Here is a 288358-nt window from a genome sequence, read left to right on the forward strand (position 1 = left end):
AACCAAGTTTCTTCTCCTCCCTTCAATCTTTATCTTGGTAGAGTAGTTTAGTTTTTGTAGAAATCCAGCTTCACTGGTTGCTTTCCTTCAACTCTCAGTGTTTGTCCACACTCACACTTGCTACAAAGTTGCGGTCAACACAAATGGAAGCTCATGGACTACTTCACCCGATTTCAATCCGTCCACACTGAGTACACTGAGCCAATTACCTTTGTTTGGTAGAAATCTGACAATAGATATTTATCAAATCAACTTGTGAAAAGAAGAAAACCACTGTAATGTTGTACAATGTAATTTTATTTTTTCAATGAAATGCCCTAGCGTCATAAAACAGAACACGTTTTCTAATCTTGAAGCCAGCAAGATTGGGAAAAAAAGAAAAATCGAACTTGGTTTTCCTATACATAATTTCCATACTGAGACTACATTCAGAGAAAAAAAAACTAAAATTAAAATGTAAGCAGACATTACTTACGCAGCTCTCGCCTTAAAAATAAACTGGACATCATACAACTCACATATGGTGTTTTGCTAGTATAATATGCTACAAATAGAATTATTCAAATGCAACTATGCAGCTTTTCTATTGTGTTACATTGCAACACCTTTGTTATTTTCTTCACACTTCATTACCATACTACAGAACAATCTTTTCTCCTTTTCCAGTGGCTCATTTCTTGGAAAGGGGCATTCACTGAGGCTTTCTTTGGAAACACCAAGCACTCAGTTTCAGATGTTAAAAATATTCAAAGCATTTCAATATGCATCCATAACAAGATTAAGCCTCCATTTTTCAAGTAAGGCTCTTGAGACTTGCTAGTAAGCTAATGGAAAGAGCTGGTCAGTATTTACTCCTGTTCTCATTTATGAGAATGAGATCTAGACAGCTGTAATGCCTCAGAAATGCCCTCACCTGCTGGAGAGCTGAGGCTGCACCATCCCATCCTGCACAAGATTTACAGCACCTTGAAGCCTGGGTTGTCTCACAGTATTCATGGACAGACCAAAATAACTGTAGAACTTCTTAAACAAATGACACGTTCAAAAAATATTTGCCTTTGTAGAACTGCATAATCTCATTTTCAATGAGGTTCTTAGGTCAAAGGTACTATTGCACTTATTAAACATGGCTTTAAAAATACAGTATATATAACACTTATGTTACAAATGTTTGAAAAAACATTGGATCAATCAACACTTCATTGCATTAATATGGAAAGTAAAAGCAGTACTTTTGGAAAAGTATTCAAGTATTTCCCTGAAATATTATATAACCAAAAACAGATCCTAAACTTTTTATGACTGTACTTTAAGCAAATATAATTTTCAAGTGCTTTTTGTCATATAGAGCAGTATGAATAACACTTTGTAGCAAAGATACCGCACACCACTTCGATATTACACAAAACTGGAATGTAAATAATTTAAATTAAACAAAAAAAATTGGCCATATATAACAATTTTCAAGTGCTTCAGTAATAAACTGGCCAATCACCACAGCTTACATAGAGTAAATATGAGAGACACGAAATTAATACAAGTTGAATGACAGAAATGTCCCTACATATGCATGAACATATGCATGAATATGCATATATATATGCATATACATATGCATGAATCATTAGCTGTTCAGACACAAAAACCCCTCTGATGCAATGAGTTTTAAACTGAACTGCACACTTAAGAAAAGACAGAAGAGAGCAGGGGCTAACTTCTCATCCTTAAACAAGCATAAATACGTATGAGAAAAGTGAAACTTAGCCCCAAGCCTACACAGAGAACGTCTGTGTCACAACACACAAATCCATACACAAATAATCATTCCACAGCTACACATGATAGTCTGAAATTTTTTTTGCTATAAAAACAAATCAGCACAGTGAATTTGTGATTTATCAGATGCCAGTTTCTTCCCTTGACTTCACAAAATAAATCGTTTCATATTTAGTCAAACATTATTCAAAAAAACTGTCAATCATCAAATCATATTTTTAAACTTAATATTCTGACAACTTATTTTGCAAAGACATTTCAACATATGTAGTGTAATCTGTAGTGTACTGAAGAGGGAAGCTTTTCATATGTTAATTTTAGATATTTTGAAAAATTTAAAAGTTGCTGGTGTTTGAGAAAATATTTATGTTTTCCTTTGCCTGAGCCTTCCTGGTATTATGAGCATCCCTGCAAGTTGCTTGCAAGACATTTCTGTTTCTGTGTGTGGTATTTGGTATCATCCCAACAGTCATAAAACCCTTTATAATCCCAAAAAGCATCATGCAAGGAAGCCTTTATAAAGAGAATATACAGGATAAAGTATGATCTGTATACAGATGTGCTTTTATTTTTCAAAGTATTTCTAAACTCTTATTGTTATTACTTAAAGCCAGGAATGTGTGTTTGAATTGCATTGATAAGTTGCAAGGAATAGTTAGAATTACAAAATGAAGGTATTTTACTTAAAAAAAAAAAGATGCAAATGACAACGCTGTTGTGATCCAGCATTTAAGCCACATGCAACTATGTAACTCTCCCAGGAGATAGTATCTTCTCAGACACTGAAAATACTTTGTCTTAATATGTTGGTTTGATGACAATGCGAAGTCCGATGTTCTATAACATTTAGATATTATTGTAACACCAGCTAAATTAGCTCTCTAGAAAAGCACAGATAATTTGTGAATACATATATACATACAGCAATACTCTCTTCTAATATAACTTAGATTACACTGCTCCAAGATATATTTTAATGACTACAATGTTTTTTTTAAAAAAAAGACACAATGCAATAAGATGTCTAAAATTATACTGAAGCCATTAAAAAAAAAATCTAAAATTTTAAAATACTTGTCAATTTGACTAAAATGCATATTTACTCAATTTCCTTGAGCTTCTTTTTTTTCTTCTCCCCATTGGAGGAACAATGTCTATAGTAATTGTTCAACACTACTCTGGCTGCAGGCAGCTTCATCTTTACAGTTTTCCTCGATTCCCCTTGCAAATAGTTTCATTAGCTGGCAGTGAACCCTGAAAAATATGGGAATCAATTAATAAGAAATAAATTACTTCCACATGTTTAATTCTAATAATCCATGAATTTCAATCAGTTGAACAAAGTTCCTTGCTCCAGACTGCAGAAACTGTGTTCTCAATCTTGATACAAACTTCCCCTGCAAAGAATGCCGGATACTTTCACACATCCATCACTCCTGCTCTTTTCCACACAGCAGTTCTATGGGGCACTGAGATGTTATACAGCTGATGATACACAATATACGATATTTATAAAAATCGCTTTGGACTGCTAAGTGATTATGTCTTAACAGAATGCACTTGCATGTAAATATTTTGTATTGTGTTTCTGCTTCCCTTTGTTTTAAAAACAAGAAATAAAAACGATCAACCAAAAAAAAAAAAACACAAAGGGGCAAAAAGCCCTTCAAATTTCACAAACTTCTATTTAGTTCTAATTTGATTATTCGCACAACTGCAAACCTCTTTCTCCATATGCCAAGACTGGAGATAAGACTCTGTTCTGTGTGTCAAAAACACAAACTATGGGACATACTCAGTATTTCTTTAAGACAAAGATGCTTAGTTAAGCTTAAATTTAAGAGGAAAAGCTATTGCTCAGAGTACTGAGGTACTCCACTCACTTAAAAAAGAATCCTCTCAACACCACCTTCACTTTCAATACTTCAAGCACATAATATCAGTACCTAAGAAGTAAGTAGGACCATCCATCCAGTAAGGGGGGCCATCCATCTGTCTCAGTCAGAGTGATCATTTACAATATAAATGGTAGCAGTATTCTCAAAATTAACAACAGCAACAACAAAAAATATTATCAGAAGACTTAAATTTGCTATGTGGAGTCATCTTTTGGGGAGGTCTTTACGAGCATCTTCAAAAATCAGTGAAAAAGCTTAATATATTTTCTGGTACATGGAGAGAAATGTCGATGCTTACCTCACTTCGATGGCTGAACTGTCCAGAGTTTCTCCATCACAATTCCAGGTGCTATTAGCAATATTACAGCAACAGGCTGGATGATCTCTGCAGAACTGGCCAAAACGTTTCTTTCCTATATCTGTGACACTGCTCTCATTGTCATCTGAAAGCTTAGATGTAAATTGAAAACTCTTCACCCGATGAACATCTACAAATGAGAAGTCAAACTACAAAGCAAAAATAAATCAAAACATGTAATTACAACTAGTTCAATACATTTAATGTGTAAAGCAACTCAGCATGCAGCATTTTGTATTCAAGAAAATCTCTCTATTCCAATTTTCTAGAGAAGCTTACCTGCGATATAGAGTTTTGTTTTAAAAAACTGCAGAAGTCAGAAACAATAAAGAAAAAACGGAACTTAACTTTTCAATGGTCTTCCTCAACTAGCTGCAATACTGCCACTTCACAGATAATCACGTAACACGTTCTGAGATTATGAGTAAATGGGTACAAAAACGATTACAAATACCCTAGAAAAACTATTATAACATGGAATCAAAGTCAAAAAGGTTTGGATTGGATCTTGGTACCATCCTCAGGACCTGTTCAACTACAGTCCTTAAGACACATGGGCTTTTATGAAAGCTTTCTGCTTCTGCATTCGGAACAATGCCCTGAAGGTGCAAATTCCATGGCAGTGTGATCACATTACAGAGCTGGGTATACACAAAAATAAGAGTAGAGGGCAATATCATTATATTCCAACAAAATTAAAAACATAGGTGTCAAACTCCACACTGGGAAGCAGTGGTTCACAGGTACGAGGAGGCTCACTAGGCAGCATGTCAGTCCAAACAGCTTCATTGCCAAGTGGTATCCACAGCTGCACAGAGCCACCTATGAATGCTCTCATGTCTCAAATCTCAGCAGAATGTAGTCTCTTGATAAATGTTGAAGCCAATTTGAAAGGTAGCTAGGGAAGGCTTCAAATAATCAAAAATATCAAGAGAACAGTGAGCGTGAGTGAGAAAGGGTGAAGGGAAGGAGACTGAGAATAGCAGGAAGGAGGAATACAGACACACACACAGTGTCCCAGGGAATGGTCATGAGGAAATACAGGAAAGAGAATCTATACTAATTCTTCTACAGAGGAGGAAGGATAGCATCATAAACAAGTGAGATTTATTATTGCTTCTATAACTAGATATGACATTAACCCATTGTTCAGATAATTTCCAGAACATTTTAATAATATCAGGTTGTGACAAATATTAAATGTGTATATTCACAGCCATAGCTCTGGTTTCAACAGATACTCCAATCCAAAGCAGACAGCAATCTCCCCTCGTAGTTTATCCTGACAGCTACAACACATGCAAGGAATAATTTTGAAGCTGAATGTATAAAGCTCATATATCCTGGTCACATATATGTATTACCATTCTGATAAAAGCCTTCAGTCTACAATCAACCTGCAGTTCTGGTAACTTTCTTATAAGCCGCATTTTTATAGAGTTGACAAAAAGTGATTTATTATTCTTCACTACATCTTCTACCTTAGCTGCATTATACTGCCATAAGCAGTTTTTCCTGACAAATACATGGGAACACAGCTGTGTTTGAATCACTTTGAATACTATCCAAACAGTAAATATATAGAAAATGTTCTGAAACAGAATTCAATTAGCAAAAGCGGAATTTTGTTAGAATGTCATGGCCAAAGACATGACTTAGCTGTCTTTTTTTTTTTTTTTAATGGCACACATGCTAAGATTTTATTACCCAGAATGTATAAACTTAAAAACCAAAACCAAACAAACCCAGAACGAAACCAAAACACAAACAAAAAACCCACACACAAATAAAAAAAACCCAAAACTGCTTTGTAGATGTTCTTTTTGTCATATAAGAATACCAACATGTACAACAGATTGACTCTGGAGAATTCAGTGTCAAAGGGAATACACACCTGATCATCTTGGTTTGTATGTCTGACAAGATACCGTAGAAAATCAAATCTAGAGCATTTACGAACTAGAATGAGGTCAGCTGAACCATCTGCCAAATGAGCTGCCGGTGAAAGACCTTTTGGACTTCGTGGACAGGCACAGCTCATATTCACTGCATTGATGGCCAGAAATTTCCCTTTAATAACCTTCCACCCTTCTTCATCTTCTGAAACAGATCAATAAAAGTGTGGAGATACATTATTATTTGATCCACTCACAAGAACACTAAAAAGCAATAATTCTTGGCAACTTAAAAGTTTTTCTTGGGGATATTTAGGCATTTTCAATAAATATCTAAAGTAAGCTGCATTTAAAAAAAAATTTTTAAAATCTATTTTTCATATCCTAACAGAGAAAGTTGTTTTCTCTCTTCACAGACTGTGATTATCTACTAAAGGTGCTCACCATTTCTGACATACATATGTAAAATTCAGGATTGATGCTATTTGGGTAAAGCCACAAAGCCTTAGGTAGGGAAAAGTCAGAGGCAAGTTACAACTCTTGAAGTGTCAAAGTTCAGGGGGATTTTAAACTTCGAATTTCATTCTTGCTCTTCAACATGTTAATCTCAAACAATGATGCAAAGACATTAGTATTTGTTTTTCAAACCAATATTCCTCTTCTGCCTTAATGCCGCAATTTATATTTGAAAACAAAAAGACAAAAAGGGAAGAGATAACTCAGGGTTCAGCAAAGACCAGCAGGCAGCAGATCAGGAGTCTGTTTCCACTGCAACCCCAAATGTCTGAAGATTAATAATATTAACAGAGTTGAACTTTCCTGTGTGTAAATTTTCAGAGATTTCTGGAAAATAGTACAAAAGTCTGCTTTCAACAATGTGAAACCTGTCTGTTAGAGATTAGACATTGAATGAGCTTAAATGTGTGATGGTATAAATACAACCAACAGACAGAGGAGTTTTCTGGAACAGAAACACTGGCAGGCACTGCAGAGTTTTCATTTAAACTGTATTTCCTTGAACATGGACAAAAACAGATAAATGCCTTTGCATTTTTAGATTACACATAATCACCTTCCTGACTACAATAAGAAAAAGCCATAAAGTAGCCATAATGCTCCTTTTCTCCTCCCAATATAAGTGGACTCAGACATTTCAAATTAACAACTTCACAGAAGTAGGATTGCAGAACAGTCTACGGAGATACACATGATTGTAAGACTGGAGTTCAGGAGTGGAATGCCAACATTGATAAAAGGGGTAAAATTAAGGAATGAACAAAAATTTATAAAGTTTGTTTATACAAGCTTGTTAAAGTTTGATCATCGAACCACAGCAACATAGAGACTGAGGCATATTAACTGGTATAGACTTAGAAATCTAATATTATTCAGTTCCCCACATTTGTCTTAAATTTAGTTATTTTCAAGGTGCTTCTTTGATGGGACTATAGGTGACATATATGCCTGAAATTCTGATATCCTTTACTATCTTAGTTCTAGGAACTTCACATTTACTTTAGAGAATCATTATTACAACTGAGAATCATTATTACAATTTTTTCCATCCAGACTATCCTCTCTATCTCCTGATAAATAAAACAGTAATAATAAGAAAAAATGCAGTTCTTAATTCAACATTTTCACATCATTTGCCAGAGTGGTTTTAGTATTGCTTGCTTTACAGCTGATCTTTTTATGTTGCTTTCAAACGTGGCATTACAGAAAGAAATAATTTAAATCACATTCAAAATGTGTATCTTAAGAGATATGAGAAAGACTTAAATGTCAAACTGCAGAATGACTTTGTTCAGGCTGGAGAGAAATTATGAGGCCCTGCTCTGAGATGAAGGTACCTGAACAGAATATAAGAAACTACTGGAACTGGAAACATCTGTGTCCAGAACTATACAAGTGCTTATTTACAAGAAAACCAGGCATCTTCCAGTACATAAACAACAAAATAAAACCAACAGCCTTTACCACTAAATCTTTTCATTGTTTATCTGAGAAGCATTAATAATTTTGTCTATAGTGTGTGTAGATGTGTGTTAACTTTTGACATACGCTCACTGTAATAAGACTCGAATTACTTAAGGTAGAATGCTTATATATGTTACTATTATAGACTGTTTTCACCTGGTGGAAAAGTACTATCCAGTATAAACTTCAGCACGTTACTCAAAAAAAGCTTCATTGTTCAAGCAAGAACAGAGTCAGGGTCCTCATCACATTTTAAATGACCAACTGTTTTCATAACCATTCTGCAGGGTGTACCACTGTAATAGCACAAATTATTTGCCCAAAATGTCTTTCATACAGAGCGATTAGAAGGATGGAGAGCATAAACAGCATTCATTTCAACTGTCTGTTGTATATATACACACTGCAAGTTGCTGAAATCAGCATAAAGTACCAACACCTGAAGTTTACTGAGCACATGCACACAGACTACTGCACAATACAAATAAACATGTTCAGCCACAGTCAGTGCAAGCATCCTTCTAAACTCATCTGAACTGTATACAAACCAAGTAGGCACAGAGAAAGTCAGCCAACACACCCTGCTGAGTAAAAAGCTTATCTGAGATAGTGATTTAAAATCCTTTTTCTTGCAAAGCAGGAGTAGCTGATTGTCATCATTTGCTTACCAGTAGCGCATGGAGAAGAGACTGGACTGTAAAGAAAGCCAGCTACCAGAAGTAAAATGGACTGAAGTAAACAATATCCTATATAATCAGCTGCTTAATGTCTTGTGCAATGCTGGCTAAAGCAGTCTTGATTGCTCACTAACCTGTGGCTTTCTTCTGCTTTTGCTCCTTTGCTGGATTAAAGCTAACAAAATGGCAGATTAAAAACAAACAAATAACAAAAACCTCACCCAAACACACACACAAAACTAAAAAAACCCCATCAAACAAACAAAAAACAAACAACACAAAAGAAAAGAGTTGGCAATTTCTAACTACAGTGTTTTCTTACTAAAAAGCCCCACTTACTATCAGATTTAGCTCCTAAGAAAATACTATGTAAAGCAATTTCTTTAGTTGAATCTAGGCATAAATTAAAACAACTCAAGAAATACTCCAATCTGGCCATCCGTTGATAGTATTAAAGATCAGAGAGCAGTATCTGGGATGAAAGCACTAGGTATAAGCATGTGTAACAGGAACTGAAGTTGGCACAAATCTATACACAGTCTTCATACTACCAATGAACCTCTATAGTATGATGCTACTCCTTTTGCTAACAAATGTCTAGAAACTGGCAGAGATACTGTGCAAAATAATTGTAATTATAAAATAATCTGGGGCATAAGGAACAGTGCTTGTGTCAAGAAAATTATGGTTTTATGCACTGGGATCTACAAGAATCAAAAAAAACCAAGAGAGCAGAAGCAGAAGCACCCAGAAGCAGGCAGCCCAGGAAGGCTGAAGGCTGCCTGGTGTTTAAGAGGGTTTTCTCCAAGACCATGAATGGAGACCAGAGGCAAAACTCGGCCAACTGAATCTGCGTCTCTTACTCCAGCAAGGCCACCAGCCAATCAAGAGCAGTGCTTCCCATTGGCATGTGGCCATTTGACATGAAGAGATACAACCAGGAGGTAGACCGCACAGAATCCGCACAGGATATTAACAGTTGTTTTAACTAAAGGAAGGAAAAGTTATGCCTATTAAAATTAAAAAATCCATGGAAGTGTGCTCAGGGATTGAAATGGGGAGGAAAAATAGTATAAGGAGAGCTTAACTTGAGAAAGAGGAGAAAAATCTCATATCATTTATAGGGAGTATTAGTGGGGTATTGTAAAGAAATACTGAAGTCCACTAGACAGGTTATTAGTTGTCCAAGTTCGCTGCTTCATAAGTATTTAACAGCTTTACCTACGGTGACTTTTGTCCTAACACACACAGATTTTAATCCTGATCTATTCTGAAAGTTATCTTAATAAACTATTCCCTTCTCTACTACCTCACAGCTTATCAGTTAAGTCCTTCTCACAAAAGAACCCACAGAGTCCTAGCTCACAGAATACATATTTCTCAAAGAAACCCAACACACTGAAATATACAAGTAATTAGCATAATTTTATCAGAATTTTCTGAGGTTTGGGTGGAGACATCTTACATATTTTTCACATATTTACATGCATTTGCCTTAAAGAAACAATAAATTATCTAGTAACTTTTAAAAAACCCCACACATTTAAACTAATATATTCTGAAAACTAATATTTTGTATAATACTACACCATCTTTTTATGACAAATTACCTTCATATTTTAATCCACATTCCTTCTGCTGTTCTGCCAGCTGTTGCTCACTTTTCTTGCAAATGTAACACCTGAAAACAAAAATACCACTCAGTTCCTGAAAACCAAACCATTATTCACTTTAACATTTTTGTTTTACCCAATCATTATAGGACCTTCTGCCACCACAAGATGCAGCACGACACTGACAGCCCTGATGAGGGAGGAATCATGAGAGCCCTGCAGGCAGCACAGGTACTTCTGTACAGTGCCGACGATGACTGGATGTCAGAAATAATAGCATCACAGAGCCGTAAGTTCGCATGGGTTGGAAGGGACCTCTAATGTGGTCCAAGTATCTGCTCAAAGCAGGTATTGTAGGATCAGGATGTCTGGAGTCTTGTTGAGTCAAGTTTTGAATATCTGCAAGGGTAGAGCCCACAAGACCTCTGGGCAACCTGTTCCTATATTTGACTGCTGAAACAGCAAAAGACATTGACATACTGGTGCCAGTCCTTCATCTCAAAAGTGCTGAGTACAGGGGGAAAAACGCTTCTCTTGACCTGTTGGCTTCTCTTTTGCATAGAAAGCCCAATATACAGTTGGGCTTCTTTCCTCAAGAACACACTGCTGACTCAGGTACAGCTGTTGTCCATCAGGATCCCAAAGTTCTTTTTGGCAGAGCTGCCTTCTAGCCAGTCAGTACTGCTGCATGGGTCTACTCCACCCCATGTACATGACGTTTGCCTCTCCTAAACTTCAGGAGGTTCCTATCAGCCATTTCTTCAGCCAGCCAAGGTCCCTCTGAATAGCAGCCCTGACTTTCAACATGTAATCCACTCCTCAAAATCTGGTACCATCTATAAAACTGCTGTGGGCACTCTCTGCCACCATCCCAGCCACTAATAAACATGTAGCACAGTATTAGCCCCAGTATTGATCCCTTAGGGACACCACTAGTAATTGGTTGCCAGTGGGACTCAGTACAACCTTTCTAGGGCGTCTAGCCAGTTTTCCACTATCCACTTATCTTGTTTATACCTAATCAATTTGATTTTAAGAATACTACAAGAAACAGTACCAGAGGCCTTGCTAAAGTATGAAGCAATCCACTGCTTCCCCCTTATACATGGGCATGGGTACCTGTAAGGCCTGGGAGCAGACTGCATCAGTGAAAACTGGGGAAAAGGAGGCATGTCCCAGCCTTTTCCATATCTTTTATCATGGGGTTCCCCACACCACTAAGCAGCAGGACCACAGTTACTCTGGCATGTTTGGCATACCTATTTAACCCCTTCATAATAAGTAACACCTTTCACATCCCTCACTGATTTCAGCTTCATCTGAGCTTTGGTTTTCTCAGTTCCATCCCTGAACAGTTAGGCAATATCTCCGTATTCCTCCAAAGTAACCTGTTCCACTTCCACCTTTGCTACTTATCCTTGCTCATCCACGTTGGCTTTCTAGCATGCTTACTCAAAGCTTCTGTATATCAGAATGGACTGTTCCTGTGCTCTGAGGAGGTACCAACCAAGTCTCCTGTGCCTCTGTCCTCCAGGGAAGTCTCCCAGGGGATCTTGCCAAGATTCCAGAATAAACCAAAATCTGCTCTCTTAAAGTTCATTGCAATTCTAATTTTTGCCTTGCTCACTTCTCTCAGGATTTTAAACTCTGTAAGCTCACAGTCACTGCTGCCAAGACTGCCCTCAACCGTCACATCCTTCATTTTCCTTTTCTGTAACAAGACCAGCAGAGCATTTCTGCTCATCAACTTGTCAATCAACTGCATGATCACTGTCATCACCACACTCCAGGATTCTCCTGAACTGCTTGTGCCCAGCCTTATTGCCCTTCAAGCAATTATCAGGATGTATAAAATCCCCTGTGAGGCTCCAGGTACTCCTTCCTCCCTGAGTGAGACCTGGATGACAGCCTTCTCCCTCTGGAGCTTTGCCTGCATCAAGGCACCTGATGGATCAGGATAGTTGCTCCAGCTAGTGCTGGAGACTGATCTGTAGCACGTCACAGCAGCATTACAGCAGAGCCTTAATAAATTCCATGTAGTTCCTGGCCAAAGTTTCTGGCTCCTCTGTATCCTGCTGTGACACTACTATATCTCTGACAGCTTCATATATAAAGAAGAAGAATAAATAACGGTGCATAACTTCAAGCAGATGAAAGCAAAGAGAAAAAAAGGAACACTGGGTGATTAAGGTAGGTCCTCTGATTGAAGAAATAAGTGAAGAATTTATATAGCATAGTTATAGTCTAAAGAAAAGGACTAAATAGGTTGATTCCTGGAAAGACCTATCCTCAGGACAAGACATGCCAGCTGTTGTCATGGCACTAAAATAATTGCTAACATTGCTAAGTCCAATTACAATGTGGACATTTGAGATTTTTTTAATAATTATTCCCATTTGTAGAAGTTATGAGGTATCCAGACTTTTCATGTATCAGCAGTAACACAGCATAGTACCCTCAGCAACTTGTAACTGGCTACTGTGCTGTTATACTTTGTTTCATTTAAAATTGGGGGAGAGGAGACATAAGCTCACAAAATTTTATTACGTTTCTGTTTACTAACCTGACAAAATGAGGTGGTTTTTTTTATGAGTAAATAAACTTTTTAAAAAGCTCACCTCCTTCAGAGTAAGTGTCTTGATGTTTAACATTTCTGTGACTTCAGTTTATGTACAGGCCTTTTCAAATAGTTCACATCAAATATCTGGAGATAACCATTAGCCTACCCTGTTCTGCAGCTATCTTTATCTCGTGGAGATCCCAGTGTGTGTTTTGCTGGTTGAAAAGAAATTGTTCCTTCATAGTAATGATGAGAAAGAAAAGTCTTGAAGCCTACATAAAAAAAGGAATAAGTAGCATTAAGTCGTTATAAATCCACATTGCTTAACAGCTCTGCATACACCCCTTGATTGTTCCACTCCTTCCTTCTCTAAGGATTGCAAAACCATAGTTGCTCTCCTCAAGTTCACAGCTCTTTCTGTTATGATGTCTTAGTCAGTAAAAGACAAGGAAATAACCCCCCCAACTGTAACATTTGCAATAGTGCCATTAGTTTGCTTGACATCTTTAAGAGACAACTAAAAATTTTAGCTGTATGTCAATGCTGAATCTTAATATTAGTCTACAGCACCCTGCGTCTTTATCTTCTTTCCCTAACACAAAACAAATCAAAGGTGGCAAAAAATACCTTCCAGTAACATAGCATTTGTCCAAATATTAGCTCACTACAATAAACCACTCAGTGTTTTCTACAATCAGTGCTGGAAAAAGGACAAAATTAACAATTCATTCCATCAGTTGAACGTCCAGGAGATGCCTATCTCTAACTGACTGAAAATAAAGTAAAAATTACTATCACAGAAAAAGTATTACTTTCTAGGCAGCTAAAACTAGTTGACATCACACGACACATTTTTATTAACAGAACAGCACTAGCAATTTTAGTAATAAAAAAAACTTGTTAAACAAATTTGAATTAGGATTGCTTTCAAGATAATTTATAACAGGTAAATATAAGCTTCTTAGCTCTTTATATAGCCCATAAAATAATTAAAATATTAACTATCATTTAATTTGTTAACTGTGCTATATAGCCAAATTCAACATAACTTTAATAAGCTTGTTATGTTATCCCCCAAGTCATGGAGCTTTACATAATGTGATCCACTGTACTTGGTACCACAAGGAGTTTAAAATCAGGTTCAGTTTGCCTCTTATGTTCAGAAGTGTCAGAGCAGCTTGGTTTGGAAAAAGTATATCAACTGCTCCAATATATCTACATGCTGACAAGAGAATTTAATAATTACATAATTACCTGAGTAGTCATATCTCATGGGCCCCATCCACCGTTTCTTTTCACTGTCTTTTAATATATCGCCATAAAAACCATAACCCAGCAATGATACAGAGTACTTCAAAAATGTGTTGTTATGATGTACTGAAGAGACATCCAGAGGTTGACAGTCACCTATGAAGATTAGAAGAGTAAGGTTCTTTTAAGGTGTATTTTATTTGCAGCTGCAAACTTGATAGTGCCTTTACCATTACAGAATCTTTAAAAATAAAATCTAAAAAAATGTATGTTGCATTTATGTCATAATATATGTCATATCTATATATATTTCATATACATGCAGAAAGGGGATTTTTTGTTTAATACTGATTTCACTTAACATTTAAAAAGCATTAAGCACTACCTGAGAAGAAAAGTCGGTATGCTAAAAATACATAATGAAGAATTTACACTCATTTACTGTGTAGCAATAGGAGGGGATGTTATAGAACAGATCAATGTAGTATCTGTACATCTGCTGGATATTACTTAATCCTATATGAGTGTATGTCATACTACCAGAGGATAATTCAAGGTGAAAGGAGTCTTAGGATGTTTCTCATCAAATTTCCCACTCAAAGTAAGTTCAGCTATGAGATCAGATCAAGTTACTCAGAGCTTATTCAGTCAAGCCCTGAAAAATACAGAAGAACAGAGAGTACACGACCTCTCTGATACCCTCAGTGTAAGCTTTGGAGCAGCTGTAGGTTTGGGGATGTTTGGGGTGGTGGTGGTCTTTTTCGCTTGTTTGGTTTTTTTTGTTTGGTTTGCCCTTTTTTTTCCCTTTCACCTTTTGCCCATTGTCTCTCATCCTCCTCCCACAGACTACTGTGAAGAACCCTTTATGTGAGAAACACTCAAAAATCTAAACACGTGTATATATGCACATTTAATAATCCAGCTAAAATACTGTGATGTATTAATCTCTCTCTCTAATCCTAGTCCAATGACCTAAACTCTACATATGATGAGCAGATCTAACCAAACGTTAGCAGCAAGAAGCACATGTGTAAACCTCTGCAACACCAGCTCCTAAAACTGAAAATGTTAAGCTCTCAGTAACAAGTCATAGTGCAGTAATTGTCCCTTGGAAATTCTATCCTTTATGCTTACACAACATCATTATAATTGAGGAGTATCTTGCAAAATTTTCAAAATTCAGTATTAAGAACTGGGTCACAGATTCTTCAGTGTGTGGCAAGATAGGATGGACATCACAAATCACAATGTACTGAACATGCCAAGCTCTCTCCTTCAGCCCCCATGGAGTTCAGGGACTCCATTACCAGAAGACTTCAGAGAAGCAGCAATGCCATCATCCTTACTGATGAGAACATATCAAAAAGCATCTGTTGAAGCGTAGTTATTTTCTTCCCTAGTTTCTCCTCAAATATATGACTTATAGATAGTAAAAATGGGGAATTATAAGGTAATTCCAGTCAAGCAGAAGCCTTACCTCTAATTGGGCATGCAAGCATTGAATTGCACAGAACAATTGGGCAAGTACTACAAAATACTGCTATTCAGGTGTACATGTGCTTGTCATAGCTGTCTCTGAGGGAGAGATATATGGTCCAACAACTTACACTGCTTATTGTATTTTACTGCTATCTTCAAAAGCATGCCAGAATGCATGAAAACTTAAGCACCAGATATAAAATTTCAAAACATTATGATCCCTTGAAAACAATGAATTACAATAAACAATTTTAACCTCCTGGATTTCAACCAGAGACTTAAATCCCAGACAAAAAACTCCATATTTCAACTCAATCATTATGTTTAAATTATATTTCACAAACACGTAGAAAGAACTAAATGGAATTACTATATTGGGCTATTTAAATCATTTTCATAACAAAAGAGTAAACTATGACCACCCACCCACAATAATATGAAGAGCTGATGTCACTGGATCAGAAATGCCAACTGTTGAATAGCATATGCAATCTGTTGATCCTGAAATAAAAGAAATTTAGACATTAATTTATATATTTTCTAAACAAGTATTATTGTCATGGTCCTGCAAATAAAAGCCTTATGTTCCTTTGGCCCGCCCCTTTCTATTTTATGGACTAAAGTAAATATAAGGATACAAATATTGTTATTTAAATTGTAACATTCCTCCTCCCCTGCAACAAGCAGAATTTATGTCTCTCCATACAAAGTACAAAAATTTTCACTATATAAGTGATAAATATATATTAGTTAGTGAAGGGAAATAAGTTAATTCACATGAAAAATTTCAGGATTACATTACAGCTTTTATACCAATTAACAATGAAAGTGAAGGAAGGCATACGTGAAGGAAGGCATACGTGAAGGAAGGCATACGTGAAGGAAGGCATACGTGAAGGAAGGCATACGTGAAGGAAGGCATACGTGAAGGAAGGCATACGTGAAGGAAGGCATACGTGAAGGAAGGCATACGTGAAGGAAGGCATACGTGAAGGAAGGCATACGTGAAGGAAGGCATACGTGAAGGAAGGCATACGTGAAGGAAGGCATACGTGAAGGAAGGCATACGTGAAGGAAGGCATACGTGAAGGAAGGCATACGTGAAGGAAGGCATACGTGAAGGAAGGCATACGTGAAGGAAGGCATACGTGAAGGAAGGCATACGTGAAGGAAGGCATACGTGAAGGAAGGCATACGTGAAGGAAGGCATACGTGAAGGAAGGCATACGTGAAGGAAGGCATACGTGAAGGAAGGCATACGTGAAGGAAGGCATACGTGAAGGAAGGCATACGTGAAGGAAGGCATACGTGAAGGAAGGCATACGTGAAGGAAGGCATACGTGAAGGAAGGCATACGTGAAGGAAGGCATACGTGAAGGAAGGCATACGTGAAGGAAGGCATACGTGAAGGAAGGCATACGTGAAGGAAGGCATACGTGAAGGAAGGCATACGTGAAGGAAGGCATACGTGAAGGAAGGCATACGTGAAGGAAGGCATACGTGAAGGAAGGCATACGTGAAGGAAGGCATACGTGAAGGAAGGCATACGTGAAGGAAGGCATACGTGAAGGAAGGCATACGTGAAGGAAGGCATACGTGAAGGAAGGCATACGTGAAGGAAGGCATACGTGAAGGAAGGCATACGTGAAGGAAGGCATACGTTGATTCTCCTTTGCTCAAGATTTCTTACTCATTAACATCTCACAAAAGGAAGTTGACTGGTTTCTTGCTTTTTGGGGGACTGATCTAAATTCCAGACTACCAATATCGCCCGCTCGTCCAGCTGCATCATAAACCAGAAACTCCTGCCTAGTTCTATTATTTGAAAATCAGTAAACACTTGCTTTCAGGAATTAGTTTATAGACAGGGATCAAAGCAAACAGAAACATGCCCTTACAGTTTTGAGCAAAATATCTACAAGAAAGAGGAGAAGCTTTAGGTTTCACCTATATTCTGTCTTTGTTACTAACTGCCTTCAGCCCATTCCTTACTCAGTATGTCCACTCAGAATTTTAGGTGCTGTTTATAGACAGGCAATTCTCCCTGACACCTATTGTGTGTGTGTGTGTATGTGTGTGCGTGTATGTGTGTGCGCGCGTGTGCGCGCGCGTGTGCGTGAATGAATGAATAAATAAATAAATAAATAAATAATCTAAGAGCCTAATGCATAGTTCTAAATCCCACTCTGCAGCAGGGACTTGAAAGTTAGAGCGAGACATACCAAAGCATTTTGTTGCAGCACCTAACTCCACATTTATCTTGTAGTTTCTTCCATCCTTTCCCTGAAATTGAATTCCTTTAAAGTCAAGGCTGGATATCTGAAAACAAAAACTTAACTTTGTCCACATATGTTCTCAGTTTTCCTACTGATACACTAGATGTAGTGTATCAGATACAGAGTACTTCATTTCTCAGGCCTAATCAAATCGAAATAAGACAACTAAAAATGGAGGAATGAGCAATCACTATTTAAAATCCCATTTTGGTTCTTTCTCACTTTGAAAGCATTGATGGTATGTCAACAGGATCCAAGAAAATCCTTTCCCTCTCCAACTCACTTCTCAGGAAATGGACACCACCTCCCTTACCAGTGAAGGGCATGAGAGAAGCTTCTACCAAGTAAACGCTACACGGAAGCCTGTCACAGTGAACAAGCAGCAGCTCTGGAAGCCAATTAAAGAGAATATAAACATAACAGAACTGCAGAACAAAAGAATGTGACTAGAGAGATCTATCTCTACAAGGCCAAGGTTCAAGATGGTATAAGCGTACCATTGCAAGCACATGCCATTGCACAGGCAACGAGTCTCCAGTTTCTCTCAGTATCATAACAAAGATACACAGATGATGTTATCAAGCCACATTTGGAATTTTATAGCAGAAAATACTAAGTTGAGTTCAGATATTAAGCTATGCTCTACTGCCAGTTTTTTCAGTTTAATTTTGCCCCCTACACTCATGAATTTCAGTTAGGCAGAAAATTCCCACTACTTTTGAAAAGAAAAACAAACAAACAAAAAATAGCCACTAAAAGACCTGACCTTAACTTTTACTGCTGAATGTATGAGCTCAACATTCCATCCAACCTTTCTCATTTCTTCAAGACCTGTTTACATTCTGCTGCTAGAATTACCTGAGTCCCATTTGCCCTGATGTAAACAGAGCTTCCAAGAAGTCTTAGACTATAGGTGGGAGAAGAAGCGGGAAATTCACAAGCTACATTTTAACACCAGACGCTTATCTCCCGGTACTCTTCTGTAGTCAATTAAAAGCTGATTTATCTGTTGGGCAATTTTATAGAACTCATTTTCATTTCCATTCATTACTAGCAAGGGAGGGCTAAAATTAGATCTGAAGTCTGAAATTAATTCTGAGATTCTAAAACGGGAGACTGGGGAAGACACCAACAGTGTTTACCAAATGTCAAATCATCCCTTTCTCATACATGCCAGTGGAGTACTAACTAAAACAGTATAATAGCGTTGTTTTGTTTTCTCTCTCAGAGATGGTAGTATGGAGCAACAAAACCGGTATCATTCCTTCATACACTGCAAGGGAATGTAACTGGTCATAACACCACACCAAGCATGAACCTAATGGTACTAGTTTAAAGGTCACAAAAACGTTCACGATGCCTAAGGATTTGAACCACTTTGAATACTTCATAACCAAACAAGAATTCTAGGCTATTAAGTGGCTCTTGAATAGACCTGACATCTACTACTGATGAAACAGCACTCCAAGTAGATACACATCCAAACCCCACCAAAAATCTGGCTTATTTCCTCAGTATAAATCTGATATGGAAAGCAGGATTAGAATTTAAATATAGCTTGACTGATATCCCTTGATTAACAGCTTAGAACTGCCAGAGCACTCTATTTGGGCAAGAAGCTTCCACAGAATATGACTCTTAACTAATGTTAGGTGGCAGATGCTGTTTGTTCTGGTTAAACCAACAGAAAAGTTATACACATACTCTGCCAGATTTTCTTTGGGGATTTTTAAGGGCAATGGTCTGAGTGAAAGAAAACAAAAGAGGCTTTTATGGGTTACACAGAACTACATGTAAACAAGATGAAAGTAGTAGACTGCTTCTTAACTGAGCCCAAATTCATTAAAAAAGAAAGATTTTCAGTGTAGAAACTAATCTTTGCATCGGTGTGCTGGAAGAGAAGATCAGCATGTAAGGGAATAATTAAGTTTCAGGTTAAGACACTTAGAAGTAGCTACATATGTACATGTAACACTGCAGACTATGTCAAAGCTTCCACTCAAGGAGATCTTGCCAGGAATGCTGACAGCAGCCCAAGCTGGACTCAAGGTACTCACACACAGGCCCCATTTGAAGGGCCTTAGGAAAGAAGACAGGCAGCAGATGCAACACAAATCTACAGGCTCTACTGACCGTATTGACCAGATGCATCCTGGCTATAACTTGAGTTTACATGCCCATCTCACCTGCAGACACCACAATAGACGCATGAACATTTAAATATAAAATTGAAACTTACCTGAAGGAGACTAACTTCATTACCTAAACTGGCAACAAACACCAGTGTTCAAGTGCTGCAGATCACTCTGCTTGGTTTCCACCTGCTGCTCTAGCACTACAGCTGCCTTGCACAGGGGTCGCACGTCTCCGCACTGGTGGCACCACACCACCACTCGCAGACAGCTGAATCCCAAACTAAATGTCTGAAATCTCCCAGCTAAAGAAAGCTCTCACACCAGGTATTTTGATACTGAGAGCCCACTGAAAATATGACGTGTGTAGAGGGCACCTCAACCAGTCTTTGTTAAAATAATTACTTTGAATCTTTACCATACATTATGCACACTAGAGCTCTGTTTCATTACTCATTTTCCCCAAAGTCTGTTTGCTATTAGGAGGTACCTCACAGCCACATAGTTGTTATATAGGCAAGTTCTTCTATGGTCTTTCCCTACCCAAATTTACACACTCTAATTTTGTAAATATATAAATTTAATGATTTAAAATTTATCAAGGAAATCCTTCCTTTTAATTAATCACAAGGAGAAATGATCAAGATATGTATTTAAATATTAAAGAGTATGTGCTCCCCATAAAACATATTTGCTAAAGCAAGATCAAATAAACCAAAGTGATGGACTGCACTAGATAGAACACAATGCAGCTAAATCACCAGATTTCCCCTTCGCAGGCAAGTATTGCTGGATATTTGTGAGTACACAAGTCATGTGGAGAAGTGCTCAGACACCACCTCACAAGTTTTAAATTGGTCACAGAATCACCAAAGCAATAAGCAAAACCAGCTGTTTCTCTGGTTGTATGGAAGAGTTCATGCCATTGATTCCAAGGACCAAAAAAAAGTGCTAAAAAATGTTTAGACTACTAACTTACAACTAAGTTTTCTTAAACCAAAACACATATGCCTTGGGCAATAAGTATTCATTTTTGTGCTTTTACTGCTGGAAAACTAAATTCCTAAGAACTGGAAGTACTAAACAAGCAGATGACAGAAGCAACAGTCAGCCAGATGTTGATCCAATAGAAAAGAATGAATTTAACAAAGATAAACTTTTAGTGCTCAAGAGCACTGTTCCATGTGAGATAACCTTGATGGGCAGGTGCTGCCACAGCACATATAAAATCCTCAGGAAGAATTAGTATGACAACAAGATTCTGTACTGCAAACAGGCAGAATAACAACTTCAGTGGGGATCCCATAAGTTTGTAGTATTTTTGTGAAGTCACAATCCATGCAGTCACCAAGAATCATACAAAAGTTTGGGTTGGAAAGGACCTTCAAATGTCACCAAGTCCAACCCCTCTGCAATGAGCAGGGGCATCTTCAACTAGATCAGGTTGCTCAGAGCCTCATCCAGCCTGGCCTTGAATGTCTCTAGGGATGGGGCATCTACCACCAATCTGGGCAACCTGGGCCAGTGTTTCACCACCCCCATTGTAAAAAATTTCTTCCTCATGTCTAGCCTGAATCTCCTCTCTTTTAGTTTAAGACCATTACCCCTTGTCCTGTCACAAGAGACTCTGCTAAAACGTCTGTCCCCATCTCTCTTATAGGCCCCTTTGAAGTATTGAAAGGCCACAATAAGGCCTCCCTGGAGCTTTCTCCAGGCTGAACAACCCGAGCTCTCTCAGCTTGTCTTCATAGAAGAGCCGTTCCAGTCCTCTGATCATCTTTGGAGGCCCTACTCTGGACCCTCTCCAACAGCTCCATGTCTTTCCTGTACTGAGAGCTCCAGACTTGGACACAACACTCCAGGTGGGGCTTCACGAGAGCAGAGTACAGGGGCAGAATCACCTCCCTTGACCTGCTGGTCATGCTCCTTTTGATGCAGCCCAAGATACAACTGGCCTTCTGTGCCAGTACCTCCAAGTCCTTCTCCACAGGGCTGCTCTCAATCCATTCATCCCCCAGCCTGCATTGGATACTAGGGGTTGCTGCAACACGGGTGGAGGACCTTGCACTTGGCCTTGTTGAACCTTATGAACTACACATGGGTGCACTTCAAGCTTGTCCAGGTCCCTCTGGATGGCATCCCCTCCCTCAGGTGTGTAAACTGCACCATTCAGCTTGGTGTCACCTGCAACCTTGCTGAGGGTGCACTTGATCCCGCTGTCTGTGTCACTGGAATCAAGTTTAACATCTGCAGAATGAGAGACTGGCTTAAAAAGGAATAGTTCAGAAATAATTTGGTCTGGGTTTTCTTGGTAGATAAACACTTCAGCTTAAGTTCAGTACTACAGTACAACACAAATGGATTAATACAATAATGGGAAATCTAAGAGATGAGATTAACATCACAGGAAAAAGTAATCTTGACTTAGTTGTCTTCATAGCAGACCCACCAAATTAAATGCAATATTTAGCTCCTAGACTGTCATTTCCAGAAGTATAACAGATTTAAAATGCTGAAGGAGGAACACAAAATGTTGCACTTCAGATTTCAAACCAGACATACTGAACCTTGAAATAAGATACTAACTAAACCACAAAGATCATTATATAGTACAAACATTTTAACAGAGAAGGCTGTGGACATATCACTTGGAATCATTAAAAAAGAATTAGATAGCTTTTTATGTGATGCTTTAACACATTTTCTAAGAGAAATTTTAAAGCCTAGATGACAGTAGCATAAAAGTCCAGTCATGCTTCATGATTTTACTTACATCTGTTTTTTAAGTTTGTGAATGAATCCTCCACCGTTTTTCTATATTACCTTCACATAAGCAGCCTGTGCAGTCTTTAGGACTCTCACCTTCTACAGCTACACACTAACATGCTGGTTATAACTATACTGCATCCTTCATGACTAGACATTACAGAGTTCATACCTTGATCACAACAATGAGAGGAATCCGGACACATTAGAAGCTTAAATCACTATAGCAATTAACACTTCGTATCTACACTTCATCTTCCTTAGTGCTTGGAAGAATTTCCCCCTATCCCCAGGGTAAGCCAGTGGCCTTGGTTTTTAGAAGAATAAATACATTAATTTTATGCCACAGTGCAGAGTGAAGTAGGATTTTTTTTTTCTACCTGCTGAGATCATAAGAGTATTTAATCTAATCCATTCCCTTTCACTAAAGACTCCTCCGACAGCAGTTGACAGCTTTGAACTCCTGTTCTATGCCAAGTTTCGTATGAAGAAAAAATTACTTTGGCTTACTCCAGAGGGTATAATTTTAATTCTAAAACATCTGGATGAAACCTCAGTGCCACACGTCATGAGAAAAATCATTCTCTTTTTCACTTCTGTGGAGGCACACTACCACTCTGAATACAGCGAGAAACCGCAGCTGAACGCACTTTTAAGGCTACATGGCACTAGGAGGAAGTAATATAATAACTAATCATAAGTTTTTGTAGGTACACTGACTTGTAGTCACCACATTGCAGTGCAAAACTTTGTCAGGTTGCCACAACCTCTAAGTATTCTTAACAGCAAATGTGTTTAAAACAGCAATCAGTCAGTTTTCACTGGCAAATATGAAGAATGGCTGCAACTAAGAGAAATTCAGAAGTTAAAACTGCCTTTTGAGTAGAATCACCTGTATTCATGTCAATAAAACCACAAGTTTTTTCATAAAAATCTACCATAAAGCATAAAATATATTTTTAATCAGAAGACACTAAGGAAAGTGACTGGAAATATACTGGAAACAGACAGGTCTACTCAAAAACAAAAACCAAAACAGGGGGTAAAGCAAAGGCTTGCTCCAGAAAGTTACAATCATGATTTACAAGAAGCATCCAACATTAAAAAAAGAAAAAAGGAGCCTGTACGATGGGATTCTTCTGCCTATGAAACAAAACTAATTACTCAAAAATGATCATATAGATGAGTGTTTTAACATTAAATCTTTCATTTGCAATTTCAAAGGTTTGTACAATTAAATTGAGAGTTTCTAAGCTAAGTCTGCTGAATTGAGTATTAGTTTGAATACAGACACTGTTTTATCACAACCACAAACCACAATCTGCCACGTTTCTGTTAACACAGCTTGACAATAGGAAATAAATGATAAAAAAGGCAAAAACCCACTGATTCAGTGTCACCTATCCCCATGCTCCTGTCCTCACTGAGACAACTGTCTCCATGTATCAGAGGACAGACTGAGCTTTAAAACTTAATCTCTAAACTATGGGTAGTGTATGTTTTCAGTATCTATTAATGAGTTCCTAGGATTTTAAGAAAAAGGTTAGTGATAAATAACTAAAAAGAGCATAACGGATGAAACTTTCTAGATGCGTGATTTATATTTCATTATTCCTTTTGACTTGCTGTATTTTAAGACTGTCAGTTTAATTTAAAAAAGTATCTTTAAGGATCTCACTTATTTTAGAACAAAGTTCTTGCACTAGTCTGGGAACCAGGAAATCTGTTGGGGTCAATATACGGTCAGAGCTCCACTACATCAAGCAAAAATGAACAGAGAACAGCTTCACCCGAGGCTGGAAAAAACCCCTCTTGCTGCCTTCCTGACCACCCTGAGATGCATGGGTTTGGCTGTTTCATACACAACTTAAGGTCCCTGTGATGGCTACCTGTGTTAAGAAAGTGTTAAGATTTGTTCAGTGATTTGACTCTCTTCACAGTATCACAGTATCACAGTATGTTTGGGATTGGAAGGGACCTCAAAAGATCATCTAGTCCAATCCCCCTGCTGGAGCAGGAACACCTAGGTGAGGTCGCTCAGGAACATGTCCAGGCGGGTTTTGAACGTCTCCAGAGAAGGAGACTCCACAACCTCCCTGGGCAGCCTGTTCCAGTGCTCTGTCACCCTCACTGAGAAGAAGTTTCTTCTCAAATTTAAGTGGAACCTCTTGTGTTCCAGCTTGATCCCATTACCCCTTGTCTTATCATTGTTTGCCACTGAGAAGAGTCTGGCTCCATCCTCATGGCACTCACCCTTTATATATTTATAAACATTAATAAGGTCCCCCCTTAGTCTCCTCTTCTCCAAACTAAAGAGACCCAGCTCCCTCAGCCTTTCTTCATAAGGGAGGTGCTCCACTCCCTTAATCATCTTCGTTGCCCTACGCTGGACCCTCTCCAGCAGTTCCCTGTCCTTCTTGAACTGAGGGGCCCAGAACTGGACACAATATTCCAGATGTGGTCTCACCAGGGCAGAGTAGAGGGGAAGGAGGACCTCTCTCGATCTACTAACCACCCCCCTTCTAATACACCCCAGGATGCCATTGGCCTTCCTGGCCACAAGGGCACAGTGCTGGCTCATGGTCATCCTGTTGTCCACCAGGACCCCCAGGTCCCTTTCCCCTACACTGCTCTCTAATATGTAATCTCCCAACCTATACTGGAACCTGGGGTTGTTCCTGCCCAGATGCAGGACTCTACACTTGTCCTTGTTAAATTTCATTAGATTATTCCCTGCCCAGCTCTCCAGCCTGTCCAGGTCCCGCTGGATGGCAGCACAGCCCTCCGGCGTGTCAGCCACTCCTCCTAGCTTGGTGTCATCAGCAAACTTGCTGATAGTACACTCAATTCCCTCGTCCAAGTCGTTAATGAATATATTGAATAATATTGGCCCCAGCACTGACCCTTGGGGCACTCCACTAGATACTGGCCTCCAACTAGACTCCGCACCATTGACTACCACTCTCTGGCTTCTCTCCCTAAGCCAGTTTGCAACCCACCTCACTACTCTATTGTCTAGACCACACCTCCTCAACTTAGCTGTGAGGATGCTGTGGGAGACTGTGTCAAAGACTCTCTTCTTCAGGAAGTAATCACTTCCCCATATTTTCAGTAATGAATCATTTTAAATATTGTACAAAACACAAACAGATCAAGATATTTATTATCCTCTGTACTTCCCAAAACCTTATTAATAGAACATCAAGACCAGCTTCCTTATATACCATTGCAAATAACTTGGGGGATCTGAATAATGACTTGGAGAAAATATTTGAATCAAAGCACTGATTACAAGGGTGTACCTCGCATTAGTTCAAGGAATGGAGCATGCAGTATACATTCAAACAGTAAACAACTACAGCAGACAAAACAACAACCAAAACATTAAAGGATGTAAGAGAAGAAAGTGACTTGACATGTTAGCAATACTAAAATATCAGTGAAGATCATACTTTTTGGTAGCAATTGGAAAAAATGCATTAAGAAATTGTCCAAAAAACCAAGGTTAATCTTCCAGTTTTAACATGCTTATAGTTAATTGCCTAAGGACAAAGAAACAGCTCTTAATACTGAGATCCACTCTTTTTAAATTGTATCTTCTTATGGTCACTAACATCACCAGAAGGGAAAAACCTCTGAAACCAACCAGGTAAGCAAAAACCTTCAGTCTGAGAAATTTGCCCAAATAAGAAAAACAAATGGTAAAGCACTTCAAATTTCTTGTGAAGTTCATTATACAAACTGATTTTAATGCAAAACTTTAACAAATAAAGGCACAGTTTACTTAAATATAGCAAGTCTGTTACACAGAACCCTTAATGTGATAGCTGAAGAGTATGCAAAACCATAAGGGGATATTCACACTGCAACTTCTAGATATCTGACCCTTATTGTACTGCAAGAAGAAAGGGTTAAGCTTCTTCCAAGCAACAAGGTTGTTTGGGTTTGGATGCACTCTTCCAAAAGATATCATGAGTATAAAAAGCCTGAGAGTAAAAATATATGATTTCACTTCATGTATTTTTATAACCTGTGCTAAATTTTCTCAGAGTCTGTGTTTTAGTTCTAGTCAGCAGCTCATAATGTTTACTTCATATTCCTGTTCTTTAATTCAAATTTCAAGCATCTGACAAGAAAAAAGAAGAGCACAGAAAAGACAATGAACTGTTCATTTGTCTTTTCATACAGTCCTCAACATTGCAGATGCTATTAAAGAGTCATAACACTGAATCTAGCCCTGGAAGATTCATCTTGTAAGTCCACTTTTGAAGGAATCTTGGGGATCAACTGGGTCAGGTAACACCTGGGACACTAGATTTAACAGCAAGATTGATCCAAAGAGTGACTATGGTCAATAAAAAAAGTAAGTTTATGACCAAAGACCTGAATTCCAAGAAAAACTTCTCTCAAGTGTCTCTCAATGACAATACTCAGGATTGCCTGAAAAAGTGGCTGACTTTGAGAACCATGAAGATAAAGCAGCTCTAAAAAGTGGCAGAAAGTGCAACTTGGTCTGGAACCTGAGGACTGTTCCTCAGTTGTAGGTACCTATGATGACAACTGGAGACAGAAGGAAAAAAAAATTTAAAAGGAGAAATTCTAGCATTTATTTGGAGTTTGCCAGACCAGTGGAAGGTTACATTACAATTCTAACTATATTGTGGAGCATTTGGAACTGGAAAAATATATATCAGGTGTCTGTTTAGTAAATTTCACTCATTAATGTATTCAGATGGGCAAGATTATTACTGTCACCATCTTATCTGGTAGTAACACACAATAAGCCACAAAAGAAAAGTAAATTCTGAAGTTGCACATTAAGATTTGATTTCCCTTACAATGTACCCTTCCCAAATAAAATCACATGTGATCAATAACTATACCGGGATATAAACAGCTTTATCCAGGTATCTTTATGGAATATTTTTGCTCGTATCTTACACTTAAGCCTAAATTCAAGAAATTATGAGTCAGAAGAAATTGCAAGAATAAATGAATAAAGTAAACTAAAAGTTAACCCTTTCTTACCAGCAGGAATTATGCCAATCCTTATATTGCATTGGACTAACGGTGCTTTGGGATTATTTTGGTCTATGCCAGAGTCCTTCTGCATTCTTCCAATGAGACCATGCATCACTTCACTGAACATGCCGTCCCCACCAACACAAACAACACTGCCAGGAAACACAAATTAGAATGCACACTAACGGTCAATAAACAACACGGCAAGTATTCTACTTAGGGCATGCACTGGGCACATCAAAAATAGTTGTTCTATTTTCCCCCTCCATTTTTACAGAATATAGTAGTCTACAGTCAACTTCACAATAAACAGAAGGAAATAAGGAAAAAAAAAATCAAGTTACACAACCACAATTGCATCTAGACATACATGTCTGTAACATTAGAAAAGAAAAAAGTTGGAATGCAACCAAAAAAACCCTCTTTATCCTCTATTGCTCTATGCAGACAGGACAAATAGCAGCAGAAATCCACTATACAAGGAAAACACTAAACAGGACTTTACATACATCTTTCTCAGTAAACAAAATGGAAGTAAAGTACCTTTACTGAAAAGGGAAAAGTTAATATTGGTGGCTTCAGGCAGAAGTATACTTTACATTATTAATTTAATAGGGATATACATTATATGAAAGTCAAAAACCAGAAGAGTACATGCTAGCATGCTCTTCTGAACATGCTGAGACCCCATTTAACAGACGGAAGTCATGTATATCTACATAATCATTCATAATGAAAGAGAGTTCTAAATGTTGCCAGATGCAAAACTTCATTTTGCAAACTTCATTCAGGTCAGAGCTGGTGCAGCAGCTACACAGGTCCTCAGCATGTTAAAGCTCAGCAGAGAGTCCACAGCCAAGCAAATACTAGGAAGACACTGTTTTACAGCAGCGTACATTCCATGCACAATAATCAAATGCACACCTTGAACTCTAAAAATATAAATATTCTTTAACTGGAAAGCTTCAAATACACTTTAAAGGAACATACGACAAATCCAAAGTTATGCATGTGGTCCCCAGCATACATGTTCAGGACTGTTTACTGTTAATCTACATAAATCATTTCCAATACATAAACTAATACTTACTCTTCCATATAGTCAGCAACAGATATTGCAGAATAAGAACGTATTTCATAGGACAAGTTAGTTTATTTAATTTTTAAGTATTGATGATTTAATTTTACTTATTATATTTTCATCAGAAGGAAGCTTGAAAAATAACATTAATTTCTCTATGAATGGAGAAGAGAGTCTAAAAAACATACATTGTCTAACTGTAAGTCAAGACCTAAGAGACTGGGAGAGAAGGGAGAAAGGGATGTTTGGTTTTCATTTTCTTAATGAATTTCTCATAGCTTAACGACATTATTCAACTTCAGCCCATCTCATCTTTCTCTACAGACTCTAAGAAAGAAGTGGACCAAAATTTCCACATCAGTTCAAGATCAATGTTGTCTCAGTAGTGTTCTATTTATAACAACTACTCAGAAATGACAACTAAGGTCTATACCTATCATAGGTAAATATGGACAGATGAAGAAGTTCACATACACAATATCAGCATGATAAATTCATTGCAAACATCAGATGACCAATATTTGAGTCACAGTGAAGAATTACTGTAAGAGAGATCTTCTTAGAGCAATTCTTCTATTTTGGGTTTATTTTTTCTAATGGACCAGCACTTAACTTTTTTGACAGATGATAACAGTAAACTATATATGCTAAAGGACTTCAGGAGAAGCAAGTCCATAAGACAAATGAATTTTAAAAGAACTATGGTCCCTTCTAATCTCAACCATTCTGTAAACTAATTCAAGAACCTGGGGAAAAAAACAACTTGAAACAGTTTTACAAAGGCTTGTACAACCAGTATATGGAAAAGGAACCACAGCGATCCATACAAGTCAGACTTATTCTAAACGTGGTCATTACCTGTACAATATTAAAGCATGCTCTAGTTGTTCTGCACAACAATGTACAAAAATCTGCAATATGGTAAGTGAATGAATATTTTAAGTAAATGTATTGAAAGAGCAGCTGTTCTGTCACTAAGCTAGTACATTGGTACTCTTGCCATAAGAAATTCTTACAAGGGGAAAAGGGAAGAACAAGCAGGAAACACGCACAAGATAAGTTTAAATAAGCTGTCTCAAGTAAATACACTTGGAAAGCAGTGAAGCACTTATTATAAAGCCTGTATCTAGTTCCAAAATTACAGGCATGGCTTTGCTGAATAGGGAATCTGAAGATTAAATGAAGAAACTCATCAATGAATGGAGGGAAAGCCACTTATTAGAATCAAAAGAAGCTTCTCCTGTATATAAGGACAGTCAATCAAACTGGAAGAAACACATGAATTTTATGCAGTTCAACCATTTAAAAAAATCTTCCATCTAGCCATTGGATCTGTTATTTAGAAAGCATTATTAATACAAGAACTCCCTTTTAGCATCACTGTTCACCAAAGAAACAGACTTGTATGCTTGCTTCGCTTTTCTGCTGTGTATCAGAATTTAACCAACTGTCAGTATTATCTCTTTCAATCACCTAAATTAAAAGTAAAAAGAATCTTCACTAACCAGGTTTTTCTAGGACCCCAGTTTCCCTTCCTCACACTTCTGCAAAATTAAGAAAAATCCCAACACAGACAAAACTGCTGATTTAAAGGCACCACATTTTAAAGCAGATGAGGTCTTGGAATTCAACCTGCCCTCACTCAATGTATATAATGCATATAGATCTGCTACCCAGCAAAAGTACTGTGAAAATATAAAAACATTTATTTTTGTAACTCAGTTTAAATGTACCTGTCAACAAGCACAACAAGATACTATTTTTAAATCCTATAGTTATGATTATTTACCTCAAGAGGTTCTGCATACATTTTCGTCATTTTCCAGCTGTGTAACTTGTTTCATGTCATGAACTGGAAACTGGAATGACTAGCTTATTTATTAAAATATTCCGCTTCTACAGCAGAATTAATAATGGAATGCAATTTTACCATTCAGTTCGGTCATCCTTTAAAACAGTAATTCCACAACAGAAGAAACACCAACGAAGCCAAATGATGTAGCCATTATTTTTACATTCCTACATAGCGAAAGGAACTATCTGAAACATTTCTAAACACTTCATGGTTTCTGTACACAGTCTGACTGCTACCAATGCAGTGTTCTGGACTCATGTATATATCAAGATCACCTATTTCACAAAACATTTCAGGGTTGCTTTCAAGCTATCACAGAATGCTCAGCTACTGGAGGAGCAGAAGTAATCCTACAGTCATCTTACGAACACAAATCTCATGTAGACATTGTTATTCTACACTTGAATATATTGTGTATTGAATAGGTTTACTGAAAAGGTTTAGTTTTCCTTTGATAGTCCTAAATGTGGATCCCCTAGGAGAAGTAACATGCTCCAGAACTTACAGCTGGTACAACAAATGTATCAGCAACGAATGCTACTATTTTAAATTAGAGACAGGAACAGACAGATTATAGAATATATCAGCTAGAAAGGGGAAAAAAAACCCATATGTGAAGCTACTTACCCATCATATTTATTAATATTAACTTCCAATAAATTGTCCTTGGCATGATTAGCATGTTCAGTTACTATGAAGAAATAAACACATTAAAAATTACTACTATAACACTACTATAAAATGGTATATAATACACAATTTAGAAAGTAGGTTACTAATGAATTAATAACCTTGATTCTATTACCAATATGACCATAAAACAGTCTGCCCACAAAACCCATTTCAAAAGACTTTATGCCAAGGAAAGAATTGAGAGAGCCATGCACTACAGTATATATAGAAAAATATTCCACTAAAAAAAATTGTACAAATGAACAATTGGTTTTAACAGTAAAACTGAAAAAGAAGAGAAGACAGTATCTAACAAAGGAAGAGCTCAAATAGCTCATAAGTAGCTGAAATTTTAATTTAGTAAGCAGAAAAATGATATAGGTAGCCAGATAACTGACCTTATGCCATTCCCTTTTTATCACTTAGTTTAATTTCCTTAGTTAGAAAAGGTAAGTAACAGAAAGAACTTAAGCTCCTCAGATATGTTTTAAAGAGTTCATACTGAGTTTATTAAGAAATTAAAATACTCATTACTCACTAACAACATCAGTGGAGATAGAAGCCAGACTGAACAGTGGAGCAACTTTCTGTTCATAAATCCGTTTCCCTTGTCTTTTTCCTCCATATGGATTAATATACACAAGCAACTGCTTTGGTCTAGACTCTGCAGTAAGGAAAAATATTAGAGTACACTGCTTTTGTACACAACACAGAAATTCAAGAAGCTATACAAAAACAAACCTATAAACAAAGTGCATACAGCATACAAGCCTTTTATAACTCCATAACTGTTTATCAAAGAGCTATAAAAGCCTGCTTGATCCATCCTCTTTATTATATTGAGTACACTGACAGCATTGAACAAACTGGTAGTAGGACAGCAGGTGAAATTCAGAATAATTTTATCTGACTCCATGTCTCACATTCTTATGTATATTATTCTCACAGTACCTTCCCACTAAATTACATTAGTATCACAGACATACAAGACAAAAGACACTAAAGCCAGGAACAGTTGGAAAGGAACTTGTGAGTGAAGCATACATAGAAATACTATTACATTCATGTATTTAAACAATGTACCTGCTTTAGTAACATGATTAAAATACATTTCCTTCCTGTGTTAAATACACAATAAGAATACCTCACAAAACTACATGCTGCACAGCAAGTGCTTGCCTTTTAGTGTAACCCCTCCCCACCTAGAAAACACTTTTGATATCACCATCTCAATTTTGTTCAAATAGTCATGGATTTACACTGGTGATGGCAATGAAAACAATTGTTACATCTCTGTACTAACATATACACAAACAGTAATGCTTACTGCACCTAGAGCCTTCCTTTTCCACATAGAACACAAAGATCTGTTATAACATTTGCACTTCCTCGGATGGCATTCTTTTAAAAGGAAAGAATTTAAAGAGTTACTAGATTAGCACAACTGCATTATAAATGCATCCAAGCTAGGCTGTTACTTTTTCTGAAATAGTTCGTTACCAACAGAATGAACACCTGCACTCAAACCCAGATGACTGCCCAGGCCACATCTCTCACAGGTGTAGTGAATGGGTCTAAAAACACCAGTTTTTGAAATATGTTATTGGAAGCTACATACCTTGTGTAACATACACAAAACAAAAACATTAGTAAGATGCCTGTTTCCAATGCCTGTTCAGAACATTTTTTGTTAAATATCACCTGTGCTGTAAATAGGACCTGCTGCTATCCCCAACCCTGCTCAGACACAGTGGGACTGCACCCTGCAGGGTGAGGGCACCGCAGTGCTATGGTCATCCCTGACCTCCCTTCTGTCATGGAGCTGCTCTGCTCCTGCTGCTCCCTGACATCCATCAAGGCATCTCTTTCAGGAATAATTCCTGCAAAACTACTGCTAGCCTTCCAAGAGGAAAAGGTCTAGAGTCACAGAAATTAATAGTGGGAACTATTACTATGTAAGGAACGCTGTTGATAAGAGAGACTAGAAAGGTTAAACAGACACACAAAAAGCCACCCATAAATTTCACAATTGCTACAATCCTTGTCCTCAGACCTCTCGAGTACCTCAGATCTCTGAGCTTACATCTGCCCTTTACTTTCCCCAAAGCTACAGTCATTTAAAGCCTCTGCTAAGCTTCTAAAGTGTCACTAATTTGTGAAAAAAAAATTTGCCCAGATGTAAATTCAAGACACTTGTAGTCCTGAGTGATTAAACACTCAGTACAACTCAGTGAATACACAAGATACAAAAAGTACTGATAAGAAGAACGAGACACTTCATCTCTCAGTTCCCTCAACTTTTCAACATAAGCCGCTATTAACAGTTCAGAAAAACAGATACATTAAAATAACAGATATATCAAAATACCATTAATTGACATACATGCCTGTAAAATGATGCTGCAAATGTTAGTAGTTTAGTCAAACTTACTCTGCATTTCAAGTAATTCTTTCAGCGCCTGTATCCACTGATTACACAAGTGCTCATCAACACACCAAAATGTCACATCACTGCACCGCCAGCGGTGATTTCGGGCCTTCTTCACATAGTAGACTATTCAAATTCAAAAAAAAAAAAAAAGGAAACATGAGACAGCTCTAGGAAATGACAAATGCATTTCAGAGAGAGCTCCAAAATATCTACCTTTGGAAAAAACTGGTAGTTAACCCTCACTACACATTTCTGCAAATGACAGCAGCATTTGGAGCATGAACAGGACATTTGTAAAAAGTCAAAATGAAAACAAATGAAATCACTTGCTTTAGGTCATTACCTTACAGTAGATACCCAAACTTCTTTTTAAACTACATACAATCCATTTTCCACAAGCTGATTGTAGACATATAAAAGTTCACTAAGCTTATATATTATTTTATCCATATTGAAGTCTGCAGCGTCTACATGATATAAAAAGCCATAAGCTTAGGAGAATAAGACAAACACATCATCTCCCCTGTAATCAGTGGGGTGAATTTAATTTCACAGAGCTGAAATTTTAGAGTCTTCTTGTGCATTAAGAACGGTGACGGTAAGACAAGAAGCATCGTTACCTTTCCATCTACAGTATCACCAATCATTGTTACTGAAGGACTAAGTGAGAAAAGTACTGCACGACATAAATGCACACATACTGATGGTTAAGGATAATTTTAATACAAACAAACAAAAATGCCACAAACATTTAGAAGTAATTTTTCCAGTCTCTCTCAATTTTCTAGTCGAGTAGTAGAAAGCAAGTGTCCTCCTGCAGAGTCATTCAGCAGCAGAAATGTAAGACATCAGTTAGACCTTCATTAAATAACTAAAACTAGCATATGTTCTTAAAGGAAGAGGTTTATTTTTCAAAATAAGTCTATTTAAATGTAAACTGGCAGATCTCTGGAGGTTTTTTGGTTGGTTTTGTGGGTTTTTTGGTTGGTTCTTGGTTTTGTTTGTTTGTTGTGGTGGTGGTGGGTTTTTGTTTGTTTTTTTAATGCATCATTTCTGTTAAAAAAATTCTGAAGATTGAGTCTGCCCTAAAGTACCTCTGAAAAACTAATTAGCACAAGCATGCTTACCTGTGAAAGCATGTGGCTTTGCCATTTTTTGCCATTTGCCAGTATTATGTTGCTTCTTGTTTGGTTCAGTTTCTTCTACAGCAATGATCTCAGAGGTTGGCACAAAACAGTTTTCTGTATGAATACAAGATCTTACACATTAACATCTTAAAACAGCACCAGAATAATTATTTCTATGTATAATAAGATGTAGACATACAATCAGAGTAGCGGCTCAATCAGCACAACCAAGAGCATATGTAGAAATAGTTTTCCATTTCCTTTTCCCTTAAGTCAAAGCACATAATCCATAACCACCTATGAACTACCCCAAATACATTTTAAATGTCTTTGATTTCTCAGAAAATTAGGCATTACAAGTATGAAAACATTTTTGTATGAGCCAAAATTCAGCAACACTGATTTCAGAGTAATGAAATTGCCCCTTCAATGACGCCTAGTCCAGATATTTGACAGTGAATAGCACAAGCTATTTCAAAGAATGTGCAACTAAATCTAGTGCAGAGAGACTACAGAGGCTATTTGTTACTCTCAAGTAAGTAGCTGGCTTATGAATGAGGAGCATTCACATGAATCCTTAAGCTTTCAAATCCCACATGTAGATGAGGTTCTTGGGGACATGGTTTAGTGCTAGAGTTACATTAATGGTTGGACTCAATGATCTTGAGGGTCTCTTCCAAATAAAATGATTCTATGATTGCCAAGTCAACCCCTAAACCATGTCCCTAAGAACCTCACCTCCAGGGACAGTGATTCCACCACTACCCTGGGCAGCCTGTTCCAATGCCTGACAAGCCTTTCTGTGATGAATTTTTTCATAATATACAACCTAAACCTCCCCTGGCACAACTTGAGGCCATTTCCTCTCATCCTATCACCTGTCACTTGGGAGAAGAGACCAACACCCTCCATGCTACACCCTCCTTTCAGGTAGTTGTAGACAGTGATAAGGTCTCCCCTCAGCCTCCTGTTCTCCAGGCTGAACAGCCCCAGTTCCCTCAGCTGCTCCTCATCACACTTATGCTCCAGGCCCCTCACCAGCTTCGTTGACCTTCTCTGGACACACTCCAGCACATCAATGTCTTTCTTGTAGTGGGAGTCCCACATACTAAATAGTTTATATTAACAACCTTAGACCTTGAGACCAACTCTATTAACCTCTCCTAATTCTTCAGATGTATTCTCCCTCTGACAGTCACAAGACTGGAAGTTCTGCTTTTCCAGCAAATCTCTTCACAGATGCAGCAAAAAAGCAAAGAGTATTTTAGTTAAATATATGCATTTTCTAATCTTAAGTCACAAAAGTTAAATACCTGAAAAAAAACCATATTCCTGTAAAAAAAAAAAAAAGAAAGAAAAAATAAAAGCAAAAAACAGGGTGATCCCACCTTCCCTCTGTAAATCTTTGGGTTTGGTAAAAGTCTGAGAAGTTTCTGAACTATGAATACCAGCTATGCTGATTGCAGCCTTCAGTACTACTTGGCACTGTACAAGTATCAAGTAACCCCACCCCCTGATAATATACTACAATCTTAAAGCAGCCAAAGAACTACACTACCTAATACCAGAATTGCTTAGGGACAGAAAGATGCTAATCTGTCTCAAATACAAACATGTAATTCAGAACATTCCCTACAGCTTATAAAAACAAACCTAAATGCAGCGGCATTTGTGTTTGAATAGAACTCCAGAATTTGTCCATCTAAATATGACTAATTATAGTCCTTTCACACACCTACTTTTGTACCATTGACCCTATTATCAAGTAGCATGAGCCATTTCTTCCACTGATTTAGCATAAAGGTGTTTCCTCATAAAGACCTTTCTGAGTTCTCCCAAATTACTGAAAATCTTACTGCCACATAAAAAAAAATAAGGGTACTCACACGACCACTACTAGATCAACATCAATAAAAAAAAAACAACTATGGGCTCAGACCATACCAAACAAATAATTTTATTTGCTCAGTGCAATATGCTCAACCAAGTAGCACAAAACAGCTCGTAGACAAAATTCCAGGCAAAATTTTTGAATGTACACATCTAGATTCACGAAACTGAATTTTGAGTTCAGAAATACTTAAATACTTTTCAATTTTCTTAAGCTTAATCTCAAAGATCTCATTTACGTTTTCATGTCTCACCTTGTTCAATGTCTAGCATACATGACACACTAAAGACAATGAGGCCAGAGCAGCTGCACGAAAGGCCATGGCAAAAAAACAAAAAAGGAAAAAACCAAAACCAAAACAAACAACAAAAACAAAACAAACACCCAACCAAACAACAAAAAAGGCAAGCCAAACACACAATGGACAGGAGACAGTCTCCCCAGCCCACTGGTTGTGCCAGTCATCACTCCTGGGTCACAGCACTCTTACAGCCTTAACAGATGCTCTTCTTGAAGTGCAAACTGACAAATCAGCAAAATACCGTGTTAGACACATACTACTTTTCCCTACATTAAGCAAGTGGGAGGAAGAAAAAAAACCCCAAACCCACAAAATACAAAAATCCACACAGCAACAAGGTAAGCATGCTAACAGCAGGCTTGCTTTGTGAAAAACATAGCCAGCAGCTGTGCAGTATGTTTTTCTGCGTTAAGAAAGGCTTTTTGGTGCGTCATCACTGTCTGCCACTCCCACAGAACACTTCCTGACTTTACAAGCAAACTCACTCAGAATTCAAGTCAAGATTCGTTCATTTATCACTGCCAGCTACGTATCCTACAGGTCAAATTCCCCTCTCAGTAATGTGTTAGCTCAAACCAACAGAGACACGTGCAAAAGCACAAAAATATTGTTGATCACATAATCTGGTTTATACTTAAAATTAAGCTCAGGCCCATGGATGCAGTGTCATTCAGGATTAATTTAAATTGTTAGCATACTCTTGTGACTGAAAAATATTAACAACTAAAAAGCTGCGGTTCAGATTTAAAGTATTTTTTCCAGCACTTTGAAAACTAAACTACTGCTACAGGCCACATGAACAGTAAGTTATCTTGTCCTAAGTTTAAACTTTGCCTTCACCTAAAATCAAGAAAACAAGCATGTTTTCTATCAGAAAGTACACTGCATTATACTGATCACGGACTACAGAAAGCTCTGTCCAATAAAGACCAGAATAAGAGAAGATGGTGGATAGGGATATAGAGTAGAATTGCAGAGAATTCATATCCTGAGGGAAGGGGATGAAAAAAGGCATGATGAATAAATTACTTAATTCAAAACTAGTGGAAGAGTCACAGAAACATCTGAAAGCCATGATCTCACAATATAGACCCATGTATAGGAAAACTGGCTTTTTATTAAAAAAAGGAAATCTTCAAGTACTTTGTAAATCAACAGAAAATAGATCAGTTCCTCATATGATCAGACACACAGCTGTTACTTCACATTACATATCACCTTGGATCAATTTGCATATTTAAGTCATACTATTGTTTTCCTTTTTTTTTAATTTCTAAGTTAAAGCTTTTCAACTCAACTATGAATATTTCAATGCTAAAGTAAGAAATAAGATGCACTTCTTCATTTTAAGGGAAAAAAAAAAACAAACAAAACACCACAACACCAAAGAGGTGTATTCTGAAAAACATGCATCATTTAATGTAGTATGCATCTGTATTTGAATTTACGCATCTTCCAGAAGACACATTCCAATGACACAATGCTTTCTACAGCTGGTATCCCCCACATCCTATTGACTCAATGCAGTCAGTGGAAATGTCTAGAGAAAAACATGGTACAGTTTTCCATACATGCCCACTGCCAATTGGGAATGACTGATGAAAAATGACCTTGACTAAGGATGCACCAACACACTGCAGGTGCTGGACAGGCCTTGTTTCCAAACTGAGCATTCTTTAGAATCCACAACATCAGAATGCCGTCAGTCTTTTGAACACTAGTACTGAGGCTTCCTCAGGTGGTTGTTTTGGGGAGAAAGCTGGAAAAGACACACTGAGGGAGGAGAATTCTGAAGGGAGAAAAAGAAGGGGTAAAAAAGTGCACACAATATGTGAAGGCACACAGTTTGCTGTCTAGTTCGATCATGCTCCTTATACTTCTACTTTAAAAACTCACAAAAAAACCCCAAACAAACAAAAAATAAACAAAAAACCCCACCACCACCAACAAAAAAAGCCCCAAGCACAACACCAAGAGAATCTCATTCTGTGTTTGTAATGCCTCAGTACCAGGCACAATACAATCTTAGTCTATACTGCTAAAATACCTGTAAATACATATGTACAATATATAATCTGGTAAGAAATTTGGTACACAAAGTTTTATCCTCTGTTACTAGAGAAAAAACTGATTACACCATCAATATGAGGAAATGATTAAAAAAAATTGACCTGCCCAGCTCTGCATATGCTATTTATGACTAACAACTAAATCTCATGAAGAAATATTACGATGCTGAAAAACAATGTTCTTGAGAACATTTGAAGATGAAGACATGCCTAGGAAAAAAAGGACATAGCTAAAAGTAACCAAGAAACACATGAAAAATTTCAGATAAAACTTTTCCCTCTAAATTCAAACAAGTCTAATGAACCAAAGAATGTGAAATGGGAACCTCATTACAATAAAGACAGAGCTTGAAAATACGGTGCTGTTAAACAAGGTCTAACAGTAGGAAGGAAAGTCAACAGTATTTAGGATTTACCGTTTTAAAAACATGCCACAACTTGAACAAACATGTTGTTGTTGTTGGCATCTTTTTAATGATAGCATTAAAAACAATTATCCTGAATCAATACTACTTTATTCACAAAATGTATTTTGGCAGAATGGGGTTTAAAAATGTGTATGTATTTTAATATCATTGTACAAAGATGATAAAACACAAAAATCTCACCATACTCTGGACAACTATATTTGCCTGGACAATAGGACAATCTCTACTGTTTCCTATCTCTTCCTGAATTTGGATACAACAGGGAGAGGGAGATATTTCAACACTTCTACAACACACCTAGTTCCTTACCTGTCAAAATCTGAAAACCTTGACAAAGTATACACCAAACAATTTTTACTTACACAACTAAATCCAAGACAGTAACAAATACTCAGAAAATAAGCAGCCCTCACTGAGTTTTTTCAGTTTAAAGACAATCATTCACTGGAATAACTATCCACAAAACAAAAAATATAGCACTTTTATACTGCATAATTAAGTCTGTATTTAGGCATAATGCAGAGTAGTCACGTAGTCAAAGGCTAAATGGTAAAAAGATACCAATCTTGGTCAAGCAACTCCTCTGAAATTATATGCTTCTAACTAACCATCTTCCATACTATAAAGTTTATTCATATCCTGTCATGTATGCTGTCATATTTCCAAAATAATTGTAGAGAACACCATGAGCCATCCAAGGTCTTAAAAGAACTTAAATACAACAGGACAGCAATAATACAAAACTGTCATGGTACTGAAGCACAAGTGCAGGAAACACACGAAATAACCAGTGTGTTAAGGCGAGGTAAATCTTCTACTGAATTGCTCTCTACATCAATTATACCTGTGCCTCCAGAATGCTTAGGCATGTTTTTTTTTTTTTTTCCTCCCACCCTCCCTTTTCTGTTCTGATTCCATATAATATTCTCCAAAATCTTGTAAATAGCCATGCTACAGGATGGCAGCCACACTCGGTAACCAGACCTGCCTCCTCAGGAATCTCCAACTGGGTACTGCTTCAGAAACTGCCTCAAGAAGAGTCTGGTTTACTGTGCCCCGCTCTCCGTCCACGATTCCCAGCATTCTGACATCCACTTCGGAACATGCTTCAGGACATGTTCCTACTTGGTTTGGCTCACCAGGAGTAAGTCAAGAAAACTTACAACTTAGAAGTTGTAAAAACAACTGTAAGAAGTTGTAAACTTTAGAGCGCTAGTAAAAGAGCTAGTGTAATTTTGTGGCACTCTTGCATGGTCTAAAAGAAGTCATCATACAGTCAACTGAGCTCCCATTGAACTTCCTCCGGCCTACAGAGCAGCCAACTAGTAACCACGCAAAGGCATTTTTAGAAGGATTTTACACAATTCAAAAAAAACAACCTCTCCAAAGCAGGGGCTACTTTACCTAGTGGGAGCAATTGTCTCAAAAGGCTTTGAAACTTTATATTTTAAATTTAAGATCCAGATACCTTTATCTAGATTAATTTTATTTCATTTTGAAAAGTACGCAGCTTATTTGTCACACCGATATCTTAATCTTGGCAGAATTAAAGAACTAATTTGTCTTCAATTTCTTAAGTACATTTATCTGCACACCTGAAGTAAGGGCAGGAATTTTCCAATACTTTTTTTTTCAGCAGTAGTGCTGATAAAAACTATATTATGTCAAATTGTATTCACACAATAACAGGGGAAGGATAACAAACTCTGGGTTTATGCTATCATGAGTAAGAAGAGATGTACTTTAAACATGACCAATTCTCAGTTATGCAAACTACATCAAATTCTTACCATTCTTTTTGAGTTCTCCTCCCTCACCTTTTTTTTTTCAGAAAGCCTCAGGCCAATAAAATACTACGATAAAAATCAGGAAAATATTTAAAGAAAGGTAGATGGTAAGAAGAAAAGAACTATTTATGTTTGGGAACTTGCCTGGGACTGGAGACATCTATATTCAAACCTTTCTCAGATAAACTTCTAGTCAACCTTTCTATTATCAGTTTTATTCTGTCTCAGTTCCTCCAAGCTCTAAAGTGAGGATGACAGCAGTTTTCCACTCTAACAGCAGCTGCTGTGAAAAGAAGGACATTACACATTTTCAGATGTTCACATACCATGCTAATAAGGCTATATTAAAAACGGGAATAATTACTATATAAAAACCCCAAGGGCAAAGATGCTGATAAAATACCACCTGAAGTGTAGTAGAAAGCTTGATATACTTCATGTACAGACATTTTTAGAAGTTATTCTGAAATTCTGTCAGGTATTTTCAGCAGTAACCTCTCCCACTTGCAGTTTTGTAACTGATCACTATTCTAATTGCACAAAAGGTGAACTATAAACAGCTTTGTTACCCCATTACAAGCTAACTCGCAAAAGTTAAACTTTCTTTGGAAATATCCATGAAGCCCTTTAGAAAGCAAAGGGATTTAAAAAAAACCTTACTTGAAAATAAATAAATAAATAAATAAATAAAATGCCTGGAACACTGCCTCAGTACGACAGTGGTTTTTAACCACAAGTCATGTAACCAAAAAAAAAAGAAGTTGCTTTTAATGTTCTGCAAGTCTATTATGTCTTGCTACGATTAATTTAAATACAACGCTTCAAATTACATGCTGATACCTACTCACAGTGCCAAGAAACAATGGGGTTCAGCTAAACAAATCAAGCTGCAGGGACGCTTTTCCTCCCTTTGTTATCAGGGGTACTCTCAAAACAGATGTTCGAGTTGCCTTCTCCGTGGAACAGACAACTTGCTGCCCTCACACGCAGTGTGTGCGGCTCTCTGTGAGCAGCTTTCAGCTTTGTTTCCAAACGCACAAGCCGATTAACGGGCTGATGGCTCAGCACAGCCGCTGTCTGCCCGTGCCCGTCCCGGCACAGCTTCGGCCCCGGCTCCATCTGCCCCGCTCCCGGGGACCCGGCGCTCCCGCACCGCTCCCGCACCGCCCGTACCTGCGTGTGACTGAACCGCCCTCACCTTCCACCCTCGGACTCTGAACCCCAGAGGCTGCTGCGCTCCCTTCGTAAGGTGAAAAGGCGCCCGAGTACGGGAAATACTCAGCGCCGACAGCCGGCTCTGACCGCTCAGCGCGCTCTGAGCCGAGAGCCGCCCGCCGCCGTGAGACCCGGCTCCGGCAGCGCCCGGCGGGCGCAGGGCCGGCTGCAGGCCGCCCCCGCCAGCATCCCCGCCCGAGGCCGCCCTGCCCCACGCCGCAGGGGACGCTGCGAGCGCCCTTCCTCCGCCGCCGAGGAGAGACGGCCCCTCGGGCGGCCCCGGCCCACCGCGAGGCCGCGGCAGGTGCGCTACCGCCCGCCCGCTCCGCCCAGCCCGGCCGCCGCTCCACTCACCGCTGCCGCGGCGCGGCGGGCGGGGGTCGCGCCAGGCGATTCCCCCCCGCTCCTCGTCTAAGGTGACCTCGCAGGAGCGCTGCCCCAGCCCCAGCGAGGAAACCAGCCGGGGCCGCCGGCCGCCTGGGAGCTGCTCCATGGCCGCCGAGAGCCCGGGCCCGCCGCAGCCCGCTACCGCATGGCCCAGCTGAGCGGGCGGCCGCCGCGGGACGAGCCCGGCAGCGAACGGCGCCCGCCGCTACCCGGCCTGTGCCCCGCGCGGGGCGCAGCGTCACCGCCTACGCCAGCGCCGCCGGGGCGGGGCCTGCGGGGGCCGCGGCTCCCGGCGCGGCGCCGGGGGCGGGGACGGGACGGGGCAGCCCGGGACAGCGAGGCCGGGCAGCGGGCGCCCTTGGCGGCCCCCGCGGGCGGGCACCCCGGGGCGCAGAGGGGGCGGAGGGTGCGCCCGCCCGGGCCGCTTTGTCCCCTCACTCCGCTGCGGGAGACACGTGCTCGGCCAGCGCGGGGAGACCCGGCAACACGGACATGGTCCAGTGCGGGGAAACTGCGGTTCACACCGCGGCGGGCGCGGGTTGTTGTCGGGGGTTGTTGGTTTGTTTGTTTTTCCGGGAGGATCAAGCACCCATCACAGTGGTGATGAACTCGTCCCTTATCAAGACAGTGAATATGTAATAAATACATCTACCACAAGCGTCGTGTACTATAAACCTCTCGCTCTAACCTTGCCTTATTTTCTGTAAAAACATTTTGGGTTTGCTTTGAAGATACTGGCAATAATTCACTACAGTTAAACGCTTAATTCTTTACTGTCTTTATTCCATGGTGTCCCTGAACCTCATGACTATATAACCATCAGAATCCTACCCAAAATACAGGCCAGAGTGAGCGTCAGTCGCTCTGCTGCTGACCTTAGTCCAAACTTATCGGTTTTGAATATTTCCAATGGAGTTTAGAGAAAATTGTCAGTGGTCTGTTCTTACCTGGGTTCAGCCTGGAGCCAGTTCCGTGCTTCACAAAGGTGATACAGAGACACTCCAGCTGGCTTTGCTCAGAGCCCGTGCAGGTCTAAAAACCTTCTGCACTTGAGCCCTGTTCTGAACCTTGTCGTGTTCTCACGTTTCATTTTCTGAAAACAAATGAGCTGGACACTGTCCAGGCTATGTGTTCAAAACAGTCTTCTTGCACTGTAAATACTTGTCATCATCTCGCTTATGAAACATCCTTTCCTCTGGCCTTGGAAAACACAATGTGGCCACCTTTATTGTTGAAAGTATCTAGGTATGCCGCACTTCCACAATTCAAAGAACACTTTGCTTCTGTCACTTGTGTCGCCCTTTACATTTCTGAATCCTTCTCTACACAAACACCTGTAAAGCTCTTTATATTGAGACTTAAAGTTTGTTGCAAAAGTCTGATTGTGAGCCTTAGTCTGCCAAATCCACTGCTGAGCAGTGATTAGTGTTCGCAGTTCTTTGCATTTTGCCAGCTACATCATCTGTTATCATCCCTCTTACACTTGGATGGTAAGATCCCTGGGCCATGAACATCTCTTTGTTTGGGGTTGTACCATATCTAGCACTTATCATTTCCACTATTTGTAACCACTTCTGCAAGCCAAAAGAGCTGCATGGAAGCCGCAGCCCAGTGCTGGTACTGACAGTGCAACAGAGACTTTTGGTGTTGACCCCCTCAAACATGCTCCACGAGCTAATGGATCACTGATATAAAGCTGTATTCTCAAAAATATTACACAAGGGTAGTTATTTATCATTCCTCCACTGGGAAAATTAGGTCTGATCTTTTACAGCCTACAGTCACCTGAATCAATAATCTTATGCTGTCATTCCTGCTAGCTGAAGAAATAAAATGTTCATTCTTTTTACCGATCTTGCCTACCATTATTTCCTTTTAGTCTTATTAATTTGACAAGTCTTTGGCTTAGCTAAGGCTAAGGCTTTCAACTGTAAAACACAGAACTGATAAAATATTCTCTGGTCTGTTAGAAGCCTACAAAGGTGTACTGGCACCACTAGCAGCAATGGCATTTCCCCATCCACATTTCCTATTTGTTTAAATAGGAGAAGCCACTTATTTCTTCCTTGCACAACATTTTAGCGTAACAGTGTTTTGGTCCATGGTTTGGGATCCTCCATGCTACTACAGGAATGTCTTGCAGGATTCTTACCAGTGCTGTGTTTGATCTGCTCTAGCAATTACTGGTAATGCCCTGAATATCAACATGTAATTCTGTCCCTAGAAAGTTGAGATCAAATTTGAGCCAACACAGTGGCTTTTTCCAGTCAGTATCAGTACTATATTATTTTCTTCCCTGACTCTAACAGAGAAAGAATTTCTAAAAGATGACTGACTTGGCAGGCTAAAGCACACACATGTCAATTACTGTTTTACTGTATATTACATAAACCTTTAATTACCACTGACGGGACAAAACTGTAGATGCAGCAATGCCAGTAAACTGCAGGATTTATAGCCTAAAATCCTGGTGCTAAAGATGGCTGATGACAGGGCTCCGCCCTCAGAAATGGCATGGTTGTAAAAGCACTTCACTTTGTTCACAGGTCTGCAGAGGCCACAGGAAGGGTTGTAATTGTAGTTAACTTGGGAACAATAATTCATTGTGTAACAAGTACAATCCACAATGTCAAATGGGAAGACTGCAGAAAGGTAACACAACTTACAATGTTTATCTCTATGACTCATTTACTACCTACCTAGCAAACAATATAACTTTTAAAGGCAACTTTCTCTCTTCACTGTCTGATTTCATAATAGGTCATTCATCTCAAATGCCTTCAAGCCAAGTGGTGCAGCTTATACTCTTGAGGGATGGGATGCCATCCAGAGGGATTTGGACAAGCTCAAGAAGTGGGCTTATGTGAAACTCATGAGGTTCAACAAGGCCAAGTGCAAGGTCCTGCACCTGGGTCGGGGCCACCGCCAGTATCAATACAGGCTGGGGGATGAAGGGATTGATAGCAGCCCTAATGAAAAGGACTTGGGGGTGCTGGTGGACAAAAGATTTGACATTACCCAGCAATGGGCACTTTGCAGCCCAGAAGGCCAATTGTGTCTTCGACTGCATCAAAAGGAGCATAGCCAGAAGGTTAAGGAAAGTGATTCTGCCCCTCTGCTCCGTTCTGGTGAGACCCCACTTGGAATGCTGTGTCCAGCTCTGGAGCCCTCAGCACAGCAAAGACACGGGCCTGTTGGAGAGGATCCAGAGGAGGCCACAAAAATGACCAGAGGGCTGGAACAGCTCTGCTGTGAGGACAGGGCTGAGAGTTGGGGTTGTTCAGCCTGAAGACGAGAAGGCTCCAGGGAGACCTTATTGTGGCCTTTCAAAACTTCAAAGGGGCCTGTAAGAAGGATGGGAACAGAAGTTTTAGATGGATGTGTTATGACAGGACAAGGGGTAATGCTTTTAAACTGGAAGAGAGGAGATTCAGGCTAGACATGAGGAAGAAATTTTTTACAATGAGGGTGGTGAAACACTGGCCCACGGTGCCCAGAGAGGGCAACCATCCCTAGAGACATTCAAGGCCAGGCTGGATGAGGCTCTGAGCAACCTGATCTAGTTGAAGATGTCCCTGCTCATTGCAGAGGGTTTGGACTAGATGACATTTGAAGATCCCTTCCAACCCAAACTATTCTATGATTCTATGAAAAAGTACTTCCAGCAACTTTATGTTGTAGTGAACAGGATCATTACATGATAATGTAGGCAATCAATTAAGGAAGACATCTAAACAGGTACATCTTTTTAACCAACAGCATCACCTGCATTACCAAAATATTGTTTTAAATCATTACAAACTTGAGCCATCTCTCTTCCAAATCTTTTGCAGGTGTACTTCTTCATCAGGACCCTACAACTAACTTTTTCCACAGTAAAAATCAAGCATGCACTTGTAGTACCTTAGCAGAAGTAGAAAGTACTGTGTATCCCAACTTGTCTAAGAGAGTGAAAAAATTAAAATATCTTAGCCAAAGTGAAAGCAGGATATATCCACATAAGTGCTCTGAAGAGCAAAGAAGAATGATATTCCACCATATTTTTGCCACCCTACTCAGTGCTGCGTTGGAAGTTTAGAGTGAATCACAGATTTTTACCAAGAACTCTGGAAAACACAGGTAGTCATGGAGATGTGATGGAGTCCTTCAGCTGCTATGCCCTGTGCTCCCAGGGAGATGGCTCCAGGCTGAAGGACTCCTCCATGTCCTAAGGAACATCTGCAATAGTGCTCAGTCCCACCAAAGGAAGAGAAGGAAGTTCAAGATCAGTGAAGATGTTCCTAGTATTGTCCCTTGAACATGTATGTGAGAACCAGCTGTGGTCTTGTCCACATGACAGCTAGTGCAGAACTGAAACTTTAATCTCATTGCTTAGGAATTTAAAACTGGAACTAAAGTCAAGAAAAGAGTTTTACTTCCCTGCCTCTCCCCATCTTTTTTTACTACCCTTTGATAACTACAAACTATTTATGTTCTTCTACAGAAAAAATGCCCCAAGAAAATTTATAGACAGCTGCTCAGGAATTATAAAAAAAGAATATCTCAGTGCATCTCAGGCAAATTGAAGTACTTACACATGAATCAAATTCTTTTCTCAAGTACACACACACAAGTCCCATTAGAACAGTGTAAATACGCTCTGAGGCCAAATTTGGCAACAGAAATACTTTTGGAAAATGGAAACTAACTGACAATAGAACAGAGGAAAATAATTCATTTTAAATATCAAAATACTGACTAATGTTTTAATTCCTTTTCTACTTATCAGCAAACAAAGACTAAAGTATGAGTGGAATATTCTTGCTGCTGATGGAAAGAATTACATCACCTTCTCTAGAAAAATACCTGAGCTATTTTAAAACATTTCTTTTATCATAAAAGTTTATATTACAGTTATTGTTGGAAATGATCTGGAAAAAACCCAAAACAAAACAGTTTAAAGACCTGTCAGAAAGGATGATTGCAGACCTTTCTTTATTCATTTGAGCCAAATGGTAATTGAGAGAAAGTTGTTGATATACTGGAGGGTGAAGGAATGGATGCAGAAGATACTTCGTTTTCTTGTGAGGAGAAATGTTTTGTACTGTTCCTGAACCACTGAAGTTTACAGAATCCTTCCTTTCTTCCAAAGTTCCAACCTACCTCCATATTCTCTGTATAAACTCCTTATCACTTGGAAAAATACTAAATATGATTTGTTTGAAGCTGTCATAGCTGTGGCTCCCACCTACAGATATACACAGAAGTATTGATTTGTATTTCTTTGTTTAGATTCTTATTCCTATTTTAATTTTTAGCCTCAACTGGAGTCCCTGAGGAGCTGTGAGACTCCCCTCTCATGCAACTTCATCCTTTTGAGAAACAACAAAATTAAAAGTTTCCTGTCCAACAGAATGATAATGTTCTCTGGCAGTGTGCAACTTTGGTCTTAAATTGACAAGTTGTTGTAATTAGTTGAAAAGGCCAGGAACCACTGATCTTTCTTCTACTTTAAGAGATCAATTCAGGAATCTGAGATTTGTTGTCTTCTTGATGGCCTTGAGTGGAACAGGGTGTGTAGGGGGGTGTATAAGAAATGTTGACTCAACTCTGGTAAGAATTCTTGAATAGGTCTTTCCCTGCAGTACTTACAGGCAGAACTGCTGGAAACACCCAGAAGTCTCTCTCTTCTGTCCACCGCTCAACTACATCATTTGTTCTAATAAAATAGCATATTTTTATCTGCAAGCTATGCTTTCCTGATATTTTCAGCTCAAAGCTGCTGAAAAATTGTGCTTTATCAGGCCCATGCAGACCTTGTCTGGAGCATGCCCACGTGTTTGGGGGTTTTTTGTTTGTTTTTGTTTGTTTGGGCTTTTTGTTTGTTTGGTTGGTTGGTTTTTTGTTTGTTTGGGGGTGTTTGTTTGTTTGTTTGTTTTTGTGGGGGTTGTTTTTGTTTTGTTTTTCTTCTTTTTTTTGCAAAAGGATGCATATGGACCAGTTCTGAAGAAGAGTTCTAAGAGACAGTAACACTGGGTACGCAGACAGGTTTTTTTCAGTTGAAACTATGTATAATGTTCAATAGTGACCTCCATCATCTATACTAACTCTTATACTTGCTGAGTGTAAGAACAGTTAGATTTTTTCTGAAGGTTTATAACTCTGCCTGGAGGGTTTTTTACACAATTTCATGGCTGGTGCTAGCCACCAGCATGACCCTATTGACAAATTCCAAGCTATGCAATAAAAGAGCTTCAGGATGAAAGAATTGTTAACATAGAAATTCTTACCATCAACAAAGCAACATTTTTTTCCTACCTCATTTTTATATCCCTAAGTTGAGCCATTTTAATTGGACTGTTTATTCCCAGAGTGGTTCACTGATGCTCTGCTTCACCAGGCAGAGCTCCAATCTATACCAGGGCTCTTCTAACTTATTCCAGACAGTGTGGCCTTCATCACCCAAAGAATAAACTAAGATTATTCTTCTATTTAAGATGGAGAGACATATTTTAATGCTACTTTTAGCAGAGTGCACTGTAAAACTACTAATAAATGCTCAAGGTTAAAGAATAGGAAGGCATAGAAAAAAAATCACATAGACTATGGAGGCTGTAGAAACAGTCCCTTTCCAAAGAGAATGTAAACCAAATCAGAAGTGAGATTCTCTGAAACAGAAGAGGGAAATCTGGAGAGTATATTTATCAGACTTAATCAACTAATGAAATAATTTGAAAATAAAACAATCTCACAGAATCTTAGAATGTCCTGAGTTGGAAGGGACCCACAAAGATCATCGAGTCCAATTCCTGTCCCTGCATATGACAACCCCACAGTTCACACCATGTGTCTGAGGGTGTTGTCCAGTCTCTTCTTGAACACTGTCAGGCTTGGGGCCGTGACACCTCCCTGGGGAGCCCGTTCCAGTGCTCCAGCACCCTCTGGGGGAAGAACCTTTTCCTAATGTCCAACCGAAACCTCCCCTGGCACATCTTCCTGCCATTCCCTCGGGTCCTATCTGTGGTCACCAGAGAGAAGAGATCAGTGCTTACCCTACCTCCTCCCCTTGTGAGGAAGCTGTAGACCATGATCAGGTCTCCTCTTAGTCTTCTCTTCTCTAGGCTGAACAAACCAAGTGACTTAAACCACTCCCCTCCAAACCTTTCACCAACTTCATAGCCCTGTTATGGACACTTTCCAACAGCTTTATATCTTTTTTATCCTGTGGTGCCCAGAACCGCACCCAGTGCTGCAGGTGAGGCTGCACCAGTGCAGAGCAGAGCGGGACAATCCCCTCCCTGCCCGGCTGGCAATGCTGTGCTGGATGCACCCAGGACACGGGTGGCCCTCTTGGCTGCCAGGGCCACTGTTGTCTCATGTTCAACTTGCTGTCGACCAGAACTCCCAGATCCCTCTCCACAGAGCTGCTTTCCAGCATCTCATCCCCAGTCTGTACGTACAGCCAGGGTTGCCGTGTCCCAGGTGCAAAATCTGGCACTTGCCTTGTTGAACTTCATGTGGTTGGTGATTGCCCAGTTCTCCAATTTGTCCAGATCCCTCTGCAGGGCCTCTCTGCCCTCGAGAGTGTCAACAGCCCCCCCCCCCCCCAGTTTCGTGTCATCAGTGAACTTCCTAAGCAATCCCTCACGTCCTGAGTCTAAGTCATTTATAAAGACATTGAAGAGTGCTGGTCCTAAGATAGATCCCTGTGTAACCCACTAATGACTGGTTGCCAGCCTGACATAACCTCATTTACTAGGACCCTTTGAGCCCAGCCTGCAAGCCAATTGCTCACCCACAGTATCTCAACACAGAAACCATTACACTGGAAAATACAATTTACTTCCTTCAGTTCTAGTTATCCTTATTAATGACAGAGGAACTAAATAAAAATACAGATAACCAGATTATCAACATAAACAAATAAGGACATATGAGATGCACAGCCCAATTATTTATCCTGACACTTAAGATATGCTTAGTTAGACTAATTAGACTAGTTAGACTAATTAAGCTAGCACATAAAAACAGATAAAGCACCTGCTTAGACAATCATAGAATAAAATAAAAATAAAATAGAATAAAAAATAGAATAAAAAAATAAAATAAAATAAAATAAAATAAAATAAAATAAAATAAAATAAAATAAAATAAGATAAAATAAATAGAAATTATCTGAGCAGCAATATCATCCAAGAAACTAAAATCACTTCTTTGTTTCCCAGAATCAGTGAACATATCTGTAGTCTCCCAATGTTAATAACTGGAAAAAAAATCAACAACATAAAAATCAGAATGTATCTGTGAAGAATTTATGTTCTTTAAAAAAGTTTTTGACTCTGTATAGCTGCCACGATTAAATCTCTAGCTGATATACATTGAATCAGATGAAACAGAAACATAATTTATATTATTATTTTAAATAGATTTTGTTTATCTTTTTTCTTATCACTGAGGAAATGACACTGATGTGTGACTTCTGACTAAAAAGATAATCATGCCTGTAATCACAGGTAGATTGAGCTCACATAGAAGCTAGTGAAATATCTAATTGACACTTACCAAAAAGTCCTCCTGCTCCTTTCATTACATTTGAAAGGTTCTTCAATTTTTTAATCAATTTTTGTCTTTGGGAAATTTTCACCTATCAAATGTACCCTCAAACAGAAACATTCACACCAGTCTTCTTGGAAGACATCTACTTTTGACCTGATATTCATAAGCTCATGGGTTTTTTTAGTACCTCTACAAAACTATGAATTATTGCAGTTAAAGATGGATCTTGAGGTTCATCCTTTTAGAATAGCAAGAGATGTTCTAAGACACAGCCACTTTTTACAAGATAGCAGAGTTATTATATGAGGAAGAAGGATGCTCAGAAGGGCAAAGACATTTGACTAAACTAAAATAAATTGAAGCATTAAACTCTCTCTTTCTTGTGAATACTGTCTTTTTGAAGTCAAGTAGCATTAGATCACAGATCTGACTTACCTGAAAGTCCATGTTGAAAAATTCATGATTTATACTTGAGAGTTATGGTTTCTTATTTTCATTCAAACTATTCCACCAATTCAGTTTCAGTAGGAAAAAAAAAACCAACATCCTACACAACAACTTTATCAGTACAAAAATAACTCAGAAAAGATAAAAGTATATGAAATAAAAAAAAAGTATAGATTTTCTCAGTCTTATCAATCTTTGGACACAGTCTCATCAGTCTTGTTATTCATTCACTATATAATTGGAAAGTTCACAGGAGCGTAAATTTATATTTTAATAATTTCTGCCTTTACAAAGACAAAGATCCTGGTTGTAGATTATTTTAAAGTTGGATTTGTCAATTTAAGGTAGCAGAAGGAAGGTTTTTTTGGTGTTTAAATGTCAGTTAATTGTTTCCTTGAAACTGTTTTAATTAGCTCATGTGATTTAATTAACAATGCTGCTTTCCGTGGTTAGTACAATATTTTGAAAGTACAATATAAAACTAAAGTAAATGCTTACAAATGCAGGTGAAGTTCTCTTTCAAAAACCGAGACTCTGAATGATCAGATCAAAGATGGATTGAAGCAGTTTGTCTGAATAGAGTAATTTTCGCTTTGATTGTTTTGCAGCTGACTACTGTAGTAGAGATGATGACAGCTGGTATGAAGCTGTCTGAATCAGTGATACTAGAATGCAAATACATGCCAATACTTTGCATAAAATCCACAACGCAGAGCTATTTCTGCACTATGCCTTTTGACATCTCAGCACACATGTTGACTTGAATTGGTGTCTTTCCTTTTTGATTTTCTGGTATCAAAACTAAATGGAACACTAAGAACAGAATGTAAAGTCAGACAGATCTACCCCAAAAAAGAGCACAATGGTGAACAAAGCGGATCTTTTCATAACTGAATTTAAATGTTTAAGTCTAGCAAACAAATATATTTAAGGAACTTTGCTGTGAATGGCTTCATAGCTGTTCAAAGGGATGCCAGTCATCCTGGGGATAGTTCTGAATATGCTGAAAAGAAAATTCAAAGACTGAGGAGTAGCCTGATAAACACTTGTAAACTATTTGTCTTGCCAGGTGGCAATGACTGACTAATTTGGAGCACACCATTTTATGGGATGCACACTCAGAGCTGACTAGTCGACATGTCATTCTAAATACAACTTGTAGAATTTGTAGATTTTGATGAAAGTGATACATTTTCAAAAGATTGCATAGGGTTTCAGTCAAACAGCTCATTTAGTCAGAACTATGAATCAAACTTCACTGCAGTGCTTTGAAAAATCAATCACCTCCAAGCTATCTCCAGACAGTTTAATGCAGATAGTTTTGTGAAAATCATGACTCTGAAAGACATAATTCTACATCACTGTGGCTACAAAATGACAATAAGGAGTAATCAATGTTTTGTAAAAGTACCTGAGTGCAAAGGAACCATTCAAACCCATTGCTTTTATGGTTGTGTCTATAAGAGCAAGTCAACAGGAAAAAGGATTACATCGTTAGTGGCAGATTCTTTGCCTTGATTAGAAAAGAAAATGCAATAATAAGACTTGAACTAATAACACATCCCTACTAGATTTAGCTGTGAGAAACTTCCTCCTCTGTCACTGTGAGATGGGTGTACAATAAACCTATGAAGGGCTGGAACAGCTAGTGTAAAGGAAACCAGAGAAGTAGTATTGAGTTGAAATAAATAGTCAGTCTAAAATGGACATGTACGACATTTCATTCCTCTTGCTTTTTTAAGCAAATTTGGAGATTGTGACTAAAATTCTTAGGACTGAAGCTAATGTAATGGTTTGTGTATCTTTCACAGTCAGCAACCACTGGCTACTGAGAAAACATGTGTGACTTACTCACTGTACCATATGGCTGGTAATCTCAACATCACAAATCGTTCTGGTTTTGGAAGGAAGCAGTTTGAAACACTGTGGGATAGAACATGAAGTGGGGAGAGAGAAATAGAGAAGTGTGCTATGGATTGTCTCAGTAAAAAACAGAAGCACAACTAAGGCTTAACAGAAGCTACCAGCACCCAAGTACAAACAGGACAAGCACGGGAGGAGATAAAAACCTACATTTTCCCTTTTATACCTGCACAAAACCCCCTACTCACAATGCCCTCTTTCATAAGACAAGCAACGTTGGGTGCAGTGGTTTAGAGAAACACACATAGCAGGCTCAACAGCAACACAGCTTGAAGTTGGGTTAAAACACAGAAACTGTTCCTACCTAACTGAATCAATGCTAATGTGGTGCTCTGAAAACTATCAGATAAAAAGCAACAGGAGTGATGGCAAAATAAAACTGAAGAAGAACATTAGTTCCTTTCACTCTCTGAAGACACCATGACTACAAAGTGTACAGGTATGCGTGCAGCTATGCATATACAGCCAGGTGAGATACATTTACCTGAATCTCCAAATCACTGGGTAATAATGATGCTAATACCTTTTCCACTGCTACACACCTCAGAGTAATTAAAGTATAGTGCATCTAGTCTTCTTCATCTTTGAAACTTAACTGACTGCTCCTAAAACTCTTAAAAATTTTTCTTTCCTATCTTCTTCTCTCTGGTAACCCATTTAGCTGTGTAGAGGGTATGATACATGAGTATAAATAACACTTGCTCCACAGAAAGTGAGATACAGCCTAAAGAGACTTGTAGAGTATTGCCTTCTAACATTAGTTTCAGACATATGATTAAGTAGCTTCTGCTTTGGGAAGGCACAGACGTCTGTGGGTAAAACAGACTTAAAGTCATCACCATCACTCCCTATCCCTGTCCCACGTTCTGGACAAAAAAAATGGCATGTTAGCACCCAAGCCATGGAAGTCATTAGATTTCTGTCCTGGTCTGATCCGTGGAGTTTGTCGTTCAAAGCTCTATTTTTTAATATTTTTTTTGTTTAGCAGACAGCTGGGTGCTGAAGCTCATTGTTATCCAGTTGCTGAAAATGAAGTGCCAAGAGCCAATCAAGAGGCCTTTGGGTAGCCAAAATGTTTGTCTGGGACAGACAGATATGACACAGGGCTTCAGAAAAGAACCACATCCTCTGAAGCAGCAGCTGGTAGCGAGGGTGGATACCCTACAGCTAATCTACATCTAAAATATCACTAAATGCCTAGGTTTAGGCAATTGAATGTCACTCCCCATGTCTAATAACACTCTCTGGCATGGAGACCTCAGCATTTTGTCACCTAAATCCAGGGATTAATGTCTTAGCCAAGGGAACTTCTAATAATTTAGACACATTTTCTCCCCTACTAGAAGTGCAATCAGTAGACCGAAGTGAGTGGTGCTAAGGGTCTTTATCTCTCCATTATATGAGGCTCAGGAGGTTCACCCTGATTTAGATGTCAACTAGTTTGTCTATCTTTAAGAAGTCATGGAGATTGGGGGATATCCCAGAAGGCTGGAAAAAGGCTAATGCCACCTCCATCTACAAGAAGGGCTTAAAGGAGGATCCAAGAAATTATAGGCCCATCAATTTTACTTCAGTTTCTGGGAAAGTTATGGAACAAATCTTCCTGGGGTCTATCACATGTCAAATGAAGCATACCACTGGGAAAAGCCAACACAGATTCACCAGGGACAAACCATGCTTGGCAAACCTGATCATCTTCTGCAACAAAGTTACCTTCTTGGTTGATGTGGGGTGAGTGGTGGACATTGTCTACCTGGACTTCTCCAAGGCTTTTGGTATGGTTTTCCATGACCTTCTCCTAGAGAAACTGTTGTGTTATGATCTAAACATGTGGTCTGTGCCGTGTGTGGGGAACTGGCTGGCGGGCTGTACCCATAGAGTGGTGGTAAATGTCTCCTTTTCGAACCGGCAACCTGTCATGAATGGGGTCTCCCAGGGATCAATATTGGGCCCAACACTGTTTAATGTCTACATAAATGATCTGGATGATGGGATCAAATGTACCCTGATTAAGTTTGTAGATGACACCACACTGAGTGAGGAAGCAGACACTTCAGAAGGGAGAGCCACCTTGCAGGAAAACCTGGATAGGCTGGAAGAGTGGGATAGCAAGAACCTTATGAACTTCAACAAGGACAAGTGTAAGGCGTTGAACCTGGGAAAACATAATCCAGAAGTGCAATACAGGCTGGCATCTACCTGGCTGGGGAGCAGATCTCTGGAAAACTACCTGGGCGTTTTGGTGGTCAGCAAGCTTGACATGAGTGAACAGTGTGCTGCTGCAGCAAGGAAAACCAACAGGATGCTGGGCTGGTATCACCAGCAGAGACAAAGTCATTATCCCACTCTACTCAGCACTTGTCAGGCCACACCTGAAACACTGTGTTCAGTTTTGGTCCCCACTATGCGAAAAAGATGTGGACAGATTGGAGAGGGTCTAGAGAAGAGCCACAAATATGATCAAACCTCTTGATAACCACCAAATTAAAATATCCTGTGTTTCAATAGTTTTGCAAGGATGCAGATATTACCATGCCTCAGTAAATCTTGTATTAACCTATCTGGGATTGAATCTACAGAGACAGTCCCTACAGCTTCAGTATTTGGCTGGGTAACTTATTATTTGTTCTCCTCCAATCCACCAGTAATATAACACATACTACTTATTTGTTCACTTCTACAAATGCTCTCTAACAGCACTGTATTTAGATAGCATAGAATCACTGATTCCCTTAATAACTATTTTTTATTGAAAAACATAATGGACAGCTAGTGGAATGGCAGTTCTGTGAAATCAGAATCATGTTCATCACTGTCATGATTCGGAGTGAAAGATGCTGTTGCCATAAGGAGGGAGGTGTTAACACACCAACACCTGTAACTACTTTTAACCCTGTGTGGAAGACTCTTTTTGGTTTAGGAATCCAGGAGCATTAGCTGGCTGGGTGTGTTCAGTCAAGTGTGCTTCTAAAACATCTCTGAAGTATGATCTTACCATTCATCCTCCCTTTTATGTGTTCCAGCTCACTGTATGGGAATTGCTTGGTCACTTAGGCATAGCCTATCCAAACCACATCTATCACCCAGTGCTGCCAGGACATTGTTATTAATGTCTCAATAAGCACTCAATCCATTTGACTAAAACCAAGAAGGTAGAGTATTATTTCATTACGAGCAGGCAGTTTTCCACAAGCAGAAATCCATGGGTGGATGCATCTTCTGTCGAAAATGTCTGACTCATTCAGGAGCATGGTAAGCAGAGAAGTACTGTGTCACTTTAATTTGGTGAAAGAGCTACTTTCATGCTGATGCAATAGCCAAACTGCGTCAGCACATCAAATTTCAAGTTTATTTCTACCCATGAATTTGGAAGGCATAATGTATTTTCCTCTTCAGCACATAATCTTTTGTTTTTCTTGCAGTCATCAATATTTGAAAGCTGACAGCAGAAAATCAGCCTGCAAACTAAATATCTTGTTTAGAGCAGGCTACTAGTGAATGATCAAATCCTACATGAGTTTTAGTAGCCTGGAATAGTTCAGAAGTAAATGCTGTTGATTGTTTTAGGGCACCGCCTAGCACAAATGCACAAAACAGCACGAACAATGCAGTCCCTAAGATATAATCTTATTTGCTACTATTTGTTGTGGGGAAATGGTTGGCTCAGAATTCCATTGACCTTTACAGCACCTGAGGGAAGCTCTCTCCGACAGCCAGGTCCTTCCATCATGCTTCAAAATCCAGCTCACTTCTGAGTGTTCAACAGCTTTCATCAAATCAATGGATGTTCAACAGATTATAAGATTTTTCTCTTGGGTGCAAAATGATGCAACTTTAAGAACAGTTTCATGGCTTGTTGGAACATGTTTCGATTACAGAAGCTTTTTTACTACAATATTCCAGGACATTGAATGTGAATGTTTTTTGATCATTATACTTCTTCATTCCTCAGGCTGCAGTGCAGTTGACCTCTCTATATGGTTGGGCACTAGTTTGAATGACAGCACTGCAGTTGCCATGAGAAGTTGGGGGGAATGCTACCTTTGGCAGCCATAATTATTTTGAACAAATGTAGAAATTGCTGGGCCTAACAACTTCGCAGTTTACAATCAACTTTTCCACCATTTACTGGCTTTGTCATGCGTTAACGCCTATAATGCCCTGAGCTCTGCTTACAAGAAACATATTAGAAGCACCAAACTCGTGAAAAATGAATAATCAGGAAAGAAAGTTGGTTTTACTCAATTAACACTTTTTTATTAATATGTATTAATTATGTATTAATCTACATGTAGTATGTGCTGTTTAAAGAGATTAAAAGCTGCCTCTTACATTAAAATACAATTTTCAGCTACAGATTTTTCAGCCTGCTTCTGTAGGGCCACTGGAATAAAAACAGGAATGTAAGAGATGATATTTCTGAAAATTCTACTGTGAAAAACCAATCATTCACTGCCTTGATATTAAAAATGTAGCAAAGAGGAACAGAAGCACTGCATGTCACTCAGTGCAGATGACTTTTATATTAAAGCCTTGGGAAGAAATTAATCATTGCTGTAAGTGGGCAGAACACAGCTGGGAGTGGCTGAATTGTGTTTGCAACCAAGGCAAGCTGAACAGCACTCTGTGAAGCAGCTCAGCTGGATTCCCGAGCAGCGAGAGGCTGCTAACCATCAGCCTTTAAAAACACCGCAGTCGTGAAATCCCACCAAATGGCTGCAAGAAAGTGTTTGGTCTCAGGCCCAGTGGGAATTTCCTCAGATTTCAAATAGTGGGGCCATATGCCAAGATCCCTGCAGCACTGCTTAGCTCAAAAGTAAACAGCTGAATATATTTGGCACAGTTTTTACAACTGCTGCTCAAGTAGCTTTCATAGGGGTTTGTATGGGAGCAGTATCATAGCACTGGAATTAGGAAGAATCCTTTTTTAAGACAATATTCTTTTGCTAAAACTCCGGAAGGTGTGTACAGGGAAGATATGAATTGACAAAAAAAGGCAGAATTTTTTGCTTAAGCAGAAATCAGCCCTCCAATTGTCCACCTATTCATAAGGGCAATATGGAGATGGGTTAGAGTAGGATGTGCTCTTCAAACTTTGAGGACTATTTTTCTCCTTTTCCAGATTATCATTTTTAAACAATAATCTTAATGTTGTCAGTGTTGCAGTTACTGTAATACACAGACTTTGCCTCCTAATACACTGTCAGGGTAAGTAGGTTCCAAAAACACAGATTCACATCAACATCCCAGTGGTCGTGCTGACATGAAAATCATCAGGTTCAAACATCATGCCAGAACTCTTTGGTTTTCAGCTGACTGACACCTGGACATGCTGCAAATGATAATTGACTTGATCGTCAAGAATGAGATTGCCAGAACATTACAGCACTGAGTAGTACCAACTCACCTGCTCCAACAGCTGTTTGGCTGGCAGAATCCAGGGAGACCTCTTATCATAATCTCATAATGAGGTATTAATAGCAACCTCAGAGGAAACTGCTTGTTCTTTCTTGAAGAGAAATTATCAATAACTGCAAAACCGCATTTATTGTAGTGTACAGGATGGAAATGCTGGTGACAAGGAGAACATTCCCTGGATCCTCCTCTGCAGGTGGGAAGACACTCCTGAGCTATGTGCTTCCTTTGACAGGAAAAGTCGTATGTTGAAAGTCCAATACTTTGCCAACAGAAAAGTGAAACCAAGACAGTGGGCTTTGATGATACTTTCATATGAGGGATAGTAAGAAGAAATTGTACTTTTGCCTGCTTAGGTAAGAAAAAGCATTGATCCTGTACAAAATGATAGTGAGAGCCACTTATATGGTGATGCTACAATCATTTATTTTAATTGAATAATAGAGGACTGTTGGAACGATAAAGGACTCAGCATTCCTATTCAATGTGAATCACGCAAAGCCATTTATTACAGAAACAAGCCTCCTTATATATGCAACTATATTCTAATCACACATCCACGCTCCAAGCATGGATTCGCTAAATGAGTATCATGGGCTGTCCATGCGCTGGAGTCTCACTGATGATACGTCCAATGATTCACGCCATGTTGAGGCCCTGTACGCCCCTCTTTCACACAGCAGATTCTGTTCTCAGCTTCTCGAAGTGGCCTTGAGGTTCCTTTGAGCCTGACTAATTCAGCAACAAATCTTTATCTATCAAAACCCCTCCACAGAGGACAAATGAAATAGACTAATTGTACCAGAAAAGGACCAAGTCAGAGTCCACTCCTCTCTCAAAAGCACACAAGGCTGTTCTCTCTTGTAGCTGCTATAAAATTTCTTAAGAGTATTTCAAAGAAAAAAAAGAGTCTTTGTTCAAGACTTAGAAACCATAATATCTGCATCTGGACTGTTTATAAAAATAAGTATTTCTCAGAGCAGTGTGAAACCTTACCACCTAGGTTCAGTGCCTCTCAGACGTTTTATATGTATATACTGAGGCCTACCTGCCAGGGAAAAATCTATAGCAATGCAGTTTAGATGAGCAGGTGGCAACAGAAAAAAAAGCTGCATTGAAGAATAAACATTCAGAGAACCACAAATGCCTCTTGCTGGCTGATTTCTCCAGGACTTCTAGGCCTACAAAAGATCTCTCAGATATTGATCCTTTTTGCTTGGTATGAAAGAGCTGAACAATCCCACTGAAGTTCACGGGAGCTGATGGATGCTATGAAAGGGTTTTCACAACAGCACTGACAAAGTTGTTTGCCTGTTTCTTCCACGAGAGGAAAAGATCATATGGCTTCACTGTTGAAAGAAACAGCAAACAAACACTGAGCAATTCTTTTAAGGTGAAATAAGTATTCAGCTGCTCTTGCCTTACAGACACAGAGAACTCCATCGTTTCCATATGAAAAACAAGTTCTGCATTGTTTAGGTTTGAAGAAAATAAGATGAAGCAACATTTTTGCTAATAAATCCGAAGCTTTACAATCCAAATGTTATAATCAATGTTTCAGTAGTGGTATACAATAGTTAAATTAAACAAGAATGGACATGATTTTCAGATTTCAAGATTTTCAGCACCCCAGAACACAAGGAAGAATCAGGGAGCATTTTTGACAAATTAGAATGAAACAAGTATGATAGAAATGATTTGACATTGCTAAGATTGCCCTCTGTTACAGTAAATGTCTGTTTATATGCTAACACCAATGAGCAACTTCTCTCTATTAAAACAATTTGAAGTCATTAAAAAATACACTAGGTACTGTGTTTTTACCAACCAGCATACATACAGAAAACTAATATCAAAAGTGATATGCACATCCATATACTATGAAAAGATGCTGAGCCCTCCCTTTTTCCTCTTTCTTATTTCTTAAGATCATTGGATTAATTATTTTCCCTTTCAATGTAAAAAGAAAAAATCTTCACAAAAATAATTGTTTGTCTTTGGGCATCTAAATCCTTTGGGCAGAAAAAGTGATTTACTTAGGACCTGAGCATCAGGAAGGTTAAATGAAACTGCAGTTTCTGCTAAGGTGGTGTTTTCCCCTTCAATGCCAGGCTGTTCATATGGAGCTACAGGACTTCCATACAGCCTTTCTGCTAAAGCCATCTCTGGCTGCATGAAGAGGATAGAAAGAGTGCGGTTTGGCCAGCCCTTTTAAAAAAACCCATTTTATTCACCGTTTGCATAATCCTTGACTGTTTTATGCTGGTTGTGATATTATCCAAAGCAATGTTGGTTTAGCACCCTGAACAACCCTAATCTCTCCTGAGACTTGTTTCTCAGTGGAGAGCTGAACTTGTTTCAGCAGAGACCCCTTTAGCTCTGACTGTCCCCCCTGTCACACGAGTTGACCCCGAGGCATGGGCCTGTCCTGGTTTGTCTCTCTGGAGATGCTGGGGCAGCCGGGCTGGTGGCGCTGGTGCTGCCGCCTGGCAGGGATGCTGGCTGGGTGCGGATGGAAGGACAGCAGCACCACGTCCATCGGCACTCAAGCCCCCGTGGGGCTGCCAGCCCTCACACCCCAACACAACGCAGTGCTCCCAAGGCTGTTCTGTCATACGGACTACACGCTAGAGATCTCTGGTGTCAGCAGCTGGAAAAAAGCGAAAATCCTTTCCTTCCCTACTGAATCAATTGTTGGTACGTGGGGAAGCTCTTTCTCAACGAGAGTATACTATTGAAATGGCTGAAAGGCTGAAGCCTAATGTGGGCAGAAGGTGCAATTTTTCTTGTTATCTGAGGTTGGCAGACACGTATTTGCAGATGAATCAACTCAGTTTCCTAGGCAGAGAGACAAATCAAGTCCCTAGAGCTTCATACCATGGGAAATGCTTTATAAAGTGTTCCAAGTAGTCCTTTATCAAATAACACCGTGGTTTTGAGCCAGCAGCTCCTCATCAAAGTATTGATCCTTTCCTGGCATCGCAACAACTTGTTGAGCTGATGACACAAGGTTTCCAGTGGAGCCAAGGGCATCTCAGCCCCTCTCCAGACACGCTGGAGCACATTAAAAAGAGCAACGAGATGCTGAGTGCTGATGAATAGTCCTTTGCTGTCAAGAAAGGAGAACCTGAATACAAACAAGGATTTATTAACATAAATTCTTTCTTCTTTCACATTTTGAGAGAGTGAAAACAAAAGCACATAAGCTTCAAGCTTCAACCCAGCTTATAAAACACAACAGAAGATTTCCTAAATTAAGTTAGATACTGAAAGGTTACTGAACAATAAGGGCGCTGTGGAAACATCATGGCCAAACTCAGAGCCTACTGAAAGCAGTTTTATCCTAGATCCATAATTTCTAAGCTCTAGATGAAAACTGACTGCTGTTTCTCTACCATAACAATTTTCTCATTAATTTTACTGGTTTTGAACATACTGCCAACTATTAGCACTGAAATAAAGTGCACTTTTTCTTCTATCGTATAGTGCATAAAGACAGAAAACTGGAATACTATAAAGAACTCATATAGGTGCTGCCGTGGTGATTTATTCCTTCACTGCTCCCAGATGTTCATACTTCAACTGGCTAATTATTCAAGAGCTATGAAGAAATTGCCTGAGTTACTTTTTCCTAAGGAAAAGACCCTAATTGAGAACCCCTCTTGCAAGGCATGTTACAGGAGCCAGCCCTCCTGACTTCTTAATGAATAGAGACACATTTCCAGTTTAGATCTCAGCCAGACTGAAAACTATGCGGAGTTTGCTCTTTTTGTTCACATACACAAACATAGGAAAGTTCATTTTTAGGCAGAGCAATTTAATAAATTTGTTCCATTAAATTCCCTATCACTATTCTTCATGATACTCCAACAAACCCACATTTTAATTGGATTTTTATATAAGACTAAGCATTTGTATCTAATGTGCATCCATATATATACATATATATAGACACATGGTATGTCTAAAATAATGTAATGTAACTGTATCTCTATTGTAGAGAGTTTAAGTAATACAAGCCAAAAAAAGATATGAATAATAAGAATCCATTTGGAAGGGAGTAGCTTGAGAACAATTCATGTGTTGCACAGCCCAAAGTACTGCTATGATCATCTCCTCTGATTTTGTGCACAAAGAACACAGATTTTTCACACAGTAAAAACCTCAATCAACCCAAAGGAATTGCAGCTGAAGTACAGCATATTTTTCAGCAAGACATTCTGTCTTGATTTAAAGAAATACATTTATGGGGAAACTCCTACATCCTCTACCCAATGATGGAATTGCTTATCTTCACTCTGCAGATAGTATTTCCCCCCTAACTTCTTCTAGCATTAATTTCCAATCATTAAATCATTAACTGGGAACTGGTACAAACAGAAGAGCACCACATATAAATTGATTTAAATCACAGACAATAAACATGGTATGGTATCAGCTTGATATTAATAATATTAATAATTCTAGTATTATTATAAATGTTAGAACAAGAATACAGTATGACATGAACCACAAATTTAAAGTAGTTGTCATGCAGTACTAAAAAAACTAGTGTTTTTTTTTTTTCCAGTATAATTTGCTTTGTTTTGTTGTTGTTTTTTCTTTTTTAAAAAAAGACAGGTTTGTCTGGTAGAAACTGGTCCATTCTTCTCTCGGCTATATTAGCTGGTCTAATATAAAACGCTATCTCCTTGTACAAACGTTTCCTCTCACAAAACACAGCCATAAAGGAGAAAACACAGAAGTTTTTGAGCTTCTTCAGTATTTCAATATTGTTCCTGTTCTGCAGCCCATGGTTGATTTTGAGTTAGAGGCATTTTTGAAAAATGATGCATAACGTATTTATTTCCTCTGGCTACTTGTGAAATCTTATTTTAATGACCATGCATACTAGAATTATTACCACTAGACTTCAGATTTCAGTAGAAGAGATTAATCCTTTGAGCTCTTTCTATTTAAAATGGCTTCCACTTCCAAGGACCTGCCTGTGATTGCCTTATCATTTTCTCTTCAAAACTCAGGGACTCTAGTGGTTTGACATCAGTATTCTTAGTTCATTTCTGGCACTAAGATTGCCAGTTCTGAAACAACTGTCAGGACCATTCAAGTGAAATTGCAAATTTTCATTTCAAGGTTTAGAAGCTAAGCTGTTCTTTTTTTTTTATTATTACTTTACAACACGATGCTCCATGCTGTGTTATAAAAGAAAGTGATCTGAATAGCGAAATACTTCAGTCTCACTTTTTAGTCTGAGTTTTCTTTTTTTTCCCCTTAGCTGAAAAACTTGTACTATTTCTACCGCTTTCCCAAAAGTAACAAGGTCTAAAAAGAACAAAACTATGCAGGTTTTGATTTTTTTTCCAATTGCACCAAAATTCTTAAATTTGGGAAAACATTTATTGTCTTCACCAAATGAGTACTTCATAAATCCAAATCACCAACAGACTATGACTCTCGGACAAGGAGCAGAAGCAGTTTAAATCAAATGTATATTAAAATACTTTGTTATATTTATAGTATCTTTTCACCCAAATATTTGGAGTGGCTCTCATTTCCTTTGCAATATAATTTTGCTTATGTCTCTTTGACCAAGATCCCAGCCCCTCTGTTGTTAAATCCTAAGCCTTCCCTACACTCTCACCAGCAAAATGGGTAGCTCAGCCAACAGCATTGCCACAGGAACATTCACTCTTTTTGGCTGAAAGTCGTGCTAAACCAATCCCATTACTAGAACTCCAACTGCAATATCTTCATTATACTCTTCACTCGTTTACATTTGCTCTTATTCAAATGAGAGCACACGCAAACCACAGAAAGCGCAATATGAAAATTCAAGTACTAAAGAACAGTTAATGACATCTGATACAGACATACCTCTAAAGCAGCCAAATTACTTTCCTCTTAAAGAAAAAGAAAACATGATTTTGATACAACTCACTTGAATAATAATTATAATGTATTATACTGAAGATATTTTTGGAAATGATATCTATGCAAGAGTCTGCAAGGCCAAACATGAATTTATATTCTATCCTGTATCTGTCATTCACCTTACACTACCTGAACTCAGTCTGCCACTAATCCCTTTCTACAGAAACTGTATTAATAAGATTTCAAAATCGAAAATATGTGGAACACTAAAAGGGAAGGGAAGAAGGCTGTTTTCATTTTAAGGATACATTTCAACTGCCAGGCAGAGAAACTCAGAAACAGATTAAAAATCAAATAGTGAAACTTAATTACCTTCTAATATACATTTGGATCAAAGAGAAATTAATTGGGAGAGAAATGGGGTGGAATAGCATGGTAAAGGCTTTGCTATCCTCAAGAAACACCAACAAAAACTAATCCCTCACACAGACACAAATGACATGAAAAAGACACTAATGGTGCTGTTAAGGCATGAAAAGGGAAGTCAGTGATAGACTTAAACTAGATACAGAGATACAAGGAGAAACCACTAATGGAATTTCAAAAAGCACTGGTGATGGAGCTGGATGGTCAAAGACATGACTAGAGCAAAACCCAACCAAACCAAAAAACAAACAAACAAATCAACCAAACCTGCAGGAGTCAGTCATGAAGATTGTCAGAAAACAAATATAAACTGTAGATGCCAATTAACGCACCTCTTGATGTGTTGTAACACCTGAAAATATTTGCTGAAGATAATCTATCAAAATTTCTGTGTAGTGTCATGTCCCCAATCTTCTTACACAGGTGGGAAGAATTAAAGACTGACTTCTAAATAGCTTTTTTTGACCAAAAAATGGAAGGTGCCAAGAACATGATTGATACTAGTGGCACGCCAAATGGAGTGCCTTTGTGCTGAATGTATCTTCTGAGAAACTTTATTTAGAACAATGGATCAAACTGGAGGAGAAACACAGAGTGGCCAGGGAATGAAGTAAAGGGAATGTAGCTTTTATAGACTTTTCTAGGTCTGGAGTTTCTAACACTGAAGAAGGCTCAAAGATCTACATACAAATTCACCAGAGGTTGTTACAAACCAAAGGTCAGAGTAGGTCAGAATCACAGTCACAGCAGAAGCAGGATAACCCAAAAGTAGATAATGCTGAGAAATACAACTCACCATGTCTGGTGCATTTCCTGAAATCTGAGATCAACTTGTCCATTAGAAACAAAATGGCCAGAACAGAGAGGTTGGACCAAACCACTTAAATCTGCTGTTCAGTTCTGTTTCAGAGTTACAAGGTGCTTTTTTTCAGGTATTTTCTCTGAAAAATTCTGAGAAAATTTCCTTCTTTGAAAAGAAGGAAAAAAGTGAGGTCACTTAGCAAGATGAGTATGCCTGTTCTAAAAAGAAACCTGGGGGATCTGAGAGCCCTACTCACTCTCGTATTACGTGCCCAAATCTGGTTTTGCACTCCAGTTAATTACAGATGACTTTTTTAATGCCAAGTTGTAGATTCAGAAGGTCCAGACACCCACCTTTTCAATTCTGTCGAATTTCATGACCAGTTTTGAGATAAAAGCAATAGCAGACACTTTTACTATTTGTTATGATGGAAAAACAAGTGGTTCTGCATCTGTTCCAAGAAACTGCCTACCCTTGCTGACTTCAGAGAAATGGTATTACTTACTTCCTCATCATGCCACAGTTTGATGTAGGTTTTCTGGCACCTCTAAAGCTTTCCCACTAACTCAAGAAGAACTTTTAGCCTCAGGAAAAATCAACAAATGCTACAATGACTTTTGTCTGCACCTTGTTCTGATGGCAAGTGAAGTTTAGAAACTTATATGAATTGTATAAAGAAAATATCTATCAGCAATGAACAGAAGACAATTACCATTGCTCAGAGCCAAATATGCATGGATTTATTTCTCCATGTTTGAAGTGCTGTCATGCTGCAATGCTACGTTTAAACCTTCCCTGTGTGTGCTGAAGGCCTAAATAATGTGGAATTTCAAGAAACTAGAAGTGTGTTGAAAAGAGGACCTGTTGCTTTTGCCAACTTCCCTGTCTTCTACCCGAGACTTCCACTTGGAAAACGTCCTTCCTCCTCTGAGTCATTGCAGTCTCAACTGCATATTGTATCAGACTTCAGGAAAGAGCAGTTCCCTCCACTGGATGGCTGGTGAGCCGTGCTCCTCAGACACAGAGTGCTTGCTGCAGGCTACACCCAACAGACAGCGTCAGATTGTCAGTTGAGGCTGTGACACAGATAAAAATAAAACTAAAATCTTTCACCTAAAAATGCATGAAATACAAACATTAGCGCTGTTACTAAGATTTTAGTGAATGACAGCTTTTGAAAACTACCCACATTGATCGCTCTTCTAAAAAGAGAAACAAGAGACAAATACATTTACCCAGAGACAATGTATATTTATTTATGCTCTTTTCTGTTTCACAGTTTTCTTTCATGTTACTGAATACAGAGCATGAGTGTGCACAATTCCACACATATGCACTAACAGTATAGGTGCATTTTGGCAAGTCTGCTGTTATTTTCAAAATCTTGTTCGATTCATGTGCAATAGAGAAGGCCACTTACAGAGAAAAAGTTACAAAATGCTATGATGACTGTTCATCTGCAATGATGGCTCCTCCTGGCCATTACTCTCTCATGTTGATTCCTTCCCCACTTTTTTCTCTCCAATTTTCTGGAAAAAAATGCCCTGCACTGCAAGAGCTGTTGTGACTATGTGATTTGCTGAACCATGTCTAACCTCTTTCAATCCAGCTATTGGCTGTCTCTCTTCTTTAACATCCCTTTGTTCTTTTTTCCATTTTTCTACATGACTGCTTCTCCCATTTATCTTACCTTGCCTTGTATCTTTTTGTCACCAAGTACAGTACCTTCCAGGATTCTTGTCTTCCCTAGTAGAAGTGGCTCTCTGTTTCTACTACCCTTTTCTTTTTGTATAGAAAGCTGGTTTTGGACTAGCTTGCTTTGCAACTTTGCTCGCTTTGCTCAATTTTATTTTATTGTTTCTTCTATGATATTTACAATAAAGTAGATGGATGGAATGGCTCAGTAGAAAAGCATGTGCGTGGTCCAAACAGAAACAGTGATCAGCCACCAGAGAAAGCCCTGTATGCTACATTGAGAAGCATTTCTACCAGTTTGTTAAAGCAGTAAAAATGTGCAGAAACTAATACTTTAACATGGAAGTGGCTCATTGGAATTCAGTTTAAAGTTTTTTCCCTATTAATTAAAGCAAATTAAAAAAATGCATATAGAGAAATGTAGTCTTGTCAGCTTGTAGAATAAGTCAGTTTAAACCACACCTCACAGTTGCATCTACATTACAGCGTGTTGCTGACACTGCGATGTAAGGATAAGCATGAAAAAACACACTCCCTCCCCAGCTTACACAACTATATCAGCACATCCTCCTGGTGTGAGTGTAGCTGTTAGCAGGGGAGTGATGTTGTCAGCTTAGTTAATTATGTTTAATATCAGTCTATACTTCCCTATGCATCAGGAAACCTTTTCCCATAATACACTGCACCTCCACAGAAAAGTCTACCTGTGTAACCATACCAGCACAGCTCTATTAGAAGAAGCTCTGTAGAGCAGACGAGCTAAAAAACAACTTGGTATAACTGAATGTCCAGTGAAATATATGGCATATAGAGCTCGCCAGCTATCATGCTATATAAACATCTCAGTGTTTACTGTGTTCAAAACATTGCCCGTGCAAGCTATAACACTCCTAATTTTGATCAGCCAAGAACATGGCTACATTTCTACAGAAACTTCCTGGACATGCTCGGTAGCTTTTACCAACTGTACACACTGTCTCTATTCTGAAAAATGCCCAAGAAAAATAAAAGCAAATAGAAAAGAAAAAAGAAAATCTCACAGCTCACAAACTTCTTATCAGCTCAATACATTATTTGTCCATGCTGGCAACAGACCTCTTCCTAACTATAAATTCTTGCATACAACTTTGCATGGAACAAAACAAATACTACAGCAGGCCTTTCAATATTTCTTGTTGCTCCAAACTAACAAAAATTCACATGCAATTTGTAACTGAAATATTATTGCAAGTTTATACTGCAATCCCAGTAGGGCAGAGCTTTGTTAATACAGCTGCGTGGGCTCTGAAATAGCTAGTTTGGATATTTGAAGCAGTGAAACCACAGTCAAGCACAACTCAAGACCATTAACCAATTTCCCAAGCCCTTATTTAGATTACTGGGAGTGTCTGAAGCCTGTACTAATCAGCTGCAGGAGGCGAGTCCCAGTGGTGACTGCAGGTCCTTATGTTCGCACCTGAACACTCACAGGGCTCCTCAAGCACAACAGAGAGGCTGACAGTGCGATCTGTGCGTGTCCTCAGCTGCCCATGTTACATGTCTGTAACCAGAAAAGTTCATCAGGAACACTGCAAAAACACATATTCAGATCACCTTTGTGTTCCAAGTACTGTACAACTGTGAACATACCTTCTTACGAAATGCTATTAATATAATTTTATAAGTCCTTTTCAAGGACACACTCTTTGTGTTTGGATCCTCTTAAGCAATAGGCATAAAGAATTGTATGCAAATTACCTGATGAGGTCGAGAAAGGTTCCTCCTACCAAATCCTTCCACCTCCAGAACCTTGTCAGCACAGGTTTGTGTCAGGGATAAAATAAAATACAGAAGAAGTAAAAAATATAAAATAGAATGGAAAGGGAATTAAGATAGTGTCCTTGCCTTCTTGAATGCTGACAATAGAGTGGGCCCAGTCCAGCTCCCAGTGACTTCACCAAGAGTCTCCACTGGCAGCAGCACTGACAGAGATTGGGTGACTGTGCACTTCCAGTTCTTCTTCATACAAACGCAGCCCCATTTGCAGGTCAGCCTTATTGACGTGAACAAATCAATGCAAGAGTTATTTGCTTCTGGAAGAAAATTCTGCACCACACTAAGGCTTAAGCACAATAGAACATATGCTGAATATAATGAAAACGAAATAAAACAGTTAAGTTTGTACTGACTTTATTACATAATTCAATGAACCCTCCACTTCTAAAATAAACCAGAAGTTCCACACAGCTGCACGAGGCTGTCACAAAAGTTAAATGGTGTTAGTTCAGGATCGAGCCAACTTTTACAAGGATGACAGATGGCTTAGGCTATCCAGGCTGAAGCTAATTGTTTCCTTTTGACAATTATCAACAATGAACAAATAAAAAGAACATAAATATAGTTTCAACATCCACATTAATGCTAATAATAGAATGTATATTTACATTTCCATTTAATCACTTTTTTGACTCTCACAAAAGCAAGTACCTCCTTTTTGTATTCTAACAGCATCAGGTGTAATTTAAATTTACCTAGCTAAGACCAATCAAAGTTCCACTCATGACCTTGCAGGTTTCATTTTCACTTTAGCTAATAGTTATAGCTCATATTACTTTACGTTTCTTGTGTATTCTATTAAAGTCGCTGATATTAAAGGTCACAATGCTTTACAACAAGCTCACAGGCCTAGAATCTGTAAGAGGGATCCTATTTAAAAGGACAGAGAAGATTATACTGTCCATAGCATATTTATCTAAAGGTAGCAAGGAAACACAAGAGGTTCCACTTAAATCTGAGAAAAAACTTCTTCTCAGTGAGGGTGACAGAGCAGTGGAACAGGCTGCCCAGGGGGGTTGTGGAGTCTCCTTCTCTGGAGACATTCAAAACCCGCCTGGACCTGTTCCTGTGCGACCTCACCTAAGCGTTCCTGCTCCAGCAGGGGGATTGGACTAGATGATCTTTTGAGGTCCCTTCCAATCCCAAACATACTGTGATAGCATTGAAACTACTGGGACATGCAGCTTGCACTTGTGGAGCACGATCTGTGAAATATTTTATTTTTGTCACTTCTCAGAAGGTAACTGCTAAAGGAAATCACAAAGCAGGCAGAAAACTTCATTCTTTTTTATTGTTAATAAATAACTTACACATGAAATACATACTAAAGAACAAACATTGAATTGCAGGTCAGGTATTGTACCACATGCTATTTTTTGGGTTAATTGTAGCAGAATACACACTGAACAATCTTTTTACATATTTAGTCGTGCATTAGGATGCAGCAAAAACACTGTAAGCCAGCATTGTTTTCTCAGGAGCCATACTCCAAAGAGTAAGGCAAAACCATAACTATTTTGTTTGTAGAAGTGATGTATCCTTGGAGCAGAATTGCTGAGAACGCTACAGACACATACGAAGACTCTCAATCTTGTTTAATTTCAAAGCAAATAAACAAAGTGGATACAATGATAAGATGACCCCAATCTTCAGGAGAAACTTAAAGCTGAGAGAGATTAAAGCTTCCCCTCCTCCCCAGTAACCGGGTAAATAATTGTAAAACAATAAAGTGAAAAAATCCAATGTATTTTGTTATAAAACGATTTTAGTTCTAATTTGAGTGAAATCCGTCCTCTTCAGTTGTCACCTTCCACTGACATGGCAAGTTCTGCATTTCTTCCTGAACAGTACTCTGCATTACCCTTTATGGTCAACCGAAAACGGATTAAAGCCTGAAAACACCACACCCAGAGCACCATAAAGTAAAAACTGGCTTTACAGGAATACTTTAGTTAAGCACAGACAGGAACCAAGAGTGGGTCACGGCACCACTCCAGGCTGGCACCTCACACGTCACAGCCCGGCCGGGGAAGGCCGAGGCCCCGGCAGCCTCAGCCGGGGTTCACACGGCGCCCACAGGTCCCGACTGAGGCTCCGGGCACCGCCGCTGCCTTCTCGCCGCCCCCTACACACCCCACGTTTCCCTCTCCACAGCGGGACGGGCGCAAGGAGCCGCCACCACAGCCCGCCCCGTCCAACACTCCCGCGCCGCGATTGGCCCAGCCTGACCCAGCCGGCAGGACTCTCACTTCTGGTTGGCTGAAATCTCCGGGCCAGCTGAGGGGCGAATAAGGAGCGGCGTTGTTTCCTGGTGCCAAGATGGCGGCGCTCAGTTCTGTTCCTGGGGAAGGGAATGGGGGGAGTGAAGCCTGAGGGAGCGGGCTGGGGCTGCGGGCCGTGCCGCGGGTAGGGGGATGAGGTGACGGCCGCCATGGCGAGCGACGGGGCCAGGAAGCAGTTCTGGAAGCGGAGCGGCGCGAAAGTGCCGGGCAGGTGAGAGGAGCCGAGGCCCGGGGGAGGAGGACGCTCCGCGGGCCCGTCCCGCCGCCGGCGGGGCGCAGGGCGGTGGGGTGAGCGCCCGGTTGCTGGTGCCGCTCCGCAGGGAGCGGCTCTGCCCGGGTCTGCCGGCGCCGTGGGGCCCGTCTCGCTTCGGTGTCTCCCCAACACCGTGTTCCTGCCGCTGAGTTCAGCGAATCCTCGTCGGTCCGGCCCGTGTCCCGGTCAGGGAGCGGATCCGGTCGGTCAGTGCTTGCAGCCAGCAGGTCGGTGCGGGGCCTCCCAGTCCCGCCCTCGGTTGTGCCTCGTTAACTCGGTGCCCGGAGCACTTCGGTGCCTCCAGCCGAAGGTGTCTGGTGGTCTCAGTAAGCGTTAGTTATAACTTGTATCAGAAAAGTTGTTAAATAATGATCTGAACTTGCATTAGCAGTGTAATGTCATTGTCAAAAGAGTTAATGTGATTTTGGAGTTGTGTTCCCTGGAAAATTTGGGATGGGAGAATGTGTTTGTAGCTCTTAGCAATGATACTGGTTATGAAGTTCTGTGACTTGATGGAACTTATGATATTTTTCACTTGCACTTTCACTTGCACTTTATAGGTATGTAACATTTTAATTTCTGCTTGATATTTCAAAGTATTATTAATTTCTCAACTGTCTTCCTGAAGTGTGAACAGCAAACCCAGTCATTGGGTCATTGCTTAGAGCTACAAACATGTTCTCCAATCAAAATATTCTATAGAATATATCCTCCAGGTTACATTAATGTTCTTGATCATTCAGATGATTATTTAACAACAAAATTATCTGCTTCCATCCCTATACTGTTCTCACAATACAGTAGTTCCATTCCTTATGTGCTTTTTTTTTTTGTAAGAATAATGCATATCCTAGTTCTTGGAGAACAGTAACTCTGTACTTAATCCATTTACTGTAATCTGGCAAAATAATTTTGCTCATCATTTAAGTTCTTCCATTCTCAGTTAAGCATAAGCACTAACTAGTGGTGGTTTTGTGGCTCTAGTTATAAACTCTGTCAGTCCACCTGTTCTTGTCTTTCTGAACTTCTCTTTTTGTAACTTTACTGAGTCCTTTGGGGGTAAAATGCTTTTGAACTTCCTTGATTACACTGGGTCTATGAATAGTTGTGGTTAATTAACTTGGAGGCAACTGCGGGCCTGTGGAAAAACAAGGACACTTTGGAGAATGTGCTTTGGATTTTTTTTTTCTTTTAATGTCATGGAGAGGATTGTTGTTGCTTTATGTTTGCGTGGATTCCCATCATGATAATTTGTAGAGTGTTGGAAGGAAAAGGCAGATTCTGCCTGTATGCCAAAATAGAAAGTGACACCTGACCCTCACGTGAGTGTGGAGCAGGACAGTGGAGAGACTTGACCGTGGAGCGTATGGCGTACAGGCATGTAGAAAGACTGGTGGTGGACTGACTTCTTGATTTGCTTGGAATTGTATAAATATTGATAGAGTTTATAAATCATCACTCTCATCTCTAGGGCTAATTTAACTGCTGTTAGTACCGTCCTAGTAGTATAACTCTAAGCCTCATAAAATCTGTTGTGATTGCATTTGTTTTGCTGTGATTCTGTCTCAGGTTTACTAAGGTGAGAATTGTTTGTATTTATGTTCTGGAGGTTGGTTTTGATTTGTCATGAGGCCCTGTTTGTCTCCTTTTATGTGGTTTTTAGTACGTGTTTAGGTAGATGTTAGTGTTCCTTATGATTTGCTACTCTTGCAATCAGAGAGTTTGTAGTAATAATTTCCATTATGACACCACATGTAAATCTTGATTTGTTTTCTGTGGAGTGTGTTTTTACTTATAAAATAACTTTATAGCTGAAAACTGTAAGGAAATGAACTTTTAGTTTGTAGAGAATTTTATTATTCACACAATAATATGCTGGTTTGTACTGTTAGGTTGTAGTGAATAAATCTGTGTTTGGAAGCTTATTTATTTCTAAGCATTTGTTTAGTGCTCCTGTGGTTTTTATTCTCTAACCTGCTATCTTTTGCATTTTTCTTCAAATTTTTTGCCCTTGTACTTTAGAAATGGTTAAGAATTGACTGGTTGGATTTTGGGTGACAAGGTTACATTAAATCTTTGCAGACGTTTCTTTGAGAATTTTTATTTTTGCAAGAGATAAATGAAAAAATGATAAATCATAAAAGAGAATTTAAAAGCAGTATAGATTCTTCTTGTGGAGTCAGCTTTTTTTCTTGTTTTAATTCCTCGTCAGAAAAGTAAGTCAGCCTAAGTTAGCCTGGTCCTCAAAATAAGCTCCTGTTCAGCAAATCTGTAATTTTTATTGTTACATTTTAGTATACACTTCAGCTTCATTATTTTTAGTGGTATGTAGAATTCTTTGAAATGAAAAACTGCTGGAACATTTCAGCTCTGTTTATTACCGACTATGTATTTAAAACACAGAAAAAACCAGTATGTATTATTTTTGTAATAACTCTTTCTTTTCCTTTAGTATTCAACACGTGTATGGAGCTCAGCATCCGCCTTTTGATCCATTATTACATGGAACGTAAGTTAACCTAATATTTGAATATTCCAGAGAATTTGGATCTCTTCTGCCTTCTCTTACTTCTTTCTTTCCTGTTGGCTATACAGCTTATTGTTAGTCTTTCTTTTACAGTTTTTTGTCGTAATCTTGACTTCTCTATTCTAATGTCTCTTTTGTGACTTCCTGGTGCTTACCGTATTGGGAGAAATGGATCCGCTGTTCAGTTCCTAACTAATGTAGATTGCCAACCTTTTTAGTCCATTTGCAGTGCCTTATAAATTGGAAATTGTGTGATAAATACTAATCTTAATTTAGCAGATGAAGCTTACCACTCAGGTGTAAGTGGCTTTCCTGCATGCATCATTCTATTGATGGGCTGCCTTTATTTGTCTGTCTAAAAGAGAAGTGGGTTAGGCTGTAGTATAGATCATTTTGAGGGAAGGGTGGGCACTTTGCTTATGAGTGAGAAGACAATAAATAGGGTAGATTTTACAGTGATTTAAGAGTTAGATCATGGTTACTGGCTATCAGAAAACAATGTACATGAAACTGGCAACATTGTTAAGCATCATTAGTAAACAAATAAATTTCATGCTGAGAACCCACAACTAATGCAAATGAATGATTTTAATCTCCTTCCAGCTGGGGTGTTTAGAAAAATGCTGCATTCTTATGAATAGTGCTTTTTGTATTTTACTTTTTTTTTTTTTTTGACAGTTTGTTTTAAGCATTGTCAAGGAAAAGTTGTTTCTGGTTTGCTGGTAGATTTCAAAGCTGCTTTGAAACCAGCTTTGCTGTTAGAATGTTGGGGTATGTGAGAATTTTGGGAATATTGTATGACCAGTGAAATCAATGGCCCAAAGTGATAGGGACAGAAAATAATGTTGGGAGGAAAAGTATTGGCTTGAAAGGAGGTCATACTTCGGGTGGATTTTTTTTCCAAGGGCCGTTTTGAAATGGCACCAGAAGTAAACATGTGCTAGTTAATTTTCAGGTGATAGTGAGTTGAGGGCAGTTGAAATGTGTGACCTGGAGGACTGAAGAAAAAGGGATGGGATTAATTGGTTCAAAATGAGGAGTTAAAAAGAGAGACCCAGTGACAAAAGCTAGAAGCTTATTGCTTGAAATGATGACAAAAGAGGAGAAAGACCTTCATGTTTTAGGCAATGATAAGTTGGACAAATGTGTTAATGTTGTAGCATCTGTTAGGAAAGATGCTCCCTGTAATGCATGACAGAAACATTAATGACATTGCATGAAGACTGTATGGGAACGTTTTCTGATTTCTAATTCTGACTGCCTTAAAAGAACAAAGTTAAACTAGTACAGGTGGAAAGACAGGGATGGTCAGAAAGGGCAATTAACTTAATGGCATTAACTTTTTTTTTGTTTTGGGAGCAGACTGGGAAACTCAATTTAACTGAAATCTGAAGGGTGATGTGATTGCTCTGCAGATACTTGCTTCATCTCTCATACTGCATGTTGGCAGGGGACAAAAGGTTAGGAGCTGATCAGGGTACAAGTAGACCAGTAACTACAGAAAATATCTTGCCTATGAGAAAGAAGGGTAAAGTTCTGAAGCTGATATGTGCTGGAGTGCCTGAATGGGGAGAGATTATAGATCTAATGACTTTTAAGGTGAGACTTGATTTGTTTATGACGGTGATTGTATTATGTGATTGCTTATGATGACTTTGGAGTAGGCCTGATGACTTGATTACTGTTTGTGTGTTGTTATGCAGCAATTACATTGAAAGGCCTGAAATCTCTACAGAAGTACATGCAGCAAGAGAAGTGCAATGTGTCCTGTCTATCTTATAAAGTATTCCAGTAGTATTAATTTTATTTGAATTTGGATTTTTTTTTTTTTTAATGTGAAGACAAGGGGAGGAAGGATTTGTTCAGCTTCTATTCAAAGCCAAGAAGAGTCAGTTTTTGCCTGCCCTTTTTCTCAGACATTCAGCTGTATGTTGCCACAGTGAATGTAGCAGTAACATGAGTGGAGGGAGAAAAATATTTGCTACCTATATAATGTCAAGCATGGACTGTTGTGTTTTTGGCACTATCCATAGCATTTTACTTACTCTATTATTAGTTCTTTTAATATCATTTGTGTGTGTGTTTTTTTTTTTTTTTTAACAGCTTGATAAAACCAGGTTCAAAGCCACCTACAACTCCAGTGAAACTAAAGAAAGTCAGCACCTTCCAAGAATTTGAAAGTAACACAAGTGATGCTTGGGATCTTGGGGATGATGATGATGAACTCTTAGCAATAGCTGCTGAAAACTTAAATACAGAAGTGGTCATGGAAACGGCTCATAAAGTAATTCAAAATCACAGCAAGTTACAGGAACAGCATAAATTTCAGGAAGAGCATCTACAGGAAGAAAAACAAGTAGAATCTGCAGAGCTGACTTCGATTATGTATGTTGATAATAGGCTTGTTAAATCAGTCAGTGAAGGTCATACATCGAGTTCATCAGGTATGTTAAAAACTGAAAAAGATGTTGAAAGTCAAATGAGGAGAGCCATAATATTTGCCCTTTAAGACACTAACCCCTTCCCAACCTTTTCTTAATACCACAGGAAAATACTATTGATACTGATTTATTTGAGACAGAGACTGCATGCTAGGTTAAACCGTCACAGGTGTGTGAGGGAAGAATAATTAAACATTTTGTTTTCAACCTGAGTATATCTGTAGTTTTGGAAGAACATTGTATTATTGAATGTGTTTTAATGGTTAAGTGCACCAAGATGTATGCAATTGATAGTATTCCTACTATTGTGAAAAATTGTTATTAAAAAGCTACTATATAAAGTATATTGAAAAACTAAATAAAACCATGAGTGTTGACAGGGAAATTCATCCTCATGTCATCTGGTTTGTGGCTGATCCGTAAACTTTAACCAAGAAACCAATTGCAGTGATTTTTCCAGTCCATTTTTTTTCTATGAATGGTGAGAGGGAGTGAAACAGCCTGCAGTAGCACAGAGATTTTAGAAATCAATTTGCTTTGTTAATATGATCTGTAATTGATGTGTTTTAATTGTGTGTTGTGGTTTAACCTGGGCTAGCAATACAAGGACGACAGCTGCTCGCTTGTCCCTGCCGCCCCCCCAAAAGGGAAGAGAATCAAAAGGGAAGGGAGAAACTAGGACTGAGATAAACAGAGTTTAATAAAGTAGCAAAATACTAATACACTACTAGTAAATATATATAAAAAATAGAAATAAAAGATACTCAAGGCAATTCCTCACAAACTCTGTCCGCAACTGAGCAGCCAGTCCTAGCAAGCCACACCTGGTCCTAAAGCCGATCCCAGATAGAGAAAAAGTGAAGAAAAAAGGCAGAAAAGCCCAGAGTCCTCTGCAGGATGGCAAAAGGCCAGGCTAAACATCCTGACCGAACTCCTCCGGCTTGATAGCAAGAGCAAACCAGAAGACCTTACTCTTATATCTGAAATATGATGTTAATGGGATGGAATACTCTCATTGATCAGTCTGGATGTTAGTCAAGCTCTGCCCTGTCCATGCTCCCCTTCCTCGATGCCTCACACCTGTAGGCAGGGTGCTCAGAATGTCCTTGGCTCTTGGACCAGAGCAATTAAAAACATTAACTCTGTGCTGGGGTGCTATCTGGTTGTTCTCAAACTAAGTCCAAATAATGAGCATGCTAGCTATGAAAAAGAAAGGTTTCAAACTGCATGAAGAAAATTAACCCATTTTCAGTCAAACCAGCACATTGTGGAATGGTGCTTGGAAGAGAGATGTTCCTCCTGCTAAATCCAAGTCATTTGAAGTCCAAACTTGTGCTATGCTTGGGCTTAGGTTTCTCCAAAACATGATTCTATTTTAAATTTACAAATGAAATTCAAGGTATTAGCAGCCTTCTTGCTAGTTGAGGCTAACTGTTCTGTGGCTTTTTCTTTTCAGATAATGCCAGTGAAAGCTCTTCCATGCAGAGATCACAGTCCCTTCCACAAACTTGCACGCCTCCCTTGGTGAGTGGAATAGCAGACTGCAATGCTTCAGTTACTCCTGCATTAACTGAAAGAGAAGCATCTCGATTAGACAAATTTAAGCAGCTACTTGCTGGCCCCAATACAGATCTTGGTGAGTATTTCTTATAGGAGCTATGAATTACATCTAAATTATTCTTTAACTGGAAAATTGCCCTGTTTGGTGTATTCTTCTGCCTGATAGTTTGGCTAGGGTTCAACATTTAGAATTGATCTTGCAAAAGAAAGACAAAATATAGTTGAATACTTGTAGTATTCATGCTTGTAATTGCAATCTGCATACATCCTACTAATAAATAGTGTTAGATGCCTTCTTGTTCTTTTCTCACATTAATTCTTCCTACTGGACTAGTCTCTAGAGAAAAAAACAAAGTATAATTATCTGTGTTTAGTGTTAATGCCTCATAAATGTAACAGCATGCAGTATAAGAATTACTCTCATGCTTAAAAATGTGAATGTGAAAAAAGATGAGGCGTGGAAATATTACTGCTTCTCAGTGAATGTTCTTCATGTTCACAGGCTAATACAGTAGTTCTGTGTCTCATCTGTGAAAGCTGACAACATGTTAATATGAAAACAAATGTATTGTCAGATAACTTGACTGTTCCCTTTGTGCACTGGATTGTAGCTGCTGAATAGTAAATACAAGTGCTGAGAGGGTATCGCAGAATCAAATGGCTTTGTATCTCAAGTGAAAATCTGGAGCAAGTAGAAATAGTACACTGCGCTTGGAGAACTTGGCTGGTCACTTACAAGAAGGAGTTTATGTCAAAATAATTATTAAACAAAATCAACTTTGAGTTAGACTGTTCTGGAAGATATCTACAGGAAAAGCATGGAAGGAAGTAGAAACTGCATGTTTTCAGTTCTTGAATTGATGCTTTCCTGCCCTACAGTGGTCATGAGACTTCTTCAGTATAATATGGTCCAAGCTGTGGCTTTTTTTTTCCTTCTGTGCTGTGTCTTGCTGTGAGATTGATGTTAACGAAGTAGAACCATGGAAACAATACTAACTGGATAATACTTAACACTTTGGTGTCTTATAGGACTTTCTTATAAAATACACCTGTGAATAATCTCTGAGGTGCTAGAACAAATTAGATGTTTTATAGAAGCTTGAAAATGGCAATCAAATATCACTTGTTTCCCTTTGATCCAACAGATGTTATGAGCTTTGTGATTATGACTGACTTGAAAGCTAACATTACACTTAAGAATGTTGTAATGGCAGAATCTCTGTTACATAAGATTGCAAAGTCAGAGGGAAGATAAAGTTTAGTTTAAACCTGTCATTTTCATTTTTGCTGTCTAATTAGATGGGAATAATTTTCCAGTAAATCAAATGTAGGAATTCACATAAAATATTTTGTAAGGGAGTGAAAGAAAATTTCCACTCTTACTAGAAGTGCAGTCACCCTGACTGTTCTGAGAGTTTACTCAATATTATTTAAACAACCTGTGTTTTTTTTCCCAGTTGAATTTTCTAAATCTCACATTGAAGTATACATAGGAATACAAAATTTGAGTATGCTGCTCATATCTAACAAGCTTTCAATATTATTTCTTGTAGATGTCACTAAATAATACCTCTCTACAGGAAGCTTGTTTTTGTCTTGCATTATAAACTGTAATGAGTACAGAATTGGGAGTTGTGTGAATTAGAATTTAAAGTTCCTTTTTTTTTTAATACGAATATTTTGGCTTTTGTATCTGGGATATATCCAGTAGCATTTCCTAATAAATATTTAAGTAATTCATGATTTTTTTCTTAGTGAAAGAAACAAATTGGTCACATGTGAATTCTTGCTGAGCATGAAGCTATTAGTAGTAGATCATATGTGATGGTAGGGCTCAGACTACATTATATATATGTTTAAGGAATGTGTGTGTATATGCATATATATGTAGACAAACTTATTTATGCAGATGACCATATTTACAGATCATCAGAATCTGGTGTGTGCATGTGTGTATACATTTTTGTGAGTGCTTTGGTATAGCTCCATGTTACAGTGGAGACTGTTTAAAAAGGAATATTGATTTAATGACAGCAGTATCTTGGGAAACCAGTGTGTTTTCTGTGTGGTGTTTGTTGTTGGTGTGTGTGTGTGGTGGTGTTGTTATCATTTAGAGTAATACTGAAAATTGACTAATGTGGAAGTAGGTAAAGAGTCCAAGTAGTAGTGATTGGTAGTGAGTAAAGGAGGGATAGGTAGCTGTTCTGTTGCAGCTGGCTTGTTGTGTGTGATGTGGAGTGTGTGCATCTTTGTTCTGTGTTAGATCCACAGATAGTTGGATCTTGTTTGTCATGATGAATTGACGTAGTGGGTAGTTGCTAGTGTGCGGCTGAGGAAAACATGCGACCAACCCAATGTGAGTGATAAAGCATGATTCACCTTTATTACCCGAGATAGCACGTATTTATACCAAATACCATAATTATGCATACTTGTCTCTATCTAATAGGCTAAGCACTAAAAGGTTACATTCACTTACTCCACCTACTTGCAGTTAGCTAACTATACACATTCTGCACTTTTCTGGCCCCTACTTTCTAAAGTTGTTTATCACCTCTTCAAGGGCATGCTGACCCTGTTTTAATTAGTACTTTCCCATTTTCCCACGGCCTACTAGTAAAGCAATCTAAGGCCTACTTATGTCAACTAGGACGGGCTCTGCTCGTACGGTTGCTCGGTGGACTCATGTCCACGCTCCTTGAGCCAGCCCCTAACAGGTAGTAGTCTTGGAGACATTTTAGCAACCATTTCTGTTCATTTCTGCATGTAGTAGTTTTGGTTTTGCTCAGAAGTAATAGTAGCAGGAATATTGCTGTTGACTTTGTTTTCTTGATATAGTTTTGCGTATTGTTGAAAGGGATTATGTAACAAGTCCTTTCAAGCAATATAAAAATAAGTTAATCTGTGGAACTGAAACAATGTCATGCACATTTTCAACTCGAGGCTTTTCTATTATCATAACATGAGAAATCAACATAGACTGAAACCACAAAGTAATACAAATAACCTTGAAATCCTTTCGGTCACACTTGAATAATGATTATCCTATTAAGACAGTGTAAAACGCAGTGTTAGTTTTGTCTTTCAACTAGAGTTCAAAGAGTGTGTTCTTTCAAAAGAGAACTCCTCGAAAGTTTATGTATATAAATTTGGAAGGGAAGGTTATTTTAGCCATTGAAATCCACTAATAGATTTTGGAATTGGGTTTGGGCGATAGGTTGGATGTTGTGGAAATCGGTAGCTTCTGTCAACCCCATCAAATTATACACTGAGCAAAATAATATACTCGCTATTGTCTGCAACTGGTATATGAATCCACTGGTGAATATTACATAAATATATAATGACAGAACCATTCTCGATGTTTCTGTGAGCAGTTTTATCCAGCAGATGTTTATATACACAAATAGTTGTTAGAGCAAGGCACAATCTAGGAAAGATAAAAAAGCCCGAAACCCCACAATTCTCAGAATATGAAAGAATTAATTATTTTAGGTTACTTAACTCTTATTTATGAATAAAGAGCCTATTTCCTTTGCTCAAAAGTGCCCTTAACTGATTTTTTTTTTAATGCTTTGTAGAGGTGAACTAATAAACCCACTCTTGTAATTTATAATTGCCCTTGTAGTTGTTCTGAGTCTTCCCTTAAGCACTCCTAACACACTGTACTTCTCCATCCTGCAGGCATTTTTGTTGTTTGCATGATAAACAGATGCAAATAATATGCCTTATTTCCATTTGGCACTTTTTATTTGACTATTGCTATGCTGTTATTACCTCTAATATAAATGCAGAAAGTATAATGTGAATTGGATGTCAAGAGTAGTTAGCTATATGAAAAAAACCCCAGTTGCTATAGAAATGTTACTTCTAGGTACATGATTTGTGCTGCAGGAGACAGGTATTCAAGAGTAGTCATATTTTCAATATATGTTCAAGTAGTAATATAATGCAAAGAATGGGGAGATAATCTCATAGAGTTAAAATTGCATAATGAAGGCTGCTAAAAAAGCTAAACCATGTCATGGCAAGAAATGTGGGAAGGTAGAAGGAACCTATAATAAGAAGCAGTTTTGGTTGGAGAGGGGTTGAGGACTGACCCCTGTCAATTAGTTGATATTGTGGAATACTGGGTGCCCATTCAGGAGGTGGGACAGGACTGGAGCTGCCTTTGGTGGATAACTCCGGAGTAGACTGTGTGACCCTTGTGTCTGCGTAGCCTCCCGCTCCTGGTACTGCATGCCAGGTTTTTTGGAGAGAACAATTTATACCAGTAGTTTTGTGCAATCAACATGTGCTTACGCTTGCCTTGCAGTCAATTTGGCATAGATTTACTTTTTTTCAGACCTTGTCTTTCCTTGTAATGGACCTTGTGTTATGGGATGAAGATGGGGTCTGTGCTTGCAGAGTGTTTTGCAAACAAGTGGTTGATTGAAGAGGAGGGGACGGGACTTAAAGCAGTGTAGGGAGAGTGTCTCTCGACAGATTGCTATTTACTTATTTAAGAGGACCAGTAATCTGATGGCAAAAAATATTTCTGTAATTTTATAGGAATTACAAACAGTGTAATTGATTATTTTATAACAGTAGCTGGTTGACTCTGTGTGCTATATAAAATAATTCTAGGGTGGTTTTCTTGAAATGAAACTTAGAAAAAAAACTTATTAGATGTGTCCCTTTTTTCCACCACAGTGGTGACCCCTATTGTTGCAGCAACTTGAAAAGCAGGATTTTCCTGTTTGTGATAAGTTTATACATTCTAGATGTGTATTAAACCTAATTAAACATAGTAATTATATTTTATTTATGGTTCATAAAAACACTAGTCTGTAACAGCAATCTGTTACATCTTTTAAAACTGTTAGTCAAAATGATGTTATTGACAAGTTTCAGTAACTTTACAAAATGTACTAATGAAATCAACTTGATTAATTTTGTTCCAAGCCTCATTAATTTGTCAGCACTGAACGGCATAGTGATTTATCTCTATGGTCCTAGTCCATCCGTGTCATTTAGAATTTTACTGTCCCCTACAGTTTTGAATTGTCTGTAGTTGATCATGTTGATGCTTATTCTTCCAGTTTGCTGATATATAGTACACAGCGAACGTGTCCTACTGCTGCTTCATGTGACATGCCATTAGTCATATCTATCTTTTCAACTATTATCACTGAAAGGTGTCCTCTCTGATTCCTGTTCTGCTCTGGTTAGCTTGTTATCTGCAAAACATGCTTGCCTTTTCAGCTAATAAAGAAGACTAACAAAAAACGGTCAATACTCTACTAGTAGGCTTTGGAACATTTGTTAAAATTAAAAATCTTCTGGAAGAAGTCAGTGCTAAATATCCATAAATTGTTCCTTACATTAATTGCTTTTTGCTGCATTAGTATTTTGTCTTCCTCTTTTCTATGGCTTGGTCTTCTCATAACATGTGGTTTCAGGTAACAATCGGTATTTTTCTGACTTTAGTAGGATTTTTCAATTTAAAGATATTAATGTATTATTTATCATTGTAACTTGGTGCTAATAGGTTCTTGAAACAATTTTGAGAGGGAGGATTTTGCGTAGTCTCTGGAGCATGTATTTCTTTTATTTTGTAAAGATACTTGATTGACATAGCAGTTGTTGCATTACATAATAAGTGTTGAGAGTTTTAACTAGTTTGCTCTGTAGCGGACCCGTCTTTAAATTTTCTTTTTAGTAAACTTTTTGTGTTCTACTGATTTTTTTTTTTTTTTTTTCCCTGTTTTCTGTACCTTCTTTGATTTCAAGCTTTTTTCAGTTCCCCTTCTATGCCCTTATTTCCTAGTATTTAAAATACCAGTTGAAATAATTGATTTAGTAATTTGGGACTGTAGCTCCTGAAAGACACTTGCTGTTAGCATAGGTATTAGTGGAAAATATTTTTTTTGCTAAATTTACATTTTCAAAGAAAAAAAAGTAGGAAGCATTATCACAGAAATTATAGAAATTACAGAGCATGTAATATCATATTATCTCATAACTGTAGCTGGTTGCCTCTGTGCATTACGATAGAATTCTAGGTGTTTTTTTAGAAATGAAATTAGTTTTATTTTCTGAATTAAGATTAGAAAGAAAACTTAAGTTGCAAAAGTTATAAAAAAAGTTGTAGTTATTTGCTATACTGTTGATGCTGGGTATATAGATGGCAAACTGTTATTAAAATGTGTCTGTCAAAAATGAATCACGGGAAGTTAGAAGAATTCCATGATTGGAGACTGGTTACGGTACAGAGTCATATTAAAGGTACTAAATATGACAGTAATTGTAACTTTTTTCTTTACTTCAACTGTATCTTCAAGATTATCCATGCAAACAAACTAGAGTAAAACCCCTTTTGTATTATGATACTTGTAGCTTAATTTGAGTCATTTACATCTTATGCTTTTTCAGTGACTTTAATTTTTACATCCATGGCTAGAGAAAAATATAGATTAATATAAATTGCAGCAGCATAGCATAGGGAGTAAAACTGTTTCTTTTTGTGCTGAAGTCCACAGAGAGCATTCTAGGTTAAAACTATTGATCTGAACATCACTCAAAAAGAAATGTGCTGTTATTACAGTCTTTAAAACTCCCATGCTATAGTCAGGACTGTAGGTTCCTTTCAGCAAGATGTGAAGTTCTAAACTAATTCTGTTTCCAGCCAGGTCTGGATGTAGAGCATTACACTGGGACTGTAACTTCAGATGATTGAGGGATCACTGTTTAAAAACAAAACAAAAACAAAACAAAACAAAAAACCCAAAAACCCAAAAAACCCCAAACCTAAAATTATCATAAATTACCGTGTACACACGAAATTACCTTGGTAGCTACCACTAACCGATCATTGAAAAAACTGAGAATTAGGCAACATTCTATTACAAACTGTAAAATTAATGGATTTATTTTTAATGTTGGATAAAGTTTTAGCAGAGTTTTTTGGTGATCACATACCGCTTATTATATTGATTGGTGATCAGCTGTTCAAAAATAGTCTTTAAGCCTTAGCCACATGATGAACAATACACTTCAGAGGAGGGATATTTACTCTGGGTGAGCTGGGAGAAAGGAAGGTACTATATGATGAAGTATTCTTGCAGTTTTTCATTTTGTGGTTGTAGTGGGGGAAGGTGTCTGTGGTGTGTGGTTTTTTTTTTTTTTTTTTTTTTTTCTTCAGTTTGCTGTCTCCTGTTCTTTCCTCATAGCGTCATGGAAGCTGAATTTACACAGAGACTATATGCAAGCTGCAGTATTATAGTAAAAGAGATTTGGATGAGAAGTTTTGTGTTCACTGTGGTTGCCACAGACTCCGAGGGCGCAGCCTCACCTGCTTCCCTGCACCGTTGTGCAGGTGATGCAGCAGGGAGGAACTTGCTGGTAATGTCACCAACAAGGCTGTTGAGAACTTTGAACTTTGTAGGGACCCTGAAGCTTTGGAACATCAAGATTAGCAGAGTACATGTTGTAATGAGTGGCACGTCCTGCTTGGAAGGCAGTTTATCAAGACTCTAGGAAGTATAAGTCATCCTGGATGTCTTACTGCCACCATTTCTTCCACTGTTAAACTGGAAACTGTCTTGCCATGAAGTGTGTCAACTTCAAACATAGCTCTAAAGAAGCATCCTTTGAAATTGTAACTTGAAAGTTCAGATTTAGAAAATGCCTAGAAGACAGAATTGTTATTAATTTTCCTGATTGCAAGATATAACTGAAGAATTCCTTTAAAAATTACTTTTATTGCAATCAAGTCTTACATATAATTTTTTTTTTATTATGTGCACTGCTTTTTCAATATGAAAGCCTAATGCCTGTTAAAATAGTTATGTTATGCTACTGTAGAACCACTGTAGTTGTTTAAGTTTGAGAAGTACATGGAAGAGAGCTTATATATGAGAAGTGTTTTCTGTGAAAATGTACTTCCAAAGTCTTGCTTTTATATTTAGAAGGAAGTCCAGAACTGGAAGGTGTATGTAAAAATATACATAAAGTAGTTATTGCCTGGGAAGATAATAATAGTGGAGCACTTTTAGCAAGTGATAGCATGAGATGAAATGGCCTCAAGTTACACCGGGGAGATTTAGATTGAATATTAGGAAAAAATTCTTCACAGAAAGGGTTGTCATGCTGCCCAGGGAAGTGGTGGAGTCGCCATCCCTGGAGGTGTTTAAAAGGCATTTAGATGAGGTTCTTAGGGATATGTTTTAGTGCTGGAGTTTGGTTATGGTTGGACTTCATGATACTGAGGGTCTCTTCCAACCGAAATGATTCTATGATTCTATATTTTGCTGTGTCTGTTTGTGCTGTGCTGCCTTCCTGATACTGATTATTGGTTAGATAGGCACTTGTGTGTATTTTAGCAACAGTGGACATTTGGAGGTGTAATGCATGTTCACAGTTAACCAAGAAAACCTTGGGTTAGAAGTTATGGGCTAGCCTTTCATGGGATTTTGGGGAAATTAGGGAAAAATTTTTAAATCTTATTTTGAATGTTTAAAAACATGTAGCCCTTACTGTTATAATTGTGAGTCTTTACTCCGATGATTGTGGTGGAAATATTCTGGTCAGACATAGATGAGGTTCTTTCACAAACAAGTGTTTGTTCCTGCTTAATTCTGACAACTAAAATGAAAGCAAAAGGGATTTGCATTGTACAACCTGCAGTTTTTCATTTTTTGTGAACTGTGAGTTATGTTCAGCTTCTCCACCTCCCGAAGTGCTTGATGACAAACTGAAATTCAGCTTTGTTCTGTCTCTTTCAAATCCTTGAAACATTTAGGAGGAATGCACTCCAGTCTCAGTAGCCTTTTCACTGAGTTGCTTGGCAGACATTAACTCTCCTTGGAGGCAGGAAACACTGAAGTGTAGATGCTTAAAAGTGGCAAAGAATTATCTGTGTTAATATGAACAGAAAGATCCAAATTCAGTAATTGAATGGCAATCTGTAAACTATTTTGGATGACCAATTCAATTCACTCACTTTGCAAGATTGCCTGATTTTTGACTTTTTTTAAATGTTATTTTTCCCAAGCTCAACTTTGCATATGGAGGAAATGATCCAAGAGCAGAACTGTAGCTGTTTACATGCATTCCATGTGAAATTCTTTGCCAGATCAGGATCCTCTTTATTCTGTATCTTATCATGGAGTTTATCAGCAGCTTTCCTCCTAAGCCAAAGTTATTGAGGAAAACTATAAAAAGAAAGGAAATATTTGCTTTACTTATGTGCTAAATCAACATGCATTGTAGGTAGATTTACTGTGTGGTAGTGCTGTGTGTTTGGTTTGGTAGTGTTGTTTGTGTGTGTGTGTTTTTTTTTATTATTATTTTTTTTTTTTTTAATAGGGCAAGCTCTCTAGTGGTAGCTCTTGTGAATAACTGCATGAATTTTGTTTCTGGGTAATCTAGGCGTGTATTTATTAATCCTCATGATTTTAGTTGTGCGTTTCTTGTACTACAGTTACACATTGAAGGACCAATGTCATATTGCATTTTTGAATGTAGATATTGCAATAGTGTTTTTTGAAGTCTGTTTATTTAGTATGTTTTGTAGGAGTCTTTTCTTAATAATATTGAGCTTTAAGTAAATTTTTGCTGTGCTTATTTGTTTCAAATGCATGTGTTTTTTTTTTTTCCTTTAAAAAGGTATGACAAGATGCAGCACAGCTGATATTGTCCAAAAGTAAATAATTATTTGACTGTTGGCTTAAAAATTGGTCAACAGACTGCAAAATTCCATCCTCTCCCTAAACAGGAGAAATAAATACCGTCTGTTATTTCTAAATAGATGGGGAAAATTGTGTCCTTTAATTGGTACTATGTTACTTCCTATTTACTCTATTTCTGTATAGAGATACCTTGGTTCTTCTTGGAAAGTTTGTTAGAGGCTGTTTCAATAGCTTTAAGGTAAAAATAAAAACAGTTGATGGTGCACAGGAGTGACTGTTGCTGGAGAACTGTGAAAAACTATAATACCATTTAAAATCTTCTGCTGGCATACGTGTTCTCCATTACTTACTTTCCTAATTTACATTGGTAACTTCACTTATTGCAATTCTTTCTTAGTGGTTTTATTAATCTTCCTTTTTGCCTTAGTTTTCCTAATCTTCTGTTGACTTGCTTTCTTACACCTTCCAACACCCACCTCATCTACTTGTGCTTCTCCAGCTTTCTGTGTGAGTAGTGGACAAGGTGAACTTCCTGCTCTTTTCTAGCAAAGGTCCTCAAAAGGGTCTTACCCTGTGTTTACAACATTGGATTGGACTTTTTCTGTTTTCTGCATGCATTCCAAATAACTCTTTGTTCCATTGAGAAGATTAAGGGCAGTGTTTGCTTGAAAAAAAAAAAAATTGATGAAGTGCCTAACAGAGCTATTATTCATTTTGGAAACCAGTTGCTGTGGTTGCCATAGTAATATCAAGCTCTGTATTAAAGTGATTTTCTATATGTACTGCCTGCATTGTAATGTGCTGTTGGGGGAGCTGCAGTTCTATGAATCTATGCTCTTGAAAGAGTTTTCCAGCTTTATATAGTTAAATTATCCAAGGAATTTGTTATAGGAACATAAACCGCGTAAATCTAGTTTATCATATCTATCGTGGAGTTGTTCATGCGGCCCATCACTTCGTGTAGCCGTTTATAGTAATCTCAATGAAATAACAGCTGTATTAAAAATGAATAATGCATATAGAGAAGTTTTGAACTCCTTTAATATTTCTTGACTTATTTTTTATTTATTTGTAACTGATAGAATGATGAGCTTGTAGTTGCAAGAAAAATACTTGTAGACTCAGTTGTTTCCCCTCATGTGTTTTAGGTGTAATGGGTAATAGCTCATGGGGTTAGAAAGCTGGTAAGTTAATGGCATGTTTTCTTTGTAGAAAGCCCCATGAAATATTTATGGAATATGAAGAATCTTTAAATCTACTGCAGTAAAAGGATACTATACTAAGATTTCTTTTAGAAATAGCTTTAAACTTCTTCAGAGAGAAGAAACGTATAACCATGTATTGTAGTAAACCAGATAAAACAGATTTTTCCAAAATTAAATATATTATTTTGAAGCATTTGCATACCACATTATCCCTTCATAATATTATCCTAACCCAACAGTAAATGCAAAAATAAACACTGTCTGCCAAGCAGAAGTGACAGGTGGCTAGTGCTATCAAATGGAGAAATTTGTGATCTAAAATCTATGAGAATTGATAAATATTTTGATACTTTTTGATTACAGAATTATGTAAAATAGTGAGACAACTGAATGACAGAGTAGCAATTGGGGTTCAAAGTGTTACTTTAGAAAGTGTCCTTTCAATCTGGGACAGGGTTTATAGGCAAGTTTTTACAGATACTGTTCTTGGATCTGGCTAATTTGAGTTCTGAATCAGTAGGTTAAATTTAATTCTGTGTTTGCATTTCAGCAAGTGATCATGTCTGTGATAAGAATGTTTTACAACTGCTCATATTCAAAATAATTGTTCTGGAATCTTAAGAAAAAGTTAATTATGTTGAAGCAAGGATATTTTTGAAGTACTGTCTGGATTGAAAATGTGCATCTGATTTGTAGGTGGCATTAAAACTCCTTTGTAGAAATCCTGTGCTGGGGAGCATGTTTTTCCAGATTAACTAGGACATTAATTCCTTGGGAAATCCACAAGGGGAAAGAGTTAGTATAATGACAATAAATTGAAATTATGCTTTGACTAGGGAAAATGTAACATTTCAACCAATGACAAATGGTTTGATGGTTAATTAGGTATTAAATAGAGGACAAGTTTCAAATATAAGTGCAAATACATTTCCTTGGTATTCTCAAAGTCTTTGAGGATGGGTTTCTTCTGATGTCTTGATTTAAAGTGTTGCAAACTATGGGGTAGACACATGTAGTCAAACAGGTTTCTAAGTTTGAAGTCTTCATACCTGTACTTATGTACTATTACATTCTATGCAGTAAAAATTAATAAACTTACTGTGTGGTTGGAGCCTATTTGTACCCTGCACAGCAGAAATGTGCTAGCCTTAGCTCTTTAGTTACCCTTAATTTCATTCTTTCCTCTTTGGCTTTATTAAAAACAAAATCAAGAACACTGTGGTAGCCAAGGACTAATTGGGGGGAAACAAGATGTCCACAGCATTACAGGTGAATATTAAAAGAAACAAAAACAAAACAAACACCCCTTCCCAAGCCCCCCTCCCAAAACAAACAAAACCAAACACCAACAAAAAACAAAACGCGAAGCAAACAAGTTTCAAAATAAAAACAAAAATCCCACACCTTCCCCCCAAGAAAGTCCCCAGCACTTCAATAATAAAAGTCTTTTCTTCAGAATTGTTATCAAGGGGTATTGGCCAAGACAGTGTTGTGAATGACAACAAGGGAGAGCAAAGCTGTGAACTTCAGGTGAGCATTTATTTGGAATAAAAACTAACATTCAGCCTTTTTTGAATATAAAATATTAGCCATTCCTATTGCTGTGTAAGCATTTGTAATAATCAATGTAGAGGAAATCAGTAGTTAACAAAAATTCTTCTATTTTCCCAATGATAGTTGCATTTGGTAGGTGCTCTAGGAATGTTCCCCTCAAAGAAGTAATATCAAGTAAATTGGATTTTGTATTCATCCTTTGCCTTAATTATTAATAAAAATAGATGAGTCAAAAAACTATAACCTGCACCTAGACCATTGGATAACTTTTCTTCAGTTGATGTTGACCTGGTGGACAACAGGATGACCATGAGCAAGCACTGTGCCCTTGTGGCCAGGAAAGCCAATGGCATCCTTGGGTGTATTAGAAGGGGAGTGGTTAGTAGATTGAGAGAGGATCTCCTTTCCCTCTACTCTGCCCTGGTGAGACCACACCTGAAATATTGTGTCCAGTTCTGGGCCCCTCAGTTCCAGAAGGACAGGGAACTGCTGGAGAGGGTCCAGCACAGAGCAACAAAGATGATTAAGGGAGTGGAGCATCTCCCTTATGAAGAAAGGCTGAGGGAGCTGGGTCTCTTTAGCTTGGAGAAGAGGAGACTGGGGGGTGACCTTATTAATATTTATAAATATATAAAGGGTGAGTGCCATGAGGATGGAGCCAGGCTCTTCTCGGTGGCAAACAATGATAGGACAAGGCGTAATGGGATCAAACTGGAACACAAGAGGTTCCACTTAAATTTGAGGAAAAAACTTCTTCTCAGTGAGGGTGACAGACACTGGAACAGGCTGCCCAGGGGGGTTGTGGAGTCTCCTTCTCTGGAGACATTCAAAACCCGCCTGGACATGTTCCTGTGCAACCTCACCTAGGTGTTCCTGCTCCAGCAGGGGGATTGGACTAGATGATCTTTTGAGGTCCCTTCCAATCCCAAACATACTGTGATACTGTGATGTTGTATATACAAATCTTTAATGGTTCTTTTTTATTCTATTGATATTCTTTACTAAAGATGACCTAGAGTAAGAGTAAAGTGCTCTGGTGTTACTGATGAGAGAAAGGTGCTTGTAATACTTTCACTTGTTGGAAATGCGTCAGAGAGGCTTGTACATTGTGTGTTAACAGCAAGTAATAGACGTTAGGTTTATACTAAATACTATAATATGCAGTATATGGTTTCCCTTCTTTTGGATATTACATGAAACTTTATACCAAAATAGAATAAAGAACTCAAACTGCAAGGGCAAGCAATAAGAGTCAAACAGCTGGGGTATTTTGGCATGCACACAGCTTCAGCTGCATCAGCTGCCTTTCAGTCTACCTGCTTCTTCTTAGCAAGTTGCTTTTGGCATCTCTTGCCATTAGTTGGCATTCACCTTTTGTTTTGTGAATGTGTTGAAATAGTTGTACATGTTGGGGGGAAGACAAAAAACTTTCAGGAAAGGAAGGAAACGAAAACTTCTGCTGGTGGACAGGTTGAAGACATGACAGGTTACGCATATATAAGCTGACAGAAGTTGGAAAAGTAGCATTGCTTTTTCCAGCCCCTCTCTGCTGCCTCTTTTTGAAGATGCAGCATCTGTGGATGTAGATGAGAACTATCCAGTCTCTTTGAAGCTGTGAGATGGGTTCCAGCTTTGGAGCTTATGTGGGTTTCAGGAAGCATGTGAGGCTGGTGACGACTTTTAAGGCCAGATACTCGGATATGTACAGATAAACATGAGGAATTCTTTCTTGGATGCCAGAAAGGGTTCTGTATCAGATGTGTGAGCTGACATTCTCCTGATTTTTTTTTATTTATTTATTTATTTTTTTTTTTAAATCATGGCAAGGCTGTTTATAAGAGCAGCATGCCATACCTATTTTCTAACAATGTTTTGTCAAGTGTCTCATTTGCTTCTGTTTCTTGGAAAGATGCTGTTTTTAGAGGTGTAATCTTAACAGGTTTTTTCTTTACGTGACATCTTTGTGGATTTATTTGCTCTTAAGTCAAGTTTCTGACCTCTGGCAGGCATTTCATATGTTTTTGCAGCTCTTCTGTGTTCTCAACGAATTCATGTCTACCCGCTTGCTCCCTTGAGCATGCTGTGTGTTTCATATTGGCCCAATATGAACCTTTTTTTAAAAAAAGTCTTTTTTTCATGTGTTACGTGGACAAAATTCAGCTTTAAATGGGTTTTCTCTTACAAGGTACTGTACAATATGAACATATGTAGCACTTCTGAAAGCAAAAACAGAAACAAAAGCCTTGAGAAAGTTCAGAAGGATCCTTTATGACATGACAGAGGAGGTTATTAAATACAATAGGAGGTTATTAAATACAATCTAAAAGGTCAAGTTCTGTGTCAAATAAGGAGAGTAGAACAGAATATAAATCCTTTTGGGCTAAATGCATAGAAGCACTTCTAAAAGACAGTTTGAGAAACAACTTGCAGAAGTATAAAAACTAGTGTTAAGTTTTTATTATCAAATGTCCTGGGAGAAGGAGCATTGCCAAAGGTTCTGTAGGCCAATCCAGCAGACAATCCACGTGTAAAAAGAACACACAGAGATAAGACTCTGGCAGAGGAACATAATTCATTATTTAGTTTGTGTTCACTATTCAATAATGTAGGGAGGTATTCATGCCCAAATCCTGCATTACGGAGAATTAGTCAATGGATCTGTTTCAAATAAGTATTATGTTGTAAAACAAAGATGTTTTGTCCTTGGTGTACATTTCCATTTCCATGTCCAGTGCTGAGATTTTTTTTTTTCCCAAAAAGAGCAGTTCTTTGAAACCCAGTCTTGTAAGGTATTATGTTATTGTTTGGAATTACAGGACAGCTGAAGCTATCCCTAATTAAAGGAAATTTCTGTTAGTTGGAGAATAGTGTCAGAAATGAAAACTGATTTCTCTTGAAACTTCCTGAAGTAAAACATTATTCCTTCAATTTCTTTAATTTTCAAATAATGATTCCTTAGTTCAGTAAGTCCTCCAAGTAGAGTTTTCATTTGAAATAGTGTCATAATTGAAGTTTTATTAGTCAAAACTGCCTGGTCCTGAATGTAGAAGGAAAGCTCAGCTTATCACAGGATAGGAAGCTTTACTAGAATAAGGTATATTCCAATTTGATGGTTCCTGTCTTTGGCCTTAAATGAGTTACTTCAGAGTAAGTGGAAATCTTGTCCTGTATGATTTGTCACTGATTTAATTGTATGCTTCTCATTTCAGATTCTGACAACAAATTTGCATCTTTTCCTGTTTTTTGCATGGGTGTGTGTTTTTGTGTCTTTTTTGTTTACATGAGTTGTTTTGTAGGGTTTGCTGGGTTCCAGAGTTGAGAATGAGCCGTTGATGTTACTTGAAAGTAAAAAAAGTAGTTTGAGTTGTAACTTATTTTCTGTTTTCTGCATATACTATGCTTATTACATAGATTTAAATGGTGTGTTTTTGTGTAACAGTAGCCAAAATGTGAAGCTTTAGCAAAATGATTGTGTAGGGAAGTAATAAACTAATGCACAAGATGTTTCCTTTCAACTGGATGACCAGTGACACAAGTAGATCACACCTAGTAAACCAGACTTGTTCGTAAATGCTACAGAAGGACTAGTGGTATGGTGCACACTGCCTTTGAAGACTTGAGGCCTTTGGTGTTATTAATCCAACACTGGAGCTGGGGTGGTGGAGAAATACATATATAATTTGTAGATGAGTTTAGTTAAGCCAGATGTTCTCTCTTATTTAAAAAAAATGAATAAACTATACAAAATACCATTTTTTTCTGGTGGTGTTCATATTATATGCTTACTTTGCCTTTACTTGTTCTGACAGATTACTGCCTTTTTGGCTTTTAGAAGAATATAACCAGTGATATCCTTCTGATAGAGTGCTTGCTAGCTTGGGGATTTACTTGACATCGAATCATGGGTGGAATTGGAGCTTGTTGCAGATGTGTCAGGGCTGCAGGCAAAAATCTAAGCTGCTGACTGCCCTGCTGGGAAGCTGAGCGAACTCCCTGGGGTGTGGAGGGCTACTAGAGGCGACGTGAGAAATCGCTGAACGTACCGAACAACAGCGTGAGGAGCTGCCAGACATTATAGCCAGCGCCCGATGCGATGCTTGGATTTCATGAGTAGTGAGGGGAGAGTTGTGTGAGAAATTCCGGGCAGTGCCCTTGCATGGGGTAGAGCACGGGGGCTGCCTAGGTAGGTGCTGCGTTACAAGAACAACAGTGCCTGGGTAAACATTTTGGAAATACCAAATTTGCATATAGTTGTAATATTAGAATCTAGTTCTAATATTAGAATTGTATCTTGTCTACTTTTGTATACTAGAAAATGGTAATTGCTTGTAAATCAGATTAATGGATCCATCTTCTGCTTGCTTTGGGAAAATTGCTGACATATGAATTTATAAATTTACCTTTTAGTTGCAACAGTGTTCTTGATCTCAGACATGTATTATGAAGCTGTCTGTTTCTGTTCTTTGGAATGCAATGATTTTGTTTTAACTCAAGGTCCTTCGATAAATGTCTAAGGCCAAATATCCAGATCTTTTATAGATGATCATTTAGTGCCAGTATAACATAATTTCTATGTCCTTCATTCTGTTGCCCACCATCTCTCTCTCTCCATCACGAAAAACTAGATCCTCAAAGCTATTACTCTAGAGAACCAATTTTCAAGAGGCAAAATCCCATTATAAATAGTAATGTACTCAGACTTTTGTTCTGTTTTGAAGTAGGAGACTTATTAATCTTTTCTTGATGTAAATATATATATATATATATATATATATATATATATATATCTTATTTCTTGGTTTTCACTTCACCATCTGCTCTTCTTTGAAACTCCTTAGTGAAGCCTGTTTCTGTCCAGCTGTGTTCTGTACCTCAGCCTTGCACTGTGTCATGGCACAGCTGTTTGCATGTGGTGTTTGTCACAGATATTCTTGTTGCTTTTTTAGAATCCATTAGTGTCTTTTTTCCAGTGTTCATGACATCCCGTAGCTCTTTGGCTTTACAACTACTTTTTGTTTTCTGTCTTTGGTGTATCAGTAGCTGGTCTCTCTGCTGTTGCACTTAATGCATCTCTGTGTCCAAGCCTGGGTTTTAATTATGAGTGGACAGTCCTGGGTGCCATTTTCTATTTAGTGTCAATGAAATTCAGGAGTCATTTAATATTGGATAATTTCAATTGCTTATTACATCTCTTTCCTGTTGAATCCTTCATGTTTGCTGTGACAATGTACTCATGATGAAGCGTATCTGTTGTGCCAGCCTGATATGTAGTTCAATTGAAACTTCATCCCCTTTCTTATTCAGTGTTTTTAGTCTGCACAAGTTCTGTTTTCGTTGCTTCTTTGAGACTTCACACTGGTCTCTAGTAGTATTGTATTTTTTGAACATTACCGATCTTTTGGTCATCCTGTATTCTTCCAGTAGTTATCAACTCCTCAAGATGATGAATAAGGGAGGAATTTATTGGGATATCACCAAATTCTTTGGAGTTGTGTATAAGCATGCTTTTGTGCTTCTCCCACCCATGCTCCTTTAGTGTGCACAAGTACTGTGAGCTTCTGAATGTTTTTTTGAAAGCATGTGCTTATGCTGCTGATATTTTGCTTAAACTCTAGTATATTACAACTGCTTTTCCAGACTTTGTATATTGTGTACCATTCATATGTATCTCAAAGAGCCCTGGAAGAATAATATATTTCAGTAGTGAATTGCCAAGTAAGAGAAAAATTCTGTAGCAATGAAGAGAAAAAGGGGATTAAACTGGATTTAAACATAAAATATCCTTCTGTTTTTGTAACTCATTTTTAATTAAGAGCTGTGTAAGCGTATTTTACATTGTCTGAGCATCTCTTGCATGTTAATACAAGGCATGTATACTAAAAAGTAGTTACCTTGTTGCACTCAGTAGGTATTATCATATGTATACGAATGAATAGTGATTATCCAGTATTTTATTAATTTGGTAGGATTGCCATGCAATTCTGATTCCATTGGAGTTTACAAGAAGACATCATTATTGTAAACATCTGTGTGCTAATTTGAATATATCTGTGTATACTGGTTGATAGTAGTTTCCTTAGTTCTCACAAAATACTTCTCTTTTAACAGAAGAATTACGGAAATTGAGTTGGTCTGGCATTCCCAAACGGGTTCGTCCAATTGCATGGAAGCTTCTTTCAGTAAGTTGTACTTTTTTTCTTCTTCCTTTGTATTTAGTAGTAAGTTTTTTCAGGCATTGCAAATAATTTTGTTTGAGTTCTAATCCATCAGTTATACTTGAAAACATTGTGTCTTGTTGCTGAATTGTAATGAAAGTTTGGTGGTGTGTTTTTTTTTTTTCCTTCAATTTCAAGATTAATTTGTCAAACTGAAAGGAGGAGAATAAGAAGTAGTAGTAAATCATGTCAGCTGTATATCTTTATTCTTCAGCCTGGCTTTCTATGAAAGAAAGGCTTATGTGATAACAGTGCCCTCTTTCAACCAATTTTGATGGAATGGTGGAGAGTTCAAAGACAAGTACGTTCTTACAGTTTTCTGGAAAATAGGCACACAGTAGAGGAAGTGCAGCCTCTTGGTGTCCTATGAAAGGCTTCATTCTGACTTCACATTACAGCAACTACAAGAAGGGATTAAGACTGTACTGAGGAAAAGCTGTGATAGTATCTCAGGGGTTTTTTGACCATTTTTTTTCTGTAATGGTTAAAGACGAACAAATGTGAACCATTGTGGTGAGTTACCTTGTGGCATTGGCTCTCCTGATGTCAGACCAGTGAGTCACTTCAAGGATACAAGCTCGTTACAAAGCTAATCACTTTTTCTTTTTGTAGTGTGAGTTTTTGGCTGCCTGAGCTTTCTGAACTTTGCCTGGTGGTCAGAGGATTTTGCAGCAGCAGTAGCATGGGAGTAGGTTGACTGAGATATCATGGAACAGCACATGGACATGTTTCAGTCAGGCAGCAGAGACAGGCTTGCAGGAATATGGGTTTCACTGGGTTTGATATTACAGAACTGGATTTTTAAAATCTTGGTGTTTACACTAAATTTAAAAAGGTATGTCTGCAAAAATAAAATGTATTCCTCATAGGAATATTTTTTTTAATGTCAATCTTTTCAACTATAATACTTGTGATGCAAATGGTTGTGCATTTTAGCTGTTGTTTGTCTGCCTGTGGTTCGGAGAAAAACTTGTGAAGATGTTTGTATTAAAAAGAAGCAAAAATCTCATGCTATCTACTCTCCAGAGGCTGTGAAAGACACTTTATCAGCAAATCTTCATGCATTTAAGAACTGTTTAAAATTCTGAGTTATACACACAACAGTTTAACACTATTGAATTTTTCAGAGAGTAGACTTAAATAGCTTTGCTTTTTATAGAATAATTCAGCAGGGAATGTGAAGTATTTACTTCAGATTGAGACTGATTTCCAGTGACTGAAAGAGTCTCTCTTGCTGATGAGTTCTACTAAATTTGCAGCTTAGTTACTTCTAATGCTAAATGCAGATGCAGCTTCTAAATATCTTACTGTAACTGAAATTACACATGCAGTGTACAATTTATTTTAGTTTTTTTTCCAAAGTTGTCTCAGATTTTGGTAATGAAAAGAACATTTCTTTTTTTTTTTTTTTTTTTTCCTCTTGAAGTTTAGGATGCCTGTTTTAAAACACTTAAAGTAAAAAAAGTATGGCAAACTCAAAATTGACTTTGAAACACAGTAAGCAATAGCATAAGGATGGGTTAAGTTCTGAATCAGAGGACTAAAACTAAGGTTAAGAGAATTGGAATGATGCAAAAGTTAACTGCAGTTCACTTCCCTACTTTCAAGTAAGAGGGTGCACTTTACATGAGCTTCAACTTCATTCCCTAAGTTGACATTAGTTTAGTTTTTCGGAGGTTCCCAGTCTAGAGACGTTCTTAAGTGTAGAGTTCCCTTACTCTGTTATTTTAACCGCTCCAGATCAGGATCCATTCCAGTTTAATTCTTATCTTTCCCTGTCTTGCCGTTCCTCTGCAAAGAAACCATCTTCAGGTTATTTTGCTTTTACTTTAAGAATTAAGTGGATTTTTTTTCTTGTGTTTTGATGAGAGACTTTCGAAAGTGTGTGGCTTTCTTTTTTTTCTTCTGTTACCAAATAGCAATATTTTGAAAGTTTCTAGCTTTTCTTATGTAATTCTGATTTTTTTTATCCACAAGTGGTCCTCAGCATGTTTTGGAAACCCAAAGATGGGTCATTTAGCAATCAATACTTTTATATACTGTAAGGCAGCAGCTTGTTTCATCTTCTTTCTGAAGTGGGGAAGAAAAAGTGCTTTGAGTATTTGTGGCCATAAACTGAGGCTTTTTTCTAATGGTAATTGTTAAGGCACATCAGTTGTTTAAACATGTTACCTACTGCTAATGTATGTCCCAGGCAAGAGGGAGTAATGTGATAATCTTTTGTGCTTTAGGGTCCGCTGGGAGCTATTGGGGAAATAAGTGTCTAAAAGCAAAACTGTTTTTGTTAAAGACCAGTTGGAAAACCAAAAAGACGAGAAACCCAAAGAAACCAAAGCACAGTTCGAAGCTAAGCTGGCACTGGGTATTTTGGAATTGTTCAGCAGTCTTACTTAAAAAGCCCAAACTGACTTATTTGGAGAACTGAGTACAATTAGTAGTATCTGAGGTGGAAGGTGATTGTCTTGTTTGTAAAATCAGCAGTGAAGCTGGAATTTCTAAAATATTATTTAAAAAATTGAGTAGTTGAGACTTATTACGTGGTCAGAAGGTTAATTTTAACATGTGTTTGATGCATACAGCTGGCAACTGAGCCCCATGCAGCTGCTCGCTCATCCCCACGGTGAGATGGGGAAGAGAATCAGAAGGGTAAAAATGAGAAAACTTGTGGGTTGAGGTAAAGACAGTTTAATAAGTAAAGCAAACACTGTGTGCGTAAGCAAAGCAAATAAGGAATTCATTCACTCCCTCCCACAGGCAGGCAGGTGCTCAGCATCCCCATGACAGCAGGGCTCTATCACATGTAATAGTTACTTGGGAAGACAAACGCTACCACTCAGAATGTCCCCCCACTTCCTCCGTCTCCTCCCAGCTTTACATGCTGATCATTACATCATATGGTGTGGAATATCTCTTTGGTCACTGAGGTCACCTGTCCCAGCTGTGTCTCCTTCCAGCTTGTCGTGCACCCCCAGCCCATTCACTGGTGGGTGGTGTGAGGAGCAGAAAAGGCCTTGACCCTGTGTTAGCGCTGCTCAGCTGTGACTAAAACATCCCTGTTATCAACATGGGTCTCATACCAAATCCGAACCACAGGACTATACCAGCTACAGTGAAGAAAATTAACTTTATCACAGCCAAAGCCACAACAGTATGTCTGCTGGTAACAGTACATTAAAAAATTAATGATTTATTTTTAAAATATAGCAAAAACCATAGGTATACTTTACCTAAACAGCAAGCAGAACTCTTCTGGTTCACTTCTCTTGAATAACAGAACTAAAGATATGATTGCAAAAGCCTTTGGAGGAAATTAATGAGTAAATGGATTAAAGTCTCCACCAATTTATTTCCTGATGATATGTTCAAACCTTTCCAACTTTTAAAAAGAACCTGATTTATAAAGTGAACAGGAAACAAGACATGTCCAACTGAAAGATTACTTCAGTTGTTGAAACTGAATAATGGCAAAAAGACTTGCTGAGAAAATATTGGTATCCTTTAAACAATCACATTTGATCTCACAAATGAATTCTTTTCTAATGGAACTAAGATATCCTACAGGAAAAAAAAAGACAAAAACCTTGCAACTGTTGAGAATAAACGTGAGGCAGAATTCAATATTTAACTGAATGCAAAACTGTAGGACAGGATATTAAATGTCACACTGAGTCTTGAGGCAAAAGTTAAGCTGATGCAATTCAAAGTAGCTGGAACCAGATGCAAGTCAGTACATCTTAAAAGAGATGGTTTTGCCAAAGCAAGTATGTGTATTTGGAATGTAATATGGTTTGTACTTATTCTGTTGTCATCTTACACTAAGAAATTAAAATATATGGGAACAACATTTTAAATTGTTCTTATATAGAGATATTTTCAAAAAACTCTTGATGTTTTAGTATGGTGAGTATTTCTTATTTTTCCATAAAAATTAATTAAAACAAGTTATAGAGATGGGATATGATGTTGGATTGTTGCGGGAGAGTAGTGAAACCTGTATACTTAGTGTTTACTTTCATTGTGTAATTAGCAATTTTAACATATTAGGTTTACCCCTTACATTTTTGCTTGTAGTGTTTAGGAGTGAATAAGGAAGCTGTTTTTGTAGTTGAATGCACAGAATTTGGGTTAGTTACTTGGGGTGGCTGTGATGCATTGCGTAAGTGCAAAAATATGCTGCACTTCTAGTACAGGATTTTTTGATGTTATAAGGATTTTTTTTAAGGAAACTTAAATCTGACATAAATTTCATTTCTCTGTTTTACTAATTACAATTAGTAATTTACTAATTACAATTGTGATAGCTGTCATTGCGGAAGGAGAGCTTTTGTAATATTGCCAAGAAATATTTTAATTTGACTTGACTAGTGAGTGATACAATAAGTAGATTTTTCTTGTACTGTCTTGGATGTCCTTTAGAATAATTCTTATACAAAGTATTTTTTCAGGACTGCTGTGTATGTAAAATATGAACTAGTTTTCTTTTTTGTGGTGTTATGGGATATTGGTGTAAATTATTTGAAATCAAGCTGCTTACAAAAATGCACTATTTCTGAATGTTCAGGAACCTTTTCAGTAGCCAGATAATTGAATAATGCTGTTTCTAGTAAATGTACCTTATATATAAACTGAACATTTCATAAAAATCTTTATTTCTTTCCATAAAATGCTGAAATAGTATAACCTGAGCTGCTTTTTTTTTAAAATGGAAAGTAGACTGAGATGCCAGGGGGGATGGGGATTTTCAGATATATGAATGAGTTCAATGAAGAATCATTCAGATACCCTTTGTACTTAATACAGCAGTGTACAGTCCTGCATATCTGACACAGGACTTCCTTAGTGTGTCCATACCATATGGAAAATAAGATAATATTCATAAATAGCTTTTGGGAAACAAATAAAGAAATGTATAGTTAGTGTTCTTATATCTAAGATCGCAGTCACTGCTGTTGTTGAGTCTTTTTCTGTAATGAAACTTTTAATAACCTGTTGAGATGAAATGAAAGCTCGAAATTATTTGTTCTCATTGGAAACAGTGAAATAAAGTAGCTAGAATATTTTTAAAGCTTTTGAATTAACACACCATTGTATTACAAGTTTAACCATAATTTATACGTATTTGCTAATGTATATGATTCCTACTTGAAGGCAACTGAGATAATATGCATTTTGTTTAAAAACCTAATAAAATGGCTTCAATAATGGCCACATGGGAATGCAGTAATTAATGAACTTGTGTATAATTACATTTATCTGAACTTATTTGAGGTTTTCTCTCAGAAGGAATACATCATCTTAGAATTCCTTGTGAGAAATTGCTTTTTAAAGGTGGAAAAACCTCAAACTTTCTTAACAAAAAAAAAAAAGCTGATTTTAGTAAGGTGTTTGTATCTGAACTTTTGTATCAGTTGCAATGATTAGAAAACTGATTTACTAAAAAATTATTCAGATCCATGTAGGACTGCATGGCACCACGTAGTGCATGGCACTACGTCAGTTTAGTAGGTTTTCTGTCACATATAATCAAATGCCAGTGGTGCTTTTTGTAAAGCAGAGAGTAATATCCTTTTTATTTCATTGTGTTTTTTTTTTTCAGGGCTATCTTCCTGCAAATGTGGACCGAAGAGAAAGCACTTTAAAAAGAAAACGCAAAGAGTATTTTGCATTTGTTGAACAATACTATGACTCCAGAAATGATGAAAATCACCAAGACACCTATAGACAGGTAGAACACCTTTTGAAGTGACTTCTGCCTATGGGTGCGGCTATTAGAAATGACGCACACTGTCACTCAGACAGAGATGCACAGGGTTCTTATTAGCAGTGAGAGCAGAGCCAGGCAGAGCTGAGCCCTCTTTTATTAACAGTTCTCAATTTATATGTTTACAGGTACAGGGCTGGATCAAGAGATTAGACAGTTTTTTCAAAAAATGTTATTCGAAACTCGCCATGCTCATGTTGTGACTGTTTTCAGTCACGTTCCCATACGTATCTTGTGGGCGGCGTTCCGACCCACTCATTCACATGCCCAGGCCCAACATTCACACATCGTACATATGGTGGTGGTTTTCTGACCTGAGATACCATTCTTACTGGCCTGGGCTATCACTCCTTACACTCATAAAAAACATACTTCTGTATAATCTGTCCAAGGCCCGTTAGCTGGAACTGCTGTTCCCACAACAGGACATCTGCTAAAGAACTTGTATATATTGTTTTTGAAGTTTGCTACAGTTTTTCTCTATTTCCTTAATCTTCTTTGGTAGATAGCTCTCCAGTCAGTTGTTTTCCCACATTCCAGAAGTGAAAATATGAAATATTTTGGTCTGAAATCCAAAATTAGTGGATTTCTTTTAATATTGGCTTTAGTCATGCCATGTGGCGCTGCCATTTGGTGTTGCCATGGTTTTCTGTTTAGGAATAGTAGGGTTTTCAAGCCTTTCATCTCCTGCTCAGACCCTCCTTCAAAGGAGTGAGAACGGTACAGGGAAAGTATAGCAGTTACTGTTTCTTACAGGCTCCATACTTCTGCTGAAGAAGTCAAAACTGTGTCTGATGTGCAATAAACATAGGCACGTCAAACTTTCTTGCCCACCCAGATAAGCACATAACTTTTCTTTAAGTTTTGTATTAAAATGAATAGTTCGTATCACCATGTATAGACTAAGCAATCCTACTTTAGCCTTCCTTAGGGTAGAAGCAGCTGAGATCTTTCTTTCAGCTTCAAGCATGGTCTTTAGTAGCAGGAAGTCTACATGATAGTGTCAACTGAATATGACTTTACAGAAGCAGTATTATATATTTACTCATAATTACTCTGAGGTAATGAGTATTGCCAATATGACTATAATTTGCAATCAATCAAAATGTTATATAAGGATCCTAAAATGTGAAAACAAAGTGTATGTTTTTTATTTTGCCTTACTGATAAATTAACAGTGTCTTAAAGATTTGGCTGTATGTTTTGAAATACAGTGAATTCATGTTATTCTAAAAATAGCGATACAATGGGATTGTAACTAATACTGTAAAACCATAGTGTAGTTTTAACTGTTGTGTTGTTTAAAAAGTGTACTGTTGGTTCCTCTTACAGTATTTTTTGTCTAATTAGATCCACATAGATATCCCACGCATGAGTCCTGAAGTTTTAAGGCTGCAGCCCAAAGTAACAGAGGTAAGAACATCTAAAGAATTTTGTTTTTAGAAGTAATTTTTTTAATGAATCTGATATAATGGCATTGGTTATTAATTAATTTGACAACGCTTGCTATTTTGACTTCAGAACTAGCTTTTAAAAGTCAAAAGCCAAGGATATTTAAGTATAGACTAAGAATGTGTTACCGTTCAGCTCAGGGCATGCAGCTAAACAGGAAACCACCACTTTCTTTCGCCTTTCCTGCCCTGGGGAGAAGGAAGGAAAAAGGAGGAAAGACTCATGGGTTGAAATGGAAACAGTTTTAATAGAACAATAGTAGAGGAGTGAATAATAATGCAACTGTAATAAAATACGCAAAGGTATATAAATGTTCGGAGCAATACTTGGTTGCTGGAACGTGCGCTCCCAGCACTAGAAGGTGGCTGCCGTGAGCACAGCGAGTCCAGTAAAACACTAAGATCCCAGCGGGCGTAGGAAAGTCACGGGAGCTGGACCCCTCACAGACAGTGGCCGTTGAACAAGGGCCATCCACAGCAATGTCCCACTTATATATGGAGCATAACATTCATGGTATGGAATACGTTGTCAATTAACCTGGATGTCAGTCTAGGTGCTGTCCTGTTACCTCACACCTGTAGCAGGACAGTTGAGGAAGCCCTTTGTCCTCTTGGCAACAGCCAAGACATCAATGAGTTCTTGCATTCTTTTAATGCTAAATCCCAAACACTGGAAAGCTACTGGAAGAAAACATTAATTATCTCCCCGGGTGCTCTGTCATTCTTCTTACAATAAATCCAAACCGAAAGAATTTAGTCCCAAGGGGACTTTTCTTTGTAAAGTATATAGGTTGTAAATAGGACAGATGGTGTAAACCATCTTCTTTCAATCATGTCTCTTAATCCTTCAACTTATTCTCCTTTCTAACGGTTCTAGTTAGATGTTCAAATATACTTCCATGTAGGTTCCATTGGTATTGTGTTAAAGCCACACAAAACATCTTCTGATAGTTGGTTAGATGGTATGAGAAGTTAAATTCAGTTGAAAATCTTCCATTTGTTTTTCTACTTTTGCAATTATTTGTTTAATGTAAATGTTTCTCCACATGTGCTGGAGAAGTCAGTTTGGAGAAATAGCTTAGTACATTTTTTTTGAAAGAAAATGGTATAAGAATACTGCTTTCCGTCTGCGTTCTGCAGATGAAAAAGAAATGAATAACATTGGTGTCAGCATTGTAGCTAGAAATGAGCCAGTAAATGAAATTAGAGATGAGTATTATTTAATGAAAAAATGGCTACAGAAAGAACACTCAAATACCTGTAAGAGGCAAGAAATACTTGAACTGTATCAGCAATAGTCTCTTAAATAATTTGAAGATGTATTTGCATTCAACATGAAGTGGTGGCTTTTTGGGATGGTTTGGTTTTTTTTTTTTTTTTTTACTTGCATTGCTTGATTAAACTGTTCTTAAGGTTTCAATGATGATCATCTGTTCTCAAATGAATATGACTGTGGTTCAGGTGTTGTCCTGGTTTCAGCTGGTATATTGTTAGTTTTCTTCCTACTAGTTGGTATAGTGCTGTACAGTGATTGTGTTTTTTGTGGTTCTTCGTTTGGGTGAATATACCCCCAAATAATGTTTTTTCCTTCCGTGTTTTAATGAAGGAGAAATTAGAAGCTGTTTAACTTCTAATGGTGTAAGAGTTTATGTATAATCTTGTTTTTAAAGGGAGATTGAAAAGTACAAAGCACTTAAAATTGACTGCTAGGTGGTGTATTTATTTTGAAATTAGCTGAACAATTGTAAAAACAACTTTAAAATAGAAGTTCCAGGTAAACATCTTCTGCAGAACATGCTGAGTATGCTTTCTTTTAACCACATCATTTGGATGAGATGTCAAGTAGCTTAATACAAGCGATATCAAGACAGACAATGTTTGGAGAATATTTTGAAGTGTTATTTAGTAAAATAATAGGATTGTCAGATAGAAATAGTAGGATCTTGGACTGGTTTTGTCTGTTATTGGGTTATGCATGAGACAAGATACATTTATATGACTGCTTTTAACAGATGGTTAATATGTTTCTTTAGGCTAGATGCAAACTTGATAATAGTTTGTAGGAACACACTTTGTATTTACCACAGATAATACAGTTAGAAATGCTATAGTAAAATTGTAGTGGTCAAGAAGATATGGTCAAGGTTTTCCAACATTTGAAATGTGTTGTTTTTGTTAAATACTTATTGTATTGGGGAAACAGTCCTATAATAAGACATTGAAAAGAATTCAAGTTACAGGCCCTTTTTGGTTGAATGATTAACTTAGAGCTAAAGAGTTTATTTGGGAATTTGGAGAGTATATTAATATGAAAAAGATATTAATGCAGTATTTTTAACAAGCATTCACAGTTGAAAGGAGATTTTTTTTTTTTAATAGCTGAATTATAATTAATCTGAAAATTGGCTGGTTTACTGAGAATGCTGACAATCAGTGCTCCCAGAATAAAACACTTCCCTTATTATTGCTTGGGAATAATTAAAATAAAAAGGAAATACTGCGTCTAGGTAACTTGTTGCTTGGTAAAATCTGGTATGCCAGTAGAACTCCAGTAGCAACTATTATTCAATGAAGTTTGATTCTGGCAGGCAGTTTCAGTGAGTTTTGTGGGATCATTAAACATGTGAAATTATTTACGTCTTTTGCCCTTTTAGTTATCTTTTGGCAGATAACGACATTGCTCAGGTACCATACTCATTTAATGTGACTTACTGAGATCTCATTTGGAAATATTTTTTTTATTATGTCAGGATTGTTTTCTTTTCTAGTTATTTGTTAAACTTGTCCAAAGGTATGTTTTTGTAATGCTTCATTAGAAAAGTGCATTTAAACATTGCCTTAAAATATACTTTAAATCCCCTGTTTTTAGAACCTTGCTCTTGCAAGTAACAGAGAATTACTCCTGAAATTAGTTTAGCCTGTTGCATACAGTCCAATATTCCTGCTTACCAGTCATACTTATGTCTCTTTGGTTTGAATGTTTAGTAAATTGGGGCACGTAACAATCGCAATTGAACCACAGGAAGCAGATGGACACGTTTCGCATCAGGGTGATCAAGGCATTGTACAGCTAGATTGCTGCTGCTTCTTGTTTAAAAAACAACAAAAAAAAAAACAAAACAGCAACAAAAAACCCACAAAACCCAAAAACAACCAAAAAAACCCCCAAAGCCCCAACATGACAAAACCCAGCCTCCTCCACCCCTTCCCCCAAGTATCCACACTCTATCCTACCCATCTTTCCTACTTCAACCCCTTTTTTCTTCCCTAGTGAGTAGTAAGGAAATGGATGGAAAAATGATATAAAGGTTGGAGGGATGACACGTGACAGCTGATTTAGCACACACACACACACAGAAGAGTAAAACAAATGCATATTTTGATGATATTCTGTTGAGAGTGGGTGGTCTTGAGGTACAGAAGAATAAGAATGTAAGTGGGTAGCAGCAGTAAGTGGGATAAGGGGAAATCTGGGAAGATCCATCAGTACCCTGAACTTTACAGAGTTGCAGGATCTTCATGTGTTAGGTGCTTGTAGAGCCCCACTGCTCTCCTGATGAGCTGGGTGGGCTCCTGGGAGGGTGGGCTGCCATGTCTTTGCTCTCTGTTGATCTAAGAGAGCCAAACCCAACTTGCTCGATGTCATCTTAGAAAGATGAGTGCGAATGTCATGGGAGGGTCATAACATCCAACTTGTTTCTTCCTCTTACTTTCTGAGTGTTTGAAGCTCTACCCTAGCATGGCCTCATCCCTCATTCTCACAGGGGAGGGATCCCTTCCCCTCTCAGGGCTCAATGGAGATGGGCTCTTGCTTTGTTCCTAGAGCTGACCCGTTTTAGGCAGTGGGAAGATGTCACTGGGTCCAGATGAACAAAGGTCACCTTCCCTTTCTTGAGGTGAGATGGCTCTAAGAGCTATGAAGGAAAAAGGGAATCAGCGTATGGGTCACAGACAGGTTTCAAAAGGTGGCATAGTGTGCAAGATTGTTATGGTGGGTATTAAGATGGTTTTTTGTACATATTTATTTTTGATGCTGCAGAGATTTAGAATGATAATACAGCTACTAGAAGAATATTACTTAGGGTGAGGTGAAGAGATTGTAGGTGATGGAGTTGAAAAAAATTGCCTGTCCAAAAATCAGCAACATAATACATGGATACAGCTCTCAAGGTCTTCTGATTTTGATTTCCACATGTTGGTGTTCCAGGCTTTTTGTTCTTCTTGGTGGTATCTGAGTCTGTTCCCAAAGGGTTTTTCATTAGAGTTGATAAAGCTGTTTTAATTTCTTATCTAACTTGGAATTTGATTTTTGTAATAAAATGCTTAATTTTAGATAAAGGTGTTTTGAACCTGATGTGTGGACAAAGCTCATTATATGTTCCTTTTGAAAATCAGTTTAAAGTGTTTATTTATTTACGGGAGTGTTATAGATTTGAGGAGGGAGGACGAAAAGTTGGAGTGAAGACTAAAGAACTGGAAATCAATAAATAGTGGCCCTCAAAGAGGAGGAGAGAGGAATTGGAGTCAAGTTCATTTTAAAGACTAATGACTGTAAATGTAGGTTTAATACATTTGATTAGTTGATATGGAGTAATCTGTAACTTGTTAACAATTTCTACTTTATTTTTAACTGAGTTTTGTTGAAATGGATAGTACATGGCTGTGTATTTCCCATCTAAGCTTGCATTATATGGGAGAAGTAATTTCAAGGGAACAACATAATTTAAAAATAGTTTATAGGTTTTTCCCAACTTTTTTTTTTTTTCCTTGCCACTTAGAGAAACAAAAAAACGAATTTTCAAAAGCTTTCATGATTGGGGGTCTTTGAAGTTCCTCTGAGGTGGCTAAATTGCAAGAAATTGAGAATCTACATTGAAGCTAATGGATTCTTCTCTTTATATGAATATAGTTCTTACTGTTAGCACGAATGAAAGTTGAATTCAAAGAAGAATAATTGATTGGTAATGACATCTCATGAAATTTAGTGGTTCAAAGTAGAAAAGTAATTCCAATTTCTGTTGCCGGTTTGGAAATAAAGAAGGAAACCTTTTGGGAAAGTGACCTTTTAATGAGTCCTATTTGAACACAGCAATGAATGCTCTGTAGAAACTTAAATCAGTCTGCCTTTCAGGTATTCAGTGCTCCTTTTTTTCAATTCAGAACAGTAAATGAAATTTTATGAAAATGGATAGGAAATTGAAAACACTATTTCAGTGTGTATTTGTTGAACTTTTGATTAGATGCTTTTGGGAATATTCAATCTGATGTGCCAATCACTGAGTAATACTTCCGGCTCAATAATATTAAAAAAACTACTGATACCCAAACAAAAAACCCAACCACAATCCACCTCTGCATATTAGTTTATGTACCTGGATTTTTAAAATGCTCTAAAATCCATAGGCATCTCATTTTGCAATGCAAACTATGGATATTATCAAGTTTCTGAGGAAAGGGAAGGTGGGTGGTACAATTTTTGGGGTTATTTGGCTTGAGACGTTCCTTGATAGAAAGAGCTATTTTTGTAGTTTTTACAGTGGGTATTTTGATAGCCGTTATATACTGAATTACTGACTATTTTGTTTTCTCACCGTGCATATTTTGTAACCCCATCGCACCAGGAGGTTTTTGTTTAGCCTAGTGCATAACAGTATTCTACCTTTGGCAATTACTATTTAAATAGGTTTTTCTGGTCATCTTATATGTGTTTTCAAGGAAGTTGTTTATATTTGCAGTGTGTTAAAACATGTCCTTTGTTTGAAGCTAAACACAGAAATGATAACTGATGATACTGAAAATCTAATGTTACTGAAACTAGAAATGGCAATGGACAGAAGCAGGAAGGATGGCTGTGTGTTACCTAACCTAGATAGGTTTGCACTTTTCCAATAATAGGAAAAATATGACAAACAACTGTAATTTCATAAAGGTATAATTTTGTAAAATCTAAAAGCAAGCTATAAATGGCAGAACTTAAGGTCTCTATCCAGTTGTTGATGATGAAACCCCACTGACTATTGCCCGAATGGGCAGAGGTTGGTGTTTTTTCAGTTCAATATGTGGTGCATATTATAACACATGTGGTGACAGGACTAGCACCAAGAAGAATAAGCATCTTGGCTAATGAAATCAGGAGGGTTTTATAGAGAATTTGCTAAATTGGATACCTTCCTTCCTGCCTAATCTTTGCCCCTAAACTGAAATAATACTGAGCAAAACCTGAATCTTAATTGTGGCTGTAATGGATCAGACATGAGCCAAATTAAGGCTTGTGTTTCAGTGCCCACCAAAGCTTTTCATATTTATTGTTGTTGACAGTCTCTCTTGTGGTGTGGGTTTCCAGCATGTCAGGGAAACATAAATCCTGGAGATTAAGGAAAGCTGATTCTCAAAAGAAGCCCATGGGAGAAGGGTGGGTGTTGATGTTTGGGACTCATTTTCAAAGCAGAATGTACAAATGTATCTCAGCTTTAGGCAGCTCATGTGGAAGCCTGTGATGGGACTCTCAAGCACTCAGATGCGAGTTATATGTGCTTAGACCTTTCCTTACTTGAAAGTGACTGTAAGAGGGTTTTTGATCTAAAGATTTTATTAAAACTGGAATTAGAATAGTGAATTTCTTAATCTAGCAAAAACCTGAAGTCAGATTGAATAAAAATACTACAGGCTTCATAAACTAAACTTCCACTTCCCATTGTGTCCTTTCAGGGCTTTCTTGAAGCCTGAGCATTCATTGACTTCTGGGGTTGCAGCAAGTTCTGCCATCTCCTTGGGTCCTTACAAAGTCTCTCCTTTTGTATTATTACATTATTGAGGTCTTAAGAGCAACATTATTGTTGCTCTTAAGAGCAACATGTTCCTTTGGTTTGAGCTGTTCTACCTCTGTTCCAATTACCTGCCTTCGCATTCTGGTTTCTTGGGCAGACCTTCCAGGGAAAGAACACATGTTCTTTGCTTCAGAAAATTATACCTGATCAAGTACCTGTCATTTGGGCAAAGTACACAGCAGCTTTCGCTCTGCTGCTTATTTACAGCATTTTAAAGACACGTAGCATGTTCAGAAGCAGATAATTAAGAGGAAATACAACTTTTAACAGACCTAAATTGTGTCAGAGATAAATTCGATGATTTTCCTGTCCTCTTGATGATCAGATATTTTTTGGCCCTAGGAGCTTTTGCAGATCCTAAGCAAGGTACAGCTTACAGAGTTGAGGGGTGAGGTTATGTCGTACAGCAGACAGTTGCCTTGTTTCTACATTTCCTGATTTATGTTTTCAGTTTGTTTTTAACCAGTATACATGCTTCTGAAGTCTAAACCCCCACACTGCAGCATTAGGCAAGCTTAGCTATTATGGAATGTCTTTTTATGGGCACCTTATTAAAAAATCTAAGCTATTTGAACTACTACTTTCTGTTATTTAGGAATAAATAGAATACTGTATTGATAAAACACTTCTTAAGAAGAGGTGGAAAACCATAGGAAGGTGATTTAATATTTTGGTCTCTTGAGGAAAGGAATTTTATATTGTTGGAAAAGATCCAGTGAATATGTGCTACTTAGCTGTAAAGACTATAACTGAATTATATATTAGATTGGTTTTAACATTGTTAATACCCTGAAAATGCTTCTTTTTGAAGAAGCGAGAAGCTTACTTAGCACTGGAACTTAATTATGAATACCAGTGTTCATTTATGCTTTCATATGCTTATTTTTATTGTAGTAACTCTGATATTTAATTTATCCTTGTGTAATTTTCAAGTGTCTTGTTTAAAATGTGTTCCTCATTTGATAAATAATCTGATAGTTTCTTTAACTCTTTTTCAGATCTTTGAAAGAATTTTGTTTATCTGGGCAATACGTCATCCAGCCAGTGGATATGTTCAGGGCATAAATGATCTTGTTACTCCTTTTTTTGTAGTCTTCGTTTGTGAATATATAGGTAAGATTTGTCTTAATACTAAATTATGGGTTGGTACTGGTTTTGGAACAGCGTCATGATTTTAATCTGAGTAACAATTTGGATTAGCTAATCAAAGCATGATTTAATACATGTATTTTGTAATTATAAATCTGTGTAGTTCTATTTAAGTATATGCTGAAAAGCATTCAGACTGTAAGTAGTCAATGGAGTTAAGGAATCTTTCAGGTTCTTATTCTAAACAACTCCCTCACCAACAAAAAGCAACCAAACAAAACCCTCTGTAGAAGTTGCAGACACCATTCATGTTTGTCCGAGCTGAAAGCGGAGGAAAGAAGTACAATCTAGCATTTGCTTTCATCTTGATTTCTAGATAAGTGTTTACCACTCCTGATGCTCTTTTCTTCATAGGTGGTTGTAGTCTCCCTTTCTCTCTTTTGCTCTTCTAATTTTCCTTTTTTTTTTTATGAAAACTTTAAATTGTACATATAAAATGAGCAGCTGTTTAAAAACAAACAAACCCAACTTAACACAACCAGCAACAACAAAAAAAAACCCACACAAAAACAAGAGAAAAAACCAAAATGCATCCAACAAGGAGAACTTTTACGTGAGTTGTGGGAAAATTAGAGGGAACCTATTGAGCTGGATCTGTGGCTGAAAAAATGGCAACCTTGAATTAGGGTCCGAAAATTAAGTCAGCAGTAATCAAGTTTCTCTGATTAAGAGCTTTGCTTTCCTGGGGCTCACAGCACTACTAGCAATAGTAGCATGAACAGCTGTATTTTTGTTCTGTTTATGGCCTTATATGTGAATGTACTTTTTGAAAACTTTTATTTGGCAAACTCTATTAGTTAAATGCTTGTCTTTTACTACAATATATTTCATATCTTTAACTTATATATTAGTATTTAAGTCTTAAACATTAAGAGTATGGCTTATCATTAACAATAATTTGTTAATAATTTGAGTATAACTATGGATATAAAAGGCAAGGTTAAATAGTAAAAGTGGCAGTGTTAATCTGCCTTGGATGAAAATTATTTTCCTTGTATTTCTGTTTGTCAAGCACACATACAATGGAAATGGACAATGCTTATATGTGAACTTGAACATCGTGTTGTCTGGCTACTTCAGTGCGGCTGTTGTACGTAGTGGATTCTTCCTCCCTTCTCTGTGCAAGACACGTGTTGGTGTCTTAATCCAGCCTGACTAGATGTAGTGAAGGACAGATTATCCTTGAGCAGATGATAGACTACCCGTTTACTCATTTGCATGGCAACACCTCTGTTGCTTTGTTCATTTTTTGTTTCAGAGGGGGACATTTCATTGCTAAGCAACTAATGAGAACTGCTGTTTTCTCCCTAATCATCTCTTAAATAGGGTAGAGGCCTACTCCTGAGAGTACTTGCACTTTCTGCCTTTTACTCCCTCATTTGACAGATAATGAAAATCTTCTTAATGATCCTACAACAGTAGGGTCTCTAGTAGACCTTAGGGTTGTTAATTGAAATAAGAAGTTCAAATGAGATGTGATTAGAGAATTGATATTCCACGTTAAATAGACCATTTAATTAATATGGTAAATAAGTTTGTCTTTACCACCAACTTACATTTAGGGACCCTGGTGATCATTAATGTGTTTGTCAGTATTTTTTGTATTGGAGAGCTTAAGTGTTCCAGTAGGTGTCCAGTGAAGAAAGACAAAACTCAAAAACTAACAACCATAAAAGATATTTTGCAACTGAAAATCTATGAATCTCAAAAACCTGTATTTTAAAAACTCATTTTTAAGCCAGTGTCTAAATAATAAGATAAATACTGAAATGAAGATATTTTCTTCAATATGTAGTAATGGTCCTGGCTAAGTGCTAACAGCAATTATTTCTCCCAGTGACATATAAAAACCTAAAGATTTCTCTTTAAATAGATTTTTTTTTTTGAGTCTGTCCAATAAATTGAAGTTACACTGGGTGATACATTCAAGTTAGAATGAACAAGAGTGTCCATTTTACTTAAACTTGAAATAGGGATATTAAATTTGTGAAGTACCTTAGAAATCCTGAGATCTATAATAAAATTATGGAAAGATTCAAAACTCGGTCTATGAATTGTGCTTAAGCAGCTTACGTAGAAATAAATGCAGAATTGCAGAAGTTTCTGAGCAAAAATAATTAAGCTAATAGTATATTTAATGTTTACTCTACTAGTAGTCTGTATTTACCGTGTTTTTTTTACTCCAGATCTTATTTCTTTCTCTGATTTTAAGTGAAAATTGGCTTGTACCTTAAGTTGTTTTATCTATTGTTTTCTTTAACTATTGATTTTTATATTTTTCTCAGTTTTTTTGAAACCTTTGTGTTGCTGTTCTGAGTCACGTCCTGATTCATGCCGTTGAATGTGATAATGCCTTTTATTTTAGGTTCTATAATAAAAGAGGCCTGAAAGGTTTATTAAAGAGTAATAATAAATTATTATCATTAGCAGTGCCATTAATAATCTGTGCTGATTTGATCATCTGTCAGTAAATCCTGATAGTGATTACACACAGTTGCAGTTTTGTCAAATATTCTGATGGGGGATTGAGTACATCTGCCACAGAAAGCCATGTTTATTTTAGTTTTATGACAACTGAGAGAGCCCTTAATCCTTGATTTTTGCGTTGCAAGTGTGTGACATGTTTATTCTAGTGATGGGAGTGTTTGTGCTCTGCTAAAGACATCTAAAAACCTTTTGGAGTAGTGGTGTTAAAGAACTTTTGAAGATACAAGTGACATCTGAAGAAGTGATAATTTACTTGGGCGGTAACATTTTGTTTCATTCAAATCTGAATGCCAAAAAGTAGGTTTGTGGGTCTTTTCTAAGTTCCAAAGTCATAGATGTTTTGATGGTTTAGTATGGATCAAGGTACCTCATTCTAGCACATAGATTCACACAATTAGAAGAGGTTGAGTGACTAAATGTAGGAATGGAATATGTTAAATGTTGAGAGCATTCTTTCAACCTTTCCAGCAGTGTAGGTATGATGGAAGTGTAATTTGGTAATGTCTCATTAGTTCTCTACTCTGAAATAAAACCAGAATATTGTAACATTTTCAGCAAGATAAAACTTGGTTGTCAAACCAAGCCATGAGAGGCACAACCGCAATTAAAGAAAATTTTGGAGGGGGTAGGTGCTGGCCCCTGCTCGAATACAGTAGACTCAGATTAGGATTTCTGGTCTAAATTAGGAAGAGGAGGAATTTAAGCCTTGGGTTTCTCATACAAGGTGATTGTGCAGGTCACTATCAACTTTTTTTTTTTTCCCATGAAAAATGCTATATGTCAGTCTTACTCTGCCAGAATATAACAGCTTCTTTGGAATTTCAAATGCTAGTGTACAAGAGAACTATTTTGTGCTTATGTGTAACCTCCCACATGATATAGCACTGTTATAACGTGTTTTTAAAACAAATGCCTAATTCCTTGTGGGACAGTTTTCTTGAAAACTCTGTGTCCTTGTAGGGTATTTATGTAGAAATTAATCTTGTCCATGTAGATGAAATTCCAGAAGCATTTTTGGTGTTAAGGTACATAATGTAAGTGCTTACTGTTTGCTGATTTTATAGGGACAGGAACATTTTGCACTGGATTGCTAGTCCTGTGTCAAGTTGCCGCACGCATTACTGTCTTTATACACCTTCCTGTTGCTCTGAGTTCCTGTTGATCTACATAATTTCCAAATATTAAGTTGTGCTGCACGCTTTCCTGTGGTTTCTTGTTAATGGAGTTGGCTACACTTCTCTGCATCTGCATTTCAGTAATTCACCAGGCCTTATGTGTATATTTAGAACTACAGAAAGGACTTGGATTCATTCACCATCCAGAGAGATGAAAGCTCAAGAGAAGCACCATCATGATAAAGCTGCATGTCAGCCCATTGCCAAGTGGGATCAGCCCTGGCAATGTTGGATCAAGAGGAAATTAATAGTTAATAGGAAGTCAAGGGCAGAAAACTAACACTGTTGCACTTTGTCATCTTATGTTGGATAAAGAATGTCAAGAAAAATTAACCTGCTGAAGATGGGAATGGTGATTGAGATATTGGCTGCAACCTTCTTGCAGTAGAGGAGTTTGAGACAATTTGAGGATGCTTACAAGAACCCATGAACTATAAACTTTGGGAAGAGGGGTCTTACCCTTGTAAGTGTTTTTCTTGTGATCTTAAATCTTTTTTGTAGAAGGCATTAAATGCAACTTCTGTTACCTGTTGTTTTCATAAACTGATACTGCCATGACTTTAAGGAATAGTTACTCCATGCTCAAATCCTAATGGGATTGGGGTGAGATTAAGTCCCAGGCCAGTGTTTCTGTGACAACTAAGTTTTTTTGGTCCTGGAAAAGCCAGTCTGTCTGTAGCTCCCTCGCTTCCCTTTCTTTCCATTCCCTCACATGTCACAGGAAGCCTCCCTGTCCTTAAAATGAAATTTCATACTGGTTATTGCCTTCTTTTCTTCCTTTTCAGCATATCTTCTGCAAATTCGATTTAAAACTATTTGAGGTTATTTTTTGGTTTGTTTTTGTGTGGTTTTTTTTTTCTCTCTGTAGTTTGTTGAATGCTATATCTAAAATTATTTCCATAGTATAGCTGGAGCAATGTTTCAGAGCATTGTGTCATGGCTGTATCTGAGGTAATTCATCACTGTTTATAAAAGATGAAAAAGTTATCAATTTAGTAGAGGTTTCTTTTTCAGAAAGAGTTGTAGTTTATATACAATAAGTAGATTTGTTTTCTGAATTTGTGAAATTCATTAAAATTAAATTTAAGAATGATGAAGCATAAGCCAGAGAGCACAGAGTAGTAACCCACTGACTCCAGAGAGCTGCTTGAAGACTTTTCCAATACTTCCAGGGTTAGAAGCTAAAATTTTGTTTAGCATGTATTATTTCCTTTACAAGACCAAGGTGAAATCTTGAGATTAGTCCTGCTGTCAAATACCCAGGCCTTTCTTATTCAGTTCCACCAGTTCAGTTGGAGTCTTTGGAAAATTATGAGTAGGGGTCATGCACTGGGGTTTTGAGGAGATAAAGTGGAAAAGATTTAACATATTTGTAGTTCTTCTACTTAGAAGATACTGAGTGAAACTGAGGGAATGACAAATTGTTTTGATAAAATGGAAGTTGAACAAGGAGCTATAACTAGATTAACTGGATGCTTCTCTGCTTCTCAAGGCCCTCATGTGGTTGGAGACTGATAAAATCATCCCTGTTGTCTTCTGGTTTAACAGGAAAGAAACACTGAAAAATCTCCTAGGGTAGCATACCCAGGAATGTGAGGGATTTCTTCAGTTAGGGAGATACAAAGATTTTATGCTTTTGAACTTTTCTGATAATTTTAGCATTATATTTTGTAAAAAACTTTGTTTTAATGCTTTTTTGTTCAAATAAATACATGTTTTTGAACAATATTGTATTAATGTTTTTACTTACACATTTGTTTGAGATGATTTATGAAACTTCTACAAATCAAATCCACATAAAAGCACCAACATAAAGCATAACTGATATTTTAATGTTTTCTTGCAAGTTGTAAAAGTATGAAGAAAAGATTTTCTCAGTTTTAAAACCACTGTAAAAATTGCATGAAAAAATATTCAAAATAATTGAAATCAGTCTTCTATCACATGAAAATTCAATGTCACAAGTTCCATTTGATCACAATAAATTTTCTCTCCTCAATGCAAATCACCAGTAATGTAGTTTTAACATACAGAAGTGTATATCAGTATTTCCATGATGTTTTACAGTAATAGTCATGCCATCAGTGCAGTTGACCAAAATTCTCATAAACATGAACAATAGTCCATGAAATATTCTTTTGAGAACTGGAATATTGTTATCAATGTGATTTGGGTGGGCAAGAAATGAAGAAAGCTTAAACAAAAGTCTTTTGAATTAAAGTCTTAAATACTGAAGACCCAATTCCATCTTGTACATAAGTCCAGAAGACATTAAATGGATTCCTCTGTGAAAGTTCTGCAACAGAGATGAGCCGCTCAGTGATCTGAAACTTTTGACTTACCTGTCAATTGCCTTTAAAGAACTCCTAGCTTTGTCATACTATGAAACAGTATATATGTACATATACGTAAAACTATATCAGGATGCGGCTGTTTTTCGGAATGATCTCACCTTGCTCTGAAATAACCACTGTTCACTTTTTAATTTTCTAGCAATATGTTCCCCTGCTCTCGCCCTTTTGATGCGCCAATCTATTGTCTAGTGAAAGTATTTTGACAGTTGTGCAGAGTAGCTGAGGAGAGGGAGGACTCTGAGTAAGAGTGTTTTAATTTGCTTTTACACATGGATTCCTGCTTTAGACCATGGAGAAAGTGAAGAAGGTCCACAAGTAAGTGGAGCTGTCTTGTGCCCATCCACAGTGCTGAGGACTCGGTACTTCTGTACCAGCCTTGAGTGCTGGGTGACAGTGCTGGTTCTGATTGCAGTGGGAAAGCAGCTGGAAATGAGGGGTGCTTAAAGAGAGTCTGTCAAGGTGTTTCTGAACTCATTAGTAAATAGACTCTGTTGAACTAAATAATTTTATCCTGTTTGTTTCTTATGATTTACCTTGTTCTACTTTATTTAGGAGCTCCCTGAGATGCTCTTACAGGTCTAATTTCCTCCTTACGTCTGTTGTTTTATACCACCTATCAGATTCCTCAGTTGGAATTCCAACATTCTTTTCATGCAGAAAGTACTAATTGCCCTATTTTTAAGTCACTGCAATTTTTAGACTCTGTTTATATCCCTGATATAAGTGATCTTTGTGAAGAAGTGGTGTATTCTGAGTTTTGTAATGACTTTAAAATACATGCATATCCCTCTGTAATTCAGAAAGTGTTTTTTCTTTTTCTAATTTAAATATTTTTTGATTGTTGTATTGATTAAAACGACAAAGCTCCAGGTAAATTACATTGCATCAAAGGAGATAAAAATACAGATCTAAATTTTGGTGCTTTAAAAAAACCCTTAGCAATCTTTTGAAGCATTTGACTAGATTGTATTTTTGAATTGTTCATTTGCTTTTATATATGTCTCACTTAAGAAAAATGAACCATTCACAATGTCTGAGTACTTTTCTTTATTAATGTATAATGTAGTTTTTCAGGCCTAATTGGGCAAAGAAATCTTAGTATTTTACATCCTTCTATCCACTTTAATCAAGAATGAGAATCCATGTGAGAATAACTAGCAGTGAATTGTTTGAATCGTTCGTCAGCTAGCAGTGCGTGCCATAGTGTACTCCTGTGTCTAGGGCTGGTTAATAAAGCAGTATATTTGGAGGCATTGCAAACAGAATTGTAAGGAAAACATGGAGAGTATTAAGAGGACATCTCATGCTTCATTTATGAAGGGTTAGGCAATGAGAGAGCATGAAGGAGGGCAAATGCCTGCAGGACTTGTGGAATGGGGGAGAATCGATTAATGGGGGCCAGTGAACTATAAATTACCTTTAATATTTTTATTTTTGTGTGTGTGTTTGTATATTTATTTTAATTATTAACCTGGACAAATTTCATCCTTATCTTTGAGAATGACTTGTTGAAATATTATTTTTTTAGTTTCAGTTTGGCTAATTCTGTAGTGAATACTTTGTTCTGGCTTAGAGTTATAGAACTATTTCAATTAATGAAATGTAGTTATAGTAGTCAAAGCCCTAATAACTATAGCTGAGCTTTACCCAGGTATGCACTTTGTGTGTGGTTTGCCAGCAATAGAGTTTATTTCCTGCTGTTTTTCCCTAGTTGCTTAACCTACTGGAAGTCAGTGGTGGCATTTGGTATCAAACTGATGAGTGAATTTGTCTGTATAAGCTCTCTCTTAGCCTGCTTTGGTCAAAATGAGGTGATTTACTTATTTAATTAGCAGATTTTTAGCTAATTGTACCAACCCAATTAGTGCTACTGGCATTTCTTGGAGTAAAGTAACCTTCAGAAGGTGTTAATAATGAGCAGCTGAGCACACATCTACAAGTAACTATTTGGTGTAATTGGGTGATGGTATATTGCTGCATATATTTGAGTCATTAATGTATTTGATTCCCAGCAAGGGCTTGGAACTGTGGGAGCTGGATTACTCTGTGCTGTAGAATTCATCTTCTTTCAGATCCTATTTGCTGTTTGCAGAGGTCAACGCACTCTGCCTGGCCTGGCTTCATTTCACTGCTCTTTAACAGTGGAGCTGCATAACTGAGTATTTCCAAATTGGTTTTAGTTGGACGGAAAAGGGTTTGCTTGCCATGTGCTTAGACCACACAGCTGAACCAGGGCTTGCTGCTGTCAACATGGGTGGCTTTGCTTTGTCATTCCCAACCCCAAACACACGTTCCTGTCCTCTCTCTTTGGCCAGCGTTGGCTTTTCTCTGGCACAGTGGATCAGTTCACCTAAACTGGCAGGAAATTAGTGCCCTAATAAAATAAAAAGTTTAATTTTCAGCTCTGACCTTGGGGATCAGAGATGAATGTCAGTTCTGGTGTGGGGATAGGAGTGTGTGAGGGAGGGAGGGAGTAGTAAGATCTAAGTCTAATACCAGGTAGCTCTTAAACTGCTTTAGCTGTGTTATTAAACTGCACCCTTGTGATAAGTCTTTGTGAATTCCACCTTTTTTTCACTTTGCAAGTTAGGGAACACTTACGAAAGTATCTCAACAGACAGAAGTAGGGTATGGTAACTTGCTTTTCTAGTATTTTTACTTTCTAATATTGTCTTGAATCGCCATGATTTCTTATAATAGTACCATTTTACAAAATCAGTCCTTCACTACCTCTGTGTTTGAGTTTTGATTTCACTCTTTTCAATATACCGTCCAATTTCCAAGCTAATTATCGGAAATGTTGGATGCATGGTTGCAGCCAATAGACTTCTTGGAGAAAGATTCGAGACTGACTGAACAAGTTTTCATCAATAATTGTGGTAACCAGGCACTGTGAATATCAGTTTTCTAGTTACCAGTTTCAACTTTAATGCTAGCTTATTAAAAAAAAAAAAAGCCACACAAACTTTTTTAGGCTGTGTTGCCTTTCTCTGCTTATCATATGTGTAATTGTTTTTAACGTTACTTCTGTCATGTTTTTTGTACTCTGAATGTTTTTTTAAAGTAGTTCCATAGATCTTTATAACCAAATTTGTATCATATTGATGGGTTGGAGAAAATAACATCTTCATGACTCCCATTGAAACAAAATTAAGTTGTTGAAAATCCATTTGCGTAACCACACAAATTGCAAAGTGGAAATTCTTGTTCTCATGAACTGGCATGTGTTGCATGTTTGAATAAAGTGTGGGCTGTGATAAAATGTTGTCTTTAGTTTCATTACAGGAGTAGTGATAGTGCTGAGCATTTAGCTTATAAATGTGTGTTAGTAGAGAAAGTAGGATGTATCCTCAGCTTTACTATCTGCTAGGGAAAAGATAACTTATTTTAACTAAAATATTTCTGTGGATACTTTTAAAAAGGTTTCTATCTATTTGAAGTGGAAGACGTCTAATTAAAGTTAGATTTCTCTGGCTGCCACTAGCAATTGCTGTCAGAAGTGAAAAAGAGATATTAAGATTATCCCAGTTAGTATATCTAACAGCTTAATTGCCTGTTATTTTTAGTTCTCTGAGAGAAAATTAGTATTTTGAGTAACGGTATTAACTGCTCATAGGGTCTTATGAGGTTTTTTTTTTTTTTTAAAGAAAAGGAAAGAAAAAAAAAAACCCAGACCCTGAAACTTTAGGTCTATTAGACTTTCAAATGTTTTTAGACTTAAATAGTCCTCAATGAAAGGACAATACATAACTAAAGCATAGATTCTTGCGTGTTAATGCTGAATGGAAGAGCAAAACCAAAACAGTACATGAATTATATGCCTGTGGAGGAAGAAAATCATTAACAGGGAGTCTGTTTTGTGTTGATATGGAGCTTAAAATATTTGCCATTTTATATGTTAGTAGAGTTAGGGATGTCAGGATTCAGCTCACAAAGCCAAAGCACCAGGTGTGTTTTAAGTCCTATAACATAGGGGAGGAAAAGCTCAAAACCCAGAACCTGTTGGAAAATAAAGTAATAATACTTCACTTTTACTAGTATATGAACTTCTCTGTATTTATCTCTAACTATCACTGCATCTAATTTGAAACAGTTTGCTTTCTGTTTTCAAAGTGTAAAGTAGACTCTACTAAATCTTAAAGCAATTGTTGCATCATTTTAGAACATTACTGTTTGCAATCTAGATATTCATGGTACTTTTTGACTAATCGAAAAATTTTTCAGGTAATGCTTTCTCTGAGTTTTGTATTTCTGAACTGTTATATATTCAAGATACTTTTGTGGGCAAATTATCAAAATATAATTCAAGATGACAGTTTGGTTTAAATTTTTTCTCATGAGCTTTTGATAAATAAGAGTGGTACGTATTTGCTGAAGTTGTTTTTCTTTTTACTTTGGAAAAGTATTTGCTCTATTCCTTGGTATTATACTAGTTTCACAGTGTCATAAAACAAACTAAAATAATATATTTGTCTAAAACCCGTTCTTCATTATAATCTCCCTGATTTATCTGATGCAATTTGAGCCAGTTTTTATGAATATAGATGAGTAAAAGGAAAGATACTTTCAGCTGTTTTGAAAGCTATTAGTAACTTTTGTTGTTCAGAGTCAAATTAAATATGGTAATATGAGGAACAGAAAAGTTAGACAAAATGGTAAGTAGTAGATTTGTACAAAGAGTATGCTTGAGGTTACTTGGGTACTTCAGATTTAAAACGGTAAATGGTTTCTTGCAAATACACCTTCACAGGAAAACAATTTTACACTAATATGTAGCTTTTTCTTTGGGAGAAGAGAGAATAAAAATCTGTGATCCCCTTCCCCGACTTTGAATAAAAGGAAGGGACTTTCATGTAATTAAAGAGAAAATATCTGAGTGGTTCAGACTTGTCATATTAGGAAATGCTCTTCCATTTCTGGAGTAGCATCAATGTACAAAGTTGGTGTGCTCTGAGTCCCAAAGCTGTCACTTTAACCTACCTAAGTAAGTATTTCAAAGCAGTGATATATCTAATTATCATACTGCAGTATCTTCATTGGAAGTGGAGTAAGGAACAGTTTCTGTATTTTTGATATGTGTTCTGGTGACAAGCTTTAAAAAAAAAGTATCTGAAGGGATTAAGAAAGATTGACTATGGATAAAAGCTGTAAGAGCAACCATTGAAGAAGCAAACACTACCTCAAAGATTAAAATAAGTGTCAGATGGAGGATTTATCAGACTTAACAATTTCTGTTGGCTGTAAGTAATTACTTCCAGGTACCACTGCTTGAATTCATTGTTTTTATCTTAAAAATGCTGCTGTATGTAACTGGCTTTCTTGTTAAATAGAGAATTAAATGAAAATATTTGATCTTTGTTGGCATAAGATAGTAACTGAAAAAATGACAATTACCATTTCATTTTTTTGAATCATTTATGTCCGCAGGCATAGAATTACCTTCATCTTCCTACTCTTCCTAACATATCTTGTTGTAGTACAAAAAGTCTTATTTCTCTTAGCGCAAAAATAACCAGATTCTGTTTCCTTAATTTTAACATCTTCCTGTTATCTGTTCTTCTGTTCTGTGCATTATTGTGGCTGGAGGTATCTGCAGGCGGGGTTTGAGGTTTTGGGTTGTGTGGTGTGTAGTTGCGTTACAATGTATGGCCCCGCCTCCATTTATTGTTCATAAGAAAGCTGTGGTGTAAAGGCTTTTTTGAAAAGCAGAATCAAAATATGAAAATAGAAAGGAATTTATGGGCCCAGGAAGTTTCGGATTACTATTGTGGCTTTTCTCTTTAGAGGAAAAGCAAGGTAGGGACTTGAAAGTTAGTAATAAACATTTCTTCAATCATATTGGTGCAAGGGAGTGATCAGAGTCAGAAAGTCTGACAGAGGTGTGAAGGGATGCTCTGATGTGTCACCCTGAAGCACAGGGGAGCCGTGTGGGTTCTTCCTTAGATGTTTCCTATGAAGAAATGTTCCAGACCCTCTCTTATGGACAGAATCACAGGAATTCTTTTAAGTTTTGCTGTAAGAGATGTGTGGAACAAATCCCTAAATTAATAAGAAATTTCTGAGGTAAATGGGACTAATCAAAAATTTATAACAAAATTAATCTTTCTGTAATATGGTAATATCTCTTTGTAGACCATGAAAGCAGCTTTTGTGTCTGTAAACTTGTCTTGTGTTCTTCTCCCTAATAAAAGAGCTTGTGTGACAAGATACCTGTTCATCCTGCAAACCCTGCTTTGCTGCTTTAAACACACTGAGAGATTTATCCAGATTGAGTTACTCAGTGTGCAGCCTTCTGTGTTTTACTAGAGGAAGTCTTCAAGACTTTTAACTTTCTTTAATATAATTTTATATCGTGTTTAAACACATGAGTTATAAATATGCTGAGTTAACTTAATTATACTACTATGACCTCTATTTCTGCTGACTGGTGAGCAGAATTGCTTCTTAGACTGCAAGTTGTTTCTGCTGTCTCTCTTCTTCCTGAAAGTTTATTCCACATCATTTTACTGCTACCAGGCATTTCCGTTCTCCCCAAGAAAGACTGTGAGGCCATAACAATCACTCTATTTTTCTATGCAATTTTTATTTTAAAGCAGTGTTTACTGTGAAACTGGTGATACTCTGCAACAGGCTGCCCAGAGAAGCTGTGGATGCCCCATCCTGGCAGTGTTCAGGGTCAGGTTGGATAAGGCTGTGAGCAGCCTGGTCTAGTGGAAGGCGTCCCTGCTCATTGCAGGGGCTTGGAACTAGATGATCTTTAAAATCCCTTTCAACCCAAACCATCCTCTGATTCTATACTGTTGTTCAGGTGGAGATCCATGATTCTGCTTGTGTTCTGCTTTAAATACCTTGGGTAGTTTAGAGGCTTAATATGGATTTTTTTTTTTTTTTTTTGGCCTACAGTTATGGGTCTAACTGTACTCCTATCTTAAATATTATTTTACATTTTCATAAGAAAAAACAAGCTCAAAAATTTGCTGGTAGTAGTCAGAAAAAATAACTCAGAACTAGTCTTTTCTGTTGATTTCTAAGTATTTCAGGTTTTCAGATTTGTCTACTAAATCACTGTATGTTTGTATTATTCAAGTATTTACTTCTAGCTCTTCTGTTTGGTGGTGTTTTGTTTGTGGTTTTTTGTTGTTTTTGTTTGGTGGTTTTGTTTGTGTTTGTTTTTTTCTTCTCTCTGCGCCGTGCTAAAGAGCTCTTCAGGAAAAAGGGTTTTTATTCCCCACGTATGCAAAAAAAAATCTGCTACCAAAAGTCATATTGTAATACAGACCGATGTGTTAAAGTTTATAAATATGATTACTGATGTGGATTTTATTTATTTTAAAAGTTTTTGCATTTGTATGTGTATTTCTATTTTTTTTAAAATGCATCTATCTAAAGAAGACATGATGCTTAAAGCACACTCTCATAATTTAAAAAATTAAATGAATTTGATAATATGAATGTTACCTTAATAATATATTTCTGTTAAGTTTGATATACCTTTTGTGGTTTATATTGTCTCAGTTTTGAAGGCAATTAAACTAATAGACTTGCATTGTGAGGAAGTCTTGAGAGATTAGTGAAAGGTGTTTTATTTGAAACTACAAGCTGGAAATCTTGGGTCATGGCAATAATTGGAAAACAAGATCTTGAATTATGGTAGGAACAGTAAATTAAATTGAAGAGAAAGCAAAAGATTTCTGCAGGTGTAAAAATGAAAGAACTGTGAAGAAGGCAAAACTTAATTACAATTAATGTAACTAGGGGAGAGACAAGTATTCCAAAGGGAGCTGCATATTTTAGTTCTGGCTTGTGCATTCGTTTTACTCTCCCCATGGTTTCCATATAGTTATAATGAATGTTCATCTTTCTATAGTGAAGCAGCACAGAGGTGGTTGTACTTTTAGATCTAAATCTTCTCGAGCATGCTTTCCAGCAGACTGGGAAATTACTTTAATGGCTTTTGGCCTCCAAATATCCCGACTATGTGTGTTTATTAGGAAGTAACTCACAGGAAGAAAAGCTAAAAGAGAAAAAATTACTTTAGTAATGATAACATGCTGTACAAATGTCAGGGACGTAACATTCAAATACTGTTGTATAGATCAGTAGCATCTCAAGCTCTAAGAGGAAGTTTTCAACATAGGTGTATCAGCACTTTAAACATAGTTGTAAACAGCTTTTCTTGTCTTATTTTCAGGGAGGTATGTGGTTAGTTACAGATTTCAAACCAATTCAGATACAGTTGTCAGAAGCTTGTATGCTGAAACTCAAATTTGTATAGGCTTTGCTTGTAGTGTAAATGGAAACGTTTTTTTAATCATAGTAGTTATAAAGAATTTGGGCCTTTTCATCAATATGGGATTTTTTTTTTGCTTGTTTTTAATTTGGAAATCTGAATTTTTAAATTTCAACTTTAAGCTGTGGGAAACGAATTATAAAGCAGAAGTAAAAAATTAAGCACGATAACCAAAAAAAGGAAGAAAATGGGTAGGATTTTGCAAACCATTTTTCTTCAGTATATTTTAATTACCTTATTTCATAGAGATTGAAAATATTTAATGCTTTTATAACATTTTTTAATAAAAACCAATACTTTAAAAAAATGTATTATGAGTTGTATTGTCATCAAAGACATTTCTGAACTGATTTGCAAGCTCTGTCTTTAGTTACTATGAGACAAGAGTTTACTTTATTACAGTACAACTGCAATTTAAACACACTACCTTTCTTACAGTAACAGAAGGGAAGAAAAGTAAAGAAACCATACTCTCATTTTTGAGCAGATGGAGCAGGTTTTTTTTCCGAGAGGTTCTGCTATGTGATATGATTATTTCTTTATCCTAATGATAAATACACTATGTAAAAATATGACAATCTTATGAATAAAGCAACTTTGTAGCTTTATTTGCCATGGATGCATATATAGCTGTTTCATTGAGAAATTGTAAATCACAGCAGATTAAGATAGTTAAAGATTCCTCTCAACAGCTGAGCAATATAAGTAGTCTTGCCTGTGTAGTCACAGCCCATTCTCCTCAAAAATGCTTCTTTTAATTCAATATATGCAGTTCAAGCCAAAAAGTGCAAAGAATGGATGATACTTTTGTTCTTTTGTAAATAAGGCAAGAAGTCTGTAAGGTGCATTTCTTCCTTATTAGCTGTGAATGACATGGGAGGTTACAAAATAAGGAAGCATGTCATTTTGATTAAGAAATTTGACCAATATTGCATAGTTTGGATTTGCATCAAACTGCCATGATCACAGGCTTGTGTGTATGATGTCCCTGAAGAACAGTTCTTTCCCCTGCCTACTGTTTATGGGATTGTTCAAATGAGTTCTCTTTGCCTACTTTTTAATACTAAGCAATTACAAGCAAGACAACTTTTTTTTATTTGTAGTTTCAGGTAAGAAGTATTACTTTTCAGTGCTTCTAAAATTCACCACTGTAGATACACAGACTTTTTTTTTAACCTTTTAAATTCATTTTTGCCTTTAATGCAGCTGTTTTTTTTCCCTGTCCAATAAATAATTCCTTTCAAAATCTCCATTCATTTATAGATTCATTTTGAAGGCTCTTTCATTTAAAAAGAAACATACGGTGCTAGAGTGACTATCTGTGTAATAGCCCTGTTTTCAATCCCAGACCTTAACCCAGGCCAGGCCTGTGTTCCTGAGACTTGCTTTAGGCTTGTTGGACCACCCTGTGGCTTGTTCTTACCTGGTACTTGCTCTTCATGCACTGCTTGTTTGTGTATATGCACATGCGTATGCTTGATGCTTTAAAAAAATTAAATGATAAGCACAAACTAGATAATTAAAAAATGTGGTTTGGGAGACATGTTCAAGCTTTAATCTTCCATTTCCTATTCTCTGAGCACCTTTTGGATTTCTCAGGAAACTCTTATCAGGCATTCTAAGAAAATGCTCATCAGCATCCTGTGCTCATCGTGCACATTTGATGCTAATTACTAGTCCTGTAATTTGGTATCATGTGCACTGCCTCACTGGCAATCTGTTTTGGATGAGAGCAGCAAACCTATTGAAGTGATTACCGTGAGAAGAATTTGTGCTGAGTGTCGCGTTCTTCGTTGTTCCTAAAATACATTTTTAAGAAGAGCTGTCATGTGCTTTGAAGACTCCTGTTTCACAGTAGTGTCATACTCAAATATGTGGCTTGTCCCTTTTTTTTCTAAATGTAAGCTGAATTTATTGGCCAGATGTCTCACCTGTGTAAGAGTTTACCAGACTTGTGTTTGACATCGTGCAAGTTCTGTGGTTCAAAGACCTGTTGGTGCCACCTGGTTTACTTAGTTCTCTTTCCTACTGTATTTTGGTGGTAGAATTGTTGAAGTATTAAAGATATTTTTCATCTTTATCGTATCTGAATTGTTGAACTGTAATCTCACTTGTCTGTTGCCCAGGGGGAACTGATGTCTTCTGTTTCAATTTACAACATGAGCTGAGAACTTGCCTATTTTTCAAGTAAATGTATCACTCTTAAAACCAGACCTGTTTCTGTGTAGATATGTGCAGTGGGTTATTACTAGGAATTAAGGGCAAGTTCTGGACTACTTAGAGTGTGGGGAGAAAAAAAGCCATTAAAATCTAGTCTAGAAAAAGCCTGAGTAGAAAATATTACTGGCAAGCACGTAGGCCTGCTAAAGGAAGTCTCTCAATGATTTACTCATTACAGCTATGCAGAATCTGGAATTAGAGAATAAGTATATGAAGTTTTACTCTTGTGATAGAACAAATTGAGAGTACTTGCAGGGTCATAGATTAATTGTGATGAGCATAAAAATTAGGTCAAAGTAATCAAGTTTACACTGTTTTTGCTGATGGTCATTTACCTTGTTCTCCAGGTCAAAGGAGGCAGTAAAATTATGCAGTAAAATTATGTAGAGAATCAGTATTAATAAAGTAAAATGAATAATGTTTAAAACATCATTCTTATACTGATGTATAAAGAAATTTCTTGCTTCCTATTCCATCTTAAGGAAATTGTGGCAGATCAACTGAAAACAAGTGTAAGATCATTAACAGTGTTAAAACAGACAAGTCAACAATACATTGTGTGTGTGAGAACATGACTGGTAATAGGGGAATATTTGAATTGCAATAAGGTCATGTTTACCTAAACCTGGGCTAATGAGATGATAGAGGGTTTTTCGTTTTGTTTTTTAATTTTACCTTTGTGACTGCGGTATCACAATGAAAGGGTAGTTTTAATTCAGTGATTAATCCTTAGCTCAAAAGCTATTTCTATCAGATAAATATCTAATTAGGAGTCTTTCATTGAGAGATATTGATGTGGTTATATACATATTTAATTAGGTATTTGTTATTGAAAGAATTTACATTCAAATGCTCTATTATGTCCTGATTCCCCCTAGAAAAACATTGCCTTAGTGCAGCAGTGACTGAATACCTGTTTCATAGGGCTCTTTGAAAACTGAGTTTGAAGTGAAATATGTAAGATCTTCTAGATGTGGAGATATTGCTGTGCATCTCTGTGTGCAATCATGTGCTTATAGTTTCATAGTTTCTATACTCAGCTGGTAACTTTTAGGTTAGGTCTGTCTGAAGATACAACTTCTAAAGTAGATTACAACAAAGTAAACTTTATACAGACAAGTACCTGTTCATATACAGTCAGAATGGTTTCCTTGCACCTCTGCAAGAACTAAGTATAATTTGGACTTGAAATATGTGGTAATACTTTTTATATTTTAGATGAGAAATACATTTACACAAATTAGTGCTAATAAGAACAATTTTAAGATGTTCAGAGAATTAACCTTTCTAATGTTTATATGTACTATTTTGTATATTGAATGCATGTAAGAACAATCATATTTTATAGATGATCTTTCAGTCTGTTTCGGGCTTCAGCACTGGATCTTGCTTAGACCACCATTCCTTTCATCCCCTACCTCCCACTCCAGTGAATTCGTATGAGTTTTGTCTGTTTCTGAGTGCTGAGAAACCATTTCAAGATAAAAAAAGCTAAAATTAAAACATTAATAAGCCAATTAAATGTCTATTTCTTTAAAAATTAGTTTTATTTGAAAGAATGTGACCTATATTTAACAGAGGTATTTTTGTATGAGCTGGCTTAGTGTAGCGATGTAGCAGAACTATCAGGGTTTTTATTAGTTTAGTTTATAAAGACTGAGAATTGGTGTTGTTGTAATAAACAGGTTTAGCAAAATTCTGAAGGCAGGTTGCCTTTTTCTTTGCATTTGAAAACATAGTTGGATGCAGGTTGGTATTTGGATGTGTTGAGAGGGCTGCTAGTTACTGTAACAATACCATTAAGCTGTTTTAATAATGTAATATGTTTTCAGTATTTTAGTTTTATTTTAGGACATGATTTCTTCATAAAGAAAATTGTCTCTGAAATAAAAAATTTGCAGTTCTTTAATGAAAAAATGGTATTGAATGATTCCATCTTTCTGTAACGGCAGATGTTTTTACCCGTGTTCTGTACTGAAAAGGTGAAATTCAAGCATTTTTAGAAGAAATCAAATGTATCTAAAAGACAGAGAGCAGATACAAGCTTAATTTTGACATTTTGAACAACTTCCACCAATATCATCAGCTAGGCTTAATCTCATATTAAATGCTGTTTTTAATGGAGGCAAGCTGTTATCTTCTGTTTATCATGTTTATTTTCTACTGTCATTGGAAAAATAAATCTGTAAGTAGTTGTAAGTAATATTTTTTTTTTTCATTTTATCCTTCTATCTTTGCCTTTGGGAGTTGATCCAGTTAAAGCTGTTTAAGGTCGCTCATTGTTTTCGCACTGTGGGAAGCTGCAGCAGCTACACTGGGAATGAGCGAAGAGCAGCTCATACCTTGCTTACAGCAATGCACGTATTCAGATCATCAAATCATTGACTCCATGCTACAGCAGTTTTCCTCTAGGCAACTATTTTGCTGTCTTCTACAATTACATAGATAACACGATAAAGATCTCCGCAGGAAACTGAAGAAAATGAGAAACGTTGCTGTGAGACTCTGTAATCAGGAAATTTTATGCAGTGATCTTTTTTCCCCCAGATATTGAAACATGTACACACTGGCCTGCTGCTTTCCCCCATATTCTTGCTGTTTAATCTTTTTATCACTGTCCATTCAGATTTCATTCATTGAAAATAAATCTAAAGTTATCTAAAACCAGAATTTGCAATTCTGTTTTCAAGCACAAGTCTTAAATTGAAATAAGATCTAATGTACTTTTGAGACAGTTATTTTTGCTTCTTCTGTTGTTTGTCCTGAAATCCCTTCTGCTCTTTCTTTTCTAAATATCTCCAGTGTGTTTATTTCTTCATCTAAGTAAGAAAAAAAGACAAAAAAGAGTAACGCAGAACTTGATTGATTTTATTTATTTTTTTTTTTTTCTCTGCATGGAATAAGAAGCACTTTGCACTATGTGCCTACACAAATAAATGAATAAACAGTAAAAAAGTAAACTATTATTTGCCACATTATTCTGCCAATCAAATGTTCCTTAATTGGAGCTTGTCATGAAAAGGGATGGCCTTTTTGTTATTTCAGCTGTAGTGTGGAAAAGGGTCATTTGGATATTCAGAGTCAATTTGGAACTTTCAATAAAGTGCAGCAAGGTTAGGTGGATTGATGCAGCGGAAACCATTGCACATCGCTGAGCACTTGCTTGTTTGGTGGCGTTTGTACTGCTTTGCCTTCTTTATTAGATTTACTGTCTGGGTGACTTGCACAGTGTAGCTTCTTCTTCAATGTATACCGCATTTAAATCTTAAAGTACCAGTTAATATAACATATACAAAAAAGTACTTCCTAGCTAATCTAATGAAAAATCTATTTTAATATATCTTGAAGTAATTAGATGTACTCTTTTAAATATTTGCTTGCAGAGTTTTAAGCTGAAGTTTGAGTTGTTTTATACAGGGTAAATACTACTAGTGTATAATTGAAATACAGTTGAGTTGCTTTAGGCATTTAATTAGTTTCTTTTTCTTGTATTTCAAAACTTTATTATCTGACATTAGAAGAGATGACTTAGTGATGCATGAGAAGCACAATGGTAATGAAAATTGAACTAGAAGTAGCTTATATATTTAAGGAACATATTAAAAAACACCTTTATGTTTAAGAAGCTGATGAAAATGCTAGAGATTAGTCAGTATAAGCCACAGAAAAGCATGATTTTCTTGGATGTCTCTTCCAAAGGGAAAGACATAACAAGAAAGCTGTATGAGTGCTTCCTAATAGAGCTATTTTTATTTCTGTAATGGTTGAGCTTGCAGCTCTGTGACATTATATTTGGGACTATGGATTGTTGTAGTGGAAGAATTGGGTAGTTCTTAAATGCTGTCTATATCTTTTGATTTAAAGGATAACCCAAACTAGAGCAGAAAGTACTTGATAATCGTTGCATTTCCATTTCTAATACTCACTATTTTTCCCCTTTGGAATAATGAGGATTCTACTTAGAATAGTGAATTTGCCTGTCCTTACATCATTTTGTGCTTGATGAACATACGGGTCGTGAAAAGTAGTTGGAACCATTGGAAGGAAGGTGTTTCTTAAAAGCTATATTCTACTTTCTGTGAAAAAAAAAAAAAAAAAATAGAAAATTGTCTTTCTAATTTAATAGTCCTTCCTTACTAGAACAATTAGAATCTAGATTTTCCAAAATCTTAATTCTGGAGTGTCTTTGCTGTCCAAGATGCTTCAGGCTTTTTTCTCGAACTGCTGTTTTCTTGCGGCTTCACGCTGGTTGTTCAGTCACAGGCTGGGAAGTGTTCTGATGGACGTTTAATTTCAGCTAAGTTTAGACTCCCACAGTTTAGAGGTCTGCATTCTGAGTTAATCTTTTTAAATTCAAGTTAAACCTAATATTGAGAAACAGGAATTTCTTTGGATGTGGCTCATGTGATACATTTTAGGTTTCAGCTTTAGAACAAGACAGCTAATGCTCTGTCACTGCTTGTTTTTCTGTGCTTGCTGTGAAGGGAGGTGAAGACACCCACCTCCAATGGTTGGGTGTATCTTCAGCTTTTTATTAGTTTAAATCCTGGTATGAGTGCGAAATAGTAGATTATGAAAGAGAAGGACAAAAAAGAGGTAAGATAAAAAAGATGGGAAAGAGAAGATAAAGTCTATTTCATTTGTTATCTTTTCATGCCCACCTGTAGAAGAGTTATTGTGTTGTGCTACAGTTTATAACTTCCTTTTTGTTCTGAAATGTGATAGTGGTGTCATGGAAAGAAAAGGTGCTCAAAGGCAGGAAATTTGCAAAGCAACACACTAGCTAAGTAGTCGCAATCTCGTTCTTTCAGCAAGTATTTGGCGAAAGAGGGCTTGAAGACTGTTTGTTTCAACGAGAATGAAGTATAATAGATGTTTGTGTTTTATATATATATGAGGAACTCTGGTTCTTTTTTTTTTTTTTTCTTTTCTGCAGAGAGAAACAGGTTACTCCTGTTTTCACTGTTAAATATTAAAATGAAAATTAAAAATACTAACTAGACTTTTTTCCCCACGGGACACTGCTTTATGAGTATATAATAAACATAAACTGTATAACTGTAAGACGTTTTAATGAGTTAACATGTATAGGATATAGTAAAGAATTTGTTCCTTTTGTAGAGGATACATCATCTTTATGTTTGGAAAAGTCTTTTTCTTCTAAATTAATAGGAATATTCAGCCTTAAGTTTCATTTCTGATCTGTTAAGAAGGGCTTCTCTACTGAAAATTGTGGGGTTTTCATGTTTGTTTTAAAATCTCAAGGTCCATCAGGTTGGAGGTAGATCGGCAAATATTTAATAATGTTTTCACAGGTTAATATGAAATTTGTCTCCTTAAATTGACTTTTTTTTTCCATATTAAGTCTAATAGTTTTCAGTCTTTCTGTGAGTAAGTCTTGTGAGCACTTTTAGTAGTTTTTCTGTTAGTGGAGTTAGTCAAAGAAAAGTTGACATTAATAAAAATTTGCTACCTTTTCTGGACTTGGTTGTACCTTGCTGTTGTCTTCTTTTTGAGCTGTGGACCTGGCATTTCAATTAGGATTCATTTTGCTAAATATACATCACTTTAGCTGCTTGTTGAATCTGAGTTAGGTTTCTTCATTGCAAGATATTTTGGGTTTTTTTTTGGTGTTGGTCTGTTTGCCTTCAATCCTTTCTTGTTATCTCCATTATATTCAACCATCTTAATAATGAAAAAAACTTTTCTCTTTTGTGTTATTCTTGGCTTTTTTCTTAACATGCTTTTTCTGAAGGGCTTATATTTAATAATTGAAATGGATCCAATTTTGTTCTAGAAGCTGTCTTTAATGAGGGGAGTCTAATAGAGAAAGTGATGGGAGCTGGTCAAGATGTTGGAGTGTTGCCTCCCAGTTACTGCCAATACTACCCCCGTTTTCCACTGAGCATTGAGAGGATTTGCTGTCCATTGCTGGGAGAGAAGTATGGTACTGGTTTCTGAGGGGTTCTATCCTGCTTTTTGCTGGGAAGAAAATGGTGGTGACATTGGGTACGGAGTTTCTTCCTCCTCACAAAAGGATCTGCTATTCACAGTTTTGTTGTTGCAGTCTGCTGCTCGTGCTTTCTTCGTTGTTTTGTAAGGCAGTATTACAGAATCACTGAATGGTTGCGGTTGGAAGGGACCTCTGGAGATAATCTAGTCCAACCCACCTGCTATATCTATTACATAGGGTATTTAAAATATGTTGGATCCTTGTTTGTTGATCTTCTTTTAGAAACTGGGTTTTTAAAGCTGTAAGCCAGTGCAAAGATGGCATTCCTTTAATACCCAGTAAGTGACTACTGGTGCATTGTTTACAGTCCTGCCACCTCAGAGATCAGCAAGTGCTTTTATTCTATGGCGTCTCTGCTGCAATCCTCTGTTTTACTTACCAGATTTTTCAATATCTTAACTAATATTTTATTAGCATGACCAAAGCTCCTTGTCCTACAGCTATTAATATTTCACAATCCAAAACCAATGATCCCTTAGAAGATGCACATCCACGTATGTAGACACTTGTGCAAACGAGAATGCTTTGATAACACCTTGCTGCCGGACTGTTCTAGTAGTGGTAAAATCGTTCATATGTTAAAATTATTTCATAACGTGTAGTATTCACGGTTATTACCAATTGAGCCCTTCAAGGTAGCATAATCAAATGTGAGAACCTAAAGATGTACTTAGGCTTCTGCAATGGCATACTGCAAAGCTATGAGACAGATAATAAGAGTTTTAAGATATTACATATTCTTGATTTTTTTTCCTTCGATGCCACGTTGCAGTTGTATAATGGAGGAGATTCCTTCTTTTCGTATATCATACTCTTGTTTAAGTAGAATCAAACACTTCTCTCTTCTTCTCAAGAAGGGACGGAGCAGAAGCCAGGGCTGGGAAAGATGCTGCTTTGATTCTCATCTTGGTACAGTAAGACACCCTGAGCCGCTGGGCAGGGAGACTGCAGCATTTACTCAGAACATTCCCAGCTTGCACTGAACTCTCATGTGGGGCTGTGTGGGAGCTTTGGGAGCTGTCTGGCAAAGCAGCACATTCTGTGTTCCTTTCAAAATGGCTTCATTCAGATGCCATGCTTTAAAAAATAAAACAACATGGCTTAGGTGATAAAATTTCATCTCATAGCAAAATGTGAATATCTTCTAACACACTTGTGTGGAAGACTCTGTTTCCTTGAATTAGACATCATTTGGGTTCAGTGCTTTTCCAGTATTGAGAATCATGGGGTTTTTTGGGGCGGGAATAATCTGTTTCCTTTTGTGTGATTTCCTTCTGATTCCAAATGCTTGCCCATAAAACAAATCCTCCTTGAAAAGCTGTAGTTATCTTTCTAAGTAAGTTTCTCTGGTTTTCTAAGAAGTATTTTTCAGAGCTTTTTCTTCTGCCAAGACTGGAAAAATGCTTTGCTGTGCATAATCCAAGCATAGGCATGTTCTGCAGAGATTGTTCATATATGACTTGAGGGGGCTCAAAATGCTTCTGATGATCCTCTTTTCAAGTGTGAAATGTTTAGAACAAAGTGATTTATTATATATTAATTCTGGTTAACCAGGCGTGATTTGAGGTTTTCACAGTCTGCAAGAAATTAAGTATTCATTAACATTTAAAGCCATTAGATGACGCAATTGAGCAATAAATGATTCATTTAGTCCCCGTTAAAGTAAATGTGCGTTGAACTTTCTGACTAGAAGATAAGTGGTGGTAGTCTTTGTTTTCAATTATTTGCCTCATCCTTGCTTTATTTATTCTGTGCACTTCATTGACTTGTCTTTTTCTCTCTTTTCCTGAAACAGAAGAAGAAGAAGTGGAAAATTTTGATGTTTCCAGTCTGCCTGAAGAAGTGCTGCAGAACATAGAAGCTGACAGTTACTGGTGCATGAGCAAGTTGCTTGATGGCATTCAGGTAAATTGATTTTTCTTGTCTGGAAGTAGTGGAGTTAACCGATTAATGTCATGGCTTTGAACTACTTTAAGAGAAAGAGTACATCTATGAAAAACGAGGGTGAAGTAGATTTTCGCATTGGAGAAAGCTGCTGCAAGTTTGGCATAGTATCAAGAAAGGAAAGGGAAAAAAGTATGTGCAACTTCATTTCATCAGGAGGGCTGCATGTTTCATTGTAGTATGATATTCTAGAGGAGAGTTGCAATCTCCGATTCTAGAGCATGTTGTGCATGAGTCACCAAGCATGGAGAATGTTTGCTCAAATCTCCAACTAAAATGCTCTCACCGAAGTGATGAAAAGCTGACATATTTATTCATTTTTAAGTCATTAATATAGCAACCTGTAAGCAATTGCTGTCTTTATAGTTCCTGAAATTAACTTCATATTTTTAAAACATCCATTTAACACTTGATGCTTACGCTACTTCACTGAGTGTCTAAACCTTTTCTATGTAGAGAAGCTGTAGATGCGGGAACGTTTTCTGTTAAATGCAGCAAGTTACAGGCTAAGATTGGTGCATTTGTGTGTACGTGTTTGCATTTGTTGGTATATAAGCTTATGAAGATTAGAAGGATCTACAGGAAATATTAAATATGTAGCTGAACATCTTGCATTTGGGTGAGAGAGGAATCCATATGATCTACTATAGATTAAATGGGAGTCTAAACATCTGTATTTGATATTTAGCATATTAAAGTGCTTTATGCTGCAATGCTGACACATGGTGAAGTAGAAACCTTGGACTTCCCAGTTTATGAAAAAGTTACCTGAACTACATTTTATAGGCTTTCTGTTGCAATAGGCATCAATTACTATCTATTTAATATCTGTTTTTCACATCTGTGTAATTTGAGATAAACAGTTTGGATCTTGCTAGAAAGTAAAAATAATCTGATTTTGTAATCTCAGAATATATGCATTAAAGTAATTGTGAATTCCTGGGTTATGATAGGACCAAAACTGATCTTCACGAGAAAGGTGATGATTTCTATTTTGCACTGGCAACAAAGAATTGTTTTTAATGATGTTTGGTATGCAAATGTTTGCAGTCAGGTCAGGGTGCATTGGCTGCTTTCAGTGAGCTGATTAGAAAATAAATTACGGTTACAAATATTTAGCACATTGCTGCTGCTGCTTTGCTTTTTTTATGTTTGTACCTCCTCTTTCTGATCATTCCCTGCTTTCAAGCGAGCTACTTGTGTACGCTACAGGATCTTTGCTGTGAAATTGTTTCACTATTATTTTGGTGACAATAGAAATAGTTACAGGGACAGCAGGACTTTGGTTGATTTATTTCTAACATTCTCCGAGAAGATGAGGTGATAGACAAGTGCTTCTACTGTACTTATTAGATTCAGCCGTTCGATAAGTCCCATGTAACTGTATTTGTTTTGAAATGCTTTGAACAAATGCTTGAAAATTAGATGTTTTGTTTCTCTAAGTGGTTTTAAAGTAGCAAAGACCCTGGAGGTTGAATGTATGTGTGTGTGTGGAAAAGGGCTATTCTCCAGTAATCATCATAAAATGTGAATAACCATAAAAATTCCTATGAATTGAAGCTGTAATTGTCAGTGAAACTAAATCAGTGTGTTCCAGATTCTTTATTTTGATTGCATTTTTTGATAGATACTTCTTTCCTTACGGTACTTGGCCTTATTAAAAGTGCCTTGACATATTCTTGCCTGTGATCTATGTTTTACTATGAATGTTTCATTGGTTACGGCATGCTGGCTAAAACATATTGTGAACTTAATCTTGTAATGGAATTAATTTTAACAAAATTGTGATAAAATCGTGTCGACAGAAGTCTTTAACTTCTTTGAAGGTATTTTAAGTGTACTGGTTAAAAGTCAAATTAGAAGCTCTATGTTTTGTGCAGCACTGCTGAAAAGCATAGTCATGCTGATTCCCATTAAAAAATGCTGCTTTGCTTGTTTCAGTTTCTCAGAACTAATATATTTTAAAATATTTGACCACATATCAAAAGTACGTGAGAACGTATAAAGGAAAAAAAAGTGAGAGCTTGAAATCTATTTGAAAGGAAGAAATCCAGGTAAAGAAACCTCTTTGTGGAATACCTTCTGTCTCAGTTTTCCTGCTTTTTTTTTTTTTTTTTTCCCCAAGAAAAGGAATTTCAGAGATCACATCGTTTCTCCTTAAAATTCTGTTTTCATACAAAACCATGGAGTACTGATAAACAAAATATTCAAACTAATTCTAGTGGAATTAAACTGCATCAATGAAAATTTAAGCTCTTATATAAATAGAATGGTTATCAATTTGATGTATTCAAGGATGCACTCATCTATCAAAAGCAGGCTTGCAAGATTATGCTGGTGGTGTGACTAATGATGTTACAGTTAATTCAGTGCAACTGCAGAGTACTACTGAAATGAAAGGGTTTACTTGCTTTTTTTCTTCTCTTCTGATTTTTTGGTTTACTTCTGTGTTGATGCCCCGGTCTTGTCAGATAGAGGAGTCATGTAGTTGCAGGTTGAGTTGACTGGGAGAACTAACCCAGCAAGAAATTAGCTCATTGAAGATAAGAGAATAAATAACCAAAACCGACCAAACATTAGAGAAATAAATATTATTTTACGGAAGGGATGCCATCCAGAAGAACCTGGACAGCCTCAAGGAGTGGGCCCATGCAAATCTCATGAAGTTCAAGAAGACCAAGTACAACAATTATGGTCCCGTTATGAATTTTTTTACTAATATGAGCTAGATACATTTTGTGTGTGTGTTTTTCATTTTCCAACACATGAGAGTGTAATGGAAAAATGATTGGTTTTGTATCCCTTTATTATTCTTAACAGAAAACTAATTTATTTTCCAGACTGTCTCATTTTCTTGACTCCAGAATTGTCAAAGGTGTTATTAAGAAATATCTATTTATTGGTTGAATTTTGATACACATCGTATCTATTATTTCTTCCTTCCTCACTCATGTTACTTCCATCCCTTCTTTGTCTAATGTTACTCTGTGTGTTTTATAATAGCACATCTTTGAACCAAAGGAACCTATGGAATAAAAAGCCTGTGTTGGCATTGAGCAGCATGGCTATCGCTTCCTGACAGGCTTACAGTTTTTAGCCTAGAGAAGAAATAAAAAACTTGGTCAAATTATCTGTTGCTTTAACAGATTCACTCATGCTGGTTTTTGGTGATCTGGGTGTTTCTATGCAAGTATGTCTTCGGTTCTAATTACAGAGAGGTTGTAGAGTCTTTATCTTTGGAGTTGGAATCCCTTAAGTAGCTTGGCCCAGGTCGCCCTGCTTTGGGCAGGGGTTGGGTTTAGATGTTCTCCAGAGGTCCCTGCCAACCTCAGCGATTTCCCCACTGAGTGCTGAGTGGGAGAACCACTTCCCTTCCTCTCCTGGCCCCGGAGGCGGCCGGTCACCCTTGCTGCCAGGCCAGGCCGCCGGCTCACGCTGAGCTCGCTGTTGTGGAGACTTTCCCGCCCTTTTCCACAGGGCTCCTCCCCAGCCAGTGCATCTCCAGCCTGTATTCTTGCTGATTTATAAAAACCTATTTCTGAGGGTTTATGTGGCCATGTGCAAAATATGTCTCAATAAGACCACCATTCTTGATTAATTTCAGCACATTAGTGGATAATTTCGCATTTGTAATCTATATTTTGGTGGATTCCTATTGTGAATAAGAATCATGTATTCCTAGGGTTTTTTTTTTTTTATTGCTAGTTAATTTCCAAAATGATTTTGTATTGCATTACAAGTAGAACAATCAAAACATAAAATATTTCAGATGTCAGTTTACTGTGCTTGTGATAAAGCTGGTTGTCATTAGAACACTCCTAAACTGTTGATGACAGATGAGTATTTTTGCATTTTCACCTGTAGGAATAATGACCGTGCACATGGGTAAACTACAACTTATCCCACAGTATTTTTTCCACTTAATTAAGTAGACATTCCCATATATCTGTCATAATTAGCTTTTTTTATTATTAAATCATTCTTTATAACATTTTCTTCAGCTGAGTCCTGTTAACGTTCAAGTAAAAAGTTCATGCTGATCTATGCCACCTGAAACTGTAATGTTTCTATATAGAGTATAACTCTTAATTTTAACTTCAAGTATAATGGTAATAAAATAACCAAAGGGGAAATATATGCATTTCATAATGATCTAACCAGATGTATGAAAAATAGCAATAAAATATTAAAACCATTATTTATCAGGGCCTGGGAATTTTTAGATTAAAAGGGAGATAGTTAATTTTCAGGGTTGTGAATACACTGAGGTATAGGTTGTTGCAAAAGTAATTCCGGTTTTGGATGGTGAGTTTTTAACCATTATAACTAGGATCAAACACGTCTTTATCAATCAAAAGAGGAGCCATTACAATCAACACATCTTTGCCAACAAGAAATGTTTGTTTATTCCTGTAGCATAAAAATCGGTGCTTCAGGATTTGATGAACTCTTGGAAAGCATCTTCTGCATCCTGCTGGTTGTGGAAGTGTTTGCCTTGCAATAGGTAGTCAAGATGCCTGAAGAAATGGTAGTTGGTTGGCAAGAGGTCAGGTGAATATGGCGGATGAGGCAAAACCTGGCAGCCCAATTAGGAAAAATTTTCTGAATACTTATAAAAAAATAGTATTCTGTGTTTTAGATGGAATATACTGTGCTATTGGTATATGTTTCAGAATAAAAATATTTCATCTTCTACCTAAAATTTACAGCATCAGCTTTTGGGCTTTTAAGTATCTATATTTATGATTTCCAGCTCTTATCCAGGTTTGAACTGTTGTTTGACCTACACCATAATCCAAAAATATACCCGTAGCAATTTTATTGCTACTTTAACAGTATCAGTAATTTATGAGACATCCAATTGTGTAAAACGGAGGTTTGATTACATAGCCCAGTAGAAGATTTGGTCTTTGGTTCTGAGACTACGGATACTATTATAACAGGAGAATGAGTACCTACTTTTTGATAACAGGATGGAAAAAGCAAAATCTTATATAGAAAAAAGTAAGATACTGCTTTTCATGTAGAAAATTTTGGAGTGCAATTACCTGTAAATCTCTTTCCTACTGCTTAGGAAACTTTACGTTTTCAAAAGTCAGGCTTAATAATTACAAAGGTTGAAAGATCTTTTATTTTAAAGGAAGTGTCTTGAACATGCTATGGAATACATGCAAACAGCATGCTCTGGCACACTTGCGTGTTTGTTCTGCTGCATGCATGCTCTCTTTCTCTCCAGAACTGCATTTAAGATTGAATTTACATTGTGGTTTCCAGCTTCAAGAAACGTTTTGGGTAAACTGTGCCTATTATTGCGAGTATTAATATACATGTTGGCTCTCATCATTAAGTGCTGTGCTTTCCTCCCACCTGCCCTCGCCTGTTCTGATAACTTTGAGAGCAAGGTGAACCAAGATCTTTAATAGGGGTTTGCTTAGAGTATTCACAAACATGTGAATGAAGTAATTAAATGAGTTCAAAAAAATAAAGTGGAGAAGGTCCCTTTCTGACATAATGAGAAGAATATACAACTTCAGGGAACTTTTTTTTTTTCAGTTGTTTATTGTTCATATGATAATGTATTTTCACATACCTAAACTGATGTAGAGGAATTCTTAAATATACATCAATAGAGAAAATCATCATCTGGGTAGGCTATATACCGATTGCTTATTAATTCTTTACACGTAAAAGGTCTGATCTGATTGACAAAACCTTATTACAAACAAACAAGCAACACGACTTGTGAAAACTTTCTTTTTGTTTCTGTAAATGGTTCTGATATTTTCATCGGTACATTGTTGGTGAACAGCCTGAGTGACCTGAAAAGATGAGAGTCACTGTGCCTATACTTGTGCTTGGCTGCAGTCATTCTTGTCAAATTATTGACTGGTTTTTTTTTAAGTTTGGCTGGCTCTGTTTCTGCTTCATAGTATAAAAGGTGATTTCCTTTTTCAATTTTCTTCTTCTCTTGAAGTTATCTCATCATCACCTATTGAAAGAAAAAGTTGCAGGGCTTTGTTTAGCTAAGTCCTGCCAAGTCTGAATTTTCAAAATAAAATATATTCCTGATACAATTATTATATATATATATATATTGTGTATTAAGTAGTGCAGTAGGGTTCTTTATCATTCATAAGGCGTTGTTTCCCCAAAGTTCTTAGCTTAGAGTGCTGCAAATTTGTTTCATTTTCTGGCCCTGGGAGACAATTTTTAATACTCTGAAATTCCTTCTGTATATTTTTAAATAATATAAATCAGTGTGGAAGGGCAAATGATCTAAAATGTTTAAGTACCTCATGTGTAGATAAGTAACGTTGTGTTTTGAAACTTGAAAATATTTCCTAAGGAATGAGTAGACAAAGTAATATAGTATGTTTTCATTTGTGTGTAAATATGTAAAGTGTATATATGTGTGTGTGTGTGTATATTTATTTATTTATTTATACACACAGTTGGATATATATGTATATATATTGCTTATACTTACAAATTTATCGTATATGTAATTAATAATACATGTGTTATTATGTTTATGTATAATACTCAGTATGTATTTGATTCCTTCTGTATATACTTACAGCTGTCTTTGTACTTATACACCAGATGGCATTCACAAATGCTGTTTACGTTCTTTTTTCCCATGTGTAATTGAAATAATTGAAGAAGCCAGAAAGTAAGGTTTTCAGATTTATTACGGACTCATCATTACAAAGTACCCGTAGTCTTGTGGAAGAAATTTAAAATTAAAATAACATGAAGATATGTTGAGCTTACTGAAGAGTTGCTTTGGAAGTACATTTAATATGCACTTAAAAAGCATCTGGGTTCTTTTTAGCACTCCATTGTGAGTTAGTAATATTTTGAATAGATAGCTGTCAGTACTGTGGGTGTGTATGGTGTTTAGTAATGGAGTATATTTGTGACTAATAACAATCTCATTGATGTATATTATATATATTAGAAGTGGATGTTGTCTACCTTGACTTCAGCAAGTCTTTTGACACTTTCTCTCGCAACATCCTGATAGGGAAGCTCAGGAAGTGTCGGCTGGATGAATGCACGGTGAGATGGATCATGAACTGGATGGATGGCAGAGCTCAGAGAGTTGTGATCAATGGTGCAGAGTCTGGTTGGAGGCCTGTAGTTAGTGGGGTTCCTCAGTATTAGGTCCAGTCCTATTCAACCTGGAGACCATCTAAACCCAACCTCTGCCCAAAGCAGGGCGACCTGGGCCAAGCTGCTTGGCCGTGCTCAGTCAGGATTTGAACCTGATGAAATTCAACAAGGACAAGTGTAGGGTCCTACACCTGGGGAGGAATAACCCCAGGCACCAGTTCAGGTTAGGGGCGGACCTGCTGGAAAAAGCAGCGCTGCCGAGAAGGACTTGGAAGTTCTGGTTGACAACAGGTTGACCATGAGTCAACAATATGCTCTTGTCTCTGAGAAGGCCAGTGGTATCCTGGGGTGCATTAGGAAAAGTGTGGCCAGCAGGTTGAGGGAGGTTCTCCTCCCCCTCTACTCTGCCCTGGTGAGACCACATCTGGAGTACTGTGTCCCATTCTGGGCTCCCCAGTTTAAGAAGGACAAGGAATTACTGGAGGGAGTACAGTGGTGGGCAATGAAGATGCTGAGGGGTCTGGAGCATCTTTTTTATGAGGAGAGACTGAGAGAGCTGTTTCTGTTCAGTGTGGAGAAGAGAAGGCTGAGAGGGGATCTTATCAGTTTTTATAAATATCTCAAGAGTGGGTGTCTAGAGGATGGAACCAGACTCCTTTCAGTGGTGCCCAATGATAGGATGAGGGGCAGTGGGCACAGACTGAAGCACAGGAGGTTCCATCCCAATATGAGGAGAAATGTCTCTACTTTGAGGGTGCCAGAGCCCTGGAACAGGCTGCCCAGAGAGGTTGTGGAGTCTCCTCTGGAGACATTCAAATCCCACTTGGACACATTCCTATGTGAGCTGCTCTGGGTGAACCTGCTTTAGCAGGTGGGTTGGACTAGATGATCTCCAGAGGTCCCTTCCAACCCAAACCATTCTGTGATTCTGTGATATATGGTTAAAAATACTTGAATCTGCTTTGATATTTTGTTGCTGATAGACAAATAAAAAGTGCTATCAATATATGGTGTTGAAACTCCAACATTTGTAGGATATAAAGAATGCAAGTAGGACCATCTTTAGTTCACTCAATAACAGAAAATGTTACTTTAGGACTTATTTTTCAAGGTAAATACATTTCCAAATTTTATTTTACTGACAGCATTCAGAATGGAGCTAGCAAAATGGATGGGAGATGATACCCAGTGGCTAAACATGCTTTTAGAAACTGTAATCCATTTTCCCTTTCCCTTTCCCTCCTTTCTTTTTGTCATTATCAGAGGATAGTCCCAGTTAATTGTTCAGTGCATTTTTTTCTTTATTCTCACTTTCTATTCAAGTTTCTTCCACTTAGAATTTCTCTAACCCTTAAAAACTGCAAGGAATTACCTAATGTGGGTTTTTTTTTTTCATGTTTAGTGAGGGCTATAATGGAAATATTTTATTTCAAATTGCAATGATTATTTTTTGAGAAGTCTTGCCAGATGTAGTTGTAGTTGCAGTACAGTGAGGTAGTTTTACTAGCCCCCACAGAATAAGTACAGACTACTAACACAAAGACTGAAGCAAGTTTTGAGCCCTTGTGACATTATAAAGTCTTAACCTTCTGTTCTGTAAGGTGAAACTAATTACATGTTGGAGTCTGAACTAGATATTATAACCATTCAGCTGTGAAGTAGGTTAGCGTAGTTCACTGAAAGTATGTTGGAAGCTGAGCAGAATGTCAAGGAATTTAGATATTGCAGCCAATGCGTGAATTTTTTATGTTTATCATAGATTCTGTAGTGTATTCAGGCATACTTTACTTACTAGAATACTTACTAGAAAGTGTCAAGAACAGTGGTTAGAAGTACAGGGTGTTTTATGTTAAGTGTTTGCTGTTGAGGCAAGACAGTCCTGTTCTCAATTACTTAAGATTTTTCAGAATTTGTCTTTTGCTGAATTTCAGTGGTCAAAGTTACACAAGGAGTAGATGAGGAAATACAACAAATATTTGCAGATCTGCTTTGGAAGGGGAGCTAGAAGAGCTTGCAAGTAAAGTTGAGTCAGATTTTAAAGCTGCTGTTGCCAAATAAATTGCATGATAGAGGAATCAAAATCTTAACTACTGTACTTCTACATTTCATTGAGAAATAATTTATGAATTGGCATGTTTTTTTCTTTAACAGTGTTACTAGCTTTTTCCTCCACCTATAAGCACAAAAGAAGCAAGAATAGTAGATAACAGAATACTTTTTATGTTTACAAAGTCTTTCTCACAGTTTCACAAACTGCGGAAAGTCAATTACAAGTGTCATAAGAGGGAACACGTACAGCATGGTTTAATGAGAGGACTGGGGAGCCAACAAAGAAAGATCTTCCCGGTTAGATGAGTCAGCACAAGAGTGACTCCCAGCTGTGTTCATTGCAGATGAAATAATGAACAGCAAAATAAATGGATAGGCAAAAGATCAAATATAATGAAGAGCAAACTTACTTGTTTTCAAATCCAAGATGGCAGTTTTGGGTTGTATTTTTCGATGTGTACAGAGTAAATGATGGTGTGAGAGAGAAGACAGTGTCAGATTCATAGATAACTGTCGGGAGCTGAATGACCCAGGGAGATACTAATGATCAAAGTAGTTGTGTTTTAGCTCCGTCTTGGCTTTCAGTGTTAAATACGTGAAGATACTTTTGCAGTGGATCCGTTATAGATTAAATAATTGTGTACCATATTGCTATACTTTGAGTACAGTACTACTTCTAGAAATACCAGTTAACTTTCTTTATACACTATTTCATTTATTTATTTATTTAAAGATTTGAGAAAAAATTGAATACAGTTTTCATTGTTAGAGTAAGTTCTGTAAAGGAAATGAATATACTATTTCCTATAGAAGCTTTATCCTGGATATGGATCATGACTAATACAAGAGTGTGTCAGACTTGTATAAAAGGTAGTATCCCAGTGCATGGAATAGTTCCCCTGTCCCCAAAATAAGTTTATAGTAGATTTGAATTCTATGGAAGACTTTCCGTTCTTTTAATTTTGATGCTTTGTTGCACTACTGAGGATACTCGTGTTCTATTTGAGAGACAACGCCAACAAGATGAAATGGTTGCCTATTTTAGTTGGTGATTCCTGTGGAAAACTCCAAAATTCAGAGAATTGTCCTTGCTTCCTAATCAATGCTGTTTTGGTTTATACATTGATTTCTAATGTTGAATACTGTAAAAGTGCTACTGCTAGGTCAGGAGAGAACTTTGCAATAATTTTTGAAATAGTTACTACTGTGGTCAGTTACAAGTGATCAGACCACATAATAGACTTTTTGATACAGTAAATCTGTGTTGTTGGCTTATGTACTATAACAAAAAGAATTATCAGAGCATAATTTTCCCTTGTGAACTTTTAGTTTTTACACCTTATGGCAGTTTTATACAACTTGAAGAATAAATTTCATAAAACAAATGAAAATTTTCAAAAATGTAGATATAGTCAAGAAAGTAAAAATAGCCTTTTTACAAAAAGAAATATCTCTCAAGATACATAAAAATGCATTGCTATTAATCCCTTTAGTGCCATGTTAAAATTTGAAATCAAGAAAAATTATAGTCTAACATCAGTGAAAAATTTTAGGGTGATTTTTTGAACAGTTGTTCAGCTCTCCAATTGATTTTCATAAAGGAATTATTCAAACAAAGCAGTTGATACAAAAAATCTTTTACCCTGGTCTTCTGTGTGTGTGGTGGTTACATGAAAACAATTTTACACAGCAACTTTCTTTTAAAATATATATTGGTACTTTTCTTTTCTTGAATCTCTCTATATAGAAAACCATAACAAAATAAGCTGTGTAGAGGGACTGTCGACTAAATATTCAGAAACACTGCTGTGTATTTAAATAATATCTCTATTTAAAAAGGTTTATCACTTTGGGGTTACAGTGGAGATACCTTTCTCATTATTTCAAACTATAGTCTGTAATATAGAGCTGCAATCCAAAAATAAAAAATGCAGTTAATACATTGAAACAAATACGTGCAAATACCATGGCATTTTATCTATATAGCTTGTGTGTTAGATTGATTAATGATATTAACTATAACCTTGGGTTCAGAACAGTCATGACACCATTGAAATAGACTTTTGATTTCTTATGCTGCTGGAAGGTATCATTATGAACTTCTAAAGATCAAATTCTTGTCCTGTCACTGATTAGGGTCTAAATTGTCATATTTCTTACATCATTTGTGATGAAATTATAAATTTATGAGGAAAAAAAAAATCGCCCTAAAAAAATCTCTAGCGTGGCACATTTTGGCATTTAAGATGACAGCCTTTTAAAGCTACTTGGACTTCTGCAATAAAGATGTAACTTCAGGGGCATTAGATTAGCAAGTAGAGAGCAATTGGTGCAGTAGTAGCTAATAGGGTATGTATACTGTTAGAGAGATGGACTCGAAGTAGAACTACACAATGTGATGATTTACTACTTAACTGTAGAAGCAGACCTAGACAATATAAAAACAAAACACAAACACCTTAAGAAAACACAGAAAAATACATGGGTTGAGATAAGTAATTGACGGAAAATAAACTTTTTTTTCCCCCACCCACAAACTTATACTTCTATGTGGTCTCTTCTTCAGGATAACTACACATTTGCACAGCCAGGAATTCAGAAGAAAGTGAAAATGTTAGAAGAACTTGTTAGTCGGATTGATGGTAAGTCTTAAAAGTTAACGTGATTTCTAACTAGTGTTTTACTGAAAGCGTTTATTTAAAATGTTTGGAAGAAGTCAAGCCAGCGTCGCTGCAGTTACCTACAGTGGTGGGTGACATCGCCTGCCTCAGATGAGGTGTCACACTCAATCAGCTTGTGACACACTGGCCTTTGCAAGTTCACTGTCCTGTAGCGTTTAAAAGAAAGCCACTAGAGCATGAACCACTTTCATTACTTTTTATTAAGGCAATATAATCAAAATTCAATGGCAATTTCTTTGCAGCAGAGTAATGACCACGTACAAAAGGCAGCCAGTATTCATTTCACATTAAACTCGATGATTGTTGTAATTCGGGCAAGTCACAATGGTTGTTTATGGTTGTCCTTCGGCACTGTGTTTTGTGCCTTTGTGCATCATTTTGCTATCTGGAATGCCTGAATAATTTCTCTGTGGAATCCAATTAATTATGAACTCTGGAAATAACATCTTTAATATTACAGATAAATTACAGTGTGTGCAGGGGTAATTTTAGATTATGCTTTCATGTTTTAGCAGGGCACTTTGAAATATTCTCTACCTTCATCCTTAAAATAATTCCCTTCATGAAATGCTGACTGTCAGATTGCTAGAGCAGAGTTTAATTAAATGAAATGCAAGAGATAATGCTTGCCCATTCTAAACATACTCTCTTGATAGTTTGTTAAATTAATGAACAGAGCATTAAAAAAATCTTGCCAAGCAGAACCAGGCATATATTTGTGACACTAGCCTTTCAATGATGAGACAGAAAAATATTTCTCGTGTAGCTTAATATTTGATAATCTTCTTGGAAAGATTAATTCCATCTTTTCATTACACGTACTGTGAGTTTTTCTTGTGCCAGTGCTTACTATAGCAGATTTTTGTTTGGCCTGCATGCGTTTACATCTGGAGTATTGGATAACGCTCTTTGTGCCCTTTTAGAATGTTACAGTATTTTTAAGGATCAAAAACTAACGGCAGGAGAGGAATGTTTATGTAAGATTATCGGTGTGAATGTATGTAAAACTTTTTGTTGTAGATGTATTTTTTTGCTTAAAATGTAAATGAACATGAAAAATAGAAGGGGATACTTCTGTATATATGGTAGTAAAAATATATATTAAAATATTTTAAAGCAGTGTATTATTACTTTGAAAATAATCTTAACTGCTTGCAGTGTGACTTTTTATGTCGTTTTATGCCTATATCAATATTAGTGTTTACGATTCAATAATTTATAGAAGCAATTGATAGTATACTAAATGAAGTGCATAATTATAATGCCTATAAATAGACTTATTGAAGTTATCAATTAACATTTGTATAAACAGATTCTTTAACCAAGTTTTTAAAATGGAAAATCCCATATTGATAATCAACCTTATTGTTTTGTTTAATTAAAGTATTAATTGTAATACAATGTAGTATTGTTTAGATTCTAAGAAAGAAATGCTGAAGTCTTATTTGTACCTTCAGTTTGTTAGGGATATTGTTAAATAACTTTTCTCAATGGTTAGGTTTGGGAAGCATTATTTTTAAGGATTTACACTTAAATTGAAAAAAAAGACAGTTGTAGCAAATAAATGTGTTTTCTTAAACTATCCTTTACAAGACATTGTAACTGAAAGTGTGTGTTCCCTATTTTTATCTGATTTAAAATAATTTTGTGAGGTCTTTATAGGACTGTATGCAATAAGATGTTGTTGAAGTAGTCCTGCATCAAAAGCTGTATTTGTTTATTTGTTTTTCTGTATGTGGATCAAATTTTTCCTTCAATGTTTTTTGATCAAAATTGTATAGTATTTAATAAAGGAGGCAACCAATACAATATATATTTTACTTTGAACTCTACTTCGTGGCAGATTGTGTATCAGTGTCTGTGACTGCAGATAACTGCCAAGTTTTTGAAAAAGTTGAGATGGTCACTGCACAACACCTTTCTACGCTAGAATTTTTTTCTGGTAGTTTTTAGTAGACATCATGAGTGTTTGCTGGTTAATGTTGATTTTTCAGACTGTCCTAAATACTTCCAAAGTAACATCTTGGATTAATCTTAACTCTGGATTGTTTACATGGCTGAGTAGGAGAAGTTGGTTTCCTTGTTTTGAGCGATGTGGTTGGAGAAAGCAAAGGAAAATCTTGATGTTAAGGAACTGATCATCTTATAGCAGGTGTATTTTACAGTGTGTGGTGTCCATATGACATACCTGTACCGTATGTAGAAAAGATGATAAAAATAATGCGGATTATAATGCTTCAGAGTGAGAGAAATCTCATTACATGTGTTTCATTGTAGAAAGTATGACATGTTTTAAAAAGCTGTCATTGCTGTTTGAAAAGGAAGCCAGTAGGATTTCGATGTAATTGACATTGTGGAAACCTAGAACTCTGTATGTTGAATGGGGCTGCTGGAAGCCAGCGTTCCAAACATCTACTCTCTTCTCTCTGTCTAAGGGGACAGAACCAACTTAGATCAGCCTGTGCACAGTCTTGCCCTGTTGAGCTTTGGGTAACTGCAGGGATGGGGATTCTGCAGCCTCCCTGGGTATGGCTGTTCAAGGCTTTGACTACTGTCATTGTGAAATTATTTTTTTATATAAATAGTTAGAGTTTTTCCTTGAACCGATGTTCTCTGCCTTTTTTTTTTTTTTTTTTAATCTCTGTGTACATATAAAAAGAAACTGACTCCATGTTCTGTAAACCCTTCCATTAGATAGCTGCAGTTGTTAATAGACTTTTCAAGGCTGAACAAATCCATTTGTCAGCCTCCTTTCATGTATAAAGTGCTCCAGCTGCCTAACTACCTTGGGTGCCCTCCACTGGACTTGCTCTTGTATGTCCGTGTCCCAGAACCAGACATAATGCTGTAGACATGGTCTCACAAGTTGTGAATACAGAGTAAGAATCACTTCTCCCGGCCTGTTGGCTTCTCACTTGCTTAGAAAGCCCAGTATAATGTTGACTTGCCTTTCTTCAAAGACACGCTGTTGACTTGGGTACAGCCTGGTGCCCACCAGGAACCTCGAGTCCTTCTTGGCAGAGCTGCTTTCCAGCCAGTTGGTGCCTGGTCAGTGCTGCTGAATGAGGCTGATCCATCCCAGATACAGGACATTGGCTTCTCCTGAACTTCAGGAGGTTGCTATCAGCCATGACTTCAGCCTGCCAAGATCCCTCCAAATAGTAGCCTGGACTTTCAGGATGTCAATCACTCCTTCCAATCTGGCATCATCCACAAACACAGATTCCACTTTATGCCATCATTAACTGTTAATGAAGGTCTTGCATAGTGCTGGCCCTGGTATTGAGCTCTGAGGAATGCCATTCATAATTAGCTGTCAATTGGACTTCATACTGCTGATCACAACCCTTGTAATTCAGTGGTCTAGTTAAAGTTTTGGATTTTTCAAGATTCTTAAGGCTGCTCTTTTTGTCTAGAAGACTGTCCTCTCAATTACTTTCTTTTGCCAGAAAAATATATCCAAGTACACATAAGAATAAAATAAAGTTTTAGTTGTTAAATAGGCAATAGTGAATGGGTACTCCTATGATTTCATAAACTTCTGGATGTCTCAGTTAGTGGATCCTGACCTCATTGGCTTTTTGATGGAATCACAATATAATCTGATTAAACTATGTTATTGTGCTTTACTCTTCTCCATTTCTTTTTGTGTTTGTGTTTTTATTTATATTACTGGGTCTGCTATACTGTAGCTAAAGGGAAGTGTATAGTTGATATGAATTCAGTAACTTTGTTTTTAAAAAGGAAATCTCACAATCTATATTTACTGTAAATATCCTAAGTGCTAATTAAGGTTACTGTGGAAGAAAATAATATTCCTGTTGCTACTATGTCGCATTATTTTCTTGATGCTGCTTAACTGCATGTTGAAGAGAATCTTAACATCGTAAGTAGCTGCGTGAATAGATGAAGCTTGTACAGCTTGTTTGCTAATAGTAATGGATTACCGGTGTATGAAAAGTGATGCTCGCCCTTTGGAAAGCATTAATGGATGATGTTAGTGATTCGAAGCAACCTTCAGTAACCCAGCCTCGTGGATCACAGCTCTTCTCAAAGTAACTGTCCTTGTGTGTACGCTGCAGAACATTGCAGTAGACTTCAAGCAGCACAGTTACTCTGTTAATTTAATCATAATCTCAGTCTGCTTGAACTCCAGAAAATAATTTTGATGAATCATGAGTTTAATAGAATTTTTGAGTTTGTTAATTGAACGTTGTTATAGACCAGATGGAATTTGAAGATAAGGCATTATTCAGTCTCATTTATCTCCTTGTCATCATCATCATTCAGATTGTTCTAGGAATTATACAAAAATATTGAAAGGGAGGATCAATAGATATCTCAATAATATAAGGAATTTGTTACAACTAATTACCTTTGCTGTTTCTGTAATGTCAGTAGAGCTTTTCTGCTCTAAGATTATGAACCATCTCTCATGGTTTGTAAAAGGTCATGTCCACGTGGCATACCGTCTTCCACTTTTGCTTCATTTAGGCTTGAAAGCAAAGAAATGTGGTGTAGCAATACCAAAATTAATTCAGGATTTGTGTTTCCAGAATTTACAAATGTGTACATTGGTTGGTTTCATGCTTGGGAGAGTCTCAAGTTCTTCAGTTTTTTGTAAGACATCTGGTAATTACATTAGAGTTTGAGGTAGCTGTTTGGAGAAGGCTGAGTATTTGTAGCCAAAAGTGGTTTTGGGTTTCCGTAAACATTGATAAAAATGTGAAAATGTGTGGCATTTTCCCTAAATCAGCAAGAAGGCAGTTTTAGAAGCCTATTATAGGTTTATTTGTTTTAATGTCAGCTTCTCATTAGCATTACAATAAACTACAAAAGCAGATTGGTAACTCAATATAAATATTCTGCGTCTTCTGTGAGGGTTTTTTCTATGTCTTTTATAGAAAAACTCCTAAAGTTTGCATCAGTGTTCTGCACACCCTGATCTGTGCTTATGTTTTCTTGTAGTTAAGTAAATTGTGTGTTATTAGTGTTTCAGACTCTCGTACCAGTGATCACCGTCTTATTGTAGAATTGGCCTTTGGATTTTAGTAACGAAGTAGAAAAATAAAAATGCAGAGAATTACTACAATAAAGAAAAAAAAAAAGAAAAAGCTAAAAGCTCTTACTGTTGCTGTATATATTTTACCCCTTTTCTTTTGAAAATTGAAGTAGTGGAAATATGTGGAAGAACATGGAGTGCTGCATTTTGACATTTCCATGAGAAAGTTTATTTAGAATTCAGCTATATTTTCCAAAGGCACAACAATGTTTCAGTATTTCTGCTGTGTCCACTGTGAATGCATGTTCTGGTCATCTGTTTTGGAGGGTTACTACATATATTCTTACATATCATATTTTTAATTAGGACAAGTTCTGGTTTATTTCCAGTTTAATATGGTAAAAAAAAAAAAATCTACCTTTTTCAAGAGAAAAGGAAGGTATTTTGAGTGCAAAATTAAAGTTGTTATATTTGAATTATTTAAAAGAATGTTTGCTTTATTAAATACTACATAGTATTGTTTTGGAAAATGTTCTTACTTCTGCTTAGGTGCAGTTAAAATGTTCTTTCACCTTTTCAAAAACTTATGTTAAGGATTTTGCAAGTCCTATTTCTTTTTATTGCTGCCATATTGTAAATGTGTTTGTTTCATTCACTTCAAATAAAACACAAACTAGATAATGTGTTTTGGTTTAGTATTCTGAACAAATTAATCTTGGCTACACTAATCACACTTTACTTATTTCTGTCTTGGGTTACAAATGTAATGTCTGCAGTTCTTTAAATAATGTCACAAGTAAGGACTTACATTAAAGTACTTCCATGTTATGGCCTTAAATGTGTAGTTTGCATGTATTTTAGCTATTTATGCACATAGAAATTTGAAATATTAATCGATTGTATGTATTTATATGTGTTGTGGGTATACATGTGGAAATCAAGTTTTAAAGTTGTTTTTGTTTTATATGTATTTTTGTTTATCCACAGTGAAAGAGCTTATTTAATTGAATCATTTTGTGTACTTCTCATGCTTTGAAATATTTGCTGTGGATGTGTCTAAGAGGTTCGTTGATATAATTCTTAGTATTTATGTATCTTGTGGTTTCTTATTTAATTGGAGATGTTTATAAAACATCCTTCATTAGAATCAGATTAGTGCTGCTGTAATGATTCTTTTTAATGCCTGACTGGTTTTTTTTCTGGGCTGCTGAATTTTTAAATGTCCCCACTCCACTTGGAATTCCTACAGTTACTCCTCTGAGTGCTGAGTTGGTGTGTGATATTCAGCAGGTTCTTGTCCCAAGAGTTAAAAAAGCCTATTCCCATAAAACTGTCCAACGCTTTAAACACAAATATTTCATGGTTATGCTCAGAACGGAGTTTCATTTGATGAGTTAAACCCAAAAAGTACTTACAGATAACTGTTAAGTAGATTTGATACTTCCATAGTTGCTCAAGGACATTCAGTTTCTGTCCTGATTGAACTTTTTAACCTGCAGAGAAAAATTGGTTTGCTTTTATGTTTAGGAAAATCTGAATCTCAAAAAGGCAAAATATCAACCAAGGCTAATATGTTTTCTTATTAAGCAACTAACTGTTTTTTAATAAGAACTCACAGAAAAGGTGATTTGTTCAATATAACATGATAGATAAATATTAAGTAATTTGCTTTTTAATCTGAATCTTGGGTATTCATACAATGAACTGAAGATGAAACTGTGGTAATAGGTGACAATTGATCAATCTTTGTTACATATTCAATCATGCTAATGATTTTTTTTAAATATGGTTAAAGAATGCTTAATTGTATGTGCAAAATTATGTTCCTGTTTAATTATATTGTAAAGCATTTTACTGACACCTATAATTTTGAACTAGGATTGCATTGAATTATCTGGAAAAAAGAACTCTAATTGTTATAGTTCAAGGTATTATTTAACCATGCAGAAGCATTTTGAATTGGAAATGGAAATAGAATTTATTTAGATGGTACTGCTGCTGTTGAAAATTAGTGATTAATAAGGACCACCTGTGTTGGTCCATCTTATATGTCAGCTTGATGCTGAAGTGATTAAAAATCTCGCAAACATTTCATAATTGTTTTAATTTGTGCCGTAAAACTATTTTTCATTTTAACCAAGCCATTTTATTAGCTCACCAGTAGTTATTTTTTATCTGGTTTTATGGTTGCAATTACTGTATTGTACTTTAATCCACTCTTAAGTGCTGTTCACTGGACATTATAATTATTTAATATGTCTTTTAAATCATGTTTTTGTGTTTTACCATGGAGGTTGTATTTGTGTTCCAGTACAGAGTTCAGAAATTTTAGCGAGGGTTGAGACTGACCGTAAAATCATTTGTAAATTCCTGACCTCTGTAAACACTTTAACTTTTAAATAGCCAAGATTTACTATTTTTGTGGCAAAGTAAAAACCAAAAAAAAGGAAGTTTAATGTGACGGTGAATTTAAAAAAATACTTGGCATAAACCCTGTTATGAATGCACACATTTATGATTTAGAAAAAGAGGCTGTGGAAGTCCAGTGAATACTATCTGGCAGTACAAGTGTCCCATCAAATGTATTTCTCACTCTTTATTGTACTTTGAATATTAAGTTAGAATTCCACCTGGAAACACAGGCCATATTTTTAAGTTTTAGCTAGAATGGTAGATCTTCCTTGATTGCTGCTGACTGTTATTCCTAATAGTTTCTTCCATTTTGCACTGGGTACCACAGAGTTGTTACGTGCGTTTGATTCCCTGAGGCAACCAGGTCTTCCCCCCTTCCCTCCCTTCATCAGTATTTTCTTATTTTGCTTTGGGATCTATGTCTTGGACTTTTTAGTATTGGAGTATCAGCTGTGTCTTTTGTGTGTAAAGAAGTTATTTCTCAGTTATAGCTACTAGCTGTGCATTTAGTGAGCTAAATTCAAATAGATCATTGTCTCTAAATTGTAGGCCATGAGGAGAGTATAATTTGGTGATACTTCTGTGTTTGTGCCAGTCATACTTTTTCATATTTTTAAAATGCTTTTATTATATTTCTTACAATGGATGATGTTAGCCAGGTACAAAAAGCAAACTAATTCTGGAACAAGGTATAATCAGCATGTAAATCTTTTATTCAGATCCTTGCTATTACTTGAAGCAGAATTGTGTATCATAATGACATCTTGTCTTCAAGTGCACATTTATGATCTTTTGAATGTCTTTTTCAGTCATCAGGAACTTCTGTTATTAATGTATATTAATAAAAATTAATATACATAATTAATAATACCTCATTGCTAAGGTGTAGTCTTGACAGAGTTACTTTTGTTCAGACTTTCATTAGTTCAGATTGGGAGGTTGTAAACCTTACTCTGTGTCTGGCAGCATGTGGTGTTGAGATTTTGCTCTAAACTCTTACCTTTGTCTCTCATAAACATACTGGATTTGAAGAATGTAGAAATGATCTAGGAAGAGATTTGCTTTTGATAAGTAGGGTATTTTAAAAGAAAGCAGTCATTTACTGATAACAAAGTTCCTTCTTTTAGACAGCAAGTTTCAGTAGGTGAGAGCTATAATTTGAAGGAAATGGCAATGTTTAAAGGATCTAGGTGTAGCAGAAAAGATTTCAACTTTTTTTTACTGTCTTGACTGAATGGACAGTACAGATGAACTGGTGGTGGATATGTTGGTTATGGAGTCCCTAACTGAATGAATGCAGCTGCATGAACTGCTGCATGTTAATCAACAGTCTGTGAATCTGGACTGGAGCAAAAAGTGCTGCAAGATGATGGAAGACGAGCATGGGTGACCATAGCCATACGAGGGTTGACGCGATCGAAGGGATGCTTGTTCTCTACAGAGATCTGGGAGCTTGCAGGCAATAGTTAGGAAACCCAGTTTTGTCAAATGTTTGTGAACCTTTAGCAGTCACAGCTTTTCAGGAGGTTCTGGTCTCATGAATGCAGGATGCAGGGACAACCCTTGTGGGTAACACTGTTTCTAGTAAGCAGTGTTCCTCTAGGTTATGTAGTTTTTTTGTGTTATAGTACTGTCTTTTTTAATAGCCACCCACACTTTTAGGAAATTCGGCTAAGTCGAAATAAATGCTTACTGTAGTACTGCATTACAGAGAAGAAAATCTAGTGGTTGGTTGCTTTGCACAGTAAGGGAAACAGTACTAAAGTTTTGTAGATGAAACTGGTACTTGGAAGCTGTCAGTCAAATATCAGGTCACAGCATTATGAAAAAACTGGAAAAGATATGTTACTTTACACTGTTCACTTAGATTGTACATAACATCTCATACTTGTAATGGACTGGGCCATGAAAACTTTTCTGTAGTGAAGAATTTGTAAGATTGCACAAGGAGGGAAACATCATTGTTGCCTACTCAACATCACACAAATTGTTACAGTGCAGTTTACTGGTTTTAATCAAATGATCCAACAAATTCCAGGCTTGCAAGCACATCCCTTGTGAATGGAGATTAAACCATTGCATGGTAGTGTATTGGAGAAATCTGATCAACCATGAGGTAATGAATTGTCAAACATTGTAATATTTTGACTATTTGCCAGAGGACATTTTAAAAGTTTAAATATGGATTTGCTATAACCTATGTTATGAAGCTTCATTATCACCATTGACTGACAAATTGAGAGAGTTAAGTAATAAATAATTTCTTATTACATTTGACCTAATATGGGAAGAAAGGTATCTGGATTCTAAATTCAACTGGTTAAATTATTTTCAAAACTACTTCCTAAGGAAAAAAAGATCTGCAGCTGAAAACTTGCTGGATTTGTATCTTTTTTACTGATGGAGAGAAAACAGGAGGAGAAACTTGAATCATACTGTCTATTAATCAGTTTTTTAAAAGGTGTCTGGAAATATGTTAACCTGAATTTAACAGCAAGATTGCCTTATTATGTGTACCTGTGTTATTATTGTGAAGTTTATAGAAAGTTTCTAGATTACAATGTTTATTGATTTGCAATGTCAGTTGTTTTTGAAAATACCAAGGTGACTAATTAAAAACTGAGATAATTAGACAGTGGAAATTCTCATCTCTAGTAGATATGGAAATTGTTTTCTGAAGTGTATCAGTGATTCACCCCATTTGCTTTCTTCAGCTTGTCTTCTGTTATGTTAGTCTCTGAATTAGTCTGGAATGCTTGCCTTTGTAGGCATGGTCGAGAAAGAAGAAAATCCTGCTATAGTGCCACTGGAAAATAGGAGCGCGAGCTTATTTCTTTAGCACATTTTTGTACATTAAGCAGCAATGTACAAATGTCACTCCACATGTAAATGGCAGTGCCAATAGGCCTCTGTGGCAAAGGTTGGCTCCATTATTTTGCTGTTCATTTTGGATTGGTACCAGATGAGTTATCCTTGTAGCTGTTGTACTCATTTCAAGAATAATTGTGTAGCTCTTCTTGAGAATACACACTTTTCTTCCTTTTGTTGAACTACAAGGCCTGTTTATCAGAGATTTGTTAAAAATTATCTGAAATGCAGTTAAGCTACAATTAATGCTTTTTATATCTACAATGAAATATGTATAAAGTTTTGATAAAATGAAGTTAAAAATGACGTGCCCAGGGTATGAAACACAAGTAAAAACCAAACTTTAGACAGTTTTGACACTTTTGAAAATCATTTAAAGTCCAACGTCAGAAAAAATTGCTAGGCTTGATGGGAATCTTTAAGTCAACACCAAAAGGCTAATATTCTGAAGTAAAAAGTAATGCAGATGGATGCCATGGAACCACGCTCTGCCACTGTAATTTGGCAATTCACACATAATTTTACTATTATTTTGCTGTTACTCTTAACTTCTATGTACACTTTCCTAAACGCTTATTTTGTCAGTATCCCCAGACAGGACAGCAGTGCAGTTGTGCTTTAGGACAAGTTACTTCCGTCCTCAGCCATGGCTTTAGTTTGTGATACTATAGTCACATACTACTTTAATTCTGAAATCAATAACACAGCATGAGGAGCTGACGTTAAACATTGCCAGTAAATATTTTATAAGTTTAGGTCATTCTGCCCTAAGAAGCATCTGTTTACAGTGACTAAATGCAGTCATTCACACTAATATATCCAAGAAGTGTATTTATTAAAATTATAAATAGTTATTAATACTTTTTATGTACAGAGTACATATTATTGGCAGTATGCTACTTTGGAATGCATCTATATAATGTATTTTCTAATCAGAAGACTTGCTTCCCCCAAACTTTATATATAGATCTATTGAAAGTAGTGGGAAACTTATTAAATGTAGTTTATCTTTCTTTTGAATTTTGATAATAGAACCTTTTTAAAAACTGTAAAATAATTTTACTATCAGAAACTTCAGTAGAACTATTTTTTTTTAGAACATACTTTCTGAAAGCTGACAGTAATTATATATCTTGCTTGTTCATTGCACACATGTGCTTATTTTCACTGAAATGGAAAATTTAAATTTAGATTATGACTGTCCAAATTACCTTTATCAGCAAAATAGCCTCTACTCACGATTACTTACAAAGTAGGAAGAATTAGCTTTTTTTAGTCGATGCATCTTCCATTCTAGTCTTGCATCAATTGTATATAATGCACAGAGGTTAGTCTATTTTTCAACTTGTTTAGACTGGAAAGCAAGTTTCAAGAAATTCATTATGCCTATTAACAACTGTAGTTGAAATTTCACAACTAGCACAATTTATTGTTCTTCATTATATAGTTTCAATGGCTGCAAGCAACCAAATGAAATTTGTTTCTGCAATGTGAAGAACAAAAACGTTTGTGAGTTACTAACTTCAGTTAGATATAAAACTGACTTTTTTCCATCCTGCTTGATGTAGTGGGTTGTGTAATTATCATAGTCTGCAATATAGGTATCTAAATGGGATATTTAAAAAATAAATTTAACATAGTATCTCACTGCGGTATATTTAACTTGCAGCTAAATTTGTTGAGAGCAAAGGCAGATACACGGTAATAATTCTGTACTTGTCTTGAAAAACTAACCCAACAATGGCACGCCGGGTGAAAACCCAGCTGAAGGGCAGGGCTCAGAGCGTTGCAGCAAATGAGGCTACATCTGGCTGGCGACTGGTCACCGGTAGTGTTCCTCAGGGTACAGTTCTACAGCTGGTTCTGTTCAATACTTTTATCAATGTTTTGAATGCAGGAGGTAAATGCACCATTAGCAGGTTTGCTGATGATACCAAAGTGGGAGGTGCTGTTGACTCTCTTAGGGGATGAGAGGCCTTGCAAAGGGATCTGCATAGATTGGAGCATGGGCAATCATCAGTGATTTATTGAACATTTGAAAATGTAACAAGTCCAAGTGCTGGATTCTGCATCTGTAACTCCAGGTGCAAGTATAATTTGGGAGAGGAGTGGCTGGAGAGCAGCCCTGCGGAAAAGGGTCTGGGGGTACTGGTTGGCAGCAGATCAGTAGGAGTCAGCGGTGTGTGCCCTGGTAGCCAAGAGGGCAAACTGCACCCTGACGTGCATCAAACACAACACAACCAGCTCCTCAAAAGAGATGTTTTTCCCACTGCATTTGGCATTGGTGCAGCCTCACCTTGAACACTGTGTGCAGTGTTGGGCCCCACAATTTAAGAAGGGTGTGAAGGTCCTTAAAGGTATCCAGAGGAGGGCAACAAATCTGGTGAAAGGACTGGAAGAAATGTTCTATGAGGAGTGGCAAAGGACTTCAAACTTGCCTAGTTTGCAGAAAAGGAGGCTGAGGGATGACCCCATTGCTCTCTACAGCATCCTGAGTAAGGAAAGTGGGGAGGGAGGTGCTGAGCTCCTCTCCCTAGTATCCAGTGATAGGACACATGGAAATGGTTCCAATTTGCTCCACGAGAGGTTTAGACTGGACATTTAGGAAGCATTTATTTACCAAGAGGGTGATCAAACACCAGAACAGGCTTCCTAGAGAGGTGGTCAGTGCCTCAAGCCTGTCAGTGTTTAGGAGCTATTTAGACAATGCTTTAATTTTTGGTCAGTCCTGAATTGGTCAGGCAGTTGGACTAGATGATCATTGTAGGTCCCTTCCAGCTGAGGTTTCTGTGCTATTCCATTCCGTCCCATTCCATTGCAGCTGTTTAGAAGTTAGAGGCATGCAAGGCCTCTGTGTAGAAAATGAAAATACAGAGGCTTCTGAAGCTTGCACTATGTTCAAAATGTGGACTTCTACATATAAACTGCCCTCTTTCTTTTTTAAGCCTCTTTCTCTAAGGTTGCAGAACATAGGTGATTACCATATTTGTCTTCTCCTTCCAAAAACTTTTCAAGGTGAGCACTTGCTTAATCAACATTTTACAGAGGGAGAAAGGTCTTCACTGTGCAGAATTCCATTACTTTTATAAAGCACATTTCTCGATTATTTGCCCTGAGGAAGGGCTGCAGAGTAAGCCCAACAGATAGCTGCTGTGTTTGGAGTGCTGACTGGACACTTGTACAGGTTGCTCACTTTACGCAGATCTCAGCCCAAGCCTGGAGATTGACCGTCATCTCTCCCCCAGCTGAGGCAGCTGATGAGCCTTGCTGAAAGCCTGGGAGAGAAGGTGGTGAAGGTGATGGGAGGATATTGGGTTTGTAGAGTTTTAGTCCCAGGCTCTTGGGACTGGAAGGCTGAAACTATTATGGGCAGTAGAAGATCCATTATAAAGTTCTCATGTGTTGTTAGAAATATCAACAATATGTAGGCATGGCATACATTAGTAATGCTGTCATACTTCTCCTGTACACTTAATGACAGAGAAGGAGAGGGATTATCCAGGACATGATGAGGTGACTTAAAAGAGCATGAGATCATTACCTCTCCACCCTCATTCTCTACCTTTTTACATCCCACAGTAGCAGTTCGATAGATTGTATAGCAGAAGTGTCTAATTACCTGGTTAGTCCTATACATAGAAATGAAATTAATAATTTAAAAACTCACACATCTTTATGTAGAGCTACAACTTTTTAAAGTTCCCAGGAAAAGTAACAGATAGTTTTAAGATGTGCATAAACAGTTTTGTATATTTTTCTATATATATTACAGAAGTATATGACTTTAGGAACATGGATTCCAGGTCTGCTGAAGAGTGCTTTATCCACAGATATACAGAGGCTGAGAAGTGCTGTGCAGAAATACCAGTGCTTTATGCATTTCCATGGGTATTTCTTTTTAGACACCATTGGAGATAACCTTTGGACCTTTGGTGTAATGTGTTGTGACTGGTCTAATTTTTAAAAAAGCTCCCTATTGATAGTTTGGAAGATCACCATGTACTCGTTGTCTTTGCTAATAATAAACCTCTGTGAATGTGGATGAAGGATGACGTGGATAGCAAAATTTCTCAGAAATGAATTTGTATAAAGACAGACAATGGGAATGTCTTATTTAGGTTTTAACAAAGACTTATTGTCATACATAACATCCAAAATAAGACATTAGCATTTCTGCAGTAGCTGTCATTTACGCCATACCATTGTCATACTTGAGCCTGTGAGCTAAAACCTGTTAACTGAATGTCTCTGATCCTTTTTGGAGGAAATTCTGCTATAGCATACAAAAGCAATGTAGTAGGTTAGTTCTGTTGGCTCTAGCAATAACCCATGCAAGTGATTATCACAGCTTTCAAATAGGAAATGTGCTACAGTAAGCATAGTGCAAGTGAGTACTGATGTAGAAACCATTGATTTTTACTGTTTTTTTCTTTGTTATACTATGAAATTATTTAAGTTGCAAATTATTTAAATTTGTTCTCATTTTTTACCAGACTTTAATCTCACTTTTTTGTCGCAAGTGAATGCAACCTTTATATGTATTTTCCTCATATTTTTAATGTTGTCTTCTGTTTATTACCAACACTTTATTTTTTGAAGCCATTATGTTATTTGCAAACCTTGCTTCTTGTAGTATTGCCCCAAATAATGTATAGACTGAGAGATGAGTGAGGATATATGTACCTAATCATTTCACCTCATAACTTTGTATATTTTTGTGGCATATTATAAAGCTCTGACCTTAATATTTTCTTAAGATAGAATAACTGAGACCAGTTGTTTAAGCCATCTAGAGGCAGAAAAATAAATCCTATGTAATGTTTAGGTAGTCATTTCTATTTTGGGGATTTTCATTCAGTTGTAAGAGTTTGCCTGTACCACCACATTTTATTGGCTTGGGATCGAAGAAGGATTTTATTTTTTCAGACAGTGCATTTGATTTTTAAGGACTTCAGAAAACTTGCAGTAAAATGTCTGTTTATTCTGTCTTCAGAACAAGTTCATAGGCACTTGGATCAGCATGAGGTGAAATACTTGCAATTTGCTTTCCGTTGGATGAATAACTTGCTGATGAGAGAAGTCCCGTTACATTGTACCATCAGGTTATGGGACACATACCAAGTAAGTACTTTTTTTAATCTCCATAACTCTGATGTGTTTTGGACATGTCAATTTGTTTGCCTGCATGTGGCTGTTCTTGAACCTTTTGTTTTAGCGTAATCTGAGAATCATTGTGATATGGGAAAAAGCCATCAGTCATCATTAACACTTAAAAATACTTCAGTCTTCTTGCCCTTCCAAACCAAGCACTTGATATCATGATAATTTCTAGTACTAAAATGAACAGTCACTCAAAGCATGGGTTAATGCCAATGCTCCCTTCTGTCTCTTCAGAGAAGAAAAACATTGAATTGTGCTTAATCAATACCCTCCATCAATTCTGAGTTCCAGGCTTCTTACTGCCTGTCTGCTTAACTGCTTAGTCCAATACCAGCTTCTAGTCTTCTGTTCTCAGCATTCATCCTTCTGCCATGCCTTCTGTCTTATTGTTTGTCCAGACAACACTCCTTATGCTACTGACCTCTAGTTGAGGTAATAATTTTTCCTTAGTAATTCCTTGCCAGACCGTCAAGTGAAGGAATTGGTATCAGAGAAAAACTGTGTCTTAGTTCTGTTACTTGACATTCCAGTAGCTTCTTGTTGCAATTTTTAACTATGTATTTAAACAATATACCCAATAACTCTTTGCTGTTGAAGTTAACAAAAAATAAAATAAAAAAATAAATTCCATAACAATTTTGAACTAAATTACTTTTGTAAATATGATAATAACTCTTAATTTATATATCATAAAGAGACATAACATCTTTAAACGTTAGTCTCTTTACATCTGCTGATGTAGGAATGTTTAGTTAGTTTCAAACATTTTACTGCCAGAATGCCCACTTGGACCATCTGTCCCGACCTCTACTAGAGGGTTAATAATTGCTGGTTATACGTTTAATTAGTTCAGTAACTTTTTTCAGTGAAGTTTATTTTGTAGTATGGTGTCCAAATCTAATAAGAAAATGTTAAGAAATGAGGAATCTATCACTTCCACTATTAATCTGTCCTAAGAGGGGATATCCTTGCAAGTTTTATTTGGTTGTTAATCTTCAACAACTTTTAGCTGTTGTTTCCATGTGGGGTCCTTTTACCTCCTTTGTCTCGTTATAACATCTACTATTCATTTTAATATCTGTTACTGCCTGGTATTTTCTTCCAGTGGAAAATATTTATTCTTTGTAAGACCTTTCTGATAAACTGAAAGATTGAGCTATTTACTTGTTTCGCTGTAATGAATTTCTCTCAATTTGAATAACTTTTGTTGCTATTGCTGCAGCATTTCTAACTCCTGAAGGTTTGTTTTTTTTTCTTCACCATGCAAACTCTAGCACTGTGTTTGGTGATTGATGATTAGTCTAATCAATGTGCTAAAATTGCATGAAAGCTCTTCCTTAATGCAGCTAACCACCCATATGTATCCAAGGAATAGATATTTTTGGCTCATCTGTGAGCTTTGATCCTACAATAATGTTGAGAAATTTCTTTTGAAGCCCAGGTGTGTGGTTACATTCTCAACTTACCTGTTGCTGTGCTGGAAGGACAGCATTTCTTATCGTTAGTCTGTAGGCACCTGGCAGGTTACACTTCAGGGGGATCTTTATCCATAAGTGGTTCTGATTATTTAATTCCAATTTTGAGCAAATTCTGCTTTATTACAGTATTTCTTTATATTATTTAAGAGCTTAATACTTATTTATTTACATGGGATTTCCAAGTGTATGTTTTAAGTGAAGGTTTTTTATACCTAAATGGGATTCTTATACCTCAGTGGGATTATTTTTGTGTATTAAACATGCTGAAGGAGTAATTTTGTGTTTTGACTCAGCAAGTGCAGCAGATCTGTACTGTTTTCTAGGTATTGTTGTTTAGCAGACTGTTCCACATACGCTTCTTGGTGAATAGTGTATTTAAAACCAGTAGGGATATCTTAATGTAGACAGTCACCTATATTGCCAGCCCTTTTTTGAAACAACCTCAAGGAATTCCACAAGTTGCTTATCAGATTTCACTTGTACTTACAGCCAGTTTAATATCAATCTATAATATGGATCTTATCAGCCTGATAGTATGGGTAATAAATGCAGTGAACCTACAGGAGCCGGTAAAGTTTGTGCAAAGTTTTTGCTGAAGTGTTAAGAAATGTTACAGATTCCTACATGAATAAATTGTCACTTAGCCATTCTATGGCATATGATTTCTAGTTCAGTTATTTACAACTGTATCAGCAGTGCTGCTTTCCAAATGCAAAACAACTCAGAGATGGAATTTGTTCAGTTAATTTTGTCTTTCGATTCATGTTTTTAACTGAAGTCTGCTATAGGCCAAAATGTCATTTAGAGATGCATTGGTAAAGAAGTTTTTTGGAAGGGCTAGCTATGCATGGACCTGTGATGTTGGATTTGAAAGAGATTTCAAATTAGTAGAGGTAGAAATACAATAGAAAATTTTACTTTTGAAAGAAATTTAACTTTAGATGGAAGGACCAGTTCTACTAATAATAGAAAGTACCCGAGGAGATGTTTAACTGCTTTTCCTCACTGTAGCCAAAGGCTGCTGATGCTGTTATTTGGTTTGGTTATGCTACCTCATGTGTCCTAATGCAGGAAATTGAGAAAACTTGAATTACTGTAAACAGAAATGCCTTTAACTGCAGTACAAGTTCAGAGAGAAGGTGAACTGACCCTGTTGCAATGTAAGATGAGCAGGGACTGCAGCCCCCTCCGCACTGCTGACATGAGGGTTTTGCTCAGACTTTACCTACCTTGCGCTCCTGGGAAGAGACGGGGCATTTTGCAAGCCGCTGGGTACAGGCAGCTCTAGTCCCAGGACACAGCAGGGCTCAGGAATGGCCGAGGAGAGGGTGAGTTTCGGCAGGTGGGACTGTTGGATTTCCTCATGTCTGCACCGGCAGTGCCTTCTGCATCCCCCTTTTCCTGCAGAAATCCAAGGTGATGGTGGATGGCTTCCCCCCACTCCCAAGGATTAGAGATAAGTGGTCTCTCTTGAACAAGAGGATCCTACTGATGATGTCTTCACAGAAAAAAGCATTTTGTCTCCTTTCTCCTTCCCTCTCCCTATCAAAGTTGAAATAATGGCTTGTCTCACTGAGCTGCGTGTTTTCCTCTGTTTGCAGTGGAAAGATAAATATTGTGCTGCTGCTATCTTAAATTCCAGATTGGTCATTCTTAGAGCAGGCCCCATTTTCTCATGAATTGCAGCAGGGGTTTTTCAGGTGAATGACAGCACGCTTAAATAGTCCACTGTTATATACTTCCTAGCATGATAGATAACTGTTGTTGTCAGGAGCTGTTAGAACTGCATTCTGTCTCTCAAAATTTGTTGCAGTTCTTCCGTTGACTGCGGTGAGAATAGGATTGGACACCTCTCTCCACCTCTCTCTTGGTCTGTATGGTAGCAGAGGTACTCTGCCTGGTGTCGTATTTTCTATCTGGTTTAATTTAGGATTCATCAGTTGTTTTGTTAGGCTCTGAAGTAAATAGGTGAATCTAAAATACCTGTACTTGAGCTGGTTAGAGTTGAGGGGAAGAGAAATTTGGCAAGGTTCCCAAACACTCACTTCGGCAGATACTCTGGTATTCTGGAAGTGTGTCTATGAAATCCACTAAAATGTATATCACTGTCTTCTGTAGCAGAACTTTGAAAAGTAGAAAAATGGGAGACATTATGCATCTTGCTTGTGAAGGATATGTTATGAAAGCTTCTTATTCATAAATATTTAGTTTGGTTTATTCTCTAAACTGAATTGCATTTTAATGAGAGTGGGTTGTCCCTCTTTTTCACATTGTTTGGGCTTTGCTATTTTTTTTCCTAAGATAAATGCTGTAAATACCTCAAACTCTTTCAAAATAGAAATAGCTTGTTAAGTTATGCCCCAAACACTCGAATTTTAAAACTGTAGAACTGATTAATATGAATGTTCATAGACTTTTTCAAGTATGAAAGATTCCACAAACCAAAATAGTCTAACATAAGACCTCGGTTTTATCTTTTTATTATCTCTTGCATTTTTATCTTACATTTTGTGATCTTTTTAGCGTAAAGGATTGGTAAAATGAGAAAGCGTGATGGCTGAATTATTCAGGATATACAAGTGTTTAACATATTTCTCTGGACTTATGAAATTCAAGTTAGTTTTATATTTATTCCTTGCCAGGTAGGCGTTTTGACACTAATTTAAAGATTCCATTGTGTGCTTGAAATTGACTTTCGTTGGCTTTGAACTCTCACTTAAAAGATTCAACATATTGTGTTAGAAATGATGAGGGTATCTCCGTGCTCAGTGTCTGTGCTGTTCTACTGTAGATAAATATTTTAAGTGTTTACCATCAAAAACCTCAGAAAGTATCCTTGCTTCAGTTTAAGACATTTTATTGAAGCTTGCATCAAGTTTTTCTTTTGGTTTATTTTGTTTCTTAAAATGTGTGTTGCACTTTTAAGATCTCTGTTAATGCAGCTGCATATTTCTCTGTTGTGGGGGCAGAAGCAGCGCCAGTGCAGGGATGGCAGCCAGTCTGCACTCTTCATCCGTGACTAGAAATGACAATAGAGGTCTTGAACATCAGTTGTTGTACACCAATACTTAAACAGAGTTTAGTTTCAACTATCTGTATTTTTTAACTGCTTAAATATTGAGTTCAAAAGGACACTTGATTTCTGCGCAGTTTGAGCTGGAAGGGAATTTGTCACAATGCCATCAAATAATTGTAATACAAGGTAACATGGTGTTATATTGACTGCTGTTTTAAACAGGATGAGAATTTTCATTGGCATGTAAGTACTTCATTTTATTTACTTTTCATGTAGAATGGAATACATGTATTTTTCATTACAGTGCTTTCCTTCTGATCTGATGATCTTACATAAATTACCTTTTTGTGCTGTCTTTTGTGCAGTGATTTCTATGTGTAAGTAACTCTATAGAGGTACATAATTTGCAGAAGAGACACTGGTGTAAGTTCCATAGCTAAAATCTTGTTTAGGGAAAAAAAAAACCAAAAACCAAAACAAACAAAAAAAACACCCAAAACAACAACAACAACAAAAAACAACAACAAAAAAACGCCATGGTAGCAGCTATGTACATTATTTTGATTTTAAATGTGTGGTGGCAAGTGCAGTGTGAGTGTTAACAGTTCAAGTGTACAGCTTAATATTTTCTCCTGCCAGGAAACCTTTTTGTTTAGTTACCACTTAACTGGCTGCTGTATTGTCAGCTCACCAGTTGGCTGATGTAGTTGAAGTGAGTCACACACTTAGACTCATTGGATACACCGCAAACCAGGCAGGTGAGACAGGGACTGTTTACAGTGCCCTGGCATCCTACTTTACAGCTTTACCCTTTCCTTTTGTGAGGAAAACTTTAGCGTTACTAAAGTATCTTGAGGCTAACCATGGAAAATAAATGCAAATTAAAACATATAATCCTACCATGTAAAATGCAAAACAGTTACAAAATTATACAAAAAGCATAGGAAAAAGCAAATAATAACACTGATAGATTTTGACAGTACTGATGAGTTGATTTACTGTCTCACTGCTGAAATAGATTTTTCTCCTAGTTCCTGTTACCCCCTGCTCCCCAGCAGTATCTGTTAGTTTTCTTCAGATTAGCCCAGTGGGGAGGCTGATGAGCACCACAGCCAGTGCGAGGGAGAGAGAATGGGAGTGCAGAGCTGTGATTGGAACCTAGTGTTAAATCAGAACAATTGCATGTCCTTTTCCAGCTTATTTGCCATCTTTTCCTAAGAAGATTTTCTTTCTCAGTAGAAAGTACATTTCTCAGGTTGCATCTGTTAGACAAACCTCAACAGAGCACCTATTGTTGGTGGAAACTACTGGCTTATGCTTCTCTTCCTAAAGTCCTGCAGGTGGGTCCAGAAATATGTATTTTTTCCTCCTTGAAATAGAATCTTTCTTCTTCATCTGAGAGACTGATGCTTCCTTTGCTCAAAATAAACATTATTTCATTTTTCTGGAAAATGCATGTCTTCATTAGACAAAGTATTATCACATATACTTGACCAGCCATTTATATAATTTCTTTCTTCAAGGAATGGTGAAGCTTATTTTCCCTCTCTTTGACTTAGTGTTCATTTTAGTTGTCATGTATCTCATGTTGGACCTTATATATCCTATTAACTGCCATGGTAGCAGACATCTTTGTTTCCCATTAATTTGTTGGTATAATTTATTTAGCTTATCACTAGATTTTGATCAAGGGGATTTTGTTTAAAACAACAACAAAAAAATCTAATGTTATATTTTAATAAACAACATTGGTATGATTTTCCAGAAGTGCTGAAGATCCCAAAATCTTACTGAAGCTCATGAAAAACTGCAGAAGTATACTTTTTCTTTTTATCCAAATGGAAAAGTAGACATCTAACTCTAGAGATGTATTAAAATCAAAGTTTGGTCACAGGAAAAAAAAAAAGGGAGAGAAAAGAGGGAGTTATTTTTTTTAAGAGGTTAATTTGGCAGAAGTTAAGCTTCCTTGCATTCCAGCTTGTCCTCAGTATTTGCACTGAGGGCTGTGGGCGGCTGAGCCGAACTCCTGAGTGATACCCAATTATGCCAGATAACCTCAAGTCGGCACTACAAGTCAGATCGTGCTCGATAACCAGTCTGGTGTTATGTTGTATTCATGTGATTATGCATTCACTAATAGTGCGGGTTCGGGTCATGGTCATTGAATTTACGCACTTGCACGGATTCAGAAGTAGTATAAAATATACTGTAAGTTTGAGCACATCCAGTGAGAAATTCTCATTACTAGATCCAGAAATAATGAGGTTTATTAAAGCAACAGGTACAATTTCTTTTAGATTGCTGTTGATAAAATACACTGTCTGCAAAATCCACACTTTAGTTGCAAGAAATATGTATTGGTACCAAATATATGTAAGTTCTAAGATGACTAAATAGTGCTACTAATGTGATTACAAATATGAGCTTGAAGTCTAGGTGTCCTGGAAGAACACTTGGTATAACCATCTATGCAAATCTTACCCAACCAGTCAACTGATCCCAGATATCTGTTATGCTGTTTTCTTGACTTATCAGTGATGGTGTCTTCCCCCTACCCTTCCTCTATTGTTAGCATATTTTATAGTATTTTCTAAGTTTAGGTGGAGCTTGAGTGACTCTAGTCATACATACCTTTGTTATTGATTGGTGTAAAAATTTTTACTTCGATTTTTAAGGTAAAAACTTTGCAGTGCTTGCTCATGGGAGCATAGGAGCGTGACGGAAGACAGGAGAGAAAGTCTGGCAGAAGGAAGACTTCCCCTTGGTTGAGGAGGATCAGGTTAGGGATCGTTTAGACAAACTGGATATCCACAAATCCATGGGCTCCGATGGGATGCACTCACGAGTGCTGAGACAGTTGGTAGATGATATTGCAAAGCCACTCTCCATCTTTGAAAGGTGTTGGAGAACAGGAGAGGTGCCTGAGAACTGGAAGAAAGCCAGCATCACTCCAGTCTTCGTAAAAGTCAAGAGGATGACCCAGTAAACTACAGGCCAATCAGCCTCCCCTTGTTCCCTGGAAAGGTGATGGAACAGCTTGTTCTGGGTGTCATCTCCAAGCATGTGGAGGAAAAGAAGGTTACCAGGGGTAGTCAGCATGGGTTCACCAAAGAAAAATAATGTTTGACCAACATGATAGCCTTCTATGCTGGTCTGACTGGCTGGATAGGTGAGGGGAGAGCAGGACATTGTCTACCTTGACTTCATCAAAGCTTTTGACACCATCTCTCACAATGTCCTCATAGGCAAGCTCAGGAATGATGGGCTGGATGAAAGCACGGTGAGATGGATCATGAACTCGCTGGAGGGCAGTGCTCAGAGGCTGTGATTCTGTATATCTGTTGGGATGGCGATGTGCTTTGCTATTATAATGAGATTATAATGAGCGAAGTTCATCCACAGGACAAATTTCGGCACGTCTGCTGGCTCAGTAACTAGCATTTTCGACAGAATGGAACATGTATATTTTTAGTTGACAGCAGCTATACCATCTGGTTCCTGTACCTGCCTTGTACATAGGACCTGGCCACGGTATCTCCACACTGCTCCACCCCCCATATTCCTTAGTGCCAGTACACTGGCACTGCCCTGCATCACGACCAACCAAGGATGCAGGCCGGGCTGGGATGGGGTGAGGGGAGCCATGCGAAGCAGATTCCTTACCAGCTGCCTTATATGCTGAAGATGTGGATATAACTTTATTCTCAATAAGTGTATCCTCGATAATTAGTTCCAATAATTTGCCCTCTCAGTAATTATTCCACCAGAGGACAAGGGTTACATGTAATAATGTTACTTGTCTGGCCATTAGTCATTGAAAGTTAAGAAATGTTCAAAATCACAGGTAGATTTGTTTCCTGTGTTTCCATTTCTTACATACACTAAATCAGAGATTTTAATTCCCTGACCATGAAAATGACTGAAGTCTGGTTTTCGGTAGAGTTGTCTCCTGTGATTAGTGTTTATTTAAAAATAAGAATAAAATCTATTAAGTTGAAACAGGAGTTCATTTCTCAACAGATAGCAGAGAATCTACACAAGAAGGATATTGTTACTACTCTAGTCACGGTCAAAGCCTTAAGCCACCTGAGACATAGACTCAAAAATACATCTACTGACAGCAGATATAATTTTTCATGGCCAGGAATATTTTTTGTTTTGTGAGAGTTTGAATGTCTCTTTTCCGCAGTGAGTCTTCAGCAGCAACATAAGACTGCTTACTGTCCTACTGGTCTGGTCTGTTTTTTATACAAAGCATAGTTTGGACCATAAAGATCCTTGAACCAGGTTAGGTGAAGTTGACAAAAACAAACATTTAGAGTAAGAGCAAGAGTGGGGAAGGTATATACCCTCCTGTCTTCTACTACTCAGAAGCTTTATATCTCTCTCTGTTATACTTTAAAAAAAATGCCCATTGAGTAGTATTAAATATTTATCTAATTATTTTAAAATATACTGTTCAAAACATCCTGTGGCAGTGATTTTCTGCAATTTCTTTATTCAGTGTGAAAAGAAATTCTGCTCTATAATTTAACGAACGATTCTTTTGAATTTACTTCCACCTCTTTCTTTGATTGTGAGAAATTGTGTCAAATCATTCTTTATTCACTTTTTCCCTGTCACGTGTTTTAAAACTGTTTTCTATTTCTGTACGCAATCACTCCTTTTTCAAGCTGCAAATATGTGTACATTCCATGCACTTTTTGTGCTTTTCTTTCTTCTCTGTAGTCTTTATAGTTTTACTGTAAAATTTATTACTATCATATACTAAATGGAAACATCTTCAAGAGATGAAGACATCATAGATTCGTAGTGTGAGATGAAGTTGTTTTCTGTTTCTTTATTTATAATTTTTCATGCTTTTTCTGCTCTTGAATATAGGTGCTTTCAGGTAACTGTTTGTAGTTAGTCCAGCTTGTCTGTCTTGGTGGTTGATGTCAAGAACTTGAACCAAGAAAAAACTACATCTTCATCACCTGTGTAGCTTTAGGACTACAGCGTGCTTGTAGACACTTACATTTAGAGATCTTAATCTCAAAGTAGAACCTCTCTGAATTTCTGCAAAAAGTGAGTTAAAATTCCTTTTATAATATTCAAAAGGACCCTTTTCATCCTGAAATTCTGGGCCACTAGATCAACTGTTTTCAATGTAAATAAGCGTGGATTGCAAATCTGTTTGCATATTGCCCAAATTTTCTCCATTTTTCTTTGAAAGTTTTTATTTACATCAGGGAGGATTTGGTGTGCAAAATAAAAGAAGGAAAAAGATGTGTAGCCATGCTATTTTATGAGGAAGGTATTTAGACATGCAAAAAACTACAAAATCAAGACTCTGATATTCATAGCGTAGCCTGTAGGTTTTTTTTGGTTCGAGATCTTAAGGTAGCTTCCAGTACTATTGAAATAGATGGTATTTTTTCTTTGACTAAATCAAGTTGATTGCAAATGCAGAAAGGATGAGATAAAGTACTTTTGCTTATGCCTAACTTAAAGAATGTGAGTAATCCCATTGACTTCAATAGAAAAACTCATGAATTTAGTTAATTAAGCTTGTACTTTAATGTGCTTTATTGATCAGGATCTTGATGCATAACTCTATAGGATGATAACAGAATGTTAGATACAGTCTAGAAAATAGCTTGGTTTACTTCTTAGCTACTTTGAAGTAGTCAGTGTTTCTAGATGAAGGCTTTATTAAAACTAATATTGTTCTCAAGACCAAAATCTGAAAGACAATCCCGTTGCTATACAAAAAGAAAGAAAGGAAAATGGTCTTTCTCTCATCTGTATGCTCTTTAATTTTATGCATCTTTTAGATTCTGTATACATCAGACTTTCATAACACTTTTCCATAATTTCAAAGGTAGTTTTAAAATTAGTACCTCTAGTCCTGAAGTATTCCCTTATTGTCTGGATTATATTTATATTTGTAAAAGTTCTCAGCAGTGTCCAGTAACAGGACAAGAAGTAATGGACACAAATTGAAACACATGGAATTCTGTCTGAACACAAGAAAACATTTTGTCCTGTGAAGGTGATCAAACATTGGCATAGGTTGCCTAATTTATGGGCTTTCCATCCGTGCTGATATTCAGAAGCCAGCTGGACATGGTGTTAGGCAACCTGTTTTAGGTGATCCTGCTTTGGCAGGGTGGTTAGATTGAATGATCTTGCATCTCAGGAGGTCCTTTCCAACTTAAATGATTCTGTGATTTATATTAGGTGTAATTTAAGCGAGTATGTATTAAGAGTGGCTGCTTCACATCTATTATGCCTATGCAGATTGGGAAGTCAGGAACTGACAATTTATCACATGCTTTTCAAAAAGGAGTTTTCTTGCAAGTGATTGGAAGATCTGTGTCCACATTTGCCACTTGAGATGTCGAAATGAAGCAACCACTAGCATGTACTTCTGCCTTTGCTTCCACATATGCCATTATCCATTATTGCAACTTTTCTTACACTGATCCCATGCTTTCCTGTCCCAGAATGAGCTGAATCATCTAGTGTGGGAAAGGTGAATTTCTGATAACTGAGCTGTCAGAGGTTTCCAGGATGCTAAACTGTCCATCTTTCCTGGATTTCAAGGTTGCTTTGAGATTATGTAACTCTTCTCTTTTGGGAAAATTTTCACCTAGATTATTTTAATTATTTGACTACATGACCCTTCATTTTGGCATAAACCAAATTGCGTAAGTACAGGCAAGGCAGTGAGCAAGGGAAAACTACCTTTTCAGCAGCAACCGGTGCTCGTATTGTCATAAAGCAGCTCTGGAACTCTATCCTGTGAAGTTTTCATAGAGCTGTCTTTGCACATGGATTATTTTTTTCCATCCCACCTCTGTAGGAGCTCTGCATATGTGGGGGTTATTTTCATAGTCGTATCTCCTCTTCATGTGAAGATGTCAGCAAAACCATTTAGCTCGTCTGCCTCACGCTATTGCTGCGGCAACTCTTTGTCAGAACAGGGACGCCTGTGTAGAGGTGAAGTATTATCAAGCACCACTCACATACAAGACATTTTATTGAGTTCAGTGTGGCATTAAGTGGCTTCCCATAGCATAGCAAATAAATTATTGTAGGTGTTCCTTAAACTCATCAGTCAGTTCTACTTACAAATTTACTTTCCTGTTCCTCTAAATGAAGAGTTAATGGTTCTTCAATGAGGAAGCTCCTTTGCTAGTGCTACTTATTTGAATAGGGCAACAGTTTCTAGATTGACTGATTTTATCCTCTGGGTATTTTTTTAATAAAATGGCATCGATAAAGGAAGAAATATACTTGGCTTAAGAAAGAAATACTTAAAATTTTGTTCAAAAAGCCTTGTGCGCTTTTGCTTTCCCTAATGTGTTTTGTTGTTATTCCACATATTCATTGAAGTAGGCTAGGTTAGTTAAGTGTGTCGGATTTTAATCTCCTTTGAATGTTCTTTCAGCTGCTGTTGAGTGTATGGCTGTTATCTGTAAGTGGAACTCCAGAGTTTCTCTTGATACAATAGTTGTTCACTCAGTTTACTTAGACCTAACTCAAGTCCTCTATATGATCGCCTCTCTAAGTATCACTACCGGATATGACACTATCAGAACTTATTTCTGTTATTTTCATAGCCTGAGTCACATGGATTCTGATAAACCTGGTGCTTAAGTAATATCAATTGTTTCAAAACGTAGGTCGTTCTCTACATAGAGTATTTTAAATGTTGTACCCTGCTTTAGTTCAGTTATTCCTGGTTTATGTGAACAAAATAAAGTTACTATAAAATAGTCTTGCCATTCAGAAATTTACAGTTGATACTACTTTACAAAACATTCACTGCCTATGTAAAATAATTAGTACATAGTCATGACAAAATTCATCTGTGTACTGCAAAACATTCTACTATGCTGAAGATTAGTAGGGTGAAGTGTGTAGATGAACCTGACTGGCTTAGAAGCAGACTGTTTCAGTGACAAAGCTTTTAAACAGCCTGCACAGGAAATCTATGGAGCTTTCACAATAATTTCTAACTCTTTTCCACTGTATAAGACACAGTAACTGAATTCAAACACAAACTTACCAGGGGAGCATAAACTAGTATGCAACAAATCCAGTTAAAGTCCAGTAAAAATAGCTTATTTATAGTAGCATAGATACTTGTACAGGGATGATGAAATCAATATAATTACCGTTTGTTTCTGGAATGCACAATACCATTAGAACTACATGAAATATTAAGAACCTTATCTTCTTTTGTTTCTCCAGTGCTTTAGCTCCCAGTAATGATGACTTCTTCCTTAATATTCTAGCCTTTCTTGTTTTCCTGATACATGACAGTCTTGTGCTTTGCTCTGCCACTTGCATTGCCCTTGACTGTCTATTTTGAGAGCTATTCTGCCCTTTCTTCCAGTCTCACAGGGGTTCTTGGTCCTTTTTTACTTTTCTTTCTCCATCCTATTCATGGGTGATCTGAGACTTTCCTGGAACTTCGCTGTCAGCTTATGCTGATGATTTGCATACCTACTTCTTTTTTTTCCCGACCTGACTCCCTTAGTTAAGATGTGCATTTCATTTCAGACCATCCGGATGACAGTTCTCCCTAGATAGCTGATGACAATTACTGATACCAAGAATTCTTCTTTTTCCTCCTGAAAGCTCTTGGTTCTCTTATTTAGTAACTTTTTGTAGCAGATCCTGTATAGGATTTTTTTGTTCAACATATTTTTCTCTTACATTTTCAAGACTATCTGTACTCTACTTTCCCTTCACAGAATTTCAAAAAGCCCAATTCTTATTCTTGTTTTGAACTTTTTGTCTAATTTGAATAATATGAATCTCTTTAAATCAGATAGAATATGTAATTTGCTTTTTCTGTCATTACTCAGCTCTTCTGTCCTTCAGTTCCTTCATTTTCTTGCCATTTTTCTCTGTAAGTATTCTTCTGGTTATCCCAATTTAGGGCTTTTTCTCCCAGCAGTAGTTCAGGAATTACTGATCAAAAAACTCCAACTATTTCAAAGTGTATATAAACTTGTGCTAAATTTTGGCTGTTCTGTTCTTAGTTGGAATTAATGTTTTTGTAATGTGCATATAAAGTAATGCTACATATGCTGCAGGATGGAGTTGAATATGAAGAGGTTCTAAAATTATGCCTAACATGCTGTCAGTTGTGGACAGTGGTTTTCAAATGAAAACTGTCCTCTGGATTGTCATTAGTAAGCATTATTCCACTAGATCTTTGCCACCTTTAGCTGCTAGGATTCATTTCAAAACGACAAAGAATTTCAGTGTAGGAATCTTCAGTTTGATGCTGGTTTGAAAAGTAAGTTGTCCTGCTGGTTATGCAAATCTTTGAACAGAGCATAGAACATGCACTACAGTTTGTGAAATAGTACATTATTTTAGTGGCTATTCTGAATAATAATACAGACCAGTTATTACCAATAATAGCTGCATGTTTTAAATTAATGTATTCATTTGATAGTGCTAGATATTTATTTATTTATTTATTAATTTTGCCTAGTCTGTTAACCTATTTGAAAAGATACATGTATGAAAGAACATTTATTTCTATATTAAATACTTCTGGCTATATCCTAATACATTTTCAGTGTGTGTTTAATAAAGCAGTTAACAAACTTGTACATGGGAATCAGCGGGTAAGATTCATTTCAGGGAACTCAGTTGAATCAATAGTGTTCCATAGGGTAGTAATATCTTCCAATGAAGCTAAAAATTAAAATAAATCTCTCCGAAGCACTTGAACAAGACTAAGTATAATGTCTGAATCACAACATGAGCATCATTACTGTGCTGTGATACTGTCATGACTCTGTAAACAATGAGAAAGTTTACAAATAAAATGAAAACAGCAGTTGTGAGAAACATCTTTCAGAGCCAGTGACTCCACCTCTGCTGTTGCAGTTTTTTAATGAATTTCAGTTAAAGCTGGAGGTGCTTGGGTTAAATGCTCAAACTGTATTTTTCCACAGTAGAGAGGGCAAAATAGGACTTTATTCATTTAAAAAGTTTATTGTAAGAAGGAATAGTGTTCTTTATATAGCTTTCTCAGTTTGTGTTAAACATGATGTTTGAGAAATACTGAGTTTAGACTTCATGCAATCAGACAGAAGTTGAATTGTGTGTTGCCAGTGGCATAAGTTTGTCCTTCATGTATGCTGACACAGGTTGCCAAAAATGCCTTTGGGAACTTCATCTCAAGGTAGCTTGCAAAATGAGTTAAGAAAATATTTTTGAGTTTTTTTTCTTCTTCTTTTTTTTTTTTTTTTTTCCCCAGTTTTCTCCAACATTTACAGTGTGTTATATGCTGAATTTAGCTACTATTATTTTGAATGGTTGAATATTATTATACTAAGGATACTTCAGTCCACTTTAGCAGAGTCATAAAGTATACTTGTATTCACTGATTACAGAGATTTCTTTTCATTCTGGTTGCAGGGGTTCGCAATGCTTTAATTTCGCCCTGGCTAGCTTTTATTTCTCCACTGTCTCAATCAGCACTGGCGATTCAGCAAACTTTGTCTTTGTTTCCAAGTCCTCTGATTGTAGCCTTCATATTTTTCTTTCTTCCTTCCCCTCCCCCCTTGAAATTCAAGTTGTTTTATCTTTCTAGAATGATTAAGATGTCGTTTAAAAGACGTGTTTTTGCAGCACTTCCAACTCTTTTGAACAATCTTGTGTTAATAGGTACACTGCTCCTGTAGGCAGTATCCCTACACTCATGTGAGGTGACCTTGTTTATATAAATTATCATGTCCAGCTCATGAATTCTTTAGTTCCCATTTTGATGTGCCGACATCATCTAGGTTGTTTGAATTCTGTGTTTATTTGGAACTTTTTTCCAAATTCTTCTCTTGAGAAGCAAGTTTTAGATGCAAGTCTGTGTATACATGCAGCAAATGCAGTCTGCAGTTTGGTTTGGAATAGTAGTGCAGTTCTGAAGCAAACTCCTCTTTTGTCCTCAGCTGCCTTCTAGTGGTTTGATTAATTGAATATTTTGGTGTTAATTCCTTTCTGAGGAAATTTAAGAGTAACCTCCTTTTCAGCTCTGCACCAAAGAAGCTCCAACATGTCATGTCCCCTAAAGGGCACATACATGTCTCAAGGCAATACGTTGGACAGCTTTGAACCATGTGAATGGTGGGAAGGTTGTATTTGAGGGCTCAAGGCTAAATCTAGTCTGAAGTAAAATCCAAGACTTAACATGTCCATATACATAAACCAGTTACAAATTCCGTGTACGTTTTTTAAATGTAAATGCATCTTCACAAGCAGGCATGCAGGTAGTTATGCTTCATGTTTGCTAATTCATTATTTTGGTGGGAGGAGTGTGTTTATAAATTCCATCATCCTTATTCAGTATGCTTCAGTTAATTTTCCATGGAAATTTGCATTGGAAAGATGTGATATTGGTGGTTTTCAATTTAAATGCAGTAACATCCAGTGAGGGAAGTTGCAGTACCTGTATTTCTAAGGGTGGCATATGATGTTGAAACTGATTGTGTTCATCTTATCAAACTGTCAAAGCAATCCTTCTTACAACATTCTTCTTCATAAACTCATTAAGCATTTGAACTCGTAAGCCTTTTATGCCTTTTCCTCAGCAGAAAGTAAGTGCGGATCACAGTCGAAGTGAAAAGGATTTAGAAATGAGAACATTCAGAAAGATTTAACTGTCAAGCTGATATACAGCTCTGAGAAATGAACAGGAAACCCTGTATCATACCAGTTGCTCATCAACAATAGGTAAATTACAGTTCATAAACTTATAGCCGATACTTCAAAAAGAACTAAGGTATGTATTTTGTAGACTTTTTCAATTCTAGACGTTTCTATCAAAGCTACTTTCATTTTTGAGGGTAGGTGATTAACAGTGATTCATACAAAGTTATCATCCACATTCTCTCCCTGTGTGATAATCTTTCAGTTTGCAGTTCAAATTATATTTTAAAAGCTGAGGTTCATTATAACAGGTTGATTTCTAATTTTACTATGAGTTGGGTTTGTTTTTCCTTCTAACAATAAGAGATTTTTTTTTTTTTTTTGAAGGAGTTTGGTAAGAATTCCAGAAAACTTTCTTACCCACTAGAAATAACTAGAAAATAATTACAACACCTGTAGCATCATTTGAGTTAATTCTGTTTAAAGATGAACTACAAAGGAACTATCTCTGGATACCTGAAAATGCCTTTTTTAGTCTTGCTTGTTTGAAAATCTTCGGGTCTGGTGTCATCTTTCAATAGTTTTTTGTTGTTTGTTTGTTTGTTTTATTAAAATTCAGTCTACTGTAAGTAGCATTATTTTTATTGGAAGATCTATTTAAGTTTTTCTTAAAAGTATTTCCTCAGCTGTACTGACAATATTAATGGTGAGGAAAAAATAGGAGGTAAAGGTAAAAGGCGTGTTTAAGTGTCATTTTATCCTAGTGTGCTTTAGATATACTTGGTTACTTTAGCTCTATTTGTCATTCCTTTCTTGTGAATTACGTTAATTCAGAGACAGTGAATGCAGAGGAAACATTAGTATTTGTGGTGATTTATTCAAATATGAAATTGAAGAAAAGTTGCTTAGAAATATTACTGTTGGAGAGAAGACTAGAGGCTTTTTAAAAAAACCCACTGAACATTTCAGGATAGTGTGCATGTAAAGGATCTTTGAACTTATTATTAATGTTGATATAGTACAGTTGTTGACTAGTTATCAATTCAGAGAGACAATGCAAGCCCGTGGGAAAATATTTTGACATAACAGTATTTCTCCTTTTTTCACTGTGAAGGAACTTACTCTGTTGATTATAAATGTAAAAAAAACAAACAAACAACAAAAAAAGAACACCACTTCATTTTGTTATTTCAAATGCAGAGTAGATGAAGCTGAAATAAAAACAGATTTTCCTGTATTTCATATCTCAGCAAAAGAGTTACCTGGTAACACAAGTAGAAAGTTCTTAGATTAAAATGTAATTTTTAAGTTGATGAACAGAAAGCACTGCAGACATCTGTGTATTTTTCCTTTATGTGCTGTGATTACATTGCGTAAATGTTACATATTTAGCTTTGAACATGTAATTATTAAGTATCTTCACAAGTAATCAGGAAAATAAAGTGAATAACAGGATAAGAAAGCCTGCAGTTGATAGCAGCTCATTCAGAATAAACATAGAAGGGAATTTAGGAACTCAGTAAAGCAGAAAGACCTTCTGAGGCAAAGTAACAGCAATAAAAAGGCACTTGAAATTCGCATTCATGTATAAGTAGAGTGACACGTAAAGATTTAGAGAGGAAAAGGAAATTATGTTTTTGTATAATCATTATCCATTAACTGTATGTTGCCACTTAGGAACAAGAACTTGAGGTCATAGTACTTCCGTGAAAATGTTAGAATGGAGAGTAACAGAGAGCCTAATTTTGTCGTTAGATAAGTCCATGGTGTTCCTATGGAATGGGGTTGAGGTCAGGGGAAGTTAAGAATGAGTAAAAAAGAAAAATTGCTGCTTCTGAAGACTCCTTAGCCTGGGGAAAAAAAAAAAGGTTGAGGGGGGAATGTAGTACAGGTGTATTACACAAAATATGCGTGACATGTGGAAAAGTTTTGTCACATTTAAAATAGGTATCAGGTTCAAACCTGAAAAGATGCTTCTTTACACTGCACACAGTTTAGTTGTCGAACACTTCACCACAAGACTCTTATGGCTCCTGAATTTTACAGGAATTTAAAAAGTGACAAAGCAAACTTGTGAGATAAAAATCTGTCGTTATTGAAACAGATTCCAGCATCTGTCTCAAGAAATCTCTTTGCCAAGTTGCTGGAGGATGGGAAAAAAGCTAAAGTTTGCACTTTCTTAAATGTTCCCTTACTGATGACAACTGTCAAAGACAAGGCTTTCAACCTAGGGATTCTTTTAGAGTGGCCATACTAGGGCACTGAAGCTGTAATAAACTGGACACTTTTAAAGTTTCTCAGATATATCATATGGGAGTTCCATAGGTTTTCCTAAAGAGCAGAAAGATAACTCTAGAAAAGGCTAAAAAGTTTGAAAAATATATTATTTTTAACATTTTTTTACAAACTCCGTGTAATAGGATATCTTTCTTCTGCAAGGCACTATATTTTTTCATACCCACATCATGTTTGGAATGTTTCTGGTTATATTTAGCATCTAAAACTATGCAAAGAAATGCAGAGTGGACGTGCAAAGTTCAGGAGTACTTTTTCATTCACATTATTTATTAACTTAAAATATTGATAAGGAAGGCTTTCTGCTAATTTACATATTTAAATAGAAAAATGCAAAATGTTGATTTGCTAGATATTGATACCCACATTTTCACATAAACCTTGTTTTGCTTTAAAAACAATACTCTGAAATGTGCCATCCTTTGTTTTCCAAATACATATTTTTCGGCACTTGGCAATATAACACAGTAAAGAAGTGACTGTAAAATCAAGGAAGACTAAGGAAATTCTTTCATCTTTTTGAGTCATTTAAAACCATTCTGAATTTGGTTTTCTTCCAGTTTCTTCCTTTATGTTAGAACTAAATACTGCATTATTGGGTGTTCCATCATATTGCAAAGTCTAGGTCATTAACAGAAAATTACGCAAAGTCAGAGTAATGTTGCAGGTGCTTTTATTGTAGACAGTTTTAGTCTCTGCAAAGAACCTTTTAATGAGGAATTTAACAATTACTCATTACAGTATTAAAATGTAATAGGTATCTGTTTTCTTTTAGATGTGTTTGATATTATATTTGTATGATTTAAGCTACTCTATGTATTGTATGGCTTTAGCTTTTTCCAGATGAATCAATTTGTTGCTATAAACATTTTTTCCTAGTGTCATTTCCAAAAATTCTGCTAGTTATCAGTAGAAAAGTAGACTTTGTGGAGTTAAATCTTTGTTGAATGTTCTAATCCCCATTGCAGTAGTTTGGAGTTGAGCACCTGTGGAAGAATGCTTCCTGCAGAAGTCTTTACTAAAGCACATGGTGTTAACTATGAGTGTAATCTCATGCTTAATCATGAAACTGATGCCTGGGAGGTCATTAATGCTGTGTAAAAACAGCATGTTAACAACCTTGACAGGACTTTAGCTCATCAGACACATGTCTTCTTGCAGTCTACCTTTGGCACAGCCAAGTTCTGTTGAATGCTGTTATTTACTGAAACCAAGTGTGAGATGTGAGTGCTTTCTTGTTCTCCTGTCAGTGGGGGGTTTGGGCTTGGGCATCTCAGTTGCCATTCATTTCCTTCCTTCTGCCCACGTCTGTGAGGAGGATCATGTTCTAAATTAGCTTTATTGTTTATTAGACATGATTAAGCTTAAGTAAGGCACAGGGAGCTGGACAGTTCTGTATCGCGCTGTTGTGAGAGGAGACAGCGGATGGCTCTCTGGCCTCATTCGAAGCAATCATTTCTGGCCCCCTCCCACATCTGGTGTGGTTCAGTTTTGCTGCCTGCATGGGCTAATAAGTATTTGTTAGGATATAATTAGAATAATAGTTATGATAAGCTTTAGTTGCTCACCTACATTTAAAAAAAAAAAAGCCTCTTTAGTGATTTGAATGGATTCCTTCTCTTCCTTACATTACTGGAAAAGGCTGTCACCAAAACACTATACACTGAAGTCTACAGCAGTGAAAGTGCAATTTTAGCTATGGACTTTCAATGGCGAAGGTGTTTCGTAGAGCCCCATCCTGATTTCTCAAGCATGATTGAGAGGTGCAGGAGGCAATACTTAGCAACTTTCCCAGCAGGAATGTTTTGAATATATCACTGGACCATTGTAGCTCCTCAAGAAAACGTCATCAGTTGAGTCACTCATTAAGTTTTAATGTATTTCAGTATGCCGAGATGTCAGTTCATGTTCTAAAAACAGTGTTCAGAAGCCCCATTCACTTCCCTCATCGATGCCTGATTCCGGAGAAGGAGCACAAGGATTGTTCTTTGCTTCTCCAAGTAGGAGCAGATGCTAACAAATACTTCACAGCAGAGAGATTTTACTGGATTCTTGTTTGCTCTAAAATGGACTGTAGAGTGTAGTGTGCTGTTGAAATAATCTGCTTCTGGTCGAATAACACAAAGGCATTTCACAGTCTATAGCACCACCCTTTCTCTTCATCCTTAACAGAACAGCACAGGAATTCAAATCAGCTCACATGCAAGGAAGATTTTTTTTTTTTTTTTTAAATACAAAAATGGTAACTGAGCAGGAAAAAATCAGAATACCTTATTGAATGTAAGGAAATAAAAGCACAAACACATTGTTTTTGATATTGTAAAGTATAAGATTTACAGAATTAATGGACTTGCAGCCTATTGGTATAAAAGAGGATGTCCTAAAAAAGAATGATTTTTTCATAGGATAGTTGTTGCATTTTATTAGCTAGGCTTTCTGCTTTCTTTTTTTCAGCCACTCTATCCTATATGTGCAAGATTGTGCTCATTTTTTAGTGTTATTATGAAAATAAGTTTTGACTGAAATATTTTAAAAATATTTAGTAGAAATAACCTTTATAGAGGAAAAGCACTGTTTTATAGCTAGTCAGAAAGCAGAGTTTATCATGACTGTTGAAATATAAATTTTTGTAAAACGTTTTATAATCTATTTACTATGGAAAATCCACCAGTGTAGTTGAGCTAGAAAGACAGGCTTTTGTTTATTCTTCCTGCCAAAGTGAAGCTTACTGTCATGGTGGGGTGTTGATGGATTTGAAATTACAAAAATAAAAGCAAAAAACCAGAGTCAGCACTAAAAAGCTGTATTAAATTGTGAATGAGAGTTCAGTTTCCTGCCCTGATAACTTTGTTGATATGATAGCCTTGATTCTGGGGACATCCTAGTAGAGATTTCACATCAGGCTAAACCCCTTATTTCGCCTAAAGCAATTGTGCACAACAGTCAATGGTACAGGGAGGGGACAGCTGAGCTACCAAAAGATTCTACTTAAAATATTTTCAATCATCCATTTTTGGACCTGGATCTCTTGATTTCTTCTCATTATTATAATGGGCAAGAAAAAGTCCTTAGGTCCTTGCATCAGCAAAAATAAAAAGAGTTTAAGGAGAGTTGAGTATTAATAGATGAGATATTCTGTACTGAAATTCTGAATATGTTTCTGAATAGTTGAATAATTATTCTGCCCATCCCTTTCTTCTGACAAATGGAACACAACTGCTGCCAGTTAAATCTATTAATTGCATCCTTTATATCAACTTCCAGCTCGTCTATTAAACTGTTATATGCTCTATTTAGTATATTATTATGTAGATATGTTTCTTAGCATTTGTGCTCAACAGATATTTATTTTTGTGATGCATGCATTCCTGTGCAAGAGCGAGGGAGTGTGAAAGAACATGTTGAGCAGTGTTGAAGCTCATTGCTATTCCAGCAGCGTGACTGCGCCTTGAGGAGGACATTCAATCCTTGGCATTCATTCCCTCACACTGATGTGATAACAGAATAAAGGAGCTTTACAGCTGATTGAAGTCAAGTAGTAGGGCCATTGTAAAGGCTCACAAGAAGATTACTGATGAATACCATTACTGCTGGAGGTTGGGCTAGCAATTGTGCATGTCCATGCTTTCTTATAGTGAATAATGAAAGGAGTGTGTGTTAATAATTATGAATTAACTACACTTTCCTTTCTAGAGGGAAGATGGTGGTGTCCATTTGAATTCAGAGTGCTAAGAGTTATGTGATAAATATTTACTGAGTTCTGAGAAATTTTTATTTTTAAGTGATAAATGGAACTGTGGCTGCATTATTTCTCTAGTTCTGAATATCAGAATAAAGAAAATTGGGCATGATATTCTGTTTTAGTCTAGAGTCAAAAGGTGTTTGACCAACTGAGGAATTAATGAAAATTCACAGTTTTCCCCATCTTTTGCACTGCAACATTCTCCTTTTTCTTGTGACAGGAGACAGATTGAAGGCTTTGAATTTATTGCAGGATACTGAACATTCTTTTCTTATAAACGAAGCAGATGGCTGAGATAAAATCACAGACTCTTCTGTAGTTTAGGTTGACTGAACGTTTTTGAAACTAAAATGGTTTGTGTCTGATTGTCTTTTTTGAGGAGAGAGAGTATATGGGGAAACATTACATCAAATTCCCGGTCTGATTCTCATATATTTTCTGTTGTGCTTCTAAGTGATGATGGAAATAGAAGATACAAAACTTTGCAGGAAGTCTTAATAGTTCTTAACTACCTGCACTACCTCTGACAGGACCCTGGATACTCCAGGATGGCCACAGTTTGGAGGTGGGTTAGCACAGCTCCTCTTTCACTTGAAAGCATTCCAGAAAGGCTTTTTGAATTGTTTAAAGGCTATTTTTTATCAAGTACAAGTTAGAATAATTAGTTTCCTTATTAGTAACAAAAGTAAAAGGAGCTTGTAGGCAACTCTGTGTCTATTTGGTGCATCTTTGTAGGGTAAGTTAGCTTCCAGGTTTGATTTCTAGCTTTCGGTGTCTGCATTGGCAAATAGTGCGGTGCAATAGGAGTGGATCTGTGGAGAGAAACTCTACAATGCAAACCATGATTCAGTACGTGGATGTACATGAGAATGTAAATGGGCAGGGACACCTTCCACTAAACCAGGTTGCTTCCACCTGGAGGCTGCTATAAGGTCTCCTCAGAGCCTTGTCTTGTCCTTTTCAAAAGAGTGTTTGCAATCCAAGCCAAAGCACTGCATTAGCTGTGCCCTTAATGACTTTCTGAATCCGAGCAAGCTCCTTGGAGCCCTCTCTGACCTCTACCAGGCTTAAGTCAAACTCTGCTTCCTGAGCCTCTGAACAGTCTTTGGTTGCTGCATACCCCCAGATCTTTGCCATGATTTTTTTCTGGTCTTTACTGTGGTCACTGGAACTTTTCTTCCTAGGTGTCCTCAGTTGCAGAGATGGGAAGCTCTTAAGGGATCTCACTTCCCTCAGAGGCATCGTCCTGACATGCTGGTGTGTTTTTGAAAAGGAATATAACCCACACAAACTGAAATCTTATGTGTTGAACTGACAGTCACTATAGTCTTAAACTGAATCATCATAAATATCCATATGATCATTGTATTATATAACTTTAATATATATTCCATTGTTTTTGATAGATGACAATAATTAGACACTATGCTGTGATTTGGTTGTTTTGTCCTTCATCTGTCTTTGAGAACGATGGCAATATTTCCATAGATTGTGTTGATACCTATAAATGAAAAAGGTATTATGAAAAGTAATAAGTGGAAATGATGCCTTCAACTTACATTGCTCTGAATTTGTTTCTAATGGAACTATTATGAAACACAATAAATAGTATTGAAAATGCAAGTTTTATGTAGTGACTTAGGAAATAATAATAATAGCTCGAATAACCTAAATAGATATAAAAAGCTATACAGCAGGGTTTATTTGCATTCTAGGCAGGAATAAATAGTTTATTTTGGAGGGAAAACATAGTCTATTAGAGAGGGCGATAGACAGAACACTTGAAATGCCTGTGATTTCTTGCTTTTTCATTTAAATACTGTCAATATGGATGAAAATTCCCCGGTAACATCCACAGTCTGTTTTCTTTCCGTAAATGGAGAACAGATTTTTTGAAAGTTTCGTATAAGTTATTAAATACAACTCAGCTCAACAAAAACTATATCTTCTGATTATCCTTTAATGAATTCTCATGTAGCTGCAAAAAAGTTCTTATTCGTTCTGCTCAAACACTTTCCACAAAATTAACAGTAGCATTTTCATGATTGAGTCTTTAAATTCTAATAGTCTACCTGTTTGTTAATAAACAGGTTTTTCTTCTTTCTAACTAGATTCTTTCTTTGTAGTAATTTATCAAACCTGTGGAAAAGCAGTGTGTTAGTGGAAAACAAATCAATCTGTCCTTTCTGAAAGGTATAAACAGCTTTCCTTAATGATACTTTTCAAAGCTTAGATTGCAGATAGAGGAAAGTTGTCTCTTAGGTGTTTTTTTAACTTCATTTTATTATTTCAGGTAAAATTGCTTTTATGTGGGTTATGCGCTGCTGTTTTAGTTTTAAATAATCCAACACCTGCTTTTATTAAAACATTTTCATAATTAAAAACTTTGATTTTTTTTTTTAAGATTTTGATAAGATACAATTTGTAACACGTTTTCAGGTCACTTTTTAAAGTTAATTATTGAAGTGCAGACTACATATTTGTGTGATTGCAGTATATTTTTATTAAGTGTGATTATTAATATCATCTCTGAATACCAGCTATGTAAATAAGGGGTGTGTTAAAGAGTTTTTCAGTTCTCTGACTTGTAGCTTCCCTTCCCTTGTGGTATTGAGTCCCACTTAATTACACAGGCATTCTTCATTTCTTCTATTCTAACTTGGCTATTAATTTTTTTTTTTTCATTTTATTTAAATTCTCTTTGTTTCTGATCCTGTACGCTCTATGGAAGCAGAACTCTGCAGATCGGCTCCCTGTAGGGTCTCATTGACCAGTGCGTGACAACCTTTGCTTCCCACCTATTTCCATAGTAGTGGCACCTTGTAGTTTTTCAGAAGTGAGTATTAATTTGGCTTATAGTTTAAGACCCTGGGGCTGCACAGGCTTTTCACAGCCTTCACTTCACTAGCCACACTTGACTGCAGTAACACGAAAGATAAACAACCCTAGAAATGTTCACCCTCGAGTCCTTGTTGTCTGAAAGTTATGTGGCAAATGCAGGTGCTTGAAAGGTGTCCAGGATCCATCTTTGGTAGCTCATCGCTAGTCCTGAGAATTGTAAAACTTCTGGAATAATGTAGTTGTTTGAAAGCGATATTTCTATCCCTGCCCATGGACAAGCAGTTTCTGCATGACGCTGGGAGTCTCCTCTGTGTGTCTCTCTCCAGTAGAACTTCATGTGAGCAGAGTTCTTTGTTTTGCAGCTCATTTTGCAATGCACCTTGGTTGGTTAGAGCACATTTCTTCTAACTAATGGCACTGTACTGCCTCCGTTTTGACTGGAATGAGCTATGTGGTCAGTATGTGATGAGCTGTGTCTTTCCACAGAACTGTCTCATAGTAGCAGAGATTTTGTACTGGTTTTTAGTGCTACGCCGAAAAATAACATCTGCAGAAAACAGTTTTCCGGAAGGGTATTAGATGATCAGTATTGACCATCATATATCTGTCCATGCCTCTTTTGTTGCAGTAAATCAATTGCAATAAGTGTGTTTGGGGTTGGTTTGTTTGTTTTTTTTTTGTTTGTGGGTTTTTGTTTTGTTTGTTTTCTTTGGGGGTTTTGTGAGTTTTTTGTTTGTTTGTTGTTTTGTTGTTGTTTTTTAATTTTACGCAACCTTTGCCATTTTGATATTAATTTAGGATTTTTGGGAGTCGCAGAATACCACTATACATGAAGTAACTGTGGATTAGTAGGCTGTGCAAAAATCTTGCAGCTATGTACCAACTGAAGCTGTATTTGCAGCTTAAACAATATCTGAGATGTTAAAACATTGGCATTGACTTAAATTTATGTTTGAACAGACAGCTTGACATCCTTCTTTGCAACATTTTATGGCATGTTCTAGTCAGATTTTAAAGCCTAGAAGTTCAAAGTCTTCAGTCTTCATCACTATAAGCAAAATCATGTGGGAAAAATCTGTGTGATGCGTTTTAAAAAATATTATAAAGCTGCAGGACAGATGCAGTAAAAATTACATTTTGATGATACAACTATTACTAGATAAACCTATTATTTTAGCCCACAACATGGGTAGATAATATTTTGTTTGGATTCTGTTGTAATTTTCTGGAGTCTGAATTGTTATTTTGCTAAATAGTTGTTCCTTTCACATTCATTTTGTTGATAAAATTTGGCCTTAAGCCTGGTGGTATGACTTTTTTTTTTGTCATTTTTGTCATATTGTTGCTTGTTGAAACTAAAAAAAAGTGATTTGAAAAATAATTATATTGAGGTAGAATATTTTATTTTATACTAGTAAAAAACAAATCCAGTAAGAGTAATTTATAGCCTCAGTAGGTACTCTTTTGAAAGCTTGAATAAAATAAATTGTAAAAAGCTTCTGAAAATTTGGAGCAATATTTAGGAGTCTAATGCAGTATGCAGTGCCCAGATTGTTTCAGTAAGACTAGTATTGTGCTTTTAAATTATTTTGTCAGTATTTCTTGATTAAAGAAATTGCAGAAGTACTATACTAGATGTTAACAGTGAATTTCAACTGAAGAATCAGCCAAAAAGTTCAGCCAATAAGCTTTTATTTGGATCAAAACTGTCATCCCATTTTGTGCTGCTTAAGGCCATGGAGGTCAGTGATCAAGACACTCTTGCTCGCTTTGTCGTCTTTTGGAAGCATCTTGAGATACTGGTGCTGAGGACTCAGCCCTTTAGATGTCAATGTGGATTAGCGGAGAGGCTCTCACTAAAGCTGGTGGAAAGAAGAAAACAAGCTGTGTTTATTGACAGCAACAAGAGATTTGAATAACTGAAACTGCAAACTCTGGTGAAGTCACATTGCATGTGAAAAACATGAAGCTCTACTTGTCACCTTGAGCTGTCAGGGTGGAAGAAGCTGTTACGGCACAAGGCTTTTCAAGCTACTCAACTGTGCTGTATCTGTGGTGGAGTAAGGTTGTCCAGAAAAAAGCCCATGTGTTATTGGTAATGTTAGAATTAATAAAGTTGGATGCAGGTGGTAATATTGTAAAGTTTGCCTCACTTTCTCACACTTTTTTCTTTATTTATACTGATATAGGATATTCTTGTAGAAGCTTTTCTCAACAAAGTGGTTGCAGTCTATACACTTAGCAAAACATTGGTGCTCAGTGTATGATACACCTGATCTGGAGAAAAGTATGAAAGCATTACTGTCTCATAATTGCTCAGGGCTCTTCAGGGTCAAGACAGATCTTTCAGTTCTCAGAGATAAGAGTAGTAGCATCAGAGTTAATGTCCAGGGAACCTTGATAAAGCAGCATGACAACTCTACTGGTGTTGCCATTGCCATTCCCACATAAGTCTTGTGTTTTATGCTGCTCTCTTCAGTGATGTGAAGACTAATTATTAGTGCAGACTTTGACTTGATTGTTTTGCTGCCTACCAGGTTTTGTTTTTCAGTATTGTGAGAAGCTTAGAATCAAAGAGCTTGCCTTGATTCAATGTCCTGGGGGACACTTGAGTACTGGGCAGGTTATAGCATCCATTGAGACATTGAGACATCCATTGAGACTGTGATACTGTGATACATGTTGCATCTTCAGAACAATATTGTTATTCACAGAAATATTTTTGTTGAAGCTAACAAAGTCAATTATATTTAGCAGTAGTTTCTCACTCTGATCAGAGGTCAGCAAAGCTGCACCCCCTCTTCACTATTATTCAGTTTCTATACTAACCAGCTGGTGGATGGGAATAAAAGTGGTCTGAAGAGTGTGGGGTTTTTTTATCAGCTTGATGAGTCTTTTGTATTAACTGTTTAGGTAAGAAGCAGCTTATCTTATTTATCCAGATAAGATCTGGCACCTGGTGATAGCTATCAAGTATCTAATGAATTTAATTAAAATACATGCATTATTAGCATTTCCAGCTGTGATATTAACTAGCAATTTTCAGATACTTGGAATGAATAATGGTGTTAGCTTTTCTGTTGCTTTTGACATCAGCCATTTTATAAACCTGCAGCTTATAAACCTGCAGAATCACTACTGTAGAGCCTGTCTGCTGGATGTAGCTGACGAGCAGCTGCATGATGTTTTCAGATGTTGTGCTTTTTCTTCTCTTTAATCAGTGAAGATGCTGCTGCATCCAGCAGCTGCCTACTTTAGTTTCTATGGCATTATTAGTATGGTAGTTGTAAAAGGAGCTGAATGAAGTCTAAAACATGCAGGCCAAGGAATGTTGTTAAGCTTGGTGCAGGTAGATGATCATCATGTGACAAGATTGAACATGCAGCCAAATTGTTATCATTATTAAGAAGAAAATAGGTCTTTCTTAGACTACACAAGGTTTTGGTATAAATGTCATGTCATGTTCAGAGTCTTAATAAGAAATCTTCACAAAATATTTACATAGTAAATTGATTTAATCATCCCTTTTTTTTACAGATGTGGCAATTTGAGGATTGTAGAGTTTCTGTTGACTGGAAAAGAATTTAGTAATATCTTTGCTGGGTTACTTAGTACAGTTTACTCAAATGACCAGTAATATTTCGTTTAAGTGTTTATTCCAATCAGAATACCAGCTTTTGTACAAAAAGATACATATGTAAGTCTCCCTATCTGGAACTGATGTGAGGCCTAAAACATACCCGATGAGAGGATGTCTTTGAATTACATGTTGGTGGTGTGTCAGTAAGCATATTCTTGTTACTTGCTCAGAGTTTGGAATAGGTAATTATTGTGTTTTAATGGTGTTATTTAGATGTTGGTTTTGTCTTTCAGTATAAGCATATGATATGTATTTTTACAGTCATTCAAATGATTTTTTTTTTTCAGTTGTGAAATGTTAACACATTTTATTTTTTCTAGGTCTGCTTTTAATAATTAATTTGGTAACTTTTATTAAAGCTAATAATACGATAAAGCTAAAGCAAATTAATCAAATGATTGTACAACTATTATACAACTATTTCACTGTCTTTGAAGTCTGGGTCCTAAAAGCTCTCATGGTTATCTTGAGCATGGATTATGTATTTCAGCAAAATGTGATAACTGATGAATATCAGTAGAAGAGGATATCATTATGCTCTTTTTAATGAACTAACGATTTCATACAAAAAATTCAGCAGCCCTATTGTTTAGAATAAAGGGATACATGTAAATGAGGCCAGTACTGAAATTGTATTTAAACAATGCTGACAGTTCTTCTATTGTGTCCATTAATTAATTTCCCAGCGTCAAGGATCTCTGGGAATGAACTGCAAAAATAATTAAAAGGATGCATGAGGTAAATAGTTTAGAAATTAAAGAGGTGAAATAGGGAATTAGTTTGGTAAATATTAGTCATGCTATTTATTTGTGCTCATGTGCCTTTTAAAAGCAGGTTGAGGAAGTATGATTTGGTTTTGATTCACATGATCTTCTGAAGTTCTGCTCACAGGTGGAAAAGTTGCCATATTCTTCTTTAATCAATGGTGCCTGTCCGTGTTTCAAATCAGTAGTCTACTTAAAGTAGTCTGCTTAAAATATTTTGCCTTAAGGCGAAATTCTTCAAAATTAAATCAGTTGTAGCATATTTTTACTACTGATTTGGATTTAGTGTGTGCTTTGTAAGGTAAGTCATACGTTTAAGTAGAATTCCATGAATAAAAACAGTTTTGATTTTGATGTGACACATCTTTGCTTTTTTCCACGGCATTTTTGACCAACTAATTGGTGTCAAGTCACTACTTGGGGAGGAATTTAAATGTTTAAGTTCAAATTAAATTGGCGATTTGAAATAGAATAAATAGAGTCTTAATTAGAAGGAAACTTCAAAACAAATTTCTTTCCAGCTGGACAATCACGTCTGAATAATTGAAGTCCAACTTTTTAAGAGTAGCTTTAAATAAAAAAAGTCTTTGCAATAATGTCTTTCTGTCATTGATTGTAGGTGAAATGGGATGGGATTTAAACTTTGGTATCTCAAATGTGCATGCCTTTGAAAATATTTTGTCTGGAGCTTTTCACTCAACACTGCCATGTAACGTGTTAAAAAAGAAACAGCCTACAGTTTATAGAAAATGTTTTCATCAACTCTACTTGTGCTGGGGACGAGGGGGACAACTAGTTGTTCACTCCTGGTTTTATTCTTATCTTGCTGCTCTTCGGCCTTTCCATAACAACTCAGCCAGTGCTTCCATAACATCGCTCATGCAAGAGGGATTTCATGTTACAGTGAGGGACACCTGAGTAAATTAAAGATGTTAAGTGAATCTTCTGGGAAATAGCGAGAGGCTTAGACTTTTCAAGCGTGTGTACATTTTTGAAAAGCGTTGGTAGTGTCATCTTCTCATATTTTCTTACAGCTTGTGTGATCAGGCTCCCTAAACCTTTTCTTGAGGAAACTACTCAGGACTGGGGGTATAGGGAAGTGTATGCGTCGGCGTGATACTCATACAAGAAATAAAATATACTGTATGCTTGTGTTTTGTGCTGTTAGAGGAGGTGAAGGACACAGTGATGCTCAGTGTTAAGTACATAGAGATGCTCTAAGTCATTACACTGTGACATGGTTTGGTAGGATAATTACGTACCATATTAATGACTCTAACCAAAATACTTTATTCTTTACTACATTAATGATGGTGAATTAAAGAAAATGTAGCTGTAAGTAATCAACCACTTTCTAAAACCTAAACAGTGTAAATTATCCACTGTTGTTGATGAGGGGTTAGAATGTGATTGGAAAAGGGATACAGGAGTGAGACAACAAGGTTTGCTGCCAGCACGGTGTTATTCTGAGTAGTAAAGCTGAGAAGCTGACAACAAGGAGTTGCAGAACTTCATGTTGCTGTAAACAACCAGGCAGTAAATAACAGGTGAAATTCCATGTGGACAAATATAAAGTGATATTGTGCATGTGCTTGGAATAATCCTGACTTTACCTGTACAACTGTGGGCTTCAAGTTAGCTTTCTACACTCGAGCACCAGAGGAGAATATCAGCTCTGTAACAGTTGAGAAAGACAAAGAAAAAAAAAAAACAGAGGCTAGGAATTACTGGGAAAGGAAAGGAGAACAAAATATCATTATACAGCTGTATGAGTTATGTTCTCTCAGTATCTTGCATGCTGTGTATGGTTTGGACTCCATTTCAAAACCAGAAAAGTACAGGCAAGAATGCTTAAGGAGGCTGAGCAACGATGGTGGGATCAGTATATGAGGAGTGGTGGAAGGCATCAAAAATTTTTAGTCTGCAAAAGAGAAGGAAAGATGAAGGGACTGCAGAAAGTGAATAGGAGGTGATTGTTTACTCTCTTTCAATACCAGGTTTAATACCTAAGCCTGGCACAATTTCATAGCTTTCATCATTCTCAGTACTTAAAAAAATAACAGCTTATTATATTTACTCTTTATCAACTAATATATTACCATGAGATATTACCCTCCCTAAATGTTGAAATATCTGGGGTATAGGAGGCGGGTTAAACTAATCATTGACTAGACAATAACCAGTGTAGTCATACAACAAAATTTGCATTCTCTCAGTGATTGTCCAATTCAAGAAGTTTGGGGAGTGTAGCATCAAAAACACCTTTAATTTCAGCTGCAGACGAGATCCAGCATTTGCAGGGCAATGAGATATTTGTGATGTTAACCATCTAAATGATTTTTATTGATAATGACAGATGGTTCTTAGATAATGTGCTCTGAGTCGTCTGTAATATGTTCAGAATAAGTCTTCTGGAAGGTTGTACATCTGTCTTGAGATCTTTTGCTAAAATATTTAAATCAAGGTCATTGTTTATATTTGATTTTAAGTAGCTTTTAGCTGGTAGCCTGCATTTCTGTACATTTAGAGATCAAACTGTTTGTAACTTCAAAAGCTACAAATGGAAAAGTATAATAGGTAGCAGGTGTTAGAAAAGGGAATTATGCATTAGCTGTTTTACTCAATTTCCAAAACTGTCTAAAACTATCCATTGGAAATACTTTGTAGCCCAGACTTATCTCTCAAGCATGATGAATTTTTAAATCTATAGGGGGATATGCATTTTTTCTCTAATGAATTGCATATTTAAACCTATTTGGTTTCATTTAAAAGAGCTGAAAAAAAATATATTGGGGAAAAAAAAGGTTTAACAGAAAAATCTCAAGAAAAAGTACAGGTTCTTCTATTTTTTTCTGCAATTCCTGAAAACATTTTGATTTTCAATATTGCAGTTCTGTTTTGGTTTGGGGTATTTTTTGTGGGGCTTTTTTTCTGTTTTTTGTTTGTGTTTTTAAGCCACTTATCTTTCTGGTTACAGAAGGATTTTCTATGTTATGGGATAATAGAATGAATTATTGGGCTTAAAATCAGAATCTTCGGTTATTATCAGAAAAAAAAAAAGAGTACTCTGATCTAATTTGACTACCTAGGTAATATTGTTTTGTGAGTCAATGTAAGAGAGAGCAAAATGAACAATTTTGCCAACAGCTACTGCAAGTTGACTTTGAAACTGAAAATGCTGCTTTCAGACATATTTCTTTAATCCTCCCCCCTTCTCCCCTATGCTTTTCAAGAACTTTCATCTCCTTACTCCTTCAATATTATGCAAGGAGGATTAGTATATGTTAACACTAAGGCAAGTTCCTTTCAGTTACCTCTTTCTTGCTCATGTCATGTCATTAAAGAAAGGTAAACATTTATTATATTCAGGTAAGATACCAAATAACGCAGTACATAAAATATCCTGATTAAAAACTATTATTTTAAGTGAAATTCTCCTGCCTACAGACTGTTCAGTCTTCTTACGTCTTCTGCAAAAATAGTCTTCCTCTTTCTTTATCGACTTTCAGCAGCATTTCTATACTTTTCTTTATCGGTTCAGCCATTTCAATCCAGCTTTATTTGCCTCCATCTCATAACCATCATTTTCCTTCTTCCCCTTTCATGTTTGATTGCAAATGCTCAGGCTGGCCCAATACTCTTCAGGTGCCCGTTCTTTGAAGTAGATCTAAACCCAGATCGCAGGTCACCAGGTCACAAGGTGACCTGAGTTGGTTCATCCTCTGCCACAAAGTCTTCACCAGTGACAGCACGTACTTCAGAATGGGCTTCTGGAAAATGTGCTGGTGTTTTCTTGTACAGACTGTTGACTTAGTCTCAAACACAAACTGTTTTCATTGGGTGTTACCACCCTGCTTGCCTTTCAGATTTGGAGAAAGGTTGTCACTTCTCTGAGATCGTGTTCTGTATTCAAAAACAATAGAAACTTTTAATGTATGGTTAAAGGCTGCTACTTGAAAGGACATTTTGAAAAATAATGTTAAAAGTGAGAAATTGTTTGCAGATGGGTGCTGAGAAAAGGTAGACCACAAGTACTGTTTCTATACTTAATTTTAAAATATTTTAAATATTTTTTTCTCATTTTAGGGATGAAAATGTTATAGAAGATTATCAAAGGCTGAATTTAAAAAATACGGCATGTTCTGTAAATTTATTTACACAATAAATTAGGAATAGGGTTGTTTTCTTAGCATTGGCTTTCTGCATTTTCTAGAGTTATGTTTGATTATTTAAATGCTGCCACAATCGTATCTGATAAGTGGTAGCAGCACTTTGCTCACAAGTACGTCTTCCTGAGATACCATTTGATGCTTTTATATATTTTAACTTGCCATCCCAAGAGACATGCCAACACTAAAGTAAAAGGCTTGGATTTTTCAGGAGGATGGTAGTGAGTACATGATGCTGTAAATTGGACTTGACTTTAATTTTTCTGATTAAGATGAATTCTATAGAGAAGTCTTGTTAAAGTTACCATATGCTTTGTCTGTCCTGGGATTTTACAATGTTATGCAAGTGATGTTGTTCAAGAGCAGTGTTTTCCTACAGCAGGAAAAATATCACAGGATCTTAGAATCAGAATCTTCCTTTTCGCATTCCAAAGTTAACTAATTCCTGTTTCCAATTCCAACTGCACTTTTAAACTTAAAACTACCCTGTAAATAACTGGCATTATCTCTTTTCTTGATTCTTCCCGCTTTGGTGGACAGGATGATCTGTAGAGTGGGTAGTTGCCAACATGGTGTTTGTACTGCCATAGTTTGTACACTGTGCATTTCTGTCACTCAAAGGTAACGGAGAAGGAAAAGTAGGACAAGCAGAATATTTTTCCTTCTCCAATTGTGAGAGCAGTGAGGTTACTTGATTGCACTGTTAAAAATGTTATGTGGAATATTTTAAATACTGTGCTCTTCTGGTTTAAATGGCAATAATGTAGACATTTTATTATATTGTGTTTTACATAAGATATTCTTTCATTTCAGTTTCTTTGAGCAAAACGCTATATTTTTTGAAGAGTAAACTGCAGTTTTGAAGTGACCAGTAGAGAATATGAAAAAGAAATTCCTATACTTTTAAAGTAGTTCAATTAGGTCTTACAAATTATTTAGATATCAGCTTTTGAGTATCCCTACATTTGTCAGATTATGTAGCTTAGTTTTATTATTATTATTATTTTTAAATGTTATTTTAATTAGATTTTGCATAGAACTAGTTCACAGCCATCACATTGATAATTAAATATCAATTATTTTTTCAGTTCTCAGTGGTATAGAAAATAGAATCTAAATTAATTTGGTAATAGAGGAAAACTCAGTGAAGTCTTTTAAAAGTAGGAACACGAATTTTTCTAAACTCTTAGGTGTGCATGTAAAATCTTAATTTCTAGAGGGAGTTTTATAAAGTGACTGAATCTGCTGACTTGAACTAGAACAGAAAGCTGCAGATCTGAATACAAATCTGAGTTGTAAATGTTTGTGTTACAAGTAAATAATTTTCCTTTAGTAAAAAACATTAAATCAGTCAAATATAGACCAAATTGTATATTTTAAAAATTCTTAATCATTTCCTGTAGCAGAATTTATAGTGAAAAAGCTACTAGTATCAAATAAAACTACATATGCTTCATCTCCATTATTAATATTGGAGATGAAGCATGTGTTCACGCCGCAGTACTGAGCGAGACAACACAGTATTTCATTGCAGATATAAGCTAATGGATAACATCAGAAATGTAAGAAACGCATCTGTAAAGAATGAATTCAGATATGAGAAATGCATATCACACCTTAATTGCTTTTACGGATACTGGGAATGAATAGGTTTGCCATAGTTTAAATGCATACATGTTTGTGATAACGAAGGGATAGACATTTAGCTGACACTTGTAGTTAGTAGCAAATGCCACAAAATTGTACTTGGGGTGTATGGTGATCAAAAGTATTATTTGTCTATTGAAATGATGATTTATTTTTATTTTTCTAGTCTGAACCAGAGGGTTTTTCTCACTTCCACTTGTACGTCTGTGCTGCCTTCCTTGTCAGGTGGAGGAAAGAGATCCTGGAAGAGAAAGATTTTCAAGTAAGTGAAGGGGATATGTTTCAAGCACAGAGTGGTATTTATTAAATAACGCTTCCTAGTGTTACCTGGGGATGAGTTTATGACAAAATAGTAGCAGCTGCAGCAAGACTGATGGTGTCTGACTGACTGTTAGAGTTGCTACAGAACTGTTAGATCTGAAGTGATGGACTATAAGCAGTAGGAGATGTATTTTCTTTGTCCACTCTGGGAAAAAAATGCTGTTTTCACAGAAACAGACTTTGAGAAGATGATTTCAGGAGATGTTGTTACAAGTAAAGCCTTGGTATTTCACAAAACAATTTTCTGAGAAGGGAGCTGGGTTTTTTAAAATCTTAAATGCATCACTGGCATTATTTATTTATAATTTCTCCTCTGTATATAGAACAGTACATTCTAACAAGGGGCTTTTCATTCTTCCAAAAAAAGCTAAGCAAGCAGTCTTTTAAAATAAGGAGGCTGGTTTTCAGTGGGAAATAAAAGGACTGTAAGAGTAATTATTTCAGGTGTCCCTACATTTCAAAACCTTTTTCCAGCAAACAGCTTATCAGGAAATTGTTTGTAATTGGATTTGTATATGGTAAATTGGAGAATCGTTGCATACCCCTATAGAAATTCAGTTTTATTTGTGAATTGGTGGCAGTTCGCTTTCATAGAAACATTTTATATTGAATTTTACCCTGTGATGCACATGCAATGCCTGAGAGGCTTTAAGGTCCTGTTTACAGGCTGTCCGTGAACAAACCGCGCTGCAGCGCCGCACCAGCGCCCGCCCGGGGGAAATGGCCCCTTACCAGCTTGTTTTCTCTGCAGCTGACTGAACTCTGTTGCCCTGTACAAATGAACCATTGTGTAAATTTGGGTGTCACTTCAATCTGTTTTATCTTTCTTCATAAAGCAATTTATCCAGAGCGCTTTAACTGTCGTTGCCTATTTTTGCAATAAATAAATGCCTAAGGGCACAACATAACTAATTTATACTGCCTTCTAACACTGTCAGATTTTCTCCATTTATAGTATTTTGTCAAAAACAACCTTAATGTTGGCAGCCATGCCTCTCAACTACGATTGTTCACTGTTAATCCTCCCTATTAAAATTTTCCCGTTGATTTCCTGCAACAATGTTCATAAGAGTTTTCCCCTCTCTACTGAAACTGCTACAACGTTTAAGCCATTATCTCAGGGTGTAGTACTATGAAGATCTGATTCACTTACATATGTTCAGATTTGTTTACTTATTTAATAATTATTTATTTACGGTTTAATTTCTTCATAGGCTATTCACACTGGACTATATAAAACATATAAATCAGGAGCATGCTGGAACACATTTATCAGACTGCTTTAGATTGCTTAGCATATAGAAATGCATTTAGCAATTTTGAGGTTCTGTAGACTAGTGCTAGTTTTACCTCTACCATGTGTTATCACTAAAAGGCTTGGCCTTCTTTATTGTGTAACATGACCTTTTAAAATGACTGTAATAAAGTGTTATCAATGTTCCAAATTATACTTCTCTCCCACAGGCAAGAATAAAATCCATTATTCTTCCGCTTTGTTAATAATAGCTGTAGACAGTTGCCTAGTCTTCAAAGTAGTAGCTCAAGTAATAGGCATTTAAACTACCTTGGAAAATTGGGAGACTCAGTGTGTGCTGTTGAAGTACTCTGATTGCACTGAATACACATTATTTTGAAGTCATAGTAATAGTACATTTTGTACTGAAATTTTGTGTTCTGTAGACTACATCAAGAATCATCAAAACGTGCATCCAGTCGCTTCTCTTGCACATATTGTGCTTTGTTTTTCTGCGTATGACATAGATGAGGCAAGTCTCTCCTAACTGGCAGTTGGAGGGTCTGGTTCTTTAGTACTAGCTGTGAAAACTCAAGCTTTTCTCTTACGTGCCTCTTTGAACAGAATTAAAAATCTCACAGGATTTTTAAGGCAGAATAACCTTTCTCGTAAGGCAGAGTAACCTTTCTAGCGAGCTTTGATCCCTTTTTGAAATTTGCTATGTAATGCAATGAGCTATGCCTTGCAATGCTATGTAATGAGGGCAAAAATTATTAAATGCAATTTTAGAATTTCCCGGGGTCACTTTTTGATAGCAGTGAAACTCTACTGATATCGTTTCAGATAGACATTTTAAATATTTTATGCCTATGTATAACATGAAGGTTAATTTTGCTGAAAAGAATGATAGTGTTTTAGTTAGAGGTTGTTATTCTCTCATGGTTTTCACCTTGAGAGAGAGTCCACTTTACCCACATAGGATGCTGCACAAATCCAAGTACAGAAAGCTAGTTTGGGCAACTCTGTAGCTCTATTCATGCTTCAGATCAGCAGTTTTTGCTTCACACGCTGAGGGACAGAGAACTCAATGAGTAGACAGTAAATAGAAGACCTTTTAATCCTGGCTCAGTTTTCCCTTTTTAATCAATGTGATGTTTTATAGGATCAAATGGATTTTTCTTGGCTTATGATATTTCTGTTGATGGTTCTGTGTTAATTCATGGGTTCCATACTACTGTCAGATTTTAAAAAAAGGTAGTAAGTTTAATATAGATAAAAATAAAATGTTGTGGGGTTTTTTAATATGATAAAGTATGACTTGCAATATTAATGCAAAATGTGAAATTCATTTAATTTCTGTCTAAGCTTAAGTAATTAAAGACGCAAGTGATGAAGAGCTTTCTATTCATCAGCATGTCTTAAACTTTGACTTATTGTTATTAATTTTCCTAACTATAGCCATAATTCTAAATTTCTCCTGAATTCTTGGGAGATGTGAATGGTTGATGCTGTTCAGTAGTAAAATATTCAAACATGGGTTTGAGCATATTTAGAATTAAAATACCAACGGAAAATGTGTGTTGAGTTAATGGTGTTGCGTACCGGATGTCTGAAAGATTGGCAAAGAAACAGGACTTCAGGGACTAGATTCAGCTGTGAAACAGAATATAAGTTAATGTTGGCCTGATACTGGTTTGACTGCTAGATGTTAGAGATTTAGTGTAAATTTTCAGTTTAAGTTAGTTATCACTTTGTTGACATAGCTGAGCTATAAAAATATATTCAATATGTTGTGGTAAGGAAGCTGTCTTGCAGATTTTTTTTCTTTTTCATGATTTTAAGATACAGGCTTTTCTGTCTGTCTAACAGACATTTTCACCCATGTGTCATCAACCCACATCTTTATTACTGCAATATCCTTTTCTTTGGCTTTGACAAATGCGTTTTTGGTTCATTTATATTCACCCAGACTGCAGTGAAGCTGTAAAGATCATTTTTCAGTCCATCATTTCTTCTTGCTTTGCATCTTCTTTAGTTCCCTTTCCTTTATAGCAGCAAGCAAAACTTAGATGCTTCCTCTTTTGAGGCCTTTAATGGACTAATCCCGACACCTTTCATGTCATCTCATACTCAGTATTGAGATGCCGGTTCATCAGCCAGTGGTGACAGCCTCATCTCGCACTTGTGCTTGCATCGAAGTGTCTGTGCCAGCTCCCAGGTTGACTGTCTTATTTAAATGGAGAACCTAATGCAGATACTCAGTTGCTTTCTCTCTGAATCCTTATGTAAGTTCTGTTTTTCTGCAATACTCAGAATAGATTTGACAGGTAGGTTTGAGTCTGTTAATAGCACTAAAATTCACATTGACTGATTTTGCGTTGGTTCTTTTTACTTTCCTGTGAATTCGTTGGATCTTGGTTTGTACTTATAAAACAAGATTTTATAGCTATAAAATCTTCAGAGTCATGACTGTCCTTTATTCTGATATATATAATCTTTAAAATAAAGATTCTTCAATGATTATTTTATATAAATACTAGTGAGAGAACCATATTGACCTTATGACCAAAATGAATGTGTGCACAATTGTCTGTCCTATTAAAATTCAGGTAAATGCGCTTAATTTTTTCAAATGTTTCATTATGGTGAAGTATTACAAGGTAATGCTAGTTCAAATCATACAGTGAACCACCATCTTCTTACGTCATATGATTAATAAAATTCTAAGGAAATCAAGGTTGTTATTACTTACGTAAATGTTCATGCCTTTTGAAGTTGTTGTCTCTTAGATTAAATCTTGGGTTACGTATATATTTTAAGAAGGATGCCTGTTTCAGAGCATAGTGAAACATTTCACATTACCTACATTTGAATGAAAGTCAGATGCAGGGTGACTTTGAAGTGCACCTTTAGCTTAGTGATGGAGTGAGCGTTGTCAACACCTTTTGTTTGTTTTACCTTTCCTTTCCTCTATAATAATTACATAATTAGAATCGGTGCAGGGTTTAAAGGTTCCCTGCTACTTACCACTCTTCCTAAATCTCGGCTCACTTGAATAGTTTGCCTCCTCCATAAGAGCAGAGAAGGCCCAGGTTAATATCTTCTGATTTATGGTAAGCATACACTGCTGATATTTCAAGTCTCATTTAGCACATGACCTTGCCCTTATAGTAATTTTCCTCACATTTGTCAGCATTTTTGGTGTGTGAAAGCAGTTGTTACATCCGGTGGTCTTTTTTTCTGCCTGTTAGATTCCAAAATTCCTGAAGCTTTATGTTATTCCCTGAAACAGAGGAATAATGCTCTATTTTTATGAGTGAACTGTTGGCATCTAAAAATTACTGGCTTGTATTACTTAAAAACAAATGCACCCGCCCCTCCCCCCCAAAAAACAAACAAACCCACAAAAATACACACACAAAAAGGAACAAAACCCCAAAACAAACAAATAAAACCACGAACAACAAAACACAAAAAACCCACCGCACACACATACAACAACAAAAAAAGAAACAAAAAAATCCCCCAAAACCAAGACCAGATTCTCTTTCTTGCAGAGAATTTCATACCTAAATGAAATTATACTAATATTAAACAAGAAATATGAAGTAATCAGAGCAGTTTAAAAATAGAGCTATTGAAAATGCTTGTTTTTCTTCACTAGAAGAAAACAACATGTAAGTGGTGAGTGTATTGCCTCCTTATTTAATTCTTGGACATGTCTGCCAGTTTTCTTCATTGCGGTATTATAGACTTTGTATACATTCACAAAGGGGTCTTTAGCTTGTTTTGTCAGCATTTGGACTGTTACATTTATTATGGGTGTATTTTTTTTTATTTCACTTTTCACATGGACTAATATTTCTATTAGAGTAGATTCTTGTATTTGAGCTAAAATCACTTGAAAGAGTAGGTTTCAAAGAAAGACAAATCTGATTCTATACACCTGTCATAGTGTGTATTTGCAACAGCTACACAAGTTAAATCATGCAACTTTGCACCCTAAAAATGGGATTAGTAGGATGTTACAGAGGCAATGGAATAACAAGATGCTTTGAAGACAAATTTAATTCGGAGTGCTGTCTGCACTAAGAGGGTTTAGTTTAAAAAGTTTAATATCAGTAACCTTCCTAGTGATTACTACAGAAAGATGTAATATATCAGAAATATTATTTTATTAATATACCACCTATTTATGCTCAACTAGAGTAATATGGGTCTCCTTTAATATTTTGTGATCTTGTTCCTAGTTTATGATGTGAGTTTTTAAATAGTTCCTTTTTCCCTGCTCCTTGCAGGGGGTTGGACTAGATGACCTTTGAAGGTCCCTTCCAACCCAAACCATTCTATGATTCCATGATTCTCCATTAAAGTACAGGACTTCTTACTTTGTATGATACAAGGCATAACTAGTAAATATGTTTTAAATTTTGCTTTTTGGTGCATACTGTGGTAGAAATTTAGTTCCTATTGCTACTGAAGTAGAATAAATGTTTCTCAAAAAAAAAAAGAAAAAAAAAAGTAGTGATTCTGAACAGATCAGTCTTCTGAACAGAGGAAGGTTTACCTACCCCTCTTCTCTGTGAGATCTGTGATTAGATGGTTTTGTGGTTCTGGATCCTGCATCATCACTCTTCCATGCATGGAAACTAACAGTGTCTTTTCTGTGATCGTACCAAAACCTGTAAAGAGTTAAGGACTCTGAATGTGGAAATCTTTCTAACCCTAAAGAGCCTGACTACTAGCACTGCTGTCATTTTATTCCCTGCTGTGAGCACTTTTGGAAGGCATTCAATATATTGTCTTGTGTTGCAAAAAACTGGAAGCTCTGCTCCTTTAGACTTTGAACATCGTAGCCCACAATCTAAAGAGGTTGTTCCTTAATTTCTGAGTACTGGTAGTAAATGACTGGAAGTTAGGACCGTTAAGTCATTTCTGTTCAGAAGAGCCAACTTAAAATAATAACGTTACTGACATCATTTTTGCATGCAAAGACCTTAATCAACAAAGAATGAGGTGACTGGTGAAAGCTGTATCTAAATACAGTTTTATAGAGGAAACACATCAGGTGTCCATTGATCCTGACTTCAGCTATTACAGTCTCAAATTTAACTGTGCTGCTAACAAGCCTACTCAGTCAACAGTGTCTGTGTCTTTTGATTATAATTAATATATTGACTTGGTCTCCACATTTAAGTATATTGCAAATTAAACAGAGAGACATTTTATAATACAGTCTTAGAAATGAAAGTTCTGTCCCATATGAATTATTATCCCAAATTTTTAATACTAAACTAAAATATAATGGATGGAACTGTATACACCTGGAATATTGTGTGCAGTTCTGGGCCCCTCAGTTCAAGAAGGACAGGGAACTGCTGGAGAGAGTCCAGCACAGGGCAACAAAGATGATGAAGGGAGTGGAGCATCTCCCTTATGAGGAAAGGCTGAGGGAGCTGGGTCTCTTTAGCTTGGAGGAGACTGAGGGGTGACCTCATTAAGGTCTGTGAATATGTAAAAGGTGAGTGTCGCAAGGATGGTGCCAGGCTCTTCTTGGTGACAACCAATGATATGACAAGGGGTAATGAATGGGTTCAAACTGGAACACAAGAGGTTCCACTTAAATTTGAGAAGAAACTTCTTCTCAGTAAGGGTAACAGAACACTGGAACAGGCTGCCCAGGGGGATTGTGGGGTCTTCTACTCTGGAGACATTCAAAACCCGCCTGGCCGCCTTCCTGTGTAACCTCATCTGGGTGTTCCTGCTCCGGCAGGGGGATTGGACTGGATGGTCTTTCAAGGTCCCTTCCAAACCCTAACATTCTCCAATTCTGTGTGATTCTGTATGTTATCATTTTATTAACTTTGAGAAACCAGTGGGGCTTTCCTTGTACCAGGAGGAGTTGTTGCCCTCTGTCTAGAAAGTTAGTGGAAGATTCTGACCAGTTTCTATAGTACAATAAAAATGGTTTGAGAAGCATGAAAAAAGTAATAAAACTTTTGATACAAACCTTTCTTATCTCTGGAACTTTACTGTGACTGTTTGTGATCATATTACTACTGATGGGACAGTACTTTGGTTTTTCCTTAAAACTTTGTCTGTAAATGTGCAAAGCTGAGAATAGAAATCATAACAAATCAAAACAAGAGCACTTTTGATTAACACTTTATTCACCTAGCAATGTGCATATTTTTAGACCTAAATTCACGTCTTTTTCTTTCTTTTGCTTGAGTTTATAGACCAAAAGTTCATAGTAATAATACATTACTCATGCCTGACATTTTAAAAATAATATTTAACTTCAGTAGTACGCACAAGCGTTGGATTTTGTATCTGAATTTGAAATCTACACACCTGTTTTTTGCCCTTTGTTCATCTTGCTCCCTCTCCCAGAAGTCATAGTTATTTTTCAGAAATATTTGAAACACTTGTACATAGTCAAATTGCAAGTTACAGTACTTTGATATTGAATGTGCAGGACCTTGCACTTGGCCTTGTTGAACTCCATGAGGTTTGCACGGACCCACTTCTCAAGCCTGTCAAGGTCCCTCCGGATGACGTCCCTTCCCTCCAGTGTGTCGATCACACCACACAACTTGGTGTCATCGGCAGGCTCGCTGAGGGTGCGCTCAGTGCCACTGTCCATGTCTCTGACAAAGATGTTAAACAACTCTGGTCCCTATACCAACCCAAGGAATACCACTTGTTACGGGTCTCCACTTGGACATTGAGTTGTTGACTACAGCTCTTTGAGTGCAACCGTCTAGCCAATTCCTTATGCACCAAGTGGTCCATCTATCAGATACATGTCTCTCCAATCTGGAGACAAGGATGATGTGTGGAAAAGTGTCAAATGTTTTGCACAAGTCATGTAGGAGCCAGTGAAAACGAAGCTTTGCTCTCTCCAAAGTGATTTAGCAAAAATAGGAGTCCTTGGGTGGTAGATATAACTGTTTATGGAAACAGGTAAATACATAGTGACTGCAACCATGACTTACCTTGTGATATCTGTCTAGTTTTTAATAGACCCATCTTCTACTCTATAGAATATTGTTTCTAAAAACATTCATTTATACTGAAATAGGATTGACAAAACAGAAATTTTCAAAATCCCTGCTGAAGGAGATTAGGTCTGCAGGGCAAGGATGCTATATCAGTAGGACTTCTCTGGGGAATGCAGCATGAGAACTAGAAAGGTGAAACCTTGATGATAAGAAACAGGACAGGGATCTTCAGGTTTTTATAGTAAGTAGAATAAATGTTTTCATATATTTTTAAAATTTTTTTATAGTATTTGTATCTGCATTGTTTATTATGAGCATAGATATTTAGAAACTTTCTCTTCATTTTTTACCTTAATCTATTTAAAGTGTAATTGCAAGTCATATGACTGTTACCAAGTCATTTATTACTCAGCAGTTTGGCAAATCTGAAAATCAAGGTACTGTGACGTAACAAGTGCCTCTTTCCCCAGCACATTAGTTGAGAAGGTCTAGAAGGGAACAAGGCGCATCACCGTAAAAGCTGTAGTGGCCACTTCTAGAGGGAACGTGTAAGAGGTAGGAGGATGCAAAGGATTGGTTTTTGGTGACTGACAGCTGCCTTTTCTTGCAAGTAGGTAGGAAGTGTGCCTGAAGAGCAAGGGTCTTAAGAAATCTTACGTTACTCATCAGAGCAGTTTAGAGACATATTTTGATTCCACTGGTTTTTTTTAATTCGTATATTAGACTGTTACTTTTTTATTACTAGTAGCTAAGTTTAAAACTGTGTATAACATGCTAATGCCTCTCTGAGATAATGCAATAATTTGTAAAGATTTCAGTGTAACTAATATGTGAATATACAGGGAAGTAAATAATTTGTACTTGAGTGTAGAACACTTCTACATTTTCTTACTATTAAAATAAATCTTAAGAAGAGATACAGTCATTTATAATCCTGAATACTTTGTTTTTTCTCCATGTAAATGTTCATGCCTTTTGAAAAGTTTCATTTAGACAGTGTTTTTCTCCAGTTAGTTCCAAATTAAGTTACTTCTAGAATAGTTTGCTTTTGTGATAGTCAGGGAATATGTTGGAATTGTAGAGGCATCAAATTAAAAAGTTTGAATGTGAGCACTGAATGTGCAGTTTCGTACTAGGATTTCATGTGCAATATACTGTAACTCATTAACTTCTACTCTTTTCATGCAGAGCAAAATCTTTGACAACAGATGTAGTGGAAGTAACAGCTGATGTTGTAATACCCTGTACTGGTAGGACTGAGTTGTAACTACTGTTTTTCTGTGTTCTTCAGAAAGAACAAGGCAACTATATGACACAATTAGCAGTCATTTGTATTTGCTAAATCAATTATATGTGATATTAGCTAATATTTATTTTCCCTATTTTTCAAATATTAATCTGTTAAGTAACAAAAGAAAGATGTTAACTAGATCCATAGTTCAGTACAAATATTGTATGTAGATGTGATTCATGTTACGGAGACCAGTTAGATTGAAAATGGGTTATGTTATGTAGTTAGGCTTAAGGTTTAATGAAATAAAGCCAATCCTGTAAGCCAGGTCTAAATTAGAAATTAAGTCACTTTAAATTACGTTTGTAGTCAGTGGAAAGACTTGAGTGTGAATCAGTCACTTCTGATGTCACCCTACCCACTGCAAATATTTATTTCACCTCTATTAATTACAAAGGATCATGGCACTGGCAGAAATTAGAATTAAACTGTTAAATACCTACATTTAGTGGTCTGAATGTTGAAGATTCCATGAAGGCTTCCTTGAAGATTTGAATGTCTCTTCATAAACCCAAATACCATTCCTTGTACTGCTACCAGAGACCTGGTCAGTCAGGAGGAGGCAGGGAAGCTCTGAAGATCCGGGAGCAAATCCAGTGGGGACTGCTGAATGGAGGGAGAGGGACATTGAACAGAATTCCACTTGTAAAAATGCTGTTCTATGGAGGAAAAACTGTGGAGCACAGTGTTTATACAACTCGTATTGCTTCAAAAATACCTTTAAATTCCGAATGTTTTCATGGGAAGGAGAAGGTATGTGTTTCTGTAGCATACATCCCTTCTTGAAGGCTGAGTTACTTGGCTATGGGAGAGTCCCGAGCTCTCCAGCTTTGTGTGCAGCTCTGTTTTTTCATTATTATTGTTTAAGTTTAAGGAATTTAGTATTATAGCTTTGAATACAATATGGTTTTGATGGAAGACACATCCATGTGGTAGTAATAGGAAGATGATTTTCAAATGTACAAACAATAAGATACCTATTTTCTACTTCTGAACATGTTAAATTTTTTAACTCTTGTTTAGTAATGAAATTTATCCCTTTACTGTAACTGAGGGAACCTAGAGTGCATTTTTGTTCTATTTATAGTTATTCTGTTAAATCTTACTATGCATTCTGCATACTCTTGCCAATAACTGATTTAATGTATTTTATTGAATTGGTTTAAACCTTTCCATTACTACCAGTTTTGTATAGTGACTAATTAAGAGAGCAACCTAAAAAGAATATTACCAACAAATCACTTGGTCCCTGACTATCCACCATAATAGTCTGTTCAGAATCAGAGTTTCTTGAAGAAGGAAATATAAAGGATTACAAAAAAACAGAGAGCATGGAGAGTTACCTGAATATAGAACTTCAGAGATCATTCCAGTAACAATGGCATAGTATAATTTCTTTCTCGCACTCTGTGTACCACAAAAACTGTAGGATCCTAACACTTTAATCTTGTAAAGCTGACTACATAGTATTGCATATCTGCAGAGTTTCTGCAGTTTACCAAAAATCTTTAATTCATTATGCTCCCTGAAAATTGTGTATTTTGAATGTGATTAGATTGATCTCATTAACCTTACAGTGCCATTGGTCAGCTTTTCCTATTTGCCTCAGGAATTAATTCTCAATTTTTTAATGGAAACTGCTTAGTGAAATTCATGCTAAGTGAAGTACTTTTTTTCTCTATTGTTTTCATTAATGTTGTTTTAATTGCAGGAACATGTTTAATATGGCTTTATGTCCCTTACTTGATTGTTTTTGTTGAAGGTTGTCCTTGCAGAATGAACTGACACCCAATAAACAGGCCCAGATCTAGCAAAAAAAAAAGAATAAAAAATGCAACTTTTGGAGTGAATGAGACTGACTTGGACTGAATGTGGTGTAATCGTTGTTTTAAAGGAGGTTTCTTTATGAACAGTGTTATAGAAAACTAGTTATTGGGTCTATATATTCTGATGAGTTCCTAAAGCATTCACGCATAAGATATTTAATGATAAATAACAACATTTTCCTAAAATGAAGAGCAGTGCTTGGATATTTTTTTTTCCAAGTCTATATGTTCCGAAAGTCTAGAAGGGTCAAAATGGTAGCGGTTAACTGATGCTGGATTTTGTAGCATATTGTGCTGCTCTTGTTGGCGTGAACTACAAAACAGAAATGATCCAAGTGTCACTTACTGGACTTATGACAACCGAATAAAGTGACTTCTTCAATCGCTTTACCAGTATTTAATAGAAACTCTCTAAGTTTCTCTCTTGGTCACTATATCTAATTTTAATCTATGCTTCTCAATAAAAGACTCAGAAGGTATTACAACAAGTAAGATGAAATTCTGTAATGGTTATTTTACAACAGTGTAGCAGACATTGCAAGTAACTTATTGTCATCCATCTAACTGAGATCAGAAAATAATTTCACAGTGCTGTTTCTATTATAGGTTACATGTTTTATTATTTTTGTGTGTGTGTGTGTGTTGGCTTTTTTTATACAGAACTGTAGATGTTGCAGCTGATAACACCCCTATGTATTTTATGTTACTCCACATCATTGAGATATTACACAGGGTGATGATAGTTTTTTTTTTTTTTTAAAAGACAACAACAAACTAAGAAAGTTCTTTCCAAGATACAGAGGATCTGCAGTTTTGTTATGTTTATCTACAGAACATACTGGGTGAAATGCCTTAGCAAATCTGTAGTGTTCAGAGAAACGCATATAATTAATGCTTCTAAGTGTGCATAATGAATCCAAATTCATGAAAATATTATATTGTCCTAGAATTTGTAAATCAGTAGCTTAATCAAAATCAAGTTGGTAAGAAACCTTCCCCCCCTGCCCCTTCCTCTTTAAGAAATAATCAAACACAGAGGGGGAAAAACCTGTTCAATGTCAGAGGGGTCTTGACAGTCTCTAACAAAACTAGTCATTGTGTCAATAAGTTTGTTTAAATCACTTTTGCTGAACTTTAAAAATTATGCTTCAGGCAGTTTTGTAATTACATATAAGTGAGAAGCTGGAATGGTTAAGTAGTTCTGATAGCATCTGAAAATGACATTGGATGTCAGAATTGAAATAGAATTCTATTTCATTATTCTAGAAAAAAAGAATGAGATTAAAGGGATATACATAAAATACAATGGGCATGAAGAATATAATTTGTCTAATAAGCCTTTGAGAAAGATGCAAGGATAAGGACTGATTTTTCTTCACTTATCCATAAAGTAGTTCCTTGATAGCTGTTTAGGTCTTTGGATGGCTTTAAGTGAACCAGAGTCATAATTCAGTTTTGACTTCAGTTGAGCTATTTGACAAATTCAACTCACCATTTTTTTGTAAATGCAACTGTTGAAGAGTTAAATTGCACACAGAGAGAAAAATGCATAGTCTTTTGAGTACTTTGAGTAGGGCCTCAGGGACCCGGAGCCATGCTGCTGTTACATAAATACAGTCATACTTCTTTTCAAAGTATATTCACTTGGGCACATTAAGAACCAATATAAGCTCAATAAATAGGCTTCAAAACCAAAAAATGTTTTCAAATATGTAGAGCAATTCAAGTATACTTTGCAGAGCATTTTTACCAAAATGTGAAGGTTTTACTCTCTCTGTTTTATAGTTGAAACTAATACATATCATTGTTAATATCACATAATAAGATCCTGGCAGAAAATGAGATAAAAAGCTGAGCTGAGGTTCTTACATCCATATTCTGGTACCATCCCTGCTTTTAAAAAGGGGTGTTTCATTCTGGGTGTGCTGCTGTTAACTGATCTTAAGGAGGAACAGAAAATTAAATTGCAACCAGAAGTTTTAGGACTGGCACAACCAAAACCCAACCAAAAACCTTCAAAGCAGAAAAGGCCACCTATGCTATGTTAGGTAAAATCAAACTAACAAACTGTGCTTTTTAATGTATTCATGTATATACCTTCCAAATACAATTTGTGCATTGAAACAGCACATAATGTGGAAATTTCCATGACATTTGAATTATCACTTTTTAACAGAACAGTACACTTATTGGAACTGGAGGGGATTTTTGATTCTTGCAAATTACATTGGATGTTCTTATCAGTCCAGATTTCATTTTGGCTACATTACAATCATGCTGTATCTTGAGTGGTTTCATCAAATTATGTATTTTCTCGGAGTAAACATTGAGTTTGTCTAAATTGCAGAATTATCCTATTTTGTCTTCAGTAAAGTTGCCTATCTTAACAATTTGAGCCTTAGGAAAAAAATATCTACATAATAGAGGACAGTTACTGTAGAAAAGCAATGCCAGACTATCAGTGCGTCAACAAATTATACTGAAACTAATTCAGCTAAAAGTGATGTGATGAATACCAATGGAATTGAGAAAGTTGACCAAGAGTAAATGACTAATGCTGGAAACATGAAATCGGAAGGTGTTTTAACGTTTATTTTGTAATTACCATTTCTACAGACTTAACGCAGAGAGACTTAGACACAGAATAAATATAGATGTAACTTAAAGAAAATGTCATGATCTAAAAATATGCTAACTAATTTAATGGATATCACAAATATAAACAGATTGGAAAATATCCCAGTTTATTTTACAGCAACTAAAGTCTAGATATTCAGTAACTAAAATTATACTCTCTAATGAAATGACTGAACTTATTTGAAGATTTGATCAAAATTAGAAATTCAAATACAGAGTTTTTGATGGGAGAATTCTTAAAGTGATCAATGCACACTATTATTTAGTGGTTAGAAAAAAGATCAACTGGAAAGTGCAATCTGAGCTCTTACTTCTTATTCTAATTCGGGAAATTTTTGTGTGCAACCTCTAAGTTTTAATTCTGTTTTGAGAGGTGACCACATACTAATGACATCTTTTTATTCAGATGATTATTTATATTCAATCATTATTTTAATGGAAGAAGATTAAAAGTTGATCTCTCTAACTCAAAATACCTAGGAACTCAGTTCTGTGCTTTCTTATTACTGATGTCACGTAATCCATTAAAAACCTGTTAAAGAGGATGAGGGATTCCAAAGACATTAGTAGGATTGTACACGGAACACGTGTCTTCCATCTCTTAAGTAGCTCGTATCTGTGATATCTGAATTACAAGAACAGGTTTTAAAAATCACACCTGTAGCGTTGGGGCTTCCTTTCTTTGGCTATTTTTTAATCTACTGTTTGTTACTAATTTGGTCATGCTGTGAGTTTCAAAGAGCTTCCTGCCAGCTAACTGCCCGGTCCTTTAACTGAAGTGATAAAGCTTAGAGCAAAAATAAGATTTGCATTACTTGCATGATTTTCACACATATCTACCCAAAAGATGATGTCTCAGTCTGTTTTGCATAAAAGCAGTGGAACTATGATAAAGTATTCCAGATTACTGCTACTGTATATTGGTAATATTTCTGGAAGCTTATACTAAATTTTATACTAATTTTTCATAGGGTGTGGTAAGAGCATTTTTACCCCAGATGGAGGGCAGGGACATGGAAGATGGGGGAGTTTAATTGTTAAAATAATTGAAAGAGCAGCTGCAGTTAGAAGAGAAGCTAAGAGTAGCAGTCGCTATGTCCAGACTGTGGATGGGTCACGTTTGTAACTGATGCTCTGATGAGCTTTAATGCATCATCTTTCTTGGCCCATTCACTGTGAATTAAAAGCGTAGTCATACTCAAGAATTCTGATGCTTTGCTAGAAGTCAAATTTGCGTACTGTATTAAAACATACCCTTTAAAAAATGTTTTACACTTGTAACAATTTTTTTTGTCTTTCAAGTTATTTGATATATCATCAATGTCTTATGTAGATGGCATCTCTGACTGTCAGATCAGGTATTAAAATCTAGAGGCTTCAAAGTTTTACCTTTTCAGGTAAAATCCTGTCAGTAGTCCAGAGGCTGACATTATAGAAGGGAAAAGTTAATTATCTTTTCCTGCTGTTCGGGTTCCTAGCTGTCTTTTTCAAATCATTTAATTATAGTTGCTAAATACAGTTGCTGAAGAAGCACTGTAAGAAGCACTAGAAAAGTCCAAACCAAAGAATTCCTGAAGATATAAAGAGCACAGCTAAAGACAGACTCTTTGGTTCAAAGAAAAATAAGAGCTTTGTTATAGTCTCAGCCTAACTGTTGTCCTCAGGTTATTAACAGCTAAATCTTTCATTTGGCAAAATATACCTGTTCTGTGTGACTGTATCTGAAACTTGTAGTTCTTCTTTATCACTAGAATTAATTTCACCTGATGTATAGACTTTATGTATTTTAATGCAGGCAAGCAAGTGTTGTTTCTTCTTGACATGTAGTTCATCATCTGCTCTGCCTTTGACCGTAATGAAGTCTCCCATCTAAAGTGGTGTGATTGCAGCACAGTCAGCAGTGGACTGTTGTGGCTTTCCAAATCTGTACTGCGACTTTGCTATCTCAACAGAATGTTAGAAAGTACACGAGGCGGAATTATGGTTGGAGTGGTTCCAGTCAGTGTAAGCTGGAGCTGCGAGGTTCCTGTCTCCTCTGATTTCAGTTGGCTCAGCATCCTGTCATTCCCTTGTGGCAGCGTGATCACTTACCTATAAGTGATACTGTGTAAGTCATGATTGTGAAACTCTAATGAAATAATTTGACATTGTCTTACCTTTCTTTATGTTATTAATTTTCAGAATGAAATCCATGCCAATTAAAATTATTTTGGACATTTTTAGCTGTTTGGATTGTATTAGATATTTGGTTTTGCTTCCATGAAGATTTTGAATACCAGAATAATTTGCTAATGTATCTACCACTTATAGCTTATCACAAATCTTCTTAGTGACGTATTTGTTCTCTTCATGGGTTGGCATTAATGTACGCTTGAGAGTATTATCCAAAGGCTTTTCCTAATTTTCAGGAAGACTATAAATAGGGAAACTACAAGGTATGAAACTACAATGTGTCCAGCTAACAATAACAATAATAGGTATTAATACTGTCTGCAAAAATAGCTTTATCTTTAGTCTCCTTTACAGATTTTTAGTGGAAAGCTTGTAACATGTAAATTCTTCCTGTCTCTGTGACATTTTTACTTATCTCTCTCAGAAGACTCTGGTTGGAAGAAAATGATATTGTTATGATAATGAAGATAATAAAGAGATAGTTTTAATTATAAATATTAAATATTTTTATTAGCTTTACTTAGCCAGTATTTTTCTAATAATTATTATTTATCTAGTTACATATCCAGTTTTCTTACTATCTGTTAAGAACATATGAAACTCTTTCTTTTTTGTGGTGTCATTCCTAAGAGCTTCATTTCTACCTTTATTCCTGAAAACTGAATCTACATTAGAGCCCAGACAGCGAAACTGGATTTTATTCTTTGGTGATGTTGTGTATTTGATTGATAGATGTATATACGCAAGATAATGATTTCATACTGGGATTGTTTGGTTGGTTGGGGTTTTTTTCCACTTTTAGATAGTATTTAACAATATCAACGGCAGTGTAATATGACATCTGACCAGGAGGACTAAAAATAGCTATTATGTTCAAGAGAAGTTTTTTCTAGTGAGCTGCTGTGGGAATCAGTAATTGGCATGATGCTTTTCAGCATTTCCACTAGGAAAACAGCAGATAATAAAACTCAGTGGATGACACAGATTCACCATTCTGACAGAGTGAGGAGAACAGAGCAGTTACATAAACCAGTCTTGAATCACTTGTTCAGTTGACCTCTTCAGGCAAGCTGTGTTGTGATATAGTCAAATGAAAAATTTTTGCAAATACAGGGTAAGCAGAATAGGTGACATCTCTGGAGCGAGAGTCTGTATCCTGGGATGTGTGACTTCTGAAGAGTTCCTGGGGGCACCGCTGGCAGATACCTCAAAATGAGCTCCCAGAATAACGCTGTGGCACATGGGGATAATTGGATCCTAAAATTAATGAACATAAGAGCTTGCTTTACCTTTTGGTGGGGTTCTTCTTAGTAATATTGCATCCAATTCTGATGTCTGAAGTCAAAGACATAGAGAGGGCTCAGAGAGGATGATTGAAGTGCTCCAAATATTTAATTTGTCAGAAACAAAACCAACAGGTGAATTTGATTAATGCATGAGAAATTTGATAGGAAAAAAATCCTAAGTCACTAATAAAATAAATAATGAATTCCTGCAGCTCTTACGGATTTCAAATAGATATTTTTTTCCTGAAAGAGAAAAAAAAAAGGTTTAGGTTTAGTTCCTGTTATCTACACAAGAGGTCAGACCAAGATAAGTAATGATCTTTCCTGACTTTAACATCCATGACTCCAGGAATGAGCTCCAAAGTTCTGTTGTGGATCTGATAATTCATACTCCCACTGCCATATATGGTTGCTCTATCATGTATAGATACAGAAAACATCTGAAGTTCTCACAGTTGTTGAAACAATTGGAGAATGGATTTGCCTTAAAATATAATTTTGAAATGGCAGTCCTCAGTTCTAAAACAAGTATAATGATTTTGTCTTCACACAATTACCTCTAAAATGTTTACATATCTCATAATTTTTAGTTATCCTTACTAAGAAGCACAGAGTGTTAGAACCACATTGCCATTGTAAAATATGTCTGTAATTGTGCATCACTGTAAAGCAATATTTTGTTTGTAAAGACTTCAGCAGTTGTTGAGTAATCACTGCTTTGGTTTTTTTGTTTGGTTCTTTTTGGTTTCTGTCATCGTGTCAAGTAGCATAATTGAACTCTAGAAACAAGTTCGTATTGTTCTGGCAGTAAATTGTGTCCTTTGTTATCTTCTTATCTTGCAAGCCTATATGAAGTAAGAGAAAATATATGCATGTTTTTTGTTCAGAGCTGTGTAGCTCTAGAGATGCTGAGACCAAACTCCATACAGGTCCAGCAATGCGTTTTGTAAGCTGGGAGGAAGACTCTGCAAAATCCAGGTCCCCTCTCATCTGAACATGTTGGCAAGAGTTGAATTCGATCAGGCTCCTGCTAAAGGAAGGGCAGGATGTGATGCAGGCTGTCTGTAATCTGGAGAGATTTCATATAAGCCTTGCTTTATTGCTTGTATTTTACAGAGATGCTGTTACTATCTAAGTTTTAAATCAGATCTTCCACACAATGAAAATCTGATTTTGTTGTCCTTTAAGGTTCCAGAAAAAGCACTTTCTGATTACTATAAGGTATTTTTCTCACATCAACCAATGTTTTTATTTATTTTCAGTAAATACCACAAAGGGATCTCTGTGTTTTCTCCATTTCAATGTATGAAAGATATTCTTGAACGGAGAAAAAGCTCTTGTTCTTCCTGAGCAATTTAAGTGACCTGCTAAACTAAATGCACTGGCAGGGCTTCCATTTAGTTAGTAATTCACAGCTGTCACTGGAGACATCTCTCTACAAAGAAAACTGTTTTCTTTCCATGTTTATTTCTTCAGCAGAAACTGCTGCATAACAATGTCAATTATTTGCCTTATCAGTGTGTAACCCTAGAGAAGACTAAAATCACAGGAGCCTGTACACTTGACTACCAAACTCTATCAAAACTACTGATGAGATAACAAAGAGAAACTAAAAGCTTTTGGAGTATGAGCTGAATAATAGAATGAAGTGACATGTCCCTTTCTTTGAGACAAGAAGATGGAGGAGGATTAATTTTCTTTCAGTCTTCTGTTCTCTCCTATGGTTTCCTAAATGCTGGTGCATGTAGATTTAACTGTCTTCCAATGAAATTGTCTCATTGAAACTGCGAGACAGTAAAAATAACAAGAGTTTAAATGCCCATTGTTTTGTCATCTACTTGTAAACAAATCGGATTTAAAGTTCTTCCAGAAATGCCATTATAGCAGATTTACTGTTGCCTCATAGCCTCCAAGCTGGCTCTTTCAGATGCCATAAAGAGCAAGATCTTTACACATGATAACTCATTTTCTCTCTCTAGTGTTTTTTGCATTAGACATCCCTTTGAAAATATAGTACAAGCTCCCATTTATCCCATCCTAATTTGTTTTCTGCACAGTAGCATTTGCTTGCTGTGAGCTGTGTGAATAGCCATGGTTGCATCCAGTCCTCAGGAACCGATTCACCAAAGCTTGGTGTTAATTTTTTTTTTAATCACAATTCTTATACACGTGCTTAGTTTCAGGTGCTGATATGCGTAGGACAACACGTTAAACAGAGACATCTGAAATCCTTAATAGCGGTTGTTCTCTACCACATCCTCTCTTAAAGATTGCCACCCCAAGAAGAGGTGACAGAGTGTTGCATGGAGCTGCCTCTGAATTGCCAGCTCGCAGGCAAACCCATTCTAGAGCACTGAAATTGCCACCAGTAATTTAGCCCTGAAAGTTCTATTTCATGTAGCTGATATCTTTACTCTCTTTGTGAAAAAAGCGGCACATCTTCCAGGCTGTGCTATCATTTGCTCTCTTGGAGATCGGTGTGATTAACACAGGAGTTCCTCCTCTCATCCTCCTGCTAAGGAACAGATGAGAGATGTAGTTACTGTGGGCAAACCAGCTCATCAAATGCTTGTACTATACCCCATAATGCACCTCTAAAGTATTTTTCCATTAGAAATGTTATTACAGTCTTGGTCCAACCCTTAAACACCTTTTGATCATGTTCATTTATTTAAACAAAGTGGATTTTTATTCATAAGGTATGGTTTTATACAAGAAAGAATATTGTCAAAAGCCCAGTTCTCCAAAGAAAATCAATTTGGTTATAATGTTTCCTCAAAACCTATTTGGTTTATGTGTGGCTTTGAGTCTTTAGATAAACGCTTCAGATTTTTTTTAGGCTTTTCTCTGAATCTGGGAAGGCTACAAGGCTACAGACCATTTCTTAATGTAATTTTTGTTTTTACAAAAGCACAAGGGTATAAGAACCCTACACCTGGAAGAAATACTGCAAACTGTTATTAATATTTAGTTTACATAATACTAGTGTCTGTCACATGCTAAATTAATATGATGGAAACAGTATTTCTCTCTCCATATTGATTGTCCATGTTTTTTTAAGATTTGTCTTTACATAATGGAAAATTGAGGATTTTGACTTGCTTGATCTTTGATGACCAGTCTGGAGCTGCTTTCAGAGTGCGCCTCTGCCAAACCCTTCTGTTGAGCGTTGATGCCATGGTGGGGGGCACTGCTTTCAACAGGCAGATTTTTGTGAGGTTTTAGAGTGTAAACTTGATTAATCATTTCCTTACATGTATGGACTAGAATTACCAAGAAGAGGGACTCATGGCCTAAGCATTTTCAGGACTTTAATCTTGTAAATCTTAAAAATCAGCAGTTGGCTAAGATTAACCCAGCCCATCGTCACCCGCTGTGCTGGGAAAACCATTCCGTTTTTCTCTCACGTTTGTGTCTGGAGGCTGTTCTTTTGTAGATAAGCAAAGAATAAATCCTGCAGTTAGCTGCTGGTTTGCAAACTCGTATTTTCCACAAAAGCTGAGGAATTAATTTTCTTACATAGAAATTCGATCTCAGATTCTGGTTGGCCAAAGCCGAAGTTGTAGATTTCTATTTTAATGAGTGTAGTGATATGTAAGAATAACATGGAAAAATTATATAAGTAAAATGTGTTAGTATTTTAATTGTCTCAGAATCCGAGGCCTTGGGATATTTATAGGTAGCTTAGGGCTTTTGTGTGCTCCATTTAGAATTAATGTATTTCCATGATCCCAGTAATAAACTCTCTGTCTATATTCTTTTGAAAAATTGCATATCTCTGGGATTTGCATGAGAATTATGTGTTTGTTTTTTATGTAATCTCTTCAGAATTATGTATAATAACAACATCAGTAGACTGAGAAATGAAGAACTTGCCCTAGCAGGGAGTATAAAAAAAAAAATGTGGCTTATTTAACCTCGTAAAACAAAGCTTGAGAGAGAGTATGATCATCTTAGGGAATGCATTTGGATCACTTTATAATAAGGGTAAAGATTTAAATCATAGTGTAATTTTGGCAAAAGACCAAAAGGATATAAATTGTTCCATTTTGACTTATAAATCATTAGATAAAGTGAAGCACCTTCTATGTAAAATATTAGGGCAGTATATATTTTTTGACAAAGCTTGATAAATTCATGTGAGTTATTGTGTGATATAGGAAGATGAATCCTGGCTTGGGATTCTTGTTGTCCCCAAACAGAGGTTGAAAGATGTCTTGAGGACAGTTGTTAATCATGTTTCTTGTATAGTATTTATACTGGTTTAGAATATTTTTATTCTTTAGCTTATAATATGCAATTGAATGATATTGTGTTAATTTGAATTAATGCTTCAGTCTTTCTGTGAAAGCACTTCTGGCATCGCCAACTGATGCATCATTTCCTCTGAGAGGTACGAAGGAAATGCATTTTCATATATTTCTCTCCTAAGACATCCAGGAGATCTATGGGGGATGTTTTTGTTTTTGTACATTGAGAGAGCGTGTGTAGCTTGGATGATCCCTGGCTTGTGCTCTTATGCCTGCGTGCTTTACTCACCAAGGGAGCTTAAATGATTTCCTGATGTGAGCAGTGGTGTTCTCCTCCGAGCTGAGGGGGCTTTTGCATTAGTTGTTATTGGGTTTGTGAGGCTTCCTCAGTTAATTTGGAAATCTTCAGTTATCCGATTCCCCACTGATGTAGAGACAGAACTTTGGGCAGGTTCTTTATCTGTCCTTTCCTTTAACTGTGATATCTTAATGAAAGTTGTATTATCTGACATCTGTATTAATGTCCTTAAGCTGGAGACTCCCAGATGTTTCATGAATTTTGACATGGCAAGTGTGAAACTATTATTTATTATTCAGAACAAAACACCTGCATATGACTTCATGTGGTGATCGAACAACGTAATGGAAATGGCCTCTTTCAGTCCTATATCCCTACAATACTGACAATATTCCATTTGAACTATGTTTAGGAGGCTTTTTTTTAGCTCTAAAAAGATACTTGTTTAAGTAACCACCTCATTATGACATATTTATTGGATATGAAAATTGTATATCGCAGACAGTACTACTTAAGTTATATATGCAAGCAGTTTTGCATCAGTAATCCTTAATATATATTTTCTCTTAGAATAATGTGAGATTTTACTCAGAGAAACTTAGTGTGAAATACCTTTTTGTCAAAATTTACTAGGTGCTTTAAGTCAGTTCATTGTATTTAATTGGTATTTTATTATTTTCCTTCATTTTCTTTGAGCTTTTAGCTATTTATACTACAGTGTTAAAACTTAGAAGACTTTGCAGAGAGGGGAATACGTGTGAATTTGGAACTGTGCATGCAAACTGTTCCACTTAAAATGCATTGCCAAGTTATGGTCAGGAAAACCAAACCAAGAAGAGTGGGTAGCATATGGACTTCATGGAGAGGCAGAATTGTAAATCTTCTGTTGGAATCTGGTGTACAAATATTTTGATCTTCCTTGACTCAGGAAAAAAAAAATCGTAACTTACTCATTGGCAGTTCATTTCAGAAATGAAATTCTGCCGTAATTGCTGCAGTCTTGATTGATACAGCAGGTCCTACGTTTGCATGAGGTTTGGGGTTTGTTTTGTTTTTAATAGAATGACTTCTGGTCTTAATTACTCCTCATACCACAGATATTTGCACCTCTTTTCTTTATTTGCTGCTTTTGCATGGAGCTAGTGACAAATTATATGCTTGGGCACTTTATTTGCTTGGTTTATATTTTGGTGCACAAGAAGTACACGTATCTCGAAATATCGGCAATATAGCAATATTTCATAAAACAGTATGCCAAAAAGTATAATCAGAGTGGTTCAGAGCCATTCTGCTCTGTGCATTAGCAATTGGAACACTGAGAAATCTTCCTGGATGTTTCCTGGGATATTCAGTTTTCATATGAGATTTTTAAAATGAAAGTTCTGTCTTCTCTTGCGTAAAAGGAAGAACCCGAGACTGTTTTTGTTTGTATGATTTAAGTACAAATTTACATCAGTAAGATGAGTAAGATGACTTTACATGAGTAAGATGACTTCCTTTTCTGAATATTCTGTATTAGTACCTTAACTACTTCTATTTCATACGCATTTAATTTTGAGGCAGTTCAAATTAAAAAGGTATTACAAAAATACGATGTTTGTTTATGGAGCTGAACAGCTTTTAGGGTCAGTTGCAATGCTTGCTTTGTTTTAATGTCTGTGTCCTTAACCTTGTCTTATAAACTTGTAGATAATAACATGTAGATGGCAAGATGCTTTAATAAAAAGATCTAACGTGCAAATTTGTTTCCTGTTTTAAGATTTAAGGATGGTAATTATCTGTGGGGTTTTTTTGTTTTCATTTGAGAACAAGGACCTACAATATCAGCTGTGATCCTTTAATGTACTTTTTTACCATATTAATTTATATATTTTCATACCGTGGTCAGTGAACTTGCAAATCTTCTTGTCAGCTGACTACAACTTCTCTGACATTATTCTTTAGAACCATATATTTTATGATTAGCAATTAAGGTTGCTAATGACTTGCGTAAGAGATCCATACTAGATGAAACAGGACTTTAATTGCTGGTTTAGTGGTTTTAATATGCTGAGTCCAGGAATCTTTTTCAGTAGTCATGCAAAGAAAAACATGAAAGGGAAATGATAAGACCATCAACTTGTCATAAACTTTCGTTTTCAGAAAGTTAACATGTGTTTGTATGAAGTTCTTATTAAGAATATGAAATTAATTCTAAGAATAGCATACTTCTGTGTGTTTTCAGAAGATTAATGAAAGATTGTTCCATTGAAGTGAAGAGTAAAAAGAAAAAGTATATTTGAATCAAGAAATATGTATAGATTATGTATTTAAATCAAAAAATAAAAAATATATACTTGTTGAAAATCACTATGCTCCTGAGTTGCTGAAAGTAAGCTGACAGCAGGAGAAATTAACCTTTAAGCTCTTCAGATTTTTTTAAGTGGCCACTTTAAGGTGCAGCAAATCTAGTTAGAACTCTGAATAACTTTTTGTTTCTGTAGTTATTTCATACTATTCTGAGTTCTGTTAGCTGTGGTCTGTTGTCTAAGATGTCATGGTATATGAAAAAAGGTCAACATTCAGATAAATTAGGCAATTTCTTTGAAATAATAACCCTTTCAAGACATTATAGATACATAATTTAGGTAATGTGTAATGAAATGTACAAGAAAAAAATAAAATTAGCATTGAATTTACAAAGTTGAATGTTCACTCTTTGAGCAAATATTGTGGTTGGTTGGTTGGTTGGTTGTTTTCTTCTGCTAAACTGTCCTGGGGCAGGATGTGAACTTTCACATTCAAGGAGGGAGTTCTTGAGTGACACTGATCCACAACTTTCCAAGAACAAACCTCTACTAAGTCCCTCGGACTGTGTCCAGTGCAGGCTTAAATGCCCCTGCCACTTAGCACAGATAAGCCAGTGTTTCCCCATCTTCTGCTTATCAAAGTCTTAAGTTCACCCATAATCTCTGAAATGATGAGAACAAGGAGGGCGTTATTGCAGCCAGTGTCGCACCGGCCTGGCCTGGGCTCCCTCAGCCAGCGCCGCCTGCCCTGTGCCAGGGAGCTCATCTCCCCCACTGGAGGATCCCGCTCCGCTTACCCCTCTTAACCTGTATCTGCAGCAAATATTTATTGAACTGCAGTAGATGACCTGTTCCTACTATCTCTTTAATATTATATTTTGAAATCTTAGTTATCTCAGTTCCAGCTGTGCCCAATAGGAAAGAAATGTCTTCTCTGGCTCTGAGACGTAGGTAGTCAATAAGTTGCGCAGTGCTCCAGAAATACAGCTCATTATTTCCAGCTCTGTGTAGCAGGTTAGGACAGCTGGAGAAATAAGAAGTGGCAGCAGCATAGGGAATATTGCTGAGTGCACTGAAAGAGGAAAAACAGCACTCAAGAAAGAAAAGAGAAGTTGTGTCAGAGTTAGAGCCCTACTTATTTGACGCATTACGTATCAACAGTGAGGGGCAGAGAGAAGGGGAAGGAAGCTCTGAGGCATCTGAACAAGGTCAGCTGTGCTCTGTGGTCTGCGCTGGACCTGGGCTTTCATCCTCCCAGCCAGGGCATTTGTTGTGGCTTTGATAGCAGGCTGAGGGGGGAGGATTTGGACTGAGCTTGGCTGAGCCCCAGAGCAGCAGGTATCCTTCATCCTGAGTGTCTGGGAAGAGGATTAGAGGTTGGCTCTGTACTGCACATCACCGGCCTGGCCACTGTGGCTGCTGCTGAGACGCCAGCACGTCTGTCTGTCTGTCTGCTTTGCTGTGCAATGCAGGGGAGGGACTGAGAACACGGACAGGGTGCTCGCTTGGTAATGGTGATACTGCCCTTTCCTTCACACCCAATAACCTCCAATGTGAGCAAGTGAAAAATGATGTTGTAAAGGAAATGGGAATTAAATAATTCCTCTGTTAAGTGTTTCTTTTGCCAGTATAGTAGTTACATCTGGTTGGAAAAAAATTTTTGAATCATTGTCCAGTTCTGGCTGTCTCTGACACTGCATTATACAGTTTCTCATAAAAACATTTATAGTTCTTTGAATGTGTGCATATAGCTTGTTTCTCTTTTGTATTATCTGAAAAGATACATGGACATTTTTTCAGGCAATAACTGCTTTCCTCCTTAGCTTGTCTCAATAATTTCTCTAAATAAATTTTAGTGGTATTGCACTTCATTAGTTCTTTAAAAGTAAGTGCTATGTTCTAAAATTTCAAGCACAACTTTTGAAAGTACAAATAACTCTCATAAAGAAGCCATTTGATCAAAATGGCAGCATAAATTTTGCAGTGTTTTATATTTGTGCATAACATAATATGTAACAGATACAGCTCAAAATACAGCTGTTAGCAATTCCTTTGTAAATAATGGAAGATTATATATAAAGTTAATTTACCTTTCAGTTAGTTATATGCAGTCCTAAATTAGTATTGAAAAGTTCATGATCATAAAATATTGTAAGGTTCTGCTTATCAGTATGAAATAGAGCTGTGGCAGACCAGGAGTACTCAGACCATAATTACACTGCAGTTAGCAGCAGGAAGGATTAACAACTCTAGTAGAAAAATACTGTATTTTAGCACTGCCTTTATTTGTTAAATTAATAGACCGGTTCTCAGTTTTGACATTAAAAACTAACTCTATTAATTTCCTCAGTATGTTCAAGCCTGATTTTAACTTTAGTTATTGCCATTTTTATATTCGCTAGAAATAAAAACACTGTTCTGTTACTGGGGTTTATGCTCTGTTAAGTTTGTTCTGTTAAAAAAACCTGCAGTTGAACTTGGTCTATAATTCACACAGACAAAAAAGTCTGAACAGAGTTTTCAAACAAATAAATTACTTTGATTATCACAGAAGAAACCTTTGTGCTCTACTCAGTAGAATAACATTTTTATGTTTTGTTAACTATCACCATGTTGTTTCTTCTATAGTTGGGTTTGATGTTCCTTCCTTCAAGATCCACATATGGAGTCAGGCAGAGTGGGGATGACAATAAATAGCATAAAAGCTGTAGATAACAATTACCAAATAATCAATATTATTGCCAGATTTCAAAACATCATAAAATTTGCTTTCTTTTGCTTCTGTGTTCAGTGTTGTTTGCTTGGGTTTTGTTTTGTTTTCATTTTTTAAGATTGTTTTAGTGGGCTGAGTTTTCATTGGCTACAATCTCAGTGAAGAAAATTATATGGATGGCTTTGTAATAATTATTAAAAATGTGTTTTGTGAAGTTTTAGGCAGTATTCAGTTTTGATTTAGTTTATAAGGAACAGACCTTGACCATTTTGATTTTAGAGGAAAATGAGGAATAAGGGCTTTGTAAATAATTTTCTTTTTGAGATATCTGTCTTGTAGACTGGTATTTTCTCTTAGATATAAGTATTGGATCTTGCATGGTAAGATTCTTTTTGTTTCTCAAGAATAATTTTATTTCTGACAACAGCCATTGCTTACCTGGCAGTGTTACTCTCAGATCTTGTCAACTTGGTGTTTAAAACATAGACCTCACAGTTTTGCTTTTTGTATTTCTGAAGGTACTTCTGTACCACAGCACTTGTTTTGTCTTGACTACACGGTGAATAGGGTAGTTCTTGAATACATGTTAATGTAGCTAAAGAAAATGACATTTCGAAAGTACAGGTACTTTAAAAGTATATCTATACAGCTGCACTAGGTGTCCCTGGCAAGCTGCTCAAGCACCCTCATTGCAAAGGGCTTTCTTCTGATAACAACTTAGCTTCCACTTGTTACTATTGCCTCTTGGCTCCTCTTTCTTATTTGTAACCCTCACTGTATGTAATATCAAACTGCTCTTAGACTCTGCCTTCATCTTCTCCCAGCTAAAAAGACCCACAGTTTTCTCACCCTCTCATCTGCCACAGCCCCCTCCCTGTGTCAGAGGTGCCCTGCTAAAATCTCTGCACTTTTTTTTGTGCATGGTGGGAGAATTGAGCAAATCTAAGTAGTACCTTGATCTTCCTCTGCTGTTGGTAGTACCTCTTTCCCCAGCTGTTGCTCCTGGGCACAGAGACTTGTTGTTTTGGAGCAGATTTAGTCAGTCAAGACTGAGGCAGGAAAAGTATCACTGTGATTTCATTCCTACAATGTTAATGTTTTTACCACTTTCAAAATACTCTTATTTTTCTTATATTTTAAACAGAGGTGAAAGTAAACAGGGATTAATTTGGGTGGGTAGGGAGTTGTTGTGGTGGTTTGGGTTTGTTTTCTTTTATTTTTGGAGGGGGCAGGTGGTTGGTTGGTTAATTTAACAAAGTTATTCCATAGATGAGGAATTAACTGATGGTTGTACGTACTTGAAGTACCTGTGACTCTTCCCCATCCACTGCTTGGATGGCAAAGGGGAAGGGAGGCTGGAAATGCCTTTGCACAGTGTGGTGTGAGGGGGCGAACACCACAGATAGATGGAACTGAAGCTGTGCTGGCAGCCTGGGCCGTGCAGCTGGGCCCCTGTTCAGGAGATGGGTAAGGCTGTTCAGCGCAGGAAGAGTCCAAAGAAACTGGGGCGCTCTCTTTGCCATATGCAAATGGTGTAGTTTTGAGTATATTTGTTGTAGATGCAACCAAAATATAAACACACATTGGACTGGATTTTGGAAGCCTCAGCTCTGCTGATGGTCTCCTGGCTGCCCTGATTCTTCAGCCAGGTGGCATCACGATATCATTTAAATTAAGCAGAAAATACAGTTATTGCAAGAATGTTTTATAAATATTGCTTTTTGAACTCGTTTTTCTGAAATATACCAAGCAGTTTATCAGCAGTGATTTTTTTTTATGGTAAATTCAAGTTCATGATTCGTCATATTTCAAAGAGGGTCTCATATTTTAGTTCTGAATGTGGATAGGAAAATGAATTTAAGCAGTTAGCATGAGTGCCTTATTTATGCATGGATTCTAGTGGTTCCTGCTTTATCTGTTGGAGAAAAAATAGTAGTTATGATTCGGAATAAGTGAATGTTCTTGGATCACTATTGTTCTGATCATCTTTCCCCTTTTTTAAATGTAAATACTAAATTGAGCAGTTTTAGATAAACTTCTTATGTGGTCTTGTAAATACTAATTACCACATGTTTGTACATTTCTTCAAATACTGGAGGTTTTTTTGTTTCTTTTTTTTCAGTGGGTTTTTTGGAGGGGAGTGGGATGGTTGTTTGTTTGTTTCCAAATAATGCTCCATATTCAGACAACGATAAATGTGGGATGGTTTTCTTTAGCAGTTCAGGAAAATAAAATTTTCTTTATCAGGCTTTGTGCCAAGTTCTACTTATTTTTAACAAGTTATAAGATTTATTTCTATCAGAGTCAGTTTTTAAGCTCTTAAACAGATCACAGGAACATAAGTCTTATGTTTAAGATAAGTCATATCTTAAGAAACTCACTCCAGCAGTGTGTATTTGCCCAGTTACTTAACTTAAATTTCTCACACATACTCACTAGTCAGTATGAACAGGTACAGAATGAAGCTTTTCCCTTGGTAACAGTGACAAAATGCCCACTTAAACAGAAATGAACTTGAACAGTCAAGAGATTACTCTGCCATTTATTTATGTATTTGATTCTGAATAAAATTATGGATAAGGTTGCAATTAATCCTGCAAGTATTCAAGTAGTTTTTCACCAATAGTCCTATTTCAGATTTGAGCTGCGTGTTAAGTTTTATAAGTATGGGTATTGAAGATGTAGTCTGTGTGTGCTCAACAAAGGTCGTGAAGTTGAATGATCTGAGTTTTCCAGCCTTAAGCTTGGAACAATTTCTCCTGCTGTTCTGCTTTGTCTCCTGGGAGAAAAAGTTATATATTTTGTCTGGTTCTACACTCTGTTTATTTGAAAACAAACCTCTAAAATTGTAAGTTTATTTTTAAAATTGTGGTTTGTTCTGTAAGATCATAGAATTATTTAGGTTGGAAAAGACCTTTAAGATCATCGAGTCTAACTGTTAACCTAACACTGCCAAGTCCACCACTAAACCTTGTCCCAAAGTACCACATCTGCACATCTTTTAGACACCTCCAGGGATGGTGACTCCTCCACTTCCCTGGGCAGCCTGTTCCAATGCCTGACAGCCCTTTCCATGAAGAATATTTTCCTAATATTCAATCTAAACCTCCCCTGGTGCAACTCTAGGCCACTTCCTCTCATCCTATCACTTGCTGCTTGGGAGAAGGGACCAACCCCCTCCATGCTACAACCTCCTTTCAGGTAGTTGTAGACAGCAATAAGGTCTCCCCTCAGCCTCCTGTTCTCCAGGCTGAACAGCCCCAGTTCCGTCAGCCGCTCCTCATCACCCTTGTGCTCCAGGCCCCTCACCAGCTTTGTCACCCTGCTCTGAACTCTCTCCAGCACTTCAATGTCTTTCTTGTAGTGAGGGGCCACAACACAACACAGGATTCGAGGTGCGGCCTCACCAGTGCCAAGTGCAGGGGGATGATCACTGCAATAGTCCTGCTGGCCACACTATTCCTGATAGAAGCCAGGATGCTGTTGGCCTTTTTGGCCACCTGGGCACACTGCTGGCTCATGTTCACCTGCTGTCAATCAACACCCCCAGCTCCTTTTCCCCAAGGGACTTTCCAGCCACTGTTCCCCGAGCCTGTAGCGCTGCCTGGGGTTGTTGTGACCCAAGTGCAGGACCCGGCACTTGGCCTTGTTGAACCTCATACAGTTGGGCTCAGCCCAACGATCCAGCTCATCCAGATCCCTCTGTAGGACCTTACTACCCTCCAGTATGTGGCTAATGTACCTTCAGTGTTTTGGAAATTTAAAGGTAACAAAATTGATATGGGTGACTGTTATTTTACTGCCTTTTTTTAATTGAGCAGACAGATGTTTGGAGAAGTGACTGCTGTGTAGAACTTTTGAAGAAATTCAATGATTTTTTGGTAGTGATTTTCTGAGAAGCATATCCAGTATGATCACCTTACTTTTAAAGCTGAATGTATAAGCAGAATTCATTTATCTGCAAGAATTATCTATGTTTCACGAACCTGTAGCAACATTTTCTAGCTTGAAAAATACGCACAGTTGCCACATAAACAGTAGACCAGTGTGACCAGTGTCGACTCTTGCTTTCTAACCTCACACTGAAACAACTGAGCTGTAGATCACTAGCTGTTGAATAGCTACTCATACTTGTACCTTCTATACGAGCAGGTGTTGGTTGCCACAGGTGATGTTCTCCAGTGTTCGAGTGCTGAGGTCTGCCAGAAAGCCCATGGTTCTCCAATGGCTGGAAGACTGGTTAGGCCAACTTTGTTTGAACAGTAGCCAAATGAAAAACCAAAACACTACTCAAACAATATGAATCACTTTTACTAGTTTGCACCCGAAGTCTGACCCAGCAAAGTCTTGGCTGTGCAAACAGTAAAAGAACTAATTTCACAAAACTCATTAACTGCTGTGTCTTAAAGCTGGTTGAAAGTTATTTTGTAAAAGGAAAGAAAAAACTTGAATGGAAGCAGGCATTTATCATCCCTCCACATAATCTTCCTACTGTGCACTGCTAATTTATTAATTACAGTTATCAGCAGAACTGTCAAATAAGTTGATAGAAATTTTTTAAAAGTGATATTTTGGCAGTTGTATAACACTTTATTAAAAATGTGCTCTCTCAAGTGTAATAGAGACATTCTCATGCTAACTCTGTTGTATTACTACTTTTTATGCATAATTAAATATATAGTACTGCTCAACTTCTATCCTTTCTTGTTCCATATTACAAGAGCCACTATAGCAAGACCATGAAATAGATGAAGCCAAAATAATTCTCTCATGGAAAAAGTAAAATATTTCATGTTAATTTTTGCTCCTCACCGCTTCATGAAATCACAGAACCCTTGCTAAGGGCTCCTTCAGCCATCTTCCATCAAAGCAAGTGCAGAGGAGGGAAAAGGGGGGACAAGACCCCTGTGAAGAAGAATTTTGCTGTATACTTATGCGAATATTGCAGGATTCTCATTTATAAAATAGTAGGATAATTACTGTGGTTTTAATTGCACTCCTGCTTACTAATTTCTGCTCTTTAGAATAAATGTTAACAAACATTCATGCAAAAATATACATATGTACATGCTGACAAGTATATGCATATATATAAATGTGCACAAATTATTTGCATGTTTTCTGCAAAAATAGAGCACCTAGAAGATACAAGCAGGCTTAACAACACTCATTTCTAAGATTGCCTCATAACTCCTGTAGTAAAATTCCACGTTCAGTTTGTGATCCAAAACCAGCTTAAATTTAAAAGAATGTTTTTGTCAAAGCAATTGAAAGCATGAGACAAAGGATCTCCAGGTGATCTTTTCTTTGGAAAGTTTAAAGCATCATATTTGGCCTAGGATGACTTTTGCATCATGGTTCAGAGTTTGTGACCTTTTGGGTCAAAATTTATTATTTATCAGTGACTGGGAAGTTTTCGTCTAAAGTCCCAGACTTAGCAATCAACCATGATTTTGAAAATTTATCCAATTGTGTAGCTCCATACCCTGCAGCACAACACTGCTTTGGATAGGTATCTCCACATACAGACCATTTTGACCATTCAGTGATGGGTTAGGAAGCAAATATTTTTCAAGTAACCCTTTTGAACAATCCTTCCAAGAGCAATCTGTGGGATTTGATCCTGTGCATCCCAGTTCAGCATAGAGCTACAATCCTGAGTTTTACTCAACTGGAGATTGGGTGTATTTGCTGATACCATGTTGTTACAATAAAACACAGGCCTTACAAAAGCAGGAATCCACATTTTAGGACCTTTTCAAATCCAAATTATAATTTGAAATTACTTTTATTGATTAACTTTATCTGTATTGCTACATAATTAAAGTTGAAAGAAATTGAACCATTGCTTGCTATACTATATACAAGGCATACCTAGAAAGCAGCATGACCAGAAGTAGTTAGATATTCTTCATGTTTATATGTGAAAAGACTAATTAGGGAAGAGAATTTTAGCACTTCTGCAATACAGTCAGCAACTTTGCTTTATCTGTAGCTGTCTACCTCTTGCCTACCTGATAACGAGGTTATATAAAACATTTAAGGTATTAAAATGAAATTAATGTTTTGTAGTTCCTTAAAGAGGAAGTGTAGGTATTCCTTTTGTTCACACCTGACATAGGGATGTTGAAATGATCTGGTCAGCAGAAGGTACAAACTGAAAGTAGATTGTAGATCTTAAATGTGGAGGATACATGTGGAATTTTTAAAGCACTGTATGCAAAACTATATGTGAAAACTTCTAGAGCTTGGTTGGAATTGACAAGTGTGGAAGATGTATCCCGGTGCTAAAATAATGTAGAAAATATGTACAATCTAAAAGAAGGCTGGTTCCTGTGATAAACCATTTTGGATTTGCAGAGCTCAGAATTAGATTTCTGGTAGTTTCTAGTGACTCCAATACCCATGAGCATTTTATCTCAATTGCCAGCTATAAAATGAATATGCTAACACTGTTTACCTCTTAGAAGTCTAATGGGATGGTTCTGATACGTTATGTGTGAGTTCTTGTTTTTCTGAGTATGACAAGGAGTCTCTATCCGTGATTGGGTGCACCAGTAGTGATATAATCGTACAAGAGCAAGTAAGGGTACATAGAATTTACACACTTGGGCAGCATGCCTTGCTTTCACTCCTACTATTTACAGAGCAAGTGAATTCACACCCTTTTTTTTTTTTTAATGTTATTTTTCTCAACGTTAGAAAATAACCATGGTTATCTACAATTACTAGCTGGTTTCTGAACTGGAAGATTGGATAGCAAGTATTTCTGTAAAAGCTACAGGAAAATCCCTAAACTTAATGGGATCTCAGGTTTGTTTGGGATGCTGACGTACTACATGAGTGATTCCTTATAAATACTAATTGTGTAATTTATTGCTATTACACTGGTATTTTAATGTCTTTTTTCTTTTTCTCTCCATCTAGGAATTGCTGATATTTTTACAAAATTTGCCCACAGTACACTGGGGAGATGAAGAAATTAGTGTACTCCTAGCAGAGGCCTACAGACTGAAGTTTGCATTTGCAGATGCTCCCAATCATTACAAGAAGTGAATACAGAGAGCTAGAAATCATTAAGACCAACGTGTTCTGCAGTATTATGGCATCTGTTGTTCTCATTCTGCTTTCAGCTCATTGATCTTTCATTTGAATTAAGGTGACCATTAAAATTCTGTTAGAATTTGCAAAATGAGAACAGAATACCAAAGAAATGGACAAAGCAGGATATCAAGCATTGAATAAACTTAAAAGTGAACTTTTTTGCTTAGCATGAAAAATGAGTTCAGCAGTCTATCACTTACTTTTCTTTTTTTTCCCTTTGTCTAATTAGGAGAACTGTAGTCTGTCTAATTTAGGTTGAGCAATTTTTCTATGTACCTAAGACTTAAAACTATTTATGGTATGATTTTGTTGTTACGTCGGTGTCACCTGCCATGATTGTATCAGCCAGTTTTGGTCAGTAAAAGTTATTTACTTCCAGTGGGAAAAAGAACTTCTCATAGTTGTAAGACCATATGAGCCAGCAAGGCCTGCTTTTCGAGGACTGGTTATAACTCAGAGGCATTGGTGTTCGCACACCATCTGTTGTTTTTTGGTGGAATTCAGTTAGAATACTTCAGTAACGTAAGAATATAGAAAGTTGCAATGGAATTTGTGACATTTTCTAAACATTACTCAGTCTTGCAGAGTGCCGCAGAAGCTTTTTAGCCCAACAAAGGAGTTGCTTAAAGCCGAAGACTCATCTATAACACTAAAATAAATCCCTCCCTGTGTGTTTTGAAGCATTTTTAAAATATCAAATGAAATAGAAGGCATGGTCCTGTCAAAGTAATTAAAGCTTTTCTTTCAAGGACTTTCAATTTGTCATCATGAAAGTTCACTTTTAAGAAATGTATTAAGAAGCTTGGTTTACAAAGCAAGATATATTTTTATCTCAATTGTTGCCTTATTCTCCATTTCTAGCAGGTTAGAAAAAGAAAAAGCTTTCCAAAGCTTATTTGTTGAATTATTTAATACTTTTTTTTCTGAGTATTCAGAGGAAGTGAGAAGATAGTTCCCAATAACAATAACAGTAACTATATACTCAGATCACTCATGTCATTAACAGAATACAAATTCTCTATGACTTTATAGAATGAAATTAATGTTTCTTCATATAATTATGGCATACTGAACAATTCCTTAAAACTTACATAATTTAAGTGCACTATTTATTTTCAAAAAATCTTTTCAGATAAGAATTCTGATGTTGCTCTGTTGGATGTAAATAACTCACACTAATTTGTGCCTACCCTACACATACAGGTTATTAAGGGTGAGAGTGGCAATAAGCAATATACTGGAAGCTCAAAATTGTTATTCCTCAGTTCAGTTCTCAAGTTGCACATTGTACAAAAAGTGTAGTGTGCTTTTAAGTTTGGGAAATAAAAGGTCTTCAAGGGGTTTTCTCTTATGACTTGTTATTGGAAGATTATTTTCAAGTTCTTAAAAAATATGCAGATAGGAATTTTGAAGAAAGCTTTTCTAGATGTGTTAGTTACATTCCTTGTTTCAGGGGCCTTAGTTCTTGACACCGACTTTATAATAATTAGGTGTTTCAGGGTTGATAGAAATAAGTATATTTTAGCCAACATGTGATTATGAGATCTGTATTTTAAAATTATATGAAATCTTTGGTAGAAGAGGAAAAAAATGGCTGAATTCAGAAGCAGGTGTGTTTGGTGACTAGGATGCATTTCTGCTCTGCTGGCATCAGCCAGGGTTTTCAGTTACGGTGGAGACAAGTTCAGGCCTCCTGGATCGCTGTGTTTGTGCCCAGCGTGTGTAGTGGGTCTGTGTTTCTTAAACGTCCCTATACTGTGTTTTGTAACTTCAGTTCATGTTCTAATGTATCACAATTTATGTTTTATGTTTACAAAGAATGTCATATTGTGCCTAACAGAATATCTACCAATAACAGAATAAAAGAAACCTGAAATTTATTACCATTTGCTTTAAACTTAGTATCTACAATCATTTGTTAATAGAAATGCATATTATTGTAACTAGAGAAGACACACAGCATTAAGTGCACAATGTTGTAAGGGTTTTCTAGAATTAACTCTTTTCTATTAAGATGTTATTTAGGTAGTTACATGTAACACGGAAGGTTGACCCAAAGTTGTCTACTGTGTCAGATGCTCCTGCATAGCATTTATGGGGCTGGTTATATATAAAGTTTCCTCCATCGGGTCCACAGAAGTTGTCTGCCATGTCTTCCGAATTCAACAGGTACCTCTTACTTCCTTTGGAAGAAAGTATTACCATGAGAGGTCACATTTACTATTGTGTCTGCGTCAGAAGTTGAATATTGTACTTGAGCACATTGCTTTTTAAGCATAGTGGGAAGTTTCCTGATATAATAGCAATGCTTATTTATGTAGATGTAGACTTTTCTGGAAAATATGATATAGATATATAAAAAACATATATCTATACAGATAGGAATAGTTTTCAGTAAATAGAAGGAAAACATTTACGTAATATTTCAAATTATCAATACTTTAAATTTACATTAAATATTTCATTTTATTTTTTAAAAAAACACCTTACATTTAACGATTCTACATCTCAGGTGAAATGTCATTCCAAACAAAGTATTGCATAGAAAAGGAAATAACATTATTATTACATCCCATGTACTTTTTGGGTTTTTTTAAATCCAGGGTTCTGAATATTATTAAATTCCTTTGTAATATGTATTTTCTTATGAAGGAGGCATCTTGACACATCACTAGTGAAACTAGGCAGTGATTTCCTAGAACTCATGTCAAATATTGAAATTTAAGTGTCTAAAATATGTGTTAAAGCATTTCTGTAATAAAAAATTAAACAATGTACAATATAAAATAAAGATTTATGACTGCAGTATTTGGAAAATGTAAATAATAAACAAATAGTTAACTATGTAAATACAGAACATGCAATAGGATAGGAATGTATTTGAAATCTTATGTGACTCTGTAATATGTTATAAGAAATTAGTTTCATTATTTTTTGGCTTGGTTCCTTATGGAAAGGCCCAATAATTTGTTTGTTCCTTCAGAATTACAGAAGTATCTGAAGTTCCATTGTATGCTTCTGACAAATATTAACACTGAGGCACTGGTTAAAACTGTAAAAGTGATGAAAGATGAGGAAATAAATGCATATTTCTGAAGTGCTATATAGAGTGGAAAGTGTTATTTCTTCTTTTCATCAAGCGCATTGCATACTACATCATAGTGTGCTTTTGGTGTTTATGTTTTTTGGTCTCAGACCCCTATATCACAAGAGCAAATGCAGTAGCAAAACCTCTGCGCTCTTTTACGTTTCTGAAACTCTCTGCCCTTGTATCGTGTAGATTTTGCAAGTTAATAAGACAGACAACTTGCAAAGGAATGTATCTGCATATTTCATATACATACAGGATTACTGAGCATTTTCTGCAAAAAAAACAGGTGAAGCTAAACTGGGCACCACAGGAGAATTAACCCTGGGGGGCAGGTGGAGCAGATCAGGGCAAAGCAAACAAAGGAGGTACTGAATTCTGTGTGTCTCTGGAGATGAGGAAGGAGAGGAACGTTCAGCTCTTGGGGGGGAAACAGTGCAAGATAGTGATAGCACCAATGAGATCTGGCATTTTAAGGATTATTTAAGTGGATTAACAAGCAAGGAGAGATGTTCTGTATGTATGGGGAGTTCAAGTCCCTTATGTCAAGAAGGCTAGTGGGAGACTTCCAGTAATCCAGGTGAGTCTGGTGAGAAAATGTACAAGTCTGGTTATGTGGAAGGCAAAATTAATAACTTCTCTGTTTAAAACTACACACAGAATTCAGGGAAAAAAAAGACACGATGCAATGGGCAATATTTCTGTTATGTACTTGAGATATTATGAATTGTAATCGTGCTGGTTTCTCACCTTTAATGAAATTTCTGTTTCTTCATCTGCTATAGATCCTGCAGAAAATCAGCAAGGGCTGATTTTTCACATGACTATGTCAAAAGCAGAAGAGATGAAGAAGGTGGAGTAACAGTCCTGAGCTCTCACAAGGGACAGGCTAGGAGACACAGCTGTAAGCTCTTCATTTGTTGATTTTCTTGGACAAAAGCAGTCCTAGATATTTGTCTTATGTCCTGGGAAGATTATCCCACAATTAAAAATGTGAAATGCAACAGAAAGGACTTTCCAGAAATCTGATCTGCATTTCAGGTCACATCCTCCTTGAAAACTGTGAACAGGAAGGTCAGTGTTCTGCAGTGCTTTAAATTCTTGGGAGCTGGGAAAAGCATGTGTGGTGGAAAAGATCCCAAATCCAGCAGTCACTCAGGCTGGATGTTGTGCCATGGGCAAGGATTCCAGATTGAGTGCTTCTAATCACTGCATGATGGAGAGTGAAGTTTCTGAGCAATTCCAAATCATTTGCATTTTTGCAAGTTAAAGCTAGAATCTTGCATCCCATCTAATTCCTTAAGCTTAGTGTAGCTGAGGCAGCACTGGAGTAAATAATTAAATTGCTATGGTACCATATCGAAGAACCTTGTAACATTCAAAGTCTTCTGTATGCATCCACATTTGTGTCAAGACCTGTGCCAGAAATGGGACTGAGATGTGTTACTGCAAAAAGCCTCTCGAAGACAGGTGCTCTGAAACTTAGACTTTTTTTGACTGAAATAATTTCCTACGAGCTTCCAAATCAGAGTTAATGTGCACAGTCAGTAAAGCACAGTTCTTTGAACTAGACTTCCATATTTATGCTTATGATCAAGCTTCCTCAACATAGGCACAAGCTTGATTCTGAACTACAGTACAGGTATTCATTTTGTTCCTAATACAGAATTGTCTAGAAAGATAAGTCAGAAAAAGCCCAAATTTCTAACTGAAGTCTACTGCAATGTGTGTTGGTCTGCCTTCATTGTCAGATTAATCAAGATTTAGTGTACATATTTGCTTTGATTTTCCTGTTATGTATCCTTCACAACTGAGATTTCATTTCTGTGAGACCTGGACTTTGGGGACAAATCCACTTTATTCTGGAAATTTCATATCCAACCATCACTCACCTCTACCTACTCAGAGATCCTTCTAATGGGAAGAAGAACAATTCTGAATTTCAGAGCTATGGAAAAAAATAATGAAAACAAAGAGGGAGAATAGGAGAGCATTACTCCCATTAATTTCTGATTTCCAGAAAGGATGAAGACAGTGCACTTATTGGAGTGTTTGGTCAACTTCATCCTCAAGCTTGGGATGCAGAGCCTGACATTGAGCTTTTGAAATTCAGGTTATTATTTTAATATATTTCCATCTTCCTACAGAAATAACTGAGATTTCCAGTGAATAGTTCCAGCTACCAGCCCATTTGATGAATGCTGTTCATTCTTTTAGCAGCAGCAGAAATGTAGAATACGTAGCTGTCATGAGAGCTCACAGGAGGTAACAAGATTCCCAGGCTTATCAATAGTTAGATGACTATCTCACTCATGAAATGTCATTTTGACAACTAAGGCAACTCAACAGTCTTGGCAATTTTTCATCACTTTTGATCTAAAAATAAGTCAGCAACTCCAGCTCAAAGTGGTGCTTGTAGAAGCACTTTTAGACTGTTGTTAACAGCAGGCTATATATCTGGAGAAAAAAAATTTAGTACTATACCTACCTGATCAAGTTAAAATTTATCCTAGGACATCAACGAGTATTTGCTGCAACCTTACAGAATATATTATCTCATGCAAATAAATAATTCAGCTTTTGCATGCAGGAGTGAATAAAGTTGACACATCACTAAAGAAAAGGTTTTGTTGTAATATTTTTTCCCAGATATTTTACCATTATTGCATCAGTGAGAAATGTTATGTAAGTTTGAAAAAGGAGTATATTTCTCTCCATTGCTGTCATCAAAATTCTGGGCAGCAGGCATCTTCTTGTTCAGGTGAAGCAGCTATTACATTCTCGGTACAGAGGGTACTCGAGAAACTTTATGTGAATGTTTTGATGGTAAGGACCAGCCGGTTGTTAAATTTACAGTCACTCTCTGTGATGTAAAAGTTGTGATAATTCAGATCATGCTGGCTGAAACTATTTCTGTTATGCACAAAAGAATACAAAGAAAAAAGTTCATCTTTCCCTATCCAAGGACACCTGTTTGTTTATGGAAGCTTGTATTCATTGCGGAAATGCTCTGAAAATAACATCTAATAAACACTGTTAAATCAGTTCAAGTTAAAAGCAATTGTAGCCAGCAAAGGATACCCAAATCCAACAAGCGTTCCACAGGAAGATTGGTAAGTACAAAATAACTGACCCGACGGGGATGTCTGTGGACAACAGAAGAGTAAGCATTGGTTAAGTAGTCACTTTGTTTTATTTATGCAAGTTATTATCTTCCCAGTTTAGATGTAAGCATCGTCGTTTACAAATTTTGAAGTGGCTGTTATCAATTTTAATTTGAAATAGCATTACTGGACATACATTAGAAAGAATCATAAATTCTCTCAGACGCAATTTTAAAATGCACACTTGAGGTTCAAATTTTATGTTACTCATGGCCCAAATAAGCTGTAATCTGAAGGACACATTGACTTGTTTGTTGCAGCTACTGTACTGTAACGTCAACCTTACTTAGCTATGCTTTAGCTCCAGCTAGATAGCGGTTCAGCCCATTAGCTTGCTGTTTATATTTGCTATCTTTCCTGCTGTGAATAAACTATAGCCCTGTAGCACAGCCAGAGATAAAACTTAATATCCTTGCATACAAATTGAAATGAGTGGAAAAAGAAATGTTGACAAATTACTTCATTTTAAAATGGGATCTTTGCAATGGGATCTTCTTCCCACCACTTGCTAGGTAAATAAATATTATAGGCTGCTAAGTAAAATGTATGGGGCACAATTTCCCATTCTGTCTCACCGAAAGTAATGGTAATGGTAGGATTTACACTTCCTACTTAAGTAGCATCCAAGCTATATCATCTGTTTCCCAGACAGTAAGGAAGATGAAGATCCTGCCTCACAGAATGGACCCTGTATTTGTTGGTGTCCTGGTGAAAGTGCTGAACGCTACAGGGAAGTGTCAGCTGGGACAGTAATATCTGACAGGAGTGGGAACTGGAGAAATGTCCAGAGGAGGTCCTGCTTGGCTGACCAGATTCCCAAACCACAAATCAGTGTGAAACTGTGTTCACTTTATATACCTGCATATTTCTCTAGAAGACAGAAAAACTGTGTCAGCAACAAAATGGCTCGATTGTGCCCTGTGTTCTTTAAAAAAAACAACTAGTAACCCACCAGTAACGTATTATCAACCCACAGGAGAAACAGAATAACTTCATTGTTGTGAAACTAAACTGTTGAAGAATACTGGCATCAAGCAACAGTAATAGCAATTTAAAAATCTGAGACTATTGTTTAAGTTTAGCATGAGTTCAACAGCTATTTGAAACATTCTTGCATATGACAGAGGGTGACATGCAGTGTTTGCATGTCAGAGGTTGGACTGTTTCTCAAAGCTTTTTAAACTTTACATTAATCTCTATGGATGCGGTTGTGTTGGTTTTCCACGTCAGGAGAAAAGGCTTTAGAACAGGCGGCTTTGGAAATGCCAAGTCTCCATGTCGTCCTCACTTCAGTTAGCTAGACCCATCTCTGTATCAAAGAGCCCAACAAAGCCACTATAAGTCGCTGTTCCTCAAGTAAATTAATAACATTAATCTTTTGTCTTGCCACTTGCATATATTGATTGTATCGTATACAACTTTCTTGTGGAGTATTGATGTAGAAAGTTTCTGTAAGGCAGCAACGGTACTCTCTTAATTTCAAATTATCCACTAGATCAAGAAAAAACTATTATACATCAAGTTTTATTGAGCAAGAACATTGTGAAGCTGCATCCTTTCATTCTGAATTGCTTTCAGTTCATTAGACTGCTCTGAGCTCTTCATGTAGGTCCTGTTAGACTCCTTTCTGACAATCAGGACAACCCCAACTTGCATCTGATCTAGGAGATACCAGAAATGGTTGGAAGAAAACAATGGTTAGATGGAATAGGCACCATAATTGGTAACATACCGTGGAACTCACCTAAGGTACTTAGCTGGTATCTATACAGGATGCATTAATATAGCTACAATAAATAGAAGTTTGGTTTCACGCAGCATAAATTTGGGGTCCTGAGGCCCAGCATATCTAAGAATACGTATCTTGGACAATCAGTGATTAGTAAATGCTACCAGCTATGTTTTAAACTCAGTTCAAAGAAAAACCTCTGGGAAACATTTGTGTGTACTTTTGGATTTTTTAGTTGAATCCAGTTTTGCACCTTAAGTGTTAGAACTGTTAAACCATCTTCCTAGTCTGTCATATTATGTGGTCACTTTATATCGTATGCAGTAAATATATTTGAGCATTTAGTAATAGCACAAGCTTCAATCTCCACTTTTATAGCAGCTTTTTTTTTATTTCCTTTTGGCTTTTAAGGCATTCGAACAGGAGCTGCAGAACGGGGAAGTGATAGAGCCTCAGCTGCTGGCTTATTGAAAGCAAGTGATTTTAACTTCAGAAGTAACTGCTAGGTTTCTTTCTTGGTTTGCCTCAGTGAAAGGGAGTGTAATTTTAGGGTCTGAAATCAGGTTCCAGTACTGAGATTCCTTTTTATTAAAGAAAAGAAACAAATTGGGGTAAAAAGGAGAAAAAAAAAAAAAGTAAAAAAAACCCCAATGCTGATACATCTGAAGCAGTCCACGGCATAAGAGCTGCCAGTATCTGCGTGGAGACTAAGTGTTGCTTATGTTTAAAGTGCAAATTAAATTCCTCTCTAGAGAAATGAAGTAGCTCAAAGCTATGAAAATCTCATACATGAACAAGGACTATTAATGAAACTGCCAGTTAAGACAACTGATGGAATAAATGCGGCAGAGGAAGAAGACTGAAATTTATGGTGACTAGGCAAAATAGATCAATGGAAACAAAATACATCTGGAATTTCCCAACCTACAACAGGAGATGAAGAGAAATAGCCTGAAAACCATCCAAAGACAAAAATACTACTCTGTTTTGAAGAAGAAGAAAAAAGAAAATTAAGAAAAGACAAAATTAATCTGACTGGATAATCCATTGAAAGGAAAGCAGACCAATACATCTCTAACTCAAATAAAGATACTGGCATCATTTGTACCACCTTGGATAGCAGTACAAAGGAAGAGAGAAAGCAAAGCATATTTTGAGGCAGCTGTGTTGTCACCCAAAGAGGTATTATTCACACTACCCAATTTCAAGCAGCTAGCTTGCTGCCTACATTACTCAGCTGATCTCTTTAGGTTGCTTCCACAGACCACGAAGAGGCAAAGATACAGAGGGAGCTGACAGCCTCTAACCTACCTCCTGCTCCCAGTCACCCTGGGGAAGAAACGTGCTAAGAGTTGAGATGGACCCGTCAGCTACATGAAAATGGGCAACAGGAACACCCCCCCCCCCCCCGCCCCCCGCCATTTCTGTGGGAAAATTTAAAGAAAGAGCTGGCATAACTCTTCTGCCTTTTGAATTAGTATTGTCTACAGGAGCTTTTCCTTATCAAGAAAGCCACTCTCTTGTTCAGTTAGGGATTCCTGTATTATGGCTCTTACAATTCACTAATATGCTCTAATATTTCAGGAAAAAATGCATACTTTTGAAAAATGCAGTAATTTACATTGTTGGACACAGATAGTGGTGGCCACTATTTTGATTCAGTGTTTTGAGGTGAATGCATGCTGGTATGATGGTGTCAAAATCAAAGTATGTAAAAAATAAGAGATTTTTCCATGGTTCTAGCTAAACCCTAATGATTCCCTGAAATTAAAATGTATGTCTGGTGCTACAGTCCTTCAAATAATTTTATGAGAAGTGACTGTTACCTTGAAACATTTCTTTCTTTACCCTGCTCTGCTTGACAGGAATTTTACTGATTTTATGAAAGGTGGAGGTACAAAATCTTACCAGACCAGCCTTGGGAGTAGCAAAACCTCTTGGGGAATGTACTTCTTTGTTTCTTCTGACTTGTGTTCACTGCATAAGCAGAAAAGCCAGTTAGGAGGAGCCAGCCCCGCTATTTTTATTGCTATGTGTTTTGCAAGTCTAAGCTTCTCTATTTCTTCCTAATTAAAAATGTTATCAATACATTCTGGATGATTGAAACAGAGTTTTGGCAGAGTTGCTATTTGACAAAATTTTGTTAAAAATAATGATCTCCAAATCTCTGGAGACGTGTTTCTGGGCTCCAAATGCCAGGGCTGTAAAAACACTTCGGAGCTGGTACACGGGAGGGCGCATCTATCCTACAATTGCGAAGAGCTGGGAGCCGCACTCTCAGCAATCAGCTCCTGAGCAGTAACCCTTTATTTCTGAGCATACAAAAGAAGACTTTAACAAACAAGTCTCCAGCTATAACAAGAGGATGGTAAAAATAACCGCAGTCCAAACCCTTGTGCCATGCAGGGAGAGTTAAATTACAAGCCAGCCTTCAGAAACTACTCACTTTCCTTCAGAATCAGGGTCAGTCAAATGAAATTTGCTTAACCTGCCATGATGCTGTTTTCAGAACCAGGAAAATCTAGCATCGTTTCTGTTGCTGTTTGGGGACTGATCAGATTTTACAAGACACAACTGCAGGGGAGCAGGGCTGGCAAAATGTGACCTTTAGTGTGCATCATGCTTTGCTTTTGCATATGGGCTGCAACTCTGTATGGGAAAATAGCATGCTGAAAACATCCACTATATGGTAAAATTAGTGAAATAACAGCAGCAGTAAAACCAGAATGACATAATTCTGCATACTAGTTCTGTGTCTCATTTAAGCTGTATATTACTGGATATCCCTGTCAGAATTAGGGGCCTCTGTGTGAGGTATTTGACAATCACTTTACCTTGAGCAAACAAAGCTGGGAAAACAACAAAGACTGGGATTTAAAAATCCCAGCCTAAAGCAACAAACAGCACAAAGCAGAGTCTCATCGCTTGTTGTAAATGCCTCTGATCATGGGATTTATCGCTTTCCCACCTGTACTCTCCTAATCTAGCTGCTTAGCCTCTGCAAGCTCATTCAGAAAGTGACTATCTGAATCCTTCAGCTGTTCACCTTGAATAATACCACAGGGCCAGATTTCGTCTCTGCAACTTGGTTCAATACTGAAATGGAAGGAGACAAAAAGAACACATGCGTAGCATAGGGATGAATCACAATTAACGTTTCCGTGGTTTCTTGCTTACAAAGACAGATATTGGCCAATGGTCTCATGAAGGAGAAGGGCAAAGTCATGCTCCTGCCTCTGTTTTTGCAGAAGACAACACTGTGTCCTGCTGCAGTGGGGAGATTATGCAAACATCCTTACAGAGACACACCAACCCCTAAAAATTCAACCATGGGGCTTACGGCACCTTTTGAATTCACTTTTTCTTTGGAAGACAATCAGCTCCCATAGCACAACTTTCCAGTGGTTCTCTCTCAGCCTCTGAATTCCGGGGAGCTCTGGAGCTGAATTATCAACTATCAGCACAGTGTGATCTACTACTTGGGCATTGCTCCTAGCAACCATGGCACAACTTCTAATAAACTAGAGCAAACAATTAAAATGGCAGCAATGGCATGCAAAACCTCCAGAAACAAACTGACAGGTGAAGAAATACAACCAGATACTAGTAGGGCCCCAGATATGTTAAAATCTGCAAACTAATTGTTTCCTTAATGGGATAATGCTTCTAAAGACTGCTGTTTGGAAATGCAATGGCCTGGAAAATGGAGGTCAATAAAACAACAAAAGGACAACCAGCATAGCTGAAAGAGAGCATTTGATGGAAATAATTTAATCACCGAACTAATTCCTTATCTGTTAAGTAGGGAATGCCAGTTGGAAACGCAGTGGAGCACGGTAAGTCTTACAGCTCAAGTCCTAACAACGTAGTTAGTTGTGCTTTGGTGTAGCAACACATAGCCTTTGGGATGGAGCACCTCCTCTTATGTTGTTTTTCTCTGAAAAAAATATTAAAATGACCAAAACCAGTAATAATAGCTGATCTGTTGTTGTTGCTGAGGCCAGGATTATTCTGTATGTATGATACCGTACTTTCATATTTTATTTTCTTGCCAAGTTACCCTGTATACTCTGTACTTGATACCAGGTCTACCATAGTGACTGTCCTGAAAGGTAATAGACTCATTGTGAATTCCTGCATGTTGCCGCTGAAGTCCGTAATTGCCCAGCACAATGACACTCTATTAAGGTGAAATTTAAGGCACTCAGATGAAAGACCATCCCTTACGAAAATTCCTCCAGTTATAGCTTGTAACTAAGTCATCATCCTCTGATGCAGTTTATCCTGGCCTAGAAACTGCTTAAGTGGTAGCAGTTTACTACCTCTTGCCATCATTACATGGTGTAATGTCAAGTAACACAGACCAATGCTTGCAGAAAGTCAGGGAACAATGCTACATAACTTGGTCAATTATTGCTTGTGTATGAGAAGTCTCAAATATCATCCAATATATATCATCTAATATATCATCCGGTATATCATCCAATGCAAAAAAAAAAGGTAGCGGGACAATAAAAAAGCAGAAAACTATGTTGCCCATTGACTTGTACAATCTGTAGGAAGACAAGCTAATGTTACTTTAGATGCAAAGCCCTTTCTAGTGTTAGTTCTGCGCTTTTACATGTTTTCCGTAGATATTTTTTCAAAAGACTCATTATGAATTTGTATATAGCACTTAATCTTTCAGAAATATACAGTTAAAATTGAGCTAAGAAGTACAGCTGCAGCTGTCCCTCCAAGATAAGGGATGGGAATATTCAGCTTTTTGTTTGCACCAGGGAAAGGCTGGAGACCAGCCAGTGTTAAGCTATATGAACACTGCAAGGTAGACTCTGAGGGTACCGAGCAGTATCAAAAGTTTGGACGAAGTGGGTCAAGCAAAATGACCTGCACAAATTAAGCCAAGGCTGTTAAGAGAAAACATAACCATCAGATATATAGCTAATCATGAGATATGAGGAGTCCAAAGAGTCAAGAGTAAACAGTCAATAAATAATAAGATGCCACACTTCAGAGTTAAGAATGTTGCTGATTTAATATGATGTGATTTAACTGCATGTGTTTTTGATAACAGACCCTTTTCAGCACAATCTGGGAAGTTTGATCATCATTTAGGTTTTCATGTTCTCTGCCAAATCATGCAAATACTATGTGTATGGAGAAATGCACTGGACTGTGTAATACAAGCAGAAAGAAGATCTATAGCAAAAGGTAAGCTGAATAACAAAAATACGAGATATAATCAAACCGTAATGGATTTTTTTTCCTTTCTCTTATTAATATATTTTCTCAGCTTTGATGTAGCAAATCACTTTCAAATGCAAGCTGAATCTTGAAAGCTGTGGCTCTGCCAGAGCTAATGCTGTTTGCTAATGATTTGCTTCTGCTGTCAATGGGAGAGTACTCATTAAGCCTACAAGTCCTCTTTCGATCGGGGTGACAACCTGGGGAAGAGGAAACAAAAAACATCTTAGTTTATAAAAAAGATATCTCATGGGCTGCTCAGCCAGGGGATCTCCATCACTTCTGCCTCACCAGATCATGTGCTTCAAACAGTGTGTAGAGACCAGTCTGACTGACAAGTATCTATGGGGTCCTTACTTCTGCTCAGTGGAAAGAATCATTGATATTGACGTGTTTCCACAAGGAATTATGATTTCAATTTCTGAATGTTTTCTGACACAATTTTTTTATAACAGAAAATTATCAACAGGCTATATAGTGTGCCAAAGTTATGCTCAACCTACTGTTCAATTATGCTATTGTCAGAGTGTTATTGTCATGAGTGTCTTATTTGATCTGCTTTAAATAAATGCTTCTAGCCTCACCTCAAAGACCCAACAACTTCCCTGTAACTTCTGGTCCAGTCAGAATTTGAAATTCAAATATTTCAAGAACTGAAACATTATATTTTCTTTTTTCCTTTCAATTGCTCTAGCAATCAGAAGCATGATTTAAAAATTTTTATGACCCTGTTTGTTATGCACCAGGAAAAACTTAGCCCATGGATCTCAGCACTGTGAAATGAATTCAGTTTTATAGCTGATGTGTCTGAGAAACAGCTATTTGTGACATTATGTTGGTGGTTATAGAAATCACTGAAATAGCAAACTCTTTTGTTAATGCGCTGACCATTGGAAACCAGAATTTTGTAATTTTATCCCCTCCACTTTAGGAAGTGAGAGGTCTACTGGTTAGTGATGTCTGTCATCAATGAGTGCCCCAGAATTTGTGTGTGAAACAAGGTGCCACATACTGCCATGAATGGACAAAAGTAGCAACCTCCAGCTTTGCAAAATCCCTGCCAGCTTTTTCCAGCTGTGCTGAAAACCCTTTTGCCATTTAAGCTAGCACTCGAGTTGGTGTTCATCACCAGTAGAGAAGGACTCATTTGGAGGCAACACATCTTTCTAAAAGATAGGCTAGTTTATTTTTCATAAGTACCGTGCTTTTCTGGTTTCTTCTTATGATAATTTGGTCTGCTTTTATTCAGACACTGAGAGAACCAAAATCTCCTGAATAAAAGCACCTGTGGTGAATGACAGAATTACATCCAAATCTCATCAAAATCAATGGCAGCCTTTCCACAGACCTCCAAGAGAGGAGGACCGGATGTGTTTGTGATCATATTTTATCTCCACTCCATGGCTCCTCAGAGCACATATGTTTATTCATAACCAAACTGATTACAGGTCAAGATGGCTCCACATACAACCTGACCCTGCATCTGAACGGAATTAGTTTCTCCTTGGATAGTACTTAAGGTGAATGACAGACTTTCTTCCTCAGAGTGGACTCGCTTATCTTTAAAAGAAAAAAAAGTTCATTTTTTATCTAATCTCAGGACTCACTCGAATCTCTTTCTTGAACAGTTGCAGTAAATCTTAGTAGGATTATCAGAGTTTTACAGGCTTTTGGAAGCTTTGGATTTGCTCTCATGCTGTGAGGCAGTGCAGGCATGAGAGGATGAATCTGCATCACACCTAAACACCTGCCACTTCAAATCCTGCAGTGACAATGAGGGTGTCCCAGTAGGATCACCCAATTACTGCAGCCTACAAAACACATGATTTTTCCTGCAGCCATAAAACATTAATTCACATTTTGTTATAGGCTCACTGCACTGTACTATGATGCAGACATAATATGAGAAAGCTGGAGACTATGACAGAATAAAAATGATTCTGCTCTGAAATATGGTAGGAGAGACAAAGATAACTGAAACTAGCACGTTGTCCAAGGGAGAGTATTAGGTATTCTTCTATTTGTGTAGAAATGCTTTTGAAAGATGATTCTCAGGGCTCTGGAGAAGAGAAGGGGTGTGTTAATGTAGGCATGAACACTTTTAATGGTGAAGAGCAGGTAAAGCAATAGTTTTGTAGGAAAGTGTATTCAATAAGTTGCAAATGGCACCAGTGCTGTTCCTGCTGTCCTGAAGGAGAATCAGTGGGGTCTGTAGTGACACCAGTGAAGAAGAGTGAAATGTCATATATATCTCTGCATTGTTTCCCAGATCTCTATCTGGGTGACAAGGAAACAACAATTCAGTGACAATTTGGGCTGTTATTTGTTTTGATGAATTTGTGCTCTTTACATAAAAAGCTGTTATACATTTTAATTAAGAAGCATGAAGAAGTCATTTGTGAAAAGGTTCAATTATGTAAAAAAACCCCACCACAGCAAGGCTCCAATTTCACACAAACCTTCACAGGATAAAAAAAAAAGGCCAAGTATGTCTTTTAATTATAAAGCTATTTGATTTATAATTGCAGATGGACATGTTTTATTAAAAACAGTCTTAAAGAAATACTTTATGCCAAGCTTTAAGAATATGCTAATATTTAATACTAGCAGCCAGGCAAGAGAAGCTTGTTTTTCAGAAGTGTCTCTAGTTATTGCTAGGCAGTAGGTAAGTCCAGATTCTTGAAATCAAGACCCAAAGAATTTGACCACAATTGAATATTACCTTGAAGGACTACTGACTGCAGAATCATATCTTATTGAAAACAACTTGAGGACATCAGCTGAAAAAAACTTGAGTACCCAGTGTACGGCTTCTAGTAGCATCATGAGCCAAAAATATGAGAACTTAAATGTGATGGTATCCACCAGAACTTCTTCTGTGGTTCCTAGTTACGCACTGGTTACTTTGTGCTGGATCAAGCATTCACCAGACCACCTTGTGATCCAATTAAATGTTCCTGGAAGAACTCTAAACCTTAAAAATGTTAAAAATGTACTGGATTAGGGCACTTAAAACATCTCAAATGAAAATTAGCAGAATGCACGGAACAGATAGAAGTGACTAAGATCAGGGAGAAAGGAAAGGAGCAAAGCAAGATGAATGACTGAAAAAGAAGGAAATCATTTCCCTCTTGGCAAGCGGTATGCAATTCCACAACTTCCAATATTGATTGGAAGGGGGATATGGAGCCTAAGCACTTTTTCCTTTTACCTGGCTGCTTTACTGACAGTTTCTTGAGATAAAAAGTCTGAGGTAGCCAATGCAAGCTACATCTACCTTTTTCAGTGACTTCCTAATTTTTTATTTTTTTTGTATTAGTCTCTCTTCTCTCTGTAGTCCGTAATTCCTGTGTGCAAATGCTGCACCATGGAAAAACTTTGGAACAACTATTTCCATAGGCTAGACAGCTTACTAAAGATCCTGCTTCTCCCCTGTCCTTTGATATACTGCTGGCATCTTAATTTGTACTGCAGTGACATCCTCCAACAGCTTCTTATAGGACCCGACCAGGGTGGAAGAGAGGACAGGTTGCTGAGCCCTCTGGAAGAGAGGGCTCTGTAGGCTAAGAGGATGGTCATCACATGTGTTTTCAGGGTATATTTCCATGTAGATTTTATTTTAGGGTGCAAGATTTCCCACACCCAGCCTGCAGTTTAGGTCACCCTCAGTGTCATTAATGCAGTTACTTGTTGACCATGATCTTAACTACCTGTGCAGTCGCATCAAGCTTAATTATTTTTGAATACTAGTAATTGTGGGGGAGTTGTTTATTGTTGTTCTTGTTTTTAAAACTAGACATTTTACTGGTCCAGTTTAGAACTTTAACCATCAGATATTTGCACAACTGTCAGGTGCAAGAAATTGCAGTGACGGGAGGATGGGAACTTATACTGCCTTTGTTGTAAAGCACTGGCATCTAATCACTGCCTGAGACTGTATGACTGACGTGAATCATTACAGCAATGTCATTCTGGTTCCCTCATCCCCTTTCTCCCTTTGGGATCAGAACTTTGCAGGTCACACATTTCCACGTGGAGAAAGAATTTTGCACCAATATTGCTGCTGTGGCATCTGCTCTGTGTACTAGCTGTTAAGAGGGGGTGGTTTACTGGCCTACATCAGGCTAAAAGTGACCTTTGAGGAATACCCTATCTAGCTCGCTCTATGAGAGTTTAAATAATTGGCTGCAGCTGAAGAGTTTACTCTGAGCATTGCTTTCTTTTGCTCTGGTACATCTCATGTCAGAGGGTGAGAACAACTTTGGATACTGGATGTATTATTAAGTAGTGAGCTGCCTTGCTGAACCACTGCTAGATAGGACTAGCTTAGCAGCTGGGCTGATACTAGCAGAACAGTATTAGTCCAACACCATATCAGCTGCATAGTGAAGACACGCTGTGGGTGGGAGAGGGTTTTTGTTTAGAATGCCATACACGAAGAAAACTACTATTTATCAGTTATCAAGAGTATCCTTGCTTTTCTCAAAAATACACAGAAATTGAAAATACTTCTGCAAAAATCTGTCACAATCATGTTAGGACAAGCTCACTATCTTGGTCTCAATGGAATTACATTAGCACTTTGTTAAATACTCCATTGATTTTAGAATTGCTGTAATGGCCTATCAGTATTGCAGGGTTCTGAGTGCCTGTATTGATCTCAGTGACTGGTCTTGCACTGAGTCTAAATGTTTACGCAGCAGGGCTTCTTTCAAAGTCATACCATAGGATATTTGAAAATACAGCTGCAGGAGTGTGCCCTTTTACTTGCTGAGCATGACTCTTTAGACATTAATTTGCAACAGGAGTCTGAGACTTTGAGTCATATAAGCTGTAATCTTCCTATTTGTTTAATAAGATTATTTTCTTCTGGAAGTTCTTTAGAACATGTTAGTTTACTGTTAATACTTAGGCATTCACTTGAAAAATTATTTATTAATTAAACTTTATTCTCTTTTTTTAGAAGAGGACAGTAAACAGAAATGGTAAAACAAGATCTTCTTGTCTCTCCCCTTTCTTTGGCAGAATTTTTAATTTCACTCCAATGAAATACAGTTGAGCTCAGCCATTGTCTTGATGGCTGATGGTCTTATTGTTTGCTTAAGCAGCTACCAGTCAGTTAAATGCAGGGAGGCCAAAAGCTAAATTGATTCCTTAATATGCTCTCTCTGGGAAACCACACTAAATGGTCTCAACTTTGTATCACAAATACCTGAGTGTGCCACTGTTGGTGACAAACACACACACTTCAAAATGACCTTGACTATCCAACAGCCACATGCCATGCTACTAACTTCCTGATTAACAAGTTGACAGCCTTGAAATGCAGAGGGCTGGAAAAAGGCTACTGCAATAAATAAATCTCCTGTGCATTTTCCAGACTCTTTGGCTATTAGGTGCCATTGCTGATCCCTAGGAGAGGTTTGTATCTGTGAAGAGCATGAGGGTCAGAACTCCGGACTTCTGAGGTTACTCAAGGTTTTCAGTCCTTGAGCAAATGATTCTTCTTTCAGTGAATAACCGGAGTTAAATGGCAAGAATTAGTTCATTGTTTCTAAGAGAGAGAGAATAAACATGACTATTAGGTATTCTTTTGGAAGTAGGGATATGTTTCTGTTGGGCTACAAATGACAACAGAAGTGGGGTTTCTGAAGTCCCTGCAGGACGCTGTTCTGTCCCATTCATTCTTGAGCGCATCTGTCTGAAGTGCCAGCGGGGCTTGCTGGCACAGGCAGCACGCTCGGATTGCTGGTTATCACCGGATACCAGGTAGCAGATATGGACAACAAGGGAATGGCTGAAAAAGACATTCCTTGAATATTCCAGAACTTACTTACTGCCAAACACTATAACACTATAAAGTTCAGACTGGGAAAAAATTATGTGTCTCAGAGGCACAGATGTTAGTATTTAATATCTGAAAACAAGCAAACAACAACAATAAATAAACAAAAAAAACCCAAAACCAACCAGAAACTTCTGAGGCAGCCGTAAGAAAAATCATTGTCATGGTGGAAGGATGATGAATAAAATGTGTGTGTGTATTTCTGGTCACTCCTGTTCAAGAAAGAGGATTTCTGTGTGGGCTGGATGCAGGAAAAGGCTACTAAGATGGAAGACCAAAAAGTCTTCTTTAGAAGACAGGACCTCAGCTTCTTTAATGTAGCAGAAGGGAAGCTGAGAAAGGATTTTCTCTCTGTGAATTCATCAAATACATATGAATACATAGGGCAAGCACTGAACAAACACTGAAAAATTGAAATGGCTGCCAAAAAGAATTTCAGATACGATTAGGGGCTGGAGAAGAAGCCTAACAATATCAAGTTTAAAGAGATTGCTATGATTAGTTTTATCAAAAAGGACAGAGAGATGGCTTGCTCACAGTGTGTAAGTACCTCCCAGTAAAAATACATTTTGTACCTAAGAGTTCTCTCCCGTAACATGGGAAGACCAGAGAAACCAGTGCCTTCAGATAGGAAACAGAGTTCAGATCTTCAACAGTGGGGTTGTTTCTTACAGCAAACAACCAACTGGAGTGCTGAATGGTTCAGCTCATAATACTTATATAGAAGACATAGTTTTAGGCCAAAGCAGTTATTGCTCCATGCAAATGGATGTGAAGGGAAATTTCACAGACTGAAAGAGGGAAGATCTGTTTTGACTTTGGGGTCTTAGAACATATGACAAAACACAGAACACATGGCTCTACAGGAAGAAAAGTGCAGGTAAAAAAAACGAAGGCTTATAGGCAAGCACATGATCTTTCTCCTCCTCTTCTGAATACACTTGATTCATTCATTCTGGCTGTTTGCTTCACCTATAGAGACTGTCCCGTCCCTGAACTAGCTCATTGCCAGTCTCTTACTCCCCTGCTGCTTTCAGAATTGCTGGTACCCAGCCTCTCCCTGGCAGCCCTGCAGTTCAGCCCACCTGGTGCCACATTTTCCAGCTCTAAGTCACCTCCTCTTGTCCCTTCACCACTTTGCGCTACTGTAGATTATAGTCTCTTTTCCTCCTCACCTGCACGACCCAAGCTTGTGAACACTCAGACTGTGCCCACAATGAACAGACCTGCAAACAGGTAACTGTGAGGCTGGAGATCAGACATACCAATGTTACAGTTTGCTGCACATGAAGTCCTTCCAGATAGCAGGGGACATTCTAGTACTAACACTTCATGTCTCCAACCACTTTCTAGGCCCAAAAATCAATTACTAACAGCACTTCCTGACTAAGTTTTTAAAGTAGCAGAGTCCCAAATATACATAAATGCATACAAAATATTTTACACTAAAAAGAAAAACAACACAACAGTCCAGATCATTACCACTGAACTGATGCAACTGATTTGTTGTTATTTGCAAAACGATCAAATCACTGTGTGACATGGCACAAGGCATATTTGCAGACTGTCTTTCATGTGAAAAAAAATCATTTGGAGACCGTTTTGCTCAGAATTCATCCCAAATATTCCCCTGTGCTATGTGGAAAAGAAAAACTGATGCTGACCTGTTATTCCCACTAGCTCAGTATCTGAGCCATCTTTGTGGGGTGATGTCTGGTTTGCAGTGAGCTCTGCTCATAAGCCCTGCAGGTGGAGGATACAACCAGCTACCCCATCTTTAAATCAGGACAGGCAGCTGAGTGGCACTGCTCCTGCCTGGGGTCCACTGCCTCACACCTAAGAAGGTTCTAAAAAGCTCATAGCAGTATGGGGATCATCGCTTTTTCTTATACATCATATTTCTTCCCACCCTTCCCAATTTCTCTGCAGCATGTAAACACCTGTCAGCTTCAGAAGCTGAAGATCTCTAGTGAGAGCCCAGTAAATTCTTTCTGCAGCTCCATGAAAGATAGCTGCAGAAATGGGCACTTTCAGTCCTTCATTATGAACCTACCTCCATGAGATCACCACAGGCTCTGATTCACAATTTAATATATTTTCTGGTAATAATGAGATGAACTGAAGTAACTGCAAAGAAACTCAATTAGTATTGTAGCTAATAAAAATTATAGTTGTGATAGAAAAATGATTCATAACTGCAGAATGTGCTTCTGCATGTTTTTCATTACTTAGCCTGCACTAACTCTTGTCGCCTAATATATCGCTGCACTTCTGAACCACACGTGGCTTCCCACTGAGTAACATCTCAAGTTTGTGTCTACACCAGAGTGTTTTTTACTGCCACTTCCCATTGCCAGTATCGTCTTCCACCAAAGGCAGTGCTGTAAGACACAACTCTAAGCACACAGTTTTTTATCTGCTTCTGCATGCAGCGAAGTCCACAGAAGAGGCCACATAACAGTCAACTAAAACTTGTCTGCAGACATGCCAGACATGCTTCCATCACTCTTCACCTGGCAACAGCCTTAGTGGGTGGTTTTAGTCATCAGCCTTTCACAAAATCATGGATGTCAGCTGCTACATATGTAGATTTGCCAGTGTTCTAGTGTTTTATTTTGCAAAATAGTGCTACCTTAGTGCTAACAGGAGATGCTGAAGTACTTATTTCATGCAAGCTTTTATAGTGTTCAGTGGCCATGGAGATTCCTGGAGAGGTTAGTATGTAATTGCCACTTGTGACTCTGAAAAGCTCTTTCTCTCCTGGTGTTTTTTACAAATAATACTTTACTCTGGTAATATTAATCTTCCACTTCTGTTACAGAAGGAATCATTCTGTTTTTCAAATTGCTTTTCATATTTATATTTCTGTAATTAAAAAAAAAAAAAGCCCAATTTATTATATAAGCTTAATAGAAGATAATTGGAAACGAAATAAGTACTTTCAACTATATAGATAAGAAGGAAAAGAAGGTGTGTAAGATCAAAGGGACAGTTCCTTCTTCCCCTGAATTTGCCAGGAATTTTGTTGCTGGCTTTACTGGAGCTATGTTAAGTTCCGTTGAGTTCAGTAAGTTGAGAGCTACAGTAGGCAGGTTTGTATTTCGGAGTGGGTTTTTAGGTCCAGAAAGTGTTTCCCCAATAATCATGGCAATGCTTTTACAAGTTGAAGGTATGATTATTTAAGAACAATAACATATGCCAGCATGAACAGGTAACATTCAATGACACACAATCTCTACTGTGAATACACAAACGTTGTTTTTTAATCCGTGTTGTAGAAGTACACACACAATCAGACTGGTAAGGAAGACAAGAGTCTGAAAATTGATTCTGAATTTGTAGCAATGAGCTAGAACAACCACTGAACACTAGGATGCAACTTCTGAAATAATTTTATTAACATTTTGCTTATGCATTTAGATTAGTACACAGTAGTCTGTAAAAAAAAAACCAACCTGTTGTGGTACAGTTCATCTCCAGTGTCACCCCACTGACTGGAGCCCAGTGGGAATGATTAAAAAAACCCAAAACAAACAACAAAACCCCTATTGTCTTCCATTAATAATTTATATTCTTTTAATTGAAAGTGATCTACTAAATGGAAATAGAAGAATCAGCTGGAAATTCCTCAGCTATGAAACTAGGTGCACGATGACTATATATCTCACTCCCAAGATTTTCAATTGCTTACAAGAGAAGATCTTTCTAGTCTAGGGATACATGGCCAGGTATTTGAGAAAACAGAGACATAAGGCAACAGCTGTAGAAACAGCAGGATCTTTTCCTTGATCCTTTCTGATAAATCTCAACACATATGGAGCACATTATAACTACAGTGCAGAAATGTGATGACATTTCTAAGAGGTACAGATTTTTATTGATTACATGAATACCAGTAAAATTTAAATGCCTACCAGTATTATAGTTTCCATACTCAAAATTCTGATTTCAGTGTGAAGTACAGATACTAACTCAAATTTTTAAATTATGGGAATAAAATATTGTCTCCACGCACTCATGAAAGAACATGGGGGCACAAGGGAGGGCAGAAGGCAGAAGCTCCAGTAACCCAGTGAGGGAAACAGTGCCCCCAGTCTGGGATGGGCACTGGAGAGGCCAGAGGGTCTGAGAGCTGGCTACCGGAGGGACCAGGTGACCTCATCCCTGGAGCCCCATGGGTCTCTACTAGGCAGCATGGACCTCCAGGTCCTGGTGAGATGGCCCCAGGAACAGGTAGTGGTGGCAACCTCACCCCTACCATGCTACAGGATTTGGCAATTCCTAATGAACTCCCTCTGTTTCTGGCAGTTTCACAAACTAAACCATCCAAGGAGAAGAATCACATCAATCAATCACAGTCTCATGAAAGAATGGTGAGTATGTGCTAAAGCTCTTCCTGTGGCCGGCAGTGCTCAGGAGAAGAGCGAGCAGATGGTGGTGGGAGTGGAGCACCAGAGCCCCCCTGAGACAGCTGCCAAGCCTGAACTCCCTTCCTTTGGACAGAACTGGCTGGGATGATGGAGCCCAGGCCTGGGGAGTTCCAGCCCTGCAGCAGCCCTTGGTGTGTCAACCCTGGCATCGCCTCCACGCCAGAGAAGCATTGTTGCCTCCTCCACTCCTGGGTCTCCATGGGGGATAGCAGAGAGGAACTGGAGATAACACGGTGTTCCAAGACTTGTAAAACCCATTGCCTTGCTCCCTCCACAGGACCCCTGTCTGTTTTCAATTCCTGATGCACCCTGAACTGTGAATGAAAGTGGCTGTAAGCAATGAAGGAATTAGTCATCCAGGCTGGCTGGTCTCCATTTACATAATTTCAGCCAAGTTCTGTTTTCAAAGAAACTTGGCAAAATATTGCCTAAGTGCTTTCAAATGTGAACAACTTGGTCCCCATTTCTATTTCTGAAGTTTGATGCTGAGGAAGGTGCCCATGGCCAGGGATGGATGTCAGGCTCCTCTGCCTGTGCCACCTGCATCACTGTGGCTGTGACAGTGGCTGCCTCACCAGGTTGGCAGGTCTGCTACAAACCCTGGCAACCACCTGGACATGAGGGCAAGGAAAAGCCCCCAGGGGCAGACTGAACACCCTTCTCTCCACAACTAGTCCTGGTGAGGCTGAGCTGCAGCCTGAAGCTGCAGAAAAAGGCTTTTGTGAGGACAGTGCAGGGTAAAGAGAGCAGGAAAGCAATGTCCTCCCAGGCCGTGCTGCACTTCTCCTGTGTGTGACTGCAAAGGTGTCTCCCCTTGCCTTACACGTTAAAGTATACTCTGCTCTTTTTTTGGCATCTGGCTTTATGCGAACAGGTATTTTTACTGAGATAGAAGGCAGCACTTATTTGCAGAATAATCATTTTAGGTTGTGTTTGAAGTGTTCCCCTTTTCTCCTTACAATGATTTTCTCTGTTTAGTTTTGCCTGAAGCATTTCTTAACAAGATTCTTCAGCTTGCCTTGCAATCTTGGCAGCAGGGCAGGCGGGCAGGGCCACTGCTGCTATTTGATTGAACATCCACAGCTCTTTCCAAAAGATTGTTGCAGGTCCTGGACCCACAGATTTCTCTACATCTGCTTAGCTTTAAACTTGTGAGCCACGTGCATTTGGAGCATGTCCTAAAGGTCCACAAAAGAGACTTTCAGACCCTTATCTCTCCTAACTCAGCTGCAAGCTCTGTGCCCAAGCTCTCAATTGAATTATTAGAAACCTTTAAAGAAGCTCACAGCCACCACCCCTCCTGCTGCCTCCTGGGACCTGATCCCAGAGGGAGCCAATGTGGACTCCCACAATACTGAAGTTTCTCCTTATTCTTCTGAAGTCAGGCTCCTAACTTCCTGATGTACAAAACAACCAGATGCTTGGGACATTTTACTTGTGGAAACTTTAGTAACTTCAGTAAGTCCGGGGTCAGGGGTAACTGTGTATGGTTGTAGGGGTTACTTTAACTTGGGTGTTTCAACCACTATTAGTTAGTAATCCAGTCACTTAGTCTATCTGTCTCTTAATGATTTAAATCTCCAGTATCTGCTTCATCTTCCATTCCTTCTAGAAATAAATAAAAATAATGCTAGCCAAAAATTTGCTCTTAAGCAATTGGTTTCCAGAATATTAGCTTATATTTAAATGTATTATTCAATCTTCAGTTGCTTTGGTGTTTTGGAAGTGCTGTGAAACTGGGGACATATTTCTGAAGATTAGATTTACCTTTTGGTACTTATTCTTTCCAAGATAGTGGATTATTTAAAAGGTAGAGAGAATAACTGGTTTTAGACTTCGTGTGGGTCTCTTTTTTATTTTTAAATTTCAGTAAGGGAACATACTTTAGAAAACATCAATTAATATCTTGACCCAGAGTAAAAATAAAAAGTCCTTATGAAATTTGCAGCTACAGTCTAGATAGCAAATGCAATTAGATGATAAATGTTAAAAAACCTGGTTTAGGGATATCTTACTGAAACTCAATCACTCCCTGTCAAGTTTACATGTCAAAAAGTTGGTATTCAAGGGACACTAATCATCTGCTTTTGTAAACAGAAAATGAGACAGCGTTGTGGGAGATACACAATTATTTTTATTTCTTGTTAAAATTCTCTTAACTGCTCAGTATGTGCCGCAATATGACTTTTGAGTTTGTTCAGATATTCACATTAGTAAATTTGATCCCTGCACTGTACTTTTCTATGTCCTTTTAATATCCTCTCCTTCCAGTTTTCAATTTATTCCAATTTATCTGGTATGCTTTTCATAACTATAATATATTCCAGTATCAGGTTTTATAATTACTTGGACTCCATTCATTTCCAAAGTTATATTTCAGGCTGTATTTCCTCCTGTGTTACAAGGAACAGACCATTGTCCTGAAAAGTATAATAATCTAGGATGTATGTGAAAATTATTGCAACAGTGGTGTAGGAAATCTGGTTTAATTTGGGGAGTATTTGGGTTGGTGGTTGAATAGCATGGGGGAATTATTCAAGGCAGCTTGATACACTTATGGAAAACTACTTTTTAACATGCTGATCGGTGGATATGTATTTCTGCCAGTATTATCTTTGGTTTTACTGAAATTAAATGTCAGCACTTCAGGACACAGATTCTCCGTACACCGGTGTTACAAAAAATGTGCTTCAGATCTGGCTCTGGAGAGCTTGATTCTGCATGGACACGGTTCTGTGTCGAGCAGCACCTCTGGATGCCGGAGGAAAACATAAGGCTCAGCTCTGCCACTGAGCCCATGAACCCTGGTCCACCTGAGAACTTAATTTTGTACTTCAATCTAAATATGTGAACAGATGCTTACAGCTGGAACAGACTGCACATCTGCTGAACAGTAAGTCGATGCTTAAGTGCTCCAGTGCAGCATTATGTTTAGTATCCTGCAAAGCTGAGCTCTAAATGGCTTGAAATAATGGTACAAAAATAAGTTATGGGTCAGAAAGATGCTGAATCTTCAGTCTGGAGAATGAACACTTTGCAAATATGAGGAAAATCACAACATGGGCATTTTTTGAAAAGGAGAAAACCATAAACTCTGTCCAAAGATTAGTGGAGGGTGAATGTAGCTACTTGCAGGACCACTTGTTCCTGTAAAGTGAAAAATCATGATATTTATGAATTGAAAGGACAGACATGAAACAAATTTCAATGTAGTCATGTTCAGAAGGCAAAATGTGTAGTTTGTCCAAAATACACAAACAGCACAGCAACTGTACTGTTTATAACATCAGAACCTGGTTGAAATGAGCACTGAGAAGAAGAGAGGTAAGAAAAATAAAACCTACCTCTTCAGGGATCATACTGAGGGAAAGGGAGGTTGAAAATGCAGTAGGAGTTGACAAAAGATACCAGCACTGATAAAAAGGCTTCTCAAGAAAAGGCATGGAAGTAGTGATTTTTGAATCAAACAAAGGTATATACTTTGGAAAAAAGGGGCTTAACAATGACTTTTGTAGAAGGAATGAAATAAGATGTAGCACAATGAGCACTGGAAGTGGATCAAAAGAAAAAGTGATCTTTTTTTTCCTAAACAGAACAGTTACATTCACTGACAGCATAAACCAAATAGCAAAAAGAGGAGGGAACGCAGAAAGGTGGGGAGGGGTGGCACGAACTGAGCCGGAGGGAGGAAGGGAGTGCTGAGAGCAGAGTCCTGAGTTCAGTGTATCACCACAATGGCATCAAAAGGAAAAGGAAAATAAAAAGAAATGAAGGAAAATTGCAAATTTTTCTTGGTTTCCATTCTGAAAAGAACAAAGTTTTGGCGGGAAATAGGTCACAAAAGATGTGAAGAGGTGAGGAAAGAAGGCAGGACCTTTGTTTGCAAGTGTAACATAAAAGTGGTGTTGTTCAAACAGAAACACTGTGATAAGAGAGGTGATTTCTGAGGCTTGAATGGACAGTCTGCTGCTTTTCAAAGACCCATTATGACTAAGATTAAACGATGGCCAGAGCATTGTAGTATTATAGCTTGCGGATAAAAGTCAGGTTTTGAGACAGGAATTTTCATTATTAAATGGAGGATTAACAGCTGTATTAACATTGACAGAGATTAACATGCTTAGGAGAGGATGAAGATGATGTGTAATGGTTTGTTTGCTTGTTTTATACTGTTTCCCATCCCTGGGGAATCTGAGTGCCTACTACGTAAAACTGATAGCTGAAAACTGAAATCTGGTGGGTGCTAGAGGGTAGCCAGCATTTCTGCTGCAGGGTCCTGCTATTTGGGAGTACACAGAGAATATTTAATTGGTGCCATCCCTATGGCTCCCACACCCATCCAACTTTGGGGACCAGAGTCTGATTTATTCCACCTCTGGCCCCTGAGGTGCTCGTCCCCAGCTGCAGGCTGTCACTGCTGCAGGGCAGAGCCTGCCCATTCCCTGCCCCGTGGCTGGGCCAGGAGGGGACACCCAGAAGGTAAACAGGATCAGAAGTGTCACCCCTCTGACATCGTACTGAACTGGCAGCCACCGCTCCTTCTTTCCAAGCTCCAGAAACATGAGGTGACTACACACCCATCCACAGCTGTGGACCAGGCTCTACAAGTGCTGGGTGTATCCTGCAGCCAGAGACTCCTCAGACACCACCAATGCCCATGCTCTGGTATTGTCAGGCTCCAGGTGGCATCCCATTCATTGTGCCTAGAACCTTTGCCACCATCAGGCTGCTGTTGGCCTGCGCTGCTCTCCGGGGGCAGGGGTGACCAGGGATCTCTGGAGTTTCCCACTGACTATGGTACACTGAAGCATCCACCTCAGGATGGATCCAGGGGTACTGGATCAGGTTGCAGAGCTTAAACTAGATACCAAGAAAGTCTGGCTGACTATGGCTCTTCTGAAGGAAGCGGGAGTTGTCTGAACTACAATAAAACAGAACTCTGAAAAAAAATACTTCTAGAAACATTCTTTTACTCTTGTTAATCCCTTCAGTTCTATGACAAACACCTTCCCTACAACTGAGGCATTGTGTAGAGAAACAATTTGCATGGAGTAAAGTGGTTGGTAAGCCTATTTAGGGTTACACTGATTAAAAATAGAATAAAACTTAATTACAAAGTCCTGTGGGCCTGTGAAGTCAGCATTTCCTACCTCTTAATCTAATAGTTGACTAATGATCATCACCTGATTCTAAATACTCTCCCTTCATTCACAGCAGAGTAAACATACAAACAATTCTCTCAGCTGAATTTTAGGCATTTCAGATATGTGTATGTGGCATTAATTTATAATTCTGTCTTGTGTAATATTTCACCTAAACATTAGCAATTCTATCCAGTAAGTTTTTCTTTCTGGCCCTAAAGAATTATTACTGAATCATCTTCTCTAGAAAGAAAACAATCATTAATCTGCTGAAAGTGAATCTATGAGAGTAAACAAAATCATTAAGAAGTTATATGGAATCAGAGTATCTTTATCATCTGAGTAGTGCCACACCTAGGCCACAAATAGAGATTTTGGACCTCCATTGTACAGGAAAACAGAGAATATTTTCGTAAAAGTTACTGGTAAAGGCTTTGATTTTTCTCAGATGATGATCTGATTTCATTACCTTTACATAGCCGTATACATTGAGCTTAATTTTCATGTGAGAAAGTCACAGTCAGTGGCAGGAACATTTCTATTTGGCTGCAACTTCAAAGAGAGAATGAAAAATTTAGAAGGTAAGATCAATAGCTGGAAAATGAAATTCATCTTAACAAGGAAACTTAAGGCTTAGAGCCATGCAAAACAGCTGGAGAAGCTGTGACTCAAAATCATACTGAATGAGAAACGATAAAGCTCAACTGAATGAAGCAGCTGTTCAGGCTAAAACAAAGAAATGCAGCAGGAAAAAACTCACTCTTATTCCTCCTTTTCCCATTGTCTGGGAGATAAAAATCAGACACAAAGGCTTAATTAACCTTCTATCCGTAGATATATGGGCCAGGTTTAACTCTGGAGCTCTCATCTTTCCATCGTACTGCACTGGTTTCCTATAAGTTCTTTCTGGAGCACTGAGACGTGGCTTGGGAGCTGGGCCCCCAAAGGGAAGACAGCATTGAAGAGGAGTTTTCCATTTCCCAGATATTTGCATCTTCCAGTGGGGGTTATTGCAGAAAAGAGGGGAAGCAGTCTTGGGTAGTCATTCCCAGGCAAAGACTCATAATCAGGGGTGAGTTCAGGGCCACCACAACTTTGGGAACTGGAGTACTTGCTCTGTGAGGAGAAGCAAAGGAGAATGGGGACGTGCAGCCTGGGACAGGGACAGCTTTTGACAGACTGAACAGCCACCCTGGGTGCCTATAGGATGGCATCAAGGAGGTGGATCTAGGTCCTGCACAGTGAAGCATGGAAAGATGATGAGAAACAACAGGCATAAGCTGAAACAAGACAGGTTCAGATGGGATATAAGGAAAATCTTTTTCCCCATGAGGACAATGAAGCAGAGGGGTAGGTTGCTCAGAGAGTTTGTGCAGCCTTCATCCTTCTAGGTTTTCAAGATACAACTAGATAAAGCCCTGAGTAACTGGGTCTGATCTAAGAGCTGACCATGCTTTGAGCAGGAGGTTGGTCTAGAGACCTCCTGAGGTCCGTTCCCACCGGAATTTATCCTATTAAATACAAACGAACACACAAACAGAAAACCCACAGGTAAAACAATTATCTGTGTATTAAGAGTGCTGTAAGTAGCTAACCTTAAGAAAAATTTTCAGACACTGAAACCCCCCTTTGGCAGCTGTACCTCCATGCATGAAAGATTGCAGTTATAGGTTTCACTTTAACATCTCTTTTTTACCTACTAGCTGAGCTGTCCCCACCACTCCCTGTGCTGCTGCAGCAACCCCAGTCCGAGTCACACATTTCTCCCTGTGTGTAGAAGAGGGATTCACTGTCCGGGGCATAAAATGTGGCAGCACTGAGTGGGAGAATATCCAAATCCATTCAGGACTCCAGTCTGGAGGGTGTACTAACCCAGATAAAAAGATAATAGCTACTAATTAATTTCCCTATATTGCAACTAGTTTGCAGGCTTTTGCGTTACTCTGAAACCTGCACTACACCTACCCATTCTCCACAAACTGCTGTCCTGTTCTAATCCAGCAAATTAAATGAGCTTAGTTCTTTTATAGTGGCAGATTCCACATGTTAAAAACAGGAGTTCCCAGAGGGAGTCATAATGGCAGGCTCCAGATGGAGCAGAGACAAAGTATCAAACAATAATCCCACTCATAGGTTTGAAGATCAAATCCTATATCCCTCCAAAGGATGCAAGTACAATTTGATGCCTAAATCCCAAAGCATTTTGCTCAGCTGCTGCATAACCCTCTATACTGTAGGAACATGAAACTTCACCTCTGTGGATGCTCACAGATGCCTTATATTTGACAATATCAAGCATTTTGGCATCTGTGTTACACCTGAGTGCCTTCAGGTTTCACAAAGTGGCTGCTGTACCATCTGTCTCAGCACGGATGGTGCATTAGACATGCTCTCAGCCTAGTGCCTGGATCAGAAATTGGGATCCTCACTTGAAAGAAGGGAAAGGAAAATCCGGAGTTTGAGTCCTTTTCTGAGGACTGTTGATATATTATGCAGTATCTGAGTGAAATGCTGACTGGGTTGTAAAACGCTTGCAGTGGGATCTGAAATGCAGGACATCCCCTCCCCAACATGTTCCCCTGTGGTGAAGGTTCCAGTTCAGGGTCACTGGTGTGAGCTTTTTTTGTGCTTTGGTTAGGTTTGTAACCATGGCTGCACTGTGACCCATCTACAACATGTGGGACACGCTGTCCTCAGCCTGGACAGCAGTGTAACATCCTCCGGGGAGGTAGTTCTAAAACTGCAGTGTTTGAAAATATGCAGAGATGAAGGAAATGAAATGGCCTGCATCCTAGGCAAGTTGAACCGCAAGCAATGCCACAAAAGGACTGGATGAAGACTGCTGCTTTCAGGGAAGAAAGATTTACCCCTGGGCAGTGAGTAGCTCAGGCAGGCTCCTCCAGATGGGAGGAGATGGAAAGAAGGGAGAACAGGGAGAGCAAAGGAAAAACCTGTTCTGTCTCCTCTTGGCTAGATAAGCAGCTTCCCCTTCGGCAGGTTTATTTTGTGATCCTTTCCTGAGGCATCTCTTCAGATAGGGAGCCAAGTTCCTAAAAACAGGGCTGTGAGACTGAGCACCTTGTCTCTTTGTGATGTGGGCTGAGGTGTTTGTAATTCAGAAGCAGCATATAGCTCATATCTCAGGAGTACTTCCCTTCACTTCAGGGTAGGCATAGATTACATATAGTGTTTGATCAGGTTTTATTTTAAATTGAGCCTTGGAGTCTCTGATGTTCTATAAAGTACCAAACACACTGACGATGCTGTCTGAAGGACAGCTCTTATGCAAACACAAGTGTGCTGCCCACATCCAGATCCCTTAATAGCTTTCCACCACTATTTTATTTTTCTCACTTTTACCTCTTGGGCACTTTAAAGTGATCTTTCCCTTATTCCACATCTCTGTGCTACTCATTTGATCAAGATGGGATGGACAGAAGGATACTTACTGCTTTACTTCTCTGCTGAGTTAGCTGTGCTGTTTCAGGTACTCATTCATACCATTGTTTACTTTTACTAAGGGAAGCACTAAGGGGTTTCATCAGTTTGATGTCTATTTATAGCTAATTTACGAAATGTAGAATGGTTACCTTACAGAATGCAAAAGAAGAAAACAAGAGAATACTTAAAATCTGGAAAAAAGACAGCTTTTTGATTGACTCTTTATAGTGCTTAAGCCACCGGGATGTGTTTCCAGGCAACAAGTTGTCTATATGTGACCAGCAAGGACATCTGCCCTCTTTAACTGTGTTTAAAAGGATCCACGATGCCTGCAGGGATTTTTAAAAGGCCTGGAAGGGTGAGTAACCTCCTCCTTTACATGTTTAGCCAGAAGATTTGCTGGCACTAACTGTCCTAGTCCATCTAACTGGATCACTGACCTGACATAATGAAATCATCATGCAGGTTTTCTATTTCACTGAACATTTTTTCCTGTCTCTCCTAGAGAAACAAAGGCCTTTCTCCTTAGGTAATGCTGACTCCAAAACAGGCATGTCATTACCTGTCAGTTTTTGATGAATATTTCCTCCCACTCCTATTTCATCTCATAGAGGAATGAGATACTCTTTTCTGAACTCCATTAAAAAATCATGTAAAATAGAACATTTATCAAAGCAGTAATCAGAAATCCTGCTTTGCCTCCTTAGATATACAATTCCTTAGCAGAGCTGTTGCTCTGATGTGCTGGGATGGGAGCCAAAGTGATGAATATTGCCCACAGAGCATTCACGTGATACCTTTTCTGAACAGACTGTAATTCAGGATGTAGAACTGCTTTCACTATGGAAGCATAGGATGCAACATAGGTCATGCTCACACTGCACACAACTCTTAGACTAGACCAAAATTGTATTATAATTTCCAAATTCCTCCTGCAGGAGAGCAGTAAAGAAGTTCCTGGAACAGAGTTAACATGACTCTAACACCAAACAACTGATATTTTGCTTGGGCAGCTCTAAAGCAAATACTCTTCTTTTCAGTGTGCAAAAGATAACTCTGGAGGATTTATATTTCAGTTTCTCTGTAGTTTTGGGAGTACCCACAAGTGATTTAAGAAATACCTGAGACACACATTTACATGGTTAGGGCTATGTCCAGACTGCTCCTCTCAGCTTTTGAAGACTTCTTGGGGGTGAAGGGAAGGAGGAAGGTCCACAGTGTCTCTTGGCAAGAACAGTGTAACTGCATGCGCTACTGCCATGAGCTGGTGCTGTTGCCCAGAGCAGCAGCCTTGCAGTACACCCTTCCCCTGCAGCTCCTACCTCACCTTGCTAGTTCATTGCCTTCAGCCTGGTGCTTAAAATGTCTCCTGCAACAGTGCAGTGAGCCTTGTGCCCCCTCTCGCACTCCCAGTTCAGATTCAGCTGTACCAGCTCCCGGTCGCAGTCTGCTGCTCAGCTGTGTCCAGCTTTGTGCCAGGGTCGAGAAGTGCAACAGAAGGCAGGAGAAGTGGGGGGAGCTGGCAGGAAGTATTTCTTGGTGGCAACGCTGGCAAATGCCAGCTTAAAGCACTTGTGAACTTGTGGCCTGAAATGGATCATTGAGAATAATGTATCTTGGAATTCCAGCAATACGGCACATTTTTATGGCAGAAGTACAAGTAATGAACAAAGTTTTTCTCTATTTTTAAAGATGATATCTTACATAATTAAAAAGTAAGGCACTTGCTGCAGCTTCTTGATAGATTTTTAGCTCTTAATAGAGTAACACAATTAATTATAGCCTCTTTATTCCATTCTCCAGCTGCACAGGTCTTGGGTTCAAAGTACGGTGTTTCCCTTGAAATTCAGACTGCCGTAAAAGATTTAAACTAGCCTTCAGCCAGCCAACTCTAACTGCATCGACCCAAACCCCATTTTAAGAAACACATTTCTTTAATTTTACCTTGAAATCATGGTACAGGTTGAATACAGCTTTCAAGGGAGAAAGATTATTTTTATTATAAATAGATAACCATGGCTTCAGGCTGCACCATTTGTTACTTCAATCTCAGTTAGGTCCATAATAATGTTTGTGCTCAGAAAATCCTCAAGAGCATGAGAGTGCATTTGTATGGCCTGTTAGGCACAAAATTGCCTGTTTTATTGGAGCAATACAGGTGCACCTTTTAAAAATTTTACTCCCTGTGTTTATAACTGCTCAACTCAAAAAATCACAAAGCACACATGGCACTGCCTGATACTATGAAGACAGTGGCTACTAATACAATGTACACATAATTTAATATGCCACTTTTCTTAACATACTAATCTGCTGCATTTCCTAACTTATCAGAATTTTTTCCTAAAGAACATCCACAACAAACAGAGCTGGACACATCCAAGCAACAGCATTACATGAGTATCTCATGAAATAAATAGCAGCGTTCCTTCCTACATTGTTTTGTTCCTGAACAGGTTGAACTCCATTATGACAATATAGATTAAGAAGTGTCCACACTGTGTTTCAACACACAGAATAACCTCTGGTTGTTTCACCTCCATGGTTGTCTAAATCGAACCATGATGTATCAGCATCCTGTGTTTTTGCTCTCCTCAGTAGCAGTTATCAGCTTAACCGTGGGTATCGCTCTTGTGATTACTAGTTCATGAGCATGTATGTTGACTTTTGAGAAAGTGCATTACTTTTTAGTGCTCCCACGCAGGAAGTTTAGATTTCATAATTCAGTCTATAACAATAAAACTACATCATGATTCAGTTATGTCCCCTTTGTGTTTGACTGGAGAGGCACTCTCACAGACAAACCTCCATCCTCAGGGTCAGGTGTCTTCCAATGCAAACAGGTCTGTAAGCCAGGACGTACACACTGATGGTAGCTCTCTTTTAGAGGGATTAGGAATTAACCTTTTATTTTATTTTATTATTTTTTTTTTCTTTCCTCTCTTTCTGCTAAAGGGAATGGAATCTCTAGGCAACCTACAGCTCAGAGCAAAGTTCAGTGGTCTTCTTATACAGGAACCTGAAGAAAGCAGCAGGTCTTTCTTTGGATTTTCAGAACATGAAAGGCACAAGGCCTCAGTAAGCTCATGACAGATACTGTTGCCCCCCCACTTTCACAGCTGCCAAGATCATGTACCTGCAGGAGTCATCACTTCCAGCTGGCAGAAATAACATAGCTAAAACCACTCCATCTCCAGTGCTCTCTTCCCCTTCTTAAAATTTAATCCTAGTCTCTGAGACACTTCATTTCCCCATGCATTCCTGCTGAAATCAGTGGGAGCACTCATCTGAATAAATTGTGGAAAATTAGGCTGTTATTCTTTAGAGAAAACATAGATAAAGGCAATGTTGCAAACCAGCTCTGCAGCAGCTAAAACTGAGTTAGTGTAGATTACCTAGTTCAGGGTTAGATCCCAGTTCTGTTCAAGGATTAAGTCTTCTGTTTGATCTAAAAACCTTCCTGGAGGTTTCCAGGTTTCTAGTGTTGTTGTGTTACAAAAGCTTATTGCAGTGTTTTGGAGTGAATTCAGAATTGTGACTTCAACCAAAGAGTCACAGCCACTTGCTGTATCTCAGTGTTACTGTGGGGTACAAACATACCAAATAATTACAACTGCCTAAACTGTTAGGTTTACTAAACTATTGGTATCTTACTTTCCTTTTAAAAATTTGTGTAATCTTTTCTATTTTACATACCTACACTAGTACTAATATTGTACTATACTGCACTTAAAACCTAGGACATTTTTGTAGTTTGTTAAAGGAAAAGCTTTTGTAGCAGTGTCAAATGAGACAAACTGGACAAATACTTAAGGGAATCACAAGTGTAGTTTCTTATTACTTACCTAGATATACACAACTTCCAGAATTAAGAGAGGGTTTGTTGTCATACAGTGACTACATATCATCTATGTATCAGAAAATTGGGACTGAAGCACAAATGAAAAGGCCATTCCACAAGATGACGTAAAAAGTCTGTGCTGGGACTAGAAATTGAATGAAAGAAGTCTTCACTCTGTGATAGTAGCAGCCAGAATCTTCCAGAAAGAAGAGAAGCCATTGTCTGCCCCCCCCTTTTTTTTTTTAATTATTATTTTTTTAAGTAGTTATTGTAAAAAAGACCAGATTGTACTGAACTTCCAGCAGTATTTATACTAGAACAGATTAAACATTAGGAAGTTTTTTTGTTGTTGTTTGTTTGTTTTTATTTCCTTTTATTTATTTATTTTTTAATGAGAAACTCAAAAAGAGCTCAAAATAAAGGACTGTAACCTTTCTACCTTCTGTGCTGGACTAGGCAGGATTTTCTCTCCAGTCCTCTTCTCAGTGTAGCAAATTTCAGTAGCTTTCTGGTCTGGATCAACTTCTACCATCCCACCAGGTACCTGGGAAAATTCACTTTTCTTTAGCTCTGGGCTGACTACATGTTTGTTTTCTGCTCCCCTTCACCTGTTTCTGTGCCTTAGCAGCTCCCTGCCTGCCAAGTCTGTCCTTTCCCAGCTGCCTGACTCTGCTCTCCTGCACCTTTTTCCCGCTGAGCAAGTTCAGTTGCAACTGCCCCATCTGTAAAATACGCCTCTTCTGCCAAAGTTCCATGTTCAAGGCAAGGCAAACAAAGCAGTCTTCCTACCTGCTGCCCAGCCACTGATTTTTCAAAGAAACATAAAACACACTAACTGCAAACCAGAAAATTAAACAGATGCTATTCATCACAGTCCCACCCCAGCACCTGGACTGCAATACCACCTCTTTCCACCTCAGCTCTTCTCTTTCTTCTATGTCTTGTCCCTGTATGTCTATCTCTCACCATCAGCCCTTTTACATTTTCTGTAAAAAAGAATTTGATTTTTACTGAACTTTTCCCCTCTAGTTCCAAAAACTCAGTGTTCCTCAGATCATCTTATTTTTTTCTTCTGCTCACTTGTAAACTGCTTTTCATTCAAAAAGAATCTTGACATGCTATTTCTGGTTATTTTTCTCTATTTTGAATCTACTTTTGCTTCCTGATGACCCCTGCATCCTTGGTTTAACCTAGTTTTAAACACTGGGGTATATCCAGACCAGATCCCTCCAGGGAGCATGTAGGTGGGTTAACATCAATGTTAATTTATTTTCATTTACACCAGCTCAAAATTTGGTTCTTCTTTTTTTTCTTTCATTTAAATGTGGACTTCTTTAAAAAAAACCCAAATCTTATGCCTCACTGTTCATGGCTTAGATTCTATCAGGTAACAATGCCTACTTCTCCTCTCTTTTTTTCTGTTGTTGACAAATAACTGACTTCTGTGTCTTTCCAGGACTGGAGCTGTCTGTTTCTGGTTGCATTCCTACTATCCACACTAATGTCCATTCTCAAACTCCGTATTTACTTTTTTTGCTTTATACCCCAGAAATTTTTATCTGATCTGTCAAGCTTCTTTTATAATTGTGTTCATATTCTTCAACTTGTCATGTGCTATTTCTTTTATAAAAACATGGGAATTGCCAAATCAGAAAATAAACAATGATTCATCAAGCCAACTAGCTTGTGAAAGAGGGCAGAAAAATCTCACAGAATACCTAGACAGGAATGTAATATTATATAAAGGGGTATAAATCCTCCTCAGCTTCCAACATTGATCATTTTGAGCCCTTAGGCTTTACATTATAGTTTACAGTTCTTATTTCACCTAGTATAAACTACCTGTGCTCTTTTTATGCAGGTGTATTTAGTGTCTGTTAAATTTTACCAACATTTTGGCTAAGAAATAATGTGTAGCTTATTTGCATATTATATGAGAAGCTTTTTTAAATGCTGAGAAAACATCTGCTTACAAAATGCTTCCTCATTTTACCTAAATATAAACGAAACAACTAAAAAACAAAACTATTTCTTGTATGTACCATCTCTGACACAGGATCCTTCCTCTCTCTTTTTTAATATTTATATATGACTCTTGTCTTTTTTTTTTTTTCCTTAAGAACATTAAGTAATTTGAGGTTCTCACCCACTCTGTGTTCCAAGACAAAGCAGGAATGAAAACAGCTTCCCAGGTGGATAGGAAATTTATTTCTGTAGATCTACAGCAGGAAAACACACAGGACAGTATTACAGGGTCAGTTCTAGTAAAGCTCGATGGTGAGGCAGGGATTGAGATGGTCCCTTTAGAAAGATAGCTTTAAGAAGACAGCTTTAGATAGAAAGCTTTAGATAGCTTTTAGTTAGACAATAGTTTTGTCGCTTCAAAATTCTTGCCTTTGGGATCAGAAAGTCACCAAGAAGCCACTTGCCAAGGAGCATTTCTTAAATAAATACCTTGAATAGATACAGTACCACTGCCAAACACGTTTCTCTCACACTTTTTAGGTAATTAATGTTGAAATAACCTGTTACAGGTTTTTCTTTCACATAGCCATAAAAAAATGCTTAAGACATGTAGGTGCCTTCATTTGGGTAAAACAGATGAACTGTTGTTTTCAAACAGAGGAGTAAAACTCCAGCAAGGCATCAGACATACTGCTGTGCTGTTCCAGTTACGAGGCGACTGTCCTGTTTGGACCCAGTACTCTGATATCACCATCTCAACCACTTTGAAACTTCACTCACAAGTCAAAAATGAGTGACATCTGCACCAGCTGCCAAGAGATGGGTCCCCTGTGCCATAGTCTCCAGCCAGCAGAGCCATCAGCTTCCACCAGCCAAGGACAGCCTGCTCAGCACAGCAGGGTCTCAGCAAACCAGACATCACAGCTTCCCACAGGCCAGCTGGGAAACTTCAGGGAGTTCATCTCAGAGCCCCTTGAAATCTTCTTAAAATGACCAAGGACCCCCAGCCAGTTTATGACTCTTGCCACAGTGTGCTTTGTGCAGTTTATGGACCATTACCAGTCAAATCACTTGAGCCAATAAACTCAGTTGATCAGTTGTAAGATCAATATACCAAAGCTCTGAATAATGCTGGGCTGCATGTTGTGTTACATTTTAGATAAAAAAAAATAGCTGGGTTGGAAATCATAGTTCAGAAATTAGATTTTCTCCCCTTTATCTTGTGAGAGGACGTAGGTATTTTCTAATATTTTATCTCCACCTACTAGTATTAAGACTCAAAGGATGCAACTAGCTTGTTAGATAAATGAATTTTGTTAGAACTAGTCGAATTTTTTACTCATCTCAGTTCCCTCTGGTATGTTCAGCCTAAATAGGTGATGCATGTACCCTGTTTCCCTGAAAATAAGAAAGGGTCTTATATTAATTTTTGCTCCAAAACTTGTTACTTTCCTTGCATTTATAGCTGCCTGGACACTATTTAAATTGACTTTTTATGAACTATAACTAGGGCTTATTTTTGGAGTAGGGCTTATATTTTGAGCATCCTCAAAAATCCTGAAAAACCATGCTAGGGCTTATTTTCAGAAGAGGTCTTATTTTCAGGGAAATAGGGTAGTGCTTGCTCTGTTCGGTAGCACAGGATGCTCTGGGGTCTTTCTTTAAGCTTCCAGAATTATTTTCCCTCTTTTCCACTGAAAAGAGTGCCCAGAGCTGCCTCTTCCTACAATTTATTTATACAAACTTTGAAAACTTTCATGTACAAAAGATGGTGCTTAAACATTACCCCTGTTTTTCTCTTGTGTCCTACCAATCACAGCCCTGGAGGAGGTGTGAGTAATTCAGTCTCACTGATTGCAAATGAGCAGGGACTTCAGATGCCATGTGTTGTTTTTTTATCACAACCTTGTTAATCAGAGACGCACCCAGAGAGACCAGCTGCATGCAGCTGAACCTTGGCCACCTAGTTAGTGTGTTGCAGCTTGCCTGGGCTGCTCCTTGGGCCCTGCTCTCTCCCAGCAGCAATTTGGCATGAGCAGTACTTGCTCTCCAGGGTTAGGGAGGAGGTGATGGGTGCCAATGTGTATGCACATGTTCTGATTTCCTTGATCAGAAGGGTAAACCCTTCTCTGTATTTGGAGCATGTTTCCTATACCTATCTGAAAAGGCATTTGGTCATCATTTGGTATTATTACACTCTTGATGCATAGGTATTTAAAAATGGAGGGAGCGCTGGATCTTTAGAGGAACAATAACACATTTGGTCTGAATGATAGCTCCTATGGACTTTTAGTGGTTACGAGGCTGAAGAAGCCATTTGCTCTGCAATGCTTAGCAGCTGATTCAACACAGGCTGATTAGATAAAGAGAAGAGAGTGGAAGGATAATAAATACAAGAGTGTTGTGGAGAGGGTTCTAAGGAAATGAAAAACACTTTATTGATAATCAATCTATGGCAGATTTTGATAATGAACTCCTGTATAAAAAACAGCCCGTGCACTCACCCTGCCTCTGGAATTCTAATGAGGAAGATAATAGATCCAAATTAGAAGTTTTCCAGTGAGCCTGTTATTAAAACAATTAAACATTTTAATGCAAGTAAACAGAAGTTGCAGTCTGTATTTTTGCCAATAGCATATGTGCTATTTTCATTTTGTTTTCTTATTAATAAAGGTGCTAAGTTATCATTTGGATATATAATTTTAAGAGTTTTATGTTACTGTCTCTTGAACAGGTGAGACTATTGTGAATGAAATAACTGTGTTAAACATTGACATAAGATCACGTAATTATGTTGTATTGGGCAGGTAAAAAATGTTTTTGTGTCAAGGTGCAGAAATATGGATATGAAAGTCCTTCTGCCCCTGAAGGTCATAAGCTCTATTGACCTATGTTCTGTTGCAAGGCAGTGGGAGTATACATGACACAGTAGTTAAAAAATATAAGTTTATCCTTCTAGTGGGTTAATCAGATTTCTTCTTGCATCCAGAGAGCTATGATCAGCCCCTTGCTGTGCTCTGCTGGAATGAGCACTAACCAAAGCCATTCCCACACTTGAGGTGCAGTGATTTCCTAGCTCAGACCCACCTTCTGATGATGTGCCTATGCTTAAACACTTGCTAAAATTCTGCCTCAGTGGCTATAATACCCTCCATCAACTGCTTCTCACCAGACTGTTGAGACTCTGCCTCTCCACTTTATTTAGCTACTGTTTAATTCACCTTGTTACTCTCATTTTCTTTTTCCAATGAACTTACTGTATGATTGATTCTTGTTAATTCTGCCAGCTGGTCACTAACTGTTTGTTTCCAAACAGGCTTGTCACATCGCTTTGGCAATTTATGCTGTGCTTGTAGTCTCCTCTCTTTCCCACTGCAGGCACAATTGAAACTGGGGCCCAAGGGGTTGCCTGGGAGCCGAAATGGGTCACCGTGGCTCCATTTTGGCTCTCGCAGCACTGTCTCCTCTGCACTTTACAATTTCAGGTTAAGCATTTGAGTAATTGACCTGGAAGTGGCTTTAATCTTTCCTGTTTCTTTGAATAGTTCAAAGTGAAATTAGTATTTTAGCTTCTACCAAGCTCATCAGGATACACCATGTCTGGGAGGTAGGGCTAGGGAGGAAAGCAAGAGGAAAGAAATGAGAAAGAAAAACGACCAAATCCATTAACAGAATTCCTTCATGAATTTTAATTTTCCCAGTGAGTGACCAGGAAACAATGTCCTTTAGGATGAAAGATGACTCAAGTACACAGAGCAAGTTTCACATGCTTTCTTGTAGCAGATAACATGCGACTCCTGATGGAAGAAAAACCTTTTAAATTATTAGTATCAAGGCTCCACATACCCCTGACCTCACCTGGGACCCCACCTGCACTCCCTGCCCGGAGCCCCATTTCAGCTCAAGACTGAGTCCCCAGCCCTCACTGCTTCCTGGCAGTTACCCAGAAGGAAATCTTGAATTAAAGAAAATAATAAATTGCAGCTCAGAAGACTGTAGCATGACCATAGCATATGGATAATTCTGTTTTCTCTGGAATTATGAAAAATATCTGTGCAACTGATAAGTGAAATGTTCACAAATCATGATCAAGGGAAAAGATTTAACAGCTTTCAGTAGTGAAGAAATCTATGTATTGAACTAAAATATAAACCAGTAGCTGCTTCAGTCTTTTTTTATATGCATCAGTCTTCCATTTTACTGCTACCTCTTTTTGACATGGACACTCAAATTCATCTTGCAAATTCTGTTTGCTCTGATGAGACATCTTAGCTCACTTTTAAAGGACATGAAAGGTCTAAAGATCTGTGATTGAATTAGCAGTGGTTCAACCTCAGCCAGAGATTGCTATGTGGTGATCAAATCTGTTTAATAAAACAATTACTTACATAGGAAAACAGGAAAAAAAACCCAAACCCAAACCAAACTGAGTAGCAGAAGACATTAGAGAAAGATATTGATTTAATACCATACTAACACAACAGCGTGACATTTTAGAGAAGATCTAATTTTTCCATTCAAGAGAGTTTTGAGACCGAGAGGAAGCAGGGGTTGTTAGACTTCTTATTAAATGTGGTGATTTACATCACATGTGGTAGCTCTCCATAGCAGACATATGTGAATAATACAAGTCTGTGCTAGCTTCACCCAGAACACTCTATCTACTAAAGCTGGTGTTACCCAATGGGATTTTGAGGTACTGTATGATACTTGTGGTTGAATTAAAATCTCTTTGAGCTGAGGACAAAAGCAAGCAGATTCCACAGCATTAATTTCTTAGGAAAAAATTCCATTTCTTTCCCTACCTACAAAAACTACAAATTTGGGGGGGAGGTTGTATGCTTGTTCTCTTTTAAAGAAGCTTGTAATTTCAATATCCTTAAAACTGAACCTTAAACCCCAGTGAAGCTACATCACAGGTTCTTGTCCTCAAGGAGTATCACAGCTTCTCCTTCATACTTTCTCTTATGAATGCCCCTCATTGTTGACAACAGCATAGTTTTCTCCTGCTTGTGTAAGCACTTTCTGCAGACAATGGTGCTCTTTATTCCATGTCATTTATCCATTGCCCTTTCATCATCTCTTGCTTATGAACAACAAATTCTGTAATGTTTGTAGTCTAAGATAATAACTGGGGGATTTTTTTTTCCAGCCTTCTTACTCCACTCTTTCTCAGTGTTTGCATTTTGTTTCAATTGAACAGTAATTCACGGGGGCTTCTATCTGTTGATATCTCCAATATTTAACACTAATGGCATATAGATAGGGTTTAGGGGAAGGGAAAATTCTAGATGTTATCATAATAATATAGTTGGCAATACAAATAAAAAGCTGTCTTCTTTAAAGTCTGTTTCTCTGTGTGAGGAGGGCTGAAGCATGCTTCGTATTCAGTCTTCGCTCTGACTTACATTCTATATCCCTAAGGTAAATCTCAGACATGAGAGTGTTTCCCTTCTGGCGTCACTGCATTAAGATGCTGTGCGATCAGGGAGGCTACTGTTCATGACATTCATGTGGGATGGTTTTCCATTTAATTGAAATATCATGACCAGTCTGCTTTTCTTTTCCCAACTCATATACTTGGCCTTCATCAAAACAATTTGCTTTCTATAGGAAGATGAGGCCAACAGATGACACTTGCATCATGAAATGAAAAAATAGTGGTAAATCGCACATGACAAATGGAGTTCTAGGAAAGTTTAGGGTGCTATTCACCACTGTTCACAAGTAGATTCAATTTGTTTTATCCTCGGGAACAGATACTGTAGCTCATGCAGTAAGGTATTGATTTTGCCAATTACTGAGGATAATGGTGTATATTTCTGAGTTGTTGCATTATTCTTGAATAATGTTTCTTGGTTACTAAACAAAAACATGTTTTTCATACATATGTTGTTCAAACCTGTTAGATTCAAGAGCAAGCTTGTTTTATCTAATTCTCTAAAAATAGAATAACGATTACTGTATAAAATTCTTTCTGCTTATTACTGGTAGAATATAAGTTCTATTCATACATGTGTTTTTAAGGACTTGTTTCAGAACTGCTTGGTCCTTAATAATTGTCTAAGTTTGACTATCAGAAACTGAATTAGATATTTTCCTCAAGTTGAACTATCAAGTTCAGAAGGGATCCTTTACTCCTTAATTGAAGACACTTCTTAAAGCAGCATTAAAGAAGAAAGAATCACTGTGTACTGGATGGTCAGTGGAAGCAGATTGTATTAAGAAGCACTTATTTATTCCTATATGATAAGACTATTTTACATTTATTCCCAGCCATTGGGTGACTGATTTTTCAGAGAGCCTCTGAGCTAGACCCTTAAAAGGAACCTAAGCCATCCATAGCACTGCAGCACCACTTTTAAGCATTTTGACCAAGTATTAGGTACTGAAGGAAACAGTTGTGACTTCAAGCACATCTTCTGAAGATGACCTAAGTACCATATGGTAAACTTCCACTTAAGCTTGTGGTTAAGCAGTATGCACATATGGGTCAAGTAATGAGTTTGGACAGAAACTAAAGTGGAATTGTGGCTTACAGGCTTGTGATTGTGGAGGACAGGAAATGACTTAAATTTGCAAGGATAGAAGTGATAGTAGGAAAAAAAGAAGACGTGAAGTACAGCTAATAGAGGTATAATTCAAAGTCTATATGTCCTCCTATCATGCTGTCCTTAAGGAACAGACCTTTAAAAGAGTTCATGAGCTAATTTTAAAATTTTCATTAGAGTTGATCACACGTGGAATTAGACTTCAAGAAGAAGTTGAGCTCCTAGTAGACAACTTATGGACTGGCTTCCTACTAAAACCTGGTCACTTCTTTCAGTGTCTTAATGAGATCTGAATTTTTTTTACTGTTTTGTCCTAGCTATGGAGGTTTAGTCGTTCTGAAAAGCGAAGCATGAACTGCTGTCTTGGTACTCTTCCTGAATAACAAATAGGTGTATTTTGTCACTTGAATGTTTTTATAGTCGCATATAACTTACAATGTTATGTCATTTCAGAGTTTGCCTCCTAAACTTCCAGAGGAAGTTGGACTTGCTTATACCAAATCTGTACGTGAATTTCTAACACACGGAGAAGTACTGCAATAAAAAAGATTTGTACTCAGAGTTTATTACTGATGAATAGAGTCACGCTGGAGTCAGGCTAGGAAGGACATATTTGCTAGTAGTAAGTCTTCTGTTTAAAGTGGCAGTGCCCAAGTTTGATGGGATATGTGATATGAAAGTAGAAGACAAAATTTTACTGAGGTGATGAAGGATTTTTAAAGGAGTGCAGGAGTTAGTCATCCACCTCCAGCTGCTGTTCAGCAAAAGCTGGGTGCCAAAGTTCCAAAGGTCTCTTATACATTTTGCGCAGTAACTCTACTGGAACATTCTTAGTCTTATTTATCACCACGGGGAAAGGCTCAGCCTTTTTTCTTCTATTTTCCTTTACACTAGATTGGAAAATTTGTCAACTTTATTAGTTAAAGAGGGCAGATGTCTTTAATGTTTATGAGATGCAAGTGTGTCCTTTGTTTTCTTCGTATTACAGAAATGAAAATGTCCCTGTTATATTGTCTATGGGCTCCTTACTGAAAGTGTGCATTATCAGGGTCAGGCTTGTTTTCTATGTGGGAGAAGATTATTTGCTTGGGGATTGTCTCAGTGTCATCAACACAATTTATAGGTAGTTTGGGAACTATAATTCTTTTTGCCTAATTTCAAAGGGGTTTTTAAATTAAGATTTGCAGATCAAATTGACTTATCTCCCCCTTCAAGTTCTAACTCCATGCAAGCTTATCTCTGTAGCACTCCTACACCTGCGAGTACTTCTGGGTTCTTTCAGGATGCAGACTGGGATGGTTCAGCTGTGCGGGGGCACAGGTGGGAGAGGAGCTGTGCAATAAGGTTTTCCATATTTTACGGGCTGCTACTGGAAGATGTAGAGCCTTGGCATTGCTGTCTGACGAATGGCCCCTAAGGTAGTAGTTCAATAAAAATGTCATGTTGTGTATGCTGGAATACCTTCAGGGCTGTGATAGAGTCAACCTGGTAGAGTTCTTGGGGAGCATCATATGGGTTTTCTGCTACCCGGGTGGACCTGAGGCCTGATGTGCCTGCAAGATGTGTGGCCCTGGCTCCTCTCTGTGCAGTCACTGGCTGCCCCATCAGCTCCTACAATGAGATAAGGGGCGTACAGTTAGATAACAGTGAGAATAACCTATGGCTTTTCCTTTCAAGGCCCAGGACAGCTCTGGTGCTATGCACACTAAGATGATGGGGAGTTGTAGGGAGCCTGAGAATAGGCTGAATGCTGTCTACGTGAAAGGAAAAATCTGGATGTCATGCACTAGATACTGAGAGCCCTCAGGGCTCCATGGTGTGGAACATCTAGCTCACACCACAACTTCCCTGGTCAATGTGCATGTGCATGGTAGTGCACACATCCGCATGTGAAGAAAGGTCTTCTGGACCTAAGCTTCATAAAATGCCGAGAAGCAGGCTTGGTTGCCCTGTGCTGTAGCATAGCACTTTTTGGTTATGTGGTTGTTGTACTGTGGCTGAGCAGATAGGTGGGTACTATGTTGCTCATGATAAGGAAGAGCCCACTTCTGTCTTCGCAAAACTTATTTTCTCATCCTATACACAAGTTCAGATTCTATTCTCTCTGCATTTCTTAATGAAATACTCCCTTTACAGTATTTTTTTTTCCCCATCAAGCTCTTCAAAGGACACTGGACACATGTTTAAAGTAATTTCAGTAGATAGTAAACTAGAACCTTAAGAGCAGGGCAGGAAATCAGTCTGTTATGGAGGATTTTAGTTGATTTGCCAAATTAATGTTTCAGATCACCATGCAGCAGTAGATATAATTAACTGTCAGAGAGAGAGGGCTAATTGCATGAATAAAATATCTTATTGTATCATTACATTTTTATAATAAGATTTACTTGTCAACTTAAAATGTAATAATGTAACTAACAAGAAAATTTATTTCTCCGTATGATGAAGACATACAGAAGGCAGAGGCAGGACCTTGTAAGATGCCAGCTTTACTCTGAGGCTGAGTCTGGCTGGTAGCATGTACACTTGATGAAGGAAAAACCCTACTGAACTGAAGGAGGAGGCATAACTGCGTGGGATGGATAGCAGATGAGGAAAGGGTGGGAGAAGGCATGAAGTTTGGATGTGGTGGAAAGATGAGAGAAAAACTGTGATGACAGAAGGCATTAAGAGTCTGCTAGGGAAGATGCTCCCATATGCATCTCTCCAACTGATAGAGCAAGACATTTCCATAATGTAAACTTTCAGATAAAGAAGGTTGAAATAACTAATTGCCTTGGTGTGGGCTGAGAAGATATGTATGGAAAGCTATCCCAGACTGGCTGACACATGCTAAGTTGTCTGGCTGTGTAAGTTTTAATGATGCTGTCCTTACAGAAAAGGAGGTCTACTGAAACTCAACCAGGAAGACAGAATTCCTCATGAGTATCTCCCCACATTAGCTACATCTGACAGAGACTGGACTGCAATTTACACAAACCTGAAAGCTTCTTAAAGAGGTTGTGAGGAATAATTCACTATCATCTACATTCTAAGGTTTGGAAAGGTCCTGCTTGTCACCATTTCTAGATCATGGGCAACGCCCTTTACGTGCCATCTCTAAATTGTTGTCAGCTGAACTGTATAAGAACAGGCATGTATCTCCAAAGAACTGGAGGGCTATGCTACCATTCTGGCAGGCTTCAAAAATAACAACCTAGGGAGGTGCAGCATGAGACCCTGCATGAGCTATTATGAAGACTGTCATCTCTTCCTCCCTGGCTGATTCCCACAGACACCAGTGCTTCCAGTGACCACTATAATAATGGAAAACTGTTAGAGAAACATACCACCCCATGTCTGAATGCAGCAAAATATAGGTGTAGGTATCCTGGGGCTATGTTCAACATCACTAAAGTGGGTGAATAGGTGCAGGATTGTCTTGGGAAGAGAATGGCACAACCTAAATCTGTTGATTCTTATCAGACCTGTATTTTGGCCAAGTGCTGAGGGAGTTTGCTCTTGCTGATGTCTGTGCAGATCTGCAGGGATTCAGTGGAAACAGTCGTAGGATAGGCTGCAGTCTGTGAGAGTGCTGGAGCACACTAGGAGGTGGTGACGGGCTCCCTGTATGAGCATGGAGGAAGAAAGAGGTGCTGTGATTATCATCCACGGTAGTCTTCCAGCCATTAAAGGCTGCATTGTGGAAAGAATGTCATTTCTATATGATCTACTCGCTCTCTCTCTTTTATATCACATGTAATCTATGCAGCCTGGCAATAGGCAGAATAGTAATTGCACACAATGTAAGTGCATTCCTGAACTGTGTAGCATAAATATGAATGAGAGAGAACATACTGCACTTCAAATTCTTTGTATATTATGCCGCATGTTATGACAATTAGTACACTGTGGTACATTATTTAAAATGTGAGAAGTACAGTACCTGCAAATGATGTTTTGTTTTTATCCTTATAGCTGCCAGATGGTGTGGAACCATTTACACAACATCTGAGTATTAGTGCATTTTAAACAGGGAAAGAAGAATCCTGCTTAGCATTTTGTTTCTCCTTTTTTCTTTTCTTTTTTTTTTTTTTTTTAATTTTATTCTTAGCTACCTTGCCAGCATATCTGATGATTTTGTGTGTGTGTGTGTGTGCAGAACAAAAAAAAAGCCTACTTAATGGATTCTTTATTTTGTGTTTCCAAGCCACTTTAGGAATTTTAGTTTAAGCAAAGAAAGAACAGAGTTTCTCATTGTTGTGTTGCTTTTATGACAGTGGAAAAATAGAGAAATCTTTATTTTCCATGCTTATTTTGTTGCTTCACAGAGGTCTAGTGTGATATGACAGTGTTTGGACAAACGACTAGAAAATTTATTTCGGGACTATTTTAGGAGATCTCCTAGACATAGTATAACATATATACCACATGGACCCACCTGACATAAGGCAACATTAATTTGTCCTTCTGTTCAAAATAGTGGATTTATAAAAGAGATCTTCCACTCATATACAATTTGAATAGCATTTAAGGAACAAGTGTACATTTCTCCCTACTACAGTGAAGGACATATAAAAATTGCAAAGTTTTGTAATATTCAATTTTTTTTCATAGCTTTAAAATACTGTGCAGTACTAAAGAGAAATAAAAGATGGAAAGAAATATTTTCACCTCTAGTGAAATAACTATTCCTGGACACTCTAGAGAGAAGTGTTTTTTGCCTAGGTAGGCTATTAGTCTTCACTTGTTCATTTTATCTTGGACAGATGCGATGGTACCAAAGAGGCCACAGCTGTGAGGTCAGTATACTCAGACTGGCTCCAAGTCAGCTCTCCAAAGAGACCAGGAAGTTTTCAATATCAATAACGTTTTGTTTTATTTGAATGGAACTTCACTTTAAAAAATAAAGCTCTAAGCAAATAAGGATACAGACTGGAAGTTTAAAACAAGAAAAATAATAGTTTTACATACAGCTCTTACCCTGCCCACTGTGTCCTAGTCAATGAGTTCTCCTTTCCAAGCTTTACTGCAGTTAACACTGTAATGCTAGTTTATACAAAACTAATGAATCACCTTTGGTTTTAGGAAATTCCTTTCCATTGTCTATGAGGTCTCTCAGTGCTGTGATTCTTTCATGACTCATAGCATAGTGTCTTGAGCCTTTTCTTCGTGACTATGCACAAAAACTCTCTAAGAAAATATGCAGTCTTTTGTCTTCTTTCACAAGTTCTGCCTTAGTCCAGAAACACTTTCTGTCTTAAAGAAACTGCTGAAAGCAAACAAGTCAAACATATCCCCAGACATACCAAGTATATTATGATGATGGAGACTTGAATTCTCCCATCTTAATGAAGGCTGAGGTGGCAACTACACTGGGGCGTGCTTAGAGAAACCTCAGCTAGCTTAAAATTGCCTTTCTTGGATTCTGCTGGTGTTGCAGATTACTGCTGTGATAGCCCAGCCTTGTGGGCTCCAGGAATGTTGGCAAAAACTTCAGATACAAAGGTCCACTGAGCTATAGCTGTTCCACTGGTGCTGTCCTGCGTAAAGCTAGTGAAAGTGTATGCATGTGTGGGCTACAGTCGTTGCTGTGTAAGCTAGCCCTAATGCACAGTAAAGGTTTTATGCTGCTAAAGTAATATTTTTGATTCATTGACTGGCATTTTTCCAGTCACCTTTTTCTAGGTTTCAGTGATTTCTTCTTTCTGCTACCAGTTCCACTCATATCAAGACATTTGGTTCTGTACATGAATCTTGACACATTCAAATCTCATAATTGTGTTTGATTACCTTTTCTTCTTAAAGAAAAAGAATCAGTATATCTTGATGATCAACTTATAGAAATTACCATTTTCTTATGATTTATGCAAAAAAATAAAAAAGGAAAAAGTTTCGGTAGATTTCTGGAGCTGACACACTATCTTCTTCCTTTGAAAGACTAGGAGGTTGATTAGTGACCTTTACCGCACATACAGGGAGAACGGAAGGAGAACTGTTGCTTACCTTCAGTTTCCAGCATTCTCCCACCTGTTCGTGCAGTAGGAAGTCACTAACATTCAAAGTCAAATTCCTAAAGTATTTGAGCATTTGAAGCCCGCATTTTAATATTCACCAACGTAAGTAATTTCTACCCAGTCTTGGAGAAGGGGAGGATAAAAAGAAGGGAGGAGATATTATATTACATTGCTAGTTGATTAGGGTCATTCAGCCTTACAGAATACACATAATTTGGTATAATCTGATATAGCGCATCTTCAAGAAATACAGTTTTCACAGTGGGTAGGAGCTTGTGGGAAGGTAATAAAATCCCTTCACTGACCAGAAACTGTTGTGAACATCTGTTCCCTGACTACTTAAATTATACTTGGACAGTTTGATGCATCTCTGGCATTCATCCCTTGTTCTAGCAGAATGAAAGTAGAAAAGAAGAAGAATGTAAAATCAGAGAATCCTGTTTTCTTGTAATCATTCTTCCTGTTCTTTCTGTTTTCTTTTCCCTCCAGTAAATTTGTCACATCTTTGTTTAGAAGCCCTTGACATCCTTTCTTTCCCTCAGTTGTATTTGCAGCTGCCTGATTACTTTTTTTTGTGTACATTGATTACAGCCATGAAAGGCTTCAGACCTAATTAAAAGGCATGGCAAGAGAAAGGGAGAGATTTCTATAGAAATATCTTCTTGTGGAATGTCCTGTTGAGTTAAATCCACCCTACCAAACGATAAATTCTGAAATAAATGATTCTTCTATGAATCTCATTTCTTACTACCATCTTCACCTGAATTCTGCTGGGCTGGTGTCACACTTGGGGGTTTTATACAGTCTTGGAAAAAAGGCTTGGGGAAGGATGATTAGTTCAGTTGATAATATTATGGTGACACACAAAAATATGAATTGTCTTCAGCTTCCCAAGATATTACAGCAAAAGAACTATTCTTTCCCATTTCCATGTTAAAGCTCCACTTATCCAACTTTTAAACTGTACTTACACACCTGAAGTGTTAGTGCAATGTGGCAGATCTTCCATACTGGCAAAAGCAGTGCTTGATTTAACAAAAAGTGAAAATCAAGGCCACTGCACAATTTTTAAACTCCATTTAAGGGTTTTTAAGGGTCTTATTATCCCATTTTGTCTCAAAGATATAATCTCATTTGGCATGCTTGCATGAAAATGAGTTGATGCTTGTGTCTTGGCTTTCACAACAGCAATTTGGAATGTGAGTCATCTAGCATTAGTTTACGCACATGCAAAAATGTAGACCCTGTGTTTTATGGCAGTGGAGGAAGACTAGAGCATGTAATAACAGGTGTACTTCAACTGTGGGGCCTTAGATGTTCCAGCTGATATTCTTCTCTGCCAGTGGCAGAGAAAACCTTTACCATATATGCTGGTATAAATCTACTCCATACATAAAATGGAACACATTGTGATTTCAGTAATTGTACGAGGCACAAAAAGCAACTATTAGCTTTTATTCAAATAAAATTCTGTAATCCTTTCCACAAGCTCAGAGCTGCATTCAGCTGGGAACTCTGAGAGTATCTTATGTGCCTTATGAGAAAGGGAGTGCAGAGAAAGACAGAATTATGTGCCTCATTCAACAAATAAGTTAATACTGAAGATTTTTTTCCCCTTGTGGGTAAAGGAGAAGACAACTGGCAAAAATCCTGGCCACAAAAGGCAACTATGCTAAAATATATGTGCTAATTCTGTCAGATGGGTGTGCTGTCTGTCTTCCCAAGCAACTAAGACTTGCCAAAATCCTTTGTGCCGTTTCCCTCCCTGCTTCCTCAGAATAACTTCTATGCAGAGCTTTGGTCTAATTTGCCATCATCTCATATGCTGGTAATGGCAACAAAACCCTGGTTTAAATGAAAAATTGTTGCAGATTAATTCTCTCTCCTTTTGAAATACTTCACAGAATCATTAACTTGCAAAGCCCAAGCTTGCTTCATTGAAAGGAAAAAACTGCAGTATATATAAAAGCTTTAAATACCGTATTAATAAGCCAGAATCCTCTTTTCTCCTCCTCCAGCCAAGTGCCACATTTCCATAAATTAAGCACATCATATACTTAAAAATGGAAATAATAGCAAATCTCATGCTTTTTCTTTCCATGGTTTGTAAGACCAGTAACTAGATTAATGTACTATGATGTGTGTGAAAGTATTTTTCACAGAGGAACTTAAGTCAAGCAGGTGTATTTTGTACTTTGACTCTTCTGGGTGAGACAGTTCTTTGCCTCTTCTGGCATAAGTTTTGTGTCTGAGAACTGCAAATCTGTCTCCCTTACACACCAGTACACTCCAGCAGAAGCTAATGATTGTGGACTAAAAAGAAAAACAACAGTACAAATAAGAAAAATAAAATAAATAAAAGAAAGCAAAGTAAGAAAACAAAACTAAAAGCAAGGGATGAGTTATTTGTTTTTGTATTTGCTGTGATAATTGTGTTCCTTTTTTCTGCCTGTAGAAAATGTACAAGTATATACTAAAAAAGATCTCAGAATAACATTAACAGAATATATAATTTGAAGCATGCAAAAAAATAATCCCCAAAAGCCCTCAGAAAAAATAACTAGATGTAGAGAATGATTTACATGTAAGAAGATATAACCTTGCATTTTTGACCTTGGAAAGAGACACCTGCGAAGGGATATGGTAAATACTGTTAAGTGTAGATTATTAGGCACAAAGGGGTCACTAGGATGTGATGTAAAGTTAATCACATGTCTGACCACCTCTAACCATTTGTGTTCTCTGGGGAATTTAGGAAGAAGTCAAGTGCCTGTTAATCTACATATGATTTCCCAGATAGGTAACAAGCACTCATTTCCCCTCAAAAGGCACTACTGATCATGCATAGCCAGCATGAAACAGAGATGGACCTAACAAGTGTAAGGGGCTCTGTGGGGTTAGGAAGGTTGGTGGGTAGGTTTGCTACCTGAGACTTGGAAAGATTTAACATGCCTGGTAGGACTGAGGCAGACTGAAGAGCCTGGGTTTATGTACAAAGCAGTGCTGGCAATCTCCTATCTGGGGGACGGAAAGACATTTTTACAGCTGTGCTACTTGTCACGCAGTCTGGGGCTGTGTGTGTGATTAATGCATTTTCTGGAGGCAGATAGCCTTTGTTTTTGGTATTGCTATGAAGGATGAAACTCCTTTTGTGTATTTTCTCAGTTCTTTTGATTTCTGCATCTTCACTCAGGCATTGCTTACAGGCTGCTGCTGGGAGAGTTGATTGAAAGAACTTCTCATGGTACTGGTTGTCATGTGTATGGTACTGCCAAGTCCATGTATATTATCCTATCATCTCTTTCTAATACTTCTGTAGATACTGAGTAAAATGGAGAAAAGGGCAGAGCTGATTTGGAAAACAGCTCATTGTAATCAGCCTTTTGAATTCAGCTGGAGAGGAGAAACCTGAGCCACTACAGGGTGTTTCTGCTCCATGTTTTTTTAAGTTGCTTCTGAGAGCTTACACATGAAATATATTTTTAAATGTGCTGTAAAAAGTGTTCTTCAATTTTTAACAACTTAATTAAGTATTAAAATCCAATTTACTTTTTGTCTCAAACTGCAAATTCTAAGATTTTGCTCTGTACTATTTATTAGGAAGAGTGTTTTTCATAATTATTTGTTATGTGTATTAAATGTTGTATGAGTATGCATCATTTAAAATGTAGATACTTTTATCCAGAATGACAATCAAAGAAAAGATTAGTGCATATGTAAGTTATG

General features: G+C 37.3%; 2 protein-coding genes across 5 annotated transcripts; one reads left to right on the forward strand and one right to left on the reverse strand.

The window, feature by feature from the left end:
* Positions 1–278: 278 nt before the first annotated feature.
* On the reverse strand, positions 279–43159 carry CERK (ceramide kinase). 3 transcript variants are annotated; one of them, XM_082043330.1, is made up of 13 exons: positions 42895–43159; positions 34850–34963; positions 33723–33845; positions 31830–31955; positions 31247–31310; positions 27690–27835; positions 15914–15988; positions 14012–14164; positions 12924–13029; positions 10195–10265; positions 5927–6129; positions 3973–4181; positions 279–3030 (listed from the first exon to the last, which is right to left on the reverse strand). In XM_082043330.1, the coding sequence occupies exons 1-13, from the start codon at positions 43031–43033 to the stop codon at positions 2931–2933; spliced, it is 1629 nt and encodes a 542-aa protein (XP_081899456.1). In that variant the 5' UTR covers positions 43034–43159; the 3' UTR covers positions 279–2930. The 3 variants fall into 3 exon arrangements, with proteins under 3 accessions (XP_081899456.1, XP_081899455.1, XP_081899457.1); XM_082043329.1 differs by having other exon boundaries at positions 5927–6132; XM_082043331.1 differs by lacking the exon at positions 42895–43159 and adding an exon at positions 41470–41603 and having other exon boundaries at positions 5927–6132.
* A 29006-nt stretch (positions 43160–72165) lies between these two features.
* On the forward strand, positions 72166–237300 carry TBC1D22A (TBC1 domain family member 22A). Of its 2 annotated transcripts, none has more exons than XM_082076234.1 (13): positions 72166–72349; positions 74844–74900; positions 77022–77362; positions 78816–78995; positions 97458–97528; positions 103161–103289; positions 104676–104738; positions 112602–112716; positions 137087–137196; positions 148967–149042; positions 164357–164484; positions 199940–200035; positions 234021–237300. In XM_082076234.1, exons 1-13 carry the CDS (start codon positions 72288–72290, stop codon positions 234147–234149), a joined length of 1557 nt encoding a protein of 518 aa, XP_081932360.1. In that variant the 5' UTR covers positions 72166–72287; the 3' UTR covers positions 234150–237300. The 2 variants fall into 2 exon arrangements, with proteins under 2 accessions (XP_081932360.1, XP_081932361.1); XM_082076235.1 differs by having other exon boundaries at positions 137090–137196.
* Positions 237301–288358: the final 51058 nt, after the last annotated feature.

Source organism: Streptopelia decaocto (assembly GCF_964273445.1).
Source record: "Streptopelia decaocto genome assembly, chromosome: 1".
In the NCBI taxonomy this organism is placed as follows: Eukaryota; Metazoa; Chordata; class Aves; order Columbiformes; family Columbidae; genus Streptopelia; species Streptopelia decaocto.

Excerpts from the sequence above, each read along its gene's own strand:
- CERK (XM_082043329.1), bottom strand. The coding sequence starts at position 43,033 with ATGGAGCAGCTCCCAGGCGGCCGGCGGCCCCGGCTGGTTTCCTCGCTG. Across the intron at positions 6,133-10,194 it reads ATGTGGATTAAAATATGAAG|AAGATGAAGAAGGGTGGAAG; the intron begins GTAATTTGTCAT and ends GATCTGTTTCAG. Across the intron at positions 3,031-3,972 it reads AGTTCAGCCATCGAAGTGAG|GGTTCACTGCCAGCTAATGA; the intron begins GTAAGCATCGAC and ends CATATTTTTCAG.
- TBC1D22A (XM_082076234.1), top strand. The coding sequence starts at position 72,288 with ATGGCGAGCGACGGGGCCAGGAAGCAGTTCTGGAAGCGGAGCGGCGCG. Across the intron at positions 97,529-103,160 it reads TTGCATGGAAGCTTCTTTCA|GGCTATCTTCCTGCAAATGT; the intron begins GTAAGTTGTACT and ends TTTTTTTTTCAG. Across the intron at positions 104,739-112,601 it reads TGCAGCCCAAAGTAACAGAG|ATCTTTGAAAGAATTTTGTT; the intron begins GTAAGAACATCT and ends ACTCTTTTTCAG.